The sequence below is a fragment of the Geotrypetes seraphini genome, chromosome 3, assembly GCF_902459505.1.
Source record: "Geotrypetes seraphini chromosome 3, aGeoSer1.1, whole genome shotgun sequence".
In the NCBI taxonomy this organism is placed as follows: domain Eukaryota; kingdom Metazoa; phylum Chordata; class Amphibia; order Gymnophiona; family Dermophiidae; genus Geotrypetes; species Geotrypetes seraphini.
In genome coordinates this window covers 282,837,095-283,093,101 of record NC_047086.1, presented here as the reverse complement: position 1 = coordinate 283,093,101, position 256,007 = coordinate 282,837,095, and the positions used below count along the sequence as shown (strand labels likewise).

Here is a 256,007-nt window from a genome sequence, read left to right as displayed (position 1 = left end):
ATTGTTTTCAATCGTGTGAGTCGCTGTGCGGCACGTCATTTTTGTTTAAAAAAAACCCCAAAAACAACTTTTTTGTTTTTCTGGTCCTGGGTTACCCAGGTTTTCGCAGCAGCCTGGCCTCGTGTGATGGCAGCTGTGTTTTTAACTTATGTCCCGGCCTGTTACTGGATTTAAAAAGTGTACTAAGTGCTGCCGGGTTATTTCGATTACTGACCCGCACCGTTGGTGCATTTGTGCCTTGGTGCAGACCACCGCTCCGAGTCTTGCCCGCGTTGTGCCACTCTCCAACCACGGGCTCTTCATAGGCGGTGTGCCAAGATCCTCCAACTTTTTGGGCCTTTGGATCTTCCGGAGGGTAAGGCCTCGTCCTCGACTTCGGCCTCGGCCCTGACCTCGAAGTCCCCCTCGACCTTGAAGGCCCCGTCTGAGGGGGTGGTCAAGCCTCCGGCTTCGGGTAAGTCTCCTCTTCCTTCTTCAGGTGGTTCAGCGAAGAAGCCTTTCATGGAGTCTCAGGCGGGTGCAGTTGCCCCCGACCTCTTCGAGACCTCCAGTCAAGCGTGCCTCCACAAATAGGGAATACTCATCCTCGAGGTCGCCCTTGTTGGAGTGCACTGCTGCACCTCCACGACCTGATCCTATGGTCTCGGTGCCTATGTGCCATCCTGACTAGGTGCCATCCTGACTACGCAGCTTTCCTCGGTGTTGGTCCAACTGGCCTCGGCCTCAACCTGGCCCTAGGTGGACCAGCCTGAGCACCCCCCGAGACCTCTCGGGGTAAGTCTCGCAAGTCTCGCCGTTTATCCTCTAGTGATTCCTCCCCTCCTGTCTCGAGGTCGGAATCCCCTTCTCGTGACCCTTGATCGAGGCACCACACTAAACTGGCCTCGTCTTCAAAGCTCCTGCCTTCGAAGTAGCCGAGGGATTCCCCTCCTTGGAGGGGTCGGTCCCCTGCCTCACGAGCCTCGAGGCATCTCGAGACCTCGGTGAGGCCGAGGCTTTGGTCTCGTTCCAGAGGTCCTCTTTCCCCACTGGTTTCCCCAGGGCGAGGTATTTCAGAGTCGAGGTTCCTGGCTTCGATGCCCTTGGAGGAGCTTCTATTCCCTCCGGCATCTCCGGTCCTTCCTTCTCGGGCCCCGGTGTCTCGGACCCCGGGTTCCTCCCTGAGCCACCTGCAGCAGGGGTGGTCCTCCACCCCCACTCGCCACCCAGACGGCAACACAGGGGACCTCAGAAACCTCAGACCTCTGCTGCGGCTAAGCCCGCGCCGTCTTTTTAACAATCCCAGTCCGAGCATGCCGCCCTCTTACATCCACAAGCCTTCTCACCTGCCTATAGGAGGTCATCTCAGGCACTTTTATCATCAGTGGGAACTGATTACCTCGGACCTCTGGGTCCTCACCATCATCCGCAAGGGGTACTCACTTCCTTTGCACCATGTGCCGCCCGACCTGCCTACAGGAGAGTGTCCTTCCAACAGGTCACAACTTCCCCTTCTCCTCCGGGAAGCTCGGGCTCTTCTTCGCCTCCGGGCGGTCGAGGAGGTTTCCTTGAGCCAATAGGGCAAGGGGTTTTACTCCCGTTATTTCCTGGTCCCCAAAACCGGGGACTTATGCCCTATTCTGGACTTAAGAGCGCTAAACAAATTCCTGGTCAAGGATAAGTTTTGCATGCTCTCTCTTCCCACTTTGTACCCCCTGATGGACGAGGGGGATTGGTATGTTTGCTGGATCTCAAAGAGGCGTAACTCACATCCCGATCCATCCCGCCTCTCGCAGATTTCTGAGATTTCGGTTGGGAAATCTCCACCTCCAGTACCGTGTTCTTCCCTTTGGACTCGCTTCATCCCCGAGGGTCTTCACCAAGTGGCTCGTGATGGTAGCTGCTGCCCTGTGGACGCAGGACCTTCAGGTGTTTCCATACCTTGATGACTGGCTCATCAAAGTGCCCTCTCGCCAGGCTGTTATTGCAGCGACCCAACAGACTATTACGTTCCTTCAGAGTCTGGGGTTCGAGGTAAACTTCCCAAAGTCCCAGTTGTGTCCTTCTCAGTCCCTTCAGTTCATTGGGGCGGTCCTAGACATGCTTCGCCTCCGTTCATTCCTGCCTCGATGTGGAGGCACTCATCGGCCTTTGCCAGCAGCTGTCTTGTCTGTCGACTGTTTCGGTCTGGCACATGATGGTCCTTCTGGGCCACATGGCCTCCACAGTTCATGTGACTCCCTTTGCCAGACTTCACCTTCAAGTTCCTCAGTGGACCCTGACCTCGCAGTGGCAGCAGGACCAAGATCCTGTCTCCCAGCACATTGCAGTGACTCCTTTGTTGAGACAGTCTCTCCGCTGGTGGATGCTCTCTTCCAATCTTTCCAGAGGTTTTCTGTTTCACGTGCTTCTTTCCCCCCTCCCCCCCTCCCCCGCAGAAGGTCCTCACGACAAACTCTTCTGTGTATGCGTGGGGGGCTCACCTCGATGGCCTCTGTACCCAGAGCCTTTGGTCCAGAATGGATCGTCTCTGCCACATCAATCTACTGGAGCTTCAAGCGATCTTCAACGTTCTGAAGGCCTTTCATCATCTGCTTCGTGACACGGAGGTCCTAGTTCAGATGGACAACCTGGTGGCCATGTATTATGTCAACAAGCAGGGGGGTACCGGGTCCCTGTCTCTGTGGCAGGAAGCCTTGTGACTCTGGTCGTGGGTGATACGCCACAACATCTTCCACAGGGCGGTCTACGTTCAAGGTCAACAGAACTGTTTGGTAGACAAATTGAACCGTCTTCTGCATCCTCACAAATGGACCCTCCATTCTTCGACTCTGCGCCAGGTGTTTGCTCGGTGTGGGACTCTGCAGGTGGATCTGTTCGCGTCCCTCCACAACCACAAATTGCCTCGTTACTGCTCTCGGATTTACTCCCCTCACAGGCTTGAGGCGGATGCTTTCCTCCTGGATTGGATGGACCCAGGGCAGGATTAATTCATTGAGGGCCCCTAGGCACACAAATACACTGGGCCCCCTGCCCCGCCCCACCCCACCATGCGCCCAGGCAGAAACAGGAAGCTGCGTCAGAGGGAAGCTTTGGGCAAGCAGCACCACTTGCACAATTACAGTTCCCGTTGCCTTTCTTACCCGTGTTGCTTGCTTGTCTTACTTTCTGTTGAGGGGGGGGGCTGCGTTGCCGATTGGGGTGGGGCCCACGTTGCCGATCGGGGGGGCCCACGTTGCCAATCGATGCTGGAGGGGCCCATCGCCGTTTGGAGAAAACAATGTTGTTGCCCTCCTTCATCGGGCCCTAGGCATGTGCCTACTTGGCCTATTGGTTAATCCTGCCCTGGACGGACCTGTTCCTTTACACGTTCCCTCCATTCCCTCTGATTCAGAAGACTCTCGTCATGCTCAAGTTGGTTAATGCCACGATAATTCTGATAGTTCCTTGGTGGCCCAGACAACTATGGTTCTCCCTTCTACTTCAACTCAATGCCAGGGCGCCTCTGCTTCTGCCTGTATTTCCCTCTCTGCTTACTCAGAGTCAAGGATCTCTGCTTCATCCCAACATGCAGTCTCTACACTTAACAGCTTGGTACCTCTCGACTTGATTGCCTCATTCCAGTTGTCCTGGTCTGTTCAGGACATCCTTGAGTCTTCTCGTAAACGGTCCACTCGTCAGTGTTACACACAGAAATGGACTCACTTTTCTTCTTGGTGCGCTTCGCATCGCCAGGAGCCTCAGTCTGCCTCCTTGTCTTCTGTCCTGGATTATCTAGTAGATCACAAAATATTACTGGACAGTTTGGATTCAATAGGTATCTCAGGGAAAGTTTGGAATTGGTTCAAGGGCTTTTTGAAAACAAGATGTTATCAAGTGTTCAGTGAAGAAAGTTACTCATTTATCTGGAGTAATTATTGTGGAGTACCCCAGGGTTCTCCGCTATCACCTACTCTATTCAACATCCATTTAGCCCCATTAGGTAGATTGCTGCCTAGTTTGGGGGTTAAGTTCTTCATCTATGCTGATGATATTACCATAGCAATCCCACTTATGGCCTTTATAGGGGAGGTACTAAACCAAATTTCTCAATTATTAATTCACATTGAGCAATGGATAAAGAGGGCAAAACTAAAACTGAATCCTGAAAAATCAAATTTTTTCTGGCTAGCCCTTCAGATAACATAAAGGAAAAAGATCTACATTTGAATGGCCAAACTTATTCAATCTCTGCTTCTATCAAAATTCTGGGCGTCATATTGGACCACCAATTAACTTTGGATGATCATACGGATCTACTAGTAAAAAAATGTTACACAACTTTGTGGAAACTCCGGACGATTAAAAATTTTATTTATAGGGCATCATTCAGATTACTGGTACAATCATCCATTTTGTCTTTACTGGGATTTTACAAAAAGCTTCAAAAGAGATTGAGTCTTATACAGAACACGGCAATCCGACTAATCTTTGGATTGAAAAAATGTGACCATGTTTCCCCATTTTACAGACAGTTACACTGGTTGCCTTTTGAAGCCAGAGTATTGTTTAAGTTTGGTTGCACCTGTTTTAAAGTACTGTTTGGTATGGCTCCTAACTACTTGTCTTTATGCTTTGAGTGATACAGACCTAATAGGAATACTCGAGGGCAACGTTTGTTTACTTTTCCAACTATTAAGCCCTATCGATACAAGAGATTTTTAGATAAACTGCTCAGCTTTCAGGCAGGTAAAATGGATCAATGGCTAAGAACCATTATTTTTAAAGCTCACTCATATATGTCCTTCAGGAAATTACTAAAAACCGATCTATTCAAAAAATGTGTAAGTTAATGTCCCAGATTATTTACTGGTAAATTTGATATTGATCTCACAGCTAGTATATTTCTGCTGAATTTTATTGTTTTATATTCTAAGTTCAACTTTTTAGAATATCATATACTGATTTTATAGTTAGTACTTTTTGACTGAATTTTATGGAATTCAAATATATTGCATTTCAATCATCTACTTATCTATTGTATAATTTTAGTTCAACTTTTTAGAATATTGTATTTTAATCATCGACTGTATATTTTTAGTATTGTATGTGAACCACCGTCCTAGAACTATGTGGTTGGGCGGTATATAAAAAATAAAATTATTATTTATTATTTATTTATTATTATCTACTGCACTTGTCTTCGGCTGGTCTCAAATCCACATCTATTCGAGTCCACCTCAGTGCCATTGCTGCTTTTCATCAGCCTATTGATGGGAAACCGCTCTCTCTTCTTCCTGTGGTTTTCAGGTTCATGAAAGGTCTTTTTCATGTCAATCCTCCCCTCAAACCTTCTCCCGTGGTTTGGGATTTCAATGTTGTCTTGGCTCAGTTGATGAAACCTCCCTTTGAGCCACTTGCTAAAGCCCATTTGAAGTTTCTCACTTAAGAACATAAGAAGTTGCCTCCGCTGAGGCAGACCAGAGGTCCATCTCGCCCAGCGGTCCGCTCCTGCGGCGCCCCATCAGGCCTATTGCCTGAGCAGTGGTCCCTGACTATTTCTATAACCTACCTCTACTCCTATCCCTATAACCTACCTCTACTCCTATCTGTACCCCTTAATCCCTTTGTCCTCTAGGAACCTATCCAAATCTTCTTTGAAGCCCTGTAACGTGCTCCTGCCTACCACAGCCTCTGGAAGCGCGTTCCATGTATCCACCACCCTCTGGGTGAAAAAGAACTTCCTAGCGTTTGTTCTAAACCTGTCCCCTTTCAATTTCTCTGAGTGCCCCCTTGTACTTGTGGTTCCCCATAATTTGAAAAATCTGTCCCTGTCTACTTTTTCTATGTCCTTCAGGATCTTGAAGGTTTCTATCTGCCCTCACATCTGCTCATACAGTCAGTGAGCTGCAGGCCCTGGTTGTGGATCCACCTTTCACCGTTTTCCATCATAATAAGGTAGTCCTCCGCACCCATCCGAAATTCTTGCCTAAGGTGGTTTCTGATTTTCACCTTAACCAATCCATTGTTCTTCCTGTGTTCTTTCCGAAGCCTCATTCTCATCCTGGAGAAGTGGCTCTCCACACTCTGGATTGTAAACGTGCGTTGGCCATCTATCTGTCCCGCAGTCATACTCATCGGACTTCTCCCCAACTTTTCATCTCATTCGATCCCAATAGGTTGGGGCGTCCTGTTTCGAAGTGAACCATCTCTAACTGGATGGCTGCTTGCATTTCTTTCTGCTATGCTCAGGCTGGTCTTCCGTTGCAGGGTCGGGTCACAGGACATAAAGTCAGAGCGATGGCGGCCTCTGTCGCTTTCCTCAGATCGACCCCTATTGAGGAAATCTGCAAGGCTGCCACTTGGTCCTTGGTTCATACCTTCACCTCTCACTACTGTCTGGATACTTTTTCCAGACGTGATGGCCGGTTTGGCCAGTCAGTTTTGCAAAATCTGTTCTCCTAAATTGCCAACTCTCCCACCATCCCATTCTGGTTAGCTTGGAGGTCACCCACATGTAGAGAATATGCTGCCTGTTTGTCCTGGGATAAAGCACAGTTACTTACCGTAACAGGTGTTATCCAGGGACAGCAGGAAGATATTCTCGCAACCCACCCAATTCCTCTGGTTGGCTTCTTTGCTAGCTATCTGAACTGAGGCCAAGCTGAGGAGACGCGCGCCCTGACTCGGGCGGGAAGGCATCCGCGGATGTGTGGTACACTCACAAGCTTGAAGATCTTCAAGCAAGTCTGCTTGCGAGGCTATCCGCTAGAGGGCTCCGTAGATGACATCACCCACATATAGAGAATATCTGCCTGCTGTCCCTGGATAACACCTGTTATGGTAAGTAACTGTGCTTTCTTTGTTTGCTGAGGCAAAAGCATATAGGAGTCCCTAAAGAAGCTTTGTGAGAAACACGAGCTGTATTGAACTCCATGAAGTTCCTTTGCTTCAAAGTCTAATTTTCCTGCAACAAAAGAAATAAGTAATTTAAAGTTAAAAAGTAGTGGTAGAGATTAGTTCAGTTCTTGGGAGTGTTTTTGGATAGATGATAATAGCAAAGGCCAAATAATATTTTCTGAATTTCTGAAGTCCTCCTTTTGTAGAAAGTACTCGCTTTGAAATCTGCATTACTATAAAAAGCAAAGATTTAACAAATACTGAATATTTAAAGAATTCACATGAGGCATAGATTTGAGTGGTTGTTACATGACGTATCCTCATGTTCCTGTTATTGTTGGTTTGTGGACTAAACAGCAAGTTACTGCAGCCCCCGAGTGCTTGTTTACGTCACTTCACAGTTTCTTGGCTCTTCCTCACAGCGGTGTACAATCTGATGACGGAAAAACACGTTCAGAGACCTCCGGGTACAACAGTTTCCAACTACACCATATTGCATTTGAGTAAAGGTCAGAGGAAAGAGAGTCAATCACTCCAAATCCTTTAATAAATATTGCATACTGATTGTGGGGGCAGAGGCTCCTAAGGAACTAACTCAGGATGCTTCACACTTCAAAACAGATTTAAGAATGCTGTGTTTTGACAGAAAAGGAGATGAGTGGCCTGATTCTATAAGTGGTGCTTAGAGTGGGGATACCTAGCTGAGTTCCATGTGGAACTCAAAATTGATTAATAAACTTAGTTGGTGTAGTAATTGACCATCCATTAAAAACTCATTACAAAAATTGAAAACCGATTAAGAGCTCCACACAGAACTCAGAGCGGCACCTACCTGAAAAGTGGTAAAGAATAGGCATGGTATGACTTAGGCATCAGTAGGTGTTATAATGTTATACACTAGTATATTTACCAGTGCCTAAGTTGAGTTAGGCACTGGTTGTAATTCTGTAAATGGCACCTAGCAGTTGATTGACAATCGTGCTTAGCATTGCCTAAGAGATAGACGCCACTAGGCACTGTTTATTGAATCAGGCCTGAGCAGTCTTAAGGGCCAATGTTCAAAGCTGCACCTATCACCCCCCTCACTCTAAACACCCTGAGAAATTTCCTAAACCCATACTTGTCCTGTTGTCTACTAATAAGGATTGTAAGCTCTACTGAACAGGGACCATATCTTAAATATGTTTTACAGCGCAGCATATGCCTATCAGCGCTATAGAAATGTTGAGGAGTAGTAGTAGTAGTAGATTTACCTACAATGCAACAGCAGCACGAAAAAAATAGCACAGAGATGCTCCGAGGAAATCACATTTCTGTTACATCTAACAGGAGTCTGTATGTTAAATGATCAATCCCCAGCCATGAGCTGGCTTTGCAGAAGCGTGTAACCTACCTCATTACCAGCAGAGTGTTGTGCCCCTTCAGTTTTTCCTTTTGCAAATGAACTGTGCAGAGGTGTTGCTGATCTGCTCTGTTTAGTTTTTATTATTTTCTATTCATTCTAAGTTTTGGGGTTGTTGTTTTTTTTTTTGAAACTTCAGTGCCCTGAGACCCCATATTTGGAGGTTCTCTGCCTGAAAAAGGACACAGGTTCTGCGGAGTGTGACAGGGAGAGTCCTGTCATGCTGGAAGAAACCCTGCAGTGCTTTAAAACTATCCCTAAACCTACCCCTAAAAGAGAAGTTCATAGGCCATTATTGAGATGGCTCGGGGGAAATCCACTGATCCAAACATTTAATATTAGTGTTTTCATGTATGCCGATGACCTGTTATTGGCATTTAGAACAGGAAAGGGCTACAAAGAATTTGGGGCAACTTGATGTATGTCCTGATCTATTCTATTCAGACTTGGTTTATCAACTGTAGTTTGTTGCTGAGCAGGGAAAATTATTAGTTTGTTGGCTCCATAGGGCTTGATTCCCCCCTCAGCTACAGTACATCTCTTAGGAGAGGAACTTCCTATTGTTTCCTCATTTAAATATCAGGGTGATATTGTAGATGCCACTTTGTCCTTTGATCTGCATTCAAAGAATGTAGTTAAGACGGATTTTATGGTACTGAGGTGTCTCCATACTGTCAGGGGTTTGGTAAATAAAACGTCTTTCCTGACTTTACTGCATTCTTTATGTCCAAGTTGGACTATGCAAATTCAGTATTGATTGTGGGTCACAAAACAAAATGACTAGACTTCAAACCTTACAGAATGTAGCTATAAAATTAGTTTAAGGAAAGGATTGTAGGGATAATGTAACTCCATTATTGATCAGGGACCATTGACTCCCAATTTTCTATAGCATTAGATTTAAACTAATGGTGATTGTCTATAACAATGTATCTCAAACTGTGTGCCTCCTGAGATTCCAAGTGTGCCGCGGCACACTGAGGAGGAAGAAAGGCGTCTGCAAGCTGACTTCCCTACGTGGTACAGCGCCAGCGCTGCCTAATTCGCTCAAGGCCTGCATGTTTCCCCCTTCTCTCTAGCGTCCTCTGGTTTCCCACCTGGCCTCCCAGTCTCACCATTAAAGCTAATTACAGCAGCCTGCAGAGGATCGCCGGTAAGTAAAATGATTTTATTTTCAATATAGTGATTGAAATGTGTCAGTTTTGAGAATTTATATTTGCTGTGTATATTGTGTTTATATGAAAAATGAATGCAAAAAATTGCATTATAATTAGTAAAGGGGATGAGATCTGGGACAGAGCTTGGGTGGGCCTAGGAAGGTTAGTGGTTGGGGTACTCAGTTGATGTTTGTTAGACTTAGGGGGTACTTAGTTTGACGTAGTTGAAAAACACTGATGTAGGCAATCAGCTGGCGCCAGTGCCTCTCTCCTTCTCTCCGGCCCTCTTCCCTGCTGGCACCCCCTACTGGCATCTCAGGGCCCATCTGGAGGGCCTCTGCACATGCGTGGACATCAACATGATGTCACACATATGTGTGATGTCTGTGCACTTCTGGGTGTCTCAAGCCGTGGCCACTACCTTTAGTGTGCCTCGGCTCGAGAAAGTTTGAGACACACTGGTCTATAAGGTGATGCACCCAGGAATACCTAGACCATTTCATAATATCTTAGAATTTTACACCCCTTCTAGGGACCTTTGTTCTATTCATGTATCCCTATTGAAAGTACCTCAATTAAAATGTGCAACTTTGGAATTTACCCGTAAGAGGGCATTCTTTTTTTGTTGGACCATCCATATGGAATTAGATCTAAGGGAAGAACTTTTGTTTCCCAGATTTAGGAAACTATTAAACACATGTTTTTTTAACAGGCCTATGGGGTTTTACTGGAAGTTACCGGTAGTTAGTTGCTTTTATGATGAATATGATTTTTTTTCATGCTATTTTGCTGGCATTATCGTGCCAAGTCTTAGTATTTGTGTTTTTATCTAGGGAGGGGGAAGGTTTTTGCTATGAATTGTTTTTAATTGATAAACTTTTATTTATGGCTGGTTTTCCTTTGGGTGGCTTTGGGAAGGGGCTCTCCTGTTTTGTAATACAACAAACCGCTTACATTCCTTTTTAAGTGAGAAAGCGGTAAAGAAAGTCAATAAACCTGTAACTTGTATTCCTAGGATAAGCAGCATGAAATCTGTTTCACTACTTGGGATCTAGCTAGGTACTTGGGACCTGGGTTGGCCACTGTTGGAAACAGGATACTAGACTTGATAGACCTTTGGTCTGTCCCAGTATGGCTATTCTTATGTTCTTAACCTTCTGAGCATTTGGCACACAATAAAATGGGCACAAACCTGGCATTAGCTGCACTTTAATGCTTATGGTAGCTTTGAGCATTGATCCCTTAGCTCCTTCACCTTAGATCATCACTTGCAGAGAGGAGGGAAGAGATGCCGGCGCTCTTGATCTCTGGCACCCTGGGCCAGGGCCTAGGATAAGCTGTCCCAGAACTGTGTGTTATTGTGCATCATCTGCATTTTGTCTATCCTGTTCTGGAAACAGGTGACACCAGGAAAATTACTTTTCACTTCAGAAAATAGCAAATGAGTCTCATGCATATTGTGATAATCATGCGAGGGATAATACTTTAACAGTGTGCCTACATGTAGGTTCCCAGAGGACCTATTCTATAAAGAAAAGTAGGCACCTGCTTTCTTTTATAGAATACTAATGTAATCAGGTATATATGTGGCCAATAGTATGAACATTCAGGTTCTCTATGTCATCACGTTGCTGATGTCAGCCTTCTGTTGGGCAGTTCAAAAGAGCAGGCAGCTGTATTTCATTTACTAATTTTCTGGCATTTTTTTGCCAGTTTCCTGTTGGAACTCTGCACGGACTGCTGGCACGTGTTTATCATCAAGGTTTTGAATATATTACTTGAGATAATGTTATATTTATTGAGTAGGTGAATGCTAGTGGATAGGTAACTTTTACTTTGCTACTTGGAGTTATTTCCTTATCCTGATGTTTTCATGTTTGGCTTTCTGCAGACTCATGCCGAGCGTGCCAGCACAGTGATAATTTTCAGTCATTCCTCCTGATGAAGATATTCTTGAAACTCAGCTGGAGTCGAGGAGTGAACAGACTTGGAGCATGTTTTATATCTTGCAACACCTGTTTTTTGGGGTAGTTTTGTGGAATTGGATAATTTTTGGATTATTTTTGTGGTTTTTGTATATGTGACACTAGTGGTGTTCGGGACACATACCTTTGGACATTTGGAGATCGGGCAGTGGGGGTTTTTCACTTTCAGCGACTGATGAATTTTGTTTATGTACAGATCCAACAGCAAGGATTGCAAGAATAGCCAGATCAACGTTCAGATAAGTGTTTTTTTTCATTTACCTTTACTGTTTCTTGGTTGCTGAAGTTACAATACCCTATCCCAGGTGTAGGGAACTCCGGTCCTCGAGAGCCGTATTCCAGTCGGGTTTTCAGGATTTCCCCAATGAATATGCATTGAAAGCAGTGCATGCAAATAGATCTCATGCATATTTATTGAGGAAATCCTGAAAACCCGACTGGAATACAGCTCTCGAGGACTGGAGTTCTCTACCCCTGCCTTATCCTATGGCATTAGCATATTATTTTCAGTTATCTACCGATATTGAAAGTGAATTAATGGGAACAAAATGTAGCCATAATGGTTCTCTATTCCATTGGTCGGCTATATAAATGGCCGGTATGTGGGGGGTACTGAGCATGTTCAATACGTTTTACTTACAATTATTATTTATTAATCTTTCTTTCATAGTTTTATTTAGTAATATGTATATTGAGCTAGGCACTGTTCTAATGTCTAAATAATTTAGGTATGCCAACCACAGAGCTGGTGTAAGTGCTTATATCCAAATGCTGAAGACTGCAGCCAGTAATGTATACTTAGGTAGGTGTGCTGACAAGATTGCACAGTGCAAAGGGATTTTGTAGAGGTGGAGTCTGGGAAGAGTTCCAAAGTATGCTCATATTTTATAAAATATGGGCATCTGTGAGCAGTGGCGTACCAAGGGGGGGTCCGCCCCGGGTGCACGCCCAAAGGGGGTGCACAGCCAGCCACCCTTCCTATTCTGCCACTGCTGCTTTCCTTAACCAGCAGCAGCGGCAGTAAACTGTAAACAGGGGTGTCTGCGGCCCAGCTTGTGCTCCCTCCGGCGGTTGTTTAGCTTCTGGCTGGCTCCCCTGCTCAAAGCCGCAGATGTTGGCTCCTCGCGAGATCCACGGCTGCGTCAGAAGCGTTCCCTCTGACGTCGTGATGTCAGAGAGAAGGCTTCCGACGCAGCTGCGGAATGCGTGAGGTGTCGACGCCCGCGCTTTGAATAGAAAACCGGCTACAGCAAGGAACCGGCCAGAAATGCTGGGCAGGGAAGAAAAATGTTGCTGCTGCACAGGGAAGGGGGGATAGAAATGTTGCTGCTGCACAGGGAAGGGGGTAGAAATGTTGCTGCTGCACAGGGAAGGGGGGAGAAATGCTGCACAGGCAAGAGGGAGAGAAATGCTGTTGCTGCACAGGGAAGGGGGGGAGAAAAATGTTGTTGCTGCAGCACCCAATTGGGGAGAGAGAGGGAAGGAGGGAGAAGGAAGACAAGGGAGAGGAACCAGAGATGCCAAGTCCATGGGAGGGAGGGAAAGGAAAAAAGTAAAGGAGATATCAGACTATGGAGGGGGAGGGAGAGATGCCAGGGCATGGGGGGAGGGAAGCAGACAGATGCAAGGCCAGGGAATGGAAGGAAGGAGGGAGGGAGTGAAATGAAGAAGAGGAAATGCCAGATAATGGAGGAGGAGGTGTAGTTGGAAGGAGAGGAGAGAAATGCCAGGACATGGGGGGGAGGGAAGGGAAACTAAGGAAACAAATGCCAGACCACAGGGAGAGGAAGTGCCAGAGCATGAGGGAGAGAGATGCCAGGGCTTGGGGGAGGGAAGGGAACGAGATAGAGATACCAGACTATGGTGTGGAGTGGGAAGGAAGGAAAGAAAGGAGAAGAGAAAGAGGAAGATGCCAAAGCATAGGGGAGGGGGTGGAGACAGAAATATGGAGAAGGGTGAAGCTGAAATGAATCATGTGCAAAGGAGAGAAGGGACACAGGATATACATTTTATTGAAGGGACATAGAAAGAGGGAAGATGCCATATGGAAGAGAGAGAGGGTGGACAGTGGATGGAAGGGGCAGAGAGAGTATGGGCAGTAGATGGAAGGGGTAGAGAGAGAGGGCAGAAGCTGGGTGGAACGGACAAAGAGAGGGCAGATGTTGCATGGAAGGGAAAGAGGACAAACGCTGTATAGAAAGAAGAGAGCGAAGAGAATATGATTAAAGCAGAATCAACAAAAGGTAGAAAGATTTTTTTGTTGCTTTACTTAGAATCAAGTAGTATTGTAACTGTATTGATAAAAGTTTATAAATAGGAAATGGAAATAAGGCAATTTTTTGGGACTAAACCCCTTTCCTCAGGTCAGGACAGGATGCCATAACAGCAGTATACTTTACTGTTCTGAAGAAAGATTTGGCCTCTGAAAGCTAATTGAAAAATGGATTAGTCCAATAAAATAGTATTTTCTTATTTCTCATTATTTGTTTTATTTTTATTTGTTAATTTGTAAAGTGGTGATTATTATGTATCAGTTTTTTCAAATTTACATCTACTGTCTTTATATTTTGCACAGTATTAGGGGACATGTGTCACTGTTTTTGTGGTGTTGTGGTGTTGCATTGTATGCAGAGTCTGGTTTCTTGGCGGTTCAGTTTAACTTTTGTCTACATATTTCTATTTTTAGTTTGTGATTATTCCATATTGAGCGAGGGTGTATCTCTGTTCTGCGTGTATGAAAAGCACATAGTTTTCAGTTAACATTGACTGTGTAGGATCAATTGACTGTGCGGGATCTGGCTTGTTTAGCTTGTTTAGTTTTACAATGTATGTGTTGGTGTTCTAGTGGTCACTGCAGTGTTTAAGATGCTGCCTTTTCCTAGGTACACTCTTGTGCGATATGTGGATTGTTATTAAAAATCATATTTTTCATATAGATGAGGGGGGGGGTCAAAAAATGATGGGCCCCGGGTGTCACATATGCTAGGTACGCCACTGTCTGTGAGTAGAGTTCATGCACACATGTACGTCTGTCTTGAAACCAGTATAGATTTGTGCATGAGAATTTGTTTCTAGGTAGTGCTGGCCTAACCATTAGACAAGACTAGGTGGCTGCCTAGGTAGGGTTACCAGATGTGTGTGCTTGTGATGTCATCGTGTGGCATCCGCACATGCGCAGATTGCCTCCTGCCCAACCAAAGCAGGCAGCAGGGGGGTGGAGGGGGTGGAGGTAGGGTGGGACTAGGGTAGAGATGGGTGGGGCCTGGAGGCGGATCTAGGGTGTTCAAATTATACAGTTGTAAAATCTGGCAATCCTAAGCCTAGGGCAGCAGCTTCCGTGGGACAGCAAAGATTAGCTACAGTCAAAGCAACACAATATATCCTGACAGCCAAATTAAAAGGAGCATCAGTAACATGCTTTTATCTCCAGGAAGGTAGGCACTTGATACTCATGCATTGGCCCTGCTATTGGGGCTGGTTCTTGGCACCTATTTTATAAAGGCACATGGAAGCCTAAATTGGCTTTATAAAATAGACATAAACTAGTTGCTATTTTGACATTCTACGTAGCCATCCTATTCTAAAATCAAGCTCCAAGGAGGTAAGTTTTAGAAAGGATTTTTCACAAAGTCCTTTTACAAAAGGGAAAGGGACTTGTATACCGCCTTTTTGTAGTTATACAACCACACTCAAAGTGGTTTACATATATACAGGTATTTATTTTGTACCTGGGGCAATGAAGGATTAAAGGGCAAATTCTATAAGAAGTGCCCAAAAGTTAGGCACCGATATAGGCACTGTTCAGCACGATTCAAGTAAAATTGGGTGCTGTTTAGCGATTCACGCTGAGCGGCACCTATTTTGGAGGCGCCCATTAAATAGACCAGCTCTAGGCACAACTAAAAGTTAGGCGCCCATACGAGCGCTTAAGCACGCTTAAGATCAGTGATTCTGTAACAAGGCACCCAACATGTAGCCATGCCCACGCCTAACATGCATAGCGCCTATTTTTTTGAAGGCCGCCTAAAGTTTTAGAGGCGCCTTGTTACAGAATCACACGTTCTTTGATAGGCGCCTATCTAGTTGGGTGCCTCTGAATAGGAGCCTAACTTTAGGCGCTGGTTACAGAATTTGGGCCTAAGTGACTTTCCCAGGGTCACAAGGAGCAGCCCTGAGATTCAATCCCACAGCAGCTCTACCAGGCCAGTTTTACAAAAATTACCCCAGGAATTACGCATGCAAAAAAAATCAATCAGTGACTAGAATGTACTTTTATGCAATCGTGCAGGCATGTTCTGTGGTGGAGTTTTGGCAGAGTCACAATGTATGTTTTAAAATGAATAGGAGGAAATCATTTTTCACTCAATGAATAGTTAAGCTCTGGAACTTTGCCAGAGGATGTGGTAACAGAAGTTAGAGCATTGTAGGGCTAGATAAGTGATTAGCTAATAATTACTCTGGTTAGAGTTTGTGGCTTGTCATGTCTGTTTGGAGAATGATTTTGCCCTAAACTGGTTCCAAAACAAAGAAAAGGTTTTGTTAGCAATATGAGAGAAGAATGCTATATTTTAGAAATATAACACATATACTTTTTATATTACCAATAAATTGGAATATAAGTATATTATTATGGCAAAGCAATCACAAACTTAGCAGCAAATCTTATCAGAACAGTGAGATAGCAATAGCAGTTTGAATAATATGAGGGGGTGCTGAAAATTCAATTTCGGGACAAAGTGCCGAATTTTCTAAATTCAACTGGACACCCAGACAGTCCTTTAAAAAGACATGTTTGGGTATATCTAGACATTTGGTAACCCTAAGTAGAAGCCTTGCTCATGCCTAGGGTTACCAGATTTTCTGTTTGGAAAATCCGGACCCTAGACCCGCTCGCCCATTTCCACCCATTCATGCCCAGTCACGCCCCAGTCCCCCCCCAATCCTGCCCTAGCCCTGCCCCCCGCTGCCTGCTCTCGTTGGGCAGGAGGGCATGCGCGAATGCAATACGATGGTGCTACATGAATGCACGCATGCACGTGATGTCATCATGCCGCATACACGGATGCCCTCCTGCCCGTCGGCGATTTGATAGAAGCTTTTCAAAACCTGGACAAAGTGCCAGGTTTTGAAAAGCTGCCCGGACCTCCGGACATGTCCTCAAAAGGAGGACGTGTCCGGAGAAATCCAGATGTCTGGTAACCCTACTCATGTCCCTCCCAGTGAACAATCTGGTTCCTTTTACGTGCTATGTGGTTTATGTGCAGTGTTCCCTCTGAGCTGTGTGGGAGTCCTCTACCTACATTTCTGCCAGTGTGAGGGGGGGGGAGGTACTCCTTTAGTATCACATTTTCAAAAGCAACGGATGGGCAAGTCCTGCAGGAGTCCAAACAGCAGCCTTCACTGGCAGCAATGTAGGTGGAGGACTCCCGCACAGTTCGGAGGGAGCATTACTTATATGTGGCGTCTCCTAGTAAAGTTCCTTCTGAACTTTCTATTAGTATAAACTCAATTTCACATACTATACATCCAACGATTAAAGTACTAGAAGTTATCTTAGATCAGTATCTCACTATGAAAACTCAGATAGATGCAGCAGTACGTAAAAGTTATTTTACCTTATGGAATCTACGAACTATTAGATCTTATTTTGCTGCTTTCAGATTATTGGTTCAATCGCTATTATTGGGTCTTCTTGATTATTGCAATATTATTTATTGGACAATTACTAAGAAAGAATTAGCGAGACTTGTATTAATACAGAACACAGCGGTTAGAATGATCTATAGCTTGAAGAAATATGATCATGTCACGCCTTTGTATTGTGAGCTGCACTGGCTGCCCGTGGAGGCTCAGATATTGTTTAAGCTGGACTGCTTCTGTTACAAAGCTGTCTATGGTACTTGGTTAACAGATTTTCCTGAGCTTCTTATAGACACAGTAGAGGTGGAATTCATTATGCTTGTGTTATAAATACGAGAAAATGAATTCTGAACTAATGGGTAATAATAAGTTGTTTAAACTGACGTGGGGTCCATTGACCAATTTTATCAATCTTAATTAGTTTATTCCCTTAGTTCCGGTTTGATTTGCACATCCAGGGAAGGGCGGTGGGAGGGAGAAGGATACTATATTTGGATTTGTTTATTAATTACATGTATGTACTGTTGTACAATTTATTGAATACATTGGAATTAGGGTAGGTGGGAGGGGAGTGAAAATGGTTTCTCATATATTATATTATATTGATTGATGTAAGTGCTGTTTTTCAAATTGCTAGTATGTATTCCTTTATGCACTGTTTTTAGACTGAAAAATTAATAAAGATATACAAAAAAAACCCAAGAACCCATCCCTTGTTCAATTTTCCTTCTGTCCAGGGTTGTAAAAGTAAAAAATTTCTTAATCACACTTTGGCGTCCCAAGCAGCTCTTTACGATAAAGAATTTCAAACTTTACTGCTCTCAGCTCACTCTTACAAACAATCGAAGACCTATTTATTTTCTAAGCATTTGACTAACTAACTCTTTTTATTCTATGTATTATGTTTATTATTAGTAATCTTTTGTAAACCGCGTTGAACTTATGATTATGCGGTTAACAAGCACAATGTTATATTATGTTATGCTCTTAGAGAATATGGTTCAGTTGAATTGCTCCACAAAAGACAGTGGGAACGGACAATGAACACTCCACTGAAGATCACTGATATAACAAGATCTTGTTTATTTCAATAAAGCACACATACATAAGCTGTGGACCCGACACAGCACTGTGTTTCGGTGACTAAAGACGCCTGCATCAGGGGGTCACTGTAACGTTGTAGTTCACGAATAACAGGTCATTTGTTAAAACAAGGCTGGGTCAAACAAATGTGGAAAAATGGTCGAGTGCTGAAAAGCTGTCGAAGCAGTTCAAAAAAGTTGAATTGCTGCCACTTACAGTATGTGCATAAGTTATCATTTCTGGACATTCATGTGTGCAAATGGCACATAACTGTATATATCCAATTGCAGAATTGCCCTCACTTGTCTAGTTTGAGCACACAGTATTATACACAGTATCATGCATTCTAACTAGGAACTTTCAGTCTTTCCCAATGTCCTTGCCACAAATTCATGTGACAAATTGCATCACCCAGTTGAAGGGAGAGAAAGAAAACTGCCTCATACCAGAGAAAACCAAATAGAGGTGGACCAATCTGACTGAGTTCAAAGAAGCGTGGGATGAACACAAAGAGTCTAGAATCAAAAAATAAGATTAAATATTGAACTAAGGCCAGTACTGGGCAGACTTGAACGGTTTGTGTCTGTATTTGGCCGTTTGGTGGAGGATGGGCTGGGGAGGGCTTCAATGGCTGGGAGGGTATAGATGGGCTGGAGTAAGTCTTAACAGAGATTTCGGCAGTTGGAACCCAAGCACAGTACCGGGTAAAGCTTTGGATTCTTGCCCAGAAATAGCTAAGAAGAAAAAATAAAAAAATTTAAATTGAATCAGGTTGGGCAGACTGGATGGACCATTCGGGTCTTTATCTGCCATCATCTACTATGTTACTATGTTACATTAGGTTGACTGCAAGGTTGTACTGGATAAGAAATAAAAGCTTTCTTTTCCCCCCAGATTGAGCCCAAGCTAGTAGGTAATTGCAGATACATTAATGCAACCTAGAGAGCCAGTCTTGAATAAAAATGTATTTTTCATATTTGTTAGTTGAAATTATTTTAATTGTATATATAATACTTACTGTTTTACTTACAGCAGGGCTTCCTATAGCTGTCCTAGCAACTGCCAGTCAGATTTTCAGTGTGTCTATAATGGATATGAATGAGATAAGTTAACATATATGGGAGCTATTCGTTCAGATATACAGTATCTCTTCCATATTCCCTGTGCATATCCTGACTATGACTGTAGAGTTCCCAGTCCAGATTTGAGAAGCCCTGACTGAGGCTTGGATGCACCTAAAAGTGTCACTCTAGCCAAGTGGGTTGCTGTGGGCCGATTCATTGTCCAGTTTTAAAATGGCAATCAATATACGACCAACTTTGCATGCAAATTAGTTTCGCTGAGGTCGGCCATAATTCCACCCCACCAGTCACTGGAAAATTGACTTTCTCACATGAGCAGATCTGGCATGAGAAGCCCGAACAGCTGAGCAGCAAAGGAAGCCTTGAAGCAGCCTCCTGTCGCTCACATGTTTGGGGCAGGCAGGCAGACCTTTTTTTTTTAATGGGCACAGATGCTGTGCGTGTGTTACACACACACACACAATACATATCCACATTTTATAAAAAAGTCGTGCCGGACCCCCCCCCCCCAAAAAAAAAAGAAAGGCAGGAGGAATGTCCAATTACTCCTGCCTCGGCCACTCAAGGGGTTTAGATATCTAGAATACCATGGGAGGGGCCTTAGGTATCTGGGTCAATCAGAGCTTTAGGCCCTTCCAGGGGAAGGCCCGCCATTTTGAAGAGGTGGACCTGCCAGCAAGAGGGATTGGGCATCCCTCTTGCTAGCTTTCTTCAACAAGGTATGAGAGGGTGAGCTTGAGCTGGGGGAGGTTTCTGACCTGGCTCTCCCCCAGCCCACCAGGGCCTTCTCTTGGGGACTTGTTGGTGGATGGTGGGAGGGGGTGTCAGGAGGGGCTTTGATATCGGGGGTGTCAGGGAAAAGGGTCCAAGTTTTGATCAGTCAGGGGTGTAGGGGGGTGGTCTGGATGGCCAAGGCAGGAGGGAGTTGGCATCCCTCCTTCTGATTTGTTTTTTTTTTTAAGTTGGGGGGGTTTGGGTGTGTGTGAGGGATCTGGTGACTGAGGCAGGAGGGAGTGGGCATCCCTCCTGCCAGCAATTTTCATGGGGAGAGAGGGGATTGGGTGGCCACATCCTTCATGAGGGGGTTCAGGAGTGTGGAGGATGGGTTTCCGAGGCAGGAGGGAGCATCCCTTCTGCTTTTCTTTTTTCTTATGGCAGACATGTTATTTGGGGGGGGGGGGGTCGTTATTAGCCTTTACTAAATTTAGTGCATGCTTTACCGATGTTAGGCCATTGATCAGAGTGCTTGTTTTAATATTAATGGCCTCATTGTAATACTAATTAGGTTGTTTGCATGGGAGACTTGGAGAATGTATGAACGCATGGAAAAGCACGCAGCAAGTCATTGGGTACATTGGGTCAGCAAATTAGGTCCTCACTATCCCATTTCAAACTGGTTTAGCGACGATTGTTAGATAATAGCCAAGAGTCTGTGGCAGCCCTAGACCAGAGAGGGGACCCAATGTGTCTGGTGTGCAGACTGTTCAAACTGACAGGCTTGATGGAAGTCATTATGATATCTTCGCAGGAATTAAATTTGGAACCCCCACAGGTTTCTAAAGCTTAAATTTCATTTATGAGCAACTCCAAGACCCAGTCTACATTTTTTTCTTTCATTCGCATCCAGAGAGAACCATAGTTTATAGTTCATAGTTTATTAAAAATTTGATTAAATGCTTAACATAACATTCCAAGCGTTGTACATTTAAAAAAGTTAAAATATAAAAAGGGAAAACAAACAAGTAGTAGACAAAATCTTCATACATTTAGACATACTTGATTAGGGATGGGCGATTGTAAATAAGAGGAAAAGAGGGGAGAAATACAATTTTTAAGTATAGTATAACATAAAAGGCTAATACAGTGGGATAAGAAAAAGTGAGAGTTGGCTTCAAAATTTAAAAAAACTGAAGGACTGGAAAATTCATTCATAGGCATCTTTAAACAAAAAACATTATAAACTGCTCTTGAATTTATCCAAACTTATCTTATAGAAAGTGGGAGGGAGTTCCAGATTAAAGGAGCAGTAACTGAAAAAAATGGTGGCTCGACGAGTGCCAATTATTTTAAATGAAGGGACATTGAGGCTTTGTTACGAAGTGGACCTTAGTGTTCTGAGAGGTTCATATGGTATTAAAAAGTCTGTCTAGAAAAGCGGGAGCATTAGGGCTCCTTTTATCAAGCTGCGCTAGTGGGGTTAGCGCGCGTGACTTTTAATCATGCGCTAACTCCCGCGTTGGCCAAAAAACTATCGCCTGCTCAAGGCAGGCGTTAGTGGCTAGTGCAGCTGGTGGTTTAACACGCACTATTACGCTCGTTAAACCACTAGCGCGGCTTGATAAAAGGAGCCCTTAGTCTTTTGAATTTTGAAAGTTAATAAAGTAATTTTATATGTAATTCGGTGCGGAATAGGTAACCAATGTGCGTTCTTTAATAATGGGGGTAACATGATCAAATCTTTTTGAATTCATTATAATTTTTATGGCTGTATTTTGGACGAATTGGAGACACCTAATATCTTTTTGATACAGACCTTTGTAAAGGGAATTACAATAATCAATTTTGGAAATGATGAGAGAATGAATTAAGATGTTAAGAGCCTTAGATTCCACAAGAGGAGCTTATAGAAACAGTTTTTGACCAGGGCACTAATCTGGGGACGGTATGTGAGTTTATTGTCAATAATGACACCTAGGATTTTTGGAGATACAATGGATTCGAGTGGGGTGTTATTGATGGAGCACTGGAAGGTGCCAGATAGCCCTCTGAGGGTTGGCAAGGCTATGACAAAATTGCACTCAATGGCTCCTAATTTTCAGTGTGAACGACTGGGAAAAATTCAAAAGAAAAAAGTTCCTAAAGGTCAATAATGCACTAACGCTGGTATAGGAACAATAAAATACAAGTAAATTATCTATTACAATACAATAGATAATTTACTTGTATTTTCAGCACTACAATCACATGCACTTTGTTTTGTTTTTGTGTGTTTAGGACACATATTGCATTGAACTTTTCCAGCAACTTAGCGGGTTCTCTGAGGAAGCCAGGGCGGCGAAACGCGTCAGAACCCAGCTGAACTCACGCTGTTAGAACCCAGCTGAACTCACGCTGTTAGAACCCAGCTGAACTCACGCTGTTGGCATTTTTCAAGCTAAGTCTATTTTCGAAGTCACAATTTTGAAGTTACTTTATAGATGGACATTATTTCTCTTTATATGGATTAGTGAAATATATGAGTACTTTTCAAATAGCGCTTTGAATCACCTTTAACTGTACAATGGTGCAATGATAGATACCATAGGAATCTCTACAGGGGCTTCTCCCCATATTGAGTTCTTACGATCCATCTTGGAGTCTGAGCACTACTCAAGGTTAAAAGGCATTTAAAGTAGCTTTATTGTTCCTATACCAGCGTGAGTCCTAATTTTCAGTAACATTTTGCCATGCCTAAGGTGGATTTATTAGTAGCACAAGTAAGAACATAAGAACATAAGAAGTTGCCTCCGCTGAGTCAGACCAGAGGTCCATCCTGCCCAGCGGTCCGCTCTCGCGGCAGCCCATCAGGCCTAAATGCCTGAACAGTGTCCCTGACTAATTTGTAACTGCCTCTAATTCTCTAATCCTATCCCTATTACCTACCTCTACTCCTATCTGTACCCCTCAATCCCTTTGTCCTCTAGGTACCTGTCCAGACCCTCTTTGAAGCCCTGTAGCGTGCTCCTGCTTATCACATCCTCCGGTAGCGCGTTCCATATATCCACCACCCTCTGAGTGAAAAAGAACTTCCTGGCGTTTGTTCTAAATCTTTCCCCTTTCAATTTCTCTGAGTGCCCCCTTGTACTTGTGTTTCCCCGTAATTTGAAAAATCTGTCCCTGTCTACTCTTTCTATGCCCTTCATGATCTTGAAGATTTCTATCATGTCTCCTCTAAGTCTCCGCTTTTCCAGGGAGAAAAGCCCCAGCTTCTTCAGTCTGTCAGTATATGAGAGGTCTTCCATACCCTTTATTAGCTTAGTTGCTCTTTTCTGGACTCTCTCAAGTACTGCATGTCCTTCTTGAGGTACGGCGACCAGTACTGGACACAGTACTCCAGGTGTGGGCGCATCATTGCACGATACAGTGGCAGGATGACTTCCTTCGTCCTGGTCGTGATACCCTTCTTAATGATGCCCAACATTCTGTTTGCCTTCCTTGAGGCTGTGGCGCACTGCGCCAACGCCTTCAATGATGTGTCTACCATCACTCCCAGGTCTCTTTCAAGGTAACTCACCCCCAGCGGTGTTCCCCCCATTTTGTAAGTGAATATCGGGTTCTTTTTCCCTACATGCATGACCTTGCATTTCCCTGTGTTGAAGCTCATTTGCCACTTTTTGGCCCACTCTTCCAGCGCTGTCAGATCTTTTTGGAGATTTTTGCAGTCCTCCTCGCTTTCAACCCTGCTGTATAATTTGGTGTCATCCGCAAATTTAATAACCTCACATTTTGCTCCTGCTTCCAGGTCGTTAATAAATATATTGAACAGGAGCGGTCCCAGCACCGACCCCTGCGGAACTCCGCTCGTGACCCATTGCCAGTCTGAGTAATGGCCCTTTATTCCAACCCTCTGTTTCCTGTCCGCCAGCCAGTTTTTGTAACTAATTGTACTTACACCCTAATGGAGGAGGAGTGATATTACACAATGCACAGAACATAAGAATTGCCGCTGCTGAGTCAGACCAGTGGTCTATCATACCCAGCAATCCGCTCACACGGCGGCCCTTAGGTCTAAGACCAGTGCCCTAACTGAGACCAGCCCTACCTGCATACGTTCTGGTTCAGCAGGAACTTGTCTAACTTTGTCTTTAATCCCTGGAGGGTGTTTTCCCCTATAACAGCCTCCAGAAGAGCGTTCCAATTTTACACCACTCTCTGGGTGAAGAAGAACTTCCTTACCTTTGTACGGAATCTATCTCCTTTTAACTTTAGAGAGTGCCTTCTTGTTCTCCCTACCTTGGAGAGGGTGAAAATTCTGTCTTTATCTACTAAGGCCCAGTTTCTCTAATCTCTCACTGTACAGCAACTTCTCCAGCCCCTTAACCATTTTAGTCGCTCTTCTCTGGACCCTTTTGAGTAGTACCGTGTCCTTCTTCACGTATGGCGACCAGTGCTGGACGCAGTATTCCAGGTGAGGGCGTACCATGGCCCGGTACAGCGACATGATACCTTCTCTGATCTGTTCGTGATCCCTTTCTTAATCATTCCTAGCATTCTGTTTGCCCTTTTCACTGCTGCCGCCCATTGCGCGGATGGCTTCATCGACTTGTCGACCAATACTCCCAAGTTTCTTTCCTGGAGGGTCTCTCCAAGTACTGCCCCGGACATCCTGGATTCTAGTATAAGATTTTTGTTACTGACATGCATCACCTTATACTTGTCCATGTTGAACCTCATTTGCCATGTTGCGGCCCATTTCTCGAGCGTTTATATGTCACGTTGCAGATCTTCGCAATCCTCCTTCGTCTTCACTACTTTGAATGACTTAGTATCGTCTGCAAATTTAATCACCTCAGTCTGAAAGTGGCAGTGGCCACTTCTTTGATCGGCACGCCTACCATAAGATGCTGTGACAGACTCCATCCGTCGAGGAAAGCGCATACCACCCAGTGTTACTGCTGGGGTTGGATTATGTAGCAGACGTCCTATATGATGTTTTTAGGATCATGAGCATCGTGGCTGCTTATCTTATCTCTGCCCAAAGAATGTTCTTAATCAGATTCTGCTTCTAAAACTACTTGGATCAGGCTTCTTTTTAAAGGACAATTGCTCTTTGGCAAGGGATTGAATGACCTCATGGCCACTGTGGCAGATCATTGTTCTAAGTCATTACATACAGTAGACCATGTTCTCCAAAGTGGGTGAATTATGCTTCCTTTCGTGGCTACAGGCAATCTCACCATTCTGAAAGGGGCTCTTCTCCTCAGAGATCTAGACAGAGGTTTGTGGGCTCCAGATTACCTCAGACGTCAATGCCCCACTCAGCAACTATGATGCCAGGTAAGAGCCCTAGTTTCCTCGAATAGGAGGAAGGTACTCAGAATACATGGAGACCTGGGTGAGGATTTGTTGAGACAAATGGGTGCTGGACATCATTCAAGAAGGCTACAAGCTTGACTTTTTTTTGCCCTCTTAGGGGACTTCTTTGTAGATTTCCAGCAGGAAGACCAGAAATTCAGGCCATGGAGTCAGTCCCGCACGTATAATTGGGCTTGGGCAGATATACCTTATTTGCCCAAGAAAGACTCGGATGACTGGAGGCCCATCCTGGATCTGAAGTTTGTCAATGTGGCACTAAATGTGCCCAGATTCTGAATGGAGACCATTTGTTCAGTCATAGCCTCGGTGGCACTGGGGGAATTCCTAGCCTCACTGGATTTGATGGAGGCTTACTTACATATTCCCATTTTCCTGGAACACAGAAAATATTTCAGGTTCTGTGTACTGGAGAGGCATTTTCAATTTTTTGCAGTGATGCTCCATACTTGGAGGATTGGCTGATCAAAGATGAAGGTCCCCAGATAGTGGCTAATGTTGTCTAGGTCTGAAAGAGTCACCTGGACCCGGTCCAATCCCTGGAGTACTTGGGGATTCCTTTCAACAGGGCAGAGGGCCATGTGTTCCTTCCAGAAGCATGCAAACTGAAGCTAAGATGCCAGATTTTGGGGGTAGTGCCAGTTCCTACTACTTGGCACTACCTGTAGTTACTGGGGTCCATGGCAGCGACCATAGATGTGGTGCTTTGGGCAAAAGCTTGTCTACATCCTCTTTAGAGTGTACTTTTATCTTGCTGGTCTCCGTAAACGGATCTACTCCAGATGCAATTGCCCTGGATGACGGAAGCGCATCAATGTCTGCGCTGGTGGTATTAGGCAGAGATGCTGTTCAAGGGCTTACCTCTCACATTTCCTCTTGGATGATACTGATGATGGATGCCAGACTTTATGGTTGGGTCGCCCAGTTCAGGGCCACTGGTTAAACTCTCAGAGAAATTGGTCCAGCAACAGATAGAAACTAAGAACCATTCAGCTAACGGTGCAGGCCTTTGTAAAGTCCCTGGAAGGCAAAGCGATCAGGGTTTTCTCGAACAGTGCCACAGTGGTGGCATATTTCAGCAGACAAGAAGGCACTAAGAGTGCTCCATTAAAACTGAAGGCCTAATTGTTGTTTCATTTGGCAGAAGCCCAGCTAGAAGTGAGATTTCTGGTGCAAGTAGCAGAAGTAAACAATGTGCAAGCCACTTTCTCAGTCGCCAGACCCTGGATCTGGGGGAGTGGTCTTTGTCCCAGAGTGCTTTCAACAAGATTGTAAAGCACTGGGGAAGGCCAACAATTGATCCAATGTCATCAGTGGACAACAAGAAAGTCTCTTGGTACTTCGACCGGCGATTTAAGCTGGTAAGCGCTGGCATGGATGCCTTAATCCAGCCTTGGTCAACAAAAGATCTGTTGTATGTGTTTCTCCCAAAGCCAATGGTCATTCAAAGAACAGTGATCCATCACTGGTCGGTGATTCTAATGGCACCAAATTGGTTGCGTTGTCCATGGTACACGGATCAAGTATGGCTACAATGGGGTGATGTCTCAGGCTACCTTTACTGCCAACACTTTTGTCAGAGGGCCCAATTGCCCTGAAGGATCTGGAAAGCTTTGATCTTATGGCTTGGCTCTTGAGTGCGCAGCCTTAGCACAGTCATAGCTACTCTTCTACGATCCAAGAAGCCAGCGATTGTCGCAGCTTATGGTAAGTACTAGAAAAAGTTTCAGTGCTGGTTTGATAGTCAGATGGTACATGACTCCCATATCTATAATCCTGTCATTCCTTCAAGATGGCCTCAAAAAGGGCCTAGTGGGTTGTCTCTCTCAAGGTGCAGATAGCCAGCATCTCATGCTTTAGAACTCAAGTGGAGAAAGGGTCCTTAGTTTCCCATCCTGACATAATTATATTTCTGAAGGGAGCATTGCGGTTGCTTCCTCCTGTGTGACAACCATTCCCTAAGTGGAATCTTAATATGGTTTTGCGGGCCCTCTGTAAGACTCTGTATGAACTCCTAAAGAATGCATCACTGATGAATCTTACAATCAAGACAGTTTTCCTGGTGGCTATTGCCTTAGCGGGAAGAGTTTCAGAGCTCCAGTCTCTATCATGCAGGGAGCCCTTTCTCAGATTTATGTAAGCAGGCATGTGTCTACGTACTGTGCCTTCCTTTCTATCAAAAGTGATCTTGGCCCTCCATGCACTAGCAGAAAGTAGATTGCTCAGTTTGCATAAAAAGTTCCTTTAAATCTAGCCAGGCTGCAATATTACTGATGTCTTTTGTCTGGGTCTGTAGATATTGATCAAGGGAATCTCTATCTGAAACACTTGATATAGTGAAAATTACTTTATCATCATCATTGTCATTATCATCTACATTAGAAGTAGTGTAGTCTCATTCATTGCTTGCATCTTCATCTTCGTTATCATCATCATGATGGCCAATTACAGAGAAGGTTTTCACAAAGTTGGAATCATTGTCTGCTATTCTAACAATTTTTAATTTGATGGCAAAATGTTTGAATATTTTTGAGAACTGATGCAAGAACATCAAATATGTGAGAACCCTTCAGTCTTGGTGCCAGATAAGCAGGCTTCCTCTTTAAAGACTATCATCACCCCAATGTAAAATTTTCCTTGGGATTACCAGCAGTCTGTTGTAGTAGAGACATGTCTATTCGCCAAGAATTGCTACCAACTTCAGCCTCATCTCTAAGAGCATACTTCAAAGTGACCCAACTCTTACTGTTCTGTTTGGCTGGAGACCAGTAAACAGTTCAACATACAACATACACATACATATTTTATTATAGGCTATATTCAATGAACAGCAAAATTTTTTGATAAAGTTATCCATTGTTTTGCATGATGAAGTTTGCAATAGCAAAATCCTGTTCCAGGTTTTGCTGTTTGATTTAGTTTACTGAGGAATTCTCATTTACATTTTGCTTCTGATTTTAGTTTTTACTTTTAACTGTAAACATCAGATGTAACTAAGTAAAAGTAGTGAAAATTGGTGAAATTATTACTTCAGTAAAAGTAGCAAATGATATCCTGTAATTCTTCTAATGTAATCTACAATTTGTGAGTCACTCTTTGCCTAAATAGATTCAAGGTGAAATACAATTCAAGTAAAGGCAGAGAAGTAGAGGGAGGAGAGGAGAAGAGACAGGAGAAGTAACAAAATTTCTACTTAAGTGCAGTAGTCATACCTCGGTTTGCAAGTAACATGGTTTGCGAGTGTTTTGCAAGATGAGCAAAGCATTCTTGCAAATATTGCCTCGCAAACCGAGTGTTGACTCAATTTGTGAACTCCCACCCCCGAGAACCGGCATCACCCCCCTCCCCCGCCCAAACCCTTATCGCGATCGGGCACTGGCACCAGCACTCAGCGTTAACTCACAGGACTGCCGATGCCGAATGAGCCTGCCGTCTGCCACTGATCTCTGAGAGAGCAGGAGCTAGAAGGCCTTGAGCATGCGTAGATGCTCAAGGCCCAGTAGAGATCAGTGGCAGATGGCAGGCTCTTTCGGCACTGGCACGTCATGTGGATTGGTACCAGTGCCAGTGCCGTGCCCGATCGTGGTAAGGGTTTGGACGGGTGGGGAGTGATGCCGGTTCTTGGGGGTGGGGTGAGTGAAGCCGGGGATAGGGTGGAAGCACGCCAGTAACCTCGGGAGGGGGGGGATCTTTTTGGGATGTGGAACGAATCATGCGAGTTTCCCTTACTTTCTATGGGGAAACTCGCTTTGATATATGAGCACTTTGGTATACAAGCATGCTTCTGGAACAAATTATGCTCTCAAACCAAGGTTGTTACATTTACTTAGTTACTACAAAACAGTGATATAGTAGAAATGAAAATTGTCTGTCTGCATTTCATGGTAGTTTTTCATCAAATCTGTCTGGAACAATCTTAGACTCCCTTTTATGAAGCTGCATTAGGCTTTTTTAGCACTGACCACAACAATATTAGCTCCGACGCACATAGGAATTCTATGAGTGTTGGAGCTTTTACCATCGCGGCTGGCAATATAAAAGCCTACTGGACAGGTCACTTGGTCCCCCATTGCCCCAGGTAGATTGCGAGCCCACTGGGACAGACGGAAAAATGCTTGAGTACCTGAACAAATTAATGTAAACCGTTCTGAGCTCCCCTGGGAGAACGGTATAGAAAATGGAATGAATGAATAACACGGCTTCATTTAAAAAAAAAAAAAAAAAAAAAGGGGGGGGGGAGGTGTGTGTTACATTTTAATAAGCATAGTGAGATTTGTAGAACAGCTCTCCTACACATGATAACTGGGACACTTTTAGATACGCCAAGAAACATTTATTCCAAGGAATTTAATTTTCCACATATTCAGAGATGAACAAGAGTTGCATTTTATGTGCAGCCTCCATTATTATTTTTAAAAAAAATAATACTCTCTGATAGAATAATGTTATGTATTTTTATTCATTAATACTGATTACAGTTTTCCACCATTTTATGAGACTTACATGCAGAGTTCCCTGGGAGGAAGTGGGAAAGACAATTCCCCTGAACTCTCTGTTCCCTTCTGGGACAGAAAGTTTGTTTTCAGTAGCTGTTTTTAAGCCAAGATCAACAATTTCCTATAGTGGTTGGTAGCAAAAGAGGAAAGTGTCGCAATCCTGAAGGACATGTTTGGTTTGATAAGTGAGAATGACAAACGTAATGTTTGTCGGTTTCCCCCTCTCTCTTCCCAGCATCCATCATGGCAACAAGTTCAGATCTCTTCAGAGCTTGTCAGTGTAAGGTCCAAAGTGGCTTGGGGACACCAAAGACAAAAAGGGCGGAGCTTTACAGGTCTGCTGACCTGGCTCTATTAGAACTGTAACATCGCCGCTGACCCCACACACTGAAAAGCTGCACTTTGCAACCAGAACCCAGCTCTGGACCCTAGGCATAAGCTGTAAAATATTGGGGAGTTGGAAAGGCAGAAAACAAAAGTGGAGAAAGTAAGAGCGAAGAAAAGAGGTAAGTCGTAAAAGAATAGACAATAAGCCTCGATTTCTGTGAAGAAAATGTAAAGAGATTTAATCTTCAGATTAAAAGATAGAGGGAAAGATACAGCACTGGTCATTTTAGCCATTCATGCAATGTAATATATATATATATAATATTTATAGATAGATAATATATCAAAACTAACAGTAGATTGTATTGATAAATTAGTACTTTAAGGACTGCTCTGTAATTGACATGCAGTGATAGAATGAACACTATGAATGCTACCTTTGTGAGGTAAGCTGGGTAAGGCACAGGGAGCTGGAATCTGAGCTTGCTTGAAGCCTGCATCCAAGGAATTTTTTTTCTGCATGGTGAAGTATCCCACAGCTTTTGTATCTTGCATCCCAGCTAATTTAAAATTGTTGCTTGGTTACTGAGATCATTTGCATATGCTAAATGTGATGAAACTGCAAATCTATAGTGATTGCTAAAATAGAAATATTGAAATTAAGAAGGTACTGTGCATTATTTATGTGTTTCTCATTTTCTGGGTTTTTTGTTGTTTTTTTTTAAAAACCAGTCAGTAAACATGCAGGATGAATCCTTAACCTAACCTAACAGACATTCTATAGCCAATCAAATGAGTTATAAGTCAGAAAGTCATCTAAATTGATAGCAATTAATGACACTACAAAACTTTGCTACAGCTGCAACATTGAAACCAAAAGCATATATTAGCTGCAATGGTCACTTCTCAGTCTTTTTGTCTACATCCAGTTTTAGAATTTTGAATTATGGGCTGAGGATCTAATCTAATCTAACACATTTGTAGTCTTCCCACTCCCCCAGTCAGTCCAAAGCAGATTATACAAAAGAGACCAAGTAAATATTGGGAATACAACAATCATAAATAAATGTGTATACATACAATCTACATAGATACTCCTCAATTTATGACATAAGAAAGTCTTTAGAAGCCTACAGAAGGATAGAAAGGTTGCTACTTTATTCTAGTGGAAGACTATTCCAAATGTTTATTGCTTTAAAACAAAAAGAATAATCCAGTGGTCTTAAACCTGTCCTGGGGGACTCCCGGCCAGTCAGGTTTTCAATAAATCCCTAATGAATATGCACGAGGTGGCAAGCATGCAAATCTGCCTCGTGCATATTCATTAGGGATATCTTGAAAACTCAGGTTTAAGAACCAGTGGAATAATCCAATACCTGCTTAAAATGAACACCTTTAGAAGAAGAATATTTTAATGCATAACAAGCTGAAGAACAAAAGGTAAGGTTGGATGCCAACACTTCAGCATAATGAATTAAATATAGAGGATCAGTTTTGTAAGATGTTATAGATCAGTGGTCTCAAACTCAAACCCTTTGCGGGGCCACATTTTGGATTTGTAGGTACTTGGAGAGCCGCAGAAAAAATAGTTAATTTCTTATTAAAGAAATGACAATTTTGCATGAGGTAAAACTCTTTATAGTTTATAAAACTTTCCTTTAACAGTTAAAAGGAAAGATATATAAACTATAAAGAGTTTTACCTCATGCAAAATTGTAATTTCTTTAATAAGACATTAACTATTTTTTCTGCGGCCCTCCAAGTACTCTATTTTTTTCTGCAGCACTCACATTTAAAGTTCAATATCTTTTCTTTCTCAAAACTGGCACATTTCAATCACTAAATTGAAAATAAAATCATTTTCCTACCTTTGTTTGGTAATTTCATCAGTCTCTGGTTGCACTTTATTCTTCTGACTGTGCATCCAATACTTCTTCCCTTTTTTCAGCCTCCTGTATGCTTCCTCTCCTCCAGTCCTCATTCCCTCCCCCAACTTTTTCTTTCTTTCTCTATGTCTGTCTTTCTCTGATTCCGTGCCCCATTTTTTGTTTTGTTTCTGGTTCCCTGTCCCCCCTCCTTCTTTCTTTCTTCCTTCCTTCCTCCGTGCCCCATTTTTTGCTTTTCTTTTCTGGCTCCCTGTCCCCACCCCACCTTCTTTCTTTCTTTCTTTCTTCCTTCCTTTCTGCCCTCTCCCATGCCACCGCCGCTGCGGAATAGGCTGCTGCCGCTGCCGCTATCGGGAACAGGCCGAGATCTCCCTGCTTCTCTTCTGCACGGGGCTGACCAACTTTCACCACCCAACGTCAATTCTAACGTCGGAAAGGACGTTCCGGGCAGCCAGGCAGAGATTGGCTAGCCAGAACGTCCTCTCGACGTCAGAATTGACGTCGGGCCGCGAGAGTTGGTCAGCCCCGCAGGGAAGAGAAGCAGGGAGATCAAAGAACATGGTGCTGGCCTGATCCCCGATGGCAGCAGTGAGAAGGGAAGGGAAGCAGGTTGGGCACCACTGCTTTAAACGAGCCGCGAACCGCACTCTAGGGAGAACAGTGGACTGCCCCCCCCTTGGTACGCCACTGGAGCAGCAGCGTGTCTGGCTGGCTCCTTGCGAGATCCGTGCCTGCGTCTGAAGCCTCTCTGATGTTGTGACATCAGAGAGGCTTCCAATGCAGGAGTGGATAGCGCAAGGAGCCGCCAACTCGTGGCTTTGAACGAACGAGCTGGCTGCTGCTCCAAAAGGAAGAGAATGATCACCTCCAGACCACGGGCCGCAAATAAAACCTGGAGAGCCACATGCGGCCAGCAGGCCACGTGTTTGAGACCGCTGTTATAGATCATACAAGCCACTTTAAGAAAAATCATCTTTATTAAAGGCTCAGTACAATAGAAGATCACTGTCTTTTTAAATACAAATAGAATGCCACTTTAAAAAGAGTATTTTTTATTTTATTATTTCTTGCCTAAATCATTTCAGCTGCAGTATTCTGTAAAAATATGTAGAAATTATACCTGAATAAAGTGTGTTGCAGTAATCCAGTTGGGAAAGTATCAGCATCTTTATTACCAGGGCAAAATGATCTTCATGAAAATAAAACTGGATAGACCTTAATTATTTATGTTTAAAAAGAGGCTATTTATCTGGATTTCCTTGTAAACTGAGGATGGGCTTCTCTTCAGCATACAGTTGAATTGAAAGCTGTTTAATATGGGGGGAGAGAAGGTTCAAAACCTAACACCCAACCCCATTGGATAAATGATGATATAATGGCTATTATTTAAGCAACAGGACTAAATGTCCTGTTTTAAAATATTATTATCATTCACCCCCTCCCCCCCAATACTCGTCTCATGTTGAAGGTAGTATGGAATGAGCATGGACTGAATATCCAGAAATAGGTTGGCAGGTGCTATTTGTCTGGATACCCCCGATTTTATCAATGTGGGTTCTCATTAAGAAGGGCTATTCTACCCCAAGTCTTGCAATGTTAGCGAAGGGTCTCATTGCATTAATTAGTGCCCTGTGTTAAAATAACTTATGGCAACAGTAGCTCACTATGATAATTTCCCCCCTCAAATTGATAAGTTAACATAATCTTTTGTTCTGTCCAGTCTGTCTGTCCAGGCATTTACCCAGTTAGCAGACTAAATATTGTGACTAACTGGGAAAGTCTCTACTCTTCCCAAGATGCATCCCCACTGCCCTAGTACTATCCAGCTAGAGAGCAATTCAATAAAGGGGCCCCTTTATTCTGGTACTAAGAAGGCATCCATTGGGAGTCTATTCAATAAAATAGAATAGGCACCTAGTTTCCTTAATAGAATACTTACATAACCTGGTATATACTGTATGTGTACTATGTGTGCAAATCAAGATAAGTATGAACACAGTACATGATACTAATATGTATATATAAGCAGGATGATTGATTATTGTATAAATGTGTGCATATAAATTGGATGATTGATTATGGTATAATTAAAGTATGCCTGTATTGAAAATTATCTCAGAAAACGCTAACCCTGTATTGTAACACCATTACAGAAGTTCATGTAACTGCTCTGAATTGACTTCCCAGTCATTAGTAGTGATATACAAGCTTTCAATAAATAATAAACAATGTGAGAGGTATAATCAAAACATATGTCTAAGTCTGATTTGGACATATGGCATTAGTCGCCCAAAGTTGGCAGTGGGAAAATGTCCATTTTCAAAAAAATACATCTACAATTTTTTATTTTTTTTTATCCTCTGTCTGGACATCCAGGCTATTGTTTGTCCAGACTGCCAGGCCATCTTTGTTTATAGCACATTATCAATCAAAATTTCATCCAAGTCCCAAACACCCAGAACAAGACCATTTAGACGTGAGAGGGGCCAATCTTATAATGGACTGGCCATTCAGACATGGCAATAGAGCAGTGGGGTACAGGGTACTGCTGTGAACTTCACAAAAAAGGTACCAGATAAACATCTCACCAGAACTCCCTTATAGGTTATGGTGAGCCACCCCCAACCCACTATACCCACCTGCCTACAACCCCAGTAGCCCTTTGGCTGCAGGTGGCACCTATATGGCAGTAGTGTGGGGTTTGGGGGGGATTTGGTGGACACACGTTCCATCATAAATGTAGAGGTTAGAGTGGGTCCTCCTCTCTATGGCTCTCTAGCCCACCCATCCATCAGGCTATTTAAGACACTTCACAACCTTAGAATTACAGGGTTCTAAGTGACAATTTTCAGTATTTTTAACTCAGATGACTTCCGGGTTCTATTTGTCATGTAGATGTTACAACACTCACGAGGATTTATTGCAACTTAACCGTTCCTTCATTTCATAAGAAATTACATGGTTCTATGTACAGAAATTAGTCTGGGATTACAAGGTTCTAACTGCGGTTCTAACTGTGGTACAGTTAGAACCATGTAATTCTAAGGTCGTGCCTTGTTAAGTTAAGCTCTGGAACGCATTGCCAGAGGTTGTGGTAAGAGCGGATAGCGTAGCTGGTTTTAAGAAGGGTTTGGACAATTTCATGGAGGAAAAGTCCATAGTCCGTTATTGAGAAAGACATGGGGCAAGCCACTGCTTGCCCTAGATCAGTAGCATGGAATGTTGCTACTCTTTGGGTTTTGGCCAGGTACTAGCGAACTGGATTGGCCACCTTGAGAACGGGCTACTGGGCTTGATGGACCTTTGATCTGACCCAGTAAGGCTATTTTTATGTTCTTATGTGTATGGTACTACTAGGTTTTCCTATACCAGGTGCTGATGTTCTGGAGACAGGTATGTACTTTTTTATTCTGATCTTTGAGGGGGAGAGGGAAGGGGTCTTTATTTTGTCTTTGCAGTGGTTATCTGGTCACTTTGGATTCCTTTTTGGAACTTATACCTGTTTTTACATCGTCTAACTCACAACATTTAAGTTTCGTCCAGGATGTCTAGTAAAACATTTGATTATTGCTGCAGGATGACTAAGTAAACTTAGTCATCCTGCAACGATAATCAAATATTTCAGCCCCCATTCTGCTCTAACCACTCCTCCAGACACGCCCCTTTCAGCCCTGGGTGCACAGTGGCATTCAGAGGCATAAAAAGTCCCCTGACACTTCCAGAAAGTTGGTTTGATTATTGGTACTTGGACAACCTGTCTTTAAGGTCGTCCAAGTGCCGTCTTGGGTGGGTTTATAGATGTGTTTAAGTTTTAATTATGAGCCCCTGTGTTTATGCAGTTAGGTACAAGCACTTACATAAGCTATAGAACTAATGTAAATATTCACAGCTAGATGCCACTGAAAATCTAGGTATGGACTCAGTCGGCAGGATTCATCCAGGTAGGAGCCATTCCAGATAAGTCACACTGAAAATCAACCCCTTTAACTCATAAATATAATAGTATTCATATATTTAATTAATAGACATGGAGAAGATTTTCCATACTCGTAGCTATTTTGTGTTTTCACTGTTCATTACTGATACCCCTTTCATAAGCAATGATAGTAGAACCTCATGAGCTACGCATGGGGGTATGATTTCCTACAAATTAGAGTGGGGGCACATTTTGTTGAATAAAGCCCTAATGTACCCTTTTTGTATTTACATAATTGTGTTATAACCTAAAGATCTGAATAGCCACCAGTGACGTAGTAAGGGGTGGGAGCAGGGGAGGTTCCACCCCAGACGCTATCATAGTGGGGGGGGGGGGGCGCCGGCACCCCTTCTCCTCGCCACCCTCTTCTTCTTCCCGTTCCTCACCCCAGACCTCTAGTTGTTCACTGCTGTGAGTAACAATTTCAACGTGTTCCTCGCAACCGAGTCAGCTCCTGCTGATGTCACTTCTGGGTGATCCGCATAGCTTCACTCACCTTTCTTATCTAAAAAGACACAAAGAAGGGCATAGAGAAAGTAGAGAGGGACAAATTCTTCAAATTTTCAAAAACTACAAGAATGAGAGGGCATTCGGAAAGATTAAGAGGGGACAGATTCAGAACCAATGCTAGGAAATTCTTCTTCATCTAAAGGGTGGTGGACACCTGGAATGTGCTTCCAGAGGGTGTAATGGGACAGAGTACAGTTTTGGGGTTCAAGAAGGGATTGGATAACTTCCTGAAGGAAAAGGGGATAGAAGGGTATAGATAGAGGATCACTATACAGGTCCTGGACCTGATGGGCCGCCGCGTGAGCGGACTGCTGGGCATGATGGACCTCTGGTCTGACCCAGCAGAGGCACTGCTTATGTTCTTATGTTCTTTAAGTGATGCCAGAGGGAGAGGATGCGGTCATGAGGAGCACGTTGAAGTTGTTGGTCATGGTGGTGAACACCTAGAGGTATGGGGGAAGGGAAGGGGGGGGACGCTCATGGCGGAGGAGGGGGTCTGGGAAGGAGCGGAGGGTAGGGCACCACCACCCCGGGTGCCTCTCACCCTCACTACACCGCTGATAGCCACTAACCTGGGGCAATGTGTTCAGTTAACCATGTCATTGCAAATATGTAATGCCTCAGTATAATGTTGTTTTATTTTATTGGGGGATGTCATATATTTGCAGGATTTTGGTGAACATTATTTTATTGGTGATTGGGGTATTAATTTGTTGTCTATAGATGCTTGGATGTTATATTTATGACAATCTTTTTTCTGATGGAAGGATTGATGCCAATTATTTTCCACTATGTACTGCTTGACATGATATTTTCAAGAAAGTGATATAAAAAAAATTCATAAACAGGTAAAAGGATGCACTTAACTGACCTTAAGGTTTTGTTTTGTCCTTTAACAGGTGATTGAAGCTGCTTAGACACTGTGTTAAGATGACTTCTAATCTGACACTGCTTATTCTTACCACATATATCATCCTCACAGCGGCCAATCGTGTCTATGTGCACCCTTTCCATTTTTTTGCCTATAACAAGAGCATTTGTGATGAGATGGAAAGACAGAATCAAAGCACCCAGGAGGAAAAAGTCTTCATCCCCATCTCACTTGAGACCAGTGCCTCTCCAGATGAGGAAAGCATGAAAGACTTACATTCTTTGGACACACAAAGCCTGAATGTCAAGAACAAACCAAGTCTGACATTTTTAACAGAATTAATGCAGGAAGTTGGCTTTCGACATTTTAATGTCTTGAGAAAAAGTCATAAAAGAGAAACTGTTTTCTTGTCCCCCATTACTATTTATGCAACCTTGGCATCTTTCTATTTGGGGGCTTCCAAGCAGACATCTGATGACTTACAGGTATTTTTGGGGTTCACCACCCCATCTGACTGCACTTCCAGAGTGGATGGTCATAAAGTTCTATTGACTTTGAAAATTATTAATGACTTGCTCCTGTCCAAAGACATTGATATCTCAAAGAAGACTTTCCTGTTCATAGCTCCTGGTGTACACATATCAGAAACCTTTGTTCATGACTTGGTGCCTAGTTTTGATTCTTTTTACGTGAGGTCGATTGATTTCACAAATTCAGATCGTGCTAAGGAACTGATCAATGCCTTTTGTGAGGCAAGAACCTTCAAAAGAAGCAATAAAATCCTTACCTCTGTCAATCCATCCACTACCACATTGCTGTTTGCAAATTACATTTATTTTAAAGGTAAGGAAAGTAAATAATTATCATTGCTACAGGCTAGACTAGTAATTTTTTCTATATTCCATTTATAACCTGGAGCCGAGGCTTTGAGAGCTGATGTAATAGTTCTTGATGGCAACTTTTTCAAATTTAATCCAGTTTCATCACAGTTGTATATCTGGTCCCTTGATATGCCTTCTTTTTTTAAATAAGATGCTGACATTTTGATTTGAATGTGACAAATTTCTTAGAATCCACTAACAGTTTATTCCCCCAGCAAAGTAGAATTGCCTTATTCCATATATTTTCTTCCAAGGATCAAGCCATTCAATAGTTCTAGCAGTGGAATCAGGGTTACCTTTATTGAATTTCTTTCAGAAAACAGAGGCTTTCTTTTGCGATATAGGTCCTGATATAGGTATGCCCTTGTCTGTTTTCTGGGTGAACCACAGGAATAAGGCTTTGCGCACCTTCTCACCTTCACATTTTTCCATAGTTTTTCCAGTGTTCTTTGAAAAAGTAGAGGTTCTATTTGAGCTCCATTTCTCCAGCACACTATTTTAATAATAATTTTATTTTTATATACCGCCCTACCACATAGTTCTAGGCGGTTCACATCCAGTGCTAAAATTATACAATCAATGAATAAAATAAAATGTACTAAAAAACAAAACTAAAATTATACAATAAATGAATAAAATACAATTGCTAAAATACAATAAAGATTCCACAAGAATGTACAATCTATAAGATCAATATGCAAATTTCCAATCGATATTCTGGAACATCAATTTACAAATTTATCGAATAAATCAGTTTTTAGTAGTTTCCTAATGGACATATATGAGTGGGCCTGAGAAATAATAGTACTTAGCCATAAATCCATTTTACCTGCCTGAAAACCGAGCAATTTATCGAAAAAATCTTTTCCATTCAATAACTGTTACTCTTCCCACTCCTAGTTCTGTTGCAATTTTTTGGATGGATTCACTTTGGCAATTCCTTTTAAAGCATCAGGTTTCTGCTCTGTAAAGAAAACAAATTTTTTTCCTGTTTTGACTGGTCATTTCAGAAGTGATCTTTTATAGATCTGAAGGTGAAGAATAAAAGTGAAGATGGGCTACTGGACTAGAACACAGTAAGGCTATTCTTATGTAGTAATTACCTATTAAAAATGTTGCAGTAAAATTTACTGTGCTTCAAAATCTTACCAGTACAAACAGTGTTCCTGGATCACAATGGTGCTGTTTTGTGGTAAAGGCAGGGTCCCAGGTCAGAAAAAAATGGTTTCAGATGCAAAACTTTCGTCTGTGCTATGCTGAAAAATGGAAAGAGAAGCACATGCTTCTTAATGGCAATCTAATGACATCACTGAAAGGTCTGTTGGATATGCTGGATGGTCAGATTAGTGAAGGTGCCCAGTGGCAAAGTATGCCACATATATTATTACCCTTGTCATCCAGAAGTATACACTTTTCAATCAACACAAATAATTCAAAACAATAAATATATCACTGTATTGAAAATATGCTCAGAGATCCGTAGATTTTTCGCTCCGTCAAAAATTACAGAGACAAGGAGACACTCGATGAAGTTACAGGGAAATACTTTTAAAACCAACAGGAGGAAATTTTTTTCACTCAGAGAATAGTTAAGCTATGGAACGCGTTGCCAAAGGATGTGGTAAGAGCGGATAGCATAGCTAGTTTTAAGAAAGGTTTAGAAAAGTTCCTGGAGGAAAAGTCCATAGGCTGTTATTGAGAAAGACATGGGGGAAGCCACTGCTTGCCCTGTATTGGTAGTATGGAATATTGCTACACCTTGGGTTTTGGCCAGGTACTAGTAACCTGGATTGGCCACTGTGAGAACGGGCTACTGGGCTTGATAGACCATTGGTCTGACCCAGTAAGGCTATTCTTTTTTTATATATTTTTTATTCATTTTCAAACTTACATTAAGTGTTAAAATATATTCATTCACATTAACCATAAATACATCACTTACAAACAATCATTAGTAAGGCTATTCTTATGTTCTTATGTTCTAAAGCCTCACCGACCAATCATTGCATATTTTGCTGTGAAATATCGTGCAGTTACCAAACAAAAATCAAAATAATCAAAGAGGAATCAAAAAACATCTTACATGCTGAGGTTTTGTAGGGGTCCCTGACATGGACCATGTTTTGTCTCTGCTTTAGGAAAGCATGGGTTTCCCTGAAGCAGAGACCCTACAAAACCTGAGAATTTAAGATGTTTTTTGATTATCTTGATTTTTTTTTGTGACTGCACCATATTTAAATGATTGGTTGGTGAGGTTTTCAATCTGGGATACACTTCTTCACCGAGAGGGTGGTGGATCGATGGAACGGTCTTCCGATACAGTAATTGAGACCAGCAGCGTACCTGATTTTAAGACTAAATGGGATCAATACGTGGGATCTCTTCACAGAGAGAGGTAGGGGAAGGTCATTGGTGTGGGCAGACTGGATGGGCCTTGGCCCTTATCTGCCGTCACTTTCTATGTTTCTATGTTTCTATCTCACAGAGTCTCCAGATCTCTGAGCATATTTTCAACACGGTGACATATTTATTTATTGTATTGAATTATTTGCGTTGATTGAAAAGTTTATACTTCTGGATGACAAGTGTAATAACATATGAGGTGTTAAATTGCATTTACCCTATCCGTGCAAATTAGCATTTCCCTTCAACTTTGTCTCAGTGGCAAAGTATGTTCATAGGTACTTGTAGGTGCTGGGGAATGGGATGGAGCAGGAGGAAGCAATACTCTGAAGGAATGCTTGGATTTCTTCCTAGTTAATTGGGTCAATTGACTTTACTCAGGGTTTTCTCTTGTGGAAGTAGTGATCCAGATCAGAGCACTGGCCCCTGAGGCTCAAATGAGTGAGAAGGGGCTCAAAATACTGTATGTGACAGTAAGAAAGGACCTGTTTTACAAAGCCACGCTAGAGATGTAAAGGGTTTCAGGGCTGTTGCTGCACGGCAGCCGCTAGCACGGCTTTGTAAAACAGGCCCAAAGTGTTCAAATGAGTGAGACTGCACATTGTACCTAATCAATTTAGGACAGAGGCAGGCTTGTGACTATTTTCATTTTAGAAAGGTTTATGGAAGATATGGTAGGATGAATCTCTATATCTTAACTGGCTGCTAAAGCAATTCCATTCAATATTGAAATGGTTTCATAATGGATCCAATGACTGGACCAAGTCCCTTCAAACTGGTAGTCCCAAACAGCATTCCATGCTAAACAACTCTAACCTCTTTGGCTTTTCCTCATATGTAAGTCCTTCTAAGAACATAAGAATTGCCGCTGCTATGTCAGACCAGTGGTCCATCGTGCCCAGCAGTCTGCTCACGTGGCGGCCCTTAGGTCAAAGACCAGTGTCCTAACTGAGTCTAGCCTTACCTGCGTACGTTCTGGTTCAGCAGGAACTTGTCTAACTTTGTCTTGAATTCCTGGAGGGTGTTTTCCCCTATAACAGCCTCTGGAAGAGCGTTCCAGTTTTCCACCACTCTCTGGGTGAAGAAGAACTTCCTTACGTTTGTACAGAATCTATTCCCTTTTAACTTTAGAGAGTGCCCTCTCGCTCTCCCTACCTTGGAGAGGGTGAACAACCTGTCCTTATCTATTAAGTCTATTCCCTTCAGTACCTTGAATGTTTTGATCATGTCCCCTCTCAATCTCCTCTGTTCGAGGGAGAAGAGGCCCAGTTTCTCTAATCTTTAGCTGTACGGCAGCTCCTCCAACCCCTTAACCATCTTAGCCACTCTTCTCTGGACCCTCTCGAGTAGTACCGTGTCTTTCTTCATGTACGGTGACCAGTGCTGTACGCAGTACTCCAGGTAAGGACGCACCATGTCCCAGTACAGCAGCATGATAACCTTCTCCGATCTGTTCGTGATCCCCTTCTTTATCATTCCTAGCATTCTGTTCGCCCTTTTCGCCGCCACCGCACATTGTATAGATGGCTTCATCGATTTGTCTATCAGAACTCCCAAGTCCTTTTCCTGGGAGGTATCTCCAAGTACCACCCCGGACATCCTGTACTTGTGCTTGAGATTTTTGATACTGACATGCATCACTTTACACTTATCTACGCAGCTCCTGATTGGTAAGGTCCGACTTAGTGCAGGAAGAGGCGGTCGGAGCATACAGCGAGTGATTTTCTGCACTCGCCGGCACTCCGGTTGCTCTCTCCTGCCTCTCCCGCTGCCCTCTCCAGTCTCCCCCATTGAGAAACCGTATTTGTGGTTTTTCATGATTCGTGGGGGTTCCTGGAAAAGAACCCCCACGAATACTATAAAAATTTTGAAAATTTACCCCACCCTCCACAATTGGCTTTTGTAAGGATACTAAATCAATTCTTATGTTATCCCCAGCCAAATAAATTTTGTAAGAATACTATTTAATTTTTTGTAAAAGGACCCCTGAAAAAACACTGGTAACATATCCATTTAATAACAAACCTCAGGCAAAAAATCATCATTTTCACTGTCTGAACTTTCCCCCACCATGACAGATGTAATGGGTTCTATTGCTCACACATTTCTGTGACCTTTAGCAATAAGGATTTTTCATTTACTTTCATCGTTTCTTCCAGCCTTTTGTAAATCCAAATTCCTAAATACTTTATACCCTTTTCCCTCCAAAAGAGGAATAAATTAAACAATCCTTTTTGACAATGTACATTAATCGGAAGAATCTCTGATTTACTCCAATTTATTTTATATCCTGAAAATTTTCTAAATTTTTCAGTCAAATCTAGTAAATGTGGAATGTTTTTTTCAGGATTCCTCAAATGAAGCAATATGTCATCTGCATAAGCAGAGACCTTGTATTCCCGACCTGCGTAAGGAATACCCTATATTTCCTTTGCCTGTTGAATAGCTAATAACAAGGGTTCCAAAACAATATCAAACAACAAAGGAGATAACGGACATCCTTGTCTAACTCCCCTCTCCAGACAGAAACGCTCTGAAAAAGTATTGTTTATATATAATCTGGCAGAACGGGAACTAGGTTTGAATCATTTGTATAAATCCAGAACCAATACCAAACCGATCCATTGCTTGATATATAAAGGTCCATTCCACCGATCAAAGGCCTTCTCCGCATCCAGAGATAAAGAGAAGGCTGGATCATCCATGGCTTTTGCTAAATTTTTATTTTTATTTTTTATATTTTTTTTATTTATCATTTTATTTATACAAATGCATATACATTGCTTGTATATGAAATAAAGAGAGAACTTCTACAAGTTTTAAAGAAGGAAGTATATCTGGATAAAATATCCATTTCATATTTATTTTTTTCAATTGAAAAACTTTTATTGAGAAAACACTCCAAACAATACATAGCAATTGCACATGAGATACAAGCACAAAAATACAAAGAGCAAAATATCACATTCCAAGATAACGCACAGCAATACAATCAGCTATATAGACATGTGCAAATCCTACCAACTAAGAATAACACTCTATAATCCCCACCCATACACAATCAATACCCCCCCACCCACCCCCCCAGGGACAAACCACAATACCCACAGCTTTCAATAAGGTTGAGAACAGTCTATACTAAGCAAAAACCCACCAGTTGGGACTAAATAGATATATGGGATCCCCCCCAGCTTCACTCCCCCAGTACAACCCCAGGACCAGCTCATAGCCCTCGACCACCCCTACCACAAACCCCCACAGAAGCCCGAAATTGACGCCACACGTGGGCATAGCCATGCAGTTTGCCATGCCTCAAAGCCGTTAAGTGATACAGATTCTGCCAAGAGAGCAAACGTTGTTCCACCAGGGCCCACGTGGGAGGAGGCACCTGATTCCACCGAGAGGCAATGGCCAATCGAGCAGCAGTAAAGGCCAATTTACAGAACAAAGAGTCCCCCCGAGCCAGGTCCAATTGATGCCAAAACAACAAGGCGTGTCGCCAATCGGCCGGAATCTGGACATCCAGGATCCGGGACACCCGAGCAAAGACCTCAGTCCAGAATCCACACACCCGCCCACACTGCCACCACATATGCAAATAGGTACCAACCTCCCCGCAGCCCCTCCAGCAAAGCGCGCTCGTACCCCCCTGCCAGCGAGCCACAACTTGAGGGGTATAATACCAACGAAAGAGAACCTTATATCCATTTTCAATCAACAGAGCGGCTATACCCGCCGAGGAGATCTCCGACCATATGTCGCTCCAAGTGTCCCAGGAAATAGCAGAGCCACAATCATCCTCTCAGGCCGTCATATACGGAAGGGAAGCCCCCCGACCATTAAGGCACCTATATATAGCGGAGAGAGCTCCCTTCCGAAGCACTGGGCCCAATAATAGCTCAAAGGGCGTCTTACCACCCCTCAAGTCTCCCAAAAGACCCGAAGACCTAATATAATGAAGGACCTGCAGGTAGGGGAACAAATCCCTTATCCCAAGCCCTTACTTGCCCCTGAGATCCGCAAAGGGTCTAACCCCCCCCAAAACCGGGTCCCACAGTTGCCCCACACATACTAAGCCCCGTGACTCCCAGTCTGCAAACACTCCCCCATCCCCTCCCGGTGGAAAGCCAGGATTATATCTCAACGGAGTATACCAGGAATGTCTCTTACTCCTCAGCAAACAGGCCCTGGTCTGATTCCAGACCCTCAAGGAAGTCACCACCGAAGACACCCCCCCCCCCGTCAGGCTCGCCCTGCCAGGCACCCACGGCCGATGTAACAAAGGTACCCCCTCACTCAACCGTTGCTCAATTCCCACCCACAGTTTCGGTGACTGCGTCTGCCATTCTAGAAGGGCGCGCAGCTGAGCAGCCTGATAATATTTCACCACATCCGGGACCCCCAACCCCCCATCCCCTCTCCCCATGCACAAGACTTTCCTACTCACCCGTGGCCGTCTGCCTGCCCAGATGAAATGGAAGATATGTCTCTGCACCCCCTCCAAGATTTTCCTATCAATCCACAGAGGCAATACCTGGAATAGGAACAACAATCGTGGCAGAATCATCATCTTCATGATGGCCACCCGGCCCAACCAAGAGAAATATAGATCTTTCCAATTAAGCAAATCCTGGCGAATGCGACGAAAGAGCGGTGGAAAGTTAAGGTCATATAACCCCACTCCCGGCGGTCCAAAATAGACCCCTAGATAGCGCAATGAACGGGTAACCCACCGAAACGGATGTCGATCTCGAAGGAAGGAAACCCGGTCAGCCGGCAAGTTAATGTTGAGGAGCTCCGATTTACCAACATTAACCCGAAATCCTGACACATCCCCATAAATCTCCAACTCCCACAATATAGCCGGCAAGGAGGCTGCCGGGTCTTCCACCGTGAACAGAATATCATCCGCAAACAAAGCCAACTTAAAATCCCCTCCCGGTACCGTAACTCCCTTAATATCCGGATGCATTCGCATCCGCTGCGCTAGGGGTTCCACTGTCAAAGCAAAATGAAGCGGAGAAAGGGGACACCCCTGACGAGTTCCCCTTGCTAGAGAAAAAGTCTCCGAATAACTACCATTCACCTTGATACAACTCAGAGGGCCACTATAGAGGACCCGAATCCAATCCCGCATTCTCGGGCCCAGTCCCACAGATTCCAAAACCTTAAACAAGAAGGGCCAAGAAACTCTATCAAACGCCTTCTCAGCATCGATAGACAAAAACACCGTTTCTCTCACCCCCCCCCTGGCCAGGTCATACAGATTATAGACCCTACGCGTATTATCCCCCACCTGTCTGCCAACCACAAATCCCGACTGATCCGGATGGATCAGCCGAGGGATCCAACTCATCAAGCGGTCCGTCAGAATGCGTGTGAAGATCTTAGTATCTACCCCCAATAGGGATATCGGCCTATAGGATGCACATTGGAGAGGGTCCTTCCCCTCCTTAGCCAACACCGTCACCCCTGCCAAGCGCATGAAGAAGGGGAGGGCACTATTCCCCTGCAAAGAATTAAGAAAACGCAGCAAAGGGGGCAGCAGCAGATCTTGAAAACGTTTATAGTACCGAACAGTAAAACCGTCCAGTCCAGGAGATTTGCCAAGTTTCATAGAACGCAGCGCACTACGAGCCTCAATCAATGTGAGAGGGCGGTCCAACCGGGCCGCATCCCCCTGAGTGATCTGGGGCAACTCCGCTGAATTCAAATAAGCAACCTGGTCCTGTAAAGGCTCTGAAGCTTCCGGTGTATAGAGTTGTGAATAATATTCCACAAAGCGTGCATGAATAGCTTCCTCAGTCTGCAGCACCTCCCCAGAGGCTGCCCGCAGGGAAAGGATCTGATTTCGCGTCTGTCTCACCTTAAGGCGATGTGCAACCAGGCGACTAGCTTTATTGGAAAATTCAAAATATCTCTGCTGGAGGAGCTGTAAATTATAGTGTAATCTATCCAAGTCCAGGGCCTGAAGATCCCTACGGGCCTGGCGCAAGCGCTCCCGCAACACTCTATTCCAGGGGGAACGTTTATGTAAACTTTCCAACCTACCAATAACAACCAAAAGACCAACTGCCTCCTCCCGCCGCTTACGTTGCCGAGCCGACGACAGGGCTATCAGCCTGCCCCGAAGGGTAGCCTTTAACCCCTCCCAGACCGCCTCCAACGAGGCTCCACACTCCACATTCACATCCAGATATTCTTGTATCCACCCTTCAATCTGCAGTCCCACCTCCGGGTCATCTAGAAGGCTATCATTAAAGCGCCAAAATTTCCGTCCTACCCCCCTCCCGCCCCCTGGAATCGCAACCACACCGGGGCATGGTCCGACCACGTAAGGGACTCAATCCCTGCAGACTCCACCCTCCGGAGAAGTCCCCTCTCCACAAAAACATAATCAATTCTGGAATAGGAGGAGTGTATACCCGAAAAGTAGGTAAAGTCCTTCACCGAAGGATGGAGCCACCTCCAGCAATCCACCACATTCAAACCGGCCAATGCCTCCCGCAACAGTTTACGATCCCTTCTCCCATAATGATCCGCCCTCCCCGAATTATCCAAGTGAGGGGTCACAGTAAGATTGAAATCCCCCCCGAGGACTAGGGCCCCCCCCTTAAACTTGAGGATCCGAGGGACCAACTCACGGAAGAAGATCCCTTGGTCCTCATTAGGGGCATAAACATTTACCAGGGAGTACAGGACCCCCTCAATCATAGCCTCCAACATGATGTATCTGCCCTGAGGATCCCTCACCACCCTATGTACCTCACAGCGAATCCCCCTACGGATAAGAATACCCACCCCACACCTCTTAGAAGTGCCCACCCGGGAAGCCCAAAAGGCTTGCGGGATCCTGTGATCCCCAACCAATGATTCATGGGACTGAAGTAAATGAGTCTCTTGGACAAAACAAACATCCGCCTTCAACCGGAGCAATTCCCTATAGAAGGCCCTTCTCTTGTTAGGGGAATTGAGACCCCTAATGTTATAAGAAACTAATTTAAACACCCCCATAACTCAAATAAATATAGAGAAAATGCAAACCCAACCCCAACCAATAGGTCCCCTGCTCCCCCTCTCCCTCCCCCCCACCCCCACAAGAAAAAACACCCCCATAGTACACAGGATACCAGAGGAAAGAGAAAAGGCAAGTGAAATCCTACCCAACTCCCATCTCCCCAGCAGCCCCCTCCCCCCCACTCCCCCACCCCTCCACCCCCCACTCCCCCACGTGAGAGTCCTCAGATCTCCCACCAGCATACAAGGAATGTAACAATCCCCGAAGCCCCATTCACACCACCCCACAACCAGACAAAATTGTCAAATAACAAACAACATCCACCCCCAATCAAATACATCTTTCCATCCACCCCCCATAATCCACTCCCCACCTCCAGCTCGCCATCCCTCCCCATTCTCCCTCAACACCCCACCCCCCCACCCCTCCACAGCATGTCCAGTACAACAGTGTCCCTCCAGGTGCTCCTCCCCATAACTAGAACAGCGGAGTACAATCGCCGAGGGCAAACTGCCCCCCCATAGGAGGAACAGCCCCCAGGCAGCTCAAGGGGGTAGGAACAGCCAAGCAAAATAAACGGTCCTCTCGCAATAGAGAATACATCAGGCGGGAGCAACATTCTGAGATGAGGGGCCACCGCCTCGGCCCCCCCTCCCACCTCGGGACCCACGATCCACACGCTGCCATCTCAAGGCCGCCGGGAGCCCCCCGCTACTGGGCCCAGCACCCGCTGAAGAGGCAGGTTCCTCCGGAATCTCGATGCCAGCCTTTTGCAGCAGGGCTCGGGCTTCACGCACTGTAGTAACTCTGGTATGCACTCCATTTATAGTAATGACCACTCCAAAGGGGTAAGTCCAGCGGTAGCGCAGATTGCCACGCTGCAGGGCCTTGGTCACCTCTCGGAATGCCCTGCGCTTCTGTAGTGTGCTCGCTGCCAGATCTTGATAGAATTCCAGCCTATGACCCTCCCAGGTCACCGTGCCCATCTCTCGAGCTCTGCGGAAAATCTGTTCTTTAAGCACAAAGCTCCTCAGGCACAGCACAATGTCTTTAGGCTGATCAGATGTGCGGGGCCCCAGTGCCCTATGGGCACGCTCCAGACCTGGATCCAACGTGTCGTTCTGCAACAGCCAGCGAATCAAAGTAGTAGTGGTAGCGCTGACATCTTTGTATTCCAGCAGTTCAGGCAGGCCCCGCACCCGCAGGTTATTACGCCGGGTCCGGTTCTCCAGATCTTCCACCTTATCCAACAGAAGCTGATGTTCCGCGGCGGCATTCTCCAAGGAGCGCTGCATCCCGGTCACTGAGTCCTCGCAGCTGTCCATGCGCATTTCCACCACTTCTACGCAGTTGCCCACCTCCACGAGGTCCGTGCGGAGCTCCTGCACCACCTCCTGGACCTGCACCACCACCGCCGAAATTTCAGCTTTCACTTCAGAGATCCAGCTCTGCATGTCTAACTTGGTAAGGGGGTCCGCGGGGGAGCACTCAGGGACCAGCGCGGCGACCGTTGCATGCACCTCCGCTACAGCCCCACTCGAATGCGCTGCCTCACCTCCGCCAGTCTCTAGGCCCATGCTGCCACGTGTTGTCCGGATCAGCGCTTGTTCCAGTGTGCGCTGGCCGGTTTTCTCCGTCGGGAGTTTTTTGCGCATTGCCATGGGGTCTCTGCTCCTTGCGCTCTCCTCTCCACCGCCAAAGAAGTAATTTAAATGCTTTTTCCGCAGCGTATTCAACAATTTAGCACCGGGCCCGAACGGAGCTCTGAGATCAGGCACCCGTTAGCATCGGTGACGTCACTTCCTCCTCCATTTCATATTTAAACAAAATTCACTCTTAATCAGTCCACAATCTAGAGGAGAAACAATTCACATTTATGAGAGATTTTAAAGGTATAATATAAAAAAAAAAAAAAGGTATAATATCAATATCCATAATTGTAGAGTTACATCTTCTTCTTACTTTACTTTGGGAGTAGTCCTACATTGCCTTCAGAGATATTTGAAATTGTTATTCCCTTTCCTTCGAGAAAAAATTGTAATTGTGAGGGTTCAAAAAATATATATGAGTATTGATCCAAGAGGAGCTTACATTTTCAAGGATATCTCAATTGATATTTGGCCCCCAATTGTATTACAAACTGTTTCAATTCAAGGAACCTCTTCCGTCTAGTTTGAGTTGCTTTTGAGACGTCTGGAAACATGCTGATCTTACTATCCAGAAAGGTCACTTCTTTCAACCTGATAAACAGTCTAAGAAGTGCCTCTTTGTCTTGTTGAAAGACAAACGCCACCACAAGAGTAGAACAACAGATTACTTCGTCCACTGAAGTTTCAAGGACTTCTGTTAAGTTCAAAGGGTTAGGAAATTCAGAAGAAACTTCTGGACCTGAAGTTTTCTGTTTTGGTGCTGGTAAATAATATAGCCTATGTAGAGGAGGTAGTCCGGTCTCAGGATATTTAAATATTTCTTTTAAGAACTTATAGAACATTTCCTTAGGAGGTGTTGTTAACACCTTAGGAAAATTAAGAATTCTTAAATTCAACATTTTCATATAGTTTTCAAAGTTTTCCATTTTCCTAGTAAACAGTAATCTGTCCTGCAAAATAACCGACTGAGAAGCTTGTAAACTTTGAAATCTCTGATCCAGATTTTGAACTTTTCCTTCCTGATCCTTCAATTCCTCCTGTAATTTATCCAATCTCCGTTCTTGAACAGTCACCTGAGGTAGGGTTCCTGCACATAATTTGTACAAAGAGTCTAACGCTGTCCAAATAGACTCTAAAGTAATTTCAGCAGGTCTTACCAGAGGAAGGACTAAAGAAGCATGTCCTTCACTTGCTGAAATCTCAGTCACCTCCTCCAATGAAGTTGGCTTTTGCTAAATTTAACATGTGAAAAGTCAGTCTGGTGTTATTTGAAGAATGTCTTTGAGCAACGAACCCCGTTTGGTGCATACCAATAATATAAGGGAGAGCCTTGGTCAAGCGCAAAGCCAATAACAGCCAAAAGTTTGCCAACTACATTTATCAAAAAAATAGGCCTATAATTTGAAACCAACATAGGATCTTTATTTGACTTCGGCAAAACAATAGTTAGAGATTCTGCCATAGTACCTGTAATACAACCTTTAGTCAGTTGAACCTGATATAAATTTAATAGATGAGGTAATAGGATACTTTGAAATGATTTGTAAACTCTACAGTGAAACCATCACCACCTGGAGAGGATCCAACTCTAAGGGACTTCAACGCTGTTTTTAATTCTGTCAGCAACATAGGCTCCTCAAGACTTCCTTTTATATGCTCAGGAATTTTTGGTCCCTTAATTAATTTTAAAAATTCTAAATCCTCTAGTTCTTTATTTGAATAAGGCTCGGAAGAATACAAAGTTTTATAATATTTCAAAAATTGTTTTAAGATAATTCCAATTTGAGATTGAGTCTCCCCATTCTCATCTGTGATAGCCATTATTTTTACTTTCCTTTTTTTTTTTTAGCTTTAAGGTAATTAGCTAATACTCTTCCCGCTTTATTTGAGCTTCCATAATACAGAGCCTGCTGAGAGAACAACTCTTTCCTAGCCATTTGAGAGGAAAGCTCATTGTGCCTATATTTATCTTTTAAGAGGGCCTGCAGAATAGTTGGGTCCCATTTCAGGGCCAATTGTGCCTCCAATTCTTTAATATTTTGTTCCAAATTAGAAAATTCTTTATTGAGCTGTTTCCTAACGTGTGCCGAATATGAGATTATTTGCCCTCTCATAGTAGCTTTAAAAGCATCCCATAAGGTTTCCAAAGAGACTTCATCTGAGGCATTTAAATGAAAGTATTCAGTAATTTTTGATTGAAATTCCTCAATAAAATTGTAATCTGCAAGCAATGTATTATTGACTCTCTAAACAGGTCTACTATAATCTTGCTCATCCATTTTCAATTCAATCTAAATACCACCATGATCTGACAAAACGATTGGATCTATGGTGGCCTTTGTAACCTGCTGCAATAAATGATCTGATATAAATATATAATCTATTCTAGAAAATGATTTATGTACCTGGGAGCAGAAAGAAAATTCCTGATCATTAAAATGAAGAATTCACCAAATATCCTTTAAACCACAAGATTGTACCAAATTATCTAGTCCTAAAGATTTTATTATTCTGCTAGGTTTTATATCCAATATCAGATCCATAACTGCATTAAAATCTCCCGCCACCACTAAATTAGAAGCAGCCAGTGGCAGAATCAATTGTTGAAGAAATTTTAAAAATACATTTTGATTTGAATTAAGTGCATAGATATTAACAAGCTTCAGAGTATCTTTCCCCAAGCTCATGTCCACCAATACCCATCTCCCTGTGGGATCCGCAAATATCAATTTGAATATAGCCAAACACTTTCCACTAACTAAAATGGCCACCCCAGTTTTTTTCCCTACTGCAGGAGCAAAAAAACACCTTCTAGCTTTTTTGCTTTTTCGTGGCATTTAGATGGGTCTCTTGTATATAGTATATATCCGCGTTCTGTTTTTTTAAGAAGTTAAGTGTTTTTTTTCCTCTTTATCAGATGATTGAGACCATTGACATTTAGAAAAAATATTTTCAGAGTCATTTTGCTATTATAAAAAGGAAATGGAACCACAATTCCATTTATACCTAACAATACTACTCCTTGATCAATACACTTATAAATACATTAAAAAGCAGCAGTCTCAGAACAGATGCTTGTTCTACTTCACTATTTACCTTTTTCCATTGAGCAAATTGACCATCTCTACCCTATGTTTTCTATCTTTTAACCAGTTCCCAATACATAATAGATCATTTTCTCCTATCCTATTGCTTTTTAATTTTCTCAGGGGAGTCTCATGATGAACTTGGTCAAAACTTTTCTTCTTTTTTTTTCTTTTACATTTTTGATTGATTTTTGACATTACAAATGACTCACAGTAAAAGTATTTAGCAGGAACAACATCTTCAACCCTTCCCTCCCCCAAAGTGAAGTCATCACAAAAAAAATTCAAGAAAAATTTATAACATGCCCCATAACACCTTAATAACTACCCCCTCCACTGTTAAAACATTTTAATTAAAACAAATAGATGAAACAAACAAAAAACTGGCCAAAAATTAGCAAAAAGCCCACATGAACAAAATGTTGTGTCTTGGAACATACCTACTGGCTTTACTAACCTGCATTAATGTGTGCTGTTTACCACAGACTCTATTATGTGCAATTAGACCAGGAGTGTCAAAGTCCCTCCTCGAGGGCCGCAATACAGTTGGGTTTTCAGGATTTCCCCAATGAATATGCCTGAGATCTATTTGCATGCACTGCTTTTATTGTATGCTAATAGATCTCATGCATATTAATTGGGGAAATCCTGAAAACCCGACTGGATTGCGGCCCTCAAGTAGGGACTTTGACACCCCTGAATTAGACCTTTACTCTAAGCCAGGGGTGTCAAAGTCCCTCCTCAAGGGCCACAATCCAATCAGGTTTTTAGGATTTCCCCAATGAATATGCATGAGATCTATTTGCATGCACTGTTTTCATTGTATGCTAATAGATCTCATGCATATTCATTGGGGAAATTCTGAAAACCCAACTGGATTGCCGCCCTCAAGGAGGGACTTTGACACCTCTGCTCTAAGCCATGTGAAAGACATTAATGCATAACACAGGCTAGTAAATCTAGCCAATAGATTTAAGCCCTCTGTAGAATACTATCTGTAACCTTGAGTTACCAATGAAAAGGTGTGAGTTAAATCCAAATAAATAAAATGTTGTATAATATTACTCTACTCCTAAAAATTCTGTGACACACACAAGACTTACTTGAACTTATGGCTAAGGTACAAGTTTATATGTCCTATAGAGCAGTGGTTCCCAACCCTGTCCTGGAGGAACACCAGGCCAATTGGGTTTTCAGGCTAGCCCTAATGAATATGCATGAAGCAAATTTGCATGCCTATCACTTCCATCATATGCAAATCTCTCTCATGCATATTCATTAGGGCTAGCCTGAAAACCCGATTGGCCTGGTGTTCCTCCAGGACAGGGTTGGGAATCACTGCTATAGAGAACTGCAAACGATCTCAAGCGCTCACAGGCTAAAAGTCTGATGTATGTTTCAAACTAATGACCCTATCGTGAGCTATCATTGATCTTATGTGTTCTCTTTTCCTCAAGTTTTTTCATTTTTAAGTATTTATATATATATATTTTTTTATAAATCAGTTTAAGTTTTTTATAATTCAGTTTCAACTATTATACTGGTCTTCGGTCTTCATTAAATAATATACCAATGTATCCCTTTTAAGAATAAACTCTATGAAGGATTTAGCTTCATGAATATAGGGTACTTAGCTTCATAGCTTAGCTTCACATACGACGGAAGATCTCCGTTTCGCTCAGGAAACCACCAACATTCATACTAAAAGAAGACAAAAATACTCTTTAAGTATAAAATCTAAAAATTTTTTACTTTGCTTGCACTCATATAAGAACGCACTATGGCGAAACTACGGGCCCTATATTTAAAGACCAAATATTTTTAGGAAACAGCTCACACTGAAACTACCATGAATCAGTGCAAAATTGTAGCCATTCTCTAAGTCCTATACTGCAAGAAACATGTAACTCAGCATCTTAACCAGAGACCATTGATCAAGCAAACCTGACAGGAAGCACTTTTAAAATACCTCTCAATGCTGATGTGATCATGAGGGCACGAAATCCAGGAACAGCCTGGACCTCAAAAAATGCGAAAAGACCTCTGCCTCTCTGGTTTATCGCCAGTAAAAAGAAAGGATTTCATTCGAGTTGTGGTAGATGTCAAATCTGCCCTCTTACGATCTCAGGTGCTATGTTTGTAAATCCTTTAAATCATCGACAATATGAGTTACGGCACATTACCACATGTAAATCAGATTTTGTGGTCTATCTGATTAAATGCCCATGCCAAAAAATTTATGTTGGCAAAACCACTAGACAATTTAACATTCGCATGGCGGAGCATAAATCGTGTTTAAAACTTAAGAGAAAAGAAGCTCCGTTAGTAGCACATTGTTTAGAATATAACCATTCTTTTGTGGATTTACAATGTATGATTATAGATAGAATAGAGGCATCAATAAGGGGAGGGGATAGGGGGAAAAAATTGCTGCGATCTGAGCAAAAATGGATTGATCGCCTGCACTGTGTACAACCACAGGGTCTGAATATTGCCATAAATTGGCAAGTGTTTTTCAGATGAATATGATCTAGTATATCACCTTGTATAACATATGGTGCTCGTTGTTGAGCTGGATGGTATGTCTGTCGTGTAATATGACTGACTGAGAAGAACAAGTATGCATGGTTTTGGTTCCTATGAGTGAGACAATTGCAGTAGATGAGTTTTAGGTTAGTATCTGTTTAAATGGGCTCCGTTGTTTATAGAACAGATCGTTCCGCTAGAACTCTGGCGATACCGGATATGACGTCAGACGCTCTCATATAATTTGAATTGAGTTTGGGCGAACATTTAAGCCGGCGATAAACCAGAGAGGCAGAGGTCTTTTCGCATTTTTTGAGATCCAGGCTGTTCTTGGATTTCATGCCCTCATGATCCCATCAGCATTGAGAGGTATTTTAAAAGTGCTTCCTGTCAGGTTTGCTTGATCAATGGTCTCTGGTTAAGATGCCGAGTTACATGTTTCTTGCAGTATAGGACTTAGAGAATGGCTACAATTTTGTACTGATTCATGACAATTTTGTACTGATTCATGACAATTTTGTACTGATTCATGGTAGTTTCAGTGTGAGCTGTTTCCTAAAAATATTTGGTCTTTAAATATAGGGCCCGTAGTTTCGCCATAGTGCATTCTTATATGAGTGCAAGCAAAGTAAAAAATTTTTAGATTTTATACTTAAATAGTATTTTTGTCTTCTTTTAGTATGAATGTTGGTGGTTTCCTGACGAAGCTCTTAGAGAACTATATAAGAGCGAAACGGAGATCTTCCGTCGTATGTGAAGCTAAGCTATGAAGCTAAGTACCCTATATTCATGAAGCTAAATCCTTCATAGAGTTTATTCTTAAAAGGGAAGACCGAAGACCAGTATAATAGTTGAAGCTGATTTATAAAAAACTTAAACTGATTTATAAAAAAAATATATATATAAATACTTAAAAACGAAAAAACTTGAGGAAAAGAGAACACATAAGATCAATGATAGCTCACGATAGGGTCATTAGTTTGAAACATACATCAGACTTTTAGCCTGTGAGCGCTTGAGATCGTTTGCAGTTCTCTATAGGACATATAAACTTGTACTTTAGCCATAAGTTCAAGTAATATTACTCTACACCTGTATCTGAGTGATTCATTATGGCTAATTTTTAATTTGAGAATGGTAAAATTCTGCTTTAATTCCATTATCCTAACTCAAGTGATCTATGAAATAATTGAAGTTCACTTGTTGATGAAGCCTTCCCCATTTCTGTTGCTTCCTTCCTCAGTAAAAGTGAAGAATGCTTTACATCTTAATGAACCCCAGGATTTTTGGATCGATGTAGACAAAAAGATCTCAGTGCCCATGATATCCATAACCGGAATGTTCCACTACACAAGGGACGACAAGGAGAATTTGTCAGTCATCCGAGTTCCCCTCAGCAAGAATGATTTCCTATTTTTGGTGCAGCCCATCAATGGAAACAACTTGCAGAGAATAGAGTCATCGCTTTCCAGGGTTTCCTTTCAAACATGGTGGACACAGTTCTCAAACAGGTGCGGTATAACCTGTTCAGCCCAGAATGTACCAGTTGGTGGAATGACTTTTATTTTATTTATTTTCATGTGCTTGATTTACTGCCTATCATACCATACTACTGCTAGGCAGTTTACAATAGATTATCTAAGACAGAGTCAAGAAAAGAAGAAAGAAAGAGGGAAGAAGAAAATAAGAGAATAGAAGGGAAGGCAAAGTGGCTTACTACAAGGTGTGGCCTGGGGGAGGGGGGCTGGTGCTCTGGGTCTTTTAAGTAAGCTGGGGATTGTAGATCAAATGAAAATACTAGGGGGTTAATATTCAGCCAGCAGTGGTCAGTGTTTCTTTGGCTGCTGGTTATGTTATGCATGAATAGTCAATGCCAGGCCATGTCCAGGCACTGGCATTGAATATCCAGGTTGGTGCACATGACTATCCCTTATCTGTTAAGTGCAATATTCAGCACTTAACTACCATGTGAAAGCAGATAAACCAGGACTGAGGGAGGGAGGGAGTGGCCTAGGGTTAGAGCAGATGCCTCAACACCTTGAAGTTGTGAGTTCAGTCCCAGACATGCCCCATGTGACTCTGGGCATGTCACCTAATCCCTCCATTGCCTCAGGTACTTTAGCTAGATTGTGAGTCTGCTGGGACAGATAGGGAAAATACTTAAGAGTACCTGATTATCAGTATATTGTAAACTGCTGTAGGTGAATCTCTTTATGAAAAAGGCAGTAAATAAATAAAATTATGAGGTCCAGTTAACTTAGGCATTAAGGGCCATATTCTGTAAATAGCACCAAATAGTTAAATGTGTAACTTAATTGCATTAATCAGCTTTAATTGTCACAGTAATTGAACACACCAGTTAAAAAACACATTTTTAAAAACAGGTAGACCAAAGTAGGCATGTTTAGGGGTGGAGATGAACATAGGCAGCACTAGGCACCACTATGCATGATTCTCCAAAAAAGGTAGGTGCCAGAAATGTAGGCCTTTGAAACCCTGGCCTACATTACCAGCACTTGAGTTTTTTCTTAGGTGCTGGTAGCCGCAATTCTGATAACAGCACCTAAGTGTGATTAACACGCAGTTGGCGTTATTTTTCTAGCCACAAGCTGATTCAGGTACTGTTTACAGAATCTGGGCCTAACTGCTGAATATATAGGGAAAGAAGGTACCAAGCCTCGAACTACAGTGGAGCAAACAACAAAAAAAGGCACTGGAGAAGTCGAATCCAACCGATGGTCACAATGTCTTTTATGTTTTTATGTGATTATCATTAATAAAATTCAAAAAATAATCACCTTATTTCCACATAAATAAATAACCAAATACTTTTATGGTCACACAGTGACTATAGATTTCTAAGTGAACGCTCATACCCATAACCAAACTCTAGTGAAAAGTCACGGAGTCAGTTATAATAGAGACCATCACAGCAAGTTCACTGTCTCTGCCACCTGCTAATAACATACAAGGAAAAGATAGATAACTTATCTGAATGCAGGATGGCACTGCTGTTGCTCTTTCACTGCTCCGGGTACATATTTAAAGTATTAACACATTGCAACTGCCATAAGCTGTTAAACCCCCCAACCCGGGTTTCATGATTAGCTTCCTCAGGAGGGGCACAGGGACCGGACACTCCTACACCCGGCTGACAGGCAACTCTAGCGAATTGTTATCACCTTTGAAGAAACAAGGTCCCTTATATTTTATCATTAATAAAAGACATTGTGACCATCAGTTGGATTCGACATCTCCAGTGCCTCTTTTTGTTGTTTGGCCTGAGTGCTGAATATCAGCACTTAACTGCATAAGAGTTCATTTGATGAATTGTTTTTGATGTACACTTCTCCCTCCGTATTCGCTGTGATAGGGGATTAACAGAACCACAAATACAGAAAAACCGTGAATAACTTTTTCATATGTTATTCGCTGTTTTCTATTAAAAACCATTGTGAATATAGTGAAACCGCAAATAACATGGTGGGAGACCTGGCCTGTTCCTGAAGGAGAGGCAAAACACGGTGAACAAAGTGCTGGGAATCAGCGATTTTCTCTGTAAACGCTTGGAATCAGCGATTTCTCTATGCAAGCTGATGTAATTTGGGGGGAGGAGCCAGCAAGCTAAAAACCGTGAATAATCGAAACCACAAATGCTGAAACTGCGAATATGGAGGGAGAAGTGTATGTGACACTTGAAAGATAAGTTGTATTGTCTTAATTAATTAATTAATTACTTTATAAAACTTATAAACCGCTTAAATCAAGCAGTGTACACAAATTATGTAATGCTGTAATCCACTTTGAATAAAAGCAGAATATAAACTATAAGCGCTGACTCTGTCCCCAGACCCCCCCTCAAAATAGCTGGCTATGGCTTTAGCAGTTAATGCTTATATTCAACAGCACTAACTAATTAAGGCTCTCTTTTACTAAGCCATGGTAGAGGTTTCTACCAAGGCCCAGAGCACTAGATATTCTGATGATGCTCCGACACTTATAGAAATTCTATGAGTGTCGGAGCATTTAGCGCTCCAGGCTGCAGTAAAAAATCTCTACCACGGCATAGTAAAAGGGGGCAATAAATGCCACTGAATATCAGTGGATAGCCCCACATAAGCAATTTACCTGGCCAGAAGTCAACCCCTAGGTTTTCAGTGATATTTTAAAATTTTTGGTACAGTTGTAATAGTTGCATATCCAAAGGGTGCGAGTTCCACAGTTAGGACATAAATGTGACTGACCCAGATAAAGTGCTGGTGGCTAGTTCCTGGCTGCAATGCTTAGATAGTCAATTGCAGTGAAAATCGGGTCTAATTTAAACAGTGGTGATTAGTGCTTACAAAACATTGACCAGATAGATTTTAAGACAACCAAGAAATGTGATGATAATAATAGCAGAAGACAAGGCAGAAAACTTTGAAACCGTCAAACTCATAATTGGATGTGTCTAGCCATTAAACACATCAACTTGAACTTTCATAACTTATGTGTTTTTCCTACTTTTATTTGAACTTCAGAATCTAATGGCTTGACGTCACTTTTCTTCTTCCACAGATATATTAACTTAACATTGCCAAAGCTCACGATTGAGACCTCTTATGACCTTCAGGAAGTCCTCAGGGACATGAATCTCTCTACCTTGCTGGGGGAGACGGCAGATTTCAGCAAAATAAGTGATGCACCTCTTAAAGTTGGAAAGGTAAGGACACTCAGCCATAAGCCACATTTTAAGCTCAAGGCATGTAGCTCAGAGCTATTCATCGAACTTACAGACAAGAAACCTCTACCCATAAAGCCACTTCCATTAAATAGGGTATACATTGAAAAGCATATTCTTTCATTTGATTTCTTTTTTCCATTTTAAGTTAATGTAGGGGCCCTTTAACTAGAGCGTGGTAAGTTTTTGCACTTACCATACCTTATCAACAAAAATTAACAGACTGTAAGTGCCAATGCTGTGCAGCAATTGATTGGGAGGGGGGGGGGGGGAACTTGACCAGCACATCCTCTACAGTTCCCATGCTGAAATGTACATTAGTACACTTAAACTCTAGGTACATGTACTGCAGACTTTAGGGCCATATTCTATATATGACACCTAAAAAATTGTTGCTGAAAAGAATGGTGCTTAATGCTATTCCCTAAAATACCTCTGAAGATAGGTACGGTTTATAGACTCACACATAGTGCTCATCTGCATCACTAACATTTAGGTGCACCCATTTCGGCCAATGAAGACCAGGCCTAAATTCCTGCACCTAAGTTGTGCATGGATCAGGCATATTCTGTAATAGTGCGCCTAACGTTTAGGAATGCCCATGCTTCTCCCCTAGCCATGTCCCATTTTGAGATCCACACATTAGAACTCACAAGGGCCAGTTATGCTGCAGTTAACATGGAGCAGAAACCGTGCACTGTTATCCATGCCCATTCTCTGCCATATCTTGCCTAGCTCCTACCACCTAACAAAAAATGTACTTAACGCATAAATTAGTGCATGCTAACTGCTAAATCACTGCACATACCCCTACTAATTCATGCATTAACTAGCACATTTTAATAAAAGAGCCCCTTAAGGTTGTTTTCAGAGTCTACTGTTTCAGAATCTAGAGCACTTTAAAATCATTTAATATATACTGCCAACATCAAAGTTGCAATGTGAATGTACGAGAGTAAATCAAAAAGAAAAGGCAAGATTCCAGAACTTGGGTGCAGTGAGGATGGCTGCTTGACTGCTGAGCTCCTCCTTAGGCAGCACATTCAGATTCATTTATCAGCATTGAAATACTGCTTTTCTTCTCTGGAAAAAGTTTTAAAAAAAAAATATGGCATCAGGGAAACAAACTAGAATAGAGGATGCCTCTACTGCTAAAGGAATAAGCAAGAGATGAAGGCTGATCCCTTTACTCCATCTAATATGCCTTTACCTAAAGACTCCATAGAGATGTTAGAACAAATGATAGAGAGATTGAAAAGTGTACAAAGAACTACTTCAAGATAATTAAAATAAACTGGCATCAATGCAAGAAGAATTGGGAAATTTAACTAAGCAGGTACAGATCTCTAATGTTAGGTTGGAGACCTGTGAACATCGAGTAGAGACTTGTGAAACTAAATTGCTACAGTGCCAGTCTGATCACAAGGCTGTTTTATGTTTGTCAAAAGAGCTGGAAGATTTGAGCAACAGGGGGAGACGAAGAAATGTAAGAGTGATTATTGCTAAAGGTCTTAGAAATGTGTGAGCAATGGAACCCATTACATCTGTCTTGGTGGGGGAGAGTTCAGACAGTTAAAATGATGATTTTGCCTGTGGTTTTTTACCAAATGGGTATGTTACCAGTTTATTTTCAGGGGTCCTTTTATAAGAAATTAAATAGTATTCTTACTAAATTTATTTGGCTGGGTAAAACTGCTTGAATTGCTTTAGTATCTTACAAAAACCAATTGCGGTGGGTGGGGTAAATTTTCCCAATTTTTATAGGTATGATCAGGCCTATATACTGCTTCAGGGTATGTATTGGATCCTCCCCGAGCTCATGGAACATCTCCATGATTGGTTATATTTAGAGTGGCAATTGATGTCCCCATTACGACTGTTTCATGTGTTGAGTATTAGATTACCCAGATATGTTAATAATAATAATAATAATAATTTATTTCTTATATACCGCTATACCGTGAAGTTCAAAGCGGTTTAGGACAATGGTGTTATATTTGACACCTGGAAAACTTTAAAATTTATCAATAAATTAACAGATGTTCCGGTAGAGAAATCCACTTATCCATCCTTGTGGTTAAACTCCAAGATTCAAATAGGCGGATCTGGGATCACCTGGAAGCACTGATGATGTTCTATCAAATGGGAAAATGCTTGATTTTTCACGACTGCAACAAACATTTGGTATTGCAAAGTCTCAAAATTATAAGTGGTTGCAGTTGAAGCAAGCCTTTTAGAAGGGGGTCCCTGATTGGCAAAATCTAAAAAATTATTACAGCTTGGAGGTCCTATGCTTCCAGATAGATTTGTTAGAACATCAGGCTACCTGGTGATATAAATTAATATCTGATTTCTTGAATAAAAATCCAAAAAATGGTTTAAAGATATTTGGAGCATTGAGATTAAGCAATATATTTCTGCATCTCGATGGCCATGAATTTGGACTTGGAAGATGAGATGTACAGCATCAGCATCTATGAGACAAACATGTTTTTTTCTGTTACATAGATCTTTTTGGACCCCGGTTAAGTTACACGTTAGACAGTTCTAAATCTAATAGATGCTGGCACTGTCTTCTGGACATAGGGACACTGGATCATCTGTTGTTCTATTGTCCTTTAATACTTAACTTTTGGAGGTCAATATGGGGTACGATTAACAACATATTGGAATCATCAATTCCAGTGACATATGAGGTGGTCTTATGTGGAACGTTATTACATGTTAAACCCCCTATGGATTGATATAAATGCCGTCTTTTTCTTGTCATGACTGGAATAGCCATGCAGATGGTAACCCAAAATTGGAAACATTACGATCGTCTAAATTTCTCTTTCTGGTGGGCAAATCTATGCTCCAGCTATAGTTATGAAAAAATGAATGCTGATAGTCTGGAGCACAGTAATTTATTTAAATTGGTTTGGGGCCCGTTGACATCTTATATTACTTCAATATAGTAGGTCTTTGATTATGAGTCAGTTTTTGTTTATTTTCATACACATCCAGGAAAGGGGGGGGGGGCTCTTTCTGTCCTAATTTTGACTTTTGAGTATGTCCACCTGGGATGGGAGGAGGGTGGGGAGATATTATTAATCTGAATAGGATAAGGTTATTAGGATAATATATGTTTCTGTGTTTTATTGAATAATCAGTGGGTGGGTGGGAGAAAATGGTTGGTTATGCATATTTGAAAGCTGAATGTGCTTTTATTAACTTATTATATGATATATTTGTGTATTGCACTTTTGAAGTTTAAAAAATCAATAAAGAATTAAAAAAAAAAAAAAAGTAAAGGCAAAATACATTTAATGGTTTTAATAGAAGTAACTGTAAGGAATTGAACATACCATACCATACATGCCATCTTATACCATATGCTCAACAATTAAAATATTAGGCGTAGTTTTTGATCAACATCTGACCATGAAGAATCAGATTGATGTTGTGATTCGTAGGGGATATTACACGCTATGGAAATTACATGTTATCAGACCATACTTTGAAATTTCTGTCTTTAAAATTTGGGCAGACTCAAACTAATACAGAATACCGCGGTCAGAGAAATTTATGGTCTGAAGAAATTCGACCAAGTGACTCCATTTTATCGTGAGCTACATTGGCTTCCTGTGGAGGTCCGAGTTGCTTTCAGGTTGGGATGTTTGTGTTATAAAGTTGCTTTTGGATCAGCTCCATCATATCTAGTTTATAAATTTCTTATAGCATCTCATAAGAATAGCAGAAAGTCACCCGCTCTTTTCATCTTTCCATCAGTGAAAGGATGCAAAAGTAAGAAATATCTTGACCATACACTGGCATATCAAGCAACATATCATGATAGAGATTTTCGACATTTATTACTTACATCTTCTTCTTATGAACAATTTAGAAAACAACTGAAAACTTTCCTTTTTTTCAAAATTTTTGACCTAATATTCTCCATTGTACCTTTTTGATAAGCTTTAGAATTTGTGGTTATGCGGTCTAGAAATCTGGTGTTATGTTATACCACTTTCCACATAGTCCCCATACAAGACAACACATTTGTTGTTTCGTTCAACTAGCTTCTGCATTCCTGCAGAGAAGACATTTTTCAGCTGCTCCCAAAGCCAGATGAGCACTATTTTATTTACTTCATCATGCTTTATCTTTGTTCTCCGGGTCACAGAGATGCACCCATGTCTCGTTGCTAGTGACTGTTATCTCCAGAATACTTGGATCTTGTTCATACTGTCTCAGGAACTCAGTCGCAACCTCCATATGCTGATGCTTGTGCAGAACAGTAAGCTGTTTGGGAACCTATTGTGCACAGACTTTTCTGTATCCCAAGTCATCATGCATTATGGCAAATATAGATCCATAGCTGATATTCAAATTTGCAGCCATTCGAAATAACATTATCCGTCAGTCTTCTCTAATAAAGGCATCCACCCTGTCAATGTGCTCTTGTGTGCGCGATGTTGATGGGCGACCAGAACAACCTTCATCAGTTACACCTGTTCTTCCTGCTTTAAACCTTTTTACCCACTCATAAACCTTTTATATACCCCTTTATTGATTCATGGTGCTATGACCATAGAGTCAATATTCAACAGTAAATTTCCACAGATTTCATTCCTCTGCCCAAAGAAAGCCATACGACTAAAGGCTAAGTGCTGCACTGTGTGTGGACAAACTATCCAACAGGCAATGTACGAGTACATATGTTGCATTTCGCTAGCTCTGTTCCAGTTATCGTGTAATGTAACAACTGCCTTTAATTTTTGATTTGCCCTCATAGCATACCTTTGCACATATCCCATGTTTATGCATTGTTGATATCCTGAAAGCCTGATTGACTGTGGGGTCCCCAGGATAGGTTTGGGATTCTGCCAGGTACTTGTGACCTGCATTGGCTGCTGATGGAAGCAGGATACTGAGCTAGATGGACTTTTGGTCTGACCTAATATGGTGGCATATGGCCATTGCAAAAGCCTAGTTGATAAAGGCCAAACTAAAGGCAATCTTTCATACTAGTTCAGTTGCATTATCTTGCAGACATCTTAAGTTCTGTAAGAGGTAGTGTCAATCATGTAGTTTGAAAATATAGGAAAACATTGTAAAAGATGATCATTCCATAAGCTTGAAATCCTTCAGTCCAGCTGAATCATATTTTTGGACAGCAGTAGGGAAGGTTACTTGAACAGGATGAATTCTATTAAGGGGTCAATATTCAATGCAGTTTAACTGGGTGGGAGATGGTCTTGCCAGTTAAATTGCCCTAGGCAGCCCAAGAGCTAGCATTCAGCAACACTTAATGGGAGAATAATAATAATAATAATAACAGCTTATATATCGCAAGACCATGAAGTTCTATGTGGTTTACAAAGATTAAAAGATGGTACAAAGATTATAAGATGGTACAGATTGAATGAACTTAACAGAGGAGAAAGATCGAGTTAACAGTTCAAGGTAACCGATATTGAAGAGAAAGAATTGTATGGGTCAGTTGTTTAGATACATCAGGAACAGATGCTTTTAGGCATGTCCTAAATTCCCCATAAGTGGAAGGCGTGAGCAATTGATCTAGATCTTTACCCCATAGTGCTGCTTGGTTGGAGAGAAGGTATTGGTGGTGTCTTTTGAGCTTGCATCCTCTAATTGGGGGGAAACGAAGATCAGGTGTGTGCTTCTCTTGTGTCTGTTGGCATAATTGAAGTCTACAAAATCCTGAGTGGTGTAGAAGGGTATAAGTGGGTCAATTTTTTTTACTCCATCAAAAATTATAAAGACTAGGGGGACACTCAATGAAGTTACAGGTAAATACTTTTAAAACCAACAGGAGGAAATATTTTTCATTCAGAGAATAGTTAAGCTTTGGAATGTATTGCCAGAGGATTTGGTAAGAGTGGTTAATGTAGCTGGTTTTAAAAAAGGTTTAGACAAGTTCCTGGAGGAAAAGTTCATAGTCTGCTATTTAGACAGACATGGGGGAAACCACTGCTTACCTTTGCTCAAACACTCTACATAAAGGGACCATAGGGTAGATGTGGTGGAAACAAAAAGTACATCTGAATTTTTTAAAAAACTCAGGACATTGGATCTCTAAGGGAGAGGAAGGATAGTAGATGGCATGAGAAGGCAGACAAGGCCTTTCTCTGCCTTCATATTTTCTCTGTTCTGTTTTCTATGGAATGTTCTGCCTACTCACCTTAAACAGCAAGTTTCTCTATCAAAATTTAGATCGGAATTAAAAACCTTTATATTTAAAGACGTTTAAGGTTGTTAGGATTCAGCAGGACTTTGATTTGCAGTATTCTTTTCTTTTTTTACCCCCTCCTGTTCTTTTCTCCTCCCCTGCTTTTCTTTCCATAGATTGTATTTCTCCCCCTCTTCCCTTTTTGTTTCTACAAAAAGTCTATGTATATAATATGTTCACTTGTACTGTTAAATTATTTTTAAACATTTTACTGTACACCGCCTAGATTTTTAAAAAATTTTTTTAGATAGGTGGTCTATCAAAACCTAATAAACTTGAAAGAGTTTGATATCTGAAATCCATAAGTCATATAGAACAGTGTTTCCCGAGCTGGTCCTGGAGTACCCCTTTGTCAGGCAGGTCTTCAGGATATCCACAATGAATATGCATGAGAGAGATTTGCATATAATGGAGTCAGTGTATGCAAATCTCTCTCATGCATATTTATTGTGGATATCCTGAAAACCTGACTGGCAAGGGGATGCTTCAGGTCCAACTTGGGAAACACTGATATAGAAGACAAAGTGCTTTATAATTAAAGAATGTAATAGAATCTAGAGAACAGATTTAGTGAATATTGCCTCTGACTGCCATAGCATTCTATGGTTACAGCTAGGGTGATCCAGAAGTGGAGTCAAGGAGGCACCAGCAATATTCAGTACTAGTGAGCGGACTGCTGGGCACGATGGACCTCTGGTCTGACCCAGTGGAGGCATTTCTTATGTTCTTATGTTCTTATGTCAGAATAGCTACCTAGGCATGTAGAACTGCACAAAGGCAGTCCTAACTTTGCCTGGTTACCTATGCAGGTCTGGTACTGAATATCAGCTACACTCCTATAACTTCCAGGCATTGTTGAAGAATCAGACATCCTTTGCTGGTGTCCAGATATGGCTCAGCACTGAATATCCAGCACTAGTTTAGCCATCAACCATCAGCATTTAAGCAACACATCGCTGACTGAATATTAAGTTTCAAGTTTCAAGTTTATTAAATTGTTTGATTAAACGCTTTTCCAATTTCAAAGCGTTTTACATAAAATAAAACAGAATTTAAAATATACTCACTTATACATGACATTCTACTAAACGAACAGGGGATACATCTTTGGACAAGAAAAAAAACTGGAAACAACGGGAAAGCGGGGAAGAAATACAATATTTGTTAAGGGAAAAGAAATTAGCTGATATTATTATAAAAGTGAACTGTCAGTTAAAGGCTTCTTTAAAAAGAAGACACTTTAAGTTCTTTTTAAATGTTTGCAAATCTTGTTCTAATCTTAAGTACAAAGGGAGAGAGTTCCATAACAATGGTGCAGTGACAGAGAAAATTGAAGCACGGCGGGTTCCGATAATTTTTAAAGAGGGAACATTTAAAGTAGATTATGAAGCTGATCTGAGAACTCTGGAGGAACTATATGGAATCAGGAGCCTATCTATGAAAGCAGGAGTATTGGTTTTTAATGTCTTAAAGACAAGGAGAGCTATTTTGTAAGTAATCCTGTAAGATATAGGCAGCCAGTGAGCATTTTGTAATAGGGGTGTGACATGATCAAACTTTTTTGAACCTGAAATAATCTTTATTGCAATATTTTGAATGAGTTGAAGACGTCTTATATCCTTTTTACATAAGAACATAAGAGTTGCCATACTGGAACAGACCAAAGGTCCATCAGCCTGTTTCCAGCAGTGGCCAATCCCAATCACAAGGACCTGACCAGATCCTAAAAGAGTAAAACAGATTTTATACTGCTTTATTCTAGAAATCAGAAGTGGATATTGACCCATATATATTTACAAATGATACCTTTGGCAGGTCTTGTGGATATCTAAAGTCCTCCTTTATTTCTTGCTAAATAGAGCACATTGGAATACAATAATTGACCACACACACTCTGCTTCCATATTAATGGCCTCCTTGTGTTTCCTTCCAGGTAATAAATCAAATTCACTTTGAGCTCGATAGCAGTAGCTCAGAAATGGAGCACCCACAAGATGCCTCAGAAGAGAAATCTGATGCAGAGCCTCTGGAAATAAAAGTAGACAACCCATTCCTTCTGGCTGTTTTTGAGGGGACATCCAAAGTGTTGCTGTTCCTTGCTAGAGTCATCTATCCTCTAAGTGCTTTTTAAAGAAAGATGAAGAGAGATTGAAAGTTGCTTCTTCAGTCTCCTTTGCCTCTCAACAGTATTATGTTGTTCTGCATTAAGTCAGACCCTGTGGAGTTGTTGTGTATACCTTTAAGAAGGGCAACTTTCCAAAGCTGTTTACCCATGTAAATGACATGTTCCTAGGTGTAAGAGGGCTTTGAAAATTGCTCACATTGTATTCAGAAAGTGTACACATGGTGGTACATGGTGTGAATATGGCAGAGGTATTTCCAGGATGGATGTGGCAACATCATATATGAGCTCTGCATTTTCTTTTGCTAAAAAATGTATCCAACAGGAAAAGAAGGTGCAAATCGTGGGTAATTATTTCTTGGATATTTTTTAAAGGAAAAGTGTGCTTATAATTTTCTCTTTGGGAACTAGTACAAACTCTCTAGGTTAAAGTACTCACAGTTGTGAAAATTTCCCTGAGTGTATCAGACAAAACTCCAATATTAAAATATACTGATACTACAAAAACTCATTTCACTTCTGATAGCCTGCCTATCTAAAAGAAAGCAAAACCTCCTATCAAAGAATGTAAATAATTATACTTAGAGCTCCTTTTACGAAGCCACGTTAGCGGTTTAATGCACATAATAGCGCGCGCTAATTTGCTGGCCATGCTAGCCGCTACCGCCTCCTCTTGAGCAGGCGGTAGTTTTTCGGCTAGCGTGGGGGTTAGCACTCTAAAAAGGTGCGTGCACTAAAGCTGCTAACGCGGCTTCGTAAAAGGAGCCCATAGTAAAGGAGCATAAGCTTTGTCAATTACTGACCTGCTTTGTAAGATTACTGACCTCATGCCATAATTATTAGGCAGCAGATTATCAAGTAAATGGAAAATATAAAACCTGTGTTTATTAAAAAATGAATAAATGTATACAAAAAAAAGTAAGAGAATTTTTGAAGTTTTCTTTTTATTTATTTATTTATTTATCCTTTTTCAATCAATAACACAAGTATCCACTTGTTACAGCAAATCAGAGTATTCAATAATAACACGCAATAAATTCCAATATTAACATAATAATCAAGGAAAATCATTCCAGTATTCATCTTTTTAAATTTAAAACATTCAAAAGAAATTTTTCAACTCTTAAGGAAACATCAATTATATAAGAAGAGACAAAATTTCAGAGATAGGGAGATCTCATTAATAGGAAACAATAGCCAATATAATAAAAGAAATGGCTTAACATGCATTTAAACATCCGATCATTAATTACTGCTACCCTTACAGCATTTTTTTAGTATACAGAAAGCTACGAAGGTGTTCAGGCGTATAGAAGATATATTTAATTCCGGTGTATCTTATCTTACAAGGATAGCTAAGCAAAAAAGTTGCTCCCAAACTCTTTACTTCCTCTCGCATAGCAAGAAACATCTTTCTCCGATATTGTGTAGATTTTGTCACATCTGGAAAAATCCAGATTCTCTGGCCCAAAAACAGGTCCTGAGAATGTCGGAAGAAGGTTCTCATTATGGCATTTAGATCTAGTTCGAATACTAAAGACAATATTAGTGTACCATGATATTCAATATTTTCTTGAGTGGTTTCCAATATATCAGTCAGATTATTTAGATCAATAGAATGGGGTCCATCATTTTGTTTGTCTGGAAAAGAAGATTCAACTTTTCTTGGAAGATAGAATACATTGTTTATAGGAGGGATTGCTTCAAGAGAAAATTTCAAATTCTCAATAAGATACTTTTTGAACATATCAAATGGAGTAATAGATAAAGACTTAGGAAAATTTATAACTCTAAGATTAAGGGCTCCTTTTACGAAGCCGCGTTAGCGGCTTTATCGCATGCACCTTTTTAGTGCGTGCTAACCCCCGCGCTAGCTGAAAAACTACCACCTGCTCAAGAGGAGGCGGTAGCGGCTAGTGCGGCCGGCAAATTAGCACATGCTATTACGCGCATTAAACCGCTAACGCAACTTTGTAAAATGAGCCCTATGTTTCCTACTATGATTTTCCAGTTGTTCAATCTTCTTTAAAAAGAAAAGGCTGTCTTTAATCAAAGTTCCAGTTGATTTTTGAACAGCGGCAATTTCTTTATTAACTTGGTCAAATTTACCATGAGTTTCAATTTGCATATTATTTACCGAGGTAGAGAGGTTATCCAATTTACTCATTATTTTACTGATATCACCGGCAGATTTTGTAGACGTATCTTCAAGCTTCTGGAGTACCCGCCAAATGCTGTCCAATGTCACCTTAGTCGAGCGGGTGTCCTCTGCTTCTGGACTTGTTGATAACTCGGTGCTCAGAGTAATGTCGGGCTCCCCACTGTGTGAGGCCGCTGGACTCAGAAGGACCGCTTGGCTCATGTTCTCAACGTCCTCTGGCATTAGCTTAGGTAGCAAACGGATAGCCAGAGGGAAGAGTGAGATCTCAAATCCCATAGCTCCAGAGGCTCCCTCCAACGGAGTCACTGCTGGGCCCTTACCCCCTTCAAGACTGGCCGGAGAGTTGGTGAGGAAATGTTCCATCGAAACTTGACCGGGCAGGGGGGGGATCCACCCAGAGAAATCCCTTGCGTTTAGTATGAGGCATCGTCAATAAAGAGGAAGAGAAAAACACTCTTCTTCCAAAAGGTAAAAGTTAAGGCATGGTGGAGCGTAGCTGACAAGCTGTTAGCACGCCGCCGCAATTTTGTCTCTTCTTCAGAATTTTTGAAGTTTTCCTATACTTATTTATTCATTTGATTGTTTTTAGCCTGTCCTCCCACAGGAGCTCAGAATGGGTTATAAATCAGGTACTCAAGCATCCTTCCTGTCCTGGCAGGCTCACAATCTTTCTAATGTACCTGGGGCAGTGGAGGATCAAGTGACTTGCCCAAGGTCACATGGAGCAGTGTGGGTTTTGAACCCACAATGTCAGGGTGCTGAGGCTGTAGCTCTAAACACTACGCCACTCTATAGTCTTAAGGTTTCTTAACCCAGTCCTTGGGACACACCCAGAGTTAGGTTTCTAGGATACACACAAAGAACATGAGATTGAATTGCACACAATGGAGCTGATGCATGCTGGATACTGGTAATGGAGCCAAAGGGGGGGGGGGAGGAGCCTTGGGGCCTGCCTCCTCACTTTGGACTCAGGCCTCCTCCAGAACTTGTTGAATGACTGGTAGAGATGCCCAAACTGCCTCTCATGCTCTCTCAATAGCTAAGAAATTGGCGGCATGCTTTCCAGCCGCCAACTCTGATACTCCCACACAGGCTCAGTTTGCACATTAACTGATCATAAGTGGGAATGGGGGCCATAAGCATCTGGAAAGCATACTGCCAACTTCTTAGCGGTGGAGGAAGTATAGGAGACTGTTCGGGCTGTTGATCTCTTTGGATGATGGGGCTTGGGCAAACACACCAGCATAGGTATGATTTTTTATTTAACATGGCAGGGAGGGGCCATATGTTCAGAAAGCTATCATATGAAGCTACAGGTACCGTAAAGAATATCTCACTCCCTGGAATGGCTGGGGATCAGTATGTTGCACGACATTGTTAGTTAACAACAATATTAAGGAGCTTTATGGCTAAGACTAGTGGCTAGATAGACCTGCCTATAAAGCAGGTCTATATTTGGCCACTAGACCTAAGCCAACCAGGTGTCCAGATACGGTTCCGGCATTGAATATCTGGGATCATTGTTCAACCACCAGAGGCAGGCAGGCAGGCTGCCTACACAGTCTCAATATCAGGCTCTGAGCACCTAATTTCTGAAGCGTGCAATTCTAAAGGGAGAATGAATCTGGGAAGTGCATGGGCAGGTCAGGAACAGATCAAACAATTGGGCAGGGTTTTATAGAATACTGTAATTTATGTGCCTAACTGCCAGTACTTAGGCACTAGGAATTACATCAGCCTTTCAGCTGGCATATACACTCAGGCATGAAAATATAGACTTAATGCTAAGATTCTAGAAAGGCAGTTCTGTTTGGCATTACTGCTAGCGCCAAAATATTCTGTACCTAATATAGCCAACCTTTCTTGAATGTACTCCTGTGTTCATTCTTGTTTCCCAGTAGTTCACCTATTTGTGAGCATGGATACACTATCGCAGGGGTGGGCAGCCTTGGCCCTCAAGGGCTGCAACCCAGATGCGATTTCAGGATTTCCACAATGAATATGCATAAGATCTACCTGCATACAATTTGAATGTTTGTATTTTGCACTATATCATGCTGAATTTAATGTGGATCACAAAGAAAAAAAAGACCCTCAGCAATTAAATACACCTTAGTAAAAGTTAACACTCACAATTGAACACATCAAATAAGATCAGTAAAACTGATAATAAACATATATTTTAAGAGCTTTCTGAAAAAGAAAATAGGATTTAGTCTACCTAATACTGGCAAGGTGTTCCAAAATTTAGCACCCTGATATGCAAAGCTAGATTCTATTTGTTCCTTCCTAGAGACATTCTGCACAGAAGGGAAATATAATAGTTTGTGATGAAGATAAATTTTTAAGCAGATGAAAGCAATGTACTAAGTGACCAGGAATTTAAAAACTAAGCAAGCAATTAAAAAAATTATCCTAGATCTATTAGGCAACCAATGCAATTTTTTCAACAATGGAAATGCCCCTCTCATATGTCTTTTTACCACAGATCAATCTAGCTAACATATTCTGAAACAACTGTAATCTGGGTAACAATTTAACCATAACTCCACCATAAACAGATTTGCAGTAGTCCAGCTAAGGAAGAAGAATTGATTGTGCTAGAGTCCTAAAATTACTGGGACATAACATTGACCTTATAGCTCTCAACTTTCTCAACCTGAAAAAGAATCCCCTTGACAAAGCCTTTAGCTGACATTCAAACACAAGTCTAGAATTAATAACAATTGCAAGTATCCTTGAGCTGTTTTCAGTCTTCAGAATCTCACTAGTTCACAGCTTACATTCTTTCACAAGCATACATTTATCATTATCTATCCAAACTGTCTTTGGTTTTAGTTTATTTTCAGAAAATTATTAAAAGCATAAATATCTATCTCTGCAATAGTTTGTTCTATGTGTGTCAAAATATCCAGAAATACAGTATAGTATATCTGAAACTGGAAGCAGCAGAAATATGTCATCTGCATACAAACAATGGAAGCAAAACCTAAAGCTCTCATATATACAGTACATTAAATAAAATAGGTGACAATAGTGACCCATGCAGGAAACCACAGAATGAATTCCAAGAGTCAGACAAACTGATCTTATAGATCTTATATGATTTTAGTACAAAGAAAACTTTTCAACCATTGTACACAATTTTGTGGATATCTTTTGTTTCATAAGTAAATCAAGGAAAATTTTTATTGTTTACCTGAAATTACATCACTTTCTTTTCCAAAAATAAATAAAAAAAGATTTGACATCGATATATGAACATTTCTTAAGAAAGAACTGAACATTTAATGGGGTGTCCTAATTTTTTCACATGACTGAACCTGAGAGTTCAGGCGGCACCAGCTCTATAGCTTGAATATCCAGCAAGTGTTGAACAGTGGCTTGAACCTTGAGCGTTCTGTCCGGCTGCCCCATAGGAGAGTCCAAAAACCAGTCCATCAGAGGTCAGGCAAATTCTAGCTTGTAGCCTGACCGAATAATGTCCAAGACCCATTGGTCAGATGAAATGTGAACCCTGGCAGACAGGAATATAGAGTCTGCCTCCTATCTGAAGAGGGGCATCCCTCTGCCTGTCATCATTGCACCTTTTTGGCAGAGGGTGCAGGACGGGAGGTGGAAGGCTAGGACTGCCTGTAGCTGGCATACTAGGGCCAGGAGCCCTGGGAAAATCTCTGTGATGTGGCACTTGCATATGGTGGGGATCGCCAGGAGCCATGAAAATTAGAGCGACCAGAACCTCTAGAAGTCCTAGGTCTGCTGACAATGGCGATGACTTAGGGCGATGGTCCACCACAGAATGCATGAGGTCATCCAGGCCCTTGGCAAACAATAACTGCCCCTTAAAGGGAAGTCTAGCCAAAGTAGCCTTGGAAGTAGAATTACCAGCCCATTGCCTGATCCAGAGCATCCTGTGGGCGGAAATGTAGTATGCCGACACCTTTGCCAAAACCTGCATAAGGTCATACAATATGTTAGCAACATAATCTGATCCAGCCAAAAGAAGTTGAGGGGGAGGATCCACATCCTCACTCTCTAGCGTGCAGTCGAGAGAGACAGGAGCGTGTGACAAAGGATGCCACCAAAGCAGCTTTGATGCCTAAAGCAGCTGCATCAAAGAGTCTCCAGAGGACCACATCCACACAGTGGTTCTGCATATCTTTAAGCAACACACCACCTTCACTGGGTAGACAGGTGTGCTTAGTCACCTGCGCAACCAAAGAATCAACTCTAGGCTGACCCAGAAGCTGTTGGCACTCCTGTGCCAGAGTATACAAGTGAGATATGGCCCTCACAATCTTGAATTTTCTACAGCCTGTACTGCTCAGATTGGCAGCACAATGCTCTCACATGCACAGTCCTTTGAATGTTTTACAGCATATCAAACTTTGTGGTTTAACCTGACAGGACCCCAGAAGGTGGCCTTTGTGACCAAAACACAGACAGTGTCAGGTCCATACCACAACATTCTTACTGTGTATCTTTGGATTGTTTTATCGACTTGCACCTTTTATTGTGAAGACTCTTCAATAAACTTACTACTGAATCAAGATCATTGATTCCAGTTTTTATCCTTTGTGTTTGGTTCCTCCTGTTTTCCTGTGGAATTTGACTTGGTGGATCTTTTGTTTTGCCTCGCAATCTTAAGAGCACCTTCTGGAGAATCAAACTGCTCTGAAATCAGAATGCTCATATCAGGGTGCCAGGGAAAAGGTGGAAGACTGCGAGCACACACCACAAAACCAGGAAGAAATGGATGGAGCCGGCTGAGTGACTAAATTCAACTCCTGCAAAGACTCTGAAATAAGATCCGGCAAAGACACAGACTTAAATAAATGCAGAACCGTGGAATCAGCCCCAGGTTCCAAAACCCCAGAGGGATCCGCAGATCCAGCTCACAGCCCCTTATCTCCTGTTCTGGGAAGCACTGCACCTGTAAATAAGGAGTCAGCAGGATCCCCCATATCAGGATCAGGCAGTGCAGGAAACAACTGACTGAGAGGAGGACGTGTCCATAGAAGTTACCACTAATAGACACATCTGTGGGGGAAGAACGCCAGCTTTGAAACTCATTCCACAAATGTTTCATAAATTCAGAGAAAGACTCCAGCTCCTGGGATGTAGAGTCACCCTTTGATGACTTGACTTTGCGTTTCTTAGACTGCAGAGGGTCCGCAGCCAGGTTTATGGAATTAGTAGCCTTGCCAAGCCCTGAACTAAAGGTCATCCCACTGGGCTAGTTGAGTGATTGGTCATCCACTTCTACAATGGAAAGGCTAAGGTAGATGCTGCCGCCTCTCCTGGCGTGCCATGCGGCATGTGGGGCAAGAACATTTGAGGTGCTAAATTTGCACAATCCTGGCAAGACTTCACATCAGGAGAGCCCAAGGACTCCATCCCAGTAAGTTTTGAGGTAAAAATTGCAGTTTTGCAGAAGCAGGAAGCTTTTGAAAAAAAGATTGTTAAAAATCCAAGATGGCCACCGTTAAGAAAATTGCACCACAAATGTGATATTTTTCACAGTAAATAAACTTAAAAAATGGTGATTTTAGGATTTTTCAGGAGGGGGAACACAGAGAGACATGCAGAAACCCTCAAAACTTTGAATTTCAAACCGCTCCCGATTCACCTCACAGGCTTACATCTCTTACTCACTGTGACCTGTGCTGGAAATGTGCTGCAGCCTGCCTCATCTCTCTTTCAGTAGCTGAAATCAAAATATTATTGCCTCATATTGGGAATGCCTCTGCAATGCTGATTTTCAGGTTGCCAGTCAGACCTGATGCCTAACTGTACCTCCACTCCTGTGGACCGACGGGCACGGTCAGGGACAAGCGAAGGTGAGAAGATGTAGCCAGCAACCTGCGAGGCACAGCCAAGTCTCCATCAGATGCCAAACAGACTACGCTCGAACCCTCGTTCGGCAGGAGAAAGACAGGGATGGCCCCAAGCTCCTATGAACTAAATGCAGGCTAGCTGACAGGTACCACCAGGGATTGGCCTATCAGCTGCAGACTGGTCTGTGTTAGCTTAATGTAGGCAGAGCTGAATAATCGCTCCAACCACCAAAAACCCCCCAAAAGGGACAAAAAAATACCCTGAATAAAATAATAAATTGTGCAGAGAACAAACACTCCTGCAGGCACACGTGCAGAAGGGAAAAACTGTAGGCGTAACTAGAGAGCACAGTGAAGTACAACAGAGGCACATAGAAAAAATCTGGAGTGGATTCCTTTTGCAGATGGCACGCAGCCATGGGGATACCATCTGTCTAGAATGTCTCACCTATTACACTGGAAATAGCTTTGTGTCATCTGCAAATTTAATCACCTCACTTGTCTTTCCAATTTCCAGATAATTTATAAATATGTTACATAACAGTCCCAGTATAGATCTCTATGGAACTCCACTATTCACCCTACTCCATTGAGAAAAATGGCCATTTAACCCTAGCCTCTGTTTGCTGTCCAATAACGAATTGCTAATCCACAAAAAAACATTACCCCCTGAGAAAATTAAAAAGTCATGAGATAGGAGTCTTTCATGAGGAACTTTGTAAAAAGCTTTCTGAGAATCTAGATAGGCTACTTCAAGAGGCTTACCTTCTTTATCCACATGTTTATTCAGGTCTTCAAAGTGTAGCAAATTGATGAGGTAAGATTTCCCTTGGTTGAATCCATGTTGATTCTGTCCCATTAAACCACATTTGCCTATGTGTCTGATACTTTATTCTTTACAATAGTTTCTACTATTCTGCCTTGCACTGATGATGCAAGGCTTACTGGTTTGTAATTTAACAGATCACTCTGGAACCCTTTTAAAAAAAGGGTGTTACCTGAGGATTGAAAGATGCCCAATATAGAATGGATGATGTTACATTACATTACATTAGAGATTTCTATTCCGCCATTGCCTTGCGGTTCAAGGCGGATTACAAAAAAATGTATTACAAGAAGAAGATATCTAGTAATTTCTAGAGGAGGTAAAGAGTAGATGAGGTTGCTTTGGGGAATCGGGAAGGTATTGGGATAAATGGGAGGGAGCTGGTGGTATTAAGTCGTTTGCAAGAATATCTTGAAAAGTAGCGTCTTTACTTCTTTTCTGAATGTTTTGTAGTCTGGGGTCATAAGTAGTAGGCTGGAGATTTGGTTGTCGAGTTTTGCTGCTTATGTGGCTAAGAGGCCATCATATAGTTTTTTCCGTTTGACTTCTTTGATTGGAGGGTGCGTGAATGGAGTGTGGGTTTTGCTGTGTCTAGCTGATGTAGTTTGGATGAGGCTGTCGCCATTTATGGTTTTAAATAGTAGACAGTAGTTTGAATATTATTCTTGCCAGAATTGGAAGCCAGTGTGAGTCGAGGTATGCCTCCCTGATGTGGTCGTGTTTCTTCAATGAATATATGTCTCAGTGCAGTGTTTTGGATTGTTTGTAGTTGTTTTATCATTGTTGCTGGGCAGGAGAGGTAGAGCATGTTGCAATGGTCTAAGAGACCTAGGACTAGGGACTGTACTAAGAGCCGGAATTGTGTTCTATCGAAGAATTTTTAAACTTGTCTTAAGTTTCTCATAACTGAGAATGATTTCTATATTGTTTTATTGATTTGTGGTTGCATGGTGCATCATTCCTAGTAGTTTTAGGGTGGGTTGAATGGGATAAATGATTTATGTTAATTTCTATATTGGTTATGGTTGGGACTTTGTTATTTTCGAGGAGGATGAATTTTGTTTTGTCTGGGTTCAGCTTCAGTTTTTGATCTTTCCTCCATGTTACTACTATTTCTAGTGTAGTGTGTCTGTCATAGAGGGCTTGGGTTGATCAAAAGATATGAGAATGGTGATGTCGTCTGCATAGCTATATGAGGTTAGGCCTAGTTTGTCCAGGCAGGTGCTGAGGGAGGCAGTATAGAGATTGAAGAGAGTAGGGGATAGTGGGGATCCTTGGAGTACGCCGCAGGGGTTGGACCAAGTTTCAGATTTTTCTTTTTCTGAGTTTACTTTGTAGGTTCTGGATTTTAGGAATCCTTCAAACCATGAATATACCTTATCAGTGATACCTATTGTGTCCAAAATTTGCAGTAGGATGTTATGGTCTCCCAGGTCAAATGCTGCGGTCAGATCCAGTTGTATGAGCAGCATTTTTTTTTTCCTATGCTGAGATGTTGTCTTGCTGTGTCAACAAGGGAGCCTAGTAGTGTCTCTGTGCTGAAGTTGATTCTGAAGCCTGATTGTGTGGGGTGGAGTATGTTGTGGTCTTCCATATAGTGGGTGAGGAGTTTGGCTACTAGCCCTTCTGTTAGTTTGACATAGAGAGGTATTGAGACAATGGGTCTGTAGTTGGATGGTTGATCTTTTGCTCCTTTAGGGTCTTTTAGGATCAGTGTGATGATGATTTCGCTGAGATCATTTGGGAAAAGGCCATCTGTGAGCATGGTTTGTATCCATTGTAGGAGAAGGGCATGGAATTTTGTGCTAGAGGTTTTTAAGAGATATGGTGGGCAGTGGTTGAGGTCACATGTTGCGTGGCTGTACTTTCTATAAAATTTGTTAAGGTCAGACCATTGTAAAGTGGGGAAGTAGGACCAGATTCTGTCTGCAGCCGTTGATTCTTTTTCTGGGGGAATATTAATGACAGATTACAGATCACTAATAGTAGATCAGCAGTTTCATCTTTTTTGTTGTTGTTGTTCTTTCAAGAATTTGGGATTTATACCATCTGGTCCAGGTGATTTATTGCTCTTTGTCAATTTGTCCCTCAACTATTCCAAGCCAATGTATCAACTATAGGTCTAGTGAACCATATTCCTAGAAATATAATCCTTTGCAGGGACTATTTAAAATTATAACATACTCTCAGATCTTTTATTTTATAGGTAGTACCTCAGTCTTTGATCAATTTATTTTGTAATATTATCTCAGACAAAATTATATCAGAAGAATCTCTAGATTGATAACAATCTCACAACAGATAAGAATATAATGATCAAGTAAGTCTCTCCTGTCTGTACCCTTCCCTTCTACTGCCAGCTCTAAGCTATGTCACCCACTTTTTCAAGATTGCTTTTAACTCCTAACTCCCACTTACTTATAAAGCACCAATGCCTGGAACAGAATACAAAGAAGGAAGGGCATGGGGAAATTCCATGCATGTATACCACAATTCTGTTCTGCTCTGTAACTTAGAAAACAAAAATTAGAACAATACTTCATAACAATTGAAACCATCCATAAAGAAACAACCTGCTGTGTGCAACTAGCAACTGGCACTAACATCAAGGGAGCCAGAGGCTGAGGAATACCATCACTTATCTAGGATCTCTTTGTGCTTAGCCATCTGGCTGACAGAAACATAACTCCAGGTCTGGAGTCTAGAAATATCAGAGGCAGAAAAGCAGGTGAAACGGAATATACTGATGGCAGACCGTAAAGACTCTGGAGATTAACAGAAAGATTATCCAGGTAAGGACCTAATCTTACATCTACTCTGGAGTCCATAAGTATGGTGACATACCTAAGCAATGGATGACATCTAGAGTGGGACAGAAGAGCCTGCCCACAAGACCCCAGGATCCAAACTTGGCATCCTCTTGAGCCGCCAAATCCACTCTGTAAAATCTGGAAAAATTATGCAGAATAAACCAAGTAGCTGCTCTACAAATCTCTGTGGGAAAAATTACCTGAGACTCTGCCCAGGAAGATGCAACACTCCTAGTTGAGTGTGCTTTGAGAGAAACTGGTGGCTGCTTACCACAGGCAATGTATGCCGAAGAGAGGGCCAAGTGAATCCATCTAGCTATAGTGGCCTTGGATGCTGGCCTATCATGCCAGGACTGATTGGTCAACACAAACTGAGTGCTCCTCTTAGGAATCTGGTCACATCTGAGAAGAAAGAAAGGCCACTTGCATCTGAAGGGAAGCCACTGCAAAGCTTTTCTCCAGACCAGCCTAAAGGAAAGCAAAGATAACTTAGATGGGAGCATGAAACAGCTCTACTCGATCCTGTACACACCACTGCTAAAAAGCTTTCCAAGCTTTTTCATAGGCCGTCTTAGTAGGCTTTTTAGACTGGAGCAGAGTGGCAACAACCATTTCTGAATATCCATTGCGAACTAAGGCTGTGCCGTAAGAACCATGCCGTAAAACTAAAGCGCTTAGGATTCTCCATAGGGACTGGTCCTTGACTGAGAATCCTGTGATGAAGAGGTAGCCTGAGGCTCCTGTTCTGCAGAAGATGAACTAGGTTTGCATACCACGACTGGCAAAGCCAGTCTGGAGCCACTAGGATTATGAGTCCTAGATGATTTGCGATTTTGTGGATGATCTGGCCCACCAATAGCCAAGGCAGAAAGACATAAAGGAGACCTTGGCTGCTCCAGGGTTGAACCAACACGTCCAACCCTAAGCTTCTTGGCTCCTCTCGAAGTGCTTTGCTTTCGAGTGTTTTGCAGAAGCCATCAAATCCATCATTGGCCTGCCTCAGTGGCGCAAATTAAGATCAAATGCTCTTTGGGAGAGTGACTACTCCCCTGGGTCCTGGAACTGACGACTCAGAAATTCAGCCTGGAAATTTTATACCTCAGCCACATGGGCAGTGGAAAGAGCCTCTGCCCACAGGAAGAGCATCTGATCCTCCAGGCATAAGGGGGCATTTCTGGTGCCTTCCTGCCTATTCATATATGCTACCGCTATGGTGGTGTTGGAGAACACTCACAGCTTTTTCTTCTAAGACTGCTGAAATGCTGCTTGTAAGGACCTCTGAGCAGAGGAACCTGGGTTGTATTGTTGAGAAAAGCGGGAGAGATGAAAATTACTCCTCCTCCCATCAGGGGGTTGGCATGGCTCTTACTGAAAAGCATCTGCTCTTAAAGGGTAACCTGCTTAAGGTGACCTTGCTTAGTCTCCTGCCCACTGCCAGATTCAGAACATCCTATGAGCCAAGACTACATAAGCCAACACCTTGCTCATGACCCTAATAAGGTCATATAGAATGTGTGCCACATAATCCACCCCTTCCAGCACAGGCTGGGGGCAAGCATCCTCCTCAGCAGAAGGCACATGTCACAGTCTAGTGTGGCAGGTCCGGACAGCAAAAGAAGCTGCAGCGACAGCCTTGATCCCTAGAGCCAGCCTCAAACTGCTTTTTCAGAATAATGGCAACCTTCATGAGCATCCTTCAACATAACACCCACCACCTTCACTCGGAAAAGCTATATGTGGGATGAACTGGGCTACACCAAGTCCACCTTTGACTGATCAAAAAGTTGCTGGAATTCAGGTGCCATGGGATAAAACCTGGACATGGCCTTTGCCACTCTCAAGGACCCCCTTCTGGAGTTTCCCACTGCTCCGTAATTAGGGCAGTAATGTTCAGATGCACCAGAAAGGAGGAGGTCTGAGCATTACAGCCACTCATTACTGTGCACTGGGAAGTGGAGGGTTGAGTCTCCAGCTTCAATTCTTTAACAGGATCAGAAATAAAGTAGTGTACAGAAAATGACTTAAAGAAGCGGTGGATTCAAGGGTCATCTTCCTGGTCAAGAGTCATGGAGACCTCCTGAATGCCATACCCAAACAGGGAACCTGAGTTTTTCAGGACTGTATCAGAGCCCTGAAACAGAAAAGGCATGGAGTTTGACCAACAAGCTGGCAGTCATGCTCTGAAACATCACTGGAGCTAGGGCCTAGCTTGCTTAACCGAGAAGCAGACACCGGGGGAGAAGACACTCCCTGGGACAATAGTTGTGTGCGTGCAGGCTGTGCTACCTGTCCTGACCTCATGACGAAGACTCTCCACATGAGATTCACAAATTCTGGGGAGAAGCCTTGTGCAGGGGAAGTAAACAAAGCCTGCAGAACTTCCAGCTGGGCTCTTGTGGGTTCCCTAGACTCCACACACCTCCGCTTTGTGACATTGTGAAAATGGGGCTCTTGATGGGGCTTCTACCCATTTCTCAGAACCAAAGTGGTTCAGCAGCCCTGGAAGACATGGATGGGGCTAAGCATGAAGCTCCTGCCCCTTCCTCGTGCTGCAGCATGCGGTACACAGACACTCCTCTGCCCAACAAGCGGCATAAATTTTATAAGAAACTATGTCTTCATCCCCTGAAGAGTCCATCCCAGTCAACTAGGATAAAAAATGGGTTGTTTTGAGGCTGAGGCTTTTGAAAAAATAAAAGATTGATTGAAATCCAAGATAGCTGTCGCCAGTAAAATCATGCCAAAAATGGCCCATGGAGACTTTTTTGAAATTTCAAAAACCACTGAAATAGGGGTTTTGGAGGTAGGAAACCTGAGCCTAACCCCAGAAACCCTAAAAAATGACATTTGTTTGACCCACCCCAATTTTCCCACAGGAAATAATGGAGCTGTACAGTTATATGAAGGTGTTTGCCTGTCAGCTTTTCTGTGCAGCTGGAGATATTTCCAGAGATGGCTCCAAACCAGAAAATCTTCAGGCTGCTAGTTGAACTGACCCCAACCGAGACCTGTACCCCCAAAGAACCTCAAAGAGTGATGGGGATGGGGGGCAAATTACATAGCCAATACCCTGATACCCCAAGGGTTCTTACAGAGTGCCCACAGCTTGTGCTGAAGCCACTGAGAAACTCAGAAGGTGAGCTGGCTCCCAGGGGAACAGGCCCTGAGCCTTGAAGTCTCACAGCAGGCTGTCTCTCCAGGTCCACCCTAAGTCTTGCCCTGCAGAGCAGCAGTCCAGCTCAGAGGAAATTCCCCAAGAATAGAGTCTCAGGGCACCACAGCCTCAGGAAAATGAATTCAAAGCCAAGAAAAAAACGAGCAGATCAGAAACACTTCTGCACAGTTTGCTTTCAGAAGAAAAACTGGAGAGGGCACTGTGCTCTACCTCTATGTGGGAGGTGCTCAAAGTTGTAAGTATTCTCACTTCTGCAAGTCCAATTCGTGGGAACAGATTGATCATCATACACCAGAGTAGATGTAATAGAATGAATGTTATTTCTCTGCCCCTTGTTATTCATGTTTTCAGGAGGCACAAGCTTAAGCAAGATGATAAATTTCAGTCCAATAAATATCAGTCTGGATATTCTTTGCAGCTGTAGCCACTCTGTTTTTGAGCATTCAGACCTGTCCTAATTTCTCCCTTAATTTTCTATATACAGTAAAACCTTGGTTTGCGAGTCCAATTCGTTCCAGAAGCATGCTTGTAATCCAAAGCACTCATATATTAAAGTGAATTTCCCCATAGGAAATAATGGAAATTCAGACGATCCGTTCCACAATCCAAAAACTTTAATACAAAATACTATACGTACTTGTATTGCAAGACCTCGCTCATTTAGAACAGTCACTACACTCCCGCAGGGTCGGAGAGAGAAGAACATCGGCTCGGTTGTGTTGATGTGACGCGTGTATATTGTATGTACTCGCATTGCAAGACTTTGCCTATTTAGAACAGTCACTACACTTTTGCAGCGTCAGAGAAAGAACCATCAGCTCAGTTGTCATGTGTGTATACTGTTTGTACTTGTATTGCAAGACATTGCTTGTATATCAAGTTAAAATTTAATAAAACATATTGCTTGTCTTGCAAAACACTTGCAAACCAAATTACTTGCAATCCAAGGATTTACTGTATATGATATGTTAACAGCTTTTGATAAGCTACCTTTTGCATATAGAGCTGCTCCTTTAGTTGTTGGTAGTCTGAGAAGTACTCCAGCAGCACCATTATACAATACTCATTATTTGCTCAATAAAGATATTTTTGTTAACGTGTCATGACATTTTCAGGAAGCATTGGGATGCTGCCTTTGGAAGTTATAAAGCACTGATGTACCATGTTTATTTATCACCAGTGCTCGTGGGAGGACACTTGAGCACTCAAGTCACTACTCAAGTCCCTAGACATCTTCAGGTTTATCAGAAGAAAACTTTTGTGGAGGACATGGTTCAGGTTTTGACCATATTCCACCCAATAAAAATGTGTTCGCTGAGCCTTTTCATCCAGTTTATAGTTCAGACATTATATAAAGTGGAAGAAAGAACTATTAAAGCTTGCTTGTAAGAGTTCCTCATCTGTACTACTATTCCAACTGCTGTTCACCAGCACTCCTTTGGAAAAATTTTTTAAAGTACTTGTAAAGGCAGCACCTGCTGCTGACCACATAAGGAGTTTTAAGAATCAATACCCTTATGTTTAAACGATTTCTACCTCATTTTCCACAAATGATAGAGAAAAATATGTTACATTTTACATTTTAATCTTATTTTAAAAATTAACATTTCTATAATTTTGAATACAGAATTAATAAAAATATTTTTGCTCTAAATTTATATTACAAGAGGTTATAACTTGTTCTCTTATCATTAAATTGTCTTCCATACAATGGAAAAATAAACTTTTTCTTAAAGTACAGTAAGTTATTAAAAGAAATATGCACCTGCTGAAAAATATGAGCTGCTGGTTGGCAGTGATAATCTCCTGGGTGGCACATAAACACTGCCAGCCCACCAACTTAACCCTCTCCACCCCAAATGAAGCAGTATGGGCACAGCAGCTCCCCAGCTGGAAGAGTAGTATAGAATTATGGCAGCTTCCTCCTAGCACTGCATGAGGACCTGAAGCAGCAACCCAGCAGAACTGAATGGAAGAGGGAGCATGGCTGCAGTGGATATACTTGCTTTAATAAAAACAGAATTGTCTATTCCAGGGAGGTCCACCCTTAGCCCTCTCCAGGTCAGGTCTTCAGGATTTCCACAATAAGCATGTATGAGATCTATTTGCATACAATGGAGACAGTGCATGCAAACAGATCTTATGCATATTCATTGGGGAAATCCTGAAAACACAACTGGACTGTGTGCAAACTGTATGTGCAGGTTATAAAATAGTGCCAGTTATACATGTAAGTTAATTGGAAAAATTAGGCAATAATTGGAGTTAATTGGGGCCAACTGGCAGTAATTTGCAGTTATGTTTAAAAACAGTTATGCATGCAATTGTATTTAGTAGTTTTGCTAGAAACTTAGTGCACAAAAGCTATAGCACATTAACTAAAGGGGCCATGCACAGGTCAGAGGTGTGCACATGGGACGGACATGCATGGGTCAGGGGCATGACTAGCACTTATGCACTAAGGACTAGATGCACTACAGTCAGTGATTGTTGTTAAACTGTTTTCACAGCTTTAGCGATGATCGCCGTTACTGACCCGATGCACAAAACGTGCGTATTTTTCCCCTTGATCGTCCATTTTCCGATCCAGCCATGCAAATTAGCCAAGCGATTGATGCACTAAACACTGCTTGGCTAATTTAAAAAAAAAAAAAGGGGGGGGGGGTTAGCGATTGTAAAAAATGATTTCTCTAGACCTGTGGTAACTGTGTTACCGACAGGCCTGCTTATTTTTATCAATGGAACAGATATTTTGCATGTGTTACACTGAGAGAGGAGCCTAAAGCCCTGATTGGTCAAGCCAATCAAGGCCTTAGGCTCCTCTGTTAGTATCCTGGATACGGAGGGAGGGGTCTTAGGCATCTGAACCAATCAGGACCTTTGGCCCCTCCCCATGCATCACATGATGCACCGGGGAGGGGAAGACTCATCATTTAGACAGGCAAGCCCAAGCAGGAGTCCGAGAGCGGACTTTCTGCTTCCAGTGTTTAAAAAAGGTACGGGGTGGGGGTTAGCATTCCTCCTGCCATTTTTTGGGTTGGGGGAAGTGGCTCCTGGGTGCCTGGCGCAGGGGTGTTTTGCGTGGTAGGAGTGATTGGGCATCCCTCATGCCATTTCTTGGGGGTTGGGGAGGGGCTTTTTTCTTTTTTTAATGGGACAGATTGTGCATGGGTCAATCGCTCACTCATTGATCGATCGCTGCTGGAGAATCAGCCAGAGAATCGGCCAACAGTGATTGAATTGGTATCTTTAGTGCATCTAGCCCTAAGATTCTAGAATACTATTAGTTACATGCACAACTGCAACATTTAGGACTCCTTTTACTAAGGTGTGCTAGTGGTTTTATTGCACGCACCAGATTAGTGCGCGCTAGCCAAAACTCTACTGCCTGCTCAAAAGGAGGCGGTAGCGGCTAATGCATGTGGCAATTTAGCGCGCGCTATTCCACGCGTTAAGGCCCTAGCACACCTTCGAAAAAGGAGCCCTTAGTCGCTGACATTTATACTATTAACATGGTGTAAGTGTCTTGCTTCAATGTGAGCACTTAAATGCCAACTTCTGTAAAATTGCTGATAAAAAATTTGCACTTAGTTTGCAGTATCTATCCTAGAATTTCTGTGACCTTTTCAAAATGACCCCTAAAAGCACAGAGTGGAGCAGTAGCACTGGGTTGAGAACCCAGGGGAACTGAATCCAATTCTAACTGCAGCTCCATGTGATCCTGTGCAAGTTACTTAATTTTCCATTGGCCAAGGCACAAAAACTTGTGAGTCCACTATGGAAAGTACCTGTATATAATAAATATAAATTGCTATGGATGCACCAGAAAGAAGCAGTACACCAAATCCACGACCCTTCCCTTCTCCCTTTACCCTTATGACTTCTCTTTATGAAGGAAATGAAAAGATATGTGGTGAGGCAAGCAGACAAAAGTGTGAAAAAGGTGAGGAGAAAGTAGGCAAAAATGGGGATCTTAATTAAAATACAACCAGCCACCAATACCTGACCTCCTTGCTGAACCAGAGCAGTCACTATCTGGTTCCTGTAGTTTTTCAGTCCTTCTATATACATACATGCACAAAGTACCCTTTGTCTTAGAGTACTGCTGGAATTGCACTGAGAAAATTTTTAATTACATATAAAACAGAATAAAACTCTGCACATAAATGACCAGTCCTCTGCTTCATACAAGATTGAAGCTAAACCTTCTTCTTCTGCATCATGGTCACTACATTAATTTATTCTGTCATAGCCTGATCTCTTGCAGCCAGAACAAGCTCCCAAAGAGCTGAGAAACTTTCTATACCACTTGTCTTCAGTCCCAGTTTTTGTATCTATAAAAAAAAATATATATATATATATATTAAATAAATAAAGTATACAAACAAAAATCAAGTCAACATCTTTTCTTGTTTGGATAAATGCAAATGCTAATTGCGCTTTGCAAGGCAACCCATTTAACTTCTAAGGAACAACAAGTACAGAGCATGGAGGTGCAGCAAAAGCATGGTTCCTTCATCCTTGGAAACTCTAGCTTACCTGATCTCCCAAATACTCAACATCCAAAGCCAGCTGTAACCGTATTTTGTGGTCATCACTATTGCCTCCATTTGTTCCAATGCTGTTGGAAGGGACAGTTTTACGTTCACGGGCTTGTTTCAGCCGCTTTAGGCTTTCTTCCATTTTCTTCACGGAACTCAGTACATCAGATATGGTTTCATAGTACCTGAGTCACAAACAAAACATGGAAGAAGTCTATTTTGTAGAATATTCATAGTATTCCCTGCTCTTCTGTCCTAACAAATCTTTATTTAATAATGAAATTGTCAGCCCATTAGACTTAAATGCTTCCCTTGTGATGGCTCACTTTCTAGGGTTAAACTATAAATAATTAGGAGTGTAAAATTTATATTGCTGGTATATACTTAAAACTAGTTCAAAATGACTACCAGCTTCTTTAATTTGTTCAAAAAATTATGTTCTTTTGCTTGTTATGTATTCAATTATTTTATGTACACTTTAATCATGATATTAAATATTAAAATTATTTCTTCCTACTATTAAGTGCTCAGTCTGTTATCTCCTGCATAGGAACCATAGTGAGATCATATAGGGACCATCATCGCACTTAAGGGTCCCTAATTTTTTGTTGTTCAAGATCTCTAAATTTTAATATCCAGCCAATGCTCTTGTATTTCTATTCCATTTCTCTATTAAAAAATGTAGCACTTATCTTATCCAGCTTGGATGAATTAGTCTCGTGGCTCCACAGGATTCCTTCTCCTATGTGAATTTGTGCAAAAATGTGCAATTGTGCTGACATGTGAACTTAATCCTATCACTGCTCCCCAACTCAGTCCTGAGTTTCGCCAGTGAGGCTTCTTCAGGAGGAGTATATACTATAAATAAATAATTTACATGATTTTTTGAACAAATTAAAGAAGCTGGTAGATCTAACTTTCAGCATTTATTATCAATACCCTCTTTAAGACACATAAACACAAGACGTTCAACAATCTTTACCGCCACTGCTCCCCAAACTTAGAATTCTACTCCGTTTCAATTATGGGAAGAGACATCCTTAGACCATTTCAAATCAAAACTAAAATCATTTCTATTTAAGGATGCTTTTGACTTATAACCGTCCTGTTAAGGATACACTGTATACTTTTCCTCAGTTTAACTCTTAAGACAGGTTCCCCTTCCCTTATGTACTTACCATTATCGTTCTTCTTTACTTTAACTAATGTAAGTTCTCCCCCCTTCCCTACTGTTCCACTATGTCTGTCTTGTCTGTTGCTAGTTTTTTCATATGTGCATGGAATATATTTTATTTATCGCCCACCATTTTAATATTATTGTGCTCCGGCTAGAAGCCTGAATAAGTGGAAAAACAATTTTTAAATAAACTTGGAAACTTGCTTTCAGTATAGTTAAAAAAGCAACACCTTGCACTGCTCAAACTTTGAGTGATCCATACTTCCAAGAAGTTGCCAGTGCTGGTACTTCTTAGGTGTGGGCAGTAGTAGGAAAGACATGAGAAGCCTTAAATATTGAACTGTGGGCTAGTTTGTTACTCCTCTGATTGACTCAATTTCTTCTATCCAGGTTGCTCATAGTTAGAAATGCATTTTCATTTTAACTTACCTTTGAGTGCTCTCAGAAAGAGCTCCTTTCAGCCACCCCTGTATGATGGATTGTTTCAGTATATCATTGTACTCATTCTGAAGTTGATGTAAGGGTTTCAGGGCATTGTCAATGTATGGTAATGCTTTAGTTGGTACCTCCTGGTTAATAAAACAAAATGAAAAGACATTCAGTTTCACTAGGAACCACATTATACGGTGGGAGGTAGTATCCTGAACCTGTGCTAAGCCTTTGCATTGGCTGCACTTCTGCATACAACTGACAACAGAGAAAGGCAGATTCCCTAAGCACTGAATATCCAGACAATACAGTGATGCTGTAAAAACCATCCACAGACTAGCAGAAATATCAGTGAATACCAATAAGCTACAACAACCTCTGAAGGCTTTTTAACATGAAAAACTAAGTTGATTACCAGTAAAAAGTGCTCTCTGTAAGACAGTACGATAATAAGTCTCACAAGTAGGCGACATCATCTGATGGTACCAACACAAACTGCTTCTTCCATGACTATAAAAAAGCCTAGAAGGTTTTACTTGACTTAAGCAGAACTTCTCCTAGCTGCTGCTGCTACTACACTGGGCCCCTTAATATCAATATTGCTTTCTTGAATAGGCTTTGATGGTTTTAAGGTTATTTATAATGGACATTCCCAAATCTCAGAGCAGCATTTGGTTCGTTATGTGCAGGACCATTATTACAGTCCTCATTAAGGAGTTTATACACTTTGGTATGAAGGTGATAAAAAGGAGCACCAGAGAAAGAGGACATTTTGGGCAAGAGCAGTGGTTGAATGGAATCTTTTGTCTGAAACAGTGAAGAGAGCAAGTACACTATCATAAAAACCTTTTTATTTCCTTGATTTGAGATTTTATTTGTTAATGGAATTTTCTGTTCCACTATTTTATTGTACACCATCTTAACTGACATTTGTATATCAAGGAGAGTGCATATAACTTTTTATAAATAAATGAATATAATAGCTTAACAAAACCAACTCCAAAGGGAGGAGCAGGAGGGATCCTGTGTCTATGGGGAACATTAATTACACTTAGGGCTCCTTTTACAAAGCTGCGCTAGGGCCTTAACATGCTGAATAGCGCGTGCTAAATTGCCGCATGTGCTAGCCGCTACTGCCTCCTTTTGAGCAGGCAGTAGATTTTCAGCTAGTAGAGTAATGTAATGTAAAAACATCTTGTCACATAGATTACCTCCTTTTAAAATTGATAATCTTTAATAGTCTAATAAGAAAAAAAAAATGCAATTTGCATATTTCTTGAAAGAGATTACTGTTAGTAGTAATGGTGAATCACTAATGCAAGGCAGAGAAACAAAGTCATGATTGGACAAACAGAAGATCCAAGACTGGTAACCAATTACTGCCACTGCCTCTTGAAATTACAAATGATACTCTGAAGCACAAACCTTATTGGTTCTTCTGTAAAGCCTGGGCACATCCAAAGAGCATTTCAGACAGTTGAAGCATGAGTCACTCAGATCCTGTATTATTCTATTATTAATAATGGGCATGCAGCTTGCTAAAGAGGCCCGTGAATCTTCTAATGCGCCTAGCAAAGCAAAAAATTGTAAATTTATATTAGAGACAGTAGCTTGAATGGGAAAATATGCTATAAAATGATCAAAGAACATGAGTGTTCAATACCTTCATCATAACAGCTTCAAAAAGGTTAAATTTGTCTCAATAAAAATAAAATTCAACAGAAAACCCATCCAAGGAACAAAGAATCGACTATACTAGAAAGTTCCTTGCGAATAAGAATATTATTTCATAAGAGACACACTTCAATATTCCAAACACTATCAAATAAATTATTATGAAAGTGAGTGTATCCTCAGTGTGTATCAAGCCAATCATAAACTGACCATGTGGTCCAAATGTACCGTCCACAAACCACACAAAATTTCCACTGGTATTAAATCATGGGGCTCATTATTCTCAATCTATCTTATTTTATTTACTTTCTTTACATGTCACTACCATATCGGGGTGAAAATGCCTCAGAATTTGGAGCTGTGTACCCAATTTGGGTTCTTTTTGTAAATACTTCACCTGTTCCTGCTCACATCACAGGCAAAAAACTCCTTATTTTCTTGATTTTTATTTTGCTATACTTATTTATTTGATTTTATCTTATTTTACTATTTAAAACTCAGTTCTTTTATTCTATACCTTGACTTGCAGGCTATCAACCACCATTGTGTTCATTATGTTAGTTCTACTCAATTGACCCAAGAGTAATTCTCAGTGTGTAGTCATAAGCTTTAAGGGCATAACAACCAAAAGGTTGAAGCTCTGTGCTTACATATGCCTATATGTTTCCAAAGGCTATGACACACATCATCATAGGATACACAGTATGTGCTAATTCAAATCAAAAGTGCACAATAAAGTGAATATTTAATGTAATGTGCTTCCCATGAAACAATAATAAGAACATAAGAACATAAGAACATAAGAAGCGCCATCTCCGGATCAGACCTTCGGTCCATCAAGTCCGGCGATCCGCACACGCGGAGGCCCTGCTAGGTATTCACCTGGCTTATTTTATAGCCAACCATATCTTTATATGCCTATCTCAAGTCTATTAAAGTTTTAATAACGGTAATGATGCACTTATCTTATAAAGTTCATCCATGGTCTCTTTCAAACGGCTGTTACTTCGGTTCTGCTGGAAAAAATCATCTTTATTCGTTTTGTATTTCCTTGCCACTTTTGGCTGTTTACATTCTGAGGTTCTACAGGAACCTGTATAAATCTCTGAAATAACGAAGATGACAGAGAACAATTTTGGATATCTGAGCTGGATACTGTTACACTGAAAGGGCTGAATGAAAGCATTGAATAGAGTACCATTATTTAGGGATTATTTTTACAGTGTTGCCTTATATTAACATCTTGTTACATTTTTCTTAACTCCTCCATGCATTTGTGTTTATTTTGAGTTTTCATTGAGGAATGCAATTATTGACACATTCTTATTGAGAAATATTGTAAGCGTTGCATTGTCAACCTGTTGCTTATTGTTCTGTTTCAATGAGCGATCTCAATAAAGTTGTGTTGAATATGATATCATCAGGAAGTGATTTTAAAGCGAATTCTTACCATCTGCCCATTCGGGCAGCAAACTGGAAGCACAGTGCGTCTTATTGTTCTCCCGACGGCATACACAAAATCTCAGCCATTTCAGAGATTTATACAGGTTTCTGAAGAAGTCATTTTTTCCCCTGAAAATGAGCTTCATAGAACCTCAGAATGTAAATAGCCAAAAGTGGCAAGGAAATACAAAATGGAGATGATTTTTTTCCAGCAGAACCAAAATAACAGCTGTTTGAAAGAGAACACAGATGAACTTTATAAGATAGTGCACCACTACCACTATTAAAACTTCAACAGACTTTGTTATTGCTTCATAGGAAGCACATTGCATTAAATATTCACTTTATTGTGCACTTTTGATATGAATTAGCACACACTGTGTATCCTATGATGGTGTGCGTTATAGGGCCAAATTAAGCCCTTTGGAAACATATAGGGCATAATTAAGTCCCTTGGAAAATCTAGGCATATGTAAGCTCAGAGCTTCAACCTTTTGGTTGTTATGCCCTTATAGCTTATGATTACACACTGAGAATACACTCTCATTCATAATATTTTATTTGATAGTGTTTTGGGTATTGGAGAGTGCCTCTTGTGAAATAATATTGTCTTGTTGTTTGGAAGGAACTTAATATAGTTGATAAAAATAGAAAGCAGCCCTGTCTCCATGATGACAGAACATTAATGTAAACAGATCTGGTGGAAGGAGTATTCCCTTGCTGTCCAGGATGTGAAAAATTTTTTGAAACTGACTTTTGGTCAAATGATCAGAGACTATTAACTTTGTCTTTAAAAAAAAAAAATCTCACACCTCCATTCATCCAACAGCTACAAAGCACTATAAAAATGCAGCTTAAACAGTAATGAAACCTGATGCTCAATGCCTAACCTAGGGCAGTCTCACTTATTCTTGTTCTATGCCGCAAACACAGTGTAAGTCCATTAGTAATTAAACAGCATACTTGTTTTCATCTACATTTCTTTCTTCTACTTTTGTCCTGATGCAATAAGGGAGAGACTAGCATATAATCCAATTCCCCCAGATGGCTTTCACATCTTTTTCACCACTATGGCCCTTAGAGAATGACACAGGGATAAATTTTTCCCATCCCCACAGGATCTCTCTATCCCTGTCCTTTCCCCATGAGCTCTGTCCCCATCTGCACAAGCCTTGAACACTTTAAAATCATAAGTATTCGAGACTTGTGTGGTTAAAGCAGAGCTTACAGGAACGTGCTGTAGTGTTTCTCAATTCAGTCCTGGAGTACCCCCTTGCCAGTTTAGTTTTCCCTCATATGAGAGTAGTTCCAACCCCTTTATCATCTTGGTCACTCTTTGAACCTTTTCTAGTGCCGCTATATCTTTCTTGAGATAAGGAGACTAGAACTGAGGTTGCACCATGGAGTGATACAGGCACATTATAATATTCTTAGTCTTGTTAACCATCCCTTTTTAAAATAATTCCTAGCATCCTGTTTGCCTTTTTGGCTGCCGCCACACATTGAGCAGAAGGTTTCATCATATTGTCTATGATGACACCTTGCCAATTTTTGTGCAGACTGGACACCCTTTTTGGCCAAAAAGAAAATAAACTAAATTGCATTACTTTATCCAAAGTCTTCGCAGAGTCTCTCTACAGTATGCGATTAATTTCATTCTTCAAGGCAAGATTCATTTACTATAGCTAATTCCTATGCCAATACTTAGTATAGTCCATGGTATTTTAATGACTTCCTCTCCCTTTTATGAAGCTGCAGTAGGGTTTGTTTGTTTTTTTAATCGCCGACCACAGTGGTAAAAGCTCTGACGCTTATAGGAATTCTATTAGTGTTGAAGCTTTTACTGCCACAGCCAGCGATAAAAAAACCCCCTAACACGACTTCATAAAAAGGGGGGATTTATGTTGAATACTCTATGCAAAACTCACTCAGTCCACAACCCACTATCTATTTATCTCAAAATTGCGGTTGGATTGAGTGAGTTTTGGAAAACTGCTCTTCAATTGTTATGAAAAGTTGGCTATTATGTCCTCTATTATCCCACATCTTTATGAGACCTTCCTGATAAAAAGAAAACAAAGTATTCCAAAATGTATTTCCAAAATAATAAGGCTAATAAGCTTGATCACTTGTATATTTGAAACCCAGGTTGATGAGCAAGCTGTAGGTGATACCTTCTTATTGTACTAATTTAATAGACTTCTGCTTTAAATTTCAAGAGCTGTGATCTCTTGATGAGGTCAAAGGAACACTGAAAACTCCTATGTACATACTTCAAAAATAGGAAGAAATTAGTCTTAAGATTACTATCAAAAACATCTAGTATTATTCATATTACAATTGATAGTGCTTTTAAATAACTTTTATAGAAATGTACCTGACAATAAAGACCAATTCTTGAAACCTGTTGTTTCTAACTTTGGTTTGATGATTTCAAAAAGTTGAGCAAGCTGCAAAACAAAAACACTTTTATAAGCTTATAAGTTTTGTTTTTAAACCATCACATATAAATCTAGATAACATTAACATACCAAAGCAAAAGAATAAAACTAGAAATATTCATGTGTACGCAAATTTCACTTTAACAAACAGGCAATGTTAAGGTTCATACGTTAGGACATTTTTCAAAGAGAAACCCCAGCACAAAACTATGGAGCATAGAGAAAATTCTTTCTTCTTACTTTTTTTGACAACATTATATAACAGATGATGAAGATCCTGAACTGATGGGTAGTTACCCTAAAACTGCAACTGTCCTTGCAGAAGCTGCCAATCATCTTGGACAGCTCCACCTCTCCTCCCAGAGAGCTGTGCTGTAGCCTCTCAGTTTGTTCCAAAACAATGGAGGTAACTAACACATAACACACAGAAAGGAGGGGCATGGGGAAACTCCCTGCATAATAGTTATAACTCTATTCTACTACTTTTGGTGCTTCTTTTCTGAAGCAGAAACGCTGACACGCATTTATGCACCATTCATAGCATATTACAAGTACATAATTGTCCCCTGAGGAATGCGACGAAGTTGCCGAAACTTGGATCCTTGTCAGGACTTTGTATGTTTTATCATTTAATGGACTAATTATTGATCTTTGGTAGAAACTGTCAATAAAGCATTTGTCACTCCAGGTTGAATTTGACATTTCCAGTGCCTCTTTTACTGTTAATTTATATTGAGCATTTGCCACATAGTTGATTTCTACCAAAATTAAGTGTAGGTAAGCATTTTCCTCCAACAGAGGAGCACGGTTCAATCTAATGTGACAAGCGTGTGCCACATAAGAAGCTAACAAAAGACAAAGAAAGGTAAGGGAGATGTCTTATTCAACCAATATGAGACCTTTATTGTGAAAATGTCCCAACAAGGATCCAAGTTTCGGCCTCACCGATGCCATCATCAGGGGACAGTTTGTGCACACTGATGAACTTAGCCTTCTACACTGCTGTGTACTCAATCCATATAAGTATAGAAGACTACGTCTCAGTGTCCCCTGAACGCATCATTGATGCTGAAACTTGAATCTTGTTAGGACATTTTCACAATAAAGGTCTTATATTGGTTGTATAAGACATCTCCCTTGCCTTTCTTTGTATTTTGTTTGTTTCCTATCATAAGGCAAGCACTCTGTTTGTTCTCTCCACATAAGAATAGCCTTACTGGGTCAGCCCAATGGTCCATAATGCCCAGTAGCCCGTTCTCACGGTGGCCAATCCAGGTCAAAACCCAAAGAGTAGCAACATTTCATGCTACCACAGCTGCTTTAATCCCCAGGGTCATGGCCTCAAATCCAACCTGCAGTCCTACCCATCTTTGAGAATCATTCCTCCCTCACTAGGGAGCAATGAATGCTTGGTGACCTGCACCACCAACGAATCCACCTTAGGTGTGACAAACATCTTCTGAACATCAGTTGTCATAGGGCATGGTTTCTCAACCTGCGGTACGCATACCGCCTGTTGGGAGTATGCAGGCTGCCCACTGCCCACTCCTGCCACTCGCCCTCCCCCTGCCTGCCTGCTATATTTAATTATCCCCTGCCACAGCTGCAACTCCAGGAAGGGTAGCAAAGGGCCAGGCGCGTGCAGTAAGTGCATGCCGCTGGCCCACAAGCTTTCCCACGGACAGAGTTGATGTCAGAGCTGGGCGCGGAGGATGGAGGAAGGTGGCCGGATGGAGCGGTGGCGGTGGTCTCACTGAGGAGTAGGAGGAGGCAGTGTAGTCGCTGTGTCTGCCAGGGGAGAGCAGTGAATGAGAGCAGCAGGACAGGCGGAGAGCGAGGGGTACAGAGCCTGCCACAGCCCTAGCGTGGAAGAAGTCACCACCATGTCAGCCTCCACCATGGAGTGTATGAGGAACCCGCAGCGCAAGCTGGAAGCCATCATCTTGGACCTGCGTTCACCCATCAATGTTGAGAGAATACTGGTGAGCAGCCGCCACCCCGGGATGGAGGAGCATGAGCTGCCACTGCTGCTGTTCTTTTTTGCTCAAGCGTTTTTCTTTTTTGAGATGGAACTCTCTGTTTCCCCCCCACCCCACAATCCCCTCTGCTTCCTCGGATAGAGTGGGACGGGCGAGCGCAGACTTTGCCTAAAATTCCTAACACAAAGTCCTTGGTCTGAGCCGAAAGGGACCCTGGGAAAGGGAGTGAGAGGGTTTTTCGGGGCGGGAACCTTTGGGGCAGAGAAGAAGATAAAGAGGTTGGTAGGGGGACTTGGGCTGGCGGCCCTGGGGGACAGAAAAAGGGATGATGCAGGAAGGCAGAAGAAGAAAGAAACTGGTAGATGGGGGTGGATCCTTGGGGCAAAGCAGAGGAAAAACTATATGGGGAGGGGGCAGAGGAAAGGGATAAAGCTGGCGGATAGAGGGAGTTCTGGCAGGAAGAGAGCCTGCTAGGATGGGGTCCCAGGCTCCGAAGTTGGGGGAGGTAGACAGTCATAGCATGGAGCTCAGAAGTGTGTGGAGGGAGGTAGAAGTCCTCTTACACAATACCGGTATGATACTGGAGAAGGTTCTGCTGGACAAAACAGAAGCTTTTCCTGTGGGTATGTCTCATTTTGACAGGGCTAGTCAAAGAGCAGCCTCTGGGCTCCTCTCCCAGCATTTTCTCTGTGAAATTTCATTAGGAAAACTTTGAATTGTTAAAAAAAGTACAGCAGGCCACAAAGAGTCACCAGGTTAGTACCTAACTTTCCGTATATCTGGCCTAAAAGCTTTTAATTATGAGTGTGGTATATTTTATGTCTGATTTTCGAAACTGGTCTCTACATACAGTGTACTTTGTATTTTTTTAAATTTGTGGTTACCATTATGTGTTAATAAGATTATACTGTGTGTATATGAAAAATGAATGGCAGAAACTGCATTACAATTAGTATTATTATTATGGGAGTGGAGTCAGGGGTGGAGTTTGGACGGGTTTGGTGTGGAGTTTGGCCAAGGGTACTCGGTCGCTATTTGTTAGGCCTAGGGGGTACTTGGCTTGAAAAGGTTGAGAAACACTGTCATAGGGTATAGTCGGACCACAGCCTTTGCTATCCTCAGGAAGTCCACCAGGGTTTCCCAATACTCTGTTATGAGCACTATAATATCTGGATGCGAGAGAAAGCATGTGGTCTGTGTTTTAGAATTACTCATTACAGAAGTCTGTGCAGCAGAGGATTGTGGCAGCTCCATTTCAATTCCTGCAAAACCTCTGTGACGATATCCAACAGACACTGGTCTAGTGCCAGCACGATTAACAAGATTCTGCACCTGATCCTTTCCTAAAGCCAGCCAATCCAACATACAAACAGTCTTTTAAATACTGGCATGTCTGAGCTACTACCTCCTTCAGCAACAATTTTGCCATTACAGACAAACTGGAAAATAGGGACTCATTTTCAAAGCACTTAGACACAGAAACTATCATAGAACCTATGGTACTTTGTGTGTCTAAGTGCTTTGAAAATGAGCCCCATAGTCTCTAAAGAGTTAAGAACAGAGAGAATGGACTATTAGCATCCTAGGGGCACCTACCTATTATGGTCAAAATTTTCAGACATCTTGTTTTAGTGCTGGTGTCTAAAAAAAGGCAAATACATATTTCACCTGTTGCACTTATATTCTATAAAGGAAATCTATCTACTTTCCTTCATAGAATAAGTTCCAAGTAGGCACCCCTCTACATATTTAAAAACAACTTAAAACCTGGCTGTCTGAACAACTGCTGAGTTAATCAAAAAAGAAAAGGAAAACAAAGACAGCAGAACCTTTTTCAGTGGAAGCCCACACATCTACTACAGGTGTGACCCACTTGTAGAATATTCAGCGGACTAATTCACGGTCCAGAAACTACTTGTGGGGCTTGTGCAGCGCACTGCGCCAACCGCACTCTTAGGTATTCAGGAATAATGACAATTGCAAATATTACCAGTCCAATATTGTTTATTAATATTAACTACAAATTCCCTTATCAAAAGGCACATGTGCAATGGAGACCCGTCAGGCATGAAAATTGCACCTCTCCTGAAGCAATACATGGTCTCGTAGAGTCTATACTGGTGCATTCATTTATTTCTTCACACTGACCAGTATGACATCACTCCTCATTGACCAATCAACCAACAGAGGCTGTTCTTAGGTTTTTTTGAACAAAGAAATTCCTTTTAACATAGTTACCAGGCTTAAGAAAAGTTTTACAAATCACATCTTTGTTTACATCAATTTCTTAATGCACAACACATTATAACATACCCAATGAACACTTTGTAATTCTCAAAAAGTTTAAATCAACCAGCCCTTCTGTGTCAGGAACTCAAAAAGCTGTACAGAAAATGACATCCTCTGTGTGTGAGCCCTCCCTAATGTCACAGAGTAGAGAGAGTTGCCTAGCTGAAAGGTCAGAGAGGTCAAATTGCAGATGTTTCTTTCTCAGGATTTCTTCATGTTTAAAATATATAAAAATACAATTTTCAAAACCAATTCTCATGTTTAAACATACATTCACACACATAATAAAACACATTCTCTCACATGCATTTGGGGCCCCAAACATTCATAAATCACACGACATATTTTCATTCAAATTTTTTCTTCTATAACTAGCATTGGAATGCCAGGACCATCTGTTAATACTTAAGCCATGAGGTTTCATGACAATACAGACAAAGAACACTAGAAACCCAGGCCTTTTTTAAGCGGGAAACCTTCAGTATTTTACACAAAAAAAAAGATGAAAAAATGGAGTTAGATTAATACCTCTTTAAGATTGGCTTAATGGAGTCAGATTAATACCTCTATATGATCTGGCTTAATCCAGCAAAATACATAAAGAGAATATTATTATGCTTTTCCTTAATATTAATCTGTAGTGTTTTTCTGGCCTTGGCTGCAATCCATATTGATTTTTATTTTTGTATTTATGCACCAACTTTTCATAAGTTTCTATTGGGCGTGGCCTTAACTATCACATATGCATATACAGTAACTAGATTTACCCAGAACCACATGAAAAGGAGGCATCTCATATGTAGAAAAAATCTACAACATACTCCATAAACATGTCTTTCACACTATCCATTCCATTCCATTACCGCATTATAGCACCCCCCTACCAGCCAGCGCCACTACTTAGGCTCTAGGATCCAGTCAAGCTTGTCCAACTTGATGTTTTCCTTTTCTGATGCTTTATTAACATTTCAGTTAACAAATAAAAGGAATAGTAACATAAAGGCTGTATACCTCAGAAACTGAGTAAGCACAAATAAGTAAACATATTTTGGGACGAAAAAGGTGGCACACATGTGCTGCAGACTGACCTGATCCTGAAGCTTGTCCACATCTGCCACAATATGCACCAGCTGGTCAGTTGATATAAATGGTGAATGTTGTGCTTCAACAGATGAGACATTTCCCTGATCCTCGCTCATGCTTGAGTATATGGAAGATGAATCTCTGTTGCCAACTTGAAAAGATTTCTTGATGTCTTTTGTACTATCAGTTGAAGCAGTTTTGAGTAAAAGCTAAGGAACAGAGATTTGAAATATAATCCATTGTGTATAAAGGATTATTTCAGGGGTGTCCAATCTCAGTCCTTGAAGGCTGCAACTCAGTCAGGATTCCCCCAATGAATATACATGAGATTTATTTGCAAGCACTGCCTCTATTGTATGCAATAGATCTTATGCATATTCGTTGTGGAAATCCTGAAAACCCAACTGAGGGAGGACTGAGGTTGAACACTCCTTGGTTATTTCATAAGAAGATGCCTATGTTTATGGAATAGGCATAAAAATGCTTTTTAGACATTTGAGATATATTTAACAGAAACATAAGAATCTATTAAATATATGTCACCTATACACCTTTATAATATAGGCTCTCAGAATGAACTCCAACCCCCATAATGCCTACACAATCAGTACATACAATCTGGTAGGTTGCAGTACATCTTTATATGACCATATACATTTATAAAAACCATTTTCCACGTGAAAACATGTTTTACGCATGGTAAATGCTTTACAAAATTACCTCCAAAATGGGAATTCCATACATCTTTTTTTTTCACCCTAATGCACTGAGGCTCTTCTAAGTATTTTCAGCAACCTAGTTTAACCTGATTGTCTGTTTTATTCAGTATAAACTGAATGGCATAGTTTAAAATCATCACTACGAGTACAGACTTGAGGCAAAGTGTTCCCTACAACTTGGGAGTAAGAAAGGTACAAATTACAAAAATAAATACCTGGCCTCATAAATGCGCAGAATGAACACCATTTATGCTTTGTGTTTATACTACAAATGGCTATTGATTTAGGAGATTATATTAAGTTCACTGTGGCCATAAAGCAAAATTACTTACCTGCAGCAGGTGATATCCTTGAAACCTGATTTAGCGGTATAACAAACTTTTAATAAACTTGAAACTTGGCAGCAGGCAGATATTCTCACATGTGGGTGCCATCATCCACAAAACCCAGTAAAGACAGTGCAAAAGTTTACTGTCACTTTAAAAGACTGAAAAGTCCCAAGACCGCCTGTACCACGCATGTGCCTGTACCTTCCCGCACGATGTCAGCTCATAGGACCATCAGTTCAATAAAAAAAGCTAAGATGCTAACGAGCAGAAATGGGAAGGTTGTGAGAATATCTGCCTGATGTGCTGTCCATGGATCACGTTTCAAGTTTATTTAAAATTTATTATACTGTCTAATCAGACTTCTAGGCAGTGCACAGAATCATAAAAACATACATTGGCTAAAATACAGATTTAAAATGACAAGGCATCTCTAGTGATGATGAGAAACCTTTCTTGAGGTTAAGCCATACCATGTTGTGATACGCTGGCCTCTAGCGACCACAACATGGTATGGCTTAACCTCAAGAAAGGTTTCTCTAGATCAAACACAGCAACGAGGGTCCTCAACTTCAGAGGCACAGACTTCAACAGCATGGGAGATTTTGTCCACCAGGAGCTGCATAACCAAGCAAAAACTGACAATGTGGAGGCTATGTGGTCAACTCTGAAATCCACCCTACACGAAGCAACTAACCGCTACATAAAAACAGTAAGCAAGCGCCGAAGAAACAAAAGACCCCAGTGGTTCAGTACCGAAATTTCAAACCTGGTCAAAGAGAAAAAAGAAGCATTTATCGCCTACAAACATTTAGGGAAGCGGGAGGTGAAAGAAGACTATCTGGACAGATCTAAAGCTGTCAAAAAGGCAATCAGAGAGGCCAAGCTCCGAATAGAGGAGAATCTAGCGCGGAACATTAAGAAAGGGGATAAATCCTTCTTTAGGTATATTAGTGACAGGAAAAGAAACAAAGAAGGGATAGAACGCCTTAGGCAATCGGACGGAAACTATGCAGAATCGGATTCTACTAAGGCAGAACTACTAAACGAATACTTCTGATCAGTCTTCACCTGTGAGGCGCCGGGAGCCGGTCCACAGTTACGGACAAGAAACAGTCAGAAAGACCCATTTCAAGACTTCGAGTTTACGCCCAGCAGCGTCTACCACAAACTTTCAAGACTCAAGGTAAACAAAGCCATGGGACTAGACAACTACACCCCAGAGAGCTCAGAGAGCTGAGCGAAGTCCTCGCGGCACCTTTAGCCATGCTCTTCAATCTTTCCTTACGCATGGGAAGAGTCCCCTTGGATTGGAAAACAGCTAACATTATTCCACTCCACAAAAAGGGCTGCAGGACAGAGGCGGCAAATTACAGACCAGTGAGCCTCACATCCATAGTGAGAAAACTCATGGAAACATTAAAACAGAAACTTGACACAATCCTGGACGAAGAAAACCTACGTGATCCCCACCAACATGGATTTACCAAGGGCAGGTCCTGCCAATCTAATCTGATTAGCTTCTTTGAATGGGTAACTAGACAACCGGACGCCGGGAAGTCTCTGGATGTAGTATATTTGGACTTCAGCAAGGCTTTTGATAGCGTCCCACACCGCAGGTTATTGAACAAGCTGAAATCGCTGGGATTAGGGGACACACTAACTGCATGGGTTAGGGATTGGCTGAGTGGTAGACTTCAGAGGGTGGTGGTAAACGGTACCCACTCCAGAATGTCAAATGTGACCAGTGGAGTGCCACAGGGCTCGGTCCTGGGCCCGATTCTATTCAACTTATTCATAGGAGATATGACCCAAGGGCTTAGAGGAAAAGTATCATTGTTCGCCGACGACGCCAAACTATCCAACATAGTAGGTAAAAGCACTTTGCTGGACAATATAACGCAGAACCTACTACTACTGGAACAGTGGTCATCGACTTGGCAGCTAAGCTTTAATGCTAAAAAGTGTAAGGTAATGCACCTGGGTAAGAGAAATCCGTGCAGAACTTACACACTAGATGGTGAGATCTTGACTAGGACCACGGCAGAACGTGATTTAGGGGTGATCATTAGCGATGACATGAAGGTTGCCAATCAAGTAGAGAAGGCATCCTCCAAGGCAAGGCAAATGATGGGTTGTATCCGTAGAGGTTTTGTTAGCAGGAGACCTGAAGTCATAATGCCGTTGTACAGATCCATGGTGAGACATCATTTGGAGTATTGTGTTCAATTCTGGAGACCACACTACCGGAAAGATGTGCTGAGAGTTGAGTCGGTCCAGCGAATGGGGCTCAAGGATCTCACATATGAGGAGCGGTTAAATAAATTGCAGCTGTACTCACTTGAGGAACGAAGAGAGAGGGGAGACATGATTGAGACGTTTAAGTATATCACGGGCTGTATCGAGGTAGAAGATGATGTCTTATAGGACCCTCGACCACCAGAGGGCATCCGCTGAAAATCAGGGGAGGGAAGTTTCATGGTGATTCCAGAAAGTACTTCTTCACTGAAAGAGTGGTTGATCATTGGAACGAACTTCCTTTGTAGGTGATTGGGGCCAACAGCGTGTCAGACTTTAAAAGAAAATGGGACATTCAGTGGGATCTCTAGGGGAGTAAAGTCAGGGGGGTGGGTCATTAGAGTGGACAGACTTGATGGGCCATGGCCCTTTTCTGCCGTCATATTCTATGTTTCTATGACTACATTCAGAGACATTTAAAACCATGACAAATGGGGACAGAAAGTAAAAAGGCAAAAACTACAATATTCAAGGTAAAATATAACGTTTAGGGGAAAAACAATAGGGGGGATACTGAAGGTAAAATCATTCTAGGTCACCCTTACAAGGGCAGTTAGGTCTCAAAAGGGTCAAGAAATAGAAATGTCTTTAGCTTTGTCTTGAATTGATTAAGGATTGATTCATCTCGTAATAAGCCGGGATACTATTCCATAGAGAGGGAACATTCATGGAAAAAATGGTAGACCTGTTACAGGTAAGTAACTGTGCTTTATCATAGGACAAGCAGACAGTATATTTTTCATATGTGGGACTTCCTAGCTGCCAGGATCATGATTGTGAGCTTGGTGAAACCAACGGGTTGGAGGGAAGTTGGCATCTAAATGGAGAATTTCTGAACAACTGCTTGGTCAAACAGACTATCATGTTTAATTTGTATCTGGGCCCGCTGTATAGTCTGTTATATACCCTTAACGTGTCATATAGAGTTTACGCTGATGATATACAATTTTTCTCCTCTGTGGAGGATTTGATGTCAACGGTAGAGAATGACACGGTGGCGATTTAGCCGCGGGTAACCCGCCAAAAACGGGGAATGAAAATTAGCAGCCTCTGCGGGGACGGGGACAAGGCCATCACCGCCCCGTGGAGCGGTGAATGGTCTTGTCACCGCAGTGAGGCATAAAGGACCGTGCGGTCCCCGCAGCCCCCACTCGCCCACCCGCACGCCAGCTCGATTGTTTAACCAGCTTCCTCTCTCCACCTCACCTTAGTTTGCCGGCTTTCTTTTTCGGCGACCGGAACGCTTTCAAAAGAGCCGCGCACGCGCAGCTGCTCAGTATTCAATCTTCTGCTCTGACCCAACCGGAAACAGGAAGTTGCAGCAGAGCAGAAGATTGAACTTTGAGCAGCCGCGCGTGCGCGGCTCTTTGAAAGTGTGCCGGTCGCCGAAAAAGAAAACCGGCAAACTAAGGAGAGCTGGAGAGCAGTAGCGTACCAAGGGGGGGGGCGGGAGGGGCGAAAAAGGTAATGGCGCCAGGCCTTGGAGCACCGAGGCAGATCGCTTCTCCCCCCTCCCAGCCGAACCCCTGCTGACCCTCCTATCTCTCCCCCCCCCAAGTGAACCTTTCCGACCCTCCCAGCGAAAGCAGCAAACCTCCCTCCAGTAGCGTCGGCTTTCTCCTCCCTCTGCCGCATCACTAATGATGTCATCAGTGACGCGGCAGAGGGAGGAGAAAGCCATGAAGGAGGTTTGCTGCTCTCGCTGGGAGGGTCAGAAAGGTTCACTTGGGGGGGAGAGATAGGAGGGTCAGCGGGGGTTCGGCTGGGAGGGGGGAGAAGCGGTCTGCCTCGTGCTCCATTACCTTCTTCGGGCAGCAGCAGCGTTTACAATTCGCTGCTGTTGCTGGCTTCAGGCCTTGTTCTCTGCCGGGTCCTGCCTACTTCCTGTTTTCATGAAGACAGGACCCGACAGAGAGGAAGGCCTGAAGCGGGCAACAGCAGTGAATTGTGAATGCTGCTGCTGCCCGATGAAGTTCAGGACATCAGGACATTGGGGAAGGAGCAGGGAGAAATCGGCTGCTGGCTTGGGGGTGAGGCTAGGGAAAGAATCGTGGAAGTGGAGAAATTGGCACGATGGCTTTGTGGGGGCTAGGGGGAGAGAGAAAGAAAGGAAAAAAGAAAGAGGGGGGGGCCAGGGGGAGAGAGAAAGAAAGGCAGAAATAAAGAGGCGGTCAGGGGGAGATAGAAAGAAAGGCAGAAATAAAGAGGGGGTCAAGAGGGAGAGAAAGAAAGGCAGAAAGAAAGAGGAGGGCCAGGGGGAGAGAGAAATAAAGAGGGAGGCCAGGGGAAGAGAGAAAGAAAGGCAGAAATAAAGAGGGGGGCCAGAGGGAGAGAGAAAGAAAGGCAGAAATAAAGAGGGGGGTCAAGGGGGAGAGAAAGAAAGGCAGAAAGAAAGAGGAGGGCCAGGGGGAGAGAGAAATAAAGAGGGAGGCCAGGGGGAGAGAGAAAGAAAGGCAGAAATAAAGAGGGGGGCCAGGGGGAGAGAGAAAGAAAGGCAGAAATAAAGAGGGGAGCCAGGGGGAGAGAGAAAGAAAGAGGGGGGGGGGCAGGAGAAGAAAGAAGGACCAGAGACTCGTAAAATCACCAGACAAAAAGGTAGGTAAAATGATTTTATTTTCAACTTAGTGATCAAAATGTGTCCGTTTTGAGAATTTATATCTGCTGTCTATATTTTGCACTATGGCCCCCTTTTACTAAAACGCAATAGCGGTTTTTAGCGCAGGGAGCCTATGAGCGTCGAGAGCAGCGTGGGGCATTCAGCGCAGCTCCTGCGCTAAAAACCGCTATCGCAGTTTAGTAAAAAGGGAGGGGGAATATTTGTCTATTTTTGTATAGTTGTTACTGAGGTGACATTGCATAAAGTCATCTGCCTTGACCTCTTTGAAAACCCGCGGAATATAAATGATAATTAACATTTTCTCTGCGTACAGTGTGCTTTGTGTTTTTAAAATTTTATTGTTGGTAGATCATTTTGACTTGGCCACAAAGGTAAGGGGGAGGGAGGGAGAGGAGCAGCTGAAAGACATCTAGTAATCCTTGCAGGCTTGACTGTGCAGGGAATTATTTTTGTAAAATCATGTTTTGTTATGTGACTGGCATTATCTAGACTTTAATTTCTATGAATGAATAGAATGAAAATGATATAAAATTACTTGCTTGCGGGGACCGCGTGTTCCGGCTCACACAAGGAAGGAGGGGGTGAAAGGGAAAAAGTTTCTCTTCCTCGGAAATTGATTCTGAAGTGACCTCATCAAAGAAGACCAGCACCAAATGTACAAGAAATCCCTTAAACAATGTCAAAAGAGCCCAAAATAGAAAACTGCTACTGCCTTGAGACTCCATTATTGAAGGAATCAATTTGAAATCACAGAAGAGACAGGAAAAGGTTAAGTGCCTCATGGAATCCTCAGGTACAAAACACAAACCAAATTGTGAATGAAATCAGAGCAGACGGTAAGAATTATAAAATTGATGTCATTATCCATCTGGAAAAAAAGGCGTACTAGAAATAATGCCTCAGCAATACAATTTTCAGAAGTTCTATTTGCTCATGGTAAGGGAGAAGAGAGACTGCTAGTGATGGTGGGGGGACTGATAGAAGATATGAAAGAAGGGTGGTAGAAAGGAACAGATGGTAAAGGAGGGAGGGAAGGGTGGTGGTGGAAAGGAATAGAACAGACATTGAAAGAGGGTAGAGAGGAACAGACCCTGAAAGGAAATGTGGAAGGCAGAGTGGGGAGAAGACGCTGGAAGGGAAGAAGACAGATGTTAGACTATGGGGGAGTGGAGAGAAGAAGATGGGTGCTAGACGGGGACGGTGATGGGGCGGTGAATGGGATGGCAGTGGCGGTGATAGGGCGGTGAAAGGGATGGCGGTGACGGGGCGGTGAAGGGAACGGCGGTGACGGGGCGGTGCAGAGGATGGTGGGCCGGGGACGTTGCAGTGACGGGGACAGATTTTTTCCCCGTGTCATTCTCTAGTCAATGGCACTTAAATTTTTGAATGAAACCATGATGTGGATAAAGGAGTGGTTGGATGAGAATAAGCTGAGATTGAATATTGATAAGAAAAACCTTAAATGTTCCTCTCCAGAGACCCTCAGTGGAATTTGGCATCTTCGGTTATGCTGTTTGACTCTGTAGTTGAAGTGTCATCTGAAATATGTTATCTGGGAGTGATTCTCGATTCTCAGTTGTCGTTCAGACAGAACGTGTCTGCAGTGGTGAGAAAGATATATTTTAAGTTGAGGGTACTGCGTCAATTGTCTGTTTACCTTTCAAGGGGCGACTATAAACATGTCCTTCAGACAGTTGTGATATTTAGGCTCGATTATTGTAATATTGTTCTACTTGGCTTGCATTCCACTGTTCTTCATGTGTTACAGGTAGTGCAAAATTCCATCATAAGAGCATTACTTAGACTAACAAGAGGTAAACATGTATTCGACTATTAGATCAAGCTATATTGGCTTAAGATGGATTTCCGTGTCAAGAATAAGCTGCTGTTAGTAGTTTATCAGAGTCTGCATGGGTTGGCCCCCAAATACCTATCATATTATATTGTGTTCCCTAAGTTGCGTTCTTTTGACCACTGGGATTTGAAGATCCCGAAAAGAAAGGAGCTAAAATTGCATACAAAGATGGGTGTGTTCTCTTGTATTGGCCCAGACGAATGGAACAGGCTTCAGCAATATATACGGCAACATGGGAATTTGAAAACATTTAAAAGATTGCTGAAATGTCATCTGTTTTGTAAAATGAAATATGGGTGAAGAATGGGGGACTATATTTGTGGCTATGAGGAGATATGCTATGACTATTGATGTTTCATCGCTGCTAATTGTTTTATGGTTTTTAGATTGTACTTTTGTATTGTTTTATGCTTGTAATGACATTTATTATGTTTGTTAATTTATACTTTGCTTTGTGTAAGGCGAATAATAAATAAACACACAATATAATACAATCCCTTCTGGAAGGATTCTCCAAACAATAGTGGGATGTGAAGGTAAGAACTGAAGACCAGGTGGCTGCTTTACAGATGTCCTCAATAATAGTGTAATGTAGATGGGCTACTGAAGTTGAAATTGTCAAGTCCAAGCCCAAAAATAACAAAAGGAGATATAGTTAGACAGTTATGTCGAGATGGTTCTCTTAGTGACAGTAGCTCCTAGTCTGTTTGGATCAAAAGACAAGAACAGCTGCGAGGAAGTTCTATGAGGTAAATAATAAGCAAGAGCACAATTACAGTCCAATATGTGACGTGCAGTTTTACCAGAGTGAGAATGTGTTCTTGGAAAGAAGACAGGAAGAACCATAGACTGGTTCAATTGATATTCAGAGGTGACCTTCGTGAGACACTTGGGATGAATGCAAAGAACCACTATATCGTGGTAAAATGTTGTATAAGGCGGATCTGATACAAGTACCTGAAGTTCACTGACTCAGTGTGCAGACGCGATGCAGATTAGGAAGACTACTTTCCAAGTTAGAAGCTTGAGAGATGAAGTCAAAAGTGGTTAAAACAGAGGTTTCATAAGAGTGGATAATATAACATTAAGGTCCCAAGCAACTGGAGGAAGTTTGATAGGTGGTTTGGTATGAAAAGGACCTTTCATGAATCTGGAAACTAGAGGATGTACGGATAATGGCTTTTTATCCAGAAGTGTATGAAAAGTTATAATAGCACTGAGGTGTACTCTTACAGAAGTAGTTTTGATGATCCAAGATGGCCGTAAAGTCTTCTCTTCTAAAAGTTTTCTTCCGACGTTATTCGTCGTGCTACATATTAGTTATGCCGAAGAGGAGAGGGAAGTGCGTCTCTGGAACCTCACAACGCTCTGGAGCAGCTCCCTTCGGGAATATTGAAGACTTATTAAGGCGGATGCAGGGCGCCACAGTTTCGTCATCGTTGCCTTTGCCCGAGATGCTTCCGGGGAATGGAATGGAGGCGTCTCTTTGGGCTTTCGAGACCACACTGAGCCCCGACGTGAGAGCTCCTCCCCCCAATCCTCACGCCGCCAGTTCCCCGGGGGTAGAGAGGCAGTCGAAAGTCAACTTGCGTTCTCCCCCTGAGGTTGCCGGGGATGGTGGGATAGACAACGACCCAGGCTCCCAGAGTTTACATCGGAGCCTGAGTGCTTACGAGGATGGATTAACAACAGGATCAGACCCGACCCAGGAGAGACAAAGAGGAAGAGAACCTTTGGTTGGTGAGCAGAACTTTTCAGTATCAGACTTGCAAACTTTAAATATTATAAAGCCCCAAGAGGTCACATTGCAGTTCAAGGCGGATTACAAAAGAATTATCCAAGATGTATTACAACAAGAACTTACCAAAAAAAAAAATTGGTCATTTTCAAAAAGAGTAAGAAATGGGTAAGGTTATTTGTTTGGGGTAGTTGGCTTTAGTGAGAGGTGAAGTTTGAGACTTGCGGTATTACTTCTTTTTTCAGAGTTTTCTTGAAGAGTATGGTCTTTATTTCTTTTCTAAAAGTCTTGTAGTCGAGGGATGCCGTCAGTAGATTGGCGATTTGATTGTCTAGTTTGGCTGCTTGAGTGGCCAGGAGGCCATCATATAGTTTTTTCCGTTTGACCTCCTTAATTGGGGGGTATGAAAATGGGGTGTGAGTTTTCCTATGTCTGGTTGCGGTGTTGTGGATGAGGCGGTTATTCAGGTAGTTTGGACTGTCTTCGTATAAAGTCTTAAATAGTAGGCAGTAGAATTTAAATTGTATTCTTGCTGGGATCGGAAGCCAGTGCGATTGGAGATATGCTTCTGTAATGTGATCATGTTTCTTTAATGAGTAGATGAGTCTTAGTGCTGTGTTTTGGATAGTTTGTAGTTGTTTTGTTATGGTTGTAGGGCATGGGAGGTAGAGGATATTACAGTAGTCAAGTAGGCTGAACTATGAACTATGAGCTGGAATTGAGTTTTCTCGAAGAATTTCCGAACTTGTCTTAAGTTTTTCATGACTAAGAATGACTTTTGTATTGTAGAAGGAAGATAGAGACATTTGAAAATTTCTCCAGGAGTAACAATCTTAGATTGATTAATTTTCCTCGAATTCTAAAAGTTACTCCGAGAGAAATGTTAAAACGTTATTTGCTGGAGATATTAGAAGTGCCAGAAGACTCAGTGTCTCCTTTTACCCAGGTCTATTATTTGCTGAATAAAAATCAGAATCAACAGGAAAAAAATCAAGGACCAATTGATGTGTCTGCTTTACTTGAATTATCAGATAAAGAAAGTGCAATACCAACAACATTGATAGTGACCTTGGCTCTCACATTGGATAAAAACTGGCTTTGAAGACTTTTCTTTAAAAACAAAGAGAAAAAGTTTCTTGATCTTAAGATAGAAATGTTCCCAGATTTGGCAAGAGACACACAAAAGCGTAGAATAATAATAATTTAATAATAATAATAATAATGATTTTATTTTTCTATACCGCCACAATCTTTTGACTTCTAGGCAGTTTACACTGAAGAGAGCTGGACAATCAGCGAATTACAGAATACAAATAGCGAAAATATCACTGAACAGTCAGCAAATTACAGAATACAAATAGTAAAAATACACATATTGCTCAAAGTTATCAGTATGGTGTTATTAGTTTTAAAATGGTATCTGATTAGGAGATAAATCTGTCGAACAGTACTGTCTTAATTTCTTTCCAAAATGCGCCTTAGGTCAACTTGGCTCTGTTGATGTAATTGCCTAGCCAGGTCTGCTGTTTGCAATCAGTGATCCTTGGATAGGCAAAAATATTACAATTTCTGGTTGCCCTCGTGGGGATGTGTAGCTCGAAATGTGGTAAGAGATAGGTAGGGGCCATTCCCCAAACCAGTTTAAAGCAAATGTCCATTTATGAAGCAGAAACAGCCCAGATTAGTGATTCAAGATTTGCAAATAAGCTACAACTCCTAATTGCTTCATGAAACTACTAACCACCATTCTAGGCTGTTTTTCCAGACAATTAAATTCTCTGTCCCTTTTTACTGCTGACAGTTGTTAGGAAGATTTGCTTCTTATCTATTGGTGGTTACAAAGCACATAGTTTTTGAAAAACATCCCCATTACTTGAATAACAAAATTATCTTCTGCTATGATCATCTTAATAGTACTTGAAGCACGAGACTTCACAGATAGCAGTATATAGCATATCCAGTGTGTTGTAGTTAAGGCTGGTAGAAAGTTACATGTTTTTTTTTTTTGTTTTGAGTCCTGTTACTACTATTGACATCACAAATTAAAATACCAGACTGATCACTCTTCTAGGAAAGTCAAGGCAGAATTTAAGAAAGTCTGTTAGACCTCCAGAAAAAGAAGATGACATGAGGACAAATTTTTCCCCGTCCCCGCAGGAACTCATTTTCAGGTTTATTAAAAAAGTTCGATATACTGCCTTATCAAATATCAAAGTGGTTTTACAAAGTAAAAATAAAAAGGCATTAAAAACATAACCCAAAATCTCAACAAGGAGGCAAGCAACAGACAAGACTTACTGGAACGAAAGGAAAAGAGGCAGAACTACAATATTTTTATAGGAAAGATCGGGAAGGGGGAAGGGGATGCAAGCACATCAGCCAAGAAAATCAGGCTAATGCAGGCTTAAAAACTTCTATAATACATCCTTAAAAGGACAATCATAGATCAAATGCAGCTTTGAATTAATCAAGGGACATAGTCTCTCTGAAATGACAGGCGCTGAATTCCAAATTGTAGATGCCGTAACAGAAAAAAATAATTTCTCATAGTATTAATGTATCTTAATGAGGGAATAGACAACAGATTTTGATTGGAGGAACATAAAGAACATTGAGTAGTACAAGGGATCAGTAACCTGTGGATGAACTCTAGCTGGCCTGCAATTTTTGTTTTGAAAGTCAGTAACATGATTTTATAGGCAAATTTTTATTATTAAAACCTGGAGTATTAGCTCTTGGGGCGACTTTTTATCTTCGTCACCCATGCAAGTGTATAATACAATATAATTCTCAGAAATATGTTTTCTTTGAGCCATATCAGCTAACGGCCTTTATCTCTTTGTCCCCCCCAGAGAAGGGAAAGAAATGAGGGCTTTAATGTATTAGACGCCTGTATATCAGTTAATTGCGCTCCATGCTTCTTTTGTTAGTATTTCCTTATTATTCAGTTTATATTACATCCTGGATCTTATTGTGGACTTGAGTTGATTAAGCAATACTTATGTTCTTATATAATTTGAGGGCAAAAATCTTTTTTCTTTGTTGTAATCACTTTCTGTACAAGTTAATCTTGAATTGAATATTTGAAATCTATAAATAAATAAATAAATAATAAAAAAAAGAAGTAGTTTTGAGACCAATGTTTGAGTGGTGTAGGAGGTAGTCTAGAACCGATGGAAGAGGACAAGTTATTGAATCCAGTGAGTTGTGATTACACAAGACTGTGAAGAGAGTCCTCTTAAAATGATAAGTATTGTGTGGAAGGATTTCTAAAAGCATGAAGGATGGATGACACTGGTGCAGAAAGTGGCAAACATTTAGCTGCTGAGAGAAAGATATCATGCTGTGAGAGTCAATGAACATAGATTGGGATGAAAAAGAGAGCTCTCATTTTATGTCATCAGTGTTGGAAAGATTTGAAGTGTGATGAGATCTTGTACACTGAATTAATTGTAGGAAAAGAGGAAACCACGGTTGATGCGGTCACTGGGGTGCTATGAGAATCATGGTTGCTTGCTCTTAGCAAAGTTTGAATAAAGTCTTCCCAATTAGAGGTATTAGATGGAAAGCATATAGAAATTAGTCTGTCCAGTCCAGGAGGAAGGCATCAGGCGATTGGCAGTGTAGATTCTGGAAAAGAAGACAGAAAGCTTATGATTGTCCTCCAGTCTGAAAATATTTGATGTAAAATGGTTGTGTAACCACTCGTGAGGTTGCAGGAGTCTGCTCAACTTGTCTGCTAAGACATTCTTTTTCCCTGTGAGATAAACCACTTTGAGGAATATGTTGTGAGGAATCATTCAGGATCAAATCCTGATCGTTTCTTTGCAAAGCAGGCAATACCCTGTGTCCCCTTGTTTGTTTAAGTAGTACATGACTACCTGGTTGTCTGTTCAAATAAGTACTACTTGATTGAGGAGGTGATCTTGGAGTGTGCACGGAGCATTATGGATTGCTCGAAACTTGAGGAGATTGATATGGAGAAATTTCTCTTGAGGATTCCAGCTGCCTTGAGTATGGAAGCAGTCCAGGTGGGCTCCCCAAGAGAGCATGGAAGCAACTGTTGTTAATATCTTTGAAATGACAGAATGAGGAAGAGAAAGCTTCTGGACAGATTCATTGGTGATAGCCACTACTGAGGTCACTTGCAGTCGATGGGATAGCATATTGGTGACTTGAGACCATTTGGTCAAGAGCACCCACTGAGGTTCTCTGAGATATAGACAGGCAGATGGAGTTACATGAACTATAGATGCCATGTGACCTAGAAGACACCTCATTTGATGTGAAGTGATGTATGAAGAGAGGAGATCATTTGGCAGACATGAATTAGAGAGTGTTGAGCCTCTGTTGTGGTAGAAAAGCACAAGCTTGTGTAGTGTCTAAAAGTGTCCCCAATGAATTCTAGTTTGAGTAGGTTGGAGATCAGATTTCTCATAACTGACTGCAAATCCCAGAAGTTCTAATAGATGAACTGCTGCATTCATGAACAAAGCATTTCGTGAATACTCTGGGTGCAGAAGCCAGGCCAAATAGAAGTACTTTGTATTGAAAATGGTGTGCTCCCACTAAAAAGCAAAAATATTTCCTTTGGGCTGGGAGGATGGAAATCTGTGTGTAGGCTTCTTTTGAGATCTAGAGAGCAGGCCCAGTAGTTTTTGTCTAACAGAGAGAACATGCAAAACTTCTCCTTCACTAAGTGTTTGATGAGAGGTCCAGAAGTAGACGGAGACCTCTGGACTTTTTTGGTATGAGGAAATACTTGGAGTAGAACACTCGGCCCCTCTCATGTGGAGGTACTACTTTGTCGATGGTATTGAGTTGGAGGAGGGTTTAGAGTTCTTGGTGAAGGAGAGTGGTCTGATGGAAGTTGAAAGAAGACTCTCTTGGAGGATGGTTTGGAGGTCTTTTCTATAGGTGGGGGCATAATCTTGTCTCACTACTTTGAGGCACAGTGATCTGTTGTTATAAGCACCCAACATTGATGGAAGTATGATGGCCTCCTATAGGAAGAGTCTGAGGAATAGGTTGTATTACGCTGGCTAGGTTCTCCAGGATTAAATCAAAAAGACTGTTGAAATTTATGCTGAGTCTGCAATTTGAGATTTTTGAGCCCTGTTTTGTCTGGGGCATCTTTGTAGAGGAGCTCTGGAAGATGTAGATGGTGAAATATATCTGCGTTTTGGATAGTAAGAGGAGCATTTAGGATTGTAAAAATGCTTATGAGGTTGAGTCTTGGATGACTTTGAAGATGACAGAGCAGTCCTCATGCCTTTTCATTTTTTTGGGAGGCCTCCTCAATTTTGTCTCCAAATAACTCATGTCCCAGGCAGGGAATGTTGGCCAAACGCTCCTGGACATTGGCATCCAGGTCAGACACTCAAAGCTATGCTTGTCTCCTCATGGCAATGGATAGCACTGATATTCGTGAGGTAACATCAAAAGCATCAAAGACAGAGTGTGCCATATACTTTCTTATTTCATTCAATTTGTCTTCAGGTATGATTTGTTCATAGTGGGATAATTTCTGTACCAGAAATTTCATACAAAATATCATATAAAAGTTATAACTGAGTATTCTGCTGATTAACATGGTGTTTTGAAATGTCTATGACCAAATTTATCTAAGGTTTTGCCCTCTCTTCCAGGAGGAGTGCTGGCATAAGAACATAAGATTTGCCGCTGCTTGGTCAGATCAGTGGTCCATCGTGCCCAGCAGTCCGCTCACACGGCGGCCCTTAGGTCAAAGACCAGTGCCCTATTTGAGTCTAGCCTTACTTGCATATGTTCTGTTCCAGTAGGAACTTATCCAACCTTGTCTTGAATCCCTGAAGGGAGCTTCCCCTATAACAGCCTCTGGAAGAGTGTTCCAGATTTCTACCACTCTCTGGGTGAAGAAGAACTTCCTTACGTGAAATAAATCAGAATCATATTCTTCAATGTCCTATCTCAGATATGGAGAGCACTGACATAGATATTGAAATGAGCATGTAGGAGAGTGTCAATTATGTGGTCGAGGAAAGTGTCAAGAAATACTCAGATATTCTGTAGTGACGATCCAATGATTGTCTAGACTGGGAGGAAAAACTGCGATGCCTCGACAATGTAGCTCTCCTGGACATCGAACGGTGATGTTGTGGAATCTGAGATCTAGCTGTCGATGGTAGCTTGGAGAATTGCTCGGACTGGGCTGATACCAGATGAATAGTGGCAGGGGCTTGCACTGCGTGGAACTGTAACATACTAGCCAATTCCTTTTATACCAATTCTTTGATTTGGTCCTGTAGGAATAACACTGGTACCATGATAGTCATCAGCACAGATGCCTAAATAAAGGCATATACGTATTTCACCTGTATCAGGTGTTGAGGCATTGGTGACCTCGATGACGAGGCATGCTTCTGAGGGACGCCACTTGCAAGGACAGTAATCTTGTATCTGTGCGTTGATGTTGTTGACGACTGAGACGACACCGATGTATGCTTGGATGGGAATGAGCGTTTATGCTTCTTAGCTTTTTTAGCTGATTTCCCCGATGAAGGCAGCACCGATGATGTAGATGTTGATCGAGGTGCCAATGTGCGCACTGGCATTGATGCTGGGGGTCGACGGTAGAGAATGACACGGGGACAAATTTTTCCCCGTCCCCAGGGGAACTCATTTTCCCATCCCTGCAAGTTCTTTTCCTGTCCCTGCCCCATTCCTATAACTCCATCTTCATCTGCACAAGCCTCAAACACTTTAAAATCATAAGTGTTTGAGACTTGTGCAGTTAAGGCAGAGCTTATAGGAATGGGACAGGAACAGCAACAAATTTGTCCCCATGTCATTCTCTACTTGTCAGAGTCAGCAGACTTCCTCGATGCGTCCAAAGTTGCCCAAAAAAGTTTTTCAAACTGGAACTAACGAGTCTTAAGTAACCTCTTCTGCAGTCTAGAGCAGCACGTGCAAGAGTGAGGATGGTGTTCAAGACTTAGGCACTGGAGGGACACATCAGTTATGTGGGTCAGTAGCTGAAATGCATTGCTTGAAGCCACTGGAAGGCTTTGACATTAAGGAGAAAACCGCTGACATGAGATCAAAGGACTCAATTGTCTGGGAAGGTCGAGTAGATATGGAACCGAGAAAGCTTGACGTTCCTGGCCTGAAAACAGGCTGAAATGAGCCCAAAAGCAAAAAAAAAAAAAAAAAAAATAATGAAAAATCAGAAAAAATAATCAAAATAAAGGAAAAAGAAAAGACAAAAATGAAAAAACTAAGAGACAAAAATGAATGGGAAGGCACTAAAAAGTAGAGTTTGAAGTGCTGGTAAAAAGAGTCTCTCAGTTCCACAGAAAATTGAGAACTGATGGTCCCGTGAGCAGATGTCAGACAGGAAAGCATTGGCACATGCATTTTACAGCATTCTCTAGACTTTTCAGTCTTTTAAAGTGACAGTACACTTTTGCACTGTCCATACTGGGCTCTGTGGATAATGTCACCCACATGTGAGAATATGTTGCCTGCTTGTTAACACATATTAAGTGCCTTCCACCTTGATCAATAGTGAAATAGTGATAGACCTTCAAAGAATAGAGGAAAGAAAGCAAAAATGGACTTTGGGAGGAAGGCAGAAAAACAGATGAGAGAAATGGTGGCAGAGGATATTCACTGTGATGGCAGAACTGGCTGTTAGGAGAGGTTGGGAAGAGAGATTAAAGAATGCCACGGCAGAAGATAATTTGGGCATCCAGAACAATTATGTGGCAATTGTCACAGAATCACAGAAAAGTGAAGGCTTTGGTTATAGCACAGTGAGCAACATAACAGTAACCCATGCCAATTAACTTAGAACACGGTGGGAAAATAAATACTACAACTCAATAGTTACATTTCTCTAGATATTACTCTCAAATTACAGATAAATAACTACATTAATTTGCTCCGAGTTAGCACTTCATTCTGAATGCAGAGCACTGTGCCTTGTTCAGGTGGCATTTACAGGGACATGGCATAGTTCAATATACCTGCTAAAGCTTCAAGTTGTACAGTATTCTATGACACAGCACTTAAACTCACATTAAGCAGAACTTTTGTTTTCAGAATTTACTAATTTAAAATTTAACTCTATAAGGGACAGTTGTTTTAATATATGCAAGGTATTGTCTTTAGAGAGACTCCTGTGGTATGACAATGACAGTTCTGATTGCACACAGTGGCGTAGTAAGGGGGGCGGGGTGACCACCCCAGGCGCCTTTTTTTTTTTAGGGGGGTGCTGAAGTCAGCGCCTCTCCTCCTCCCTGCATACCTGCTCAAACATTTCCTCGTCACCTCCTGGATGTCAGAAGGGAGCTAAGGCTGGTGCGAGCAGCAGGTAGAAGATGATGCTCTCGCCAGTGAACATTTCAAGAGGTACACGGTGGGGACGATCAAGCGGCAGGAAGAGTGGGCAGGGGCGATTATGTGGGGTGAAGATTTGTGAGGGGCACGTGGTGTGGTGATTGCAAGGCACCACCGACCCAGGTGCTAACCTCCTTTGCTACGCCACTGATTGCACAGGATGCAAGCTTATGAGTCTCTTTCTGTTCCTAAATATAGCACAAGCTTACTCACTAAAAGGGATGCCTTTGCATTTTGTCTCTATATTACACATTTGCTACAACTGTCTCACCTCATCAATAAACATGGAGTACCGAGCTATGAGCTGCAGAGTAAGTTTCCATAGGCGATGACTCAATAAAGGTATAAATATCTGATCTGACCAACATTTGACAAGACAGCTCCACAGGGTGTGAGTGGCCTGAAGGGAAAAGGAGCCTCCTGCTAAAAAAGACAGAAAAATACAAAAGCAATTAATAGTCTTTAAGTAGTCTTTTTCATTTCATGATATTTTAGTTGTAAACTTCACAAAAAATGAAAATTTTACAAAAATAAACCAAAGTCGGGATAAATACAATAAAAACAAAGAATTATGATGAAAACTATTAAAAATAAGGATGGGAAGGCATAAAAAAGTAGAAACATTCAACATGCTGAAGAGAAAACTGAAGACAGCTTCTCAGTTCCACGGAAAATGAAGAATTGATGGCCCTGTGAGCCAATGCTGGGTGGGAAGCACTGGCACACACACGGTATGAGCACTGCCTAATAAATTTAAAGTGACAGAGTGCACTTGGTAGTGTCTGTACCAAGTTCTGTGGATAACATCATGCCTGCTTGTCCTTAGAGAATTTAGGAAACAAAATTAAGCAGATAGTGTGCCTATCCTATAACAGCACCTACATGTATAATTCCCATTATAGAATGTTAAGTTGACACCAACCACCTACCATTCTACTATTCATACCAGTCTATGGCTGGCATAAATGTTAGCATCTAAATGTTTCAAGTTTATTAAGTATTTTTTCAATCAGAGAATAGTTAAGCTCTGGAATGCATTGCCAGTGGATGTGGTAAGAACAGTTGTTGTAGCTGGTTTTAAAAAAGGTTTGGACAAGTTCCTGGAAGAAAAGTCCATAGTCTGCTGTTGAAACAGACAAGGGGGAAGCCAGAACTTGCCCTGGATTGGTAGCATGGAATCTGCTACTATTTGGGTTTTTGTCAGGTACTTGTGACTTGGATTGGCCTCTGGGAAGACAGGATACTGGGCTAGATGGGTCTTTGGTCTGACCCAGTAAAACTATTCTTATGTTCTTCTTTAATGAAATAAAACACATACATGTCAATCCCAAAAAAACACAAAGCACACTGTACACAGAGAAAATGTTAATTATAATTTATATTCGGGGTTTTTTTCAAAGAGGTCAAAGCAGATGACTTTAAAATATGCAATGTCACCTAAGTAACAACTATACAAAAATGGACAAATATACCCCCTTCCTTTTTACTAAACCGCAATAGCGGTTTTTAGTGCAGGGAGCTGCACTGAATGCCCTGCACTGCTCTCGACGCTCATAGGCTCCTTGCGCTAAAATCCGCTACTGCGGTTTAATAAAAGGGGACCATAGTGCAAAATATAGACAGCAGATATAAATTCTCAAAACAGACACATTTTGATCACTAAATTGAAAATAAAATCATTTTTCCTACCTTTGTTGTCTGGTAATTTCATGAGTGTCTGGTTGCACTTTCTTCTTTTGACTGTGCATCCAATATTTCTTCCCTTCTTTCTGCTTCCTGCATGCTTTGTCTCCTCCAGACCTCATTTCATTCCCCAACCAACATCTCTGTCCTTCCATTAGTCCAACTTTTTCTTCCTCTCTCCCTGCCCCCTCCCCTTTCTTTCTTTCTATCTGTCTCCCTGCCCCTTTCTTACTTTCTTTCTCTCTCTGTCTGTCTTTCTGTGTCCCTGCTCCTTTCTTACTATTTTTCTCTCTCTGTCTTTCTTTCTGTCTCCCTGCCCCCATTTTTTTCTCTTTCTGCCTTCCTGTTCTGCCTCCCTGTCTTTTCTGTCTCCCCGTTCTTTCTCCCCAAGCAACTGCTGGGGCTGTCGTCTGGGAACAGGCCCCCAAGCCTCCGCTGATTTCTGGGAACACCGCCGACTTCTGGGCCCCCAAATCACCAAAGATGCCACCGTTGCCGAGTTCTTCGTTTTCCGACGCTGCAACACGCCAGCAGCCTTCTTCCTAACATCAATTCTGATGTTGGAGAGGAAGTTCCAGGCCAGTCAGGCAGCGATTGGCTGGCCCAGAACTTCCTCTCCAACATCAGAATTGACATCAGGGAGAACGCTTCTGCAGGGAGAGCTTGGGGCGGTGGTGAGGGATATCGGGGAGAGGAAGACTGATTGGCCCGGTAGATCTCAAAGGCAACGCGAGTCTATCACGGAGCCCGGGATGGGCTCCGCAATTGACTTGCGTCGCCTTCGAGATCTACCGGTCGATCGTGATCGACGTATTAGGCACCCCTGTCCTAGATTCTCTACAAGGAGAATTGATCCAGCAGTTGGTAATGGAACCCATGCAGGATGGGGTCATATTGGACTTAGTGCTTAAAAACGGGAAAAGTGTATCTGATGTTACAGTGGGTGATCATCTGGCATCCAGTGATCACTGCATGGTACGGTTTAATATTAAGATGAGTATAGAGAGGGCTATTCAAAAGCAAAGGTTCTAGACTTTTAAAAATATAACTTTGTTTGGATGGGGGTTTACATCAAGGAATTATTGTCTGGATGGGAACGTCTGGAAGGAGTGGAAATGCGGTGGGCAAAACTGAAAGGAGCGATTGTAAGGACAACAATTTTTTTTGTGAGGCAAGTATGTAAAAGTAAGAGGAAAAAAAGGCCGTTTTGGTTCTCAAAAGTAGTAGTTGAGAAGGTAAGGAATAAGAGGTAAGTTTTCATAAACTACAAAAGATCGCAGAAAGAGGAAGACAGGCAAAAATATCTGGAAAAGTTAAGAGAGTCTCATCGTATAGTCAGGAAAGCAAAGATGCAAATAGAAGAAAAAAATAGCTGACATGGTAAAATGGGGAGACAAGACTTTTTTAGATATATTAGTGATAGGAAGAAGTGCAAAAGTGAGACTCAAAGGTGAAGGGGAGGAATATGTAGAAGCTGATAAAGAAAAGGTTGAATTGCTTAACAAATATTTCTATTCTGTGTTCATGGCTGAAGCACCTGGAGCGAGACCACAGAAGACAAACGTGAATAGGGATGTAGGAGTAATAGACCCTGATCGTTTTTCAGAGGGATTTGTCAGTGAGGAGCTAGCTAAAATAAAGGTAGAGAAAGCGATGGGACTGGATGGTGTACATCTGAGGGTGCTGAAGGAACTTAGGGAAGTTCTGGTAGCTCCGCTGACTGACCTTTTCAATGAGTCTCTAGAGTAGGGAGTGGTACTGGAGGACTGGAGAAGGGCGAATGTGGTCCCTCTCCACAAAAATGGAACTAAGGAAGAAGTAGGGAATTACAGGCTGGTAAGTCTGACTTCTGTGGTAAGCAAATTAATGGAAGCGCTTTTAAAAACAGAGTATGATCAGGTTTCTGGAATCCTGTGGATTACAGGACCAGAGGCAACATGGATTCACTAGAGGTAGGTCTTGTCAGACAAATCTGATCAATTTCTTTGACTGGATGACCAGAGAATTGGACAGAGGATGTGCGCTAGATGTGGTGTGTTTAGGTTTTAGCAAAGCCTTTGACAGTGTTCCATATAGACGTCCAATAAAAAAGCTGAGTGCCCTCGGGATGGGTCCCAAAGTGACAGGCTGGGTCAAAAACTGTTTGAGTGGAAGGCGACAAAGGGTAGTGATCACTCTGAGGAAAGGGATGTTAGCAGGTCCCGCATGAATGACTACTTCGAAAAATTGCGAGCCATGGGATTGAGCGTGAAATACTCAGGTGGATCAAAAACTGGTTGGCGGATAGAAAACAGAGAGTGGGGGTAAATGGACAACACTTGGACTGGAAAAGCGTCACCAGTGGAGTGCTGCAGGGTTTGGTGCTTGGGCCTGTGCTCTTCAACATATTTATAAATGACCTGGAAATTGAAACGATGAGCTAGGTGATTAAATTTGCAGATGATACAAAGTTATTCAGAGTAGTGAAGACACAGGAGGATTGTGAAGACCGTAATAGGATATAAACATGCTTGAGAAATGGACTGCGACATGGCAAATGAAGTTTAACGTGGATAAGTGTAAGATGATGTATGTCGGTAACAAAAATCTTGTACACGAATAATAATAATAATAATAATAACTTTATTCTTATATACCGCCAGCAATCTTGCGACTTCTAGGCGGTTTACATTAAATAGAAACTGTAAATACAATAAATACAGGACATCTGGTGCATTACTCGGAGAGAACCTCAGTAAAGAGACTTGTGAGTACTGGTCGACAAGTCGATTAAGCCATCCACGTAATGTGTGGTGGTGGCGAAAAGGGCAAACAGAATGCTTGGAATAATTAAGAAGGGGATCACAAACAGATCGGAAAAGGTTATCATGCCATTGTACCAGGCCATGGTGTGACCCCACCTGGAATACTGCGTCCAGCATTGGTTGCCGTACTTGAAGAAAGACACAGTACTACTCGAAAGGGTCCAGAGAAGAGCGACTAAAATGGTTAAGGGGCTGGAGGAGTTGTCGTACAGAGAGATTAGAGAAACTGGGCCTCTTCTCTCTTGAAAAGTGGAGACTGAGAGGGGACATGTTTGAAACGTTCAAGATAATGAAGGGAATAGACTTAGTAGATAAAGACAGATTGTTCACCCTCTCCAAGGTAGGGAGAACGAGAGGGTACTCTCTAAAGCAGGGATGTCCAACCTTTTGGCTTCCCTGGGCCGCATTAGCCAAAAAATTTTTTTCTGGGGCCACACAAATGTGCAAACGCTGCAGCAAGACAGAGGAGGGAGCTGGCAAGACAGTAAACACCCGGGGGCAGCAGAGGAAAACACTGCATCGCCCTCGACTAGGGCCGCACAAATTACTTCACGGGGCCGCAGGTTGGACACCTCTTCTCTAAAGTTAAAAGGGGATAGATTCCGTAGAAACGTAAGGAAGTTCTTTTTCACCTAGAGTGGTAGAAAACTGGAACACTCTTCCGGAGGCTGTCGTAGGGGAAAACACTCTCCAGGGATTCAAGACAAAGTTAGACAAGTTCCTGCTAGACCAGAATGCATGCAGTTAAGGCTAGACTCAGTTAGGGCTCAGGTCCTTGACCTAGGGGCTGCCGCGGGAAAGGACTGCTGGGCACAATGGACCACTGGTCTGACTCAGCAGCGGCAATTCTTATGTTCTTGGGCCTGTTCTTTTTAACATTTTTATAAATGATATTGCTGAAGGGTTGTCAGGTAAGATTTGCCTTTTTGTAGATGATACCAATATATGCAATAGAGTAGACATGCCGGATGGTGTGAATAACATGAAGAAAGACCTGGCGAAGCTTGAAGAATGGCCTGTAATTTGGCAGCTAAAATTTAATGCTAAGAAATGCAAGGTCATGCATTTGGGCTGCAAAAACACGAGGGAAGAACTTATGTGCACGACAGAAGTGCGGGACTTAGGTGTGATTGTATGTGATGATATTGGTTGAAAAGGTGACGGCGAAAGCTAGAAAGATACTAGGTTGCACAGGGAGAGGCATGGCCAATAGGAAAAAGGAGGTATTGATGCTCTTACTCAAAAGCTCATTGGCTACCCATTCTTCATCGCATCACTTACAAAACACTTCTGTTAACATTTAAAACCAAGCAGTCCAATTCACTCACATTTATTGACAAACTTCTCATTCCATATGCCCCCTCCCGGAATCTGAGTGCCACTACTCAAAATCAATTTTCTGTCCCCTCTATTCATGAACTATTTCTCGATTCTACCTGCAAAACCATTTTCTCACTCACTGCCCCCACGTTATGGAATGCCCTTCCGTTAGTTCTTAGACAAGAAACATATCTTAACAAATTCAAATGTAAACTGAAAACATTTCTTTTTAAAGATGCCTATTCACTCTGATTTCATTCACTCAGAGCCCTAACAGCTTCTATGCAGTCAGCAGTACCGAACTAAAATGCTAAAATGCTAAAGCCCCTCCGTTTCTTCCCTCCCTTTTAAGATTTTATTTTTTCATTGTATTTAAGCTCTTACTTTTTCCCATTTTTCCTTTTTGTTCCAGTAAGTCTATTTGTTCTGTCATCCCTCCACTTTTTACTTTTACTTTTTTGTTTTATCTTAACAATATTTTGATAATTGTAAACCGTTTAGGTATGTTTTTGATAAACAGTATATCAAAGATTAACCCCCCTCTTCTACAAAACTGCACTAGCAGTTTCTAGTGCAGAGAGCCGTGCTGAATGGCCTGTGCTGCTCCCGACACATAGGAACTCTATGAGCGTCGGAAGCAGCGCGGGCCATTCAGCGTGGCTCCCCATGCTAGAAACTGCTAGTGCAGTTTCATAGAAGAGAGGGTAAATAAACTTGGAAACTTCACAATTTCTTAATATTCCATCAAGACCATGTTCAGAGAGAAAATATCAAATACATTATAGTCTTACCAAAGGAAATCATCGGGGAAAAAAAGCCCCAAAATCTTTATCCTGAAATTTCAATAAACATTTACAAGGAAATTTAAAAAAATGTGTGGCACCCAAAGTCAAAAAGGCTTTGGGGCTCATAATCGAAACGGAAATACGTCTAAAAAACGGTGTAAATCAGCACTTAGACGATCAGTGAGACAAGTTGTCCAAGTGCCGATAATCAAACCAGGTTTTAGACGTATCTAAAAATGACTTAGGCCTTCATAGTGCTGCAATATGCCGAGCTAAGAGGAGCGTTTTAGGAGGAGTGGTGAGGGCGGGATTTGGGCGGGACATGGGACGTCCTAGACTTAGTTTTACAACACTGCCTAGACGGAACTTGGATGTTGTAACTTAGGCCATCTAAAACCAGGTCTAAGTCACAAGAAGGTATCCAAAGTGACCAGATAACCACTGTAAGGACAAAGTACAGACCCCTACACACTCTCCCAGCGATCACTGACCCCCCCTCCCCGCCATATAAATCATAATAACAACTTTACATATCTGCCTCCAGAACATCAGCACCTGCCCCCTCCCCCCCCCAGCAATTTAAATCGTAATAATAACTTTACATATCTGCCTCCAGAACATCAGCACCTGGCACAGGAAAGCCTAGTACAGCTGCACAGAGGTAGCTTAAGTGGTCTGGGGGTGGGCTAGTGAACCATGGAGAGGAGGACCCAGGCCCATAAGCCACTCTAACCACTGCATGCATGGTGAAACATGTGCACCGCCCGAAAACCTTTATGTACTACCATATAAGTGACACCTGCAGCTAGAAGGGCTATTGGGGTGGTAGATAGGTGGGTCTAGTGGGTTCTGGGGACTGTTTGGGGAGCTCACCATGACCTATAAAGTTGTTGTGGTGAGATGTGTATGTGGCACTCTTTTTGTGAAGTTCACAGCAGTGCCCTGTAAGGTACCCCACTACTCTGGTGCAATGTTTGGGTGTCCAGTCCATCACTTTGCTGACCCTGCCCACATCCAAAAAGTCTTTTTCTAGGCGTTTTTGACTTGGATGAATTTTTGGACGAAAATGGGGTATAAAGATGGACGACTTAGCGGTCTGAACGATCAGACAGCTGGACGTACAGTACAGTTAGACAATTTTCGGAAAAAAAAATATGATGGACATATTTTTCGAAAATGAAACCTTTTCCCATGTCTGACTTTGGGCGACTAGCATCTTAGGCCCAAAATGGACTTATACGTATCTTTTGATTATGCCCCTCTTTCCATCTAAGTTGTGTTGCTTTGGCCACATCTGGAAATATAAGAATTTTTGCTCCATAGAATTCAGCTATGAAATAAGTTTTCATAATTAAAGCCTTATCTGTTTAATTGGAGCAAACCATCAAAAGGGTGGACCTAGTTTGAATTACATCCTGAGAGTCTTCTAGAAAACCTGTAAGGTCAAATTCTGTTGTAGTCAATTGGTCCACCCCTTTCTCCACAAGAAATAAATAAAAAAAAGTACGCTCAGAGACTCAAAGACCAGTTGGGTGAACACCCCCACGTACTAGGTCTCACCATCCAATCACTGATTATTGCTTTTGAGATCTGGTTTACTTTCAAAGTTTTTTTTGAAGTTTCAAGTGAAGAGAAGCTTTGCGGTGGAAATTTGTGACAAATGCTTAAGAAACCGAAGGTGTTATAAATTATTTTGAATTTCGGAGTCGGGTTCCCTGAAACAGCCTGTGAAACATGGTCCGTGTTGGGACCCAAGAAACTATTATGAGATAGGTGCCAACTTTAAATAACGTTATACCTTTATGAGTGAGAAAGCAGTTACCTATCGTAACGGGTGTTATCCAGGGACAGCAGGCAGATATTCTCACTTGAGGGAACCCCGGTACGGATAGTATTAAAAGTGTACTGTCACTTTAAGTTTTAATAAACTTTGTGACTGCCCGCACCATGCATGTGTGAGTGCCTTCCCGCCTGACGTAGGCTCGCAGTACTTCAGTTCCATAAGCAAGCTAAGAAGCCAACCAGGGGAGGTGGGTGGGTTGTGAGAATATCCCAGGACAAGCAGGCAGCAGATTCTCACATGCTTACAACAAAGGGATGGTGGGAGTGTTGGCCATTAAGAGAATAAAATTGGAATACTGCTTGGTCGAAGTGACCATCCCATCTGGAAAGGATTCCAGACAGTAGTAAGACGTTAACATGTGACCTGAAGACCAAATAGCTGTTTTACAGGTTTCATCTATAGGAGTGGATAGTAGAAACAACTAAAGCTGCCACTGCTGGGACCTTGTGCTGTTACACGACCCTCGAGCTGCAGCTCAGCCTGAGCCCAGTAGAAGGCAATACAGGGTGCCCACCATATAGAACAAGTTCTTTTGGTTACAGAACAAACAAAAAACTAGGTAACAAAGAAGAGAAACCATTGAGATGTTGGATGTGGCTTACCCATTGAAAGAGCCATTGAGATGTTGGATGTGGCTTACCCATTGAAAGAGAAAAGCCACGGCTCATTTACAGAATAAAGTATAAAGAGCTGTTTCTCCAGTGAGAGAATGAGGCTTGGGAAGAAATCTGGAAGCACAAAATTGGAAGCATAAAATATTGCTTCAATTGAGATTCCATGACTACATTCAGTAGGAATCCAGGATAAGAGCTGTACAATTGTCATTTTATAAACACAAATAATAGAGCAAGGAACAAAACCCCTGTCTCCCCTCCCCTTCACAAATATTCCCTCCACTATCAAGAAAACTGAATAAGCCAAATTACTACAGAATACTACACTGAAAAATCATACTAACAGAATACCACAGTCACATATGGCAGGAATATTTTTAGGAGAGTGCATCTAGAGCAACTGTCCCTTGGTCAGAGAGAGCCCTAAGCCAGTTGGAAGCTAAAGAAGCATGGCCTGGGCTTTGCGGTTCCCAGTTATGTTTAACACAAGCACTAGCAGGATACATATTTCAAATCTGATATATTCTAATCATAAAATAGAAAATACAATTTTTTTCTACCTTTTTGTTGTCTAGTCATTTTATTCTTCAAATCATGTTAGTCTCAGGTGCTGGTCTCTGTTTTCTTTTGTCTTCTCAACTCACTTGCCAAGGTCTCCTGACCATTTGACATTTCTTCTTTCTCCATGCTCACCATCCATCTTCTATCTCTGTGTATGTATTGCTCCCCAAGTTCAGCATTTCCCTTCTCTATGTCTCCTATAAGTCCCTTTCTAGTATTTCCTCTGTGCCCATCTTCCTGCCTTCATTATTTCACCATTCTATGATCCCCTCCCTCTGTGTACAGTATCACTTCTCTATATTCCTATGCCCCCCCCCCTGTCCAGCATCTTCCTTCTGTATTTTTATTCTCCCCCATGCCTAGCCATCTCTCTGTGTCCATACACCCTCCCATGCAGCATTACCCAGGAAGTTAGATCAGAAGGAGGGACTCAATTGGAAGAAGGGCCCGGAGAAGGTCTGTGTCTGTGATGTTGCCTCTTCGTCCACGAAGCTTCTAAGAGGCTGGTAGGCCCAGGGTGGGAGGCATAAAAGGGCTGACCCAGGGGAGTCGCAGGGTTGGGTTTTTTTTCCGGTTTTGACCTGCAATCGGAAGCGAAAGAGTGAGGGAGCGAGGGAGGAGGACTGTTGGACCTGTGAAAGGAAGGTGGGAGGGGGGTTGATGGCCAGGAGGGGTGCAGAGGGAGGCGACTCGCAGCAGATCTTTAATGTGGGGACAAGACCATTTACCGCTCCGCAAGGCAGTGAAAAGCTTTGTTCCCGTACCCATGACAAACAGCCAATTTCTTTCCCCATTCCTGCAGGTTTGCCAAAGCTAGCCAAGGGAAACAGTTCCCATGTCATTCTCTAAAGGCCAGAATAGTTGAAGGTGGATGACACGCTCTGAAAACTGTTTTAGTTTGGTGTGCTTGAACTTTGGAATGTATGGATATTGCTTTCCTTTACTATTAACAAAGTTCTTGTTTCTTCTTTGTATTCATTTAGATTGTAAACCACTTTGACCTACACTGTTAGCTACAGGTGGTTTAACAAGCCTTGATAAATAAATGAATAGATACATATATACATACATTTCAGTGCCAATTTATAAAATTGCCCAAATGGTCATTTCTACCTATGTTGTCAAAAATTATTGTAATCCACTCTTGTGATGCCCACAGGAAGGATAGTATATGAAATATTAAATAAGCCATAAACCATTATGAATCGACTTTATAAATATACCTGGTGCTTCTTCAAGAGTTTCAGGCAATGCTTCTTCCAAGCTTCCAGCTATCTCTTTAAACCTAATGAAAGCAAAGTTTGTTTCAGTGTTTGTGAAATCCTTTCTACAGAATTAAAACACTTTGTTAGAATGAATAAACCCATTTCATAAAATATATACAGGTATATAACTATATCTACATATACACACTGTACACATACATATATACACTTTTCCCTCCGTATTCGCGGTGATAGGGGATTAACAGATCCGCTAATACAGAAAAACCGCAAATAGCTTTTTCATATGTTATTCGTGGTTTTCTATTAAAAACCATCATGAATATGGTGAAACCACACACAACTTGTAATGTCTTCAAATGTGTAGGAGTAGCTGCTGCTTCACGGCTTGCTTTTTCATTCTTCTTTATGTACCTAATGGCAGACTCATTAATGCCATAATGCCGAGCAACAGAGGAGGATGACTTTAGTCTCTGAAACATATCCAATAATTCAACCTTTTCTTGTAAGATTTTCACTTTTTTTCCCCTCTTGGGAGCACTTTCGGTAGCACCTGAATTCTTGCACTTTATAGCCATGGTGGGAGACATAAGAAGAACATAAGAACATAAGCAGTGCCTCCGCCGGGTCAGACCATAGGTCCATCCTGCCCAGCAGTCCACTCTCGCGGCGGCCCAAACAGGTCACGACCTGTCTGAATAACCAGAAGGGGCCCCCTTGCCACCTTGGTTTCCCATTGAAGTCCTATCTTCCCATCGAAGTCCTAATCCTCCGGTCTTGCACATTCACGACTTGGTTGGGTTTCCATACTTATTACCTGATTAGTTTTCTATACTTGTATTACATCCCAGCACCTCTCTCAGTATCCCACGATCCCTTTATCCCTCAGGAATCCGTCCAATCCCTGTTTGAATCCCTGTACTGTACTCTGCCTGATCACTTCCTCCGGTAGCGCATTCCAAGTGTCCACGACCCTTTGGGTGAAAAAAAAACTTCCTTGCATTTGTTTTGAACCTATCTCCCTTCAGTTTCTCCGAATGCCCCCTCGTACCTGTTGTCCCCTTCAGTCCGAAGAATCTGTCCCTATCCACCCTCTCTATGCCCCTCATGATCTTGAAGGTCTCTATCATATCTCCCCTGAGCCTCCTCTTTTCCAGAGAGAAGAGCCCCAGCCTATCCAACCTCTCGGTGTATGGGCAGTGTTCCAGCCCTTTTACCAGTTTCGTTGCTCTCCTTTGGACTCTCTCAAGTACCGCCATGTCCTTCTTGAGGTGTGGCGACCAATACTGAACGCAGTATTCCAGATGTGGACGCACCATCGCTCGATACAATGGCATGATGACTTCCCGCGTCCTGGTTGTTATGCCCCTCTTTATGATGCCCAGCATCCTGTTGGCTTTTTTCGAGGCTGCTGCGCACTGTGCAGATGGCTTCAGTGATGCATCCACCAGCACACCCAAGTCTCTCTCAAGTCTGCTGTCTCCCAACAATGCCCCGCCCCCCAATTTGTAGTTGAACAACAGGTTCTTTTTTCCTATATGCATGACCTTGCATTTTTCCACGTTAAAGCGCATTTGCCATTTGTTTGCCCAGTCTTCCAGCTTGTCCAGGTCCCTTTGCAGGTCCTCACACTCCTCCCTGGACCTAACTCTACCGCACAGTTTGGTATCGTCTGCAAATTTTATAACCTCGCACTTTGCCTCCTTTTCCAGGTCATTGATAAATATGTTGAAGAGTAACGGCCCCAGCACCGATCCCTGTGGCACACCGCTCGTGACTCCCCGCCAGTCAGAATATTGGCCCTTCACTCCGACCCTCTGCAGTCTACCCGACAACCAGTGCTTGATCCATCTGTGCACATCCCCTCCCACCCCGTGGTTCCACAGCTTCCTAAGCAGCCTTTCATGTGGCACCTTGTCGAAAGCCTTTTGAAAATCGAGGTAAATGATGTCTATGGGTTCCCCATTGTCTACCCGACTGCTTATTCCCTCAAAGAAGTACAGAAGGTTCGTTAAGCATGACCTTCCCTTACAGACCTGGCCTGTTTCTGAAGGAGAGGCAAAACACAGTGAAGAAAGTGCTGGGAATTAGCGATTTTCTCTGTGCAAGCTGGGATTCGGCAATTTTTTCTGTGCAAGCTTCTATATCAGCGGTCACTAACAAAAAGTTGTCCATGTTGGTAATGTCACACTGATCTAGTTTTAACATAAAATCAGTGGAATTTCTTATAAATGAGGCCGCCAAAGGGACAAAGGGTTGTGAAAAGGTGTTCACATATATAATAATAATAATAATTTATTTCTTATATACCGCTATACCGTGAAGTTCAAAGCGGTTTACAGTAAAGATACATTTTTACAGTACATGGGATACAAGTGGTTTACAATAAAGATACATTTTGTCAGGACGTGTTATGCAAGGGGAGAGAGGGTAAGAGTTAGTCTCAAATCTAGAATTGGGGAGGCGAGGTAGAGAGGAGTTCAAGTAAAGAACCTTTCAATGAGATAATGTTACAATTTAATGAGTGATGTATGTTTTAGTAATATAAATCTAATTATGGCTATATGTTTTAATGTCCCTTGTGCAAGTTGTCTCCAAAAATTTGATAGAAATGTGGGACAAGGTAGAATGTACAAGATATTATGTATATCTAATTGGGGGAGGGGTTACTGTTTGTTCACTGTCAGTGAAGGCTTTGAAGTGGGTTAGAGATAACGGGTTAATTAATTATAGTAAGGGGCATATTTTATGTTTGGTTATTTTTTGCAGTTCAGCAACAGTTGTAGTACCCCCAGATGAAGGCTGATTGGGCTGAAATGCTCTGGACGAAGTAGGGCGTCGGGTAGTTACTGAAACACCTACAAACTTTGGCACAGGCAAATGGCCATTTAGATAAGTTTTGCTGTTCTTTTTATTGATATACATATATATATATTTTGGCATATTGAAACCTGTTATTGCCTTTAAGCATGAAAATGAAATGAAATAAAATATTTGTGGGACATCCTTGGGGTGGGTTGGGTCTGGTTTTTTTTTTCAAAAATTCTTGAGGCTTACATAAGAGGCGGGCTGTTTTTAATTGGATTGTCATGTGTTTAGTGGTTTATCTTGTTCTTCTGTTGCGGCATGTTCTGCCTCTGTATTGCCTGCATGTCTTTGCAATTTTGTTTTGCATTATTGGACCTTTGCCTGTTTCTGTTGTGGTCTCTTGAATAAAAATGATGTTCCAAAAAAACAACAACTTTTTATCCTGGTTAGATACAAATAAAACTAATAATTAAGGGTGGGATGGGGGTTTGATGTACATGATTATATGGCGTGTTATCAATCCAGGATAAGGACCTGAAATAACATAAGTTATAAGAGGTTCTATGTACTGAGCTGGTAGCCTCTTTATAATATTTCAACCTCCTAGTTAATATTTATACTTAGGAAAGTTTGTTCTAAAGCTGGGGTATTGTATGAACGGTTTAAGAAGCGTATTAGTTGTATATCACACTAAATGAGTGATAAATTTTGACACATGCACATTTGGCTACACAAGATATTACAGCTTTGTATACAAATATCCCTCAAAATCATGCTTTTGAAGTTATTGTTTATCTAAAACTTCTATACCACTAATGACTATGAAGTCAATTTAGAGTGGTTTACCATGAGCAGCTTTGATGGAAATATGAACAACTAGTGTTTAAGCCCGTTACATTAACGGGTGCTAGAATATATGGCTGTCTGTCTTTCTTTCTTTATGTCTCTCTCCCTGCTCCTGTCTCTTTCTTCCTTTCTTTCTGTCTCTCTCCCTCCTGCTATTTTTCTCTCTCTCTTCCTGGCACTCTTTGTCTGTCTGTCTGTCTCTCTGGTCCCCTGTGTCTTTATTTCTGTCTGTCTCTCTCCCTGGCCTCCTTTGTCTGTCTGTATTTCTTTCTGTTTCTCCTCCCCCCCCCCCACTTTCCTTTGCAGAAGCAGCAGCAGTATTTCCCTTCCCCTCCAGGTCCCTGTGAAGTAGAAGCAGCATTTCCCCCCCCCCACTCCCTTCTCCCCCCTCTTTCCTTTGCAGAAGCAGCAGCGGTATTTCCCTTCCCCTCCAGGTCCCTGTGAAGCAATTCCCTTCTCTCACCGTAAGCTGTCCTGCTCCGTTCGGTCCCTCCTTTCTCTTAATGCGATCTGGCCTGCTCCGTTCGGCCCCTCCCCCTTCCCTTCCCATGGGCTGGCCTGCTGCGGCCGAAGGTTTTTGTTTCAAGTTTTAAAAGTGCCGGCGGCGGCTCCTCTCACGCTGCTGATCCTCCAGGTTTTTTTCGGCGACTCCTCCTGTTAAAACTCCCCCCCCCTCCTCCCGCAACCGCTCCTGTTCAAAGCGGCCTGCTGAGGTTCGCGGCCGCTGTAACGAACCTCGCAGGCCGCTCTCCAACTCGGTAGCATGTTCCCTCTGACGCGATTGCGTCAGAGGGAACGTGCTACCATGTGGAGAGCGGCCTGCGAGGTTCGTTACAGCGGCCGCGAACCTCAGCAGGCCGCTTTGAACAGGAGCGGTAGCGGCTGTTGCAGGAGGATTGGGGGGGGGGAATTAGTGAGCGGCGGCAGGACCATGAGGCGGGATTGAGTTTTTCGGCTTCCCCTATCTGGGGAAACCGCCGTGCCGAACTGAGCTGCGCGTGGGGCCGTAGTAAGCGCGGGGCATGCTGCAGTCTTGTCGGCCACGGACATACGGATCATGGAAGCACGCTGATAAGACTGCGCATGCGCCGCCTACGGTTTTATTATATAGATAACTTCAGTAATGATAGCACAATACATGAGCTACAATATATGAACTATAGTCAAGAAGTAACACAACCCTGCTGGAGTTATGTTAAAATAGCTTAGTAATGGTGTTAAATACAGAATTAGATTGTTTCTGAGATGTCCAGCATACATATAGATGTATAAATCATTTACCTAGTCTATCCGCTGATTGACTTAACAATAAAGAATACTATAACCCTATATCCCTTCATTTTACCTATTTATATAATTAACCTCTATAAATATACAAGGTCTGACAATTAAGTTCATGAACTTGCCAACGTACATTTATATTGGCAGAACTATACAAACAGCTTGGTAAGGTTTCATAACATAGAAACATGATGGCAGATAAAGGCCAAATGGCCCATTTAGTCTGCCCATCCGCAGTAACCATTATCTCTTTCTCCCTCTGAGAGATCCCACATGCCTATCTCAGGCCCTCTTGAATTCAGACACAGTCTCTGTCTCCACCACCTCTTCCGGGAGACTGTTCCATGCATCTACCACCCTTTCTATAAAATAGTATCTCCTTAGATTACTCCAGAGCCTATCACCTCTTAACTTCATCCTATGCCCTCTCATTGCAGAGTTTCCTTTCAAATGAAAGATACTTGACTCATGTGCATTTACATTATGTAGGTATTTAAACATCTCTTATCATATCTCCCCTCTTCTGCCTTTTCTCCAAAGTATACAGATTGAGATCTTTAAGTCTGTCCCTATATGCCATATGATGAAGACCACACACCATTTTAGTAGCCTTCCTCTGGACCGACTCTCCATCCTTTTTATATTTTTTTGAAGATGCGGCCTCCAGAATTGTACACAATATTCTAAATGAGTTCTCACTAAAGTCTTATACAGGGGCATCAATACCTCCTTTTTCCTTTTAGCCATACCTCTCCCTAGCAACCTAGCATCCTTCTAGCTTTCGCCGTCACCTTTTCAACCTTTTTGGCCACTTTAAGATCATCACATACAATCACATCCAAGTCCCACTCTTCTGTCATGAACATAGGGTTCTTCACCCCCCTAAACTGTACCGTTCCATTAGGTATATCAGTATCTCACAACTGTGCTCATGTCAATGTGTGGCAGTGTCTTGCTGAGTGGTGTTCATTATTGTTGTTGCATGTTTTTGTGTGCCATCGCGAGAATGTTGGAGCTTGAATTAAAGAAACGAACAAATATTAGATTTCTTGTTAAACTTGGCAAGAGTGGAAGTGAAATCAAGGACATGTTAATCCAAGTTTATGGGGATAATACCATGAAAAAAACGGCAGTGTACAAATGAATTAAATGTTTTTCTTAGGGGAGAGAAAGCGTCACTGATGAAGAGAGGTCAGGGAGGCCAATAACGAGCAGAGCTGACGAAAACATTGCAAAGATTTGTAGAATTATGTGTCAAAATCATCGGCTGACTGTGAGAAACATAGCAGACCAAGTAAACAGAAAAATCTTAACTGAAAATTTTGGCATGAGAAAGGTATGTGCAAAAATAGTCCCTCGTGGCTCTTGCATCATGACAATGCACCAGCTCACACAGCACTGTCTGTGAGTGAGTTCTTAGCCAGTAAACAAATAACTGTATTGGAACATTCTCCCTGCTCACCTGATCTGGCCCCCAATTACTTTTTTCTTTATCCAAAGATAAAGGAAATATTGAAAGGAAAACATTTTGATGACATTCAGGACATCAAGAGTAATACGATGACAGCTCTGATGGGCACTCCAGAAAAAGAGTTCCAAAATTGCTTTGAAGGATGGACTAGGTACTGGCATTGGTGCATAGCTTCCCAAGGGGTGTACTTCGAATGTGACTATAGTAATATTCAGCAATGAGCTATGTAGCACTTTTTCTAGGATGAGTTCATGAACTTAATTGTCACACCTCATACATACTTAAACTTATAGTTGCCATTTAAATGTATCATAATTTCAATTTCTTTTGTATATCCTGCTTCATCCTAACATGTATAAACTGTGAAGTAGTGAGCTAATTCCACCATATTAATTATTCCCCCCCCCCCCGGATGATCTTATATTAATTAAAGTAGACTGAGAAAAGGAAGGTCTTCATTACTTTCTTGAAGTTTTGGTATCTTTTTCAAGTTTTAATTCCTTTGGTAGGGAGTTCCACCACATTGGAGCCACCACTGAGAACATTCTTTTCCCAACACTTTTGTATTTGATGTCTTTGAAAGATGGTATTTCCAACAAGTATTCTTGACTCGAGCAAAGTGTGCATGTTGTAGTAAGTTTGTGTAGTCTAGTTGCTAAGTTATGCGATTCTGAAAGATGAATGATTTTGTATGTCAACAACATGATCTTGAATTTCACTCTTTCAATAGGGAGCCAGTTTAATTCTTTCAGAATCAGAGTAGCACTTGTATGTTTCGATTTTCCCAGCAGAAATCTTGCTGCTGCATTCTATACTATCTGTTTGATCCTGTACTTAGAACACCTAGCAGGATTACATTGTAGTAGTCCAAAATAGAGAGTACCAGGGATATTATTACACTGGCATTGCTTGAAAGTTTAGATATGGTTTCAGTCCTCTGACCCAGTAGAGTTTGCTATAAGCATTTTTCACAATGCGTTGACTTTGTATTGACATGTCTAAGTTTGGGTTCAACCATACCCCTAGGTTTCGCACACTCTCCATGGATGATTTTATGGTATTTCCATTCCGTGTTACTTAATATCTTGGGCAGTTCCCTCCCCATCTGTTAATTAGAAGTAGTTCAGTTTTATCCTTGTTGGCTTGTTGGTTTATCCATTTGTATGGAACCAACTGAAGATCTCCAGGACCATCTTAATCCTCAGTTTAGTCTTCACATCCCATTTCTTTAGTGAGATGATTAATTGGACATCATCCTTGTAGATGTAACATTTCCAACTCAGTTCTCTGATGAATTTTCCCAATGGTTGGAGAAATATGTTGAATAGCATTGGAGACATAGCTGATCCCTGTGGTACTCCCTATGTCTATTTCTTTCCAGTTGTTCGTGCCACCCTGCCATTCAACTCTTGTTAGTCTTTTGGAAAGAAAGCCTCTATCCATGTTAAGACTTTTCCTTTAAGGCCCAATTCAATGCATCTTTTTTTTTTTTTTATTTAACCAATTCAATGCATCTTGATCTTAGCCGTTCATGTTGGATTACGTCATAGGATGCTGAGAGGTCTAGGAGCTCTAATAAAGCATCTTCTTCTTTAGCAAAGTGTTTAAGGACCGAGTTCTGTACTGCTACTTACACCGTCTCTGAACTCAGGTGTCTTCTGAACCCTGATTAGGCCTGGTCTAGCTTTGATGTGTTTTCTATAAAGTCTGATATTTGTTGACAGGCCATTTTGTCTTTAAGTTCAGCTATCCATGGCTGGTTAGCTACTGGCCTATATAGTTGGAAAGATCCTCTAGGACTTTTCCTTTATTTTTTAAAGCAGATTTGATGACCGCAAGTTTTCATTTAAGTGGTAATGATTTGTTTAAAATTTCTGTGAAGTAGGTTAGTCCCAGGCCCTCACGATCTCTTATTAGGTATACTGGGCATGGGTCAAGGGATAGTGAGCCAGGTTTTACTCTTCTCAAAAGTTTCTTTACTTAGTTCTCTGTGATTGGTTTGAATTCTTCCATTGAGTCTCATGTTTCCCTCATATGTATGTCTGTTGATACATTGTTAATAATGCCATTGTCTGACTGGATTTTCTCTGTGAAAAAATTGTTGAAATCTTTACTAGTTAGGTTGCATTTGATGGTAGTTTCTTTTTGGTTTTTCCCCAGTAACCCATATACTACTTGGTATAGTGATTTTGTGGAATTCCCTGTTTCAATAATCTTTTTGGAAAGGAATTCTCTCTTTTCCTCTCTTATCTTTTTGATATAAATTTTGTTGACTCTAAAATACAGGTTTTCCTAACTTCCTCATCCTCGTCTGATTTTCTCTTTTTTCTTTCAAAGTTTCCTTTTCTCTCTTTTTAGACTCATGACTTCCTCTGATGGGATGAAACCATCTTTTCTCTTGTTAGACTTCAGCAATTTTAATGAAGCAATCTTCTCTAGACTATTGTCCAGTGCCTCATCCCAGAGTCTCACCCGTTCTGTGAAGTCTGTGATTGCTAGTTTTACTTCGCTGAGGTGTGTTTCCATTCTGTTTTTGAACTTGGAGCTATCAATGAATCCTCTCCCTATTTTTGTCTTAATCCGGACGTTTTTAACTGTGTCCTACCTTCTGGTTGTCTAATTCTAAAGTTTATTAAGTCATGGTCTGTCCATAGCACTTTCATAGATGTAGGGGTTACAGTTCCTAAATCTTCCTCCCTGCCAAACAGTACATCAAAAGTATGTCCTTTAATATGTGTTATATGCTTTGCTGTTTGGTGTAGACCTAGGCCTTCCATTTGTTGCAATGTCTGTTGAGCTTTTTGGCATGTTGGATCATCTATATGTAAATTAAAATCACTGCAGACCCAACTCAGTTTAGGCTAACTTTAGCAATGAGGTTCATGATGTTATGCCAACCTCCTGTGTTTAGGTTGGGAATTACATATAACAGCATTATACCCATTGTATTTCAATTTCCTACACTGAAAAGTAAGCAGTCTGCTCCTATTGGTAGAATTGCTTTCATTTGCCGGAATCCCAGGCTCTTATTGGAACATTGGTCCTTGACTTGGCAGCTAGGCTTCAATGCTAAAAAATGTAAGGTCATGCACCTTGGCAGCAGAAACTTACACTCTAAATGGTGAGACCTTAGCTAGGACTAGGGCAGAACGTGATTTGGGAGTAATCATTAGTGAAGACATGAAAACTGCCAAGCAGGTGGAGAAAGCTGCATCCAAGGCTAGACAAATGGTGGGATGCATCCGTAGAGGTTTTGTCAGCTGGAGGCCCGAAGTCATAATGCCCCTGTACAGATCCATGGTGAGACCTCATCTTGAGTATTGTGTTCAATTCTGGAGACTACATTATCAAAAAGATGTGCGGAGAATCGAGTCGGTTCAGCGAATGACCACCAGGATGGTCTCGGGATTCAAGAACCTCCCATATGAGGAAACACTGAATAAACTGCAGCTGTACTCGCTCGAGGAACGTAGAGAGAGGGGGGACATGATTGAGACTTTTAAATATATCATGGGCCGCATCGAGGTGGAAGACGATATCTTCTTTCTTAAAGGACCTTCGACCACAAGAGGTCATCCGCTGAAAATCAAAGGCGGGCAGTTTCATGGCGACATAAGGAAGTATTTCTTCACCGAAAGGGTGGTCGATCATTGGAATGAACTTCCATTGCAGGTGATTAATGCCAGCAGCGTGCTCGATTTTAAAAAGAAATGGGATATGTATGTGGGATCTCTAGCCGGATGAAGTCTGGGGGTGGGTCATTAGTGTGGGCAGACTTGATGGGCTACAGCCCTTTTCTGCTGTCATATTCTATGTTTCTATGATTTGTATATTACAGTCCGATAGACATGCTTCACTCATAACAACCCCACTATCTGAAAGGCAGGATTCCATAATCAATTTTAAAAAAAATCTAATTTGTGTTCTTCAATTAAGTCCGCAATCAGAATTCCCTTTTTGGTCATGGATCTTGTGTTAAGTAGGCCACCTCTCCATGGTGCATTTTGTTTATTAATTTGTTTAATAGAGTGTATTGATTGTCTAGTTTTCCTTTTTGTGTACATCTGTGTCTCCACCCTTCTCCTTGTTGAAGTTGGTCTCCACCACTCTACCTATGTTTGAACAAATTGGCCCGGATTCTATAAACGGCGTCCCAATTGTAGGCGGCCAACTGCTGCCTAACCAGCCAATCGGGACACATGTTTAAAAAAAAACAAACAACCCCCAAAAAAACCTCCTGAGGCAGGCTGCCTACATTGTAGGCGCCTCCGGGAGCCTAGGGAGACACGTAAGCCCGCCTAAGCTCACCTAAGGCTAGGCGGGTCTAGGCAGCCGTAAGCACCTCCCTAGGCAGGCGGTAGACACATACAATGTAGGCCAGCAAAATACGAAGAACGGCTTGACAAATTACAGCTATACTCGCTCGAGGAGCGCAGAGAGAGGGGAGACATGATCGAGACGTTCAAGTATCTTACGGGCCGCATCGAGGCGGAGGAAGATATCTTCTTTTTCAAGGGTCCCACGACAACAAGAGGGCATCCGTCGAAACTCAGGGGCAGGAAACTACGAGGTGACACCAGGAAATTCTTTTTCACTGAAAGAGTGGTTGATCGCTGGAATAGTCTTCCACTACAGGTGATTGAGGCCAGCAGCGTGCCTGATTTTAAGGCCAAATGGGATCTATTCACAGGGCAAAGGTAGGGGAGGGACATTAGGGTGGGCAGACAGATCGGCACATGGGATCTATTCACAGGGCAAAGGTAGGGGAGGGACATTAGGGTGGGCAGACTAGATGGGCCGTGGCCCTTATCTGCCGTCTATTTCTATGTTTAACAAAAAATGGAAAGGAACCTGTAAAATGTAGAAAACAAATCAAACATACAGGTTTCACATATATAGATTGAGATAAGTGCACTTTATTACCGATTGTAGTAATGATTGTCGGAGTGTTAAATACACCAGTTTAAATTTTGTCAATCGGTAATCAGACCAATGATAGAGAACCTGTCCTGCTCATAAACCATTAAGTGAATTTTATATTCTATATGGTGCAGGCTTCTGAGGTCTTTTCCTCTTGTTTATTCTATACAGTTGTATGTGGAACCTGTATGTTTGATTTGTTTTCTAAAATGTAAGCAGACATGGCTGCTGAGCTTATCACGGCAAGGGATCTCCTGCTGCGATAAGTTTAGCAGCAACTCATCCCCCACCCCCCCCTGTGAAGACAACCCTCAAGATGGATGCCCAGCCCCTCCTGCTGGAACCCCTCCCATTGAACATCACATGGCTGGACGGAGGCCTAGGCCCTCCTGCCGAACACCCTCCCCCTCGGTACATCCAGCCAGCTGGCTCGCCATCTTGTAAATGGGGTAAGAACATAAGAACATAAGAAGTTGCCTCCACTGGGTCAGACCAGAGGTCCATCCTGCCCAGCGGTCCGCTCCCGCGGCGGCCCATCAGGTCCGCGACCTGCGAAGTGGTTACTGACCAATTCAATAACCTACCTCAAGTTCTATCTGTACCCCTCTATCCCCTTATCCTCCAGGAACCTATCCAAACCTTTCTTGAACCCCTGTACAGAGTTCTGGCTTATCACCTCCTCTGGAAGCTTGTTCCATGTGTCCACCACCCTCTGGGTGAAAAAGAACTTCCTAGCATTTGTTCTAAACCTGTCCCCTTTCAATTTCTCCGAGTGACCCCTAGTGCTTGTGGCTCCCCACAGTTTGAAGAATCTGTTCTTATTCACTTTCTCTATGCCCTTTAGGATTTTGAAAGTTTCTATCATGTCCCCTCTAAGTCTCCTCTTCTCCAGGGAGAACAGCCCCAGCTTTTTTAACCTGTCAGCGTATGAGAAATTTTCCATACCTTTTATCAGTTTAGTCGCCCTCCTCTGCACTCCCTCGAGTACCGCCATATCCTTTTTGAGGTACGGCGACCAGTATTGAACACAGTACTCCAGGTGCGGGCGCACCATTGCGCGATACAGCGGCATGATGACTTCCTTTGTCCTGGTTGTGATACCTTTTTTGATGATGCCCAGCATTCTATTTGCTTTCTTTGAGGCTGTCGCACACTGTGCCGATGGTTTCAGTGATGTGTCAACCATAACTCCCAGATCCCTTTCAAGGTTACTCACCCCTAGCCGTGTTCCCCCCATTTTGTAGCTGAACATTGGGTTCTTTTTCCCTACATGCATGACTTTGCATTTCTCTACGTTAAAACTCATTTGCCACTTATTTGCCCAGTCTACCAGTCTCGTTAGGTCCCTTTGCAGGTTTTCACAGTCTTCTGTGTTCCTAACCCTGCTGCAGAGTTTGGTGTCATCAGCAAATTTGATAACCTCACATTTTGTCCCGGTCTCCAGATCATCAATAAATATATTAAACAATAGAGGTCCCAGCACCGACCCCTGTGGAACTCCGCTCGTGACCCATTGCCAGTCTGAATATTGGCCCTTTATTCCAACCCTCTGTTTCCTGCCTGCCAACCAGTGTTTGATCCATCGGTAGATATCTCCTTGCACCCCGTGGTTCCACAGCTTTTTTAATAGCCGTTCGTGAGGTACCTTGTCGAAGGCTTTTTGGAAGTCAAGGTAAATGATGTCTATGGATTCCCCCTTATCTATCTGGTTGTTTATTCCCTCGAAGAAGTAAAGCAAGTTTGTGAGGCATGACCTTCCCTTGCAGAAGCCATGCTGGCTCGCCTTCAGTTGTCCATTTTTTTCTATGTGTTCGCAGATTGTGTCCTTTATCATTGCTTCCATCATCTTTCCCGGAACCGAGGTCAAGCTCACAGGCCTGTAGTTTCCCGGGTCACCCCTTGATCCCTTCTTAAAGATGGGCGTGACATTTGCTATTTTCCAGTCTTCTGGGATCTCTCCAGTTTTTAGGGAGAGGTTACATATTTGGCGGATTGTCTCTGCTATTTCGTTTTTCAGTTCTTTTAGTACCCTTGGGTGGATGCCGTCCGGGCCTGGTGATTTGTCGCTCTTCAGTCTATCTATCTGTCTGAGGACCTCCTCTTTGCTTACCTCTAGTTGTACCAGTTTTTCGTCGTGTTCCCCGTTTATAATCACCTCGGGTTCTGGGATATTGGATGTGTCCTCTCTGGTGAAGACTGACGAGAAGAATTTGTTTAACCTGTCAGCTATCTCTTTTTCCTCCTTTATCGCTCCTTTCCTGTCTCCGTCGTCCAGTGGTCCCACTTCCTCTCTGGCTGGTTGTTTCCCTTTGACATACTTGAAGAAGGGTTTGAAGTTTCTTGCTTCTCCTGCCAGTCTTTCCTCATATTCTCTCTTTGCTTTCCTGACCTCTCGATGACATTCTTTCTGGTGCCTTTTGTGCTCTTCCTGGTTCTCCTTTGTTGGTTCTTTTTTCCATTTCTTGAAGGATGATTTCTTGTTGCTTATCGCCTTATTAACTGCAGTTGTTATCCATGCTGGGTTTCTAGTTCGATTTTTTTTGCACCCTTTCCTGAACCTTGGGACGCACAGGTCCTGCGCCTCGAGCACTGTGCCTTTAAGCAGTGTCCAGGTTTCCTTTACGGTTTTCATCTTCCCTGAGCTGTAGCTGAGCTTTTTTCCTACCATTTTCCTCATGTCATTGTAGTTTCCTTTTCTGAAGTTGAGTGCTGTCGTTGTGGTTCTTTTCACCTTTGATGTTCCCATGTTTAATTTGTACTGGATCATGTTGTGATCGCTGTTCCCTAACGGTGCTAGTACCACCACTTCCTTTGCGGGTCCTTCTAGCCCGTTGAGGATTAGGTCTAGAGTGGCATCCCCTCGTGTTGGTTCTGTGACCAGCTGCTCCATGAAACAGTCTCTTATCACCTCTATGAATTTAGTTTCTCTCGTGCAATTTGAGTGCCCAGTGTCCCAATCTATTCCCGGATAGTTGAAATCCCCCATAACCACCACCCTTCCACTTTTGCACATCTGCCTCAGTTCGGCCTCCAGGTCCAGGTCGTTTGCTTCTGGCTGTCCTGGTGGGCGATAGTAAAGTCCCAATTTGATGTCAGCTCCTTCCCCTCCTGTTAGCTTAACCCATAGTGACTCCAGCCTGTCTGCCCTTATTGTTGTTTCTGATCTGGATGAAGGAATGTAGTCCTTTATATACAGTGCTATTCCTCCCCCCTTCTTGTGTGCCCTGTCCCTCCTGTAGAGTTTATACCCTGGCAGGGCCACATCCCATTTGTTGTCCTCTGACCACCATGTCTCTGTGATTCCTATTATGTCTAGGTCCTTATTTCTGGCTATAACTTCTAGCTCCCCCATTTTAGTCCCTAGGCTCCTAGCGTTTGTATATAGGCAATTTAAGTCCCAGTTAGTTACCTTTTCTTTTGGGTCTACTCTTGATTTGATGCTCCTGCTGGTCTCCTCACGGGCTACCTCCTGTGGTGTGTCTATCCCTTCCTCCGCCCGCTTCTTTGATCTTTGATAGTCCTCTGGTTCCGGCTGTGTCCTCCATGTCTTGCTCTTTAGCTCTACTTGCCTCTCGGGTCCCTGTACTGTATCCTTGGGTTTATGTCCATAAAGTGTCCATTTTGCCTCTAGTCCACTATCTTCCTTTCCTGTTTCAGTGTCCTTGCTCGATACTGTGGTCCGATGTGTCGAGGTCAGATCGACTCTCGGCTTTCCCCCTGTTATCAGTACATACTGTGGTCAGTATGTAGTTAGTGCATACACAATCTCAAATTGCTGCATGATGCTATAGCACATTCAGTGGTTCTTTATTTTTTTGCTATGTTTGGCACATATTAGCACCTAACACAAAGAACATAAGAAAACCTCGGAATCCGAACGCCCCAGAACACGAACAACTTGGAATCCGAACTAAAAATTCAAGCAAATTTTGCCCCAGAATCCGAACTCTGCTTTGGAATCTGAACGCCACCTCTGCCACCTCTCCATTTTTCTCTGTCACCACCCCCTCCCCTATGCTCCGGCATCTCTCTCTTCTCCTTTCCTTCCCACCCCACGGTCTAGCATCTGTCTCCTTCCCTTCCCTGATTTCCTGGCATCTCTCTCCTTTCCTTTCATCTCTCCCTCCCCATCCATGCTCTGACATCTCCACCTTCCTTTTCCCTTGGTCTGGCATACCTTTCTCTTTCCCTCCATGTCTTGGCATATCTCCCTCCCTCTCTTCCCCCATGCCCTGGCATCTCTTCCTCCCTCCCTTTCTTCCCTCCATGCCCTGGCATCTCTTCCCTCCATGCCCTGGCATCTTTTCCTCCCTCCCTTTCTTCCCTCCATGACCTGGCATCTCTTCCTCCCTCTCTTCCCTCCATGCCCTGACATCTTTTCTCTCCATGCCCTGGCATCTCTTCCACCCTCCCTCCCTCCCCTCCAAGCCCTAGCAATTCCTTTCATTCCTTTCTTTCCCTCCAGTTGAGTGCAGCAATTCTCTCCCCCTCTGCTCCTTTTCCTCCTTCTGTCACCCCGTCACCGGATGGCAGTGCAGCCCCTAAGCGGGTGCTCCAAGGCCTCACGTCATGAACTTCTTCAGGCAGCAGCAGCATTCACAATTTGCTGCTGTTGCCAGCTTCGGGCCTTCTTTTCTGTTAGGTCCTGCCTTCATGGAAACAGGAAGTAGGCAGGACTCAGCAGAGAGGAAGGCCTGAAGCCGGCAACAGCAGCTAATTGTAAACACTGTTGCTGCCCGAAGAAGTTAAAGATGCCAGGGCTTGGAGCACCCAGGGCAGACCACTTCTCTCCCTGTAGCCAGGGCCCCTCTGAAAAGGAACATTTAGCTCTCCCTCCCATGTGAACCCCGCCGACCCACTGCAAGACGACTGACAAACCTTTCTCCACCACTCGTCAGCAGCCGCAGCACTCTAAACAGGCTGCTTTGCAGTTCGCAGCCATCAGTGACCCTGCAGAAGGAACCACCAGCAGAAGGCTGCGAACTGCGAAGTAACCTGTTTAAAGTACTTCGGCTGCCGACGAGTGCTGGAGCAAGGTTTGTTGGTCTTCTTGTGGTGGGAAGGTCGATGGGGAGGGCCCGGGTTGATGACGCTGGGGAAGGGCCTGGCACAATGACGCTGGGGGGGGGGCAGGCAATGACTGCTGCGAATCCAGCGAGGGTGAGGGAGATGCCCAAACTGCCCTAAAGCACCGCACTGGCGGGCCCCCTGACTATTTTGGGCCCTATCCTTTAATCCAGCTCTGATGGAGCCATTCTCACAAATTGCTGGCGGCTGCCCCGAAGCTTTTCCTCTGCAGCGATCTGCCCTGTCAGAAACAGGAAGTTGCGGCAGAGGGAAAACTTCGGGGCAGCCTGTAAGAACAGCTGCTGTGTCGGGGCTCTTCTGTGCAGGAAAATTTTGGCTACTGGCAGAGCTGCACTCAAGTGGCTAAAGAGCCGCATGTGGCTCGCGAGCTGCGGTCTGCTAACCACTGGGTTAGACCAATAGTCCTTCCAGCCCAGCATCTTGTTTCCACAGGGGCCAATCCAGCTCACAAGTACCTGGCAGGACCCCAAATAGTAGCACCAACACAGCTTAGTAAAAAGGATCCTAAGAAAAGACAAGCTGCATTTCCAAATGTAGTGGAGTAAAATCTTTCCTGTTTTTCTGGACATGGAGTAATATAATCATCCTATTGATTAGGCAGTTATGAAGGAGAAGACTAATCAAACATTTTCATCATTCACTGTCTGCTGATATCCTGCTACAAAATATACCCTAGAGGTCCTATTATAAAATAATTTACAGTAACAGTGTTTGGATCTAGCCAGCACAATTATATTAGGATATCAGGACAAAGCTTCCAGCATTCAGCTTTGTTGCAGGGATTCTTCCTGGCATTTTATAGAAGTAATTAACAACAATTGCTTTGTTTTGAAGTTCACACTGTTTTGTTTGTTTCTCCTTGCAGCACACAATTACTGTTAGAGGAAAATTACATAAATTAGAGAGAGTAAATGGGGAAATGACATCAAGGTAGGCACTGTACCACTGACTGAGCTCTACTGAAATAAAAAAACACCAACCTTATCTGGAAGTAAACAGGCAAGTTCCACTTATTGTTGAACTCTTGGTAAGCTGGATGTGCTCTTAATCTTCTCACACTAGCCTGGGAACCGCATTGACGCTCAAATTTCCTGACAAAGTCCATGCTTATTGTGTACTTCTGTCGGAAAGAAACAAAATGGGTCATTTCTTACTCAACTTTTTTCAACAGACATCCAATGCTTCTATATATGTTGTTGCAGCAGGTGTGCATAAGAGATGGATGTGCATTTTTGGTAGCAATGCAGCTGCAAATGACCTCTCTTGAAGCTGGCTAACCAGAAGTCACAGAATTCCTAACATCATAAGAATAGCCTTACTGGGTCAGACCAATGATCCATCTATCCCAGTATCCTATCTTCACAGTTTTGCCAGGTACTTGTGACCTGAATTGGCCACTGTCTTCACAGTGGTCAATTCAGGTCACAAGTACCTGGCAAAAACCCAAATAGTAGCAACATTCCATGATACAAAATCCAGGGCAAGCAGTGGCTTCCTCCATGTCTGACTCAATAGCAGACTATGGACTTTTCTTCCGGGAACTTGTCCAAATTTTTTTAAAACCAGCTACATTAACCACTCTTACCACATCCTCTGGCAATGCATTACAGAGCTTAACTATTCTCTGAATGAGAAAAGATTTCCTCCTATTGGTTTTAAAAGTATTTCCTTAAACATTTAAACATGAATGGGGAGAGAATGATGAGGCAGCAACTTTCTGTGGAGAAATATATTAATTAGTACAGGTTTGTGTATGACATGACCACTTTCTAGAGAGCACAGCATTGCTGTGTCAGTGGTCCTGATCAGCAGTTATACTGTACAAGTCAGGTATCAGTCCGTTATAAAGTTTTCTCAAAAGTCATTTATTTCTGGAGTAGGGACTTCTTTGAATCTGAGGAAATTGGGAGAGCCCTGGAGAGATTTGTGATGGATATGGCATCATGAAGACTCCCTGTGGGCTATATCTACTGGGTAGACAGAGGCAAGTGAGCTTGCCTCAAATTGAGACATGCTGTGGAAGTTACTTGAACTGTGGGAGCCACATCCTAAACATTTGACCAGGGAGATGCTCCTGTCCTTTCAGTTTGTACGAAAGCAATCAAGTAGCACTGTAATAAAAGACAAAACAGGAAGGAAGAAAACAGGGAAAGTTCCCCGACACTATAATTTTGTTCTGCTCTGAACCAATCATAGAAAAAAAACATTATAACATCCAAACTTGCACAACTAGCACCAACTATGTATAGAGCTCGTAGGTACTCGGATGCCTTGCTGACAAGCAGAGCCTTAAACCAGAGTGAACGGTCATGAGGAAATACTTATATAATCATCTTTTGGGGGTTTTTTTTTCAGATCCTCTGAGGGACAGAAATTCTTCAAATTCAGATTGATCCTAAGATCAAAAGCAGGTAAAGCCCATTCACATAACAGGGCTTCAGGACAACTAGACACATCTACAAGAAAGAAGATTACCAAGGTAAGAACCTAAACTTTCTTTCTAGTACAATGTGTCTAGTAGTCCTGAATGCTAGGGACGTACCAAAACAGTCCCTAGAGTTTAGGATGGGCCCACTGTGCCTGCCTTTAAGATGGAGGCCCCAAAAGCAGCGTCCTTCCCAGTTGCTACATCCACCCTATAGAACTTGGTGAAGGTATGAAATGTAGACCATGTAGCCGCTCTACAAATCTCCTTGGGAGAGACAGTCCTAGTCTCCACCCATGAGGCAGCAACTCTTCTATTGGAGTGTGTTTTCAATGTGTTCGGTGGTTGTTTACCACAGCCCATATATGCAGTTAGAAGAAATGGCTATTTTGATCCATCTGGAAATCAAGGCTTTAGACGCCAACCACTAGACACATTGCACCAGAAATATTATTGGTGCTGATCCTAGGCCAAAAGGCAATAAATACATAGTAATGGTAGTGAGGTTTTCATACAACAAATCTCAGAAACCTTCTGTAGTCTGGGTGTATGGCTATAAACACCCTTAGAGAAAATAACCAATTTCCTTATTGTAGAATTGGAATGAGGGAGCCTAAAGAAACTATCCTGAGATCCAAGATGGCTGCTTCAAGTCAGACGCGCTGAGCTGCTTGCGTCGGGCTTGCTCACAAATCAAGAATTTCTTCACAACTGAACTCTGGAAAGGGTTTTTGATTACTTACAATTATGCCCAAGAGAAGAGGATGAAGCGCTGCTGCTGTCTCGCGGCGTCCCTAGGTTCCCTCTCTGGGCAATATCGAGCGGCTCTTGAGGCGAGTCCAGGAGGTTTCTCGAGCGTCGGAAGGCGGCCCGCTGAGGACACAGGGAGGCAAACCCGTAGCTGTTCCTCCAGGGCATGGAAGCCCCGATGTAAGGGAGCCGCCCCCACACTCTCAGGTTACCAGTTCTCCCAGGGGTGGGGAAACCCCGGAGTTGGAGGTGTTCTCTCCCTCAGAGGCAAGTGTAAATCTGGGAGAAGGTTTGGAGGTTGGGGCTCATGCTCAAGGAGCCCTAACAAATATATCTGAAGAGAATCCAGCTTTACAAGGGGGTGAAATCCAAGAGACAGGCCCTGAAGATTCTCTACAGAATGGTGAGCACTCTACTATTTTACCAGCTTCAATTTCTTTGGTAAAACCTGAAGTTGTAACCTTAGATTCATTATGGGACCTAATTGCTGGTTTTGTAAAGCTTACTACGCCTAAATTTCAATATTTGGAAGGAAAAATTACAGAACATACAAAAGAACTTAAAGATTTAAGAAAAGAACTGTCTGACTCAGATAAAACCATTCAGAAAATTGAAAAGGAAATAATTACATCAAAACAACTTCAAGAGACTTTAATTAAAGACAATACCAACTTGAGAAGGAAAGTTGAAATGCTTGAGAATAATTCTCGTAGTAATAACTTAAGGCTAATTAACTTTCCTAAATTAGAAATGGTAAATCCAAGAGAAATGCTTAAGAGATACTTGATGGAAATTTTAGAAGTATCAGAAGAAATGTTACCACCATTTTCACGTGTCTATTATCTGCCTATGAAAGTTTATGTAAATCAACAAAAAGAATTGGGCCAACAAACTTTAAATGTTTCAGAATTATTGGAGACATCTGATAAAGACTTGGCATCACCAGCAACTTTGATTCTAACTGTGGCGCTTCCGCTAGATAAAACATGGTTATTAAGACTTTACTTTAAAAATAGACAAAAAAATTTTTCTTGGTTGTAAAGTACAGATATTTCCTGATCTTACAAGGGAGACACAGAAGCGTCGCCGTGAATTTCTTCTTTTGAAACCTGGGGTTACTTCTCTGGGGGCAACTTTTTATTTGAGACATCCATGTAAATGTATAGTGTGTTACCGTTCTGTTAAATATGTATTCTTTGAACCATCTCAATTGACAACTTTTGTAGCTACGTCTCGTCTGGATGGAGAATCATCTTGAACCCTAATATAATTAAGTAACCTCATTTTTCAGCGCTTCTGCTTTGAACATCTTGCAAAATAATTTCTATAATTTTAATTTTTCGCTAATTTAAAATCTTGGATCCTTTAGGAGGACTTGAGCTTAAATAGTTAAATAATGTTTTCTTATTGGATGTTAAATTACTTCATGATTATTTTGTTATTATGACTATTGCTTTCTGTACAAGTGCTTAGCTTGATTTAAATTGAAAATTAATAAAGAAATAAAATAAAAAAAAGAAACTATCCTGAGATATTTATTTAGGGCCCTTATGTTTAGTATGAGACAAAACCCTCCATATTTTTTGTGAATAGGAAGTATATGGAATAAAATCCATTCCCTCTTCTCTATTGGAACAGGCTTGACTACATTGACCTGCAGAAGGGAAGAGAGTTCCTTGATAAGCAATTCCTGATGCTTAGAATTTAACTTTGATGCTCTTGATAGGAAATTTGGCAGAATGTTCTCCAATTGCAGGCAATAACCTTTCTGGACTATTTTGAGAACCCATTGGTCTGAGGTTATAAAGGGCCATCTTGGTATAAAAGGTTTCAGCTTCCCTTCTACTGGAAGAACATCCGAGTCCAAGAGATCAAAGTTACACTCTGTTGGAGACAATCAAAGTCCCATCAATGTCTATGGAGCTGACTGGGATCTCAGATGTCTAATATAAAAGTGTGATACCTATGCCTGAGATAATACAATATCTGGTTGGCCTTTGCTGTAAAACCTCCAAGAAGAGGAGGTCAGGTCAGGAGTGGCCCTGGAGAGGATCTTAAAAGAGTAACTGAGAGCTGCTTGATGAGGGTAGCAGCTTCCTGCACCTTATCTCCAAAGAGATTCTCTCCATGGCACAACATGCCAGCAGATTTCTCCTCCACTTCTCCCTTGAAATATGAGGCTCGCAGCCAGGTAACTCTGTAAGTACCAGTACCCAATGCAGAGGCTCAATGCCATATTGGATGCAGCCTATGTACTTTCCACTTTCCATTCCCTTAGCTACTAACACACAGAGCACTATATTATGATGCAAGTATACAAGTATGATCATGAGGAGCTGGTAGGATGCTATGTAGGAAATGAATATAGCATTATTTCAAAAAATTTCCAAGGTCCTTGACTTCCACCCTGGAGACACCAAAGATTGAGTCTTTGTACTCTTTGAGTGTGGGTTCAACCTCCTTTTTGAATCCTGTAGCCTTCTGACTGTACACAGAATTGTTCATTATAGTGACAGGAAGTACAGTGGGGGTGTCTTATACATTCTCATCTATATGTCCAGAATTCTGTGAATTAGCAACCTTCACATCTTCCTTGGTATGGGGGGGGGGGTGTTGAATTGAGGAATTAGAGAATATTCAAAATTTCCAACTTGGGCTCCTCCTCCATCTCTAAGAAAAATGGGATGGCCTTTGCCATCTCTCTGATAACTCAAAGAATAAGAGCTCCTCTGGAGGAAGACGGAGATTTACACCTCTCAAATAGTGGGGAGGGATCTGATGAAGACATGTAGACTCTTTCGAGAAGGCTCCTGGATCCTCTTCAGATATCCAGAAGCATTCAGATTCAGACTCCATTAGTACCTGGAAGGAGATATTTGAGTCTTTGCCTGCATCAAACAACTGACCTCCTGGTCAGGCTTCGGCTGAGGGTGCTGAGGCACTGGTGACCTCTAGTATACCAGGGAAGCTTCCTTTCCTGATGGACTGGAGACCAACACTGGGGGTTGGCATCCATTCTGAGCTGCTACGATGAAAAGGTCTCAACAAATGGGAGGATTGCTTTATTTGAGTGGGTGCCCACCTGGGTGGTAGCAATCATCAAACAGTTTGGTTTGATATAACAACTAAAGTGGAGGGCAGCCACACAAAACACAAAGTCCTGAATTTCAAACTTGTGGACTTTAGTAAAATGGAAGAGTACCTGAAGAAAAAGCCAACAGGATGGGAGGACATAAAAAAGTGGAAAAACAATGGTACAAGCTGAAAGGAGCAATAAAAATGGCTACCGACCTTAATGTGAGGAAAATAAATAAAAACAAGAGAAAAAGGAAACAAATATAGTTCTCCAAACAAGTGGTGGAGAAAAAAACAAACAAACTCAAGAAGAGGAGTACAGAAACAGAAAGAAGCCAAGAGAGATATTTCTGGTGAAAGTTCAAATGGCTAGAAATGTAAAAAAGGGAGACAAAAGTTTTTTTCAGGTATATTAGTGAAAGGAGGAAGACAAAAAATGGAATTGTGAGACTGAAAGGGTGATGAAGAAAAAGCAAATGTGCTATATAAATACTTCTGTTCTGCGTTCACAGAAAAAAATTCTGGATAAAGCCTGCTGTTGGCTGGCAGAGTTACACAAGAGAATGGAGTGGATACTGCACTGTTCAAGGAAGAAAGTGTTTATGAACAACTTGAAAAATTGAAGGTGGACAAAACCATGGGACCAGATGGGATCCATCCCAGAATACAGAAGGAGCTCAGAAAGGATCTGGCAGATCTTTTTAAAGATTTGTTCAATAAATCCTTGGAGAAGGGAGAGGTTCTGTGGAATTGGAGAAAAGAAGATTTACTACCTCTTCACAAAAGTGGTCACAGAGATGAAGCAAGAAGCTATAGGCTGGTAAGCCTCACTTTGGTTATTGGAAAAATAATGGAAGCATTGCTGAAGGAAAGGAGAGTTACGACTTAGTATTGCTTTCAGTTTTTAATCCACGTGTTCTCATATCAGGAATTTTAGGGATCCCTGAGGAAGACAGCATTGTCGAAACACAGACCGTGTTGGGTCCACAGCTCCCAATGGTTTGGGTCCTAGATATATTTTATGTGGATTATCTAATTGTATATTCTTAAATAAAGCCTGCATCTTGAACATCACCTTCTCCACAGAGTTTAGGTAAATCATGCCAAATGAATCTGATTGAATTCTTTGACTGGGTGACCAGAGAATTGGATCGAGGATGTGCACTAGATGTAATTTACTTAGATTTCAACAAAGCCTTTGACATGGTTCCTCATAGGAGGCTCTTGAATAAACTTTAGAGACTGAAGTTAGGACCTAAAGTAATGAACTGGATTACAAACTTGTTGATGGAGAATTGAAAGATGAGTAGTGAAGTGCCTCAAGGATTGGTGCTGGGGCTGATTCTGTTCAATACATTTGTGAGCGACATTGCCGAAGGGTTAGAAGGTAAGGTTTGCCTTTTTGTGGATGATACCAAAATTTTAACAGAGTGGACACCTGGATGGAGTGGAAACATGAAAAAGGATCTTCAAAAGTTAGAAGGGCAACTAAAATTCAATGTAAAGAAGTGCAGAGTGATGCATTTGGGGAGTAGAAATCCAGGGAAGCCGTATGTGCTATGAGGCGAGAGGCTGATATGCATGGACAGGGAGAGTGACCCTGGGGTGATAGTGTTTGAGGATCTGAAGACAGCGAAGCAGTGTGACAAGGAAGTGTCTGTAGCCAGAAGAATGCTAGGCTGTATAGAGAGACATAACCAGAAGAAGAAAGGATGTGTTGATGCCCCGGTACAAGTCATTGGTGAGGCCCCACTTGAAGTTGTGTTCAGTTTTGGAGGCCATATCTGGCTAAGGATATAAGAAGATTTGATGCAGTCCAGAGGAAGGCAATGAAAATGGTATGGGATTTGTGCCAAAAGACATATGAGAAGAGACTGGAAGACCTGAATATGTATACTCTAGAGGAGAGGAGGGACAGGGGAGATATGATACAGACATTTAAATACTTGAATGGTATTAATGTAGAAACAAATCTTTTCCAGAGAAGGGAAAATGATATTACTAGAGGGCATGAATTGAGGTTGCAGGGTGGTAGACTTAGGAGTAATGTTAGGAAATTATTTTTCATAGTGAGGGTGGTTGATGCCTGGAGGGAGGTGGTGTGATGAAAATGGTGACAGAATTCAAAAAAGCATGGGGTGAACACAGAGGATCTCAAATTAGAAAATTAATGGTATAAATTGAATAACTAAGGCTGGTACTAGGCAGACTTGCATGGTTTGTGTCTCATATATGCAATTCGATTTAGGATAGGCTGGGGAGGGCTTCAATGGGAATGCCAGTAATTTGGAATATGAGGACATTACGGTCTGTATCCTATAAATGACAAGATGGATTGGATAGAATGGAGTTAGCATAAGGGGTAGACTTCTACAGTCTATCACCCATAAATCTCAGAGAGAAAAAGACAATTTAATAATGAATTTAAAATGCATGTAACTATTGGGCAGACTGGATGGACCTTTCAGGCATTTATTTGTTACATGTATCAACACCAGCATCCACACCATCAAAGCAGCAGCTTCGTGTTGAGACAGAAGTGTGCAATTCATTCCTTGATCTTCCTTCAGGAGCTACTCCTCAAATCCTGCATTAATAAAGGCATGGGCATTAGAGTTGTTATGGCCTCCTGAATCACCTGGGGTGTTTCGGAAGCTAAGTCTCAGTTCCTTAAGAGGCTGCTGCACCCCCTAAATCTCAGGGGAAAAACAACACTTTGAAAAATGTTATCAAGTGCAAGTTATGTGGAAGCACATGCGTAACCGTTGAGCTTCACGATAATAGTGGTAAAAGGTGAGGTCTTGCACACCAGTAGCAGGCAGAAATTGCGTACACCAGTAGCAGGCAGAGCTTCCTCAAAAGTTTGAAAAAGCCTGAATAGATGTTCCCATACAGGGTTCCATCAGATGGCGCTGCCCACATGTGAGGATATCTGTATCCTGGTTGTCCTCAAAGAAGAAAAGATTTAAAGAAGCAACATAAAAGGGAGAAAGAAAAAGGTATGGAAAGAAAACAAAATCTAAGAATGAAAAATAATATAAACAGAAGATTGAAAGTGTTAAATATTTACATTTATAAACATTTCCATATAAAAAAATAGTCTTACTTGCATATTTAAACAGAATAAATTTGAATACTAATTTATGCAAACATGTCAAGCAATGTCTGTGAAATGTAAAAATGTTCAAAAGCTATTATCAATGGAGCAAATTGCTACAACAGGGCAGATCACTGAAACTGGGCTCAATAACTCTTAATAATCAACATGGGCCTAATAAATGTAGGTATTGAGCCATTCAAGCTTAGGAATGCCACAGAACAGAGACTTTACTTGTTAATCCTAGTGACTGAAAGCTCTGGAGGCTATTTTAAAATGCTATGTTTTACTAATGCAGCCTGCTAGGTGGCACAGTTGCTTTTGTGAACCTTTAGAAAGTATGAAGCCCATTTAAGTCCTGAATCCCAAATGCAAACAGAACAAACAAGGAGCATAACATAAAACATTTTACCTCATGGAATACATCTGGATTTCCTGGGTTAAAAAGTGATGGCAGTTTTTCTTCCAAACCATAAACTATTACTGGCCAGACTGAATTTACTAAGAAGTCATATCCAGGCACTATATCTGCTTTTGCACTGAAATAAAAAAAAAAAAAAAAAGAGTTACACGCTGGTTTTACTCCTTGAATTAACCTGGTGAAAGTTTAAATGTTCCTCATATGTGTTCCTCATATGGACTGACACTAGGGCCAGATTTTATGAATTTTTGACCTGGCTTAACACTCTTGATAGGCATTTAAAGTTCACTGCCACTGTCAACGCAACTAGTGTCACCTATCTGGATACCAGGGTTAGCAAAACGGATGGGCAATTGGTCACGACGGTTTTCCGGAAGTCCACGGACCGGACCTGGTCACGACGGTTTTCCGGAAGTCCACGGACCGGACCTCATATTTACATTACACCAGCTGTCATCCTGTCAGGTTGCACCAATCGTTGCCTGTGGGGCAATTCCTCAGGATTCGTCGTATTTGCTCTTCTTTGAGGGAGTACAAGGCTCAAGCTAAACTACTATTCCAGCGTTTTAAGGCCTGCGGCTATCCTGAATGGACCATCAGAAGAGCGTATCGTAGAGCACGCTATGCTAACCCTGAGCTATTACGGGCTCCTGCCACCAGGCCTCCTTTAGATCAGCAGGTGTGTGTCATATCGTTTTCCAATCAAGCCCACCAGGTAGCGAACATTGTGAGGAAGCACTGGCACGTCCTGGATCACCATCCTGTTTTAAGGAGGCTCCCTGTATAGCTTATGCCCGTCCTAAAAACTTGAAGGACTTATTGGCCACGAGGAGTCGGGCTCATATTGGGGGCAGTCATAAACCATGTGGTCATTGTGATATGTGCCCTCTTTCCTTGTCTATTTCTACCTGGCAACATCCCCGGACTCAACGTACTTACCACCTCAGATCTCAGACGTCTTGTGATTCTGAATGGGTAGTTTATGTCATCATCTGCCCCTGCGGGTTGTGCTATGTGGGGCGGACTAGCAGAAGAATCAGGGTCAGATTGCAAGAACACAGGAGTCGGATTCTCACTGGATCTCACTCTGCCCCCCTTGTGCCGCACTGTGCTGAATTTGGCCATCGGTTCACCGATCTGTCTTGGTTCGTGCTTGAGCAAGTCCCTTGGGATTTCAGGGGGGATAGTCAGTCCCATTTGAATCTTAGGGAACAATATTGGATTTTCCAATTACAATCTATCCATCCCAATGGTCTTAATGAAGGTGTGGAATGGAACACCATTATTTAACTGTGTTCATCGTATTTCTATTTGGGTTCTGTGTTTCAGTGGGGGTTTTTGGCTGGGGTCATCGGGTTGTTTTCAGCATGGATCACGTTTTATGTCTTTCGTTTAGCATGGTTGTGTATTCATGGGCGTGTTCTCGCCCCTGAGTGTGATTGGTTGTTAGTGTTGTATGTTTGGTTGGTTTGTGCATGACGTCACCTATAGATCCGTTTTAAGCGGGTGCTCTTCCGCCCGGGCACCCCGCCCTCCAGCCGACCTCTTTGTTTGTGTTCCGTCGGGGGTCAGGTTCCTGAAGAAGGGCTCCTCCCGAAACCAGCGCGGTCGAACCTCTTCTCCTGGCGCGGTTTTTTGCGTTTATCAGTTTGTGAGATAGTTTCAGATAAGTATTGTGTTCATTTGATTTTTGCATGGTGATTTTTGATTTTGTTGTGTGAGTCGGGGGGTCTGGCTGGCAGGGTTTGTTTGGGGGTCGCTCAGGTTGTTTGTGTTGAGTTTAATTTACTCACTTTGATTGTTTGATTTGTTTGATTTAGTGGACTCAGATCCCTTTAATTTCAGCACACTCAGGGTGCTCAATGATGGTGTGTGGGTGGAGGCTTACCGCCTTGACCCAGAAGTGAAGTGTCGGAGCTGTGCTCCTATCACTGAGGGTTCACACTGAGAGCACCCTATATTATATTCACCCCATTTTGGTTTGTTAGTTGCGAGCCAATTTTGGCGTCTTGAGCGTCCCCCACACAAACCTTGATGTGACTAGGTTGCCTTTTTGTGTTTTTTCTACAGTAGGAATTTTGGCAAATTTGGAGTGTATTGTTGTTGTTGTGAAAGTTTAAATCTGACAGAACAAACATTTACTATACACGAGTATATGCCATTTTGATTTGTACTATTCACAACAGATTTTCTCACACTATGTTGGAAAACAGCTGACACCTGATGGGGTAAAGGTTTTGAGTTTTTGTTTTTTACAATTCTTTATTCATTTTTCATCTTCCATCAAATATACAATATTACATCAATTGAATCATACACATCACTTGAAATTCTTTCTATTATCATCTTAAATATATAAATTATCTCCCTCCCCACCCACCCTTTTCACAGATATTATAATCAAGAATTAACATACATATGCTATATTCATAGATATTGATTAAATCTATATTAGAACTATATACCACCCCTTTCTCTAATTATAATTATACTTTCAATGGCGTCTAATCATTACAATAAGTTGTCAATGGCCCCCAAATCTTCTTAAAGTTATTATAATTTCCCTTTTGTATAGATGGGGTAAAGGTTTTAATAAAGTTTTGCTGGCTGTGAAAATAAATCTTCTATGTTGGGAGTCCAGGATATTCATGAACATGTTGCCAGATATGTGGAAATACCGGATAGTAAGAATTACAAGTTCGAGTTCACCGAGTGCATACATCCAATAATCAAAACAGACATTTTGAAAAAGAGATTAGTTTCTTACCTTGCTAACATCTTTTCTAGTAGAGAGGTGTGTCATTCTGGACAAGCAGGTTATATCACAGTGCTCGTAAGCCTTGCAGAAGGAATCCACTCTGTATTTTTAAAATCTCTCCTCACCAAGGGCTCTGCTGCCCCCTACAGTTAGTTCCAAAGCAGGCAATCACCCTTTCTAGAACAGATATGAAGAAGGGGTACGGGGAACCTCCCAAAAGAACAAGTATTTTCAGCTTTGAAATTATGACAAAGATGTTAGCCATTGAACAAATCAAAACAGTGAAGCAATCATGCCAAACAGAAACATTAATGAAGCTCAAATACCCCAAAGTAACCTAGCAATAGACTACTCTTCATATACCCTTAAGATCTGACTGGTATATAACCTGCAGTTTTGGATAAGAACATTCAGAGTGAGACAGTAGACAGGTACAGGAAATAAATAACAGTGCAGAGGTCCAGAATGACACACCTATCTACTAGAAAAGATATTAGCAAGGTAAGAACCTAGGGCTAGATTCACTATACTTACCTAAGCGATCCAATCCGTGGCCGAGTCTTCCTGGGCGACCGATTCACCAAGCCTCCCCATGCAAATTAATGTGATCGGAGGCACGCCCCACACTGACCCCAGAGCAATCCTGCATAGCAATCCTGCATAGCAATCTTCTTTGCCTGTAGATGGTCTGTGCATGTGCTTGCTCTCCTGACTTCCCTCTCGCCAACTCCTTCCCCAGCTCCAGCAAGGAAGTCCCGCCTGTGTCCACTTTGCCTCTCCCGGTCCCTCTGCCTTTTGTCCCTCCCAGCTCCTGAGTTGTGCCAGCAGCGTCTTCTGCTCTTCCTCTCCATTTCTTCGGCTCTCATTTGAGGGCAAGAGGCATATCTCCCATTGCCTACGATCGGATACGCTGCAGGGAAGGGTTACTTGCGACTCCGTGGTTTTAACCCATGGGTTTAACACGGGGCTGCACTATGGCATGTTCTGTTCCAGATATGCCTCTTGCCCTCAAATGAGAGCCACATCTATTCTGTAAAACTTGGCAAATGTATGTAGAGTGGAAAAAGGCCTAGATGCACTAAAGAGGATCGGAAAGACCGTGTGAGTCTCTCCAATTTGAATTTTTTGCCAATTCAAAAAGAGCTATTGATGCATTAAAATTTTGCATGCAAATAATTCATGCGGAGGTTCATTGTAATCCTCATCTCTCCCGTCTGATTGATGGCTGTGAGAGTGACTCTTATTTTTTTTAATGGGCACAGATGCTGTGCATTAAAAAAAAAAAAAAAAAGCACCCCCAACTGCTGATGCAGGCCCTCCCTGACAAACCGGCACCAGCACCAAGAACAGAACCCCCCCCCCCTCCTGTGGAAGGGAAAACGGCAGGAGGAATGCTCCCTCCCTCCTGCCATGGCGACTCTCCCTCCTCACTCACTGCGTGCAAAAAAAATTGGCAGGAGGGAAGCCCATTCCCTCCTGCCAACAGAGGCCCCCCAACCATCCGCTACCCTCCCCTTCCCCCCCCGAAAAAAAAGTCAGGAGGGATGCCCACTCCATCCTACCACCAGATGCTCCCCCAAACCTCCAAGTATCTTTTCCGTTGGATGCAGGAGGGAGCCACGATCTCTCCACCATCATGGCCTGCCAATCTAAAATTGGAGGAGCATTAGGCGTCTGATACAATCAGGGCCTTAAGCCCATACCCCTGCATCACTCAAGGTACCCACTGATCTGTTGTGATAAGAGGCCAACATTTATGAAAATAAATTAATCTGCCTCTGATGGGCAGATTGTGAGGAAAAGTCAGGGCTATGCTCTCTTGGGAGTGTGTGGTGTAGTAGTTAAAGCTACAGCCTCAGCACCCTGAGGTTGCGAGTTCAAACCCACGCTGTTCCTTGTGACCCTGGGCAAGTCACTTAATCCCCCCAGGTACATTAGATAGACTGTGAGCCCGCCGGGACAGACAGGGAAAAATGCTTGAGAACCTGAATAAATTAATGTAAACTGCTCTGAGCTCCCTTAGGAGAACAGTATATAAAATTGAATAAATAAATAAATTAAAAAAGGACAACTGCTGTTTGGACAGAGAATGAGGTTGTGATTTCAGTGTCCTTTGTTGACTTGTGTGTGGTCATCATTGAGTTGCAGGTCTAAAAGATGAGGAAGAAGGCTGATGGTAGTGGCGTTTAGCGTTTTAGTAATATGAATATCTGGATGAGATAGAATATCTTTTGGACGATCAAGAAGATTAGGAGTTTTGTAATTTAGCTAAAGTCATCATAGTTTCTTTGTGGCAGGGGGGGGGAGGGGGTTATCTTATCTGCAGCTTCCTCAGTTTTTTTCTCAAAACAGGTCATCTTCCATACAAGTCATATTGGAAAGGCGTTCTTGAACTGAAGTTTCTAGATCAGAAACTTGAAGCCAGGCTGACATTTGGGAAGAAACATCAAAGATATCAAAAGTTGGTTTAGACAGGAACTTTATTGCAGTGAACAAATTCTTATACAATTGTTGAAATTGTGTTAACTTGTCTGGGGAGGCAGAAATTTCTCAAATTCTGACAATTGTTTTAGTAGGGACTTAAAATAAATGGACATGTAAAATTGGTAGTCCATAATTCTGGTGAGAAACATAGATGATTAGAAATGTGTTTCCAATGTTCTAGCTTCTCTGCACGGAAGAGCAGGAAGCGTAAATTGCAAGCTGCAGGAACGTTTGAAGGCAAATTCCACAAGTAATGAATGATGTTGAAGCCGAGTTCTGTCAAATCCTGGACATGTTTGAATTCTATACATTGTGTTTATCTTTCTAGGAGCTACCTGAACTGCCAGGGATCATCCCAGTTCTTAAATAAAGTATCTTTCATGATTCTGTGCAAGGGTGCCTTAATGCATTCATTTGGTGTTGCTTCAAAATTAAGGAGTTGAAAAAGTTCAGAATGAGATTCCTTCTCTCTTTCCATTTTGATTGGCAAAACCTGTCCTGTCTGCCTTCTGGCAACCATTCATCTGAACAGCTGGAGAAATCTCAGTCAGACTCCTCAGGGTGTGTGCATAGCAAGGAGTGTCAACTGTATGTCAAGGTTCAGGTCGATGGTTTGAAGCAGGAGATATCTCCTTCACCGATGATGATGCATGTGTTGAACAGGTCCATGCCAACTCTTATGCACAGCGTCAAGCAGAAATGTGTGACTTGTCCAAGATCGACACTTTGATGTATCCTCAGGCTGGGCTGAGACAGGTATGGAAGCCTTTAATGCTTGTGAAGACTGTCTGCAGTAGTCCCAAAAACCCAGATCTCCTCCTGGAGAGATGGTACCAGTACTGAAAGAGAAATTCATATGGAAGCATTCTGCTGTACTGGTTGATGAGGCATGGGAGACCTCAGTGTCGTGGCATGCCTATGAGGAGATCATCTGGATGGAAGGAGAGCAGTCATCGATGCATCGAAGTTTGGGAGGACGCAGTGGCATACCTAAAAGGGGAAGAACATTTGAGCTTCTTAGTTTTCTTTTGTGCCACATCCTCCGATGCTCAAGGCATTGATGAAGATGATGTAGAGTCCTGCCTGATGCTCTGGATGCGGTGTAGATGCATTCAGTGCCAATGCCGATGCTGCAGTCCTAGGAATCTGAGTGTCGGGTTCTCAGTTACCCACCATGCTCAATGTCAATGACAATGCAGTAATGAAAAGTTTTTCAAACTGAAGTTTTCGGGCTTTGAGTGACCTCTTTTGCATACAGAAACAGAGGGCACAGCCAATATCCCTTTCCTCAGCATCCAGATCTGGATACACTAATTATGTACATCAGAGCCTGAAATGGTATGATTACATCGACAGCATTTCTTAAAATCACTAAGTATTGTCTTTGACATGGAGGGGAAAATGGCTGACACTAAATCAAAGGGCTCAGTGGCCCAGGGAGGCTCAAGTGAAAAGGATACCAAAAATTATGGATGCTCCCAGGAGGAAAAAAGGGCTTGTGGTGGTCCAAAGGCCAAAAATTGAAAAGCTGACAAAAATGAACCAAAGTTGGGTAAAATACTGTTATGTGATAAAAATAAAGAATTATGAAGAAAAATATAATAAGAGGAGGCAAAATCTTACGGCAGTGTTAGAGGAGTCATTCTTAGATGTTAAAGAGAGAGCAACTAATTGTTAACTTTATTTTTGAACAAGATCTTAATTCTGTTATGAGGTTATTCTTTTAAAAGTATGGAATACTTTTCTGCAGTCAACGTCTATGGTTATACCACGATATGACCAGAGTAACTCAGGAAAGGCGGAAACTATTCTTGGGAATGAGAGAGGAGACAAGGAGGTTATGTGCTACATTTTTGTCAAAGTTCTAGCAGTTTTTTTCGTTTTGGGATTTTTGTCAAGTTCTAGCAGTTTTTTTCGTTTTGGGGACTCACTTTTATTTTGTTATTGCATCAAAGTATAGCTCAAAGAAGTAAAGCCAGATTGTAGACGTTTAAGTCTTTTCTTTGAATTTTACTGGAATGTTACTCCCTGTAATTTCTTTTTTTTCCTCTCTCTCTAAATTTGATTGAGGTCTAAGGAAGAGTTAAGTTTCACAATTTTAGTTATTTTATATGTTCCAATGCTTTATGATGGTATTTCTGTTGAAACATGACTCTGTATTTCTATAGCAAATAGTTTTTATTTGTAAAGTATATTAAATTGATTAAAAATAAAATTAAAAAAAAGAAAGAGGAGGACAAGAAGGCACAAAAAATTAGAAAAGTTTGATGCGCTGAAGAGAAAACTGAAGAAACAGTTTTTCAGCTACACGGAGAATGAAGAATTGATGGTCTTGCAAGCCAATGTTGGGCAGGAAGGCACTGGAATGTGTGCAATATGAGCACTACCTAAAGATTTAAGGTGACAGAGCATTTGGTAGTGTCTGTCAGGGCCGCCATCAGGGCAGTACTACCAGTCCTGCATTCAGGGGCCCGGAGCTGACAGGGGGCCCGGGCTTCCCCAGGGTCGCAAGCATAATCTCCTCTCCTTCTCCTTACCTGCCCTGCCGCAGCACACAGCCGAACGGAAGTCTTCCTGATGTCAGCGCTGACGTAGGAGGGAGGGCTTAAGCAATAGGATTGCTCAGTAAGGGGCCCAGAAATTTCTGATGGCGGCCCTGGTGTCTGTACTGGGTTCCGTGGATGACATCACCCATCTATGAGAATATTATGCTTGATTGTTCTCAGAGAAGCACTTTTTTGCAGCATCACCTGAGCAAGGGTTACCAGAGTATGTATTTAGAGGGCTTGACTCTGCTGAGGCTTAGTCCAACAGATATGGATTACTTGAATTTGCCCATCCAACATGATGAATTGTATTGGGTGATAACAAAGCCCTCTGATGAAAGCTCCAGGACAGCATGAGCTAAGGGCAGAATTTTATAAGCTTCTGGGTGGATAATAGTTCCTTCAGCAAATATGTTTAATCTGATGATGAATGCTGAAGCTTTGCCCTTACCACTTAAGCTGGCTGAGATCATAGTATTGCCAAAATGTTTTATGTTTGATATACCGCCTTTTCTATGAGTGAGTCAATAGAGTTTACATTATAAAATTTAACATAAAGAAAGGAATACCATTAAAAGATAGGACAGAGTAGACCATATTTGTTCAGATTAGAGTAGAAACATTTCTTATGACACCCATGTCTGCATAAACCCGGGGACTGTAATCATATTGCCCAATATCACTGTAAAATTATGAGGTCAAACTTACTGCAAAATTCACGGTTAATAGTTTGATAAGGGTGCTTCCTTCCACCATATATGATTGGCAAGTGGGTTTTGTCTGGGGAGCTCCATAGCTAAGAATCTGAGAATTCTGACCTCCCTGGAGTGGAGTAAACAAATGGTATTCCTTCACTTTTGATTAGTTTTGATGCTGATAAAATGTTTGATTGAGTCAACTGGGGATTTTTAAATGTTATCCTGGAAAAGTATGGGTTTACCAGCTGGTTTGTATCAACTGGTTTGTTTAACATGAGTGTCCAATCTTGTTTAACATGAGTGTCCAATCTTCCCTGAGGGCACAAATTTTGCTGAATGGATTGGAATCTGACAGCTTTCCTATACAGAGGAGTATGAGGAAAGGTTGACCTTTGGGCCTCTTCTATCAAACTGCACTAGCAGTTTTTAGCGCAGAGAGACGCGCTGAATGGCCTGTGCTGCTCCCAATGCTCATAGGAACTCTATGAGCGTCGGGAACAGCGCGGGCCATTCAGCGTGGCTCACCGCACTACAAACTGCTAGCGCAGTTTGATAGAAGAGGCCCTTTGTCTCTCTTGCTTTTAATAATAACATTAGACCCCTTACTCAAAGATATGTATGGGAACCCAGACATTTAGAGTGTTTTAGTGGGCTCTTTGAGCCTTATGGTAGTAGTTTTTTCAGATACCATTCTAGTGCATTGCAGGAGATACTGCAGCTTTTGGGAGAATATGGAGATTATGCGGGAGTCCGTTTATATTTAAATAAGTCAGTAGCAATGCCTTCAGTTGGCCAGTTGCAGGCTATGTGGGGAGAATAGCTTCTGCTTTGATGGGCTGAACATTCCTTTAAATATCTGGGTATTCAATTAACAACCAATGTGGAAGTGGAGTTTACCCAAGATGGCAGCCTGATGCATCTGTGAGGATGCCATCAGCTTTTGGTGGAGTGTTTCCTCATGCTATGGTGCTCTTCAACATCTTTATAAACGATCTGAACATTGGTACGACGAGTGAGGCGATTAAATTTGCAGACGATACGAAGTTATTCAGAGTAGTGAAGACACAGGGGGATTGCGAAAATCTACAAAGTGACATAATCAAGCTCGAGAAATGGGCATCAACATGGCAAATGATGTTCAACGTGGATAAGTGCAAAGTGATGCATGTCGGTAACAAAAATCTCATGCACAAATACAGGATGTCTGGGGCGGTACTTGGAGAGACCTCCCAGGAAAGAGACTTGGGAGTTCTGATCGACAAGTCGATGAAGCCGTCTGCACAATGCGCTGCGGTGGCAAAAAGGGCAAACAGAATGCTAGGAATGATAAAGAAGGTGATCGCGAACAGATCGGAGAAGGTTATCATGCGCCCTCACCTGGAGTACCACGTCCAGCACTGGTCGCCGTACATGAAGAAGGACACGGTACTACTCGAAAGGGTCCAGAGAAGAGCGACTAAAATGGTTAAGGGACTGGAGGAGTTGTCATACAGCAAGAGATTGGAGAAACTTGGCCTCTTCTCCCTTGAAAAGAGGAGACTGAGAGGAGACATGATTAAAACATTCAAAATACTGAAGGGAATAGACTTAGTAGATAAAGACAGACTGCTCACACTCTCCAAGGTAGGGAGAACGAGAGGGCACTCTCCAAAGTTGAAAGGGGATAGATTCTGTACAAATGTAAGGAAGTTCTTCTTCACCCAGAGAGTGGTGGAGAGCTGGAACGCTATTCTGGAGTCTGTTGTAGGGGAAAACACCCTCCAGGGTTTCAAGACTAAGCTGAAGAAGTTCCTGCTAAATTGGGACATACGCAGGTGAGGCTGGACTCATTTAGAGCACTGGTATTTGATCTGAGGGACACCGCATGAGCGGACTGCTGGGCAGGATGGACCACTGGTCTGATCCAGCTGCGGCAATTCTTATGGAAAATCCGGGTTTTCCCCAATGATGAAGCAGCAGCACCATTTGGCCCGATGGACGCCTTTGTGGATCGCGGCTCACAAACCCCACACCCAGAGGTTTCCATGGCTGGAAAGAACATGTAAGCTGAGGCATGGGATTTCTCCTTCAAGGGTGCCACTCTATCTCCGGATGAGCCAAGTCCACCTAGCTGCCCCGTTGCGACAGAGGAGTCATTTTTGACATGCCAGCTCAGGATGTCCTCTTGCTGGCCTCTCTGAGTGGGAGGACTGACCCTGAAAGGGGGAAGGAGGAGCTTTCAAGATCACAGCAGTCAGTGGTGAGACTACAGCAAGCCCAAGAAGTTTCTTTGACTACTAAGGAGGCTACAGGTACTTTGGGAGCCCAATAAGTTTCCTTGATAACTGAGGTGGTTACAGGTACTTTGGGAACTACAGGAAATTCTAGAACTGAGATTGTTCCCTTTCAAAGGCCTAAGGTAATTACTATTGAATCCATATGGGAGGCCATATCAAATATGCAAACTTCACTGGGGAATCAAATTCAACAACTTTCTACGCGTTGTACCACCGTGCTTTCAGAAAATTTGGAACTTAAAAATAAAGTATTAAGTTTGGAGAATAAAACAGGTGACTTTGAGATTAAGATAAAAACTTTGGAAGTATAAGCTCTGACTTGGGCTAAGGACAGTGCTAGTTTGCATTTTAAACAGGAAATAATGGAAAATTCCATTAGGAGATGTAGGTAATCTCTGGATTATCAATTTTCTGAAAGTTCAACCTAAAACAGCCATGTTTAAAAGATATTTGAATGAAATTCTGAAAGTACCAGAAACCTCGCATCCACCTCTCTCAAAAATATATTACCTTCCAATGAGAGTTAACAGTTTCTTGAGGGGTCCGATACTGAGGTTCAGCTTCCTGCTACATTAATAGTACAGTTTGCCATTGATTCGGATAGGGATTGGATGCTTAAGATGTTTTTTAAGCATAAAGATGTTCCCTTTTTGACTAATATAATAAGAATGTATCTTGATGTATCTTGTTCAACCCAGAGGAGAAGAAAGCAGTTTCTTATATTTAGACCTCAGGCTGTACAGTTAGGGGCAACCTTTGTTCTAAGATACCTTTGTAAGTGTGATATGACATTTAGAGGTAATAGATACATGTTTTATGAACCACAGCAGTTGTCTAAGTTTATTTCGGATAGAGAGACTACATGAGTTTTGCTGTTCTCAAGATAGCTCAGAAAAGAAATGTTAATGAGCAGTCAGGTCGCCTCTTTAGTTTGCTTGATATTTATTTTCTTTGGTGTTGTATTTCAGCTTTTCTTCAGCTACGTCTCCAATTATTGAGGACTAACTACCGTATATGTTGTAATAAGGTGATATTCTTTAAGAAATTTGGAATGTTGTTTTATTTACAGCTTACATTGTATTTTTTCTTATTATTGTCTTGTAAAGATTGTCAATTGTTAAAATTTCTAAATAAAGAATTAAAAAAAATAAAGTAAAATCAGCTTTACTCTGTTTACAGATTTATTTAATTTGATATACCACTATATTACAGAGCATTCCAAGTGGTTTACATTTGAACTCTATAACTAAAAAGGGAAGACACTCCCTCTCCCAAAGCCCACCCACAGACAGAATTTCTTGGTCACAAGGAGTCAGTTGAATATCTGAAGGGATTTGATGCTCTGTTAGGTAGAATTAGACAGATTATTATGGTAATCTTTCCCAGATGATTATACTTTTTGCAGATGCTTCCAGTGAAGATGCTGCACAAAGACTGGACACACACACACTAAAAATGGCACTATTTAAATCTGTTTCATTTATGGTTGGGAATCATATAACACAATTGTTTGCTTCTGTTTATTGATATATATATAGGACGCACCAGTAGGACCGTGAAAACCAGATTGAACGAGCATAAATCTCGTATAGTTACCCAGAATGAGCAAGCACGATTGGTACACCATTGGACACGTAAGCAGCACACAGTTGACAATATGAAATGGCATGTGATTGAATCAGTGGAGGGGGGATGGAAGGTAATATGGAACAAGTTTTAAACTTTAAAGAGCAGGGTTGGATTCACCGATTGGGTACGGTGGCTCCAAACGGCCTAAATTCTGAGGTTGAATGGGCCACATTGATCTAGTTCCTCTATGGGGGAGGGGCGTTAATCATTGGAGGAAGTACTATAAAAGGATCTCTTAAGTGAGCCGCCCCTATCTTGCAAAAAACTTTGAGTAAGATGGTAGACACAATGGCTCTGGTAAGCACTGATGGGGGTTAGTGTGATAAGGTGGAAGGTATTAAGAGTTTGGGTTGAGTTTGTTTAGTATGATATAAAGCATTGAATATTCTTTTTAATATTTTACATGGAGATCCTTGATAAAGCAAATTGTTGCGAAACATGTTGGATCATGTAACCCAGTAGCATGATAAGCTAAGTATATAACTTATTTGAACGTTTTTAAATAGAATAATCTCAAGAAAACTTCTAAAAAGAGCACGGTGGATAAAAAAGTAAAAAAGTTTTTTAAAAGTTTACTTAAATAATTGCAAAAAAAGAATGTGAGCCAATGGGGAATGAAACACTGATATTGAACACTACTAAGGGTGGAGGAGGTGCACCTGAGGCCACATTTTGTTATATTTGAAATATATGAGAGTATGTTTAACAATTTATAATTCTACGGAGGGGAACGCTGGATATTTTGGAGGTTGGGTAAAGTATTGGAGAGTTGCACAAAGATTGGAGACATCTGAATCAGCTCCTTGTTAGGCTTCTTTCCAGCCCAGCAACACTTAAGTTAAAATTTACATTTTTGCTGGGTAAGGAGGTATGGAGGACTGAAATTCCCAGTATTAAGTTATATAATTTAGTTGTTTGTTGTGCCATATTAGGGATTGGACATTTTCAAAGGCTCAGTTTACCCCTCTTGACTTGGAAAAATCGTATTTGCTCTTTACGGTTTTTATTCATTGCTTCATGCTTGGAGTGTTCTGCTCCCTCAATGTTTCAGGAAGTGTTATTTTGGAGTATTATTTTAGGGTTCTTAAGGGATGTGTGGAGTGTGCTTGTTAGGACATTGAGGGGGAACTCACAAGTTACAGACTAATCATCATTGAGAAGCAATCCTGCTTTTGAACCTGGTATGGTTCAATCCTATCTTTGTGGAATGGGAAAGGAAGGGAATTTTAAGTTGGAACACCCCTTGACTGAAGATGGTAACTTGTTGCCTTTTGAAGATCTCTAGCACCATATATGTGCAAGGTGGGGAAAGAGATTTACTTATTGCCAGATTCATCATTATGTTTATTCATTGTCAAAGGAACCAACTCAGCTAAGAATGGGTGATACAATAAGGAGATTTTCTGATGAGGCCTCAGAATGAGGCTTCTGTTTCTGGAATTCATAAAGCCCTGATGAAGACGGAGAGGGGTAAGGATTTTGAAGGGATCAGATGTAAATGGGCTGGGGATTTAGGCTTTAACTTGGAAAGTTGATATCTGATAATGAATATTAGGGATATACCCAGATTAACTGTATATATCTAATATAATAAAATGGTAGGACGCGCATGCGCACTAAAAAAATCGTGTTCCCTGGTCCCGTCGCAGAAACACGAGTGCGCATGCGCGCCTACTACGTCACCACAGCCTGCTCTCCACCTCGCGCCGCTACAGGCCCCACACTCGCAACTCACACATCCGCTGCAGCCTAGCAACTCTGACCACAACCTTCCCCCCTCATCCGCCTAGGAGCTGCGGCGGGGGCTTTCAGAACAGAATATGATTACCATCTTTCTTTAGGAAGCCCCGGTTGTTTACTTGGATTCAATGTCAGCATTAGGGTTCGCCGGCCACCAGCCGTGAGAGGAAGGCCGCCGCAGCCTCGCCGCTAGGTAGGGGGACAACAATCGCGCTTATGCTCAAGCCGCCGCTACGACTCCTCTCTCGAACCGCACCAGGATCCAGAGAGGAGCTGCGGCGGGGGCTTGAGCATAAGCGCCATTGTTGTCCCCCTACCTAGCTGTGAGGCTGCGGCAGCCTTCCTCTCACGGCTCACATTTAATCCAAGTAAACAACCGGGGCTGCCTAATGAAACCGGTGCTTGGCCCTCCAAACAATTCCTGCCGTTGCCGAAATTTGCCCCACCGTTCCTTCCCTTCCTCCATCACGTCAGTTCAGCTCCGTCTATGTTAAAAGCAGCTGCTTTGAAATTGGAACCCTGCCGCCACCGTAACACGTTCCCTCTGCCGCGGTCCCATATGTCAGAGAAGGGGTGGGACCAAGGCAGAAGGGAAAGTGCTACGGCAGTGGCAGGCCTCCGATTTCGACGCGGCTCCTTTTAACATTGGTGGATTCACTGCACCTGATGGAGGGAGGGAAGGAAAGGTGGTTGTGCGCTGTTGAGCCCCTCTTTGCCCTCAGACCCTCTCCTAACTGCTCCCTCCTGTCTCAGACCACTGGGGGGAGGTGCCTGTCTTCAGCTGCTGGGATGGAGGGAGGGAAGAAGAAAGAAGGGGCCCTGGCAAGCGAGTTATCAAAAGCCAACCATAGCCTGGGACCCCTACATGATATGAATAATGAGCAGACAACAAAAGGTAAGAAAAATAATTTTATTTTCTGTTTTGTGATTACAATATGCCAGATTTGAAATGTGTTTTGAGGGAGGCTGCCGCGGCGGCTTTGGACAGAGGGGTACCATTTTCGTGCGAGCCGGCCTTTGGAGAGGCTTGGGACGTAGGGATGGATGCGGGAGGGGCTGCCACTGCGAAGGGCTTTGGTGGGGGAGCCAGCCAGACCGCGAGTGTGGGGACGTTGTAAGCACGGATTGGTCAAGGAGCCGCCGCTTCCGAGGCTTTGAAATTGCTCTCCCATCGTCACTCCCTCCCGCCCCGGCTCTGCCTCTGCCCCTGCCCAGGTTCAAAAGCAGGAGAGGCGGTCATCTAGCACCCGTTAATCTAACGGGCTTAAACACTAGTGTTATATATATTTGTTATATCCAACTTCTTCATAGAGCTTACTTAACTCAAAAATAAATGTACTTAATAGGTGGGGTACAGTCTCTCTTTTGTCCAAAATGCAATGGAAAAAATAACACTCTTTGTCATCCTCTTTGGAGTTGCCCAATAGTGCAAGTATTTTGGACTAGTGTAGCAAGATATCTGGGCTCAATTTTGAAGTGCAGAGTATTGGGATCAGTCAAACAGCTGCTTCTAGATACACTGGGTTCCTTTAGGGTTAAAGACAAGGAGGGAGTGATATTGCCTCAGAAAGCTGGTCTAGTGACAAGTAAATGTATTTTGTAGTCCTAGACATCACCTGACTCTCTGGCATACTGACACTGGAAGAATAAACTGCATCTTCTTGTACGTTGGGGAAGCGAGAGATGCAGAGGAGTAACCAAAAACGAAAAAGTACTTTATGTTAATATGGGGAGCTTATCTAAATGCCTTAAGCCCTAGGAGGCAGAGCTTATTGTTGAATTGTTCATCATGGTTTACCAAGAAATGAATAGTTTGGATGAGAGGGGAGAGAGACAGGGAGGGGGGGGGGGAGTTGGGGATTAATTGACCATGGTTCTCTGAGGGCCATAAGAACCAAGGCCCTCAAAGGATATTATATCTACCCTGCAAGGTGCAGGGTGGAATTTTTGCAAGTAAGGGATGGGTACGAGGGCCATTTCACAGATATTGGAACTGTATGTTTAGAAATCTGTTAATTATTCTAGAAGACCTGTTACAAGGTAATAAAAGAAGGAGGGAATTGGCGATTGAACACAAAAAAAGATGACTGTACAGATAGCTTTAAACGGTATCCTATCAAAAGCATGCTGAACATTGGTGCGCCGACAAAGCTGCGCAGACAATTGCGCGCAGGGACGAATGTGCGCCGCCATCTGAAGCCATTCTAACCATTCCCATTAGCGCTGTGAGGAGGGGAAACCCCCCCCCCCACTACACTGAGAAATACTTATGCTCACGTTGAGGGGGAGTGTGGGGGGAATCCCCCTAATATACCGAAAAATCCCACTCTCCTCCTGAACACCGGCTCTTCCGCTCTGAGGGGCAGGAGGGGAACCCCCCCTCAACATGAGCATATTTCTCAGTGTAACCCCCCACACACTCCTCACAGCGCTAACGGGAACGGTCAGAGCGGCTTCAGGCGGTGGCACGCATTCGTCCCTGCGCGCAATTGTCAGCACAGCTTTGTCAGAGCGCTTTTGACTTGCGCCCAAACGTCAGTGTACCACTTTAAACTATTCCTTTATTGTCATTTCCCTTTGTTCAGTCATTAATAAAATTGTTCAAATGTATAATCTGAATATTAGACATTATCTCCCAGATTCTATAAATTGTGCACAAATTTACACGTAGAAACCAGCGCACTATCTTGAGATGCGAATGCAACTAAACTGGCTAACAAGCCAATTAGCGCCAGTAATTGGGTGCTATCAATTGTTGGCGTTACTGAAAAAAAATTGGATTTGAGTACACGTCTTACTAGGCACTACTCTATAAAAATATGCATGCAAATTTTATAAAATGCAACTCAAAAGGGGGCATGGCCATGGGTGGGGCACAATCGGGTCAGGGGCATTCACTAAAGATGCACGCAGTATTATGGGATACCAGGAATCCATGCCTAACTTATGCACCAGGATTTACACCAGGTTTCAGTTAAGTATAAATCTTTGCGCTCTTAGTGCTATTCAATAAATGGTGTGTAACTCAGAGCACTATTTATATAATAGAGCTCCAGCTAGATTTTTTTGAGTGCTGATTATTTAATATTTTTTAAATTAAATACTATAGCCAAACAGCACAATGACTTTAGACTAGAAATAATACTGATAGTTCAAATAGGGAAGGACATGCTCTATTTCTTAAGCCAATCAATTACAAAATCTAGTGAACTGTATTTTGACATCTCTGAGTTTTAATCAACTCTCTTGATTGAGGAGTATATTTATGGAAGTCATTAGTTTGTAAGTACTGGATCGTTATTTCATAACAGAATGACATTTTATTAATTTTGTCTAAGGCTCTCCACTCTTGATAGATTTTATATAACATTTTTAACAGTTGGTTCATATCCATGTGTCAGTATTTTTAGATCAAATTTTCATCTCATGTATTTATTAACTACTGTACTTATTCATTTTTAATAACTATTCTACGTCCCATTTCTGTTTTCACTTGTTGTCTTAGCATTTGTTGGTATCTCCTGACACTGCCTGAAGGTGAAACGTGGCCATGTTAGGTTTACTTTTAATAAAAAGGAATTATATTCATTCAGTTTATCAATTGAAACAAGCAATTCAAATACCTGTATACAGATTTACAAACATTATTAACAGAAAATTTATAAACCCAATTCCACTTAACTCAGTGATTTAGGTTATTCCTTTATATAGAGAGAGATTATAGAAAAATATTAATAAATGAGACAAATCTTATTCAACCTACGAAGCGGCACTTATCTGCAGTGCTACAGCCATTCATAACAAGTTATACATTATCAGCTACGGATACTACTTGCTCTTTTGATTCTATAAATCCTAACAGTTGTTTAGGTTCAAAAAATAGATAACTCTTATTCTGATGGGAAACAAAACATTTTACAGGAAATTTCAACAAAAAATTAGCTCCCATGGCTAGGACTCTTGGTCTCAATGCCAAGAACTCCTTCCTACGCCTCTGAGATCTTAAAGACATGTCTGGAAAAAGTTGCACATTAGAACCTAAAAACTGATCATTTATATGATGAAAATACAGACGTAATACATATTCTCTACCACTTTCCAAAGCAAGAGTTATTAACAAGGTTTTCCTTTCCATTATAACCTCTAAAGAGTTTTCCAGAAAAGTTGTTAAATTAATATCCTCTTTGTTTGCCCCTTGAATCTCATTTGGAGTAGACATTTCCACAGGTTTCTTTATTTGAAAATAATTAGCTCTAACTATAGGTGGCAAACTTTCCGTAGGAATAAGGCAAATTTCTTTAAAGTACTTCCTTGCCATCTCCGTTGGTGAAATTAAGGGACATTTAGGAAAATTAAGGAGTCTCTGTTTTTCCTTAATTGTTTTTCAAAACTTTCCATTTTCCTGGCAATAAATGTTCTTTCCTTTACTAATTCCAAATCCAAAGTTTTCATTTCACAAATTTTTATCTCCTGTTTTTCTATCTCTTCACTCATATCTTTAAGGGACAAACCTTGTTGCTTCACTTTAGAATGGATAGTCCCATAGTCAGTTTTTAAAGTAGAAAAAGGCAATTTGAGGTTTGCGTCCATAACTGAAATGGCCTGCCATAAAGCCTCCATATCTATTTTTTCCGGCTTCTCCAGCACCCCAAATATGATGTTAGTTCCACCTGAAGCTCCTCTCACCTCTGCTGCAGTGTGGGGTAGCTGTTGTTGTTCTCCAGCCTCTCCAGTTCCTGATGGTATTGGAGCTAATGACCCTCCTTCGCTGAGGCTCGAAATCTCCTCCCAGGACATCGATTCCTCAGACACTCCCAACACTGAACTGCATCCGGGTTGTGGTGGTGGCTGCCTTTGCTCCGGGCTTAACAACGCCCGATTCTGTAGGCTGAGTTCACCCGACGAATTTGGGCTTGCCCCTGAAGTAGACAATGCAGATTCACTCTGTCAGGCAAATGTTCCTTCAATTGTGCTTTGCACCAGACACGGTGCCGCTTTCGCCACCGGAGGGTTACCGTGAAGGGCTCCTTTCCTCTTACCCATGGCTTAGGTAAGAAAAATGCTGTTAACAAACGCCGGCAGCCCAAAAAAGAGGGAGCCTCCTTCTAGGCGTTCGCTCCTGTCGCCATCTTGTTTCTCTCTGATCTTCCAGAAGGCTTGCATTTATGTTTCTTTGGCTGCAGGGGGTCTGCAGCCTGGCTGACAGAAGTACCACCCTTGTCGAGCCCCAAAAGCAATGACAGCCACCCCGCCGGGTTAGCTAAGCATTTGATCACCTGCTTCAGCAGAGGAGAAGCTAATTTGGGCACTGTAGCCCCCTCCCTGGCTGTGCCACATGGCACGTGGCACAAGGACACTCCAAAAGCACTAAATTTGTACAATCCTGGCAACAATCCACATGGGGAGAGCCTAAGGACTCCATCACAGCAGGTTTCCAGGCAAAATTTGCAGTTTTGAAGAAGCAGGGAACTTTAGAACAAAAAAAAAAAAAAAGATTGCTAAAAATCCAAGATGGCCACCATCAAAAGATTCACACCAAAATTGCAATATTTTTCACACTCCCCAAACTTTAAAAACAGCTATTTTAGGATTTTTCACGAGGGGAACATCTAGAAACACTGAAAACCACACTTTTCCAACATCCCCCGATATCTCTCACAGGTTGTCAGCCTGTCAACTCACTGTGACCTGACAGGAACTGTACTGCAATCTGCTTTCAGCTCTTTCACAGTAGCTGGATGAGAAAATTCACTGCCACAATGCAAGGAATGCTTCTGCAAAGCTGATCTTCAGGCTGCCAATCAGACTCCTGTGTCTGACTATATCTCTACCCCCTGCGGACCAACAGATGCGCACCGGGACAGGCGAAGGTGTGACAACGCAGCCCCGCTAAGCTTCCTAAGGGTGCCTAATAGCTTGCGCTCGACCCCTGATTAAAAGGAGGTAAGACCACTTCAGGAACGGCCAGAGAAACCATGCAGGCTGGATAACAGGTACCCAATGGGATCGGCCTGTTAGCTACAGACTGAAGTCTGTGAATTCTCAAGCAGGCAGAGCTTCACAAACACTCCAAGCACAAAATTACATTGAATTACAAATAATAAAATGAGGAGAGAAGAACAAACACTCCTGCAGGCATGTGTGCAGAAGGAAAGAACTGAAAGTGGAGCTAGAGAGCCTAGTGAAGTATAACAGAGGCAGAATGAAAAATCCGGAGTGGATTCCTTCTGCTGCATCACGCGGCTATAGGGAAATAACCCTACTGCCTAGAATGTCTCACCTATTGCACTGGAAATTGCTTTTATGTTGGTATAGCAAGTTATGTTTTTATTGACTTGTGGACTAACTGCATTGCCCAGCTTCTATATGTTCCCAATTTTATGGAGTGCATTGCTCCTGGAATTGTACCTGATTGTTGACTTATTAGTATGCAGAAAAACAGTAACAGCATACCTTTCTAATCTAGCACTGTCATCCACATCATGAAGTATCAGTTAATGATTTGTAATCTTATTTTTGTTTTATATTAGTATCATCATTTCTGTTTCCATTTTATTATTGATGTATTGACTATGCTATGTCACATCTATAAGCTACTTTGTATTTCAGATTTATAGCACATAAAGAATTTTATAGAAATAAAATACAACTGGAAGTCCATTGCAGGAGGAAGAAACTGTTGAGAAAACATTTTTAAAAAGTCAGCCTGAATAAAATGCTTTCATGCATCTAAGATAGAATTAAAGTTTGAGGGATATAGAATGGGGTGCTCATTGTTTCTCAGCTTGCATAAGAAACATAACCATGGAAATTATTCCAGTAGGTATCCTGCCATGTATTAAACCATAGTTAGAAAAGGGGCCACTGACCTTGATATGGCACCTCCAGTAACTTCCCGCAAGAGACGGCAATGATGAGGCACAAATTCCAGAAGCCTGCCATACATAACCTGAAGGCCATTGGGATGGGACTGAATATACTGTTCCACTATCACCTGTTGGAAGGAAATTAACACAAAATATTCAAAGATTAAAATCACTCTCCATTTAATTTTGCTCACTCATGCTAAAGGCATACAAAATGTCCTGCATGCAGCAAACTACTATTACAAGTTCACAATCCTTTATCCGAAATGCTCAAGACCAGAAACATTTTGGATTTTAGAATTTTTCAGTTTTTGGAATGGAGTTGTCACCGGTAGCAGTAGCGATAGCACAGTTACTTACCGTAACAGGTGTTATCCAGGGACAGCAGGCAGATATTCTCACATGTGGGTGACGTCATCCACGGAGCCCCAGCGCGGACAGCTTTTCAAGCAAACTTGATTGAAGTTTCAAGTTTGCACACTGCACCACGCATGTGTGTGCCTTCCTGATCCACTAGAGGGCGCATACCCTCCTCATGGTCCTCAGTTCAGATAGCTAGCAAAGAAGCCAACCTCGGGGAGGCGGGCGGGTTGTGAGAATATCTGCCTGCTGTCCCTGGATAACACCTGTTACGGTAAGTAACTGTGCTTTATCCCAGGACAAGCAGGCAGCATATTCTCACATGTGGGTGACCTCCAAGCTAACCAAAAAGGGACGGAGGGAAGTTGGCAATACAAGAAAACAGATTACGCAAAACCGACTGGCCAAACCGGCCGTCGCTCCTGGACAGAGTATCCAGGCAGTAGTGGGAGGTGAAAGTATGAACCGAAGACCAAGTGGCAGCCTTGCAAATCTCCTCGATAGGCGTCGACCTGAGGAAAGCTACAGAAGCCGCCATCGCTCGGAATTTATGTCCCGTGACTCGACATTGCAGCGCGAGACCAGCCTGAGCGTAGCAAAAGGAAAAACAAGCAGCCAACCAGTTGGACAAGGTGCGCTTGGAAACTGGGCGTCCCAACCAATTAGGGTCGAAGGACAAAAAGAATTGAGGAACCGTCCAAGGAGACTGAGTGCGTTGAAGACAAAAAGCCAACGCCCTCTGACAGTCAATTGTGTGAAGCGCCACCTTGCTAGGAGGCGAGTGGGGCTTCGGAAAAAAGACCGGAAGAACAATGGAAAGATCGAAAGGAAAGTCCGAAACCACCCTGGACAAGAACTGGGATTGAGTACGCAGGACCACTGTGTCATGATGAAATACAGGAAAAGACGGGTCCGCAACCAGAGCTTGCAGCTCACTGACTCTGCGAGCAGACGTGAGAGCAACCAGGAAACCCACCTGCCAAGTGAAGTAATTCAAAAGAGCTTCATCAATGGAATCAAATGGAGGTATCACCAATTGAGCCAGGAACACACAAAGATCCCAAACCACCGGAGGGATGTACAATGAAGAAATCCCTCATAAAACGGGAAACCATCTGGTGGACGGAGAGCAGCGTCCCATTTAGCGGCCGAAGAAAGGCAGCAAAAGCACAGAGGTGGACTCGAATAGATGTAGATTTGAGACCAGACCGAGACAAGTGCAACAGAAAATCCAGCACTGAAGGCAAGGAGGCAGAGAGCGAATCCATGCGGTGCTCAGCACACCACTCAGCAAATCAGGACCATATCTGGGAAAAGCATTGCCGAGTGGAGATCTTTCGAGAGGCCTCGAGAACACCCCCACCGACTGAGAGAAACAGAAGGAGGGAAGCACGTTGCGAGGAACCAAGCTGATAAGTGTAGAGACTGCAGATTGGAATGCAACAGAAACCGCAACACTGAGACAGCGGAGACGGGAACATAGGTAGAAGCTGAGTCTCCCTGACACACTGGAGGAGCAGGGAGAACCATGGCCGCCAGGGCCACAGAGGAGCCATCAAGATCCTGGTGGCGCAGACCGACAGGAGGTGTATCAAAGACCCGAGAATCAGAGTAAAGGGAGGGAACGCATAGAGGAACCTGCCCATTCCATCGAGAAGGCAAGCATCCTCCTCGATGCGAACCCAGGAGAACATCCTCGAGCAATATCGAGGCAACCAGTGAGTGAGGGGCGAAGCGAACAGAACTACCTGTTGGGTTCCCCACCGAACAACCACATGCCGCAGAGTCCGAGAATGGAGCAACCATTCATGCGGTCGAAAAGGGCGACTCAACGTGTCCAACAGACAATGCTGCACGCCCTGGAAAAACACCGCCCGAAGAAAGAAGCAGTGGTGTAACGTCCCCTGCCAATGACGAAGGGCTTCCCTGCAAAGTAACAGGGAACCTGTACACCCTGGCTTGGTCACAGAAATAACGCCACCGAGATGTCGGGACGCACCAGGACCCCGCAATCTTGCAACCCATAACGAAAATCCACCACGGCATTGTAAATGGCCCGGAGCTCCATCGGATTGATGCGGCTGCGACAGTCTGCACCCGACCAAGGACCCTGAGTCCGAAGGCCGTCGAGGTGCACCCCTAAGCCCATGCCGAGGAGTCCATCGGCAGAACCTTCTGATGCGGGGATACGAAGTGGTGGCCCACCAACGAAACGAGCGTGTCCAGGAGGGAGGCACCACAATGTGCTGGGAAGCGGGATCCCGATCCTGCCATCACTGAGATGCTCGGGTCCAGCGGGGAACACGAAGATGAAACCAGACGAACAGCGGGACATCACCGTGGAGACCCCTGATCCAAAAAGGATCAGCAACAGCTCAGCCGAGGCCGAAGACCGCTGAGACACCAGCTGACTCAAGCGCCGACAGGCAGCCTGCCGAGGCAGAGGCAGAAAAGACCGGAGGCGGACCGAGGACAGAGGGGCCACCTTCCGGCATAAACAAACAAGGGCCTCCCCCTGAGGCCGAGACAAGAAGGAGCGCAGACAAACTGGGTCCAGGTCCGCCCCGACGGACTCCCGAGACCGAGGTGGGCAGAGTCTGACCCACTCCCGTACTAGAAACTAGTGCAGGTCACGAAGGGCCAGGACCAGACGCAGAAGGGAGGATGGGAATGCCCAACCGACAGAAGAGAGGCAATACTCCCGGTGCGTAGACACAGAGACACCCCTCCCGAAGGGAGGGGAGGAATCCCCAGAAGGGGAGCAACCCAGAGGCTATGCGAGAATAGTCAAAAGGACGGCCAGGAGTCGCCGAAGCCGGCGGCTGAACCCTAACCCGGCGCTGCTGCAGCTATTGCGGCTGCTGCGAAGGAGGCCGAGATAACACAAGAAAGGTATCCAGAGGGCCCCTCCGGAGAAGGAGACCAACCCACCAAGGCAGACGGGATTTAGCTGGAGGCGTCCCGAGGGGCGAAGGACCGGTCGCGGTCTGAGAGGCGGTTAGTGGCCACCGCAAGAGAGGCCTGAAGAAGCGCAGAACTCACGCAAGTAAAAGCGGTGAGACGACCCTGGAGGTTCGGATCCTCAGCCACACTCTGCGCCAAGCGAGATGACGCATGGCGGGAGCAATAGAGCCGGAGCAGGGAGAGAGTCTCCTCCAGGAAACCAAACTCCACACTACAAGATTCCGTCACGGCTGCCCGGAATGAACCGAAGAGAAAGCGGGGAAGCCTCTCAAACCGGAGCTGGAGACGCCGAGGCGCAAACCCGCAGTCGACGCCGAGGCCCAATACCTCAGCCGCTGCCGAGGTAAAATGGCCCAAGTGACGTCAAGGCACAAAGCTTCCGTCGACGGCACGAAGCCTCGGCAACGACGAGGCACCGAGCTCCAGCCGACGATGAGGCCCTCAGCCTCAGTCGACGTCGAGGCACAAGCCTCAGGAGACGTCAAAGCACCAGCGTCAAATGACGCGGAGCACACGGCCGCAGCCGACGTTGAAGGTACAAAGACACACAGCCTCAGTCGACATCGAGACCCCAAGCCCCAGTCGACATTGAGTCAGAAAATCAAAGCACAAAGCCTTAGACGACGTCGAGGCACCCAGCCGCATACTACGTCGAGGCACAAGGCCTCAGGCGGTGGTGAGGCACCAAGCCGCAGTCGACGTCGAGGCACAAAGCCTCAGTCGAGGCACCAGGCCCCAGTCGACATCGAGGCACCAAGCCCCCAGTCGACGTCGAGGCACGAAACCTTCGTCGACGTCGAGGTACGAAGCCTCCGTTGAGGCACGAAGCCTCAGTCGACGTCGAGGCACGAAACCTCCGTCGACGTCGAGGCACGAAACCTCCGTCGAGGTCGAGGCACGAAGCCTCCGTCGAGGTACGAAGCCTCCGTCGACGTCGAGGCACGAAGCCTCCGTCGAGGCACGAAGCCTCCGTCGAGGCACGAAGCCTCCGTCGAGGCACGAAACCTTCGTCGACGTCGAGGTACGAAGCCTCCGTTGAGGCACGAAGCCTCCGTCGACGTCGAGGCACGAAGCCTCCGTCGACGTCGAGGCACGAAGCCTCCGTCGACGTCGAGGCACGAAACCTCCGTCGACGTCGAGGAACGAAGCCTCCGTCGACGTCGAGGCACGAAGCCTCCGTCGACGTCGAGGCACGAAGCCTCCGTCGACGTCGAGGCACGAAGCCTCCGTCGACGTCGAGGCACGAAGCCTCCGTCGGGGCACCAAGCCTCCGTCGGGGCACCAAGCCTCCGTCGGGGCACCAAGCCTCCGTCGGGGCACCAAGCCTCCGTCGGGGCACCAAGCCTCCGTCGGGGGCACCAAGCCTCCGTCGGGGCACCAAGCCTCCGTCGGGGCACCAAGCCTCCGTCGGGGCACCAAGCCTCCGTCGAGGCACGCAGCCTCCGTCGAGGCACGCAGCCTCCGTCGAGGCACGCAGCCTCAGTCGACGCCGAGGCACGAAGCCTCAGTCGACGTCGAGGCACGAAACCCCCGTCGACGTCGAGGCACACAGCCTCCGTCGAGGCACGAAGCCTCCGTCGAGGCACCAAACCTCCGTCGAGGCACCAAACCTCCGTCGAGGCACCAAACCTCCGTCGAGGCACCAAGCCTCAGTCGACGGCGAGGCACCAAGCCTCCGTCGAGGCACGAAGCCTCCGTCGAGGCACGAAACCCCCGTCGACGTCGAGGCACACAGCCCCCGTCGAGGCACGAAGCCTCCGTCGAGGCACCAAGCCTCCGTCGAGGCACCAAGCCTCAGTCGACGTCGAGGCACGAAGCCTCCGTCGAGGCACGAAGCCTCAGTCGACGTCGAGGGACGAAGCTCCAGTCGACGTCGAGGCACGAAGCTCCAGTCGACGTCGAGGCACATCGAGTTTCAGAAGTCGGCACCGTACCAATGAAACTGGTAATAAAGGTGCAGCAGTGCACTCCATAAGGGCAACCTCGATATGAGTATTCCCATGAAAGGAGGCACGCTTTGAAGGTCTCGTAGAGGCGGGCACGATCGCACTCGATGCCTGGAATGCCTGAGACTCAGCCGGTGGCGTTACCGAGGTAACGCACCTAGAAGAAAGAAAGAAAGAAAAACTTACCGGGGATCGAAGCTGCACAGTCCGATTCCAACGAAGGAAAGAGGGTCCCGGCCATTCTGCTCACACGAGGTGAGCCCAGAGAGAGGCCAGGGAAGAAGAAAATACAGCTGCAGGCAAATGAGGCCTAGCCGCATGGCTGAGGCCCAAGAAGGGCCTGCCGGAGGAAAAACACAATAAAAAGTCCTCTTTTTTTTTTTTTTTTTGAAACAAAGAAATACACGATCAATTAACAAACGCACAGCGACTCCCTAACAAAATAAAGAAGCCGCGGTGCCAGAAAGGCACTTAGAAGAACGCAGAGAAGAGAGACAAGGTCTTTCTGGCTCAGCGGAAAACTAAGAACTGAGGACCATGAGGAGGGTATGCACCCTCTAGTGGATCAGGAAGGCACACACATGCGTGGTGCAGTGTGCAAACTTGAAACTTCAATCAAGTTTGCTTGAAAAGCTGTCCGCGCTGGGGCTCCGTGGATGACGTCACCCACATGTGAGAATATGCTGCCTGCTTGTCCTGGGATAATCATATTCATTGCCTGCTGTGGCCCTGCAGGCTTTTCTCTGCCACATTCTGCCTTGCTAACATCACTTTCTGCTTCCTCCCCAGCTGGACACAAAAGAGAAAAACTTGCAGAGCTGCAGCAGTCAATTAATATGAATCGCTGCAGCCACTGGCAACACCAATGTGAGGTAAGTTGAAAAATTGAAGTAATATCAGCGCACATTCTATAAGGTGACTTTGGAGCCAGGTTTCTTTTTAGATGCTAAAATTAGTAATGCATCGACATTACAAAAAATTTCATTTTTTGGAGCTTTTTGATTTTTAGAATTGCAGATAAAGGATCTTGTACCTGTACTGAAAAATATGGTTTAGATGTTAGAAAACACTGTCCATTCATTGCATGTAGGGCATCTTAAACTAGTATCAAGGATTATTTAAGCACACTGGGCACTGGAAAGTTTATTTTGACAAACACATTTACTAATCTACTTTTTTGTTGAGACATAAAGCCAATCAAAATGAACAGGAATTTTTAAATTCTTCAAACCCACTAAAAGGTGAGGGGGGGGGAGAGAAAAGTTCCTTTTACCAACAGATCTGTTAGCATACCTCAATGAATAAAATGGAAGGGTCCAGGGAAAATGGACTTGTGAGTCCACAGTTATGTGTTTGTGTGCTACAAAGTTTTCCAGCATAGCTGGTGCAGTTTCTGTCACATTCTAGAATCTCTAGTCATATCAGTTACTTTTTCCAAAGCACATTACAGGTAAGTAAATGGGCAGCAGTTAAGATAACATATTGCAACTGAATTGCAAGACCTTACTGAAACAAATATCATGCAGTGCTGTGTACACATAAAAAGCAAAGCTACTCACCTATAGAAGGTATTTACACATGTGGGTGATGTCACTGATGGAGCCCCAGTATAGATGCTGCCCCACATTTTATACATTCTAGAAGCTTTTGGCAGACCTCACACACACACACACACTTCACATGCACAAGTGTTTTTCTGCCTGCCTGACTTGCAAAGGACCTGCAGTAGGTTAACAAAGCATAAAGAATACAACTCAGGGTATGTGAGAACGCTTGTTCTACTGTTCTGGGAAAACAATTGTTACAGGTGAGTAACCGTTTTCTTCCAGGACTGCAAGACAGTGTCTTTTCATATGGGAATCCCCAGCTAACAGGCTCACTAAAAACAACAAACAATGGTGAGTAAGGACTTGCAATGTCAAGATCAATTGGAGCTAATAACAGTAACAACAAAAACAGACCTATTGTAAAGGCGCAATCTGAAACAAAGAATGGGCCTAGGAAGGTGGAATTGGATTCTAGACTCCAAACAAAGTCTGCAGAACTATCTGACAGAACTGTCTGTCATGTTGGATAGTCTGCTCAAGGTAGTAGTGCGATGTGAACGTATGGACTGAAGACCACACTGCAGCCTTGCAAATCTCTTCAATAGAGGATAATCTCCAGTGGTCTACTGGCACAGCCAAGGCTCTGACATTGTGAACCATGAAATGGCCTTCAAGAGGCAATTCAGCCAGAGTGTACGCAATATGCTAGCCAACTGGATAAAGTGTGTTTACTGATGGCTGCCCCCATCATGTTTGGGTTAAAAGAAGCAAAAGCTAGGTGGATTATTTACGTACTTAGCCCACTCCAGATAGAAGACCAAGGCTTGCAATACAAGGTGTCTTTCACATTTTTACTATTATGGGCATGATATTTAGGGAAGAATATTAGCAGGACAATTGACTGGTTAAGATGGAACTCTGACACCAACTTAGGAAGAAACTTAGGATGTCTGTGGAGAACGATTTTGTTATGATGAAACTTCATGAGAGGTGGATCTTCTATTAGGGCCTAAAGCTCACTGACTCTGCAAACTGAAGTAACTGCCATTAAAATCAAGACCCATCAGGTCAGATACTTCAGATAACATGAATCATGTGGCTGAATAGGAGCTTTCAACAGCCGGATGAGGACGATAAGAACATAAGAATAGCCTTACTGGGTCAGACCAATGGTCCATGAAGCCCAGTAGCCCGTTCTCACGGTGGCCAATCCAGGTCACCAGTACCTGGCTAAAACCCAAGGAGTAGCAATATTCCATGCTACTGATCCAGGGCAAGCAGTGGCTTCCCCCATGTCTTTTTCAATAACAGACTATGGACTTTTCCTCCAGGAACTTGTCCAAAACTTTCTTAAAACCAGCTACGCTATCCACTCTTACCACAACCTCTGGCAATGCGTTCCAGAGCTTAACTATTCTCTGAGTGGAAAAAAATTTCCTCCTATTGGTTTTAAAAGTATTTCCGTGTAATTTTTGACGGAGTGAAAAATCGATCCACTTCACTTAGGATTTTGTAGACTTCAGTCATATCTTCCCTCAGCCATCTCTTTTCCAAGCTGAAGAGCCCTAAACGTTTTAGTCTTTCCTCACACGAGAGGAGTTCCATCACCTTTATCATCTTGGTCGCTCTTCTTTGAACTGTTTCTAGCGCCACTATATTTTTCTTGAGATAAGGAGACCAGAAGTGAACGCAATACGCCAGATGAGGTCGCACCATGGAGCGATTCAGGGGCATTCTTCTTAACCATCCCTTTTTTTAATAATTCCTAGCATCCTGTTTGCTTTTTTGGCTGCCGCCACACGTTGGGCAAGGTTTCATCGTATTGTCTACAATGATACCCAGATCATTTTATTGGGCGCTAATCCCCAAGGTGGACCCTAGCATCCGGTAACTGTGATTCAGGTTATTCTTCCCAATGTACATCACTTTGCATTTGTCCACGTTAAATTTCATCTGCCATTGGACACCGAGTCTTCCAATTTCCAAAGGTCCACCTGCAATTTTTCACAATCCGCATGCGTTTTAACAACTTTGAACAGTTTAGTGTCATCTACAAATTTAGTCACCTCACTCTTCGTTCCAATTTCCAGATCATTTATAAATAAATTAAACAGCGCTGGTCCTAGTACAAACCCCTGCGGCACTCCACTGTTTACTCTCCTCAGTGGAAAAGCAGATTTTAACAGTGAGCAGAAGTCTAAAGGACATTTAGGAATTTCTTTCAGTAAACTCGCCAGTAAGAGTAAAACTAGAATTTTGTTTTTTTAAAAATTTCTATTCATTTTCAACTTGAACAATAAGTGCACAAAAATACATTATACAAATAATTCCAATATAGCACTATAACATCTAACACATAAAATCTAGAATTGTAATAACCCCCACCCATCCACCCACCCACCCTTCATCACATTTTCAATCGAATAGACACATACATATGTTATAGAACATATTATAACATATCTTATAAAATTATTCCCCAACTCCACCCTCCCCCATTGAGTGTGCTAGATACAGCTAAGAAAGAAAAGAAAAGGAAAAGAAAAGAATTAATGACTATTCCTCACAATATTTTGCCAACGGCCCCCATATCTTTACAAAGTTATTATATGTCCCTTTTTATACTGCTGTTGCTCTTTCCATCTTAAAAATATGGTATAATGAATTCCACCAGAATGTGCGATTAAGATTCTTGTAATTTTTCCAATTATTGGCAATATGTTGAATGGCAACCTCTGTCATGACTAATAAAAGTTTGTTGTTGTGTGATGATATTTGACTCTTCTTTCTCATAGCCATACCGAATAAAACAGTATCATCGGAAAGCGCAACATGATTTTCCAATAAAGAGTTTACTTGAGACCAGATTGAATTCCAAAATATCTTAATATAGGGACAGTAATAAAGTAGATGATCTAATGTCCCTGGTTCCAGATTACAGTGCCAGCATTTATTGGACTTAGAACTATCTAATTTTTGTAAACGAACAGGGGTCCAAAACGCTCTATGTAACAAAAACTAGAATTTTGGTTAAGTAGGAAGAATGGCACAGAAGACTGCAGTGTCTCACCTGCTTTCAGGGTTTTTAAGAAGCCAAGCTATTGGCCGAGGGCTGCTCAAAAAAGTAATGTTTGCAGCATGAAAAAAGTGTTGCAGATATATACGCCATTCTTAAGACTATTCCCTGAGGACAGTTTTTGCCACCTAACCTAGATATATCCTAAAATCAGCCTAATGTCCTAGTAAGGGATCAGAAACCAGCTAATAATGAAGAAATCAGATTACGGAACAAAAACTGCAAGACTTACAAGATTTTCAAGCTATTTTCTTTCAAAGGGACACTAACTGGTAGCAAGACATGTTCTGTAGTATGTTCCCATATCTAATGCTGCAGCTGATTAGCCCCGAGCATTAGCTCCAGTGGTGAAAGGGTAACCAAGGGTACCATTTAAAGTTTCTTTCTTGCCTTACTGGACCCATCTGTTTAGAAAATGGCAAAGAGGTGTCCAAAGGGAAATAATCCCCTATACCCCCTCCCCAACAAATATGGATTTTTAGTCCAGGACAAAATCAGATCTAGCTCACTCTACTGCTGCATACAGAAACATTGTAGAGCAGGGGTCTTAAACACCGATCTTTAAGGACAACATTCACAAGATTTGTTTGCATTCAATAGTAGCCACTGTATGCAAATAATCTCAAGAATATTCATTGTAGATTTCATGAAAAACAGATCTGTTGGCAATCTTGGAGGGATGAAATTTGAAACAAGATATTCAACTGTATTAGGTTCAGTATGCTAAACACGTTGCACTACTATTCAAAACGATTCAGCCTGCCACTGACCAGTTAAAATCCTTGATCAGAGCTAGATGTTAATATTTAGCTGCACTTAACCAACTAAGTACCGCTGTATATCACGGTTAGCACCTAACACAAAGCTGAATATCTTGTTCCAAGGGTGGAGTCAGCACTTAAGCAGCCAAGATTAGCACATAAATGGGACCACATACATGTCTGTCCTATTTTTATACACTAACCCCATGGCTGCTTAAGTGATGAATATCGACTTAAGCAGCTATTTGTTAGCCGGCTTAAAAATAATCAGATATTCAAAGCTGAAGCCTGCACAGGTCCCAGCTTTGAATATCTGGGAATATTACCAATGGCTGAATACTGACTGATCCCTAAATATTTATAAGGCTAGTATTTTATATTTCTTAATATCTGTAAAGAAACATTTGCTTCTCTTTGTGCTACACTGGTCTTTTCGGTACCCCAGATTCATTACTTCTAAACAGAGAAATTATCTGCTGTCATACCTCATCTATGTAGGGTTTCACCAGCACCTGGCCAACAAGGGCCTCTGCGTCCCGAGTTTTGTCAATGGTGGCATAGGTGCGTAGGCAGTGCCGGATGATGTCTACATTGGAGGTCTGAAGACCCTCCAAAAGCAGCCCTTCTAGAGACTGTTGCAGCATTGCCGTTATTCCAGCAATGCGCTAGAAAAAAGGAAGACAGCATAAAGAATCAGTTCAGTTCAGTAAAGATGCTCAGCCTTAGGCACATGAATAATCAGAGCAATTCTTCATATTCAGTTCTTCATGCCAGAACTGTATGAGATATCACCAACCTTACAGAACTATTCTTCTGCTGAACTGCTAAAGGCATACAATATGACATAAAAAGTTAAATCAATATATATGTTTGTTGGACATGGTTTTTATAGCTTCCAAAACCTCCCAGAAATTTTCTTAGATTAGAAGCAATATGATTGGCCAGATCACAATCCCCTTAATAAACCCAATTTCCTGGATTTCAAATGTTTATTCCAGCTGTGAGTCTTTTTAAATTATTCTTTTATGAAGGTGTTTAAAAATACTAAATTTCTTAGGTACAGCCCCAGGTTTCCAGTTACAGCTCAGAGAGAAGTTCAGTCATAAAAGTTAGAAAATTCTGCAGGGGTATGGGGACTTAAAGATCTCAATTTGTATACTTTGGACGAAAGGCAGGAGAGGGGAGATATGATAGAAACGTTTAAATACCTACGTAATATAAATGTGCATGAGGTGAATCTCTTTCATTTGAAAGGAAACTCTGCAATGAGAGGGCATAGAATGAAGTTAAGAGATGACAGGCTCCGGAGTAATCTGAGGAAATACTTTTTTACAGAAAGGGTGGTAGATGTGTGGAATAGTCTCCCAGAAGAGGTGGTGGAAACAGAGACTGTATCTGAATTCAAGAGGGCCTGGGATAAGCATGTGGGATCTCTCAGAGAGAGAAAGAGATCATGGTTACTGCGGATGGGCAGACTAGATGGGCCATTTGGCCTTTATCTGCCTTAATGTTTCTATGTTTCTAAGTGGTTAAGTGTATATAGTATTCTTGTTTGGCCAGCGATAGGGCAGACTGGAATGATGTCAGCGTGAATTTGAAGTGTATGAAATAGGTATGCGCACATAATTTAAACCAGAGATGTTCAGCGTAATGGGCACATGAGCGTAGGTAGAGGATGAGCCAGGATTAGGGTTTGGCATGCCTAACAGGATGTGAGATTGGAGGAACAAGGGTATCTAGAGTAGAGGAGAGAATGGCATTGTAAGAGAAGATGGCTTTGTTGACAGTCTTGTGTGATATAGTAGTTGAGGAGAGGAATAAGACAGCAGCAGCGAGGACTCTGGAGTCAATAGCCTGAAAGTTCCTGAATGAGTTGGTGGCGATTGGCCAGGTTTGGGTAGTAGGGTGATGAATAGTGAATGTTAACAGATGATGATCAGAGAGGGGAAGGGTGGTATTGCAGAGTTTGGTTGTCGAGCAATTGGAGGAACGAATTAGGTCTAGTCAGTGTCCTTTCTAGTGTATAGGAGTGGTACAGCACAGCAGGAGATTGTATGAGAATGTTAGGGCAAGGAAGTTAGAGGCAAAGGAATTGGCAGGTCATCAATTGAAGTCACCGAAGATGAGAGAAGGGTACGAGGGCTCGAGGAAGGAGGAGAGCCAGGAGTCAAAGTCAGCGAGGAAGGAAGAGTGGGATGTATTGGGGGGTCGGTAGATGACTGCTACTCAGAGAGCAAAAAGACGGATGGAATAGACTTCAAAGGAGGAAGAGCATTGAGATGGTAGTGGGAAAAGGGGTTGAAATCTGCAAGAGGATGAGAGTAGTAGCCCCATGCCTCCTCCTTGACCAACCAGGCGAGGCGTGTGGGAGAAAAGGTAGCCTCCATGATACAAGGCAGCAGCTGAGGTATAGTCATGAGGGCAGATCCAGGTCTCTGTTAGTGCGAGCAGGTGGAAAGATCGAGAGATGAGAAGGTCATATATGTAGGCAAGTTTTGGTAAGAACGGAGCGGGTATTCCGTAAGGCACAAGAGAAGGGCATGGAGGGGTGGGAAGGGAGGATTAGAAATAAGGTTGGTGGTATTGCGGGTTGGCCCATAGGAGTAAGGTGGACAATAGAGTAGGGTGGGAGTTGGTTGGGAGGAAGGTACATGTGAGGGTAGGGGAGATGAGGGGGCACCTGCTGCTGTGACGTGGGTGAGGTGCATGCAGAGAGAGAGAGGAGATGACTGAATGAGAGGGAGAAAGTGTAGGATTTTTAGAGCGGAGAAGAGGGTAGAGTTGAAGAAGGGAGAGGCAGAGAGTTTAAAGAGTGAAGGGTGAAGTGTTAAGGTGTTCAGTGGCTTGGAGAGAAGGGAGACATTAGGGATGGTTAATATCAGCAGGAAGGGAACTAAAGGAGTCATAACAGTATAAGGGGGAAGGGAAACTGGGAAGAAGCTTGGTTGTGAACCAGTCTAGAGAGCAAAGGGACATGCGTGAAGATGGAGTTATCAGTGTTGTAAAGAGGCAGTGAGGATAAGATGAGGGGGTAAAAATTTTTCTGTTCGCGCCTGTCCCCACCAGACTGAAAAGTCTCTCTCAATTGTGCAGTTTCTTTTAAATCACCTGGTCATGTGATTCGAGGAGGGGAGGCAGTTGAGAGCAGGTAGGCAAAGCAAGGGATTTCTCAGTTTGAGCAAGCAGGGGTGCCTCAGCAGAAAATGGCAATGATAGAGAATCACCTGGAGTGCTCGTTTAAATATTAATGAGTCCATTTTACTACCATTTTAATAGTAATGACCTCGTTGTACTACATTTGCATGGCAGAATCGGAGTCTGCTAGGAAGCTCAGAAAAGACCACAGTGAGCCTTTGAGATAATCGAGCAGTAAAATCCTGGCATGCTAAACTGGTTGGAACCAGTTTAGCAACCATTGTTAAAGGCACGGTATGTTTTGAGAATCTAACCCTATGTGTCATTGTAGACAATATGCTGAAATCTCCCACCCAGTGTGTGGCAGAGGCCAAAACAGCAAACAGGATGTTAGGAATTATTAAGACAGGGATGGTAAATAAGACTAAGATTATAATAATGTCTCTGAATTGCTCCATAGAGCAATTTCAGCTTGAATTTTGAGTTCAATTCTGGTTAAGATTTAGCAGAATTAGAAAAGGTTCAAAGAAGATCAACCAAGATGATAAAGGGGGTGGAATTACTACTACTACTATTTATTATTTCTATAGCGCTGAAAGGTGTACACAACACTGTACATTCTAACACACAATAGACAGTCCCTTCTCAGAAGAGCTTACAATCTAATTTAGACAGGACATTTCAGGGTTGGGGAGATTATAGTAGGTATAGGTATCTGACAGCAGTGAGTGGGAATTAAGAGTTGAAAGGAGTTTCAAAAAAGTGGGCCTTTAGCTTGGGTTTGAACACTGCCAGGGACGGAGTACAATGTATTGATTCAGGAAGCCTGTTCCAGGCATATGGCACTGAAAGAAAGAAGGGATGGAGTCTTGAGTTGGACAGTGGAAGAGAAGGGTACAGATAAGAGGAGCTTGCCCAATGAGCGGAGATCACAGGGGGGGGGAGCATAGGGGGAGATATGAGAAAAGGCTAAAGAAGTTAGCTTGGAAAAGAGAGGGCTGAGGGGACTATGACTGAGGTTTACAAAATCCTGAGTGGTGTAGAATGGGTAAAAGTGAATTGATTTTTTGTACTCTTTCAAAAATTACAAAGACTAGAGGACACTCAATGAAGTTTAAAAGAAATAGGAGGAATTATTTTTCACTCAACAGTTAAGCTCTGGACACATTGCCAGAGTAACAGCGGTTAGCATAGCTAGTTTTAGACAGGTTTGGACAAGTTCCTGGAGGAAAAGTTCATAATCTGCTATTGAGACAGGAATAGAGGAGGCTACTGCTTGTCCTAGATCGGTAGCATGGAATGTTGCTACTATTTGGGTTTCTAACAACAACAAACGGATCACTTTCTAAGTTATCCAACCCACAAAAAATGAACTACCTGACGCTCAACTTGCTTTAGAGTGTTTCAGCTATCAATCAGCCTTCATTGGGGGACAGTATTGCTGCTATACCACTTCCAAAATAACTGACCTTACTGGTGTAAGGTCGGCTATTTTGGAAATGGTATAGCAGCAATACTGGCATAAGGTTGGTTATTTTGGAAGTGGTATAGCAGCAATATTATCCCCCGATGAAGGCTAAAACGACTCTAAAGCAAATTGAGCATCGGGTAGTTCATGGCCCTCCAACGTTGGTTTTGGTTGACAAGCCATTAAGATAAGTGTTGCTGTTCTTCTTCAAAATATACATAGTGATGAACTGAATTTAGGTTTTTTTTTTAAATCTTTATTCATTTTTAAATCTTGCACCAAGTGTACAATAATCAAACAGAAAATTCATACAAATCACTTGACATTCTTAACAATTATTGTCTAAAAGCATATGAGTATCCCCTCCCCCACCCATTCGAATCATCAAGAATAAACCCATTAAAACACTTAACATATCTCCCCATCCTTATACTAACAATCTTTACTCTATGTAAAACTTTTAAGAAGTGTACAAATATACCCATAGATAATATTGAAATCAATTGTATATGTAAACCCATATCCCTCCCCACTTCCCCAAAATTATAAAAATGAGCAATATAATAAATACCCTACCCCTCTCTAGTATTTTAAGGTGCATATTTCAAATTAAAAAAATAAGAAAAATGGTATCTAATCATCAGAAAAAGATGTCAATGGTTCCCATATTTAAAAAAAAAAGTCTTATAGTTTCCATTTTGTACAGCTAGTGATCTTTCCATTTTAAATATGTGACATGAGTTCCACCAAAAATTGAAATTAAGTCTACTGCAATCCTTCCAATTGTTAGTGATTTGTTGAATAGCAACTCCAGTCATGATTAATAAAAGTTTATTATTAGATGAAGATATCTGACTCTTTTTTCTCATAGAGGTTCCAAATAATACCGTATCATAAGATAGGTTTTGATACCACAATTAAATTAAAGAAAGAACATTTTAAAACAAATGATAAAGTTGAACCCATGGTCAGTCAGTAGTTTATATATTAAATAAATATTTGAGGTTATGGTTAGGAAGGAGGTTTTGAAGTAAATGATTACATCACATGCATTCAGGATGAAGACTTGAAATAACATCCATGTTATAAGAGGTCTCTTTACTGAGAACAGTACATTTTTATACTTCAACCTCCCAATATATTTTTGGGGATAAGTTTTTTGTTATCAAAATAGGGTATCATTTGAATGATAAAAGATAGTGGGTCGATAGAAGTGGTAAATTTATCATTAAAAAGAAGTGAAACACTGATGTGTAAAAGAACTGCCTAAAGTAAGTATCATCTAAATTATCCTTTATACCCCCTTCTTCATTATTGATGAGATTTATATGTGGGTTGGATAACTTGGAAGGTGATCCGATTGTGTTGTTTGAAAAAGTGGTTTCAAGCCAGCAAGTGCTTCCATTAACTAGTAACAGCAGCTTGAGCCGTCAGCTTTTACAGTGAGCCATTCATTTCCTGACATGGTTATTGCTGTACAAAACTCTGCCATGTACTGTACTACTTACCGGTCTAACTTTGTCCAGTAGAGGCATGCCTTTGCTCTGCACAGCATGAAACTGTAACTGGTTGAACTCTGTGGCAATTCTCTCCAAAATCTGTCCAGTTAAAAGTGGGCTGGGAAATAATTGATCTTGTTAGAAAAAAGTTTCCAACAGAAAGACAAACATGATACATAAAATTCAATTTGTATACTGCCATGTAATGGATACCCCAGTTTGAGCTTAATATTCAGGTTGGCCCTGGCTGAGGATACTGTGGAGGCCATGGTCAAGATCCTTTGACAGTGGAGGTAGGGAGGGAGTCAGTTATTAGAAAGAACAATGTCTAATAACCTTTTGGAAGGAGCCCTTGTGTCTGGCTCTTTGTCTCAGGACTGTTGCTACAAAATACTAAGTAAATATAGTGTGAGCGTCTATTAAAATGAAAGAGAGGACCCACAGGTATTTATGAAAGCTTGTGGTTCCAGGATACTTGTACTAATTCTGAGCTAGAAGAGAAAGGAAAAAGAGCCAAATTAGGCCAAAATAAAATAATTTATGGAATTTGCAAAGAACCATACCTTTCATGGGATTAACAGTCTTACCTTGTTGACCCAATGAGTTAGTAGGCAGGAGGGGTTAGCAAAAGAATAAAGACAGGCCACCCATTTTTGGATCAGACTGCAAAAGCCTGATTGCATGTCATGATTCAGCAGATCAGACAGTGCCACAAAATCATCAGAACTCAATCTGCTTTTTCTCCTTCAGTCTAAGTATAATTAAAAAGATTCAAATACTTCTCCAATTCCTTAGGCAGGTCACATTCCTTAGTATAGGGAGTGTGTGGCACAGTGGTTGGAGCTACAGCCTCAGCACCCTGGGGCTGTGGGTTCAAATCCCGCGCTGCTCCTTGCGACCCTGGGCAACTCACTCAGTCCCCCATAGCCTTAGAAACATTAGGTAGATTGTGAGCCCACCGAGACAGATAGGGAAAATACTTGAGTACCTGATTGTAAAACCACTTAGATAATCTTGATAAGCGGTATATAAAATCCTAATAAACTTGCAACTTGAAACTATAGATGAGAAATCATACAGTTAAGTATAATATATGCTACGTATTCAAGCTAATGGAAGATTAGGTTCTTATCTTTGGTAATCTTCTTTCTGTTAGTCCCTGATGGAATTAATACGAAAGGTGTTTTACCTTCTACCTGCGAACCGGGTCTTGCAGAATACCACACATTTTTTTCTCTCTACTCCTCCCACTTAGCTGAGGAACAAAGAGCCCCCTGTAGTTACGTCCAAAAGCAAACGACTAGCATACACATAAAGGGGGCACAGGGGACATCCCTGGTATACAAGAGCATTCTGTCTTGCTCTGCAAAATACAAGAAAACAATTAACAACAGGCAAGAAAATGGCAGCAATACAGAACCAACCTGCTGTGTACAACATATACTAACTGGAACAAATCCAGAGGGAAGGATATGTACTCACACATACTGAATGATTCACCACATGGCCCGTTTGCTGGTTGGAAGATACTCAGGCCTGATTGAGACAGAAAAAATGCAGGTGATAAAGAGAAAAACAGAGTAGACAGAGGGCGGGTTGCATTGATTCTGTCAGGGACTAACAGAAAGAAGATTACCAGAGGTAAGAATCTAATCTTCCATTCCGTTACGTTCTCTCTGGGATCAATACAAAAGGTGACGTGCCAAAGCAATGACAACATCTAGGGCAGGGGTGTCAAAGTCCCTCCTCGAGAGCCGCAATCCAGTCGGATTTTCAGGATTTCCCCAATGAATATGCATGAGATCTATTTGCATGTACTGCTTTCATTGTATGCTACTAGATCTCATGCATATTCATTGGAGAAATCCTGAAAACCCGACTGGTTTGCGGCCCTCGACGATGGACTTTGACATCCCTGGGTCTACGGTGAGACAGAATAGCCTGCCCGCAAAATCAAGGCCCCAAAAGCGGTATCAAACCAAGCCGCCACATTCACTTTGTAAAACCTGGTGAAGGTGAAGGGAGGACCAAACAACCACTCTAGAAATTTTAGCTGGATTAACTGCTTGAGACTCCACCCATGAAGCCGTGACTCCCCTGGTTGAGTGAGCTTTGAGAGAAATCGGCAGCTGCTTACTACAGGCAATCTAAAATGCCGAAATAGCCATACAAATGTAATGAGCAAGAGAGGCCTTAAATGCCAGTCTACCCTGTCTGGATTGGCTAGTCAAGATAAACAAATGGCAGAAAATGGAAGTCATTGGTCTGCTTAAAGTAGTGAAGCAAGACATTTCGTACATCTAGGTTTTGCAAGATCTTAACGCCCTCACCTGGAATACTGCGTCCAGCACTGATCGCCGTACATGAAGAAGGACATGGCACTACTCGAGAGGGTCCAGAGAAGAGCAACTAAAATGGTTAAGGGGTTGGAGGAGCTGCCGTACAGTGAGAGATTAGAGAAGCTGGGCCTATTCTCCCTTGAAAAGAGGAGACTGAGAGCGGACATGATCGAAACATTCAAGATAATGAAGGGATTAGATTCAGTAGATAAAGACAGGTTGTTCACCCTCTCCAAGGTAGAGAGGACGAGAGGGCACTCTCTAAAGTTAAAAGGGGATAGATTCCATACAAACGTAAGGAAATTCTTCTTCACCCAGAGAGTGGTGGAGAGCTGGAATGCTCTTCCGGAGTCTGTTATAGGGGAAAACACCCTCCAGGGATTCAAAACAAGGTTGGACAAGTTCTTGCTGAACCAGAACGAACGCAGGTAGGGCTGGTCTCGGTTAGGGCACAGGTCTTTGACCTGGAGGCCACCGCGTGAGTGGACTGCTGGGCACGATGGACCGCTGATCTGACCCAGTAGCGGCAATTCTTATGTTCTTTTCTGACCCAGTGGGATGAAAAGCAGGCAGACAAATTTCCTGGTTGACATGGAATTCCGAAACCACTTTCAGAAGAAAGGAAGGAACTGAAGGCTGGACACCCCAGTCTCCGTGGTCCTGAGAAAGGGTTCTCTACGAAACAAAACCTGCAGCTCCAAAATACGCCTTGCAGAGATAATCACCATGAGGAACACTGTCTTGATCATAAGGTTCAGAAGAGACACTTCTTTAAGTGGCTCAGCAAGAGCTTCAACAATCCTCTTGAGCACAGTATTGAGGTTCCACATAAGAAAAGGCTAACGCAGGGGTGGTTGCAAACGAAGCACCTCCCCCCCCCCCCTGAGAAATCTGGTCATATTTGGATAAGCTGTAAGCTAACTGGAACCACTGTGCACTCTAAAACAGGAGAGACCTGCCACCTGTAACTTGAGGGAAGCCACCGCCAGGTCTTTTTCAAGACTGGCCTGCAGAAGGCTAAGACCACTGGAATAGGAGCATGCAATGGCTCCAACTAGTTTCCAGCAGCTTATTTGACTTCAAAAGGGTGGCAATAACTACGTCAGATTAGCCTCTCTGAATCAAGGCATTGTGCTCAAGAGCCATGCTGAAAGATCAAAGCACTGGGGATTTTCCAGTATGAACAGGACCCTGCCTAAGAAGGACGTGATGAAGAGGGAGCTTGAGTTTCCTTGTCCTGCAGAAGACAGACTAAATCAGCATACCCCATTTGGTGAGGCCAGTCCAGGGCCACTAGGATCAATAGGCCCGGATAAGTTGCTATCCTTCAGATGACTTGACCCATCATGTGCCAAGGCAGAAAGATGTAAAGGAGCTCCTGAGTTGGCCACGGCTGAATTAATGCATCTAGACTCAAGCTTCCTGGCTCTATTCATCGACTGAAGAAGCGCTTGACTTTGGAGTTTTTGGCTGAAGCCATCAAGTCTATCTGTGGCCTGCCCCACCAACTCACCATGAAATGAAACACTCTATGTGTGAGGGACCACTCTCCCAGGTCTAGGACTTAGCAACTGAGAAAGTCTGCTTACACATTGTCCACACTGGACACCTGTGCCACAGAAAGAGCCTGAAGGTGCGCTTCCATCCACCAAAATAGCATCCGTTCCTCCCGACTCAGGGAGCAAAAGGAAACACTTAAAAGTTCTTTCAAATTAACTAAAGCTATGTCTAAGCTTTTCCTAAGGCGCCATAGTTTCAGCAGCTGTTTGAGCAGCCAAAAGTGGATTTGGCAGTAGCTCGGGTTACCAAGCGCACAGCCCTCCCTAGTGATGGAGGAATGATGCTTAAAGATTCCCCGGATCACAGGGGGGATCTGGTCTTGAGGAAGCTCTTTCAGGTGGCTTCTTCAGGCATTAAGGCCGCAGCAGCTGCTTCTTTTGCAACACATGCCTGTCACACAAGATTGCGCTGCAATCCCTCAGCAGACAAGGATGCCTGCCCCCAGCTGATGCTTGAGGAAGTAGATTATGTGGCAGGCACATTATATGATCTCATAAGAGTCTGGGCAAGGTCTAGATTTATGCCATGTCAGTTCACAAGATGCTTTGTATCCGCCACTGGGCTTCCAAGGCGACTCTCAACAGACTCCCTTTTAAGAGACAAATGCTTTTTGGAAAAGGGCTGGATGGCCTTTTGGCTGGTGTGATGGATAGTTGTCCTAAGTCCTTTCCGGATAACAAGCCTTGATGTACCCCAGGGGGAGATCACAGCAATTTTTATCCTTCACGTAGGTTTCACCAGAATTCCACAGGCTCATCCACCCAGAGATAATCCCAGGGATGCAGACAACACTATAGCAACCCCAGACACTAGTAAGCTTCGGGTTCTTACACCAGCCCTGCATCCAAGAAGTTCTAATGATGGCAGGGCTTCAGCCGCGTTTCCTTGCATTGGAGGCCATTTGTCAGAGTTTCTTCAGGAGTGAAAAAGATCTCCTCAGACCAATGGGTGCTGGACATCATACGGGAAGGACACAAAATAGATGCTAAAAGTCAGGGCGACTCTGCAGCGTCTCTTGGAGATTCAAGCAGTACAACCAGTTCTTGACAGCGAATCGGACTCAGGCAGATACTCCATCGTGCCAAAGAAAAGCTCAGTGGACTGGGAACCCATTCTGGATCTCAAGTTGGTCAATGCCTTCTTGCAGTTTCTGCACTTTCACATGGAGACAGTACATTCAGTCATCACAGCAGTGGCCCTGGGGTAATTTCTTGCATCTCTGGATATAAAAGAAGCTTATCTTCATATCCTATCTTCCAAGGTATTTGAGATTTCATGTACTTCAGCAGCATTACAGACCTTCCCTTTGGGTTGGTGATAACTCTGTGCCTTCACCAAAGTGATGGTGTTGGTGGCGGTGCATCTCAAAGTTCCATCTATACTAGAGTGCGAGTAAGCAGTGGATTCTCCTTGGCTGGATTGTCAATTTTAAGAAGAACCAGCTGAAACCTTCTCAGATGTTGGACTATCTGAGAGTTTGGTTCAAGACTCTCCAGGGACGTGTTTTCTTATTTTAATCCATTTTATTATTTAATAATAATAATAAGCTTTATTCTTGTATACCGCCCAACCATGAGTTCTGGGCGGTTAACAATCAAGAAAGACTGTACAATCAGTGAAGCATACATGAAAAAAGTCAAGAGAATAATCAGAATACATATTTATCAAACAAATAGGTTTTCAGTAACTTTCTAAAGGCCTGATATGATTGCATTTGAGAAATCAGAGGATTTAACTAGGAATTCATTTTTCCTAACTGGAAAGCGAAAGTCTTATCTAAGAATCTTCTATAGTGATAAGCTTTTGTAGATGGAAACATAAACAAAGAGACATTGCGAGTATTTTTATTTGACTTATATACTTTAAATTGGGAGGATAGGTATCTGCAGCCAGACCAAAAAGAGCTTTAAAGCTAGTGAAGCTAAATTTAAAGAGAATTTGCACTTCAAATGGCAACCAATGCAGTTGTCGATAAAAGGAGCTCACATGATCATATTTTTTTAATCCAAAGATCAAGCGCACTGCCATATTCTGTATTATTCAAATGCGATTTAAGGTTTTCTTATAGCATGCTAAGTAAATAATGTTGCAATAATCAAGAGCAAATAGAATTAGAGATTTGACTAATAATCTAAAACAGGGGTGCCCACAATTTTTTGGCTTGCAAGCTACTTTTAAAATGACTAAGTCAAAATGATCTACCAACAATAAAATTTAAAAAAACACAAAGCACACTGAATGCAAAGAAAATGTTAATTATCATTTATATTCAGGGGGGGGTTTTCAAAGAGGTCAAGGCAGATGACTTTAAAATATGCAATGTCACTTCAGTAACAACTATACAAAAATAGACAAATATACCCCCTCCCTTTTTACTAAACAATAGCAATTTTTAGTGCAGGGAGCTGCGCTGAATGCCTTGCGCTGCTCTCGATGCTCATAGGCTCCCTGTGCTAAAATCCGTTACTGCGGTTTAGTAAAAGGGGACCATAGTGCAAAATATAGACAGCAGATATAAATTGTCAAAACAGACACATTTTGATCATTAAACTTAAAATAAAATCATTTTTCCTACCTTTGTTGTCTGGTGATTTCATGAGTCTCTGGTTGCACTTTCTTCTTCTGACTGTGCATGCAATATTTCTTCCCTATTTTCTGCCTCCTGCATGCTTCGTCTCCTCCAGACCTCATTCCATTCCCCAACCAACATCTCTGTCCTTCCATAAGTCCAACTTTTTCTTCCTCTCTCCCTGCCTGCCCCCTGCCACCCGACACACTCCATTCCCCCCCTTTTCCTTCCTCTCTCCCTGCCATCTTCCCCTTTCTTTCTTTCTGTCTCCCTGCCTCCCTTCTTTCTTTCTGTCTCCCCGTTCAGCCTCCCTGTCTTTCTGTCTCCCTGTCTGTCTTCCCATTCTGCCTCTCTGTCTTTCCTTTTTTCTCCCCAAGCCACCACCGGGACTGTCATCTGGAAACAGGCCCCCAAGCCACCACCAACGTCTGGGAACAGGCCTTCCAAACCACCACCGCCATTGCCGCCGAGTTCTCCCTGTTTCCCGACACTGCAAAAGGCCAGCAGCCTTCCCCCCCAACATCAATTCTGACGTCGGAGAGGAAGTTCTGGGCCATCCAGGCAGCGATTGGGTGGCCCGGAACTTCCTCTCCGACGACAGAATTGACATCGGGGGGAGGGGGGAAGGCTGGCTTGCCCGGCGCTTCCGTAGTTGCTGCTGGCCTGTTGTGGCATCGGGGAACAGAGAGAATGCAAAGACAACGCAAGTCTATCACAGAGCCCGGGATGGGCTCCGTGATTGACTCTCGTTGCCTTTGCGATCGACCTTTTGGGCACACCTGATCTAAAAGAAACAAAATCAAAATATTTTTTAATAGTATGCACTTTCCAGAGGATCACAAAGCATTTTTTAATCATAAGATCAGTATGATCTTAGTTCTAACATTAAGTAGTAATCTAATGTCACCCCCAAGATCTTATTTGTGTACACATCTTTGCTCTAAATATTTTATGATTTTTCATTATCTGCCATGTCTGCTTTCTATGAAGAGTAGAATATAAATACAAACTAATCCTATTTCAATATTATATCAGCAAGCTAGCTTTTTGCAGTTTTCTTAGCTTACTTTTGTCCACAGCTTAAATTTGTCCCTAAAGGCTTTCAGAGGTCAATTATAACTGGTAGTGAGTTTGAGTAATGGACGCACTTAAGGAACATGAAGGCAGGCAATATAAATTGCTTTTCACAGCACTACTGCAAAAGCATAGGTCAGGAAACATCTACACCTATTTTTTTAGTGGCTACAGATTGCCTGCAAGGGATGGACTGTACAGCACATTGCTACAAGTGTTTTAAATCAAAACAATTACTAATCCACAACTAACTGAAAACCGAGTGGCTATGTACCATTTGAGCCTGAAGCATTCAGTTTAGAAGCCTTACCTATTTTCCTCTAGTGAAGAGGTTTCCTTGGTGTTTTGGGAGTGCAGAATTTTTTCAATCTTCTCAACTGACCGAATGACCTCAATGAGTCTCAAGACACACATCTGAATATACAGGTACAGAACAACTTAATGTAAATACAGAGCACATCTAAATCAATGGCAAGCCATCACACAACAAAAGTTACTTACATGTAGTAGGTGTTCTCCAAGGACAGCAGGAGGACATAAATCCTCACACTTATGGGTAATGTTATCTAAGAATCTAAGAAAGAGATTGCTGAACTGCATGCGTGCATCTCTTCTGCCTGTCATAGTCATGGAGGACCTTGTCAGTTCATAGTTATTAGAACACAACTTCTTGAGGAAGTGGGAAGAACTGTGAGGACATACTGTATATACTCAAATATAAACCGGAATTTTTGGACCTAAAAATTGGCCCAAAAATGGGGGTCCCAGTTTATATTCAAGCCTATACACCCCCTTCCAAAATTATTGCAGGCTGCCGCCTCCGCCAGGCTCTGCACTCTGTCACCCTCCCTGTCCTAGCCTCATACCTCTACTGCCGATCGTCGGTGGAGGTGCAGCGGGCAGGAGCAAACTTTCCAAGTTCCGCCCCAGTATTAACTGGCTGCCATGAGTGTCTTTGGCCGCTGAGAAGCATGAGCAGGCGTGCGATTTGGCGCTGCTGCTCAGTGCTGAGCGGCTTCCTTAATGATATGATAGCTTAGGGATCTGCTATGTTATGATCTTCTCAGGTAGTTTCACCTTCACATGGCTAGGATCACCAAGCTCTCATGGTAGTAACCCCCACAACCAAAAGGAAGCAGCTGTGGCTCACCAGGTAAAAGCCCTTGCAGGTGCACCTTGATGATCTCACAATGAGGTCAGCATTGTGCAGCTGCACAGCTCCATTTGCAATAAAGTAGAAGCCATGCTAAGGTTTGTATCTGTTTTTCTGGTTTTAAGTTTTAAGCTTTTGCAAATGAAGTTATGTATGCATCTAAAACCTGATTCTTTAAAGGATGCCTAAAAATTTAGACTTCTAAACAGTGCTGAGCGCGATTCTACAAAGGACACCTATCTTGGACGTCCAAACAGCGCCTAACTTTAGACATGGCCCCTACAATTTGAGCGTGCCCATGGAATTGGGCCACGGACTGAGATGGGCTTTTGGGCCCACACAATTATCTTTAAATTACTCAATTCTTCACACAAGCAAGATATCCTTCAGACGTGGAGGGCCATGGGTTCCATGTCCTACAAGAACTCTAGCTTCTTTGTTTTCAAGACTATCTGACGACCGTGCTGGTCAAAAAGAAAGAGTTTGATCCAGCTCGTTTCAGTCTCTTCAACATATTTATAAACGACCTAGAAACTGGTACGACGAGCGATTTGAATATAACTTTCTGCGGTGGAGTGGTGGGGCTGAGGCGTCTTGAAAAACAGCATAATATTGCAAAGATTGAGTCAAGATCCAGACCATAAATAATTTGTGAGTTATTGTTTATCGATGTTGGCTGGATGAATTTATTTGTTAAGGCCAGTAATAATAGAGTATATACTCTGTATAGCATCTGTTTGGCCAACAGATATAACCTGTGGACTCAGATTGTTATAGCCTTGTTTAAGCAACAATGGTTTTTTTTCTCTCTTTCTCTCTAGGCTATGTTGTTTTATGGCCTGGACTTTTCCCAATTTGCAGGGAGTCGGATTGCTTGTCTCCCGGTGTTTGCTGCATGTTGGATGAACATTGGTTAACATTTAGAATATTTTACTATGTACTGTATATTGCTGCAGTTGCTATTGCTGGTTAGTATTTTTCGTGGCTGTATGCTGCCATTGCTAAGTTTATTGGGGATTGATATCCATTTTTCTTTTCTCTTTTTCTGGGGAGGGTATTCAGTTATTCTGTATTGTTAATTTATTAGCTTGAGGGGAGGCACAGGGGGGATCAAAAGAGGACCCTCAGATCTTTTATAGGTCACACTGAAGGGGAAGATTTTGTTTGTCTTGGGAAGAGGCATGGATTTTGTTACGGGGTTATGAGAGGTCCTGATTTGGGGAGGGAGGGGGGCTCTTTACTTTTATATCTGTTTACACAGCCAATGTCTCTATGCTTGCCTTGGTAAACACCGTGCTTGACTGGATGAGTGAGACATGGCTAGAGGTGGGCTACAGGTTGTGGTGGCCTTGCTTTTCCCTATTGTGATTTTTTTTACCTTAACTATGTTTTTATTCATCTTCCATAATGACACTTCATTTTTTTCTCAAGGAATGTCAATGGGGTTATCTCCTCTATTAAGCATCAAAAGATTTGGCGGCCTTAAATCGGGCCAAAGCAGATGTGGTGTTCCTTCAGGAGACTCACCTGTCTGCAAATGGTGGGTAGGCCACCTGTTGGGCGCCCCCGTGGATCACAGAAAGGCAGGGATTTTGATCCTAATTCGTAAGGGGTGCTCTTTTACCATACATCATCAATGGGTAGATCCTGGAAGGCAATATGTTATTGCTAAAGTGATTTTAAATCACCAGGTATTGCTCTTGAGTAATGTCTGCCCCAATGCATTTGATTCAAAGTTTTTTGCTAGCTTGATCTCTCTGTTAGCACAACATAATGATATTCCAATTCTTCTAGGGGGCGACTTTAATTGTGTTTTTGATCTCTCTGTAGACAAGTTCCAACCTTTGCCGACTGACAGATTCTGAGCAGACAAAGGCTTGCCCATGATCTGTTCAGCTCTGGATGTTTTGGATATCTGGAGAACACTCCACCATGGTGAGAAGGATTTTACACATCTTTCGAGGGTGCAAGCATCCCTGTCTCGCATAGATTGCTGGTTAGTCTCCAACTCACTCTTCTCTAGAACTGACTCTGCTGAAATTGGAATTTTTGGTGTTTCTGACCGTGCAATGGTTTCCTTTATCTTAAGATTAGAGTTGGATGGTAAACAATCATTTGCTGGAGGTTCCCATTGCATTTGTATGGGGATCAGAAATTTCAGGAGGTCCTTCATGAAAAGTGGAATGAATATCATAAGAACATAAGCAATGCTTCCACTGGGTCAGACCTGAGGTCCATCGTGCCCAGCAGTCCGCTCACGCGGCGGCCCAACAGGTCCAGAACCTGTGCAGTAATCCTCTATCTATACCCCTGTATCCCTTTTTCCAGCAAGAAACTGTCCAATCCTTTCTTGAACCCCAGTACCGTACTCTGCCCTATTACGCCCTCTGGAAGTGCATTCCAGGTGTCCACCACACGTTGGGTAAAGAAAAACTTCCTAGCATTCGTTCTGAATCTGTCCCCTTTCAACTTTTTCGAATGCCCTCTTGTTCTCTTATTTTTCAAAAGTTTGAAGAATCTGTCCCTCTCTACTCTCTCTATGCCCTTCATGATCTTGTATGTCTCTATCATATCCCCTCTAAGTCTCCTCTTCTCCAGGGAAAAGAGACCCAGTTTCTCCAATCTCTCAGCGTATGAAAGGTTTTCCATCCCTTTTATCAGACATGTCGCTCTCCTCTTAACCCTCTCGAGTAACGCCATGTCCTTCTTAAGATACGGCGACCAATATTGGATGCAGTACTCCAGATGCGGGCGCACCATCGCCCAATACAACGGCAGGATAACTTCTTTCATTCTGGTAGTAATACCCTTCTTGATTATACCTAGCATTCTATTTGCTCTCTTAGCGGCCGCTGCGCACTGTGCCGTCGGCTTCATTGTCATGTCCACCATTACCCCCAAGTCCCTTTCTTGGGTACTCTCATTCAATAAGATCCCTCCCATCGTGTAGTTGTGCCTCGGGTTTCTGCTTCCCACATGTAGTACTTTACATTTCTCAACGTTGAACTTCATCTGCCATCTCATCGCTCATTCCCACACTCAACCCTGATGTGCCCGGCAAATTTAGACCTGTCTCCAACCTACCCTTTGTCTCCAAGATCCTGGAAAAAACAATGTTAAACCAATTGAATGCCTAATGCACTTTATTCAAACACACGTTTTAATATACAGCTGTATTTTAAACAATATTTATTAAGTCTGTTTAAACTTCTACATTAAAGCCAATAGTGTAAATGCAATAATAAACTTTCAAATAAAAACACAGTATTGAGGGGTCACGTGATGAGCACGCTCTGAAAGGACGTCCCGAGAAGGAAGCTGAAGATGAGGACTCAGAAGATAGCATTCTCAGAGATCCTACCGGTACCAAGGGCAGATGTGAAAAGGCAGGAGGAACTACAATCAATAAATGCGTGGATGAGGAGATGGTGTGAGGAAGAAGGATTCCACTTCGTGAGGAACTGGACAACGTTCTGGGGCAAGAGCAAGCTCTACAGGAGAGATGGACTGCACCTGAGCACGGCGGGAACAAGATTTCTAGCAAACAACGTCAGGAGAGGAATAGAACAGGCTTTAAACTAAGAAGAGGGGGAAAGCCGACAGTTGACCAAGCGTTGACGATTCGGAATAAGGTATCCCGTGAAGATACTAAGGGGAAAAAAGGCTGGTTCTGCTGCTGTCTGCTTCTGGTGTCCTCACTCTCTTTCTCTCTGTCTGCTGCTGGTGTCCTCTCTCTCTCGCTCTGCCTGCTGCTGGTGTCCTCTCTCTCTCGCTCTCTCTCTCTCTCTCTCTCTGCCTGCTGCTGGTGTCCTCTCTCTCTCTACCTGCTTCTGGTGTCCTCACTCTCTTTCCCTCTGTCTGCTGCTGGTGTCCTCTCTCTCTCGCTCTGCCTGCTGCTGGTGTCCTCTCTCTTTAGCTCTGCCTCCTGCTGGTGTCCTCTCTCTCTCTCTGTCTGCTGCTGGTGTCCTCTCTCTCTCGCTCTGCCTGCTGCTGGTGTCCTCTCTCTCTCGCTCTGCCTGATGCTGGTGTCCTCTCTCTCTCTCTCTGCCTGCTTCTGGTATCCTCTCTCTCTCTCTCTGCCTGCTTCTGGTATCCTCACTATCTTTCTCTCTGTCTGCTGCTGGTGTCCTCTCTCTCTATCTCTCTCTCTGCCTGCTTCTGGTGTCCTCACTCTCTTTCTCTCTGTCTGCTGCTGGTGTCCTCTCTCTCTCGCTCTGCCTGCTGCTGGTGTCCTCTCTCTCTCTCTCTCTGCTACTCGTGTAGTGACTCGCCCTTTCTGAAGGCCCTTCGCAAAGGCGCTCTCGCTAAGGCAAGCGCCTTTGACGTTCACCTTCGACGCACACCGAATGGCTGAGCACCGTTGGCTCCTCCCCTTTTAAGGGGGAGTTTCGGATCGGTGCTTGGCTGACGTCAGAGGGGTGGGCGGAGCTATCTCTCGCTTCTGCCCCTCACTCTTGCCTACCCTGCTTCTCCGATTCCTTCCTTCTTTCTCCCCTCTCTCAGCTCCTCTTCGCCTGCCTCGTGACTTGCTCCTGCCTGCCCTGCTCACTGGGCTCCGATGTTATCGTGCCTTGGCTCCTCCCCTTTTAAGGGGGAGCTTCGGATCGGTGCTTGGCTGACGTCAGAGGGGTGAGCGGAGTAGTCAGTTATTGTGGGGAAAGATTGTTCAGTGTAGCTGCCTAAGTACTTTAGGAACAAATATGTTTTTAGGTGTCTCCTAAATTCCCTATAAGTATTCGCAAGCATGAGTAATTGTTTCAGGTCTTTACCCCATAATGCTGCCTGATATGAGAAGAGATGTTGATGATGTTTTTTAAATTTACATCCTTTAACCGGTGGAGAAACAAAATTCAAGTTTGAGCTTCTCTTAAGTTGATTGGTTGAGAAAGAGAAAAAGTCAGTTATATCTGGGGGCTAGACCGAAAAGTACCTTGAAGCAGAAACATCCAAATTTAAACTTCACACGTGCCTCCATCGGCAGCCAATGCAGGAATCAGTAGGAAGGAGTTATATGGTCGAACTTCTTCAGACCCAAAATCAGCCTGATCGACGCATTTTGCACCAGTTGTAATCGTTGCAAGTTCTTCTGGGAAATTGCCAGATAGGCTATATTACAATAGTCAAGTTGGCTCAGTATAAGGGATTGTAGCAGAATTCTGAATGATGAAGCATCAAAATATGCTCTAATGGACCGAAGCTTCCAGAGAGTAAAAAAACCCTTTCTGACCAAAGAGTCCACCTGGTCTTTCATGGTTAGGCCCTGGTCTAGTATTACGCCCAGTACCTTCATAGTAGATTGGATAGGGTAACTGAGTTTGTTGATGCGCAGCGATGTTTTGGTGTTAAGTGGGTGTGGCGAGGCTACAAAGAATTTTGTTTTTTATGAGTTTAGTTTCAATCTAAATTCAGTCATCCATTGTTCATCACATTTAGTACTTCTGTTGCCATAGGAGTGACTTCAGAGAGAGAGAGAGGTCGTGAATGGGATAATGATCGTGAAGTCATCTGCGTAACTGAATAATTTTATCCCCAGTTGGGACAATTGCACACCTAGTGATGACATGTAAACATTGAAAAGTAGTGGGGACAGTGGAGACCCCTGCGGAACGCGGATGGATTACTCCAGGTTTCGGATAGATTGTAGTTAAAGCGTACTTGATAAGTGCGGGACGTAAGGAAACTTCGGAACCAGTCTAGCACCTCACCTCTGATACTAATGGCATCTAAGCATTGTAACAATTTCCCATGGTCCACTAGGTCAAAGGCAGATCTCATGTCAAATTGCATAATTGGTGTGTTAAGGCCCCTACTGAACAGTATTCTATTTGTCTATATCACACAGTTCGGCACTGTCATTTTACTATCCAACCCCTAAGTTCCCCTAGGATTCTATCCAGCTATCTCTCCTCTGTTAAAAAAAAAAATTGTATCTTCACTGGAAAATGTCCAGTCAAATCTTTTGTAATCCGCCTTGAACTGCAAGGTATAGGCGGAATAGAAATCCGTAATGTAATGTAATGTAATATTATCCAAGATGGCTGCAATTACTGTCTCAGTGCTAAACATAGGTCTGAAACCAGATTGAGTTTCATGTAAAAGAGAGAACTGATCAATATATTCCATCAATTGGGTGTGTACCAATCCTTCCATGATTTTTACAAAAAGTGGAATGGATGATGCTACTGGTCTATAGTTGGTTGCTACTTCTAGTGATTCTTTATGAATTTTTGGAATTGGGGTTATTATAATGTGACCATTATTAGTAAGGAAATTTCTATTTTTTAAATTATTGGTCAAATAATTCAACAAAGTTAGTTTAAAGCCTAATGGGGCTACTTTCATAATTTCTGGGGGACAGGAGTCCAAGTCGCTGTATGATTTAGTGTACTTGTTATATAAATTGATATAATTATTCCATTCTAAATTTTGAAAGGAGTTTTAAATCATATCCGCTGGTATTTCATTTCTTTGTACGTTAACTATTTGATGTTCATGTATATCATTTGTCGAGCAGTTATTTCTTAGATTTTTAATTTTTGAATCAAAATGCTGAGCTAGATCGTTTGCTGAAGGTAGCTTACTATTATGCATGGATTGAGTGTAGCGTGTGGTGTCGAATAAGTTCATAACTAGGTTGAACAGTTCTTTTGTATTGATTTCTTTCGAGCTAATGTTGGATGAGTCAATTTTGGATGAGTAAAAAGCTTTACATTTTTCTTTTATCAATTGTTTGTAGATTTTTATGTTGGATCTCAAGTTGTTCCGGAGAATGTACATGGAGCAATTCCTGAAGGGAATGTTGAGAGGCCACCAGCTGTGATTTGAATGACTGTGTGGTATGCATCCCATATTGTTGCCGAAGTGTGGGTAACTGACCTTCCAGTTGCAGGATCTCTCTATCTCTACCTTTTTTTAATGACAAGTATAGGCCAAATTTCCCCCCCCCCCCCCCCCCCAGAACAGACAGGATCTGAGAGATGATCAGCATTATGAGCCTGCGGGGGGCTGGTTCAGACTCACTGATAGATTAATCAAATTTTTTATGACTATTACCGAAAAGCATAGTTACTTACCGTAACAGGTGTTATCCAGGGACAGCAGGCAGCTATTCTCACATATGGGTGACGTCAACGACGGAGCCCGGATGCGGACGCCTCACAAGCAGACTTGCTTGAAGAAACCAGAAGTTTCAAGTCGACCGCACCGCACATGCGCGAGTGCCTTCCCGCCCAGCGTAGGGCACATCTCCTCAGTTCAGATAGCTAGCAGAGAAACCAAACAGGGGAGCTGGGTTGGTTGTGAGAATAGCTGCCTGCTGTCCCTGGATAACACCTGTTACGGAAAGTAACTGTGCTTTATCCCAGGACAAGCAGACAGCCTATTCTCACATATGGGTGACCTCCAAGCTAACCAGAATAGGATGGTGGGAGTGTTGGCAATTTAGGAGAATAAATTTTGTAATACTGTTTGGCCAAACTGTCCATCCCGTCTGGAGAAAGTATCCAGACAATAGTGAAAAGTGAAGGTATGAACCGAGGACCAAGTAGCAGCCTTGCAAATTTCCTCAATAGGAGTAGATCTGAGGAAAGCTACTGAAGCTGCCATTGCCCTAACTTTATGGGCTGTGACTCTACTGTGTAGAGGTAATCCAGCCTGGGCATAGCAGAATGAGATACAAGCAACCATCCAGTTGGAGATGGTACGCTTAGAAATAGGATGTCCCAACTTATTTGGATCAAAGGAGACAAAAAGTTGAGGAGCAGTTCTGTGTGGTTTGGTGCGTTCCAAATAGAAGGTCAAAGCACGCTTACAGTCCAGAGTATGAAGAGCTACTTCTCCAGGATGAGAATGAAGCTTTGGAAAGAACACTGGAAGAACAATGGATTGCTTGAGATGAAACTTGATACCACTTTAGGGAGGAATTTAGGATGAGTACGAAGAACCATCTTGCCATGATGGAACACTGTGAAAGGTGGATCAGCAACTAAAGCTTGTAGTTCACTGACTCTTCGAGCAGAAGTGAGGGCTATGAGAAACATCACTTTCCAAGTGAGATACTTCAGATGAGCCTTATCAATAGGTTCAAATGGAGGCTTCATCAGTTGAGCAAGGACAACATTGAGGTCCCAAACCACAGGAGGTGGTTTGAGAGGAGGTTTGACATTGAAAAGTCCTTTCATGAATCTGGAAACCACCGGATGAGCAGAGAGGTGTTTCCCTTCAATTGGCTGATGGAAAGCCGCAACTGAACTGAGATGGACTCAGATCGATGTAGACATGAGGCCAGAATTGGATAAGTGCAAAAGGTAATCCAAAACAGAAGATAAGGAGGAATGTTGAGGCTCCTTATGATGAGAAAAACACCATGTAGAAAATCTAGTCCATTTCTGGTGATAGCATTGTCTAGTGGTAGGCTTCCTAGAAGCTTCTAAAATGTCCCTTACAGATTGAGAAAAGTAAAGAGGGGTTATGTTGAGAGGTACCAAGCTCTCAGCTGTAGAGACTGCAGGTTGGGATGAAGCAGAGATCCTTGACTCTGTGTAAGCAGAGAAGGAAAAACTGGTAGAAGGTATGGCTCCCTGCTGCTGAGTTGAAGTAGAAGGGAGTACCAAAGTTGTCTCAGCCACCGAGGAGCAATCAGAATCATGGTGGCATGATCGGTCTTCAACTTGACCAGAGTTTTAAGAGTGAGAGGAAATGGAGGGAATGCATATAGGAAAAGATTCGTCCATTCCAGAAGAAAAGCATCTGCCTCAAGGCGATGAGGAGAGTATATCCTGGAGCAGAACTGAGGCTATCTGTAGTTATGGGGAGCTGCAAAGAGGTCTATCTGAGGCGTTCCCCACTGTGAAAAAATGTGATGAAGAGGCGAGGAATGGATTGTCAATTCGTGAGGTTGCAGAAGACGACTCAAGTTGTCCGCCAGGCAATTCTTCGCCCCTTGAATGTAGACAGCTTTGAGGAAGGTGTTGTGGCGGATTGCCCAGTGTCAAACCTTCAGAGCTTCTTGACAAAGGGAGGCAGATCACATCCCTCCCTGTTTGTTGACATACTACATGGCGACTTGGTTGTCCATCCGAATGAGGACTACTTGGTCATGAAGAAGATGTTGAAAAGCGTTGAGATCTTTGAGGATCGCTCTGAGTTCCAATAGATTGATATGACACTGACGATTCGTACTGGTCCAGAGGCCTTGAGTACGCAGACCATCGAGATGAGCGCCCCAAGCATAGGTTGAAGAATCTGTCGTGAGGACCGTCTGATGGGGGAGGCGTTTGAAAAAGCAAACCTCTGGAAAGATTGGAAGAGAGCATCCACCAACGGAGAGACTGCTGCAATGAAGGAGTGACTGTTATGTGTTGAGAAAGTGGATTGCAAACCTGCGTCCATTGAGATGCCAGGGTCCACTGAGGAATTCCAAGGTGAAGTCTGACAAAAGGAGTCACGTGTACCGTGGAGGCCATGTGACCTAGCAGTACCATCATGTGTCTCGCTGAGATGGAAGAGCGGGAAGACACTGTATGACAGAGGTGAAGAAGAGGCTGCGAATTACAGGCCAGTGAGTCTCACATCAATAGTGTGTAAACTCATGGAAACCCTGCTTAAAGGTAAATTAGACACAATATTGGATGAGGGAAATCTGAGGGATCCCTGTCAACATGGATTCACTAGGGGCAGGTCATGCCAATCCAATCTTATCAGCTTCTTTAACTGGGTGACAGGAAAGCTAGACTCGGGAGAGTCTCTAGACATAGTGTACTTGGATTTCAGTAAAGCTTTTGACAGTGTCCCGCACCGCAGATTATTAAACAAGATGAAATCGATGGGGTTGGGTGAGAAACTAACTGCATGGGTCACTGATTGGCTGAGTGGAAGACTTCAGAGAGTGGTGGTCAACGGCACCCTCTCTGAGACATCGGAGGTGACTAGCGGAGTGCCGCAGGGATCAGTCCTGGGACCATCCCTTTTCAACATATTCATAGGGGACTTGACCCGGGGGCTTCAGGGTAAAGTAACACTGTTCGCTGACGACGCCAAACTGTGTAATATAGTAAGTGAAAGCAATCTCGTGGATAGTATGACGCAAGATCTGATCACGTTAGAAAACTGGTCCTCGACATGGCAGCTGGGCTTCAACGCTAAGAAGTGTAAGGTCATGCATCTTGGCAGTAGAAATCCATGCAGAACATACACTTTGAATGGAGAAGCACTAGCTAGGACTTCAGAAGAACGGGACTTGGGAGTTATCATCAGTGCAGACATGAAGGCTGCCAAACAAGTAGAGAAGGCCTCATCCAAGGCAAGGCAAATGATGGGATGTATCAAGAGAAGCTTCGTCAGCCGCAAACCTGAAGTCATCATGCCACTTTACAGATCATTGGTGAGACCTCATCTGGAATACTGTGTGCAATTCTGGAGGCCGCATTACCGTAAAGATGTGCTTCGAGCCGAGTCGGTCCAGCGTATGGCCACTAGAATGGTCTCCAGACTCAAGGGTCTCTCATACGAAGAAAGACTGGGCAAATTGCAGCTCTATACTCTAGAGGAGCGCAGGGAAAGGGGTGACATGATTGAGACATTTAAATACGTCACAGGTCGTGTCGAGATGGAAAATGACATATTCTTTCCCATGGGACCCTCGGTCACAAGGGGGCACCCGCTTAAACTCAGAGGAGGGAAATTTAGTGGTGACGCCAGGAAGTACTTCTTCACGGAAAGGGTGGTGGATCATTGGAACAAACTTCTGATGCAGGTGGTCAAGGCCGCCAACGTGCTCGACTTTAAGAATAGATGGGATATCCACGTGGGATCCCTACGAGGGTCGAGCTAAGGAACTAAGTCATCAGCACTCAGACTTAATGGGGTGGGTCAGTAGAGTGGGCAGACTTGATGGGCTGTGGCCCTTTTCTGCCGTCACCTTTCTATGTTTCTATGTTTCTAAGAGCTTGCAGTCGTTGTTGTGGGAGGAATGCTCTGAGTTGGACAGTGACCACAACAGCTCCAATGAATTGTAGATTCTGTGAGGGCTGAAGTTGGGATTTTGGAAAGTTGATTTCGAATCCCAAACTTTGTAGGAACCAGGTAGTCCGTTGGGTCACTACAATAACCCCTTGAGATGTTGAATCTTTGATGAGCCAATTGTCGAGGTAGGGAAATACCTGAAGACCATGGTTCCTTAGAGCTGCTGCTACCACTACCAGACACTTGGTGAACACTCTGGGAGTTGAGGTCAGGCCGAAGGGTAGTACTCTGTATTGATAATGCAGATTCCCCAACCAAAATCTGAGATATTGACGGGAGGCCGGATGAATGGGGATATGGGTGTAGGCCTCCTTGAGATCCAGAGAGCATAAACAGTCGTTCTGCTCGAGAAGGGGATAAAGGGATGCCAGGGACAACATTCAAAACTTTTCTTTGACCAGAAATTTGTTGAGAGCCCTGAGATCCAGAATGGGCCGCAGATTGCCCGTCTTCTTCGGAACAAGGAAGTAATGGGAGTAAAAACCCCTGTTCTGCTGTTCCAAAGGAACTGGTTCAATGGCATGGAGATGAAGCAGAGCTTGAGCTTCCTGAAGAAGAATGGCAGTCTGGGAAGGATACTCTCTTGGAGGAAGCTCTGGTGGAACCTGAGTGAAATGAAGAGAATATCCTTCCCTGATGATGGTGAGCACCCAGAGGTCGGATGTAATAGTCATCCATCGGTGGTAAAAATAATGGAGACGACCTCCTATAGGGGGAAAAGGAGACAGAGTAAGAACGGTGGAGGTTATGCTCTGTTTTAAACAGTCAAAAAGGCTGAGTAGCCTTAGGCGCAGCAGAAAGTTGAGGTTTTTGTTGTTTTTGAGGCTGCTGTTTTTTAAGAGGAGGGCGAATGTAAGGAGCCGTCCTCGGAGCAAAACACCGTTGATAGGTGAAACTTTGGGTGATAGGTGGGTGAAACTTTGGCCTCCAGTGACCACAATATGATATGGTTCAATCTCAGGAAAGGTTTCACGAAATCTACCTCAATGACCAAGGTTCTCAAATTCAAAGACACAATCTTCCAAGACATGGGAGACTTCGTTCACCAGGCGCTAAAAAGCCAAGCAGACACTGACAGCGTGGAAGAAATGTGGTCAACTCTGAAAGCCACCATACAGGAAGCAACAACCCGCTATGTTAAATCAGTAAGCAAACGGAATAGGAACAACAAGCCACAGTGGTTCTCTACGGAGATCTTGGACATCATCAAAGAGAAGAAAAAAGCATTCATCTCTTACAAACAATCAGGGACACAGGACTCTAGAGTAAAATATCTGGCCAAGTCAAGGGCCGTCAAAGCAGCAGTTAGGGAGGCCAAATTCCGCATGGAGGAGTCTCTAGCAAAGAACATCCAGAAAGGAGATAAATCTTTCTTTAGGTATATCAGTGACAGAAATAAGAACTCGGGAGGGATAGTACGTCTCAGAAAACCAGACGGAGACTATGTAGAAACGGACTCGGAAAAAGCCCAACTGTTAAATGAATACTTCTGCTCAGTCTTCACCCGCGAGGCGCCGGAAATCGGCCCTCAGCCACAGACAAGGGTTAAATCAGTTGACCCGTTTAGTAATTTCAAGTTTACACCCAGCAGCGTCTATTGCGAGCTGTCAAAAATCAAGGTCAACAAGGCAATGGGGCCTGACAACCTACACCCTAGGGTGCTCAGGGAGTTGGGTGATGTCCTAGCGGAACCACTGTCCGCGCTCTTCAGTCTCTCCCTTAGTACAGGTAACGTCCCGATGGACTGGAAGACAGCTAACGTCATCCCACTCCACAAGAAAGGCTCCAAGATGGAGATGGCAAATTACAGACCAGTGAGTCTCACATCGATAGTGAGCAAACTAATGGAAACCCTAATCAAACACCAATTGGATAGAATCATGGACGAGGAGAAACTACGGGATCCCCGCCAACATGGATTTACTAAGGGGAGATCCTGCCAATCCAACCTGATCAGCTTCTTTGACTGGGTGACGAGGAAGCTGGATGCTGGTGAGTCCCTGGACATTGTCTACCTAGATTTCAGCAAGGCATTTGATAGCGTACCACACCGCAGGTTGCTAAGCAAGATGAGTTCTTTAGGTTTGGGCGACACATTGACAAATTGGGTTGGGAACTGGCTTGGAGGTAGGCTTCAGAGGGTGGTGGTGAATGGCACCCCCTCCGAAATGTCGGAGGTGATAAGTGGAGTGCCACAGGGCTCCGTCCTGGACCCAATCTTGTTCAACATCTACATAAGAGACTTGACAGAAGGGCTCCGAGGAAGAATAACATTATTCGCCGATGATGCCAAGCTAAGCAATGTAGTGAACAAGAACACACCAGACAATAATTCGATGGCAGATGATATGATGCATGACCTACTTCTACTGGAGCGCTGGTCTAGGTCCTGGCAACTCAATTTCAATGCCAAAAAATGCAAAGTCATGCACCTGGGAAGCCGAAATCCATGCAAGATTTACACCCTAAATGGCGAGATCTTGACAAAAACTGAAGCAGAAAGAGACTTAGGGGTGATTGTCAGGGATGACATGAAGTCTGCAAACCAAGTTGAGCAAGCTTCATCCAAAGCAAGGCAAATCATAGGTTGCATACGCAGGAGTTTCGTCAGCCGTAAACCTGAAGTCATTATGCCACTATATAGATCCATGGTGAGACCGCACCTGGAGTACTGTGTGCAATTTTGGAAGCCACATTACCGCAAGGATGTACTGAGACTGGAATCGATCCAGAGAATGGCCACCAGGATGGTCTCGGGACTCAAGGAGCTCCCATACGAGGAGCGGTTAGGGAAGTTGCAGCTCTACTCACTCGAGGAACGTAGAGAGAGGGGAGATATGATCGAGACATTCAAGTACCTCACGGGTCGCATCGAAGTGGAAGAGGATATCTTCTTTTTCAAGGGTCCCGCGGCAACAAGGGGACATCAGTGGAAAATCAGGGGCGGGAAACTGCACGGTGACACTAGGAAGTTCTTCTTCACCGAAAGGGTGGTTGATCGCTGGAATAGTCTTCCACTTCAGGTTATTGAGGCCAGAAGCGTGCCAGATTTTAAGGCCAAATGGGACAAACATGTGGGATCTATCCGCAAAGATAGATAGGGAGGGTCATTGGAATGGGCAGACTTGATGGGCCGTGGCCCTTATCTGCCGTCTATTTCTATGTTTCTATAGATAGGAGCAGGGCATGGAGGTTTGGCAGGAGCTGGCTTTGGCTTAGGTCTGACAATAGAAGCAAAGGATTTTTCATGTTCAGACAATTTCTTGGTGGCTGCCTCGATAGATTCATCAAAGAGGTCATTGCCCTCACAAGGAATATTAGCTAAGTGATCCTGAAGATTAGGGTCTATGTCAATGGTACGAAGCCACGCAAGGCGACACATAGCTACAGAGTAAGCAACTGCCCGGGCAGATAACTCGAAGGCATCATATGATGACTGGAGGAGATGTAATCGGAGTTGAGATAAAGAAGCAAGGACTTCTTGAAATTCAAAGTGCTTCTGAGTATCCAAATAAGTCAAGAATTTTGGTAATAGAAAAATGAGGAACTCAAAATAAGTAATAAAATGAAAATTATAATTGAGGACTTTAGAGGACATCATGGCATTTTGATAGATGCGACGTCTGAATTTGTCCATAGTTTTCCCTTCCCTTCCAGGAGGAACGGTGGCATAAACCTTGGAAGGATGGGACCTCTTCAAGGAGAACTCGACTAGCAGGGACTGATGAGATAACTGTGAGTTGACAAACCCTTTGCGATGTACCGTTTTATACCTAGAGTCCAACTTTCCTGGAACAGCCGGTATGGTATAAGGTGTCTCCAGGCATCGACCAAAAGTCTGAGACAAAAGCTTGTGAAGAGGAAGCTTAAGTGATTCTGCAGGAGGTTGAGGCAGATGCATGACTTCGAGGTACTCCTTAGAGTATTTGGAACCAGCATCTAATTGAAGATCCAAGTCCACAGCCATCTGACGAAGAAAAGATGAGAAAGATAGCTGATCCGCCAATGCTTTGCCTCGAGAAGGACTCGAGGACGTCGAGGCAGCCTGGGTTGAAGATGAAAGCTTCGGCAGGAAAAAAGGCATCAAAAGAATATGGAGATTTGGATGACGCAATCGAAACCGCTGCATCCTCAAGGTTCGGAAGTGGAGACCTCGAACGAGGAGTCGGTGGTCTAGTCGAAGTAGGGGTAGAGCGAGGCTTAGTTGAAGAGGGTCGTTCTTTAGAAGAGGAACTATGCCTGGAAGTATGCCTCGATGAAGGCCTCGATCGTTGATGAGAACTGTGCCTGGAAGCAGATCTCGAAGATCGAGGAGACTTCGCCTCGGAGACAGAAGCAGCCGATGCTACCAAAGAATGGATAGGACTGGAGGCTGTGGATCGAAGCTCCAGAGGCTTGGTGGAAGAACCTCGATGCACTCCCAAAGACTCTGCTCCTTGTATAGAGTGTGAGGATTCCTGCCGAGGCACTTGCAAAGATTCTGCACCTTGCTTCACGTGCTTGGATGCCAGACCAGACACTTGCAGAGACTCTGCTCCCTGCAAAGAGTGTGTAAGTTCAGACTGAGGCAAAGGAAGCGGCTCGACCTCGCGGGAGTCTGCTGAATGCCCAGGCTGAATGAGAGGAAACAGCTTCGGTCCCATATTAGTAAGGAACTGAATGAATCGCTTCTCCAATATGGTCTGGAAGAAGCCGGCAAGGATGGATTCGTGTCTGAAACCGGACCACCTGTTATGGCTGGAGGTTCCACCGAGGCAGTGTAAAATGTGCTTCGACTTAGAAGTCTTAGGCACTTTAAGCACTACCGCTGGAACTTTCTGCTGAACTATCTGACCTGAGGAAACAGGGGAAGATACAGCAGGTGTAGTCGAAGAAAGAGCCGCTGCAAATGACGAATGTCTGATGAGGCTCGAGGTGGAAGCAGTAGAAGCAGGAGGAGGCTCAGTCGAAGGTGAGGCCGAGGGTGCCTTCGATGTCGAGGGATCAGAGGAAGAATCCATGCTGAACAGCTTCTCCACCAAAAGAGGACGACGTTTAAGGGCTCGAGGTGAAGAGTAGCACAGCGCTCGCACAACTTCGGTTGATGTTTTGGCCCAAGGCACTTGAGGCACTGACGGTGTGGGTCCATAAGGGAAATCTCGTGCTGGCACTTGCTACACTTCTTGAAGCCCATGGTAGGTCGGGACATAGGAAGAAAAATAGCCACCGCAAGATCGAAGTCCTTGAGCTGCGGCCGAGTGGCCTGCCCCGGCAGACGGACGGAAGAACGAAAAAAAATTTTTTTTTAAACTAGAAACAACATCGATTCGTGAAGAAAAAAATACAAACCGCGGTTCAGAGAAGGCACAAAGTAACGAAGTTAAACGCAGAGAGTCAAAGACGGACTTCTCGGCTCCGCAGAAAACTGAGAACTAAGGAGATGCGCCCTACGCTGGGCGGGAAGGCACTTGCGCATGCACAGTGCGGTCAACTCGAAACTTCTGGTTTCTTCAAGCAAGTCTGCTTGTGAGGCATCCGCATCCAGGCTCCGTCGGTGACGTCACCCATATGTGAGAATAGGCTGCCTGTTGTCCTGGGATAATCTTTATTCCAAGCAATGCGACCTGATGGATGGGGAGGTCTGTCTTAATAGTTTGTCTTTTGCCACAGTTGTCTGACCAATCCAGGCTGATGCTGAATGTGCCTATTACTGCAGAGAAAGTGATATCTGCCATTCAAACAGGTGCCTTATTTAAAGCAACCGGAGCCAACGGTTTTCGAATGGAGTTTTACAAGTTACTGCAATCTGAGGTTTCTCCTCTTTTAGCCCGGACATTTTACTTCTTTATACAAAAAGGATGTCTTCCTGATTCATTTAACTTTGCTCAAATCATGGTGTTGTTAAAACCTCATAAGGACGCTGTACAATCTTCCTCTTATCATCCTATTTTGCTTTTAAATGTTGAAGCTAAACTGTTTGTGAAAAATTTTGGCTATTCAATTGGCACATTGTTTATGATCCTTAATTGGTCATGGGTTTTGGGATTTTTCTTTGTAGGGTGGGGGGTGGGATGTCATATCCTTGATTTTTTATAAGGTGATATGCATTTTCTCATCCTTAACATATTGCTATATTCTCCCTATACTCTGTGGAATTGTTGAATTTCTCCATTTTTTTTAATTAGGCATGCACTAATAAAAATTGTTGAATTTTAAATAATATGCTTTCTTAAGAAAAAATCTATCTAAAAATAATTTTCTATTTAAGATACATTATAGTCTAAAAGTTATTCATCATGAAATAAGGATTAGTTTTTAATTAATTATGTAATATGAGGCTATATATTCATGCAATGTTTTAAATCTTTTGGTAAATAAATTCCATTAATCCATTCATAATGTCATTGGCAATTTCTCTATCTAGAAGATATAATTATAGATGCTTGGTTTTGCATTTCTCAAAACTGTGAATTTGTGTCTGCAGAGGTAACATACTTCATAACAGCAAAAATGTTATAAAATATACAGAGTTGAGAAAAATACCCCCATTGTTCCTTTGCGAATTGATGTATATAGATTCAATTCCTCACCTCTTAAGTACTAATGGCCTCTTTTACAAAGCCGCACTAGCGGCTGCCACATAGCAACAGCCCTCTAGCCCTTTAAAATCTCGATGGGTTTCAGGGCCATTAGTGCAGCACAGCCGCTAGAATGGTTTTGTAAAAGAGGCCATAAGTTTATATTTCTGCACAAGCAGCTAAGGGCTCCTTTTACAAAGGTGCGCTAGCGTTTTTAGTGTGCGCTAGCCGAAAAACTACCGCCTGCTTAAAAGGAGGCGGTAGCGGCTAGCGTGTGGCATTTTACAAAACCGCTAGCGCACCTTTGTAAAAGGAGCCCTAAGTGTGAGGAGGGAGAGACAAGAAGTAAAAATGAAAGTGGAACCTTCTGAGCAGAATACTCCACAGGTTTTGGAATCTTTATATGTATAGCCTGAGGTTTATCATATTATTCTCTCCTTGGAAAAGAAAACCTATAATGGCAGCAGGCTGTAAAAGAGACCCAGTTTGGGACTATTTTAATGAAGTTCCTCTATCTATGGGTAAGGCATGATTTAAATTGTCTTTCTGAATAGTGATTTAAATTGTGATTTAAATCAAATCCAGCCCTTAATATATTAATACAAAAATATCAATTGATGGCACATTCTGCTTGGGTTGAGACCAAATTGATCCTCCCATAAGTTGAACTTAGAGTTTCTTTCATTCAAAAGAATCCATTATAAAATAATTTTGATGGGTTCTTTTCTTTTTTTTTATATATTATTTTTTATTTTCAAATTTTACAGAAAGTGTACAACATATTAAAATACAATTGATGAATATACAATAACACTTTTATATCTAATACATTATGTTCTAAATATATTTTTATCCCCTCTCCCTCCCCCCACCCTTCTATTACTTTTCATTCATACATTACATATTGTATAACATATTATAACATATTATGTAAAAATTATTTTCATTATCCCCCCTCTATGTGTGTCACAATAAAAATATTTAAAAGAAGAAAAGAAGAAGAAAAATCCTGCTATTTATTCATTGCAGTATTTTGTCAATGGCCCCCATATTTTTATAAATTTAATATATGTCCCTCTTTGTATTGCTATTGCTCTTTCCATTTTGAATACATGACATATTGTGTTCCACCAAAATGTATAATTTAGGTTATTATAATTCTTCCAATTGTTGGTTATATGCTGAATGGCAACCCCTGTCATGATTAATAAAAGCTTGTTATTTTCTGGTGAAATTTGACTTTTTTTTCTCATCATCATTCCAAATAACACTGTATCATATGATATTGCTATATAATTTTCCATCAATTTATTAATTTGTGGCCAAATTGAATTCCAAAAACTTTTAATGTAGGGACAATGATACAGTAAGTGATCTAACGTCCCTGGTTTCAGATTACAGTGCCAGCATTTATTTGACTTAGAACTGTCTAATTTTTGCAAACGTGTAGGGGTCCAAAAAGCTCTATGTAATAAAAAGAACCAAGTTTGTCTCATAGATGCTGACACTGTACATCCCATTCTCCAAGACCAAATTAGTGGCCATTGAGATGCATTAATTTGATGCTTAATCTCAATGCTCCAAATATCTCTTAGACCATTTTTTGGTTTTTTATTCAAATATCCAGATATTAATTTATACCACAATGCGGCTTGATGTCCTAGGAAGTCTGCTTGAAAACATAAGAACTTTAAACTATATTGATTATTCAATGTTTTCCATTCAGGGAACCCAACCTGAATGGCCTGCTTCAATTGCAACCATTTAAAACTTTGTGTTTTACTTAGACCAAATCTATGTTGCAATTGTGAAAATTCCAGCAGTTTACCTTCTGAAATAACATCATCTAGAGATCTAATGCCTGCAATAATCCAGTTCTTCCAAAGGATTTGAGCTCCGCCAATTTTGATCTTGGAGTTTATCCATAAAGACTGATTAGTTGATTTGTTTATTGGGATAGGTGTTAATTTACTAATAAATCTCAACGTTTTCCAAGTATCCATTAATATTTTGTTTTCTCTGTATCTTCTAGGCATGTTGATACTTGGAAGTTGAACTAAATTTAGGGGAAACATAAGGCGCCATTCTAAATACAACCAATCCGGTGCATTATCCATAAGTTCTGGGAGGATCCAATACATACCCTGACGTAGAATATAGGCTTGATGGTACCTATAGAAATTTGGAAAATTTACCCCTCCCTCCTTAATTGATTTTTGCAAAGTTACTAAAGCTATTCTAGGTGTTTTACCAAGCCAAAGAAATTTTGTTAAAATGCTATTAAGCATTTTATAAAAGGACCCCTGAAAATAAATAGGTATCATACTCATTTGGTAGCAAACTACAGGCAACATCATCATTTTAATAGTTTGAACTCTTCCCCACCAAGAAATGTGTAATGGGTTCCATTGCTCGCATAACTCCGTAACTTTTTTTAATACAAATTTTTCATTTTCTTTTACAGTATCTTCAATTGTATTTTTAACTTGAATACCAAGATATTTAAATCCTTCTTCTTTCCATATGAATGGAAAAGTGTCAAATAATCCTTTTACACAATGAATATTTAAAGGTATTATTTCAGATTTATTCCAATTAATTTTATAACCTGAAAATTTACTAAACTTATCAATTAATTCCAATAAAGAAGATAAGGTAGACTCTGGATTTCTCAAATAAAGTAAAATATCATCAGCATAAGCCGAAATTTTATATTCCATATCTGTATATGGAATACCTTGTATCTCCCTCGTTTGTTGTATTGCTAACAATAAGGGTTCTAATACAACATCAAATAACAAAGGAGATAAAGGACAACCCTGTCTAACTCCCCTCTGCAATTGAAATCCATCAGATATTTTATTATTAATATTTAATCTTGCAATCGGGAAGCTATACAAAGTTTTTACCATTTGTATAAATCCAGAACCTATACCAAACCATTCTAAAGCTTGATACATAAAATTCCATTCTACCCTATCAAACGCTTTTTCTGCATCCAATGAAACTGTAAAAGTTGGTTCATCCATTTTTTTTGATAAATTTAACATATGAAACAATAATCTAGAGTTATTAGAAGAATGTCTTTTAGCAACGAAACCCGTTTGATGCATATCTATAATATGTGGGAGAGCTTTGGCTAATCTCAAAGCCAAAATTTTCGCCAAGAGTTTATTATCCACATTTATCAAAGATATAGGCCTGTAGTTTGAAACCAAAGTAGGATCTTTATTTGGCTTAGGTAAAACAATTATTATTGATTCAGCCATAGTACCTTTAATATTACCTTTTATAAGTTGTGTCTGATATAAATTTAGTAAATATGGGGAAAGGACATTTTGAAATGTTTTGTAAAATTCTACTGTATATCCATCACCACCTGGAGCGGATCCAACTCTAAGAGATCTCAATGCTGTTTCTAATTCTTTTAATGATATAGGTTCATCTAAACTCCGTTTTATATGATCAGGGATCTTAGGTCCATTAATAGAATCTAAAAAATTTTTACCATCTTTTTGTCTCTCCAAATAAGGCTCAGAAGAATACAGGTCCTTATAAAATTTTAGAAATTGTTTTAAAATTATATTTGTTTGATTTGTTATTATACCATTATCATCTTTTATCCCATTTATATTAGTTCTTCTTTTTTTTGCTTTAAGATAATTTGCCAATAATCTTCCCGCCTTATTAGAATTTCCATAATACATTGCTTGCTTTGAAAACAAATCTCTTCTTATCATTTTTGAATTTAATTCATTATATTTACCTTTTGCTTTCAAAAGAGCTTGTAAAACTTCATATTCCCATTTACTTATCAATTTAGCTTCTAATATTTTTATTTCTTTTTCTAATTCTAGATATTGTATTTTAATCTGTTTCCTAATAAAAGCTGAATATGATATAATATTACCCCTCATAGTTGCTTTAAATGCATCCCATACATTCTCAATAGATGTATCCTCTACTAAATTTATTTGAAAGAAATCGTTAATTTGTGTTTTAAAATTTTCCAAAAATTTGTCATCCACAAGCAATGCATTATCAAATCTCCAAAGAGGTCTATCATTCTCTACTTGATCTAATTGTAATTCTATCCATACTCCCGCATGATCCGATATAATAATAGGATCTATGGAAGCTTTAATCACCTGTTGCACTTATTTGTAGAAACAAAAATATAATCTATTCTTGAAAATGATTTATGAACCTGTGAACAAAATGAAAATTCCTGATCATTAAAATGAAGAATACGCCATATATCCTTTAAATCACATGATTGAACCAAATTATCTAAACCTAAAGATTTTATACTTTTACCTGGTTTTTTATCTAATAATGGATCCATTACAGCATTAAAATCTCCAGCCACCACTAAATTAGAAGTAGCCAGTGGTAATAACATATTTTGTAATTTTTTTAAAAATTCTGATTGATTCGAATTAGGGGCATATACAGTGGTGCCTCGCATAACGGACGCCTCGCACAGCGAACGCTGCGCACAACGAACTTTATGTCTTGATCCGTACAACGAACTTCGTTTCACACAACGAAGTCGCCCGAGCTGCATCCTTCCGCGCAGGCACTGCGCTTAACTGCCCTCTCTCCGCCTGGTTCCCTCTTGCCCCCCCGACTCCCCGACACGATCGGGGCAAGAGGGAGCTCAAGCCCTCTTGCCCCCCCCCCCGACTCCCCGACACGATCGGGGCAAAAGGGAGCCCAAGCCCTCTTGCCCCGCCGATTCCCCGACACGATCGGGGCAAAAGGGAGCCCAAGCCCTCTTGCCCCGCCGATTCCCCGACACGATCGGGGCAAGAGGGAGCTCAAGCCCTCTTGCCCCCCCGACTCCCCGACACGATCGGGGCAAAAGGGAGCCCAAGCCCTCTTGCCCCGCCGATTCCCCGACACGATCGGGGCAAAAGGGAGCCCAAGCCCTCTTGCCCCGCCGATTCCCCAACTCCCCGACAATATCGGGCCAGGAGGGAGCCCAAGTCCTCCTGGCCACGGCGACCCCCTAACCCCACCCTGCACTACATTACGGGCAGGAGGGATCCCAGGCCCTCCTGCCCTCGACGCAAACCCCCCCCCCCCCCAACGACCGCCCCCCCCCAAGAACCTCCGACCGCCCCCCCAGCCGACCCGCGACCCCCCTGGCCGACCCCCACGACACCCCCAACCCCCTTCCCCGTACCTTTCTGTAGTTGGCCGGACAGACGGGAGCCAAACCCGCCTGTCCGGCAGGCAGCCATCGACGGAATGAGGCCGGATTGGCCCATCCGTCCCAAAGCTCCGCCTACTGGTGGGGCCTCAGGCGCCTGGGCCAATCAGAATAGGCCCGGGAGCCTTAGGTCCCTCCTGGGGGCGGGGCCTGAGGCACATGGGCCCAACCCGACCATGTGCCTCAGGCCCTGCCCCCAGGAGGGACCTAAGGCTCCCGGGCCTATTCTGATTGGCCCAGGCGCCTTAGGCCCCACCAGTAGGCGGAGCTTTGGGACGGATGGGCCAATCCGGCCTCATTCCGTCGATGGCTGCCTGCCGGACAGGCGGGTTTGGCTCCCGTCTGTCCGGCCAACTACAGAAAGGTACGGGGAAGGGGGTTGGGGGTGTCGTGGGGGTCGGCCAGGGGGGTCGCGGGTCGGCTGGGGGGGCGGTCGGAGGTTCTTGGGGGGGGGCGGTCGTTGGGGGGAGGGGGGGTTTGCGTCGAGGGCAGGAGGGCCTGGGATCCCTCCTGCCCGTAATGTAGTGCAGGGTGGGGTTAGGGGGTCGCCGTGGCCAGGAGGACTTGGGCTCCCTCCTGGCCCGATATTGTCGGGGAGTTGGGGAATCGGCGGGGCAAGAGGGCTTGGGCTCCCTTTTGCCCCGATCGTGTCGGGGAGTCGGGGGGGCAAGGGGGCTTGAGCTCCCTTTTGCCCCGATCGTGTCGGGGAGTCGGGGGGGCAAGAGGGCTTGAGCTCCCTCTTGCCCCGATCGTGTCGGGGAGTCGGGGGGGCAAGAGGGCTTGAGCTCCCTCTTGCCCCGATCGTGTCGGGGGGGCGGGGGGGGCAAGAGGGCTTGAGCTCCCTCTTGCCCCGATCGTGTCGGGGAGTCGGGGGGGGCAAGAGGGCTTGAGCTCCCTCTTGCCCCGATCGTGTCGGGGAGTCGGGGGGGCAAGAGGGCTTGAGCTCCCTCTTGCCCCGATCGTGTCGGGGGTGCCAGGGACTACACGGAGTCACCCACCGTACCACCCGATTCGGGTAAGCGCAGGTATCGGTGGGTGGCTTATTTGCGGGGGGGGGGGGTTCCTTATTTTACATTTTTTTCTAAAAAGGGGGGGCTGTCTTATTTGATGGCCCTGCCTTATCATCGGGGAAACACGGTAGAAAAAAAAAAAAATGAACAGTTAAGTCCCAGTTTTTGCCACTGAGACTCTGCCCTCTCACTGTAAAATTAGACTCTACTTAGTCTGTCTTTAAATTTAAAAAATGTGTGTTGTTTTAAAAAACAATTATGTTTTTAGATGTATCTAAATAAAAATAATAACCAAAAATTTATCTTTTTTTATGTCATCTTAGCATATTTTATGCTACAGAACGAATTATTTTGTTTTACATGTATTCTTATGGGAAAACGCGTTTCACACAACGAACGTTTCACATAACAAACTTGCTCCTGGAACGGATTAAGTTCGTTGTGTGAGGCACCACTGTATATTAAACAACGTCAGGGCATTATTTCCCATACTTATATCAATATGTATCCATCTTCCATGTGGATCTGAATTTATTACCTTAATCTTGGCCATACATTTTTTATTTATAAGAATTGCTACCCCTGCTTTTTTACCTTCTGCTGGAGCAAAAAAACATTCTTTTACCCACCCACCCGTTAGTTTCTGTGATTCCTTTGTATTAAGATGGGTCTCTTGCAGACAGTAAATATCCGCATTTTGCTTTTTTAAAAATGCTAATACTTTTTTCTTTTTAATTACATGATTCAGGCCATTGACATTAATTGAATATATCTTAAAAGACATTATATATTCTATTATTTATCATTATGATCTTTTTCCCTTCTTCTTTCATATTTAAAATCCAAAAAATATTCTCAATGACACACATATTTACCCCTAAAGTATCCAATCCCTTACTAATCTTTTTTTTAATCATTGTAATAATTCTCATCATTTTCCCTCCCTTTCCCACCCAATATAATGACTGCTTAAGGACACACATTGGAACAGCAACCCGAACATTCCCCTCCCCTAGGCAACCAATATTCAATCAATATCCCCTTCTATTTATCTATATTAATCTTTACTATCTTTAAACATTTTTTATGTCTTAACATTTCATTAGTGTATCTTTATTCTTTCATCAATTTTAATTTATATTTTCTAGTATTATAGTTTACATCTTACATTTATATCTTAAACATATATTTAATATGGTATTGATATTTTTCCTATATCTTATACTTTTCTCTTTATATTTTTATTGTCTTTTCTTTAGTTCATGTTTTCCTTTCTTCAGTATTTCAATGTCTTATATTTTTATAATTTTTCACAATGTCATCGAAACCAATTTTGATGTTTTATGTTAAAATGTCATAGGTTCTGATTTTGAAAGAAAAGCTTTTAGTTTTTCTGGATCTTCAAAATACAAAGATTTGTCTCCAGATGATACTCTCATTTTTGCCGGATAATATAATCCGTATTTATATCCCTTTTCTTTTAGTTGAGGTCTCATGTCTAATAGTCTCTTTCTTTTAATTGCTGTGTTTTTTGCAAAATCCGGCAAAAACCATATTCTGGAACCTTTGTAGTTTAGATTTTTGTCTTTCTTGGCAGCATTTAATATTTCTAATGCTTGTTGGTATCTAAGCATTTTGAATATTAGTGGTCTTGGCTTGCCTTGATTTTCTACATTTTTTACTGGAATCCTATGAGCCCTTTCTATTTCCAGTGGTTGTTTTAAATCCAGTTGTAGTATTTTTGGAATTAAGTTTTCTAGAAAATGTATAACATTTTTCCCTTCTAAATTTTCTTGTATTCCAAAAAGTTTAATGTTTTTCCTTCTTCCTCGATTCTCATAGTCTTCCAGTTGATCTTTCAATTTATTCAATTCCAGACTGTCATTTTTGCATCTGTTTGCTTCACCTTCTATGGTCTCCATTTTAGATTCTAATACAGTTGTTCTTTTATTATTAACTTCCATTTGTCTGTGGATGTTCAATATTTCTTCCTTCATTTCTGACATATTGGTTACAGTTTCCTTTAGCATTTGTTTAATTTGTCTTAATTCTTCCATAACTTCTGCTTTACTCAAAATGTCAGGTTCTTCAGCAGGAAGTGGGATCTTGCTTGGTGTTATTTGATCTTGTTTTTGTCTTTTTGCAGACATACCGGTTTCATTTTTTCCTTGTCGGGTACTTGCCATTCTCTAGTATCTTTCTTAATTCTCTTTTTTTTCCCTTTTTCCGATTTTATTTCTCCACAGCAATTTTTTCCTTTTTCAATCACTTTGTCCAGTATTTTATTTTAGATGTCACTCTTCACAGCACAAAGAAAACCATTGAAAGAGCTTGTCTTTAGCACAGTTATAATAGTAGTGAGGAAATAATAAATCTTTTTAGTTTCCTTTATCTCAGGACTTTATTTTAGTTTTTGTGAAGGAAGGTAGTTTCACACTATAACCGTTTCCTCTCAGTATTATGGAACTGTCAGTAATTTGCCTTCTGTGTCATGTCACTCCAGTTAAAAAAAAAAAACCAGGTAACTGAGAAACAGGTTTTATTTTCTTCTTGTTTCAATTTTTTACACAGTTATAACTTTGACAGCACTAGTTTTAGAACGGCATTGAAACTTTCCTTTTTCCTCCGTTGGCCAATTCAATTTTTTTTTTTTTTTATCAGCCTGCCCTCACTGCCTCTCTGTATCAGCCCAGAGAAAAGTCAATAAGAAAAAACAATTATCTTCCCCTCAGCCTTTTTTCAGTGTCGGTAGTTTTTTCATTTATTTCCTCTAGTGTGTTCACACACTTCAATATCTCGCTGCTCTGAGAAAGCTGTTTTTTGTCTGTTATCTGCCCCAATGCCGATCCAGCGCTGAGGGAAAACAAACAAGAAAACTGGCTTCAGGCAAAAGATCAGTTAATCTCTCAGGGCTCCGTTTCAGCGCTGACTGGAAATGGCTGCCTCAAACCGCCACACTTAGGAATTCAACTGACAACGGCCACACATTGAGGATTGGTCCCTCTTTTACTTTTTTAACGTTAGTCAGTATTTTCCTCTTTAAACAAACCTCCTCACAGTTACAGATTTGATAGCATTAATTTTTAAAACTGCATTGAAATTTCCTTTTTCTTCCGTTGGTCAATTCAGTTCTTTATCAGCCTTCCCTCACTGTCTCTCCACTTCAGCACAGAGACAAGCCGGTAGAATCAACAATTTCTCTTCCCTTAGCCCCTCTTCTCTTCAGTGTCAGACGGCCCCTTCAATTCATTTCCTCTGGTGTATTTACAAACTTCAATATCTTGCCGCTCTGAGAAATCTGCAAACCTTCGTCAAATCAAATTCTCTACAGCCTTCTCACAACATCTCAACATTGGGAAAAGTTGGCAAACAATATAAACTCACTGTCTTTTCATTTTTATGACTTCCGGCACCATCAGATTGTCTTCGTTGACATATTCTTTCCTTTTTTGTATTTTATCTGCCCCGATGCCGCGCCGATCCAGCGCCGAGGGAAAACAGTCAAAGAATTATTCAATTAATCTCTCAGGGCTCCGACTCAGCGCTTCAAACCGCCACAGCCCAGGAAGCCAATTGACAACGGTCTCACATTGGGATCAGTCCCTTTTTCATCGCTAGTCAGTTTAAATTTTTTTTTTTTTTTTTTTTTTTAACAGCTCTCCTCACTATCGTGCCGTATCACCACACAGAAAAACCGGTAAAAATAGTAGCTTTACTTATCTCCTTCCCTTCAGATCTTTTCTGCGATTTTTCAAATTGTCTTCTTTTATATATGTTTAAGTTTTATCATTCAGCAATTAATTTCTTAAAAAATCAAGTTGAAAGGGGAATTTTTATTAATTTGTTGCCTATTTGAGAGGAGCTCCGCGATCACTCGTCCATCTGTGTGCGCGGTAAGCCACGCCCCTTGATGGGTTCTTTTCATATTAAGTAGTTCGGTACTGGATTAGCCTTCCATTTACCTTGAGACAAGTTTCTTCATATATTATTTTTCACAAAGCATTAAAAAAGTACTGTACTTAGTTCATGAATTTGTAACTCAGAATTAGCTAGGCTGATTATATTGTGATGTGCTTTTTAAAATTTTATTCCTTAGCTTTTATTATGATTTGATTGTACTTGTAATCAATTGATTTTTCTAGCCACTTTGGACCTCTTGAGGGATTTAGTGGGTTATAAAATGCAAGAATCCAAAAGCCCCTGTTCAACCCGAGTATCTCCTGTTATAAGCAGAGCTACTACTACTACTACTACTATTATTTCTAGAGCACTGCCAGTGTACACAGCACTGTATAGAGTCACAACGGAGAAAATCCCTGCTTAAAAGAGATTATAATCTAAATAAAGAAGGCAGACAAACAGGATGCCAGAGTGGGGGAGGGTTAATCTGCTGGCTAGGGTGGTGAACAGTGGGGCATAAGGTTATGAATTGGAAGGCTTTACTAAAAAGATGGGTTTTCAGTCTGCTTTCAAACAGGGGAAGGGGCATGACGGATGAACTCAGGTAGTTTATTCCAGGCATACGGGGCAGCTGGATGAAAGGAACATAATCTGAAATTAGAAGTGGAGGAGAAGGGTAAGGATAAAAACAGCTTATCTGAAGAACAGAGTTTTAAGGGAGGTATATAAGGAGAGATACTGAGGGGCTGCAACATGAAGACACTTGTAGGTTAGTAATAAGAGTTTGAACTGTATGCGGAAGCAGATAGGAAGCTAGTAAAGTGATTTGAGAAGAGGGGTGAGGTGAGTCAGTGGTAGTTGAAGGAGGGTCGAGAGGGTGGTACCAGGTAAGGTGAGGATGTATGGGTGCTTCCTGAGTTGTTTAGACAAAGGAAGAAGGAATGGTGTGAGCTTGAAAGTCAGAAAGTGCTCCTAAAGGAATTAGGGGATTGGGACTTGTATACCACCTTTTGATAAATTGCTTGGTTTTCAGGCAGGTAAAATGGATTCATGGCTAAGTTCTATTATTTCTCAGGCCCATTCAAACATGTCCTTTAGGAAACTATTGAAAACTGATTTATTCGAAAAGTTTGTAAATTGATATTTCAGAATATGGATTGGAAATTTGCACATTGATTTTACAATGGTACTTTTTAAGGAATATCTATCTATTTTCGCAAATGCGTTTTATTCAATTATTGTATAATTTTAGTTGTTTTTAGATTTCATACACTGTTTGTATATTTTTAGTACTGTATTTGAACCGCCTAGAACTATGTGGTAGGGCGGTATATAAAAATAAAATTATTATTATTATTTTTGTAGTTAAACAACCACACTCAAAGCAGTTTACGTATTATACAGGTACGTATTTTGTACCTGGGGCAATAGATGATTAGGTGGCTTGCCCAGGGTCACAAGGAGCAATCCTGGGATTTGATCTCACAACCTTTGGGTGCAGAGGCAGCAGCTTTACCACTAGGCCAGGGAATTGCTGCTGCCCAGATCAGAAACAACATCATCAGTGAAATGGACTGGAAGGAGTTCCCAGGATCAGAGAGAACAAAAGTTACTGCAGATAAAAATGACAAAAATCTCAGGCCTGAAAAAGACCATAGCTGTACAAAAAGCAATGAAAAAGCGAGGGAGGGGAAAGACTACAAAACAGAAATATTGTCCTTTTTCCCCTAGTGCCAAGAATTCTGGCTCACCCATCTACCTATAAGTGCTCAGGTTCTGCTGGCAAATTGATAATAACTTATATTTATAACAGTATTGGATATTAAAAGTACTATACTGTGGTAAAATGTAATCAGGTACAGAATGTTCCTGCCTGAAAGAGCCTTCAATCTGAGTGGGTACATGAGGGAAATAAAAGCAACCTGCCCAGTGTCAAAAGTAGGATTTAAACCTTGGCTTCCCTGGTTTTCAGTCCATTGCTCTAAGCCACAGATCTTCACTAATTTTTAAGCTGGGAACACATTGGATCCATATGAGCTGAAGGACAGCTACCAAATATCTTCCCTGCATACAATATTGCTGAGAAGAGTGTGGTAGTGACATCTACCTTTTCCAAGCCATCTCCAAACTTTATATTGGAAATATCTTCAAAGAGGTGGGCTTTTCCAAATGCATTTCTTTCTTCTATGAAGAAATGCATTGTCCTTCAAGCACGCAGATTCCGCCCCCCATCCCTTGGGAAGTAATGCAGAGTGTAATAAAAACAATAAAAAATGACAACAATGGTAGTTCCAGAGGCCTCCAGAGGCTGACCAGGCCTTAGATTGAAAAACACCATTCTCACCAATAAATTAGGCCATTTCTTTGCCTAATTTATTAAGACATTTCTCTAATTCACATGGGAAAGAAGCATAGTGAATCAATCCCTTAGGACTAGTGGAGATGGGAAAAAAAGAGGGCGCAAAAGGACATCAAAGAAATGAAAAAAGAAGGCTGAATCCAGAAAACTGGTGCATGAACGGCCACAAACCTCCTACTTCAGATAGCACTTCATGATAACTGAAGTTAGCATGCCTTCCCCCTCCCCAAACCTGTTTTCCAGAAGACTCTTCCAGTTACCAGTTCTAGTTCTAGTTTTTCCCTATATGCATGACCTTGCATTTCTCTATATTGAAGTTCATCTGCCATTTATTAGCTCACTCCTCCAATGTTGTCAGGTCTCTTTGCAGTTCTTCACATTCCCCTATAGTTTTAACCCTGCTACAGAGCTTAGTGTCATCTGAAAACTTTATAACTTTGCACTTTGTCCCTGCTTCCAGGTCATTTATAAATGCATTGAACAGCAGCAGCCCGAGTACAGACCCCTGTGGGACACCGCTGGTTACCCTTCTCCAGTCTGAGTAGTGGCCCTTCACTGCAACCCTCTGCCTTCTGTCTGCCAACCAGTGTTTAACCCATCTATGTACGTCCCCTTCCACCCCGTGGTTCCACAGTTTCCTAAGTAGCCGCTCATGAGGTACCTTGTCAAAGGCTTTTTGGAAGTCGAGATATATGATGTTTATGGGGTCCCCTTTGTCCAACTGGCTGTTTATCCCTTCAAAGAAGTATAATAAATTCGTTTGGCATAATCTTCCTTTGCAGAAAACGAGCTAACATGGCTTCTGCAAAGGAAGATCATGCCAAACGAACTTACTACACTTCTTTGAAGGGATAAACAGCCAGATGGACAAAGGGGACTCCATAGACATCATATATCTCGACTTCCAAAAAGCCTTTGACAAGGTACCTCATGAGCGGCTAGAAGGCAGAGGGTTGCAGTGAAGGGTCACTACTCGGGCTGGAGAAGGGTAACGAGCGGTGTCCCACAGGGGTCTGTACTCGGGCTGCTGCTGTTCAATGTATTTATAAATGACCTGGAAGCAGGGACAAAGTGCGAAGTTATAAAGTTTGCAGATGACACTAAACTCTGTAGCAGGGTTAAAACTATAGGGGAATGTGAAGAACTGCAAAGAGACCTCACAACATTGGAGGAGTGAGCGAATAAATGGCAGATGAACTTCAATATAGAGAAATGCAAGGTCATGCATATAGGGAAAAAGAACCCGATGTTCAGCTACAAAATGGGGGGGTTGGTACTGGGGGAAAGTAACCTTGAAAAAGACTTGGGAGTGTTGGTGGATACAACAACGAAACCAACGGTGCAATGCACAGCGGCCTCAAAGAAAGTAAACAGAATGTTGGGTATTATCAAGAAGGGTATTACAAGAAGAACAAAGGAAGTCATCCTGCCGCTGTATCAGACGATGGTGCGCCCGCACCTGGAGTACTATGTCCAGTATTGGTCACTGTACCTTAAGAAGGATATGGCGATACTTGAGAGGGTCCAGAGGAGAGCGACATGAATGATTAAGGGTATGGAGAACCTTTCATACGCTGAAAGGTTAGAGAAACTGGGGCTCTTCCCCCTGGAAAAGCGGAGACTCAGAGGTGACATGATAGAGACTTACAAGATTATGAAAGGCATAGAGAGGGTGGAGAGGGACAGGTTCTTCAGCGTACTAGGAACTACAAAAACAAGAGGGCACTCAGAAAAATTGAAAGGGGACAGGTTTAGAACCAATGCTAGAAAGTTCTTCTTCACTCAGAGGGTGGTGGATATCTGGAATGTGCTTCCGGAAGATGTAATAGGACAGACTACATTAAGGGGTTTCAAAGAGGGACTAGATAAATTCCTGAAGTATAAGGGGATTGAAGGCTACAGATAAAGGAGGACACAGGAGCAAAAAAGGGCATAGATAAAAGGGAAAAAGGGGTTTTTCAGAATATAAGGGAGTAGGAATCAACGGGTTAGACAAAAGATCACTCTAAAGGTCATGGACCTGACGGGCCGCTGCGGGAGCAGACCACTGGGCTCGATGGACCCTTGGTCTGACCCAGCGGAGGCAAATTCTTATGTTCTTAGTGTGGTCACTGGTACATCTAACAATTAACTAGCTGGGGGGAGGGATGGAATATGTGCAATAAAAATACAGGTGGAAACAAAGAAGTAAAAAAGAGAACATGTAAAGTCCTGGAACAAGGGGGTATACATTTTACAACAAAAGCAAAATATATGAAATAGTGTTAACAGGATGTACTCTATAAGAACATGTACCTTCTTCCTTTGGATATCATCTTGTTTGGACAGCTGCTCATCTACTGCCTGAATGCCTTCACTGACAGATGACTTCAGACTCTAAGACACAAACAAATCTGAAGTGAACAGCTAATGGACAAACTGTGCATTTCTTTTATCCATTGATGCTGTTAATTAGTTCAAAAGCACTATTAGACGTTCCTTAAGTAATGGTGATATTTTTCTTTCTTTTAATGGCTGAAAAGTGAACACTAATATGAAAATTTTCTGTCCATGGAAAATCTCCAATGGGTCACCTAAATTTAACTTGGCATCTTCACATGGCAATTAAAACAGATCCCTTGGGCAAAGTTGATTTTTGTATCATTAACTACATAATCTTCTCAAATAGAATAATCATTTCAGTTATGAAAAGTCACATTAGAACTGAACTTGGGCCATTTCCAAAGGAACAAATAGTCACAAAACTAATTCCAGGCTATTTCTTTTTCCCCCCAATTTTAATCTTTATTGAACCAATTTAACAAATGATACAGTTACAATCTTATAGCATAACAAATCATGATCAAAAGTCATAAAATGTTCAACAGTATATGACAATTATTCACCAAAAGAAAAGGGAAAAAACCTCCCCACAAATATACAAATTGTAAACCCCCTCTAACCTAGTATTTCCCACCCCCACACCAAATAACAATATTCACCCCCTATAAGGGTGTTCAGAAGTCTTTATAAATACATACTATGGATAGCCTCAGTGAGAAGTAGTGTGTGATGTCTCCAACCAAGTGATATAACAGTCCTAATTTTTTTGAAAGCTGGAAAGCCTATTTCACCTCAAAGAAGTCGGTTTAGGTATCAAATATATATAGTTTACCTGTGGTTCTGCGCTAACAGCATGCTTTAAACCACACATTAAATGTGGTTTAGAAAAGGGCCTTTATGTGCATTATTTATGGATTCTTATCCCTTCCCCCAATTCCCTACCCCTATTTTTATCTACAATCTCCTCAAATTAATTTCATCTGTAGCTCATCCTAAGATAATTGGCTAGTTTCTAGCATAGGTGTGTTTCCTAAAAGCCACCTGGATAGCATTCAAAATACAGAGACTGACATACATATGAATATTACAAGAGTAATTCTGACATACCAGGACTTCTTCTCGTAACTGACCCAAGGGCACTGAGAGCTGGCTCAGGGCTTTATCCATGCCAACCTAAAAATAATGCAGCAGCACACATATATTACAGATGGTAGACTAGACACAAAGTACAACCCTTTATAGTTAAACATACAGCATATATCTTTCTTGTTCCACAATTCAGCTAACAGAACAGATCATTCACATTCAGGAGATTTCAAACCCACTTGCATTCACTGGGCAATCATTTTTCACAATCATTTACAGAAAGCAAAGTAACCTGCACAACTCTAGCCAAAGAAATGTTCCAGCTAGAAAGGCAAAAAGCTTCTCTAGACTAGTACCTATCAATTGCAAAACTGGTGAACCTCAATAATCATGAACTTGTTTGCTGCAGTTGTCCAGTACATGCTGTGTCTGATTAAGTGGCTTTCTTCAGAGTACTGAAAAAAAGCCACAGCATGATGGCTGAAACGTAGGATCCACTTATTCAGACACAGCAACACTCGGAAAACAGCAACAATCATGACACCAGCCATGGAAGCCTAAGAAAACAATCATGAACTTAACCTATTCTTCATTTTTAAATTAAACTTCAAATCTGCCCTTATAATCCACCAGGGACTCAATCATTATGTCAAAGTGGTGGGTAGCCACACTGCAAATTAGAGATCTGAATGGGGATCGCGGGTCCCGCGGGGTTCCTGCGGGAATCCCTCCTAACTCATGGGACTCCCATGGGGACCCCCCCTCTGGCCCTCGGGACTCCCACAGGGACCCCCCTCTAGCCAACGGGACTCCCAAGGGGATGGAAGGCTTTGGAAGCAGGGTTCGTCCATATAATATAATGGACACGTCAGCCTTAGTAAAAGAGGGGGTTTATAAGTTAATTACCTGAACAGAAAACAAAAAAAGGGTTCCACCAAAGAGATTCCACAAGGAAAACAGCAGTGCAAACACAAAAGAAACTGTGGAATTGATGATCCTGTCAGAAGTAATTGCTGCTTTTTATGGGGACGGGCGGGGATGGAGGTAATTCCTTGCGGGGATGGGTGGGGACGGAGAGGATCCTGACGGGGACGGGTGGGGACGGAGAGGATCCTGGCGGGGACGGAGAGGATTTCTGTCCCCGTGCAACTCTCTACTGCAAATGCCTGCTAACATATAATGAACTCTTACTACTATACTATAACCTCTACCACTGCTGATACAAACAGCTCAACGAACATATAGACTCCACCTACATAGTACTGAAAAAAAAAAAAAAATTAGGTAGCACTACAACTCATTTCAGTTCAATTTTAAAAAGGAAACACAAGCACTGACATTTTTAATGCCTTCTCCACTTACACATTACAGTACATGAGTGCAAAACTAGACAAGTGAAAACCATTTTTTAATTAACCTTGTACATGCGTTTCCTGGCATGCCAGTTTTGAGGAATACTCAGCTATACCTGTGACCCTCGGATTTAATCAATGAAAAAAATCATCATCAATGGGTTACAAAATGCAAAATTCTACTACTCTTGAGAAAAGGCTGAAAGCAAAAGGTTGGTTATAAAGAGGGTTTCTAAAGAGAATATGCTTTAACAATATCTGTAATACAAGTTATTGTTTAGAATATTATGTATATACTGCCTACAAGCCTAAAAGCTATCAAAGCAGTGTATGAGGTAATTGAAGGTATTTTTCTGTTCCTGGAGGGGGCACAATCTGAGTTTGGACCTGAGGCAATGAAGGGTTAAATTATTTACCCAAGATCATTAAGAGCTGCAGTAGGATTTGAACCAGACTCCCCTGCTTCTCAGCCTACTGCTCTAACCATTCAGCTATTCCTCCAGTCTGAAGAGTTAATAAAATAGGAGAAAACAGGAGATCAGATTTTTAGAACTCCAAGTCAAGTCATTACACATGTATGCAGGAATCACCAAATGCTGGCACCCACACACCAATCCAGAATTAACTAGATTTGATGGATCGCTATTTAGGGATACTCTACTGGAGAGGAGATGGGTTGACTTAGCTTGCTCTGGCTGGCACACCAATAGACTTACCAGGTTAGTGGAGAGATTCACAAAATCTGCATAGTCTTTGTTGATGAGCTCCACCATGGCTGTCTTGAGTAGCCGGTAATAGAGCTCTAAATCATCTCGCAGCTCTTCCAGCTGGACACGTTTTCGACATTCAGATACAAAGTGATCGACATCAAAATTATCCTGAGGTAGAACACAAAACAGAGTGAATTGGGATGGGGGGGGTGAATACCAGATGTGTTGTGAATACAAATGTTTGCCTTTGATAGGATTTTCTACTTATGGAAAAATCTTAGGGCTCCTTTTATGAAGATGCGCTAGCGTTTATAGCGCGCGCGCTAGCTGAAAAACTACCGCCTGCTCAAGAGGAGGTGGTAGCGGGCTAGCGCGTGCGCTATTTGTAAAAGGAGCCCTTAGTCTCCTATTAATATGCATAGAAATATGAACTTCTTATGAAAGAGCGAGTGTAAAAATGGCCAGGGATTTTTTTTTGTAAGGTAATTAGAGTTATCTTCTGGGGGTTATGTCTCCAAATGACTTCATTTTGCATATAATCCTGTTACTCTTATCTATATATATGTTCCACCTTCACTTACACACTACAATATACCATCTATTAAGATGTTTTATTGTGTTCACACTGTAAGTAGCATACTATGCTATACTGTTATTTGTATATTTTTATTGCTGTAATTGTATTGTATACATCCAGTTTGTTCTTGCTGTATACCTCTTTGGGTAAATTTCTTTAAAAAGTGGTAAATAAATTCTAATAAATATACCATGACAGTAATGAATTTCACTCCAGAGACAAAAGTATGTGGAATATAATCTAAGTCTCTTAAAGTTACTGTTTAACACTCTCCATAGCACTTGTGTTACGCCAAAGAGAACTTCCTTCTGGAGTTATCTCCCAGAGGCCATGTTTCCAAATGAGCTAGTTTTGCACATATCATGAGAGCACTCCAAAGCGAAATATGATCTCAGTCTCTCAAATTATGAAACAGCTTATAGCACTGCAATATTTATGGCTAATATTTTGATAACCAGGTTTTCACAGTCTTATCCAAATTTTGCATTTGCATTTGAACTTGCTTTGTCATGATTTCTTTATCAAATCAGTATCAATGAAAACCTGAAGTCCTTTCAAGGCATGTAAATATAACAAACAGATGCAACATTTTCTGATGGGCAAACAGGACCAGACAAATTGCCACTTTCACTTCTGGGAGATACCATCATAGTATACTACAACCACACTCAGTTGTAAAAAGGGAAGCTGATTCCAAAACAATATAGTAAGCACTAAGACACAACTACTGAACAAAATAAAAGTGATTGCCAAGCTGTGTTTGAAAGTCTTTCATCTGTTCACTTATCAGTCTCCCAAATCCATGGATTCAGATGGGGGGGGGGGGATGCTTATTCAACCAATTCTTAGAGAATGGGAATTGACTGACTCCTGAAGTGAAGGAGCAAGCAGGAGCCGACCAGATCCCATAAGCATGAAGTAATTTGTAAAACGCTTGCTGAAATGGCTGTAACCAATATAAAGGAACTCGTAAGGAGCCGTTTAATGATTTGGTGAAATTTGATGTAAATGGAGGATGAGTATTTCTTCCTGCTATACATACTCTTGAAATATTAAACAGTTCACAGAAAGGTTTACCCTATTTTCAACCTTCAAAGAAAGTCTTTAGGCCTCAGCTTTAAAACATTAGCAATGCTTCATATACAGTATATGAAGTTTCAACTGTCCCCCACAGTCAGTCATCTAAGCTGCACACACAAAGTGGGGGGGCCGCAGGGATCTGTACTGAGACTGCTGATATTTAACTTATTTATAAATGATCATGAAATTGGAATGACGAGGAGGTGATTACATTTTCAGATAACACTAAACTGTTCAAAGTTGTTAAAACGCATGCAGATTGTGAAAAATTGCAGGCAGATCTTAGAAAAGGAGAAGACTGGACATCCAAATGGCAAATTAAATTTAATGTGGACAAAAGCAAAGTGATGCATACTGGGAAGAATAACTCAAATCATAGTTACCAGATGCTAGGGTCCACCTTGGGGGCTAGTGTCCAAGAAAAAGATCTGGGTGTCATTGTAGACAATATGATGAAACCTTCCACCCAATGTGCGCCGGTGGCCAAAAAAGCAAACAAGATGCTAGGAATTATTTTAAAAAGGGATGGTTAACAAGACTAAGAATGTTATAATGTCTCTGTATTGCTCTCTGGTGCAATCTCACCTGGAGTATTGTGTTCAATTCTAGTTGCCTTGTCTTAAGAAAGATATGGCAGAATTAGAAATGTTCAAAGAAGAGAGACCTTGATGATAATGGGGATGGAATTCCTCTTGTATGAGGAAAGACTAAAAAGGTTAGGGCTCTTCAGCTTAGAAAAGAGACAGCTGAGGGGAGATATGATTAAAGTCTACAAAATTCTGACTGGTGTAGAACGAGTACAAGTGGATCAATTTTTACTCTGTCAAAAATTACAAAGACTAGGGAACACTCGATGAAGTTACAGGGAAATACTTTTAAAACCAATAGGAGGAAATATTTTTTCACTCAGAGAATAGTTAATCTCTGGAACGCATTGTCAGCAGTTGTGGTAAGAGCGGTTAATGTAGTTGGTTTTAAGAAAGGTTTGGACAATTTCCTGGAGGAAAATTCCATAGTCTGTTACTGAGACAGGAATGGGGGAAGCCACTGCTTGCCCTGGATTGGCAGCATGGAATGTTGCTACTATTTGGGTTTTTGCCAGGTACTAGTGACCTGGATTGGCCACCATGAGGACGGGTTACTGGGCTAGATGGACCTATATTATATAGCTTGTATGGAAATGTTTTCCTGGAGAAGACAGAGCCTCTGCTGGAAGACTACTGAAGGAACTGATAAAGTCATGCTCCCTACTGTATTACATCCAGGGAATGGAAATGGACAGAGGTGGAGCAAAGAGAAATAATCCAGTAGTTAAAGTGGTGCAGGTGGCACTGCTACGGTGAGTTCTTTCAAAAGTGTGCAGGACAGGCCTGGGATCTATCATTCTTCCTCCCCATTGTGGGGAATCCATATTTCCAGGATTGGAAAGAAAGACCTTCAAAGAGTAATCGGGACAAGGGTTTGCGGGTGGTAGGGGATATGACAATAGGTAGAATGGGTATATGAATTCTTATGAGCAACTTTGTACATAGCATGGGCTGAAGAAATGTTAGTTCTATGGCTTTTAACAGATCAGACACTATGGGCTCCTTTTACTAAGGTGCGCTAGCGTTTATAGCGCACACAGCAGATTAGCACCCGCTAACCCCGCGCTACGCGGCTAGAACTAATGCCAGCTCAATGCTGGCGTTAGCATCTAGCGCGCACAGCATTGTAGCACACGCTATTCCACACGTAAAAAGCCCTAACGCAGCTTAATAAAAAGGAGCCCTATGTGTAAGAGTTGCAATGGATGGTAAGCAAGCTGCAACAAAAATGAGGATTAGCAGAAAACATGCAGTTATGGAGGGAGGATGTAATACAATCACTCATTGGTACAACAAATGTTATGAAGTGAAAACGGCAAAATACTCAAGACAGCTATTGAAACACTGGCAGAAGGGAGACAAAAGGATTAAGATGAGAAATAAATACTAGCAAGTGAAGAAAGTGTTACTGGAAGTTTTGAAAGGATATGTGTGTGGGGGGGGGGGCATGAGAGAGAAAGAGAGAGAGAGAGCAAGGGTATGCAGATGTTTGTAGAAATGGCTAATATGCATTTCCTGGGTATCCTTAGTAGAGAATGACACGGGGACAAATTTGTCCCTGTCCCCATGGGATTTATCTCCATCCCCATGCCTGCAAGTTCTGTCCCTGTCCCATCCCTGCAAGCTCTGTCCTCATCTGCACAAGCCTTGAGTACTTATGATTTTCAAGTGTTTGAGGCTTGTGCAGATGAAGACAGAGCTTACAGGGATGGGGCAGGAACAGAACTCACAGGGAAGGAGACAGATCCTGCAGGGATGAGGACAAATTTGCCCCCATGTTAATTCTCTACTAAGGATACCCAGGAAATGCATATTAGCTATTTTTACAAACATCTGTATTCTCTTGCACCTTACAGACTGATATATTGAGGCATAAGCTTTTGAAGAACACAGACCACTTTATCACATATATGTGTTATACCACAGTAACACAGTTCCCCTTTGAAAGTTTTTATATACTAACTTAAAATTTACTAGCTGTACAATGGAAAGCAAGATCAAGAGGAAAATAGATTAGAGATACTGTATGTGGGGTTAATCATGTCAGCAGTATAAAAATTACATTCTCAAGCACACTATCAAACAGGTCATAGCAAACAAAATACACAAGGCAGTCTCTTTCAATTGAAAGGAAACTCCAGAGTGAAAGGGCATAGGATGAAGAGAGGTGATAGACTTGGTCGTAATCTAAGGAAATACTTTAATACAGAAAGGGTGGTAGATTTGTGGAATAATTTTTTGGTAGAGGTTGTAGAGACAAAGACTGTGCCTGAATTCAAGAAAGCCTGGGAAAGGCACCTGGGATCTCTTGGGAAGAGAAGACAGTATATATTGCAGATGGGCAGACTGGATTGGCCATTTGGCCCATATCTGCCATCATGTGTCTATGTTTCTGACAAAGGGGGGAAAGCCACTGCTTGCCCTGTATCGGTAGAATGGAATACTGCTACTCATTGGGTTTTGGCCAGGTACTAGTGACCTGGATTGGCCACTGTGAGAACAGATGGACCACTGGTCTGACCCAGTAAGGTTATTCTTAGGTTCTTAAACAGGGGGGAGAATGTGACGCAGTAGTTAAAGCTACAGCCTCAGCACCCTGGGGTTGTGGGTTCAAACCCATACTGCTCCTTGTGACCCTGGGCAAGTCACTTAATCCCCCCAGGTACATTAGATAAGATTGTGAGCCTGCCAGGACAGGGAAACAAATGTTTGAGTACCTGAATAAATACATGTAAACCGTTCTGAGCTCCCCTGGGAGAACTGTATAGAAAATTTTAAAACTAAATTAAAATAAACAGCATCAAATACTGTATATAGTGCAACCTGTGGAATTTGTTATTTGACATGTGCTAGGTATCTCTTATTATGTAGAGAGGTATAAAAAAAATCCCTCATCCCATCCGTCAGCATATCTATGCACACTAATATGCCCTCCTCAACATATAAACAATAAAAAAGCCAGTTGCACGGAGGGAAGGAATCAATGGCCAGTGTCCCAACCAACAGTCCTCTTCCGTTTATACTGGACAGCAATAATCTCACACCCAAGTGGTATCCAATCAAACACAAAGCTGCGGTTGCCACCTCATCCCACGTCAGCCAACGTGACAGTCCTGCTTTGTCCCATTATACGTAAAGGCTTTCCCCTACCAATTTCACTAGGAGATCTACAAACCAATGCATGCAGCGGGCGGGGAGTGGGGAAAGGGGGGGGGAGCAAAATCAAGATTGGATCTACCCGTTCGGTTTACAGTACTGGAAACTGAAATGTCAGCTTTGAAGAATAAATTATTACAGATACACCAAAAGTCCGAACAAAATGGAAAGACACGATTAAAGAAAGAAAGAAAAAAAAACCCTTCAGACACAACTCCCACCGCCAAGAGCAGATTGAGGGCTGCACGGTGAGAAAGTTTATTATTCACTTTCTCTCATCTCTGTCAAGGGGAAGACACATGGAGAAGTGGGAGGGGGGGGGAGGCAGAAATTAGGAATGACAACTGTATCCTATCAATGAATCAGCGAGTAGGGTCGCCGCTTTATCCCCTCCTCACCTTCATGAACTCGTCCTTATCGAAGCAGAGCGTCTCGGGGCCCTTAGGCAGGTTCATTCGCCTCCGCTCCATCGCTGCAGCCGTATGCAAAAAACACAGCGCGACACTTCCGCCAACCTGGAGCCTCGGCAACAAGACAGAGCAGAGAGACTCAGTCCAAGAGAGGCCGAAAGGAAGGCGGAAAGATAGTTGCCTGGCAACAGTGGCCCCCGGTGCACGCCAGCTGGTACTGCATGAATGGTTGAATGACGCAGGCGCAGTACTAATTTGATTCTTGGAGCATTACGTTACTGTAAAGGTATGGGGGGAATCGGGTTTGGATATTATATTATACACGTTGTAGCCTTTTTTGTTTTGTAGTTATGCTTCATACTTTACATGGGCGTAGTTTTGGGTTTCCTTTCCCCTAGGGGGGAACCTCTCTCACAACCAAGATTTTATTACTGGATGTAATCTTTTTGAAATGTATTGATCGCAGTTCACAATAAAGAAACATTTAAAGAAGAGGAAGCTGTGGTAGATAGCTAAGTCAATCCTCTCGTTCTCTCTGCTAGAAACTCCCCAACCCCTATATGTCATGTCTGTGACTGTCTAAATTAGATTGAGACCACTTTTTACATGTTAAATGTACAGCACTGCGTAAGTCTTCAGCCCTATAGAAATGTTAAATAGTAGCAGCAGTTGGTGTAGCACCAAAGTTAAGCATGTGCCACAGCAAAAGAAGCAAGACTATAAAATCTCCCCTAGCTCTGGGTCCTTCCCTTTGACATCCCCCCCCCCCCCCCAACAACAAAAAATCCTGGTGGTTTCATGGACCTCACATAACATGATCCTTGACCTCCCTGGACCCTTACTCCATCAAATTCTCTCCCTCCACTCCTTCAACCCCTCCCCCCCAAACATCAATGGTGGTCTAGTCAAGTGCAGTGTTTCTCAACTCGGTCCTGGAACTTGGAGTTGGAGGCTTCCTTCTCTCCCCCAGAGGCTGTTACATCGCTGCACCCTGCCCCACTCGCAGCCCAGTCGGAGGAACCCCATGTAGAGTCTCTTAAAGGGGAGACTCCGATTGAACAGGCTGGAGCCGTGAGAGTTCGAAGGGAACAAGGAGTTCTGGGAGTTGACTTGGATGTTGGCTCTGGGATAATGAAACCTACAGTGGTGACCCTCGAGAGCATTTGGGAGGCTCTCAAGAGGCTGAACTCTTCAGTTGTCAAGTTTTCCCAGGAAGTCACCAATCTTGTGAGTACTGTTGATGGTTTGGGGAAATCTTTGAATAATACTAAGGAAGAATTTGCCTCAAAAATAAAAAAGGTTAAAGTCAATGATGAAGATCTGCAGGCTTTAACTAATGGATTGGTTAAGGAAAAAATTCTGCTTAATAGGAAACTCGAACAGTTAGAAAACTAATTGTAGGCCACATATCTGCCTTTTGCATTTTCCAAAATCTCTAGGAGTGGCATCTATAGAAATGTTGAAAAGATTCCTGATTGAAATATTTAAAATTTCCCCTGAACATATTCCACCTTTGAGCCATAAATACTATTTGCCTACCAAGAAAGCAGTAGGTGCTACCCCAGAAGTAGAGGAATTGAATTTAAATATGGGTGATCCATTAAATGTTACTGATCTGTTAGAAACCACCACATTATCTAAAGCTACAGAGAGAGCTACTTTACTAATGTCCTTCATCTTTGAACAAGATGTTAATGCTGTACTGAGATTATACTTTAGCAATTCTCAAAGTCTGTTTCATGGAAAAAAAATTTGGATATTACCTGACGTCCCAAGTAACACACAGGAGCGGAGAAAATTGTTTCTAGCTATGAGAACTGAGACATTAACTCTCGGAGCAACATTTCTTCTGGCATATCCATGTAAATGTATGGTAAAGTACCTGGGAGTGAAATATGTTTTTTTTCCCCACCAGAACAGTTATGAGCCTTTCTGGATTTGAAGAAACTGGCAAAAATTTTGAACAGCAGTTAGGTTAAAGGGGACTATTCTGTTAAGCTTATACCTAAATGAAATGTTTTATATTTGAGTTTCTATTCACTTTATCTATTCACTTTAATACCATTCTTCTCAATTGATTGTAGTCTAAGCAAAATGGAAGCTTTTATGCTTTTTTGTTTATTTTTTTGAGTTGCTTGTAAGATGTTTCTATCTGTTTTTCCTGAAAAATAAATCTCTTGTAAAATATGTTCAAAACCCCACTGGATCCAATTGTACACCCACCAATAGCCCTTATGCCTACAGGTGTCACCTATGCGTAGGTATAGTGGGAGTTGGGTGGATTTCGGAATGCTCATATATTCCCCTTAAGTGTAATAGTTAAAGTGGGATATGGGCCTGAGTCTCCATCTCTATAGTTCACTTTACCACCCACAAGGCTACTACAAGAACCTGCTTGCTGCTCTAATAGGACTGCCCATAACATCTGAAGCTGTCCTACAGGTATGTACTGTTTCATTCACAATTTTGGGTGATAGGAGTGGGGAAGTGACCACTGGGGAAGTATAGGAGGGTCATGGTTTCATCCCTCCAGTGGCCATCTGATCAGTTTGGGCAACTTTTTTGGCACTTATTCATTGTTAAAACAGGTCCAGCCCCAAATGAATAAAATTGTGCTATGTACGTTTTCCAGAATGTTTGATTATTGCAGAAAAAATTTCCAAATCATAAGCTCACCCTAGTTCCACCCAAACCACACCTCCTACACTCTGCCTTGAGACACAGTGCAAATTAATAGCATAGAAATTTGTCTACAAAATGGATTTCAAAAATAGCGAATTGGATAGGTTTGGTGAGGAAAACATCCATCTACCCCCTTTATGCTACTTTTTAGACATTTTTCTTTTTTGAAAATGATTCCCATAGCAAAATTAGAACAAGGTTCAAAGAAGAGTGACCAGAATGCTAAAGGGGATGGAACTCCTCTCATATGAGGAAAAGCTAAAGAGATTAGGCCTCTTCAGCTTGGAAAAGAGACGACTGAGGAGAGATATGATTGAGGTCTACAAAATCCTGAGAAGTATAAAACAAGGAAAAGTGAATTGATTTTTTCACTTTTTCAAAAACTAGGAGACACTCAGTAAAGTTATGTGGAAATAATTTTTTTTTAAAAAAATTCTTTATTAATTTTCAAAACTACAACAGTGCAATACAACCAATGCAACTCATAGTAATACAATAAAAGCACATTCATCTTTCTCATGCTCATAATCATCCATTCTCCCCACCCAAACAATTATCATTCTGTATAACACAAACATATATTATCATAAATATCCTATCTATTCTGAATAATGATATCTTCACACCTACCCCAATTATAAATATTCAAAAATCAGTTTATGACATAAAGAATTCCTCTCCCCCCTGCCCTGGATATGTACCATAGTAAATACTTTTAAAATAATAGGAGGGAATATTTTTTTCTCCCAACACATAGTTATTATGCTCTGGATCATGTTGCCAGTGGATGTGGTAACAGAAGTTAGCATATCTGTGTGTTAAAAAAGTTTGAACAAGTTCTTGGCAGAAAAGTCTACAATTGAGACAAACATAGAGGAAGCTATTGCATGCCCTGGGATTGATAGCATGAAACTGTTGCTACTGTTTGGGTTTCTTCCAGGAACTTGTGATCTGGATGGGCCCACTGTTGGAAATAGGATACAAAGCTAGATGGATCATTTGTCTGACTCAGTTTGACTATTCTGTCTCAGCATGACTATTCTTCTGTTACTTGCAAGCCCCGTTTCTTTTTCCCAGATTAAACTACACGCCACGTATTCTGAGTATTTTTATGTTCTGGATCTAAAGATCTTGTGACATCTGAGCATGATTTATCATATTGGCTGCCCTGCTGCATTGTATTTTTGTCAGTCAAGAGAAAAAACAAAGGGCAGCAATGCCTTCCTTAATGTAATAGTTTCATTGTTAACTGTTCTATATAATTTTGAAGTTTTCCTTCATCTCTCTAATTTTCATTCACTGGAAAATATTTCATTGCAACATTCTCTGAAATTGTACAATATCCCCTTGGCAGAGCCTCGCTTGTTCCAGTCTATTGATCTAATGACATATACCAGTTCTTATGAAGGAGTGACCCTCTCCTCTAATGACTCATAATGAGGAAGAGATACACAGTTATTGCAGCAAAATGAGATGACATTCTCCAGATAAAAGAGCATAAAAATAGCTTCAAGGAGACTGGCTTAAGAAGAAGCATATAAATCATTTTCATGCCTTCACAATGTTTTGTTTGTATTTTATGGAGTTCACAGGAATGTTCGCATACAGCTCCCATTTAGTGAACTTATGTAGAAGGATCACTACAATGTACCCTCTATGTTTACAGAGGGAAACATTCTGGAGTTCCTGCCCCTAATTTGACCTGTCAGTATTGCACGGTCATGGAAGATGTGCCCGCCTGCCATTTATTGATCCAGGGTTAGGGTTACCATATTTGTGAAGACAAAAAAGAGGCCACATGACCCCACCCTTACTCCACCCACAACCCTGCCCATACTCCATTTCCTTGGTCTCCTTTCCCATTCTCTGTACCCTTTTAGTGCTTTTCCTCCCCCACAGGGTGCTTCTCTCTCTCTCTCTCTCTCTCCTTCCAACCCCCCTCCTGTGTGTGATTTTTTTCTTTCTCTCTCTCCTTCCAACCCCCCTCCACAGGTGCCCCTCTCTCTCCTTCCAACCTCTCCTGTTGTTTCTGTCTCTTCCCTCCCATCCAGCACTATCCTACTCCATGCTCTTTTCTCCTGCACTCTCTCCTTCCCATAATGCTTCTCCCGCCCCTCATTCTTCCTCTCTCCCTCCATGCTTTTTCCAGACCCCCCTCCCTCCCTCGATGCTGTTTCTCCAGTCCCCCACCTTCCCTACCTCATTCCATGTTGTTTCTTCAATCACCCACCCTCCTTCCTCCAACCTCTGAAGCTGCTTCCCCTCACGATCTCTCTGACTTCTGATTCCCTATTCTACCTCCTCCCTGGCCGGCCACTATAATTTTAACCTTTGGGCAGCCAGCGGCAGCAGTAACAATGAAGTGATCCTGCTAGCGCCAGCCTACCTCAGAAGCCTCCTCTCTACAAGTTCCGCTTATGTGGGAATCGGAAGTCACTGCAGAGAGGCAGCTTCGGAAGCAAGCCAGCGGTAGCAGGCTCATCTAGTTGTTACTGCTGCCACTGATTGCCCCAAAGTTTAAATTATATTTGCTGACTAGGGAGGAGGTAGGAGAGGAGATTGAGAGGGGAAGCAGCATCAGAGGTTGGAGGAAGAAAGGAGGGGGTCTGCAGAAACATCTTGGAAGGAAGAAGGGAGGGAGGTGAGCTGACAAAACAGGTGGGGGAGTCGGGAGAGCCGGCTAAACCCAGACAGACTCCCACATTTTTCATAAACAGTCCGGGCACCCAGATTGTCATCAAAAAAGAGGGTATGTCGGTTTTTCCAGACATCTAGTAACTCTATCCAGGGTGTCTGCTGTGATTCTGGAGGGAATATAGGAAAGCAAGAGATCTTGTAGAAGCCCAAAGAGGAGTTCAGGCACAGTTTGGGATATTGTCTTCAGATAAGAGTGTGTGTTTGTTTGAAATAACACTTCCCATTTTCATTTCCTATCTTTTCCTGCACAAAACAATCTTTTCCTGCACAAACTTGTATTCATTTGTGTTTCATTAATAGCGTGCTTGCTTGCAGAAAAGTGCACATTCTTTTCCAAAAGTACTCACATGCATATCAGTTGTCATAATAGTGGGTGCATGCACACACTTTCAGAAAAGAGTGCACACTGCCAAATGGCATGGGAAATTATACAAAATGAACCAGCTAGGTTCATGGCCAGCTAGGTTATCAGCTGGAAGTGTTATTGTCCAATAAAATTATTAGGTTTAACCCAAAGCTACAAGCTTATCTGAAGAGAAGGCAAGTACAGTATTAGGGGATTGTGGCTGGAGAATCAGACTAAAGGATCCTGAAACAGACTCCTCTCTCTTAGACTCCTTTAAGGCTCAAAGAAGGAGTGCAAAGATTCCAGCTGCCAAGAAAGATGATGTTCTTCAGTGTGGTGAGTAGGACCTGTAACATAGGTGCATCACTCTTCTTCACAGCTGAGAAGACCCAGTACTGTGGTGGAAGGGAACTGTCTTCCAGGTACATCTCTCACCTCCCAGACTAGGTGAGCTTTTCTAAAACTTCTTTTTGATAGTTACTTTCTTGGGGAAGATGATTCCATTTCCTTTACCATTTAGTCAACCCTTCTCTGTACCTATTCAAATTCTGTTATGTTCTTTTTGACTGTGGCAATCAGAATTGTACGTGGCACTCAAGGTATAGTTGCACCGTAGTGAGATAGAGGTATTATAATAAGTCTTCAAACAGACCAGTCTTCAGGCTACCAGTCAGATGGACCCAGACCAAAACCTCCACCCCCTCGGAACCTTGCCACATGATCGGGGACGGGAAAACAGCCTGTGCCTTGATACCCCGAGGGCTCTTACTCATGATGCATTCTGCTTGTGATTAATCCTCCAACAAGGTCAGGAGGCAAGCTAGCTCCCAAGGGAATGGACCTCAAGCCTCAAGGTGGCACAGCAGGCTGACTCCACAGGTCCACCTGAAGCTCATCCTGTGAAGCTGCAGTCCAGCTCCGCAGAAACTGCTTCCTTTCCCAGGCAGAGAACCCCTCCAAAAGGGGTCTGAAGGCACCAAAGCCACCAAAAAGGGATGAATTTAAGCAAAAAAATAAAAAGAAGCAGATCAGATCAGAGGCACTTCTGTATGGTTAATTTGCATAAATACAGGGGGCTTGTGGGTTTAGATAAATAACCTGTCGTGTTAACTTCAAAGGTGATGCAACAGAAAGCCTATTGTTTGCCTTACCTGACCTATCCCTGTCCCCACCAAAGGCTGTTCTTACTGTGTGTAAGTATACCAGCCTGCTAAAACACAGGTAAACGTTCACCCAGACAGTCAACTAGGTGCTTAGTGACCTGGCTACCCAGTCAGTCAACTAGGTGCTTAGTGACCTGGCTATATCATTTTAGAAATTGTCTTCATAAAAGAATATTATATTAATGTGTTTTGAAAATGTTATTAAAAACTTCTATAAAATTATTTTGCCCACAGTTCACACTGCTCTTGGCACTGGAAGAGTTAACGATAATTTCTTCAAGCTGGTGACGCATGTGATGATGTCACAGTGCAGCTGATGTCTTATACTCATAAAAGGTGAGTTCTGTTTGGTGTCCAGGGAGATTCAGTTAATAACATTATCAGTGAGGGGTAGGAGAGAAAATGAATATTCGTAGACATTCAGGAAGAGCTGGAGAGGCAGAACTGGAGCCAACACCTTCAGAGGTAGGAAACTGAAATCTAACATATGTATATAGGGGTATATTCATCAAGGCATGGTAGGTTTATATCAGGGGTTCTTAACATAGAACTCAGGGCACACAAGCCAATCAGGTTTCAGGATAGCCACAATGAATATGCATAACATAAATTTGCATTCACTGTCCTTATTATATCTCTTGTATATTCTTTGCGGATATCTTGAAAGGGTCATTCCATGTCAAGTAGTCCCCAATCGACCATCTCAGAATTACATAAAACTTCATGAATGAGTAGCTTAAGGTCTGTGCAAAATATTAGAATTAGATTCAGATATGCATTTGTTCCTGAACTGCATCCAATGTGAGGGGTATAGATCAGCCTGTGCGTGACCCAAGATAATGTTTCAATTCATCTTCCATTCATTTGGTGAATACTAATCCCTGATGCATGGCTGGCATTGCCTGGATATTGGGCATGGCCTCTAGGCAATGGGGTTACCAGTTCATTGAAATGGCAGTGACAAAACCACCATGGACCAATGCAAGGATAATGAGAATCTGTACTAGTAATCCAACATATATTTACAATGTGTAATGCATCACAGAACATGCTTCTGTTTCAAGCAGTTTTAAAGACCATAGAAAGTATGGGAGCAAATTGCCAACCATTGTTCTTTGTAGAAGAAAAGATGCTCTTTGCATTACATTGCAGGGGCCCCCAGGAATGGAATCAGCTACCTTTGTACATTAGAAAGCAATGTAATTTTTATGCTTTTAAGCAGTTATTGAAGAAATGTCTATTCTGTGTCATGAAATCCAAGTTTCCAAGTTTATTATACAGTTTGATTAATCGCCTAATCTATATTCTAGGCGATATACAAAATAGTACGAATATTTAAAAACATAGGTAAATTATTACATAGACAAATAATATTTCAAAAACAAACAACTATGAAAAAAAAAGAAAAAAACAATATAGAAACAATAGGAAAATTCTTTAAAGGTTACAATCTGTATCAAGTTCAATATATAAAGGTAACAACATTAGGAGGGAAGACGAACATAAAAAGAAGGAAATATAAGATAAAGAGGGATTATAGAATCATTTATTCACTAAAAGCATCATTAAAAAGGAAACTTTTAAGCTTAGTCTTGAATTTGTCTAAGTTCTTTTCTTCTCTTATATAAAGTGGGAGATCATTCCAAGACTGGGGGGCAGTCACTGAGAAAATAGTAAGACGTCTCGTATTAATGACTCTCAATGAGGGAATGGCCAATAGATGTTGATCCTGAGATCTCAGTGTTCTAGAAGTAGTGTAAGGAATTAAAACTCTAAAAATGAAAGCGGGGGTTTGAAATGTTAATGATTTAAAAGTAAGCAAACATATTTTATATAAAATGTGGTGTGCAACGGGGAGCCAGTGTGATTCCTTAAGTAAGGGTGTGACGTGGTCAAATTTTTTTGCTTTGTGAATTATTTTAATAGAGGCGTTCTGTATAATTTGAAGATGTCTGATTTCTTTTTGTGTCATACCCTTAAATATGGGTATTGAGGCATTTGCAATTGTGTAAGCACTGGTCGCTTATTTGTTTGTGTTTTATATATATTTATGTATTTTTTTATTGTGTATGTTTAAATTGTGAGCCACCTTGGGAAAGGCAGGTTATAAATAAAATAATTTAAAAATATATATATAAAAGAAAAAAAAATCCATGGCCCACATGGAGATATTTTGCCCTGAAAACAGGCAAAATTAAAGCACAAGTTCACAAGGGCATTTTACCATGCCATATTTTACAGCGACTTTTGCTGGAGAGCTCATAATTTAGATATGCAATGAAATCAGCATTGGTAATACTTGTAAAGTTATAAAGCATTTGATAAAATATATATATTTTTTTTAATTGAAATAAAATATTTTCAAAGATATTGATGACCAAAGCTTGAGCCTATTTTTGTGCAATGATTTTGGCCAATAATGTAAAAAGTATTCTAATTTGGGTAATTTCATCAGTATATCTGAATTCAGCTTCAAAAACTATGTGCTCCTTTTACGAAGGTGCGCTAACGTTTTTAGCACACGCTGCAATGCCCCGTGCACTAACCCTGCGCCACATGGAAAATACTAACGCCAGCTCTATGGAGGCATTAGCGTGTAGCGCGCGTGGCAATGTTGCGCACGCTCAGTACGCTAAAACCACTAGCGCACCTTCATAAAAGGAGCCCTATATAGTGAAGCCAAATTTGAGCTTTCTACCAGTTTTGCTTTTTGTAGATACTGAAAGTAACCACTTTGGTTCTGGTCGTGCACAGACTGATTAGTACTCCTCACATCGGATGCTCTAGTTCAGGAACCAATGCATATCTGAGTCCAATATTTTGCTACTCATATATAAAATTTCATGGAATTCTGAGATGATTGACAAAGGGCTCCTTTTACAAAACTGCGCTAGGGCCTTAACACGCGGATTAGTGTGCGCTAAATTGCCCCGCGCGCTAGCCACTACCGCCTCCTTTTGAGCAGGCAGTAGGCGCGCTAATCTGGTGCGTGTGTTAAAAATGCTAGCGCACCTTTGTAAAAGGAGCCCCAAGGTTTCAAAATTGGACCACTTGACATAGAATGACCTGAAAACATAGAATGACCTGAAAATAAGACTGGCTTGGTTTCTCCTAAGAATTTAGTATAAACCAGGGCTTCTCAAAAATCTCACATGGATGATTTTTGATTATAGAAAAAAATGTGTTCCTACCAGTGTCTCCTCTAATTTTTTTGCACCCTTTTGAGCTATTAAAGAGCATTAAAAGATCACAGAGGTAAAGAAGGGAGGGGGCTTGACGGGAGGATATTTCCTTTTAAATGAGAAGCAGGTGCTCCAAGCCACATGCAGCTTTTGCAGACTGAAGGAAGAAACAGTGCATGGAGGAAGAGCTGGAGCACTGTCATCAGCCTGCTATCACCATCAGCCACATGTGTAAAAAGAGGAGAGTGCTTAAACAGGTTGGAGAAAGGTCAAGGGGCTATGCTTAATGGAGTCTTGGAAAGGAAGAAAGAGGGTGTTTTCTTGGGGTTTGAAAGGGAAGAAAGTGGGGAGCACTTGGTGAAGTTTAGTGGGAAAAGGAGACTACTTGATGGAGAAGAAGGGCAGCGTGATAGCTAGGGTGTGAGAGGAAACAAGTGCTGGGTTGAATCCAGAGGCAGACCAGTGCTACCCCCAATCTCACATCCTTTTCCTTAGGGTCAGCTCTGTGCATAAAGATAGAATAACTACTTAGGTTTACATAAATAACAGTATAAAAAAGAGAAACCTGATGAAGACCTTGTTATAATTTCTTTTTTTAAATTTTTATTCATTTTTAAACTTTCAACAAGTGATTTATAATAAAATCATATAAACTCTATTATCACTTTTTAATCACACACATATTGAATCACAATATAATTCTTCCCTTCCTCCAATATAACATTATAATTTAAAATTAAAACCCTCCCTCCCCCCATCCTATACTTCAACCTATTATATTTTCTAAGTTTTGCTTGCAGGTTTTACATGCTTTCTTTACTTTTAGAGTGCCTTACTAGCTAGCTTAAATGTACACATTTTCCCCTTTCTTTTCTTTTTTTGTACTATTTATTTTGCTGTAAGCCAATACTATCTGGTAATGGAATTCAGACATGATTTTTTTCCCTCTCATTCCACTTTGTTTTCTTCTATAATGTATGTGTTCTTAATTTTATGTTGGTAAGCAGTCTTTCTGCAGAACTGGATTTCACATGGCCACCCTTAAACAATCTGATTAGATCCTCCCTTCTCCCAGTATCCCTCTTCATCTTGTAGCTGCCCCACACAGGAAAGATAGAAGCTGGCACCACTGTAGCATCTCTCCAAAGAAAATTCTGCATAGGCACTGCCATCCCTGCTGCTAACTGGCTGGATTTCAATGGCCAGCTAGCTGTTGGCAGACCCTGAAAACTAGCAGTAATAGTAAAGCTGGTCTTTTTACAATCTCAGCCTCCTTACTTCCTGCCCCCATGGTCCAGTAGTTATGCCTTTCCTCCCTACCTGCAGTCCAGCATCTCTTCCTCTTCTCTCTGCCCGCCCACCCCCCTTCTAGACTCCTGCTGATCTGGCATCATGTCTCCCCCCTCCCCCATCACAGTCTCCAAACAAGTGTGTGATAGCAGCAGCAGCATGAACTATTCAAATAATTGAAACTCAAAGATCAGGGGAGAGCTGACAGTCGACAACCAGTCGATGGCCCGGACACCAGGATATCCTGAGGAGGAAACTTCAAGCAACAGCACAGATATAGGTCAAGAACAAGATGAAACTGAGGAAGAAACTTCAAGCAACCGTACAGATATAGGGCAAGAACAAGATGAAACTACAAGAGGCATTCAAAAAGATCAAATGGATACTAAAATGGATGCGAGGACCACTAAATCCAGGAAATTAGCACAAAAGGATCTTAAATGTATATACACGAATGCCAGAAGCTTAAAAAATAAAATGGGAGAACTGGAAGAGCTAGCAAAAAGAAAACAACTGGATATCATAGGAATAACAGAAACATGGTGGAATGAAGAGAATGAATGGGTCATGGCATTGAAAGGATATAAACTATACAGAAGAGATAGGATTGGGCAAAAAGGGGGAGGTATTGCCCTGTATGTCCAAGAAGAAATAGAATCTATTAGAGAAGGGGATACGGAAGCAAATGGTAAACTAGAGTCCCTCTGGATAAAGATTCCCAGACATAAAGAAGCAGACATAAAAATTGGCCTCTATTATCGACCCCCGGGACAGATTGAGGAAACAGACAAAGAAATGATGGAGGAAATCAACCGTGGATGTAAATCAGGAAATGTAACGATCATGGGGGACTTCAACTTTCCGGGGATAAACTGAAAACTGGCAACGCCAATCTGCGGCAGAGAGACAAAATTCCTGGAAATGATAGGAGATTGCTTCCTTGAACAAATGGTGGGAGAACCGACAAGAGGAAACACAATCCTGGACTTGGTCATGAATGGCATTACTAGAAGGACATCAGATGTAGAAGTTGCGACCCCTCTGGGGACAAGTGATCACAATATGATCAATTTTTCCATTGGCATCGGAAAAGGGAAACCAATCAAGACTAAAGCCACAACCTTTAACTTCAAAAAAGGGAATTATGACAGCATGAGAACCATGGTTAGAAAACAGCTCAAGAAGGGGAAAGCACAAATCCAAACAGTTGATCAAGCATGGTCTATTCTGAAAAACACCATCATAGAAGCACAGAATCTTTACATACCGAAGATATCCAAAAGAAAGCGAAAAAAGGTCAAAGGCGAACCAACTTGGTTATCCAAAGAGGTGAAGGATGCAGTGCGGGAAAAGAGGAAATCATTTAAAAGATGGAAACGAGAAAAAACGACGGAGGCCTGGAACTGTCACAAAAACGACCAGAAAAAGTGTCATATAGTGGTAAGAGACGCCAAAAAAGTCTATGAAGAAAAGATAGCGAAAGAAGCCAAAAACTTTAAGCCCTTTTTTAGATATATAAAAGGAAAGAAACCAGCAAGAGAGGAAGTGAGCCTTCTCGACGACCAAGGAAGGAAAGGGTCAATTAAAGAAGACAAACAGGTTGCCGATAGGTTAAATTCATTTTTTGCATCTGTCTTCACAAATGAGGACACTGCAACAATGCCAGAAACAGGGAGGATATTCACCGGAGGCATAGAGGAAAGCCTCGCAACAGTAAATGTGGAGTTGGACATGATATACTTTCAGATTGACAAACTAAAGAATGACAAATCCCCTGGACCGGACGGAATTCACCCGAGAGTATTAAAGGAACTTAAGGTGGAAATTGGGGAACTATTACAATCCTTAGCTAACATGTCAATTAGAACCGGGCAAATACCAGACGACTGGAGGATAGCAAATGTCATCCCAATTTTCAAGAAAGGATCAAGAGGTGAACCGGGAAACTACAGACCTGTGAGTCTCACATCAGTCCCTGGGAAGCTAACTGAAGCAATAATTAAAGATAACATTGTACAACATCTGGAAGATCACAACCTAATAAGAGCTAGTCAACACG

The 256,007-nt window shown here is 42.5% G+C and overlaps 2 protein-coding genes across 3 annotated transcripts; one reads left to right on the top strand and one right to left on the bottom strand.

Moving 5' to 3' along the window:
* The first annotated feature begins 30,019 nt into the window (after window positions 1–30,019).
* AGT (angiotensinogen) lies at window positions 30,020–68,912 on the top strand. Its single transcript, XM_033939157.1, has 5 exons — window positions 30,020–30,281; window positions 37,374–38,188; window positions 56,152–56,419; window positions 59,466–59,610; window positions 67,797–68,912. The coding sequence occupies exons 2-5, from the start codon at window positions 37,405–37,407 to the stop codon at window positions 67,992–67,994; spliced, it is 1,395 nt and encodes a 464-aa protein (XP_033795048.1). The 5' UTR covers window positions 30,020–30,281; window positions 37,374–37,404; the 3' UTR covers window positions 67,995–68,912.
* A 15,870-nt stretch (window positions 68,913–84,782) lies between these two features.
* COG2 (component of oligomeric golgi complex 2) lies at window positions 84,783–242,794 on the bottom strand. 2 transcript variants are annotated; one of them, XM_033938563.1, is made up of 18 exons: window positions 242,577–242,794; window positions 236,785–236,946; window positions 234,738–234,803; window positions 233,604–233,684; window positions 200,403–200,506; window positions 192,560–192,668; window positions 186,934–187,113; window positions 175,798–175,922; window positions 154,789–154,915; window positions 146,010–146,149; window positions 128,616–128,677; window positions 118,054–118,202; window positions 99,856–100,059; window positions 94,436–94,508; window positions 90,367–90,509; window positions 88,942–89,081; window positions 87,334–87,520; window positions 84,783–87,128 (listed from the first exon to the last, which is right to left on the bottom strand). In XM_033938563.1, the coding sequence occupies exons 1-18, from the start codon at window positions 242,646–242,648 to the stop codon at window positions 87,033–87,035; spliced, it is 2,220 nt and encodes a 739-aa protein (XP_033794454.1). In that variant the 5' UTR covers window positions 242,649–242,794; the 3' UTR covers window positions 84,783–87,032. The 2 variants fall into 2 exon arrangements, with proteins under 2 accessions (XP_033794454.1, XP_033794453.1); XM_033938562.1 differs by having other exon boundaries at window positions 118,054–118,205; window positions 242,577–242,792.
* Window positions 242,795–256,007: the final 13,213 nt, after the last annotated feature.

What these genes read in the sequence shown, in the direction of transcription:
- AGT (XM_033939157.1), top strand. Translation starts at nt 37,405, where the DNA reads ATGACTTCTAATCTGACACTGCTTATTCTTACCACATATATCATCCTC. An exon ending in AAATTACATTTATTTTAAAG is followed by an intron (nt 38,189 to 56,151) that starts GTAAGGAAAGTA and finishes TTCCTTCCTCAG; the next exon opens with TAAAAGTGAAGAATGCTTTA. An exon ending in CACCTCTTAAAGTTGGAAAG is followed by an intron (nt 59,611 to 67,796) that starts GTAAGGACACTC and finishes GTTTCCTTCCAG; the next exon opens with GTAATAAATCAAATTCACTT.
- COG2 (XM_033938562.1), bottom strand. Translation starts at nt 242,648, where the DNA reads ATGGAGCGGAGGCGAATGAACCTGCCTAAGGGCCCCGAGACGCTCTGC. An exon ending in TCTTCACTAGAGGAAAATAG is followed by an intron (nt 192,669 to 200,402) that starts GTAAGGCTTCTA and finishes ATTATTTCCCAG; the next exon opens with CCCACTTTTAACTGGACAGA. An exon ending in TTTACAGAAGAACCAATAAG is followed by an intron (nt 89,082 to 90,366) that starts GTTTGTGCTTCA and finishes TTTATTAACCAG; the next exon opens with GAGGTACCAACTAAAGCATT.